This window comes from Salmo salar, chromosome 01 (genome assembly GCF_965601325.2).
Source record: "Salmo salar chromosome 01, fSalSal1, whole genome shotgun sequence".
NCBI lineage: Eukaryota > Metazoa > Chordata > Actinopteri > Salmoniformes > Salmonidae > Salmo > Salmo salar.
The window spans coordinates 27,570,364-27,855,504 of record NC_138291.1 but is presented as its reverse complement, the minus strand read 5'-3'; the positions used below and the strand labels follow the sequence as shown (position 1 = coordinate 27,855,504).

Here is a 285,141-nt window from a genome sequence, read left to right as displayed (position 1 = left end):
GACCCCAATGAATCAGTGTACACTTCATCATGAGATGATTGAGTCTCTGAGCCCTCAGCTGTTTCAATATTTACCCCCGTCCTCTCCGGGATCTCTCTGAGGACTGGCTGGCACTCCTTCACAGTGAAGTTTCTATCAGTCTGACCCTGTTCCTCACTATTATCTGATACTAGCTGTGTGCTACTCTGTCTGCTCTCTTCATCCCTACGTGGCCTGTTGATGAATACTGGATAAGAATCATTTTACATTTGAGTCATTTAGCAGACGCTCTTATCCAGAGCGACTTACAGTAGTGAATGCACACATTTCATTTCATGCATTTTTTTTGTACTGGCCCCCCGTGGGAATCGAACCCACAACCCTGGCGTTGCACACACCATGCTGGCGTTGCAAACACCATGCTCTACCAACTGAGCCACAGGGAAGTCTGAGCTCTCAGACTCAGCGCTCTCCCCATTTTGCTGCTTTTGCTGGGGTGGTTCCCTTCTCCACAGACCTCTACTGGGTGTTTCAACAGGTTCCTCAAATGGTAGAGAATTACATGACATGAGCATATTGCGATGCAGAACCCGGGCCCACCCTGTACCCCTCTTGGGTTTGACCTCAGACAGGGCTAGCATCACCTTTCCTGGTTACCACCATGTGTATTTGGTCCTCCCAGTGTGACCTTAGCTTTTCCGGCCCCCCACGTTCTGACATGTTCCTCACCAGTACACGATCCCCTGAGACCAGAACCATTTTCTTCTGATCGTAGTAGGCTTTTCCCTTTGCTGTTGATTTCTCCATGTTTCTAATGGCGATGTCATAGGCTTCCACAATCTGTTACTGCCACTTCTTAGCATAATCCTGGTATGATTTATCCTGTTAATTTATCTGTGACCCAAAGACAAGGTCAACAGGTAGCAGTTGAGCCCTTCCAAATAGCAGGAAATACAGTGAGAACCCAGTAGCATCACTGGTGGTACAATTATATGCATGAATGACCTTGTTCAGATAATCACCCCAGTTGGCCTTTTTCTCTTCATCTAGTGTGCGCAACATTGACAACAGTGTACGGTTAAATCTCTCCACCAGTAATGGCCGTCATAGTGAATGGACCAAGGCGCAGCGGGTACGTGAATGCTCATGTTTATTTTACAAAATAAAACACGAAAACAATGAACGGATGACAAACAGTCTTGCAGGCAACACACAGCTATGCAAAGAACAACCTCCCACAATTCCCATGACAAACACATTCCTAATTATAGGACCTTCAATCAGAGGCAACGATAGACAGCTGCCTCCAATTGAAGGCCCCGATCCCAATTACCTAAACACAGATCTAAACACCCTAGAACAGACATAGAAATATACAAACATAGAACAATGACCAATACATAAATCAAACACCCCTCTACATACACACACACCCCGAACCATATAAAACAAATACCCCCTGCCACGTCCTGACCAAACTATAATAACAAATAACCCCTTTACTGGTCAGGACGTGACAGTACCCCCCCCAAAAGGTGCAGACCCCGGATGCACCTGACAACAAAAAATATCTACAAAAATAAACCCCTTCAACTAAAGGGAGGGAAGGGAGGCTCCCGTGCTACACCCCCCCTCCCCAAACCTCCTACAGTGGAGATGGCTTAGGCTCAGGCCTTAGTCCCCTACCTGACCAGTCCACCCCTACTGAATACCTCGGCCTGAAGCGTGTCACTGTAGACCCTGGACTGTACTCTGGGAGCTCCGAACTGTAGGGCGACTCTGGGAGCTCCGGACTGTAGGCCGACTCTGGGAGCTCCGGACTGTAGGCCGATTCACTCGGTTCCGGACTGTAGGCCGTCTCACTCGGTTCCGGACTGTAGGCCGTCTCACTCGGTTCCGGACTGTAGGCCGTCTCACTCGGTTCCGGACTGTAGGCCGTCTCACTCGGTTCCGGACTGTAGGCCGTCTCACTCGGTTCCGGACTGTAGGCCCTCTCACTCGGTTCCGGACTGTAGGCCGTCTCACTCGGTTCCAGACTGTAGGCCATCTCTAGACGGGGCACTGTTGCCGGACACTCTGGACGGGGCACTGTTGCCGGAAGCTCTGGACGGGGCACTGTTGCCGGAAGCTCTGGACGGGGCACTGTTGCCGGAAGCTCTGGACGGGGCACTGTTGCCGGAAGCTCTGGACGGGGCACTGTTGCCGGAAGCTCTGGACGGGGCACTGTTGCCGGAAGCTCTGGACGGGGCACTGTTGCCGGAAGCTCTGGACGGGGCACTGTTGCCGGAAGCTCTGGACGGGGCACTGTTGCCGGAAGCTCTGGACGGGGCACTGTCGCCGGAAGCTCTGGACGGGGCACTGTCGCCGGAAGCTCTGGACGAGGTACTGTCGCCGGAAGCTCGGGACTGGGCTGACGCACTGGAAGCCTGATGCGTGGGGCTGGTAGTGGAGGTACCAGACTGGAGACATGCACCTCAGGGCTAGTGCGGGGAGCAGGAACAGGACGAGTTGGACTGGGCTGACGCACTGGAAGCCTGGTGCGTGGGGCTGGTACTGGAGGTATCAGACTGGAGACACGCACCCCAAGGCTAGTGCGAGGAGCAGGAACAGGACTTACTGGATTGGGCTGACGCACTGGAGGCCTAGTGCGTGGGGCTGGTATGGGAGGTATCAGACTGGAGACGCACCTCACGGCTAGTGCGAGGAGCGGGAACAGGATACACTGGACCGTGAAGGCGCACTGGCGGTCTCGAGCGCAGTACTGGCTCCACCCTTACTGGCTGGATGCCCGCTTCCCCCTGGCAAATGCGGGGCGCTGGCACCGCGCACACCAGCCTGTGAATACTTGGCCTCGACGCAGTGCGCATCACTCCAAAGCACGGGACCTGACCAGTAACATGCTGCCTCCAATAAGCACGGGGAGCTGGCTTGTGGCTTAATCCTGGCCCAGCCAAACTACCCGTGTGCCCCCCCAAAAAACATTATTGGGGTTGCCTCTCAGGCTTAAATGCCAACCGTGTACCCTTGTAACAGTCCCGGTGTTCGTTCCATCTTCGCCGTTCCCCTCTTGCTGTCTCCACCTGTCTCCATGGCAGCGTCTTGTCCCCTGCCATTATCTCCTCCCATGTCCAAGATGTCCTCCACTCCCTTTTCTCCCTGGCCCAGGATCCTTCCTCCTCCTGGGCCCGCTGCTTGGTCCGTGGTTGGCGGGAGGTTCTGTAACGGCCGTCGTAGTGAATGGACCAAGGCGCAGCGGGTACGTGAATGCTCATGTTTATTTTACAAAATAAAACACGAAAACAATGAACGGATGACAAACAGTCTTGCAGGCAACACACAGCTATGCAAAGAACAACCTCCCACAATTCCCATGACAAACACATTCCTAATTATAGGACCTTCAATCAGAGGCAATGATAGACAGCTGCCTCCAAATGAAGGCCCCAATCCCAATTACCTAAACACAGATCTAAACACCCTAGAACAGACATAGAAATATACAAACATAGAACAATGACCAAAACCCCGGAATACATAAATCAAACACCCCTCTACATACACACACACCCCGAACCATATAAAACAAATACCCCCTGCCACGTCCTGACCAAACTATAATAACAAATAACCCCTTTACTGGTCAGGACGTGACACCACCGGATTCTCCTGTGGATGATATGGAGAGGTTCTGGAATTGGCTATTCCTGTACAGTTCTGCAAGGCTCTGAATAACTGATTTTCAAACTCTCTTCCCTGATCATGATGGATTTTTGACACAAAGCCAAACTTTAGGAAAAAATAATCGAAAAGCTTTTTTGTTGCAGTTTTCCCTGACTTATTTCTGGTGGGGTAGGCTTGTGCAAATTTTGTAAAGTTATCTAAAATAACAAAAATGTACTCGTAGCCACCTCTGCTTTTCTCCAAATGCACATGGTCAATTGAAATCCTCTGGATAGGAGCTGTAGCTTATACATGTTGCATTGGGGCCCTAGTTATTACACTGGGTTTCTTTTGTTTGATACACTTACACACTTTAGTGATAGTGTTCAATGTCATGTTGCATGCGCGGCCAATAAAATCATTCTTGTGCTAAGTTCAACACTCTTCCTGTTCCTAGATGGGACATTTCAGTGTGTAAGTACTGTAAATCAGTGTTCTATACTGACTTGGTACCACAACTTGTGTCCTTTTTGCTGTTTTCCGTTGTAATAATCCATCTGGTGAGACATGGAGCCTGTTCCACTCTTGCAGTAACTGTTTGACTTTGTATGACTCTTGTTGACATTCTGTTGGTTTAGGCTTAGTCCTTTGACTTTTCAGTTCCAAGATTCTCGATACAGCTGCATCCTTTAACTGAGCCTGCATGAGATTGTGTGGAGACAGTCGGTCTGTAACTGCCCCCCCCCCCCCCCCCCCCCCCCCCCCCCACGACAGCTCATCTTGCACTGATGGCCTTAGTGTGACCGCGGATATCCAAGTTACACAGTCCTTCTGTTGTGTCTGAACATTATTGAGTGTTGCTTTAACCATCTCAAGTGAGTGTTTCTCTGTGCATTCTTCCATGTAATATTCAGCATGCAAAGAAGAGCGTTACAGAAAGTCTGCGTCAGTGTTTACCTTTCCAGGACGATACTTCAGTGTGAGATTAAAGTCAGACAGCTCCGCCACCCAGCGATGACCGGTGGCATTCAGTCTTGCTGTAGTTAGTACATATATCAAGGGATTATTATCACTGTACACTGTCACAGATGGAGCATAGTCACTGCCCATTTGAGGGCCAAGAATTCCAGTTTCCCAGAGTGAAGGTGATAGTTTCTCTCTGCTCGAGTCAGGGTGTGGGAGCCATATCCAATGACTCTCAGTTTTACACTTTGTCGTTGGTATAACACACCTCCCAATCCCTCTTCAGAGGCATCAACATGCAGGATAAAAGGCTCCTTGAAATCTGGGTAAGCAAGCACAGGTGGATTAGTCAACACACTCACCAAGTGTTCTAATGCTCTCTGGTGAGCATCCTCCCATATAACTTTCTGGTGGGGCAGAGCATGTCCCGACTACACAGCTACTTTGATCCTTCGCTTCCCGGATGCTGGGGTCTCCGACTTCACTGCTAGTAAGTCATAGAGACATTTAGCATGTTGTGAGAAGTTCTGAACATAACCCCTATAGTGCCCTAGAACTCCAGTAGTTTCCTCAGCTCTCTCACATTTGGTGGCCTGTTTACCAGTTCTTGCACTGCTACAATTTCTTTAACATCCATTCTGTAACCCTCAGCAGAAATGATTTTTCCTAAATAACGGACCTCATTCTTGAATAGGTCGCACTTATCAGCCCTGAGTTTAATACCCCATTTATTTTGCTGCCTAAGTACCTGACGGACATCTTCCACATGTTGTTCAAATGACTGACTAAAAACAAGAACATCATCCAAATATGGTAGACAGATTCTCTCTTTTATACCCCCTAAACTTTCCTCCATGCTTCGTTGGAAGGCAGAGGGACTGTTTGATAAGCCAAAGGGAATTCTATTCCATTCATATAAGGCCCAAGGGGTGAGGAAGTGTATTTTCTGGACTCCTCTCCCACAAAGTCTTGGTGGTATGCCTTTCCTTGATCTAAAACTGTAAACCATGAGTTTCCTCCCAAACCATCAAGTATTTCCTGTATTACAGGGTATGGGATGCCTGTCCAGAACAGTCTTGTTCAATCCCCTGTAATCAACACAAAGTCTTAAACTCCCGTCCTTTTTCCGTACACCGACTAGAGGTGATACGTATGATGAAGTTGACTTGCTGATGAAGTTTTTGTTCAGGAGCCCCTGAAGGTGGCTTTTCACCTCAGCATACAAGGGGCGTGGCACACCGTTATATCTCTTTGCCACTGGTATGTTATCAGTCACAGTTATCTCCATTCTGAGATTTTCAATACACCCTATGTCCATGTCATCTTTGGTGAAAACAGCTGATTCCTCTCTGAGCATCTGTTTGACTAATTCTTGTTGTTCAGGTGGGTCCCACCACTCCATGTGACTGTTGTCAGGGCCAGGCTCCTGTGGGGATCTGTCCTGAACCTGTGCTACAGTAACCTTTTCTCCACTGGGCACAGGAAACAGGTGACACGCTACTACTCTCTGTAATGTCCCTATCACTGTTTGTCTTGGTAATGTCATGTTTGGTAGTATTCACTACTGCAATGTCAACTTTCGGTGGCCGGAGCGCCTGCGGGCCAGGCCACAGATCACTCTCACGTCCGGTTCAAATAACATAATTTCATCATTGAAGGGGGCCTCTCTTGGGATACAGGGATGAATCCATTTTGTTTGTCCACCTGGAATGACAACGTCACGTCTGCCTGCTGTAAGCAAGCATTCCTCCATGTACTCTGAGTGCTGAAGCAGAGTGAGTAGACTCTTTGCCTTTCCCTGTCCTAGCTTAAGTACATTTCTAAGCATCTTTACTGTATACATCAGCGCTGAGCGCTTGTTACTTTTTGTTTGAACTATTTCTTCAATTACATTAAAATATTGGTTTCTCCAGTCTTTCATTTGTGACTAATATCGGAACCCTCAACTGTTTTCCTGCAATGACCTCAGCTTTGGGATCAAGCAAACTAAAACACATGTCCATCCAACCCAGAAAGGGAATTTCAGTGCTGCCCTCAGATCCAGTTTCTCTGTATTTCCCATGATTTCTGCCAGTGGTCTAATTTGTGTGCGTGGCAAATTACGTTTCCTCCATTCCTCACTTAGATGGATACCTGAGCCCCTGTGTCCAATAGTGCTAGGGTCTTTACACCCTCCATATAACACCACACTTTACATTTTTTACCAATGAGCTGTGCTATAATACAATGTCCTGGGGTAGTTGGCCCCCACTCTCTCTGTGTCATGGGACAAGGGGAGTTGTGGTCAGTCTTACATGTAGGTTGGTGCTGTTTCCAATGATCCTGTTGGCACACTTTGGAACAATAGGCAGCTTTATGACACAATGAACACAACTTAAACTCTGAGGTTCTCTCTACCTTTGCACTGCAGCCACTGCAACACTGGATGGAACTAGATGTATCGGAGGTCACTCCCCATTCCATGGTTGTGACCCCGCAGGTGTTATCAGATGGATGTGCGTTGCCCCTGATCCTACATCCTACTGCCCAATGGCTATCACTGCCACATTTGTAGCAATGATGGCAAGTCTGTTTACCAGTCTCATAACAACTTTTGCATTTTCTTTTCTCCCTGTTGGTTGGACTTGGTTTTCTGTTGGAGCGACTGTACTAATGAGGCTACCTGACAGGTCAGTTCTTTGATTGCTTCATTGCTCGCATCAATTTTACTCAGGAGAGGATTGTATTTCTTTTGTTTTCGGACTGTGATCTGTGAGGGCTCTGCCTGTGCACATTCCTCTCCTCTATCCCCGTTATCCTCACTCTGTACTGCGTTCACTCGTGTGGGTGTGAACTTATGTGATATCCTGGCCTTTTGCATGCGTTTGCTTTCATTGCCCTGGGCAATTAGCATTTTCTCAAGCAACAGTTCATCACTGGTGTTAATATTCTGGAGATGCACTCATCTCTGCCCTGACATTATCATTTGTTAATCCTGTAACAATGGCCTGCAGGCATTGGCTCTTGACTAACTATGTGCCATATTTCAGTCCCGATTGGGTACGAGCTGAGGCTGATAACACTTTCTGTCTCAGGTCAAAGACTCGGACTAGGAAGTCCAAGGCAGACTCTCCCGGCTCTTGTGTTGCTTTAGTCAACTTGTGATACAGTTCAGTAGCATCCTTCTCTACATAATGTGTCCTCAAGATTTGCCTTAGTGTGTAGAGTGTCATGTCTGTTTTCCCTCCAGTTAACTCCTCATCTTAAGCCCTGGGCTCACAGCTCAGATTACTGCTTCTATCATTTCTAATTCATGGTACCCTTGTCTCCGTCCATTTTCAATCTGATGTTCTAGGCTGCTGAAGCTGAGCTTATCTTTCTGATTCTGATCTCCTATCTGTCCATGGATTTTAAAGTCTTTATAACTGGACACACTCACTCCATTCTCTCTCTGCGGTGGGTGCCTTTCAGGAGCTGAGACCACTTCTCTGCTGGGCTGAGGAGCCCCTCCCTCTTCTTTTCGTTCTGCCGGAGCTCCAGTCTCCGCTGGGTTCGCTGTCCACTTGTATCGTTGGCACCGACTTGCTGGGACTCGTAGGCAGACTTTTCACAGTATCCTCAGAGTCCGATATTCCTTTGATTTCATCTTTCAGTTGAAGCAGCCAAGACATCCCCTCATCCTCTGATTACATTAAATCCTCCTTCTCACAGTAATCTTCCATCAATGTGCGGCCGCAAAGCTCGATGGCTCTTTCCTTTTACTTCAGTCATCTACACCTCCTATTCCACAAAGTACACACAAGTGCCATAAATTGTCCTCGATTTCATCCAACAACGTTTCCCTCTCTCGACTCATATTGTCCTACTCATGTGGCAACAACGACAATGCAGGCAATGGTAAGATAGCTACAACCCGTTAGGTGGTTAGCCCGCTAACGTTAGCTAGCTAGCTACTCTCCCAATGTCTCTCACTCGTTGTCCGTTCCAGGAATATGGGCCGGTGCTCACATGAAAATAAATCTCAGCAGTGCCTCCAAATTTGTTACCCTTTCTATGAGTTTATAATATAAACTACAACGCGAAAGGTACAGTTTACTTCACTTTTAATCATGTCAGCACATGTAACAGCAGTTTACAGCACTTTTTTTGTTCTTTATTCTTCCTCAGCACTCTTTGTTTTTTATTCTTCCTCTCCCCAATTCACTTAAACTTTTACTTCACTACATTCCTAAAGAAAATAATATACTTTTTACTACATACATTTTCCCTGACAACAAAAAGTACTAGTTACATTTTTTAATTCTTATCAAGAGAACACCTCTGGTCATACCTAATGCTTCTGATCTGGTGGACTCACTAAACACACATGCTTCGTTCATTAAATGTGGCTGAGTGTTGAAGTGTGCCCCTGGCTATCCATAAATAAATAAATAAACAAGAAAATTGTGCCGTCTGGTTTGCCTAATATAAGGAATTTGAAAGGATTTATACTTTTATTTTTGATACTTCAGTATATTTTAGTAATTACATTTACTATTGATACTTAAGTATATTTAAAACCAAATACTTTTACTTTTACTCAAGCAGTATTTTACTGGGTGACATTCACTTGAGTCATTTTCTATTAAGATATCTTTACTTTTACTCTAGTATGACGATTGGGTACTTTTTCCACCACTGCTTCTATGGAAAATGGCTTGTTGTTGTCATAAAACACATTGTAAGTTACTTGTGTTTTATGTTTTGTTTCCTCTGTATGGCAGATATCAGGTCAAGAGGACCTGTCCTACAATATCCATGATAGGAGGGTGTTTGCCCCCCTTTGGCCAAGCACCGTGGGCATCGATGACAACTGCCAGTACACAACAACCCAGAGTCCAGAACCAGGTATGTTTGTGTCAGTCTGTTTGGACCATGTCAGGGTGGATTATCGGTTGTGAATACTACAGATGGCATATACAGACGTGGCAGGCAAGTATATAGAGGGATTTCAAGTTCCCATTATGACAATGGGTCGATTCCTCTTCTCACAGACAGCGTGTCTCCATTTAAGTGTTGTGTGATCTGACTCTGGACTTTATATTTGTTATTCCTGTGTAGGGAACCTGCAGTACAACCATGACTTCCTCCGTCAGCTGCGTTTCTGTGAGGCTGCCTGTATCGGGCCACATGACCTGGAGCTCTTCCCAAGGGTTACTGACAACACACCTGGTAACAACACACACACACACACACACACACACAGTAAAACACACTACTACTAAAACACTTAACCTCAACAGTACTCACGGCAGGTGAGACTCAAGAGCACAGTTGTGTAGAGAACAGTTAAAGTGGAACTGACAGCATTTGAACTACTTTGCCAATATGATTGTCTGTCTTTCATATCAGTCAAAAATATTAAATTCCCTAAAGTGAACCCTTATAACAAAGGGCATCAGCTTGATCTATACATTATTCAACTCGCACAATCTGGATTCCCTGAACTCTCTTAAGAACCAATGGGAAGAGGATTTAGGTGAACAACTTTCAGACTAAACTTGGCAGAGTATGCTTCAGAGAATACATTCTTCATCTATACGTCTAAGACATGCTGTAGTTCAATTTAAAATAGTTAATCGGCTGCATTGGTCAAAGCCAAAACTATCCAAGATTAGACCATAAATATATCCCACTTGTGATCGATGTAAGCAGGCTCCTGCTACTTTATTACACATGTTTTGGACATGCCTGCAATTGACAGATTTCTGGATATCACTTTGAGACCTTTTTTAAGATACTGGAGAGACCTATAGAACCTTCTTCCTTTTTTTTTTTATTATTCGGAGTGGCACAACAGGAGGCCCCTCTAAACAGTTCTATGGAGTGGCACGACAGGAGGCCCCTCTAAACAGTTCTATGGAGTGGCACGACAGGAGGCCCCTCTAAACAGTTCTATGGAGTGGCACGACATTTACATTTACATTTTAGTCATTTTAGCAGACGCTCTTATCCAGAGCGACTTACAGTAGTGAATGCATACATTTCATACATTTTTTTTCCAGTGCTGCCCCCCCGTGGGAATCGAACCCACAACCCTGGCGTTGCAAACACCATGCTCTACCAACTGAGCTACAGGGAAGGCCACGACAGGAGGCCCCTCTAAACAGTTCTATGGAGTGGCACGACAGGAGGCCCCTCTAAACAGTTCTATGGGCAAAATGATGGCATTAACTACTCTTCTAGCTAGACGTCTTATACTCTTTAAGTAGAAGGATCGGTTTCCTCCTACTTTAACCATTGAATAAAGGAAGTTATGCAACAGCTCAAGCTAGAGAAAATATGCCACTCCGTTAGGGGATCTGCAATTACATTTTATAATATCTGGCAACCTTTCCTATGCTTTGTAGAAGACATGGACCCAGCTAATTTCACAACTCCATAAACCAAACCAAATTAGAAATTGTATAATTATTTTTACTCTTTCACTTTTTGATTTATAATAGCGTTGTATTGTTTTTAACTATTTGATTATATTACTCATTGTATATCATACCTGCTTTAAGTCTGGTTTTGGGGTGGGTCTCTGTTAGATCATAGGGCGGGTTTGATTTGGTAGGGGATCCGTGTGTGTTCTGTTAGAGTATGGGGGAGTTGGGGTGGGTTTGATTTGGTAGGGGATCCGTGTGTGTTCTGTTAGAGTATGGGGGAGTTGGGGTGGGTTTGATTTGGTAGGTGATCCATGTGGGTTCTGCCTTCTACCTGTTCGATCTGTTATCTGTATAATCATAAAAAAAACTTTGGGAAAAATAATATATATATATATATTACACATATATATATATTACACATATATTACACATATATAAGTGTACATACACTAAGTTTAAACAGCTTGGAAAATTCTCGAAAATGATGTCATGGCTTTAGAAGCTTCTGATTGGCTAATTGACATCATTTGAGTCAATTGGAGGTGTACCTGTGGATATATTTCAAGGTCTACCTTCAAACTTTGCTTGACATCATGGGAAAATCTAAAGAAATCAGCCAAGACTTCAGAAACAAAATTGTAGACCTCCACAAGTCTGGTTCATCCTTGGGAGCAATTTCCAAACGCCTAAAGGTACCACGTTCATCTGTACAAACAATAGTATGCAAGTATAAACACCATAGGACCACGCAGCCGTCATACCGCTCAGGAAGGAGACGTACTTCGGTGCGAAAAGTGCAAATCAAACCCAGAACAGCAGCAAAGGACCTTGTGAAGATGCTGGAGGAAACGGGTACAAAAGTATCTATATCCACAGTAAAACGAGTCCTATATCGACATAACCTGAAAGGCCGCTCAGCAAGGAAGAAGCCACTGCTCCAAAACTGCCATAAAAAAGCCAGACTACGGTTTACAACTGCACATGGGGACAAAGATTGTACTTTTTGGAGAAATGTCCTCTGGTCATATTGAAACAAAATAGAACTGTTTGGCCATAATGACCATCGTTATGTTTGGAGGAAAAAGGGGGAGGCTTGCAAGCCGAATAACACCATCCCAACTGTGAATCACGGGGGTGGCAGCATCATGTTGTGGGGGTGCTTTGCTGCAAGAGGGACTGGTGCACGTCACAAAATAGATGGCATCATGAGGGAGGAAAATTATGTGGATATATTGAAGCAACATCAAGACATCAGTCAGGAAGTTAAAGCTTGGAAGTTAAAGCTCTGGTCTGATGAAACAAAATAGAACTGTTTGGCCATAATGACCATCGCTATGTTTGGAGGAAAAAGGGGGAGGCTTGCAAGCCGAATAACACCATCCCAACCGTGAAGCACGGGGGTGGCAGCATCATGTTGTGGGGGTGCTTTGCTGCAGGAGGGACTGGTGCACGTCACAAAATAGATGGCATCAATGAGGGAGGAAAATTATGTGGATATATTGAAGCAACATCAAGACATCAGTCAGGAAGTTAAAGCTTGTTCTTCCAAATGGACAATGACCTCCAAGCATACTTCCAAAGTTGTGGCAAAATGGCTTAAGACAACAAAGTCAAGGTATTGGAGTGGCCATCACAAAGCCCTGACCTCAACCCTATAGAAAATCTGTGGGCAGAACTGAAAAAGTGTGCGCGAGCAGTTAAACCAGCTCTGTCAGGAGGAATGGGCCAAAATTCGCCCAACTTATTGTGGGAAGCTTGTGGAAGGCTACCCAAAACGTTTGACCCAAGTTGAAATTGTTTAAGGCAATGCTACCAAATACTATTTGAGTGTATGTAAACTTCTGACCGACTGGGAATGTGATGAAAGAAATAAAAGCTGAAATAAATCATTCTGTCTACTATTATTCTGACATTTCACATTCTTAAAATAAAGTGGTGATCCTATCTGACCTAAGACAGGGAATTTTTACTGGGATTAAATGTCAGGAATTGTGAAAAACTGAGTTTAAATGTATTTGGCTAAGGTGTATGTAAACTTCCGACTTCAACTTATATACATACATACATACATACATACAGTGGGAGGAAAAAGTATTTGATCCCCTGCTGATTTTGTACGTTTGCCCACTTACAAAGAAATGATCAGTCTATAATGTTAATGGTAGGTTTATATGAACAGTGAGAGAGAATAACAACAACAAAAATCCAGAAAAATGCACGTCAAAAATGTTAGAAATTGATTTGCATTTTAATGAGGGAAATAAGTATTTGACCCCTCTGCAAAATATGACTTCAGCTCCCTCCACAGATTTTCTATGGGATTAAGGTCTGGAGACTGGCTAGGCCACTCCAGGACCTTAATGTGCTTCTTCTTGAGCCACTCCTTTGTTGCCTTGGCTGTGTGTTTTGGGTCATTGTCATGCTGGAATACCCATCCACGACCCATTTTCAATGCCCTGGCTGAGGGAAGGAGGTTCTCACCCAAGATTTGACAGTACATGGCCCCGTCAAATGATGCAGTGATGTTGTCCTGTCCCCTTAGCAGAAAAACACCCCCAAAGCATAATGTTTCCACCTCCATGTTTGACGGTGGAGATGGTGTTCTTGGGGTCATAGGCAGCATTCCTCCTCCTCCAAACACAGCGAGTTGAGTTGATGCCAAAGAGCTCCATTTTGGTCTCATCTGACCACAACACTTTCACCAGTTGTCCTCTGAGTCATTCAGATGTTCATTGGCAGACTTCAGACGGACCTGTATATGTATTCTTGAGCAGGGGGACCTTGCGGGCGCTGCAGGATTTCAGTCCTTCACGGCGTAATGTGTTACCAATTGTTTTCTTGGTGACTATGGTCCCAGCTGCCTTGAGATCATTGACAAGATCCTCCCGTGTAGTTCTGGGCTGATTCCTCACCGTTCTCATGATCATTGCAACTCCACGAGGTGAGATCTTGCATGGAGCCCCAGTTTGAGGGATATTGCCAGTTCTTTTCTGTTTCTTCCATTTGCAAATAATTGCACCAAATGTTGTCACCTTCTCACCAAGCTGCTTGGCGATGGTCTTGTAGCCCATTCCAGTCTTGTGTAGGTCTACAATCTTGTCCCTGACATCCTTGGAGAGCTCTTTGGTCTTGGCCATGGTGGAGAGTTTGGAATCTGATTGATTGATTGCTTCTGTGGACAGGTTTCTTTTATACAGGTAACAAGCTGAGATTAGGAGCACTCCCTTTAAGCGTGTACTCCTAATCTCAGCTCGTTACCTGTATAAAAGACAGCTGGGAGCCAGAAATCTTTCTGATTGAGAGGGGGTCAAATACTTATTTCCCTCATTAAAATGCAAATCAATTTATAACATTTTTGACATGCGTTTTTCTGGATTTTTTTGTTGTTATTCTGTCTCTCACTGTTCAAATAAACCTACCATTAAAATTATAGACTGATCATTTCTTTGTAAGTGGGCAAACATACAAAATCAGCAGGGGATCAAATACTTTTTTCCCCCACCGTACATACATACATACATACATACATACGCGCGCACACACATTTCCAAGTTTATGCTTGAAAACCAACTTTATAAGAGGTTTAAAAATAGGTTCTATTTGACTCAAAGTTCCATGACATACAGTAAGGCATTGTTTGCAGAATAAATGGATTCTGTTCAATGCATGATTAATATAATTCACCAATACATTTCTTGGTAGTCCAAAAAATATTGCTATCAGGTTGTAAATCACAGCTGGCCTGGTACATTGTCTGCTGCCTCCACAATTTCAGTTTCAATGTCTCAATATTTTGAACAAACATTGACGACTGTAACTAAGGCTGGGAATGTCAAACCACCGCGATGCGCTGCACTACAAGTCACAAGCGAGCATAAATGAGTTAACAGTTGAGTCATCTACTTTATGAAATTACAGCCTGATGCGCTCACGTCGGTGAATTCAATTTCAGTTGCGCTGCTTTCTTGTGTCCCGTTTACAGCTTTTAGATTTTAAAAGTTAATATTTTGCTTGGGGATTTTGTAAACAAACTGAGTAAACAATCTGCTACACTAGTAAATTACAACATTTAAATCTTTACAAACTGTGTTTGATGATGTGGTGTTTTGTCCCTTATCATCTGGCATTTGGCCAGTCATAGTATTATTTTTCAAATGATAGAAATATTGAATTCATATTTTCCATATAACAATATCAGTTTGGCAGAATTTTGGGAAGATCTACATCCTGTCTTGCCTGGCTGAGATGGCGTTAATCCGTGACACGGACCGACGAGTTGTGCGTTCCGAGATGCTGTTTTGCGCACCACTGTTGTACTGCGCCATTATTTGCCTGTTTGTGGCCCACCTGTTAGCTTGCACAATTCTTGCCATTCTCCAATTTTTTTGTTGGTCGCACCATTCTCAGTAAACCCTAGACAATGTTGTGTGTGAAAAGCCCAGAAGGCTAGCCGTTTCTGAGATACTGGAATAGGTGCGCCTGGCACTGATGAGCATACCACGCTCAAAGTCGCTGAGGTCACTCGTTTTGCCCATTCTAACGTTCAATCGAACAGTAACTGAATGCCTCAATGCCTGTCTGCTTTTTTATAGCAGGCCACGTGGCTCACTGTCTGTAGGCGCGAATCATTTTTGTGAACGGGGTGGTGTACCTAATAAACTGGCCAGTGTATATTTCCACACTATGCGGTTTGAATAATACTGTGAAAATGATAATGCCCTTTTAGTGTAAGAGCTCAAATGTGAGCCTGTTAAGATGGGATGGAGTTTTGGCCTGCCTGGTGACATCACCAGGCTGTAAATTAGATAATAGATAGACCATAAGAAAGAGTTCCAAACCTCACAGCGAATAACTGGCAGTCCTAGCAAAATTCTTGCTTGAGAAATTGCTCTTCGCTAAGAACCTATTTTTTTCCTTTTTGACCATTGAAAACAATCACAGTAAGGTACTTCATTGTTACCTAGAAATGATTTGATACTGAGAAAAAATGACTGCATTGGACCTTTAAGATTGTGACCTGAATGTTGGCAGTGTCCCACTTATATGGGAGATCTCTCGCTCCAGCGAGGCACTGTCTGTCAGGGAGAAGGTGTGTGTGTGTGGCTGGCTGAGGCATGAATGAATTATTCATTCAGATTGCAGGGAGGGAGCGTTCATGCATGATAGGGCACAGTCGGGGGTTCTGTGTGTGTACAATGCAGTCTAGAGCAGTGGTTCTCAAACTGTGGGGAGTGCGGGGGTCCCCCCCCCCCCCCAAAAAAATATGTTTTAATAGTAGGTGGCACAAGGTGCCATTTCAAAATTGGGTAGTGCATAATCAGTTCCTCTTGTCATGTTAGTCATTCCATACCTTAGAGAGGTATTTAGAACGGGTTAGAAATAGCCCATGTCAGCAAAGAAAAAAAAGATTACAATTTTGTCCATAGATGTTCAAATATCACATGAAATATCACATGAATACACATTAGACATGGTAACATTTATAGAACTGCAAGAAAATTAGCTTGAAGACTGCAAATTTTTCTTTTCATCCCATGACAAAATGTGAAGAATTTCAGGAAATAAGCTTTAAACCTGCAAAATTCTCTCCACCAACAAGAGGGATGTGAACAGTTTGTGTCATGAACAGTGATGGTACCCATAGAAAATGACATAGTGGATGTGCAGGTAGGGTGCAGGATGTTCCCCAATGCTGGAAGGGGGGCCCCGATTGAAAAAGTTTGGAAACCCCTGGTCTAAAAGACCAGCTAACGGACTCCTGTCACCACTAAGACCTCCAGTTATATCTCACTGGAATGACACAATGTCAAGGTCTGACACTTTAGCCTAACTACAATAAATCAGATGTTTTCTCTAGCAGGTTCTTCCAGGGAAGTAATTTCTGTATCTCATTACAATCAATCACCGAAAGAGTTATAAACATAAGTTAATATGAGTAGAATAAATACCTTAGTGCTTCAGTTCCTGGATCTACCTTGAAACCTGTACAGGAGTTGGACTGTGCCGCTCAAACAGAGATTCCCCCTGTGGCACCAAACACACCCGCTGAGGAGAAATGGGTCAGTAGGTTTTTTTTTAAAGTAGGCCACTATTCCTTCTGTATTTTAATTTCATAAAGAGTTCTGGGCAGATAAGGTGGGGGAGGTACTACTGGGATCTACTTTCAGATAAGACCGGAGTTAGGTTTTGGCTTCCCCAGTGCCTTCACACCTTTTGAAATCATTCTCCATCATTCTTTCCACTGAACATTACCAACATCACCCCCACTTAACAAACTGTGACTTCAACTGCAGCTGTGATTCCTTAAAGCACTTGCACCATACTTCTTAAAACACATTTCACATGCCATACCTACATTATGTACAAGTACATTCGGCTAGCTATGCATTCAGTACATTCGACTAGCTATGCATTCAGTACATTCGGCTAGCTATGCATTCAGTACATTCGGCACGCTATGCATTCAGTACATTCGGCACGCTATGCATTCAGTACATTCGGCACGCTATGCATTCAGTATATTCGGCAAGCTATGCATTCAGTACATTCGCCAATTATGCATTCAGTACATTCGGCACGCTATGCATTCAGTATATTCGGCAAGCTATGCATTCAGTACATTCGGCTAGCTATGCATTCAGTACATTCGGCAAGCTATGCATTCAGTACATTTGGCTAGCTATACATTCAGTATATTCGGCTAGCTATGCATGCAGTATATTAGGCTAGCTATACATTCAGTACATTCGGCTAGCTATACATTCAGTACATTCGGCTAGCTATACATTCAGTACATTCAGCTATAACTTACACTAACAGGAGCAATTTCATAAGAGAACAGTCACCAGTACTCTCTTGTGCTGTATGAGAGCTATCTAAGTCTTGCTATCTCTCCCTGGTCTGAACACAAAACATGACCTCATGTATGGATTTCCCCTGTTAAAGAGAGGCTGGGTGTTCAGGAGAGCAGCAACCATGGCAGTCCTCTGTGCTCCCATTATATGATGAAATGTGTCAGGTTGGCAGCGATTCATTAGTTAAGCCTTGTTTGCCGATTGCAGTGCTGTCAGGTAGACTATCCATCCAGTGAGGCTTCCATTAGACTTAATTGATTATGTGCAGCAGGATCCCTGGGCGTCAGTACAGTGCACTGCAGACAGCCAGCACAGTACCAAAAAATAAATAAAGCATTTGCTGAATGGGAAAAGAGGTGCGATAATCACTCAATGTTACACCATTTATTTTCAACAAATCTAGTCAAATACCAGTTGCTTGTTTATTTCAAGTGTCACAAAGCCGTACAGGTGATTTCTGGTTACAATATTTCTTGTTATTCCACCTTAGATAAAATCTCAGTGACATCATCACATCATCTTTGCACTAAGGAACAAAAACACAAAATTGCAGAGAAAAAAAGGATATAAAAAAACCTGCTGTGATTTACAGTTAAGGATGTCTTGAAGCCCAAAATGGGCTAGGAGTTCTCACAGTGTACCAGCATGCAACAGAGAAGATACAGAAAATGTTATTCTAATTAGTGTGCCTGCAAGCAGATGTCTTTGTTCATTGTCTTATAAATGTATAGTCCCCTAGTGCACAGATCCTCAGTATGGGATTTGTATTAAGGTTTCTTTGTAGACAATCAAAGGAGGAAATGTTTATTGCTCGTCGTTTATTCTTTGTATTGTCCGTCTGTGTGTGGCAGAGGTATTTCAGATGAGTGCACACTGTGCCCAATTTGGACTCTTGGTTTGTATGTCGACTGGCAGTGTGCTCTCCATGTCCTCTGCACACTGTTTGATAACTGTATTAATTGATTTTAGCTCTACATTTGATCCATTGTTGCATTTTGTAGATCTCTTAATGTAGCTGAAGCTCTAATAAACTCACAGGCATCTGACCCATGACATAAGTCAGCTAAATCAACACAACAACAGATTCATTGGGAGAGAGGTGAGGAGAGTTTATTTCTAAATCAATAGGAAGTCCTACATAGTGATAAAAGGTCATATAATATTTTGGTACAAGACAACAACCTCTATGTTAAAATGAAAGAGGCTCAAGGAATCCCAACCAATCAATGTGCTCTGAGGCACTATTTTTTTAAATGGTGCAGACTCCAATTTCTCAAGTGCTCTGGCCTAAATGTCATTTAAAAATGAAGATGATAATATTGTAAACAAATCTCTTTGCACCTTTAATAAAAATGGTAAATATTAAATAGAGCTAGACAACCACAATAAGGCTATGTGTTAAGATAATAAGAATAATGTTATTTATACTGTAAGGCAAAAATATATCAGACCATGTCAATATAAAAAAAGTAACTGCTGCCTTCAAAATATCTCTCTTTCCCCCAAAATAAGGTCAACCCATATCAGCTGCAACTTCATCATTCGCACTTAGTTGCAGTCATTTTGTGAGTGTGTGAGATTTTGTCTTGTGAGTGACCCCAGAATTCAAAAATTCTGTTGATCACAGTGACCACTTTTTCTTACTATCCTAAAACATATCACACTTTTCATGCTTTGAAAGGTTTAAATAGACTACTGTACACTGAATTACCCAACATTCAATCACGCGCATCATCTCCATAGCAGAACACACAAACACAGGGTAAGGTGTTGATAGCTCAATGTACCATCTATTTGGGATAGAGTAGATGGATTGTACAGTGTATTGTCCTAGTGAAATTGAAAAAACGATTCACCCAGTACTACTTGTTTTCTTTATCACTGTCTATTAAAATGTTCCTAAAAGGCACAAGGTAAGTGGATTGCAAACTAGTCACTACAAAAGCAGTTACTGTCCAGCAAGGCTAACAGGTTAAAGGTTCAATGTATTTACACACTTACAGTACGACATGGAGACATAGATTGCACGTAATCCTCACAATAATTGTTATTCTTAATAACTGATTGACAACATGGATATCTTCTATGATATTTCCAATTGCACCACTTTACACGTTAAGAAATAAGCCAAATGTAATATTGCATATTAACAAAAACCTACAGTCCATCTTTAAAAACATGATCAAGGCCTGTTTGACCCTTAAATGTTGTCTGAACCAATTCTATTGTAGAATGGACTACACTACCAAGTTTCTGGCTTTACAAAAAGCCTGGAAACAACAAAGAACCACAGGGCTATTGAATGGCCCATGCCACATTTTTGGAAAGAAGTTGTCTATATTTCAAAGAGATCTTGTGAATAGGCCAACCAGTTAGGCAAGTTAATTTAAATGGATTTGGCTGTGTAAAACGACTGTTTGATATCCCCAAAATTGAGCATTGTGAGAACTTAGAATTATAGGCTTTGAACTTACATTTAGTCAAAAATCAGTTATTGACATGGCCATGCTCTGTACAGTATACCTCATGTTTGTTGAATGCAAAATACCATAAACAAATTGCTTACACAGTACAAACCTATTTTGAATCTGAACACAAAAGCCCAGTCCCCAGAACTAACCTTTAGTTGGACAGAACCCTACCATTCTACGGTCTTGTTTTGCAGGATGATTTTATGAAGTGAAATCTTCCTCACACTCGAATCTGATATCCATTCATGTCTGGAGGTGACTTCGGATCAAGAACTTTCTTCTCTCCTGATGGACTGTACACCCCCCAAAAAAGACAAAAAATATGACTTCTCATGACAGATTACAACTGAAAGATTACTGTTCAGAGAATCCTCTTGGACTATGTCATAGGACATCTAGCCTCTAGTGCTTGTTCAGATCAGTGCAGGGCTATCTCTACTACAGCTAGCACCTTGTTTATTGACCTAATGAGTATTTACTGTGTTGTCAGAGAGACTATAGTGAGACTAAGCATCTCCTGATATCTGACTATTGTGCACAATCAGTATTACCGTCTCTCGATGCGGCTGTTCCTGCGCATGGGGCTGCCTGGGTTACGGTGGGGCGAGCCCATGTTACTCTTCCTGTCTTTGGTGGGTGAAGTGGGCGCAGCCTTCCCAATCTGAAAAAGAATCACACAGTTCTGTTTACCTCACATTAACAACAAGGGGAAACACAAACGAGGTACACAAACAGTTCTGGTCATATCCTCTGTACAGACTAAGGAGAAGTGCAGTTCAAGTAAGACTCCAATTACTAAACGTTTGTCTTTCAAAATACAGCACATCAATAAATGCAGAGTAGCGAGGTGGAAGGAAAGTCAGTAGCAAACAAACACTCCGATCATCAGCTTTCAATTACTTAGAGTAGTACTAAGGTGAGCTGCTCGATGAGAGGCCCTAACATGCTGGAGGCATAGTGTTGACGGTGATGATGGTAAAATCCTCCACATCTTTAATGTGATTGTGAGTCCAGTGAATGGGAGAGCCCGCTCTCTAAAAATATCAGCCACTGATTGATAGAGGCAGCCATACATGGCGCACAACCGAGCAGAGCAAAGCCATCACATTCGTTTTATTATACGCAGGGCCCTGCGTTAAGGATCCTTTCATTACTGTTTGGGATGATAGCGCATGAGGTCATCATTTGAGGATTATAGCTACTGAAATGGCAGGTCAACTCCATGTCATCATGCATGATGAGACAGAGGGTCAAAAGGAGTCAGAATCTCAGTGATTAACAGGGGCTTTCCATCTGCTCAGAAAGGATTCACATTAAAATTCCCCTGGTGCTTCCCCCTCACATGAATCAAAACATGGAGCTCAGATGTATCCCAATTTAATTTGACACAAATCTAAATTCCATACTGGTACTATGGAAGTCTACAAACTACGAGTTCAGTGCCAGTTGAACCTAATGAAATCACTAGAATCCTAGGAAGCTGACAGGTTTGTTTCATGGATCCCTAACATGGTTTGGCTCATGGACATTTTTCCATCTCAGTCCCCAGATGTGTGCACATGTCCTGCCTTAGTTCTGTACATCCCATCACATTCCTGCACTCTAACACATGGTCTCTGTGTCCCTGGGTCCTTTACCTTCATCCTCATGTCCCGGGTGTGTCTCTCCAGCTCTCTCCTCATTTCCTCCTTGGTCAGCTTATCCACGTCTAGTATGGAGTGTTTCCAGTCTATCTGCTCCACACTGTGGGGGTCATGGGACACATACTGGCCAATCTTCACCTTCCTCAGGGTGTGCCAGTAACCCTTGTAGGCCCCCTCAAACTCCTGCACCAGGTCAGCCAGTGTTCGGAACTCCAGGGGTTTGAACATGAGGTCCATCCGCCGACTGATGCCCAGTGCCCCGAAGCGGCCCCCGCTGTGCACCCCCAGCACAATGTGGCAGAATTGGTTCCCTGAGAACTGCGTCTTAAAGCTGAGGGGGAAGCGCTCCACACCCGGCATGCTGTTGGTAAGGTAACTGGGACAGGCAAGGTCAAGGACATTGAAAAACCTTATCACTGACCCTGGTTGCATGCTCCAACTGGAGTGCCCCTTTACAGGGTAACATAAACAACAATTGTTTTCAAGCTCCACTAATCTGTTTTTAAGACAAGAATACATTAGTCTGCATACAGTAGTCTCAGACTGTGAGCACACTAGTCAGTTCTAATCACATAATACTTGGATGCCCTGATTGTGCCCATAAAGCTTTGTCTCTAAATCCCTGTTACCACACTGAGGCATCACTCCAGGTTATTTTTTTAGCTTCCCACAAGCACTCAGTTGGAAAACAACATTTCCAGGTCATCATTTATCACCCCATTGACAAATCTTGTGCTGCTCAGTGTCGTAGATGAGAAAAAATGATGTGCAGGTAACAACAGTGGCATAAGAAAGTCATTACAGTTTTCACGTGGAACACCAAGGAAAGGATACATCCCAAGGATCACTGCCTCCAGACACTTGATTGGCAGTGACTCCCGGATCATCTCCTTGGCGATGTCCATCAACCTACACAGAATATGAGGGTTAGAATACACCTGAAGGCAAGGCAACAAAATAGTCTACTCTAAAAGGTAGCAATTATAAACATGGATTCTAAAAGGCCTGAAAGACACTTGTACATATTACAGATTATCTTTGTGTATGCAAAGGGAAAATGACTAACTCCTTTAGGAAAAATAAATACATTTGATTATTAAAACTGGCATTTTGCATGAGACACTGAAATAAAACCATCTGGTGCTAAATGTCAAGAACCGAGTAAGCAAAATGCATTAGAAGCTTCTGCCGGGGAAACAGATCCTATTAGGCTATGAAAACAGTTCCTGGTCGCAATGCCCTTGGGTGCAACAGACATACAGCCGATTCAGATATCCAATTCCTTCAGCTTCTGTCATGATCAGCATAATATGAAAGCAATTGGTAAACATGCATAGCTACTTCCTCTGTCTGCTGCCTCTGTGGCCTCTGCGGCCCCAGGAAAAGCTATTTCACCAAACCCTGAGATTCTCTCTGGCAGGTAGCTGTCATGTTGCTTACTGTCTGACATTTACAATATCCCTAGCAAGGCCATGATCCACTCAAGATAATCTAAGAGCTAAAATAAAAGATTAGGAAACAGGAATGGGATAGAAGGAACTGAGAAACTTACGCAGTAAGAGGCCTGCTTTTCTTGATTTCAAAAAACTGTGTTCCCGTGTGATTGTACCTGTAGGATATTGTTAAGTAAACTGTACCAAAATAGAAATGCAACATGCAACAATTTCAAAGATTTTACTGAGTTACAGTTTTTATGAGGAAATCAGTCAATTGAAATAAATGCATTAGGCCCTAATATACGGATTGTACATGACTAGGAATACAGATATGTGTCTGTTGGTCACAGATACCTTAAAAAAGAAATGGGCCTCACAATGGGCCTCAGATCTCATCACGGTATTTCTGTGCATTCAAATTGACATCGATAAAATGCAATTGTGTCCGTAACTTATGCCTGCCCATACCATAACCCTACCGCCACCATGGGGCACTGTTCACAACATTGATATCAGCAAATCGCTCCCCAAAATGACACCATACACGTGGTCTGCGGTTGTAAGGCCGGTTGGACGTACTGCCAAATTCTCTAAAACGACGTTGGAGGTGGCTTATGGTAGAGAAATGAACATTAAATTCTCAGGCAACAGCTCTGGTGGACATTCCTGCAGTCAGCATGCCAATTGCACGCTCCCTCAAAACTTGAGACATCTGTGGCATTGTGTTGTGTGACAAAACTCCACATTTTACAGTAGCCTTTTATTGTCCCCAGCACAAGGGGCACCTGTGTAATGATAATGCTGTTTAAATAGCTTCTTTATATGCCACAGCTGTCAGATGGATGGATTATTTTGGCAAAGGAGAAATGCTCACTAAGTGGGATGTAAACAAATTTGTGAGAAATGAGCTTTTATGAGTATGGAACATTTCTGGGATCTTTTATTTCAGCTCATGAAACATGGGACCAACACTTTACATGTTGCTTTTATATTTTTGTTCAGTGTACATACAAATGCAGAGGGAGTGAAACAATATGGGAAATGTCCAAACACAACAGACCCTCTGGGCTGTGCACTGTACGTATTCTCAATGGGAATGAACCCCGTTAAGTGCTTTCTGATATTCATAGTTCCTCGTTTGTGAATTATGGATGACCTTCTTGAGCTGAGAGATACTAATGTTTATGCTCAAAATAGATTATAGTCTAAACATGGCCTACATTCTGAGATGTGACATACATTGATATTGTCATAAAAGAATGAGTAAGACAAGTATAAAGAACTTATGAACTATTTTACTGGTTATATATATATATATATATATATATATATATATATATGCCATTTAGCAGACACTTTTATCCAAAGCGACTTAGTCATGCTTGCATACATTTTACATATGGGTGTTCCTGGGAATCAAACTCACTACCCTGGTGTTACAAGCTCCATGCTCTACAAACTGAACAACAAAGGACCTCAGTGAGTTACCAATCACCATAATCTTCTTCAGTACATCTACTGTGTGGCCCAGTTTCCATCTGCATGAAATCAGCTTGTGCCTATATTTATGAATTATTTATAGATACATAGAGTGCATGGCTAACACATATTTCAGGAGAGATACCTTGAATTCCAACCCAGAGCATAGTGTGTTAGCGTCAGGCATGGAATTTAACATCTTTACACATTAATTAATGTATAATCAACCTACTGTACATTTTGATGACATACCTAAACTGTTATCTAGACTGACAGGTTGGGATAAACAATCATACAGAGACTGACAATGACCAACAACAGCTCCAATGAACAGTCACAGCTTTATCCAGGCTACCTGGGCTATTCATCATTGGTCCAGAGCTTGGCAATAGTGACCAAGCAGTTCTACCATTCCAGGCAAAGGATACTGCAAGTCCCTGATGTATTTCTGTATGGCTTCCAGGCGCTGTGGGATACTGGTGGTTGGCTGGTATGTAGGCACACTCGGTGTAGGAATCTATGGGGCAGAGGCAGAGCACAACCAGAAGCATTAGTATCGCACAATCACAGAGCTGGAGAATGTCCTCTTGTTTAACTTAACAACCATCCTTTATGGGCATGGTCATTATCTTAACTGTTCCATATAGCAAGTCTCACAATGCTATATTAATTGAATATATAATGGGATTCCTTAGGAGCACAGAGGCAGCATTTAAACTCATCTGGACAGAACAGCACTTGTACATCTAGTGGCATGTTATGACTGCATGTGTATCTGTGTGGTTTGAAATGCTGCATATTTTGACAGCTTCATCCACTTGTTATCTGAGGAGTCGTAACTGAGTCAGTTACAATCATTCTGCATAGTGGGTTATCTTCACTCCATCTCTAGTGCGAATCGAATGAAGCATGTAGCATCATATACTAGGCCTATGCAATATCCTCCTGAACAGTTTACTGCATGTTTATCTTGAATGATAGTTCACGGTAAATAAATGTGACTAGGATGCATATTGAACGCTATATACTAGTGGGAGGAAAAGCTGATTCTTTTTTTTCTTTCACATTGTTGAAATAGACTGAGTGTAGTCTGTAGAGCTGTCAAACTGAAAACAACAGAGTAGGGTGTCTAGGTGAGGACTTCACCTGCTCTTACCTTGGGCAGATCACTGGCTCCCCGGATGCGTGTCCCTATGGCCTCCCCATTAGGGTGAGTCCGGGCCACATGCCTCCACATCTGCTCCCAAGTCTCCTCATCCACCGGTAGACCTCCCCTGTTTACGAAGAAGGGCACCCCTCCATCCCGCAAATCCTCTTCACCTTCATCCTCATCTCTCTCCTCCACCCCCACACACCCCACTGTGGTCCTTAGCATCCCCCCACACAAGGGACCCCAGTCCTGGAACCTGGCACAGATGGTTTACAGCCTATGTGCCCTGCCCTTTAACTGTCAATCTGATTGCAGTTTCTCAGCAAGTAACAGTCCCACAGCAGGTGAGAAACATGAGCAATTCATGACACGCTGGATATGTAGAACTTTGCAAAACTGCAGGCTGTATCAGTCTCCAAATTCAAATACGGTACCTCTTATGAACAAAATGGCACACAATCATATGTTCCACACAAATGCGGAGTTAAAGCTACAGTAGTTGTTACAATTGTCCGTTTATGTCAGATGAGTTCAATTATATATTTTTTTGTTTGTTGCAAAAGCAGAGATTAAAGGGAATTATAGCTAGCCTACATCAAGTAATGTCTGATCGATAATGTTATTGGCACTTTAGAAACATCACAATGATCTCTACGATGCAGGTTAAGTCAAGTAAATCATTGAAATACTGAAACTAGACAATATATTATTAAAACTAGAAAAGGCGTGCATTTTTAGGCATCATGAAAATAAGACTTCAACAATGAGGTTGAACTAAGCACATTGGGAAATGATGAATACATATAATGCCTACAACATAAGGGGGAATACAATCTTCCAAAAGGGTATACAGACAACAAATTACTGTATTAAAAACCACTAATATCCGGCACCGTTATCCCAGAGGTCATTCGGTCTATATCCAAAACGCCGGGATAGATTGGATACGATCACATTTCTTCGACACTCCGCTTAGTTGGTGCCCGCATTCCAGTCTAGTCCATTTTACAACACAACATTGTTCGTGTCAATCCAAATCAGTCCAGTTTGAACACCCATGGCTACAGAGTAGCGAGAGCTAATCTCATGCGTGCTACAATATTGCGCCGCTCACACTCCCAGATCTATAGCAGCTGCGCATGCGCTGACGGATTACATTTAACGAGCTGCACATTTCCTCCGCTGTAACAGACAATTATTATTATTTTTTTAAACTTTATTTAACTAGGCAAGTCAGTTAATAACAAATTCTTATTTTCAATGACGGCCTAGGAACAGTGGGCTGCCTTGTTCAGGGGCAGAACGACAGATTTTTACCTTGTCAACTCGGGGATTCGATCTTGCAACCTTTCGGTTACTAGTCCAGCCTATGAAATGTAAGGGTTTGCAATAATTTAAATGACAGTACAAAAGTGGGCAGCTAGACAATTTAACAGCAAACTGATTTTATTGGCATCATTCTTGGATACTTTACAAGCAGCACAATTTAAGGGTTTATAATAAATGCACTCTCCAGGACTAATGACATACAGCCTAACTCTTCACACTATGACAGAAAAAATACTGGATGCATTTGACTATTCTTTCACTAATTTATTGCAATTTTCACACCTTGACAGAATGCATTTGTACTTTTATGGAACAAAGTGAAAAACAGTTTTGGAATAGTAAGAAATACACCAGCCATTAAATTTGCAAAATTATTACTCTGTCATCCATTTCTGCTAAAAATGTAGAGGATAAATTCAAGTCCTTTAATAATGTACAATAAGCAGGTAAACAAATCAAAACCTCCTCGACAAAAGCCACAGTCCAACTGGAATTTCAATTCCATCAACTGAATATTAGAATCTTGGAGCACCATAGTCATCAGGCATTCTTTCAATGTTGAACCTGTGAACAATATTAGGGTTAGACATGGTTTAAAGATCATGGTATAAGACATTTTATATGAGAGAGAGATAAACTAGCTATAAAAACACAGCGATAACCACAAATGACCCATTGATAATCTGATGTTAATTCTGACCTATGGTTGGAGATGTACATGATGGGTACTCCTGGGATCTTTCTGATCCTTCTCTTCAGGTCCCTGTCCACAGTTGCCAGGATGTAGCACTTGTGCTGTGAAAGATACATGACTGAATTGGTGTTCTTCTCTGGTATAAAACCACAGTGCTCTAATGACGAAAGGGTTTCCCTAATGTAATACATTGTCAATTTAGTAGATTAAACTACATTACCTGGGTTACCCTTTGAACTAAGCAGTCATCAGCGTATGTTCCTTTGTGGGTACATGGCAGTCGTTCGAACCGAGGATCCTTGGCTATCCTACAGAGGCAGAAAATGTATCCGTCATATACCTTCCCTATGGAACGTTGATAATACCCTCAGAACGTGTGTGTATGTGTCTGAATGTCTGTGGTGTATCTAGAGGTTGGTCTTCACAACCGTTAGTTACCTCAGAGCTACTCTATACTTCATCCCCAGTTTCTCTATCTCAGCCATTACACAGTCTGTGATGCATGGGATACCTTTAACAAGCAAAAGTATAATTTAAAAATACACCGGTTATTCCTTAGTTACATTAACTGAGTTCACGCTGAATAAACTTTGCCAGATACTCACACTTGGCATACAGGCAGTCCATCATTGACTGAACTATGTCCAGTTTAGCCTTGATGGAGAAGTTGATGAAATTGGTATCGACCAGGATGTGATAAGGGGGACCAAGCTGAGTGTTGTACTGGAAGAACAGGCATGATGGATATTTTGGACTGCAGGTAGGAAAATAAATGTGTGAACACACAGTAAGAAGGTATCGACCTATAATCAATCATGTGTCAACAATATATTGAATATTAGTTAAGAGTTATGGGTACATCTGCATTTGTTTGTTCTGATACTTGTGAAGTAGTCCGATTACAGTCTTTTTTAGCTAACATTCCACTCCTTGCATTTGCCAAAGAGACTGGCCTTTCGGCAACCATTGCTCAAAGTAGCTAGAGAGGACTCCGTAATGAGAGAGAAATAATAAGGAAAATATTAGCCTACAAGATTCTATCGAGCCGTGTTTTCTTCAGCTACATCCCATTAATGAGAGAAAAGAAACAAAACTGTCACCTGTCGTCATTCCTCGCACATATGCTGATCATCATGACTTGCTTACATTTTTGTTATGCTAATTTCAGTTATATTATTTGTCCCTCCGCTCTTATTGAGAGATGGAGTACAGACAGGCTACTTTAGAAAACTTTCGGAATGGATATTGAGCTGATTCAAACTCACAGACAATGTAAAATGACCCATCAATCAAAGCCATCAGAGCATCTGACACACACAAATCATATTTCTTCCTAAAAACATATTCAGAACCTAGGCTCACCTTCAAATCTTGGCTGTAGTCCATCAAAAAGTAGGCATATGCTACATTATACATAATGCTAAACTGTAGTAAGCTAGGACTAATACATTGGCTAGCATACAAATGGTGGATTAATAGCCCAGCCAATGAATTAACTTTAACTTACACATGTCTTCACTGTTCCCTTGCGGAATTGATGCATCTCCACTGGCCTATTCCATCCGCTCTCTATTCCTCTTATAGCTATTGAACTAGAAGCCTAGCCCAATGCGTGTCCCAGAAGTAAGAATATAGTTTGGTTGCTTATTTTGAGCAATTCAAATAAATAAATATACACACATATATACATACATGAGGAAAGAGAGCACCTTGCTTGCTGAATATAAAATAGGCTACAGCGTTCACAATGAACAGGCCGGGAAGTTTGAATGGAGAGAACTTCTCTGGTGTGATGAAATCACATTGGCTGGTGGCAAAAATGAAATAAACGGGAATCCTATATTCTCCATGCGCCCAATGTTTATGTTTACAAGGAAATGCATTACATCATAATGCCCAATGTTCTAATGTTCACAATCAAATGTATGAATTAAGTTAGAACGTTTTCCCAAGTATAACTTGTATAAACGTGATTGGATGATAGCTGTGAGAGTTATCAAATCAGGATAAAATCCTCTGATCTCCTCGGGCTCATTAACGATAGAATGTTCCTATTTGACGATTGCTGAAAGGCCAGTCTCTTTGGCAAATGAAAGGAGTGGCTTCTAATAGCTGAACAGAGATGGCAACCAGCCTACTTGTGAAGCTACTTACACTTCTTTTTCCTTTATTTCTGATGGATCCTTTTTCTTTGTCTCTTGTACTTTGGTACGATCTTTCTCTTTTCTAAAGAAACTCAGAGTCAATACCATGAGGACTCAACTGGAATATATCATTATAGATAAAGTATGTCTTAGTCAAACCAAAGAAATGAGCGAGTCTTAGGATGCTAACTATCTAGCCATCTACAATATTTCTGACAATCCGTGCCAACTTGTTAGCTTGACGTTTAGCTAATCCACAAAGTTTGCATGGTTTATCAGTCATATAAACTAGACGGTGTGAATGATTCATATTCGTGCTAGCTAACATCATTGGCAGAAACTCACATTCTCTGATCTTTCAAGCTTATCATTCTCTTCATTGAAGCAAACTTCTTTGTCTTCCGTTTCCCCTAAAGTAAACATATGGAAATAAAACAGTCAGAAATAAAGAAAAGCGTTTGCTAAGTTTATGCAAAAATGCACACTTCAGTTAACTCAAGTCAAGTGACTACTGTTAGCTAGCTAAGCTAGCAGAACAAAAAAAAGGCATGCGAACTCCCATCAATTGAAATACATTTTAAAATATTCCAACTGCTGAATCAAGGACCACGGTCTATATTTAAATGATGGCCTTGTATTTTGATAAGTTATCGTACGATTTACCATGTTATGTTTTTAAAAATACAACAGCTGACTTGTTTAACTGGCTACAGCCCTCGTGTGACTGTGTTTAAACGTCATCAACAATCGACGTTTGTTTCCCTGCGCATCTCGGCTTCCGGTTGCCGCTAGCTAGTTAAATATAATAAATACATTCAAGGTAGGACTGTTATTCTTAAAATTAAAATGGATTTATCTTATGTATTTTAAAGTTTGACGTAGCTATGCGTGAGGGGTGAATTATTACATGTTTTGAAACACTGAATTTGGCTTTGGAATACCACATTTCGATTTTGCGTTGACATTGACGGCTTAACGTACGTCGTAGGTAGCTAACGTAGGCTACAGTATCAGCAACAAGCTAGCTAGTTAGTCTGTATTTGTCCTGAAGGAATTGATGTTGTAGTTAGCTGACTATAATCCCTGTCAGTGTGCATAGCCTAAAACACATGAATCACGTTGATTGTCGATATTGATTTATTATCTAAACACACATGGAGTATTGAGCTAACGACAGTTAGCTGCTGCTGTCTCATTAATTGATCGACTTTTCCAACCAGCCAGGTAACGTATCACGTAAACCCAAGGAGACAGTATTTAGCAAGGCATATTGATTACTTAAACTTTCTTCATTTTACAGTGTTCCTGGAGTTATCAGGTCTGTGATATGCTGCCCGATGCTGTCAAACAACCTCCTTATTGATAGAGAGCTTCCGTGACCTAGTTGTCATTCATTAGGGGTCATATGCAGATCAGGTATAATTTCACCCTTGAAGGTTTCCCCATCGTAAAAATAGCTCAACGAAACTAAGGGGATATGTGGGAGGCAACGCAATGGGCGTGTCTGCAAAAACAAGGAGGGTAGCCATTTATTAAATCAGAATGACAGTTGGAATAGGCTGCATCAGTACAACAGAAAATGAATAATAGCTAAACACGTCATATATATACAAAGGTAGCTCAACATTGACGAAAGCAAGCTAACAAAGGCAGTTGTCAAACACCATCCAAATAAATCACACTGACCAAGGATGTCAACACCAAATGGAAAGAGGACAAACTTAGTAAATAAATCATCCAGGTGAAAATAATAGGAAAAGTCTATATTAGCACATAACATCTCCCAAGTGGTATCAGCATTGATTAAGTGCAGGTGTGCTTACTTAATGGTGTAGGGGAAGGAAGTACCACCCCTGCAGGGCACTAGCCGTTCTGGGTGCTCTTGTGACAACAATTTTGGACCCCCTTGTGGCCCCCCTAAATGTGGAGTATGAAATTATTTTTACATAACTCATTTTTGCTATCATTCTTTTTTTACATCCGTTATTAGACAGTGGCAACGATGATGATTATGAACATGGTCTTTTGCCTGCTAATGCCTGCAATGCAGTGAAGAAAACGATATGACAACAATAACGTTTAATGTAACTGGCCCTTCTAACAGTACAACTGGCCCCAGCTTGGCCCCCCCAGTTGAAATGGTCTGGAACCGCCACTGCTGCAGGGTTGACTGGAAGTGGGTGGGGAATTTTCTATAGCTGCCCCAAATATGGAACATACTTTAACGCAAAACAAATTCAGCCTAGCCTAGCCCCCCCCCCTCCCATCAGTGCTGCCATCCAGGACCTCTATACCAGGCGGTGTCAGAGAAAGGCCCTAAAAAGACTTCAGGCACCCTAGTCAGACTGTTCTCTCTACTACCGCACGGCAAGCGGTACCAGAGCGCCAAGTCTAGGTCCAAGAAGCATCTAAACAGCTTCTTCCCCCAAGTCATAAGACTCCAGAACAACTAATCAAATGGCTACCCAGACAATTTGCATTGCCCCCCCCCCCCCAGAGTACTCAATGGTGGCTTTGGGTTATAGTGTGGGCAGGTATTTTTTAAATACATTTTATTTTATTTTAATCTATGGCAATTTGAATATACAGATACCGGGACGAGATCCTGAGGTCCATTCTCATGCCTTTCATCCACCGCCCTCACCTCATGTTTCAGCATAATACACAGCCCCATGCCTCAAGGATCTGTACACAATTCCTGGAAGCTTAACATTTCCCAGTTCTTCCATGGCCTGCATACTCACCAGACATGTCACCCATTCAGCATGTTTGGAATGCGCTGGATTGACAGCCTGTTCCAGTTCAGTAGATTACGGCCTAATGAATTTATTTAAATTGACTGATTTCCTTATAAGAACTCAGTAAAATTGTAGACATTTTTGCTTTTATATTTTTGTTCAGTATAGTTTACAAAAGGCAAAAAGGAGGGGGCGCTATGGCATCATTTAAGATGCTCTGAGAGATAGGGTTTCAGAAGATGGGCAGGGACTCTGCTGTCCTAGCTTCAGGGGGAAGCTAGTTCCATCATTGGGGTGCCAGGACGGAGAAGAGCTTGGACTGGTCCGAGTTGAGCTGCTCCCCTGTTGGGGTGGGAGGGCCAAGAGATCAGATGTGGCAGAACAGAGTACTCATGTTGGGGTGTAGGGTTTGAGCATAACCTGAATTTCAAGAAGGGCAATTTCTCTTGCTGCTCCATAAGCAAGTGCCATGGTCTTGTGGATGTGAGCGTCGACTGGAAGCCAGTGTAGTATGCGGAGGAGCGGGGTGACATGGAAGAACTTGAGACAGTTGAACAGCTGGCGGGCTGCAGCGTTCTGGATAAATGTCAGGGGTTTGATGGCACAAGCGGGTATCCCAGCCAACAGTGAGTTACACTAGTCCAGACGGAAGATAAGTGCCTGAATTAGGACCTGCGCTGCTTCCTGTGTGAGGTAGGGTTGTACTCTACGGATGTTATAGAGCATGAAGCTGCAGGAGCGAGTTACTGCTTTGATGTGTGCAGAGAACGACGGTGTTGTCCAGGGTCACGCCAAGGTTGTTTGCACTCTGCTACGAGGACACAGTGGAGTTGTCAATTGTGATGGAGAAGTTTTGAGCGGGCAGGCCTTCCCCGGGAGGAAGAGGAACTCCGTCTTGTCAAGGTTGAGCTTGAGGTGGTGGTCAACATCAAGCTACAGATTGTGCCCCAGACAATGTCATATTTTTTTAAATATTTAACTAGGCAAGTCAGTTAAGAACAAATTCTTATTTACAATGACGGCCTACCCCGGGTGACGCTGGGCCAATTGTGTGCTGTTCTATGGGACTCCCAATTATGCCCTGTTGTGATACATCCTGGAATCGAACCAGGGTCTGTGGTGACGCCTCTAGCACTGAGATGCAGTGCCTTAGACGTCTGCGCCACTCGTGAGCCAATGATTTTTGGTGTCCATTACAGGAAAGCCCCATACAAACCGCCACCTTAGATTTTTAAACTAACCTGTTCATGGAGATACTTAGTTCTTGAGTCAGTTTAAAAAGTAAGTATCTTAGAAATGTCCGTTTCCAGTTGCAAGTGGTTCTACAATAGCCAGCGAAAACTCAGATATTAAATCCATGTTTTGTACCACACAAGGTTCCTCGCCATCTTAGCTACCGCACATCTAGCGTTTCCCAGCATCTTTGCAGGAACTAGACATTTCTATGCAACGCAGCCACGTGTAGAAGTAGATGACGGCGCATCACAGTGTGACCAAAACAAAGATCTACACGCATGCAAGAGGAAGAGCTTACTCTGTACAAAACAAGATCTTAGTCTGTACAAAAAAAACTCTGGATTTAATATTTTTCTGAATTTATGTTTTTTGTGGAACCACCTGCAACTGGTATCCCTCCCATCTTGGATGGGGGTAGCTGGCCGGCGGCACTAGGTAGGCGTAGGGGCCTTCGTAAGGCTGAGCTGGTTGTTGGACTTGGGCCTGGTAAGGCTGGACTGGTAGCTGGCCCGGGGCCTGGTAAAGCTGAGCTGGTTGGTAGCTGGTAGCCCCCTCCCTCATTGCATTACCAACCCAGGTTTCGGCACCATGAAAAATAGCTAAAAGAAACTAAGGGATGTGTGGGAGGCAATGCAAATGGGTGTGTCTGCAAGAACACAAAGAGAGCTTTTTATTGAGCTTTTATTAAATTACGATGACAGTTGGATGGATGGTTTCTGGGAATCAAATAAGGAATATGCTACATCAGTAAAACACATAGGAGTAATAACTTAACACCACAGATGTATACAAAGAACTGTGTGAAAATATAACGTTAGTATAATGGCTAAGGCAAGCTAACAAAGGCTGTGGTCAAACAAGACAAACAAATCACACTGACCAAGAAAGTCTACACCAAAAGGAAAGAGGACAAACTTAGTAACTCATCCAGGTGAAAGGAATGTATTAGCATGTCACACTACCAGTCCATGAGGTATCAACATGGATTACTTCTTCAATGAGGTTTAAGGGTGGTTGGCATCTAATAAATGTTGCATTACTGCCACCTACTAGACTGGAGTACAACTCCCATATACTTTGCTTGAAAAAAAAAAATAATAATTCACTACACTCACTAAAATGTAAAAAAATAACACCACCCTACTCCACTATTTTAATATATTTAGTCCTACTTCAGGCCAACAACCTGAAAGGATAGGACACCATCACTTAACAGACCATGTAACTCTTCTGATGTCAAGTCTCGCACACCCAAATACCTCTGCAGCTGCCACCACAACCTCAATTTTCTGCAAATTACCTCCCATCCCTGCAGTACAGTTGATAATCATTGCTATAAATGCTAAAAATCCAGTCTTACTGAAACATCTATCACTTGTTGGCCTATCCCTCTGTACTGGTACAGATCTACTACTCACACCACTCCTCTCAGGATCCCTCCCCCTTGACCCATCTTCCTCTACTTTCTTCACTGCCTCAGCATATGACAACTTCTGCACTACTCTATCCCTGGAAACCTCAACCTGCCTCTCGCACGGGACATTTCTGATCCCCAGGCCCATGGGCACCACTACAATTGCCACATACCATTACTTTCCCCAATGCTACACAGTCCTTTTTCTCATGCCCTTCTGCACACCTAGGAACCTCCCTCCTACACACTGCTGCCACATGCCCATAAGCTTGACACCTGCAACAACGTAATGTATTCGGCACAAAAGCTCGTACAGTTTAACTTACATATCCTAACATCACTTTATCGGGCAAAGACTCAACATCAAAACTCAAAAGAACAGACAACGACTCTTCTGTTTCTCCATTCATGCCACCCTGTCTGCGTCACGCCAAACAACGAGCATCACAAACACTGGAATCTTCCCCTTCAGTTAGTCAACTTTTACATTTACTGCTATCCCAGTAATCACTCCTTTTCTTGAGAGCAAAACAAATCTCTTACCCACATTCATTTAACACGGAGCGCCTGCTTTCTCTGACCAGCAGAAACACAAACAATTATCACAAGACCACTTCTGGTTACCCTCACTGACTCCACAGCACCCACCTTGAAACCACAAATGGATCTGGCAAAAAGCAAGGGTGCACTTTTTCCAAATACTTCACTCCTACTGTCACAGACTCATCTTTATCCTGACCTAAACACTGATTAGGTACCGGTGTGCCTACTTAAAATGTGTGGGGGAAGGAAATAACACCCCTGCAGGAAGTGCTAGGGGTGCTGTAACAAATATGCATCTTGTGGGGATGTTGTTTTTGTAGACAATCTATGTCTATGGGTGTTGCCAATGCATTTATTCTATGTTTTTGTCGCTGTGGACTTTGGTGGTCTTTAGTTTAGATAATGAGATAAAAGTAATGAGACCTTTTAAGAACCTTGCCAGTTCATGCATATGTCATCTGGATTACGTGTCCTATCCCATCACTCAACATTCCTCCAGTGTGAGACATTAACATTCATGCATGCCTTCTTGGCTATGCTGCCACTGCATAATGAATGCATCTGTGTTGCTCGATGATCATGGTCACAACTTTTTCATTGTCTTAGTCATTGTTTTGGCTTACCTTTCATGAGCTGCCTGACTTAAACCTGTGATGTTTTTGTTGTTGTTGCTATAGCTCTTTACCAGTGAAGAAGCTGGAGAATGAACATAATTTGTGACTTTTTATTTTATTGTGCAGTATTTTGGACCTGGCCCAGCCTTTGTGGGGAGCAGAAGAGTCTGAGTCAGAGCTGAAGATGGTCTGATGGACCTCCGCTTTTTACTGACTTTCCTCTTCTGCTCAGTCTCGTGGATCTTCTTCTGGGAAGTGCGCTGGAAGAAAGGCAAAGAAAGTCAGATTGAAGAATGGATTCAAGGCCACAGTCTCTCCGAATACAAACACTTATTTGAAGGTCAGTTGACAAAATATCAGCAACTTGATTTGATCCAGTGTTTATGAATGACATGGAACAGTGGCAGTTTGGCATCTCTGAACTATTGCTGATGTAAAGGTGCCAGAAGCTAATGGGATTGCAACCAAACACAGTAACATCTTCATTGATTTACTCTGTAGTTGATTCACAGCATCCCAGTTCTTTTACAACAAGGGAAATTGATTATCTTTGAATTTACTCATCCATTGGAGTTTGTACAAAAGCCTACACAGTTCAAAGGATATTTTCTTGAATGTTCAGCCAATGGGTGAAATTATTGAGCTCATCCTCTGCTGTTGAAGAGGTAGAGGTCTTGGTTTTAGGTTAGTGTAATTTCTCAAAGCTCATGATGTTGTGGTTTCAGTGTTTGCAGGTAGGAGTATATTCTTATCTTGGTCTCAATCTGGTGATGTTGAGGTGAATTTATTTATGATAAGGCAGGCTATAGACTATATCCTTCTCTGCTCTGGCTGATTTGTCTGTCTGTCTGTGCCTGTGTGTGTAGATGTGCAGACTCTGGAGGAGCTGAGCCTGAGTATTCTGACACGTCTGGAGTACGTGGTGAGAGAGAAGCGGCGCTGGAGGGACATCGCAGAGGCTCACATCCAGCTGCTGCGAGACTTTGCCTTCCAGGAGTGGCTCTGCTCTCAGAGCCTTGAGCACTACTATCATACGTAAGCATACCACCACCATGTTGTCAGTGCCACTACACAAGCATACAACTAATTATTACCAGCATAGTACTACCTACCTCTCACCTGTCATGGGCAGATTCAAACGCATCACATTAACACAATTAACATTACTAAACGATTCTGCACTACTTTTTTTCCATTTGAGTCATTTAGAAGATGCTCTTATCCAGAGCGACTTACAGTGTGTGCACTAACATCTTACTGAATTCAGTCATTTTGTGAAACACTGTAAACACTCTTTCACTTTCTCTCTTTCTCTGAGAGATAGAATAACAGCCTTAGAAGATATGTGCTTTCTTGTCCACTTGGGGGCAGCATCCCCATTCATGGCTGGCTGCACTTGGTGACATTAAGCTCAGGTGGCTGCAGGGTTTCAGAGCAGCGTTTCCCAAACTCGGTCCCGGGCCCCCCCCCCCTGGGTGCACGTTTTGTTTTTTCCCTATCACTCCACAGCCGATTTAAATAATCAAAGCTTGATGATGAGTTGGTTATTTGAATCAGCTGTGTAGTGCTAGGGCAAAAACCACAACGTGCACCTAGGGGTTGGGCCCTAGGAACAAGTTTGGGAAACCCTGTTTCAGAGGGTCACTTAAAGAGGCAATCCACAGTTGCTACAGCCATTTTTTGACTTATAAATGTATTATATGTACCCATTTATTCTTGAAAATATAACTTTTAATTGCCTCATGAGCTAGATTCAACAGTGGTACCCCATCAGAACCCATAATATAAGCTTGTTTTACTCCAATGTTTGTAAATTAGTAAGTGTAAACAAACACTATAAAGCCTCAACATGATTAAAAATGGTGATCTCATGGATGGTCAGTCATTGCGTCCATAGCTCTGTCTATGAATTTGAGACTGGTTACATTTCTCCAGCCCCATCCTTCTGCTTTTTACCGAAACGGGGTGGGGAGTCCACTTTGTTATTGTTTCAACTGCTGAATGCCGCTTTAAGGTGCTGTTATGCAATGCTGCGGATATGGAGGTAGCTCTCAGTGGATGGAGTAGCAGACCTATTTTTCGGTCTACTCCCTACCTAAAGTAATTGTGAACATGAGCAGCTGGGTTATAGTGGTTACCATACTTTGTTTCTTGTGGCTACAGCAGCTGTCGACTATGGGAAGCTTTTGTTCCTTGAGTAGATTACCCATATACATCTGTCAGTGGAGGAATCCATTTCATCATCTTTCAATACATACCACACTATTTTACTTTAATGTTTATATTAACCTTAAAGGGGCAATCTGCGAGAGCTACATACATTTTTGGACATTTCAATTCATGATATATGCTCATTTGATTATTGAAGAATGTACAGTGGCAAGAAAAAGTATGTGAACCCTTTGGAAATAACTGGATTTCTGCATAAATTGGTCATAAAATGTGATCTGATCTTCATCTAGGTCATAACAATAGACAAACACAGTCTGCTGAAACTAATCATACACAAACAATTCTACGTTTTCATGACTTCATTGAACACACTGTGTAAACATTCACAGTGCAGGGTGGGAAAAGTATGTGATTTAATAACTGGTTGACCCTCCTTTGGCAGCAACAACCACAACCAAAAGTTTTCTGTAGTTGCGGATCAGACCTGCACAGCGGTCAGGAGGAATTTTGGACCATTCCTCTTTACAAAACTGTTTCAGTTCAGCAATATTCTTAGGATGTCTGGTGTGAACCGCTCTTGAGGTCATGCCACAGCATTTTAAATCAGGTTGAGGTCAGGACTCTTACTGGGCCACTCCAGAAGGCGTGTTTTCTTCTGTTGAAGCCATTCTGTTGTTGATTTACTTCTGTGTTTTGGGTCGTTGTCTTGTTGCATCACCCAACTTCTGTTGAGCTTCAATTGGCGGACAGATAGCCTAACATTCTCCTGCAAAATGTCTTGATAAACTTGAGAATTCATTTTTCCATCGACGATAGCAAGCTGTCCAGGCCCTGAGGCAGCAAAGCAGCCCCAAACCATGATGCTCCCTCCACCATACTTTACAGTTGGGATGAGGTTTTGATGTTGGTGTCCTGTGCCTTTTTTTCTCCACACAGTGTTGTGTGTTCCTCCCAAACAACTCAACTGTAGTTTCATCTGTCCACAGAATATTTTGCCAGTAGCGCTGTGGAACATCCAGGTGTACTTTTGCAAACTTCAGACGTGCAGCAATGGGGCGGCAAGTAGCCTAGTGGTTAGAGCGTTGGACTAGTAACCGAAAGGTTGCAAGATCGAATCCCCGAGTTGACAAGGTAAAAATCTGTCGTTCTGCCCCTGAACAAGGCAGTTAACCCACTGTTCCTAGGCCGTCATTGAAAATAAGAATTTGTTCTTAACTGACTTGCCTAGTTAAATAAAGGTAAAATAAATAAAACCATTTTTGGACAGCAGTGGCTTCTTCTGTGGTGTCCTCCCATGAACACTTGTTTAGTGTTTTACGTGTCGTATACGCGTCAACAGAGATGTTAGCATGTTCCAGAGATTTCTTTAGCTGACACTCTAGGATTCTTAACCTCATTGAGCATTACGCTGTGCTCTTGCAGTCATCTTTGCAGGACAGAAACTAGTAGCAACAGTGCTGGACTTTCTCCATTTATAGACAATTTGTCTTATCATGGACTGATGAACATCAAGGCTTTTAGAGATAGTTTTGTAACGCTTTCCAGCTTCATGCAAGACAACACTTCTTAATCTTAGGTCTTCTGAGATCTATTTTGTTCGAGGCATGGTTCACATTAGGTAATGCTTCTTGTGAATAGCAAACTCACATTCTGTGAGTGTTTTTTATAGGTCAAGGCAGCTCTAACCAACATCTCCAATCTCGTGTCATTGATTGGACTCCAGGTTAGCTGACTCCTGACTCCAATTAGCTTTTAGAGAAGTCATTAGCCTAGGAGTTCACATACTTTTTCCAACCTACACTGTGAATGTTTAAGTGATCTATTAAGTAAGCATTTCACTGTAAGGTCTACACCTGTTGTATTCGGCGCATGTGACTAATTAACTTTGATTTGAAAATAGACAAGAAAAATACAATAATTTGTGTGTTATTAGTTTAAGCACACTATGTTTGTCTATTGTTGTGACTTAGATGAACATCAGATCAAATTTGATGACCAATTTATACAGAAATCCAGGTAATTCCAAAGGGTTCACATACTTTTTCTTGCCACTGTAACTTATAAATAAATCCCTAATGGGCAATCTTCTTACCCCATCAGAACCCAAAATATAAACTTGTTTTACTCCTTTGTTTTCAAACATAGTAATTGTAAACAAACACTGTATAGCCTCAAAACATGGTTAAAACTATAGTCTCATGGATGGTCAGTCCTTTCATCCATAGCTCTGTCTATGAATTTGAGAGTAGCTACATTTCTCCAGCCCCATCCTTCAGCAATTAACACTATTTAGACATCATCAGACCTGGATGTGCATGAGATAGCTGTATCTGGCCATAGGGCCAAAGGCCCATAGGACCATCTGTGAGTACTCCTGCGCTTCAGCTCTGCCATAAGCGCACTATTAAATTCAACAACAAGTCCCTTGACACGTCCGTCTTCCAGGAGTCTGTTTGCCCTGCCCTATAAGCTGACTGTCATGAGTCTGATATCCCTGTTGAGATAGATGGTTGACCTGTATAACAGCACTCTAAGGAACACCTTAAACAACCTTGCCCTTGAAAAAGTATCCTTCCAAATATCCTTCCAACGGTCCTCCCCATGGTTCACAGAGGAGCTGCTTAGCATGAAGACCCATGGCCACAAGCGAGAGCATCTGTGGAGAAGTGCTGGCCTAATTGTCCATCTACTGGTCTATAAAGACTACCATGCTTGTTATTTAAAAGCAGCCCACTCCACCTTCTACTCTGACAACGACCGAGGAAATCGTAGGACTTTGTTTTCCACCATCAGTCGTCGTCTCTACAGACTCTGGCCCTCCCACAGCAACTACTGAACAATGTAACAGATTTTCTGAGTTCTTCAAGGCTAAAATCAACACCATCCGAGAGAACATTGTATCCTCCAACTCTAACCCCACTCTGACTCCTCCTTCTTTTGGACCTTAGTGCTGCTTTCGACACAGTAGATCACACATTCTACTGCAGCGCCTCAGAGAGCACACTGCCATCTGTGGGACTGCCCTAAACTCTAATCAATTCGCCAAATACAACAGGGAAAAGCTTATTTACAAGCCCTTAATTAAAAATTCACCTAAAATTATATACCCAAATCTAACTGCCTGTAGCTCAGGACCTGAAGCAAGGGGGCAGACATAGCAGGGGTTCAAACTGTAGAACCCAGTTCCTACATTTGAATATAAAAATAGATTTTATTTTACCAAACTATGCTACATTTTAACTCTGGGACCCTCAGGATGACAAATCAGAGCAAGATTGCTTAATGTAAGTACATTATTTATCTTCAGAGGTGAATGTATCAAACCAGTTGCCGTGATACATGTGTTTTGTTGTTGTGCACTCTCCTGAAACAATAGCATGGTATTTCTTTCACTGTAATAGCTACTGTAAATTGGACAGTGCAGTTAGATTAACAAACATTTAAGCTTTCTCTCCATATAAGACATGTCTATGTCCTGGGAAATGTTCTTGTTACTTACAACATCATGCTAATCACATTAGTGCACATTAGCTCAACCGTCCCATGGGGGGACACCGATCCCGTAGAGGTTAACCAACAGTGCAGAGTTTTAAAACGTTTGCTGAACTGAAGGAAAAATTGTAACACAATAAAATAGCAATAATGAGGCTACCGTAATTTCCAGACTATAAGCCGCAACTTTTTTCCCACGCTTTGAACCTCGCGGCTTAAACAATGACGCGGCTAATATATGGATTTTTCCCGCTTTCAATTTTTTTTGAAAGGGGATGACTTCAGTGGTTTCAGTGCACAGGAGGAGGAAGATAGTGACCAATGACTTTCTTGGTAGGCTACTGTTTACTGCTAATTTTTTATTTTTTTGTTACAAGCCGTGTTTCGTTAAAGCCTATTTATTTTTGTTACAAGCCGTGTTTCGTTAAAGCCTATTTATTTTTGTTACAAGCCGTGTTTCGTTTAAAGCCTATTTATTTTTGTTACAAGCCGTGTTTCGTTAAAGCCTGTGTAAAGTTCATTTGTTTCAATGTTCCGGTAGGCACCTGCGGCTTTTAGACATGTGCGACTTATTTATGTTCAAAATATATATATTTTTTTAATTCACCTTATATTGAGCTTATATGGTGCGCTCAATAGTCCGGAAATGACGGTATATACAAAGGATACCGGTACTGTCACTGTGTGGACAATGTCGTCGATACACTTATTAATGAAGCCAGTGACTGATGTGGTATACTCTTCAATGCCATTGGATGAATCCCGGAACGTATTCCAGAAACAGTCCTGTAGCTTAGCATCCGCTTCATCAGACCACTTCCGTATTGACCACGTCACTGCCACTTCCTGTTTGAGTTTTTGCTTGTAAGCAGGAATCAAGAGGATATAGTTATTGTCATATTTGCCTAATGGAGGGTGAGTTGCACATGTGACATGGATTTTAGGTTTCCTGCATTAAAGTTCCCGGCCACTAGGAGCGCAGCCTCTGGATAAGCATTTTTCTTGTTTGCTTATGGCCTTATACAGCTCGCTGAATGCTGTCTTAGTGCCAGCATCGGTTTGTGGTGGTAAATAGACAGCTATGAAGAATATAGATGAAATCTCTCTTGGTAAATAGTGGGGTCTATTTATACAGCTTATTATGAGACACTCTAATTCAGGCGAGCAAAACCATGAGACTTCCTTAATATTTCGAGATTGCGCACCAGCTGTTGTTATCAAAGAGACACACACCACCCCTCCTGATCTTACGGAGCTCATCCAATTTATTCTCCAGTGATTACACGTTTAGCAGTAGAACGGAGGGTAAAGGCGGATTATCCACTCGCCAGCACAGTCTCGCCAGGCATCTGGCTCTTCGACCTTTGTAACGGCGTCTCCTCTTCATATGAATGACAGGGATTTGGGCCTGGTCCAGGAGGAGCAGTATATCTTTTGTGTCCGAGTCATTAATGAAAAAATCCTAGTCCAGTTTGAGGTGAGTAATCGCTGTTCTGATGTCCAGAAGCTCTTTTCTGTCATAATAAACGATGGCGGAATAATTATGTACAAAAAATTTAAAAAAACTGCACAAAATAGCACAACTAGTCAGGAGCCCGTAAAACTGCAGCCATCCCCTTTGGTGCCATTCTCTATGGTTTACCTCCTACATCTCTAACCACAAGCAGTACGTCACCCATGGTGAGGCAAGATCAGTGGAGTCCACCATAATCTGTGGTGTCCCACAAGGGTCGGTGCTAGGGCCCACTCTCTTCCTGCTATGCCCTCCCAGGCCCACCCATGGCTGTGCCCCTGCCCAGTCATGTGAAATCCTTAGATTAGGGGCTAATAAATGTATTTCAATTGACTGATTTCCTTATATGAACTGTAACTCAGTAAAATTGTTGAAATTGTTGCATGTTGCATTTATATTTTTGTTCAATGTTTATTTAGTTTTTTAAATTGTTTTTCTATTTAAATTGTTATTTTATGCACTTTGAGATTATTCCTGGATAATGAAAAGCGCTTTACAAATGTAATAAATTATTATTTACCAAATCAGTGGGTGAATGTCACTTTGTTATTGTTAGAACTGCAGATTGCCCCTTAAAGGCTTAATGTAAATGTAACCTAGTAGATCATGTTAAGGTTACTGTGGTACAGTGCAGAACAGGGTGATAGACCAATATTTGCTTTGCATGCATGATAAAGTACACAATATTTAAAGCAATAACAGACTAAAACCAAGCTTTAAAGTCAGGTTCTTCTCGTTCAGTCGTTCGGTGTATTATCCTGTTTGAGACTGTGGCCATGCTAGAGGTGAATGAATACAATTGACTGTTTTTTCTCTGTGTTTGATCATATTGCACTGTGGTCCAACTGAAGACTGAAGACCTTGGGTTGTATGACTCTGGATGATCTAGCCCAGTTTGACAGCCGGTTGCAGCTCTCTCTGGCTGCGTGGGGATACTACTACGAAGACTACATCAAGCTGTCCACGGGCGTCAAGATTCTCCAGGCCTCTAGGGGGAGCCGCGACCAGGACTACGAGATCCAACTCGTGCACAGCCTTGCTGAAAGGCGCCTGAATGAGAAGTGGTCTATCGGTGAGTGCAATGCGTCTGCCATGGATTAAGAGTGATTTCAGTCACTGGCTGTAGAAGATACTGATGCGTTGCAAGTAGGGCTGTGACTGGCGGCCTTTGCGAGTGTATCCATAGGAGCAAAGCAGGAAGTAAAAGCAGGAATTGTACCCTTCAATATGTGCTACACATCAGTTAACATAATTTGAATGAACAGTCTACATTACCATGGAAATTCTTGCATCAGGTACCCATAACTTCTCCAGTGAAATTGCCAAAGTTAGTTCCAAGCCTGTTATATTCATTATATTTCTGTGTGTGTTGCTGCTGCGTTGAAGACTTGTTTGTTGCTTCTTTCAGCAAGGAGCAACAACGTTTCATGAACGTTGTTAATAGTGATGGGGATATTATTTTTCACGTTATATCGTATCGTCGTCAAGACACAATATCGCAGTATAATGTTAGTGGCAGCTGGCTGTACCTGCACCAACACTCCAGTATTTTTCCTTCATAGCTTGTTCTCTTTTTAAATATGCAGCAAAAAAAAATTCTGCACTTTTATTTCCATGACTGATCAAAACTAGTTTTCTCATGGCTCTCTCTTGTCCCTCTGCAGCAGACATGTGGTGAGCAATATGTCTGGAACATTGATTCGCATTTCAATTCACTGTATCGAATCGCAACACATATAGAATCGTGAGAATCACAATAAATATCGTATCGGCACCTAAGTATGGTGATAATACTTCATTCAGCTGTTCGTTATGACAGTTATTTTATTTTCATGGCGGTCTTCATCCTAACCATCGGTTACATGGCTATATGGTAATTATGACAGCCCTAATTGCAAGGACCTAGCATTGAACTTTTTTATACATTTTACATTTTTTTACATTTTAGTCATTTAGCAGACGCTCTTATCCAGAGCGACTTACAGTAGTGAATGCATACATTTCATATAATTATTTTCCTGTGCTGGCCCCCCGTGGGAATCGAACCCACAACCCCTGGCGTTGCAAACACCATGCTCTACCAACTGAGCTACAGCCAAGCAGGAGCCACACAGATGAACGAAACTAGGTGTTGTAAAGGAGAAGTTGACTGTTACTACAGGGCCATATTAAGACAGTTAATGCAACCACATAATGTGAAAGAAGGTAGCCTAGGCCTATGTTGTTACATTACAATTCTCATATACAATTTCTTACCCTATCCTAATTTACATACTGTAGTACACACCAATTCTCATTGGCTTATACACTCCCAATGAGCAAATAGCTATGCTACCTATGATAGGTATCCTCTCTGATGCCAAGAATAGCCTTAGTCCTATTTCTGGAAAAGCTTGATTTGCCTTTGTGTTGGGACGCATCGGTGAATACACAGATTGTCCACACACTGCTGTGCTTGGCTAGTGCAGGACAACATGGACCAATTAGACTTTCGGATTAATGTCCTGGATGCAGAGTCCAACATGGGTATGTGTTCTAGTTTTAAAGGTTTATTATCTACAGGTATATCAGAAAGCAAAAGCGAAATAAAAAGGTCAATCCTCCAAGTTGGTCTGTGAGTATGCCTGTGAGAATGAAGGGTGTAGGCAGTGCTCTAAATACATTTTAAAAATCACTTAAAATTTAAAATCTAGGAGCACCAGAAGATATATATATTTTTGAATTGATTGAGATCTAGCATATTGGGTTTATGAATTCTTGCTACTTGCTACATGTTGTGCTCTAGAAACAAATATTTAACCCGGTAAAGACATTTGTTTATTATAAAAACCTAAAATGTTGATAAAAAAGCATGTCATTGAAATTACAGTCATTTGTGTAATATTAGTGCTTTTGCACGATGTAGAAACCTATCTATTGAAGCGCATTACATCGAAAATTCTAAGCTGTCTCTTTACGATCGTCAAGTTTGTGAGTGATGACATGCAAGTGATCAGTCATTCATTCATTGCTATGATCATTGATCTTATAAAGAAGCTATCCCTTTTCGCTTCTTTCTTCGCCTCCAAATGTTTAGATATACTGATAAAGTAACCAGGTTGTTAGCTAGCTAGCTAATGAGGTAACATGACTGAACAAGGTGTAAACAAATGCTTGTGAGTGGTTTTGGAATGATCCGCGACATGGTTTATGAACAGGGCCTAAAAACAAACCTTTTGGTCCACCAGCCACTGTGGCAGGTAGATAAAAAAATCTACCAGCCAATACATGTATTCACCCTAATAACACCAAAAGCCACAACAACAAAACATTTCTCTGTTTTGTTTTTCCAGGTTTCGGATTTCCCCCAGTTCTTTTTTCAGATTTTCACTCTCAAAATCACACTTTAAAAAAAGAAGAAAAAAATTACAATTGGATGTTCTAAGTCTGAAGTAAAACTTTTTGATTGGGTTTTATTATGCCGCAAGCATCTGTATAGGCTTGTAGCTTCATACTTTACATTTACATTTAGTCATTTAGCAGACGCTCTTATCCAGAGCGACTTACAGTAGTGAATGCATACATTTCATACATTTTTTCCCGTACTGGTCCCCCGTGGGAATCAAACCCACAACCCTGGTGTTGCAAACACTTTGAATTGTTAAAGAGTTCATTCTGGCACTCCAATTAAGTGATCTGTAGAGAATATGTCATTTTTAATTGCACAACCATTTTAACCATATCAGGAGACCACTTTTGAGGTCTAGGGAAGAAAATAAAAATATAGTTGCCCTTTAATTTCAATTGAACTCAAGAGACTGGTGTTTGGCTGGTGGTGTTTCTGTACTGCATGCTCAATAGCAGAGTTTGAAAAAAATAAATAGCATCCGATTGATACAAATCATCATTATATCATTCTGCCAGGTTAGCCTGCTTCCATTTAATATGGAAAGTTTTATGGTAAAGCCTTTAGAAATGACTGTTTCGGCATCGAAAACTGGCTACACAAAGTGGTAGACACAGGCATTCCCATGCCGTTACGTCTTCAGAAAGTTGCAAGAAATACAAGTCACCGATACATTCTTTTAACATTTTTTAATATTCTTTACATGTAGGCTTTGGATTGAACAAATCTGTGCTCACTTTTGTCTCTAAGGGACTTAGAAACAACTGCACAGTGAAACCTATCATTACAACAGTCATTATCAGGGCAATTTTTGTCCTGGTCGCATTGGTGCTCCCAAAATAAAATGTCAAGTCACACAGCAAAATATGTAAGAGCTTATGCGACCAAAATTGTCGCACTTTAGTGCCCTGGGCACATCAGCTTATGATGAAATGTCTGTCAAAAGCTTTTTCTGTGCTGTGAAAGTCAAGTAAAGTATGATGTCTCTCTTTGTTTCTCTTTCAGCGGGAGCTTTTATATTTGGCTGTACTGTGGCACTGTGCTTTCTGATAAGGGACCTCATGTTTTACGTGATTGGTGAGTGAGTTCTACTGACAGTAGCTGTTTGAAGTAGGGGATGGGCGCCTGTCAGCAAGGCCTGGGCCTAAACTAACCTGTCATTAGAATTATCAACAGGTATTTGTTGGAAATACTAGTACAGTTGAAACTTGCCTAGTAAAATAAAGGTTACGTTTAAAAAAAAATATTAATAAAAAATAAAAAGAATAAATAATAATAAAAACATTCATATATATGTGTGTGTGTGTGTGTGTGTGTGTGTGTGTGTGTGTGTGTGTGTGTGTGTGTGTGTGTGTGTATATGTATGTATGTATGTATGTATATATATATATATATATGAATGTTTATATTTGAACTACAGATACTGTTTGTGCGTCCCAAGACTTCCAGGCTTACCCATACAATTACTGCTTCTCCACAGCACATTCAAGGAAATAGACCTTAAAGGGATAGTTCACCCAAATTACAAAATGGGTTTCCTTACCCTGTAAGTAGTCTATGGAGAAGGTATGATGCCAATCCATGCTCTGGATTAGTTTCCCTGGCACTGTTTCCACATGCTAAACTTTTGGCATTTGTGGCACAAATCCCAATTAAGTCATGGGTTCGATATTCGCTTTGTTCAAAGCATCTATAAGTGACTGTTTGAGCTTCACAATCAATGTTAGATACTTTTGGATGAAAGTGAACAATCCCTTTAAAGCATTCTTTGAAGTAATTTTTCCACAATTGAATTGCAAATGGTCTCTCCACTAATAAGATCAGCATGAGCCATTAGATCTTCACGGGTCCAAAAAGTTGGATGGATCCGTGGCTTTCCCACCCAACCCGATATGCATACATTTATTTTCCAAAAACGGAGACCCGTTCCCGAAGGGACCCGAGGACAGTCAGACCCGTTCCGAAAAGACCATGGTAAACAAACCCGTGCTGGTTCGGAGCCGAGAGACCCGTTCAGATCCGAGCGTAGAAAGAGAGAGAAAGAAACCTCCACTCGGCGCTGCCAGCGCCATTAGTAAACAACTGATATTGGCCAAATTATCCACCATTTGTCCAAACGGCCAATAACCAATTAAAAAAAAATGAAATCTGTTGTTTCAAAGTTCAAAACTTTCTAGTCTCCAGCAATTACCACGAGCCAGTCCTACTCAATTAAGGTGTCACCAACCTCCTGTGATTGTTAGATTAAAGGAGTACCTCTGGTAGGCCTAAAACATTCTTCCGCACCTCAAGTTCAACTGTCGGAGTCACTTGGAGTGCTGGTGCACACTGCCGTCAAAGGCCTGCAGTAGCTAAGCCTAATAATAGTCATACCACACCAAACCGTCCAAAAAGGTACTTAACTTTATTAGGGTAATATCAAAAGTAAGTCAAGTCATTGTTTATAGTGAAAATACGAACAGGTTATTATATTGCTGCATTAAATAAAGTTTTGCATTTTGCCCTCTTTGGTTTTTCCTTTTCATGGTTTGTGTGTGAGTAGCATAGTAGGCCTACCGGGAATACCGGTAATTCTGTTATATTGCGGCAAACACAACATTACAGCTGGAACTTAATTTGGCCACCGAAAATGTCTCAACAGAATGAAACGTTCCAAATAGTATTGAACAGGCTTACAGTGCCTTCGGAAAGTATCCAGACCCCTTGACCTTTTCCACATTTTGTTACATTACAGACTTATTCTAAAATGGATTAAATACAAAGAAATCCTCAGCAATCTACACACAATACCCCATAGTGACAAAGCGAAAACAGGTTTTTAGACAATTTTGCAAATGTATTAAATATAAAAACAGAAATACTTTATTTACGTAAGTATTCAGACCCTTTGCTATGAGACTCTAAATTGAGCTTAGGTGCATCCTGTTTCCATTGATCATCCTTGAGATAATTCTACAACTTGATTGGAGTCCACCTGTGGTAAATTCAATTGATTGGACATGGTTTTGTAAGGCACACACCTGTCTATATAAGGTCCCACAGTTGACAGTTCATGTCAGAGCAAAAATCAAGCCATGAGGTCTAAGGAATTGTCCAAAGAGCTCCAAGACAGGATTGTGTTGAGGCACAGATCTGGGGAAGGGTACCAAAACATTTCTGCAGCATTGAAGGTCCCCAAGAACACAGTGACCTCCATCATTCTTAAATGTAAGAAGTTTGGAACCACCAAGACTCTTCCTAGAGCTGGCCGCCCGGCCAAACTGAGCAATCAGGGGAGAAGGGCCTTGGTCAGGGAGGTGACCAAGAACCCGATGGTCACTCTGACAGAGCTCTAGAGTTCCTCTGAGGAGATGGGAGAACCTTCCAGAAGGACAACCATCTCTGCAGTACTCCAATCAGGCCTTTATGGTAGAGTGGCAAGACGGAAGCCACTCCTCAGTAAAAAGCACATAACAGCCCTCTTGGAGTTTGCCAAAAGGCACCAAAAGACTCTCAGACCATGAGAAACAAGATTCTCTGGTCTGATGAAACCAAGATTGAACTCTTTGGCCTGAATGCCAAGTGTCACATCTGGAGGAAATCTGGCACCATGCCTCACAGTGAAGCATGGTGGTGGCAGCATCATGCTGTGGGGATTTTTTTCTGCGGCATGGACTGGGAGACTAGTCAGGATCGAGGCAAAGATGAACGGAACAAAATACGGAGAGATCCTTGATGAAAACCTGCTCCAGAGTGCTCAGGACCTCAGACCGTTCAAAGGTTCCAACAGGAAAATGACCCTAAGGACACAGCCAAGACAACGCAGGAGTGGCTTTGGGACAAGTCTCTGAATGTCCTTGAGTGGCCCAGCCAGAGCCCAGACTTGAACCCGATCGAACATCTCTGGAGAGACCTGTAAATAGCTTTGCAGCAACGCTCTCCATCCAACTTGACAGAGCTTGAGATGATCTGCAGAGAGGAATGGGAGAAACTCCCCAAATACAGGTGTGCCAAGCTTGTAGCGTCCTACCCAAGAAGACTCGATGCTGTAATCGCTGTCAAAGGTGCTTCAACAAAGTACTGAGTAAAGGGTCTGAATACTTATGTAAATATGATATTTCAGTTTTCTATTTTTAACAAATTTGCAAAAATGTCTAAAAAACAGTTTTTGCTTTGTCATTATGGGGTATTGCGTGTAGATTGATGAGGGGGGAAAAAATGATTTAATGAATTTTAGAATAAGGCTGTAACGTAACAAATTGTGGAAAAAGTCGAGGTGTATGAATACTTTCCGAATGCACTCTATTTTGCAGGTATTACCAACAAAGGTGATTGCCTACCGTAGGCCTACTCAACAAATTACAGTAATAGGCTAATGCTATTTATTTTACAACGGGCCTACTTTTAATCTTAAACTAAATACGGATCACAAAATTAAGAAGACAAACTTAATTTAGCCAACGAAATGTCTCAACAAAATGAAAAAAAAAAACTTTTTACATAGGCTATGCAGAGAACCCGTTTAAATTATAAAATAGGCCTACAATAATAATACAAAGTATTTACAATAATAATAAAGACTAAACAATCAATAATAAATATGGAAATAAATGAATGGAAGGTAGACAATTGCATCAAACCTGAATAGTGAGTTGTACACTGTCCATTTGGCCACACCAACGTTCTTCTCATCTTTGTCCACTATAATATTAAAACTTGTCCCCGAGGACATTACCCTTGTCGGCTTCTTTTTACTGTACTCTTTCTCCTCTAACTTTCGTTTTACTTCAATCAAAAATAACTTAATCTTCACAATCCACAGTAGCCTAGGCCAAGGCTCATTCTACTGTCTCTCTCCAGCAGCTGGAATCATTTTCAGTTGAACATAACTATACGTTTTATTGAGTTGCAATTGGCTGACACAAACAGTAAATTAACAGAGGACAGGTCCAATCAGGGCCAATCGGTAAATCAGTTTGAATTGCACATACCCGAGACCCGTGCCAATTATATCAGACTCGTCACAGATCCGAGACAAAAGTCCGAATTTTGGACCTGGACCCGCTCGGGTCCCGGCTCAGATCCCCAAATATTTTGGTCTGTTGGACCCGTGAAGAACTCTGAGCCATCCTCAGTATGCTGTGCATTTAATCCCATTCAGTGTGTTCAAACAAGTTCTCTGACTGAATGTCTCCCCCTGGCAGGTGGAATTACTGTTTCCATCATAGCGTTTGTCTTTACCATCAAGTTCCTATGTGAGCTTGCTGCGCGGGTGGTTAGCTTCCTGCAGAATGAGGATCCTGGGAGAAGGGGCGACCGCAGCATCTACGACTATGTACGAGGGAACTACCTGGACCCGCGCTCCTGCAAGGTGTCCTGGGATTGGAAGGACCCAGAGGAAGTGGGCCAGACAATGAGCTTCCGTGTTCAGGTAAAATCCTTTCCTACCTATCTGCTTGAAATCACATATCTAGGCTACTTCACTGTCGTTTCTGGATTTTAAGAGTTCAGTTTCTGTATGAAACTACGATTAGAGCACTACCACCCACCTCAAATCGGTCCAATGCAGATGTTTTTATCTCAATATCAAATCATTTCTGGGTAACAATTAAGTATCTTACTGTGATTGTTTTCAAATAAAATGGTCAAAAATAAACAAAAAATGCTTCTTAGCAAAGAGCAATTTCTCAAGCAATAATGTTGCTAGGACTGTCTGAGTGGTTTGAGTGGGGAGGGGACAACTGAAAACAAGCTGATATTGGCAGAAAGGTTTGGAAAAGGGTTAAAGTTCTCCCTCACATTTTGGGACAATGTCAACAATGGACTAATGAAACAAATACCAAAATATCGTTTTGGGGTGGAGTTTTCCTTTAAGTTTCAGTCATGCGATATGTTTTCGTCTTTGTGAAACCCCAAGGGGGGTTTGGAACTCTCTATTAACTAATTGGCAAAAACTCCATCCTACCAAAACAACTTCAGGTGTTCCTTTTAAGCAGGTCTTACACTAAAAAGGCATTATCATAATTTTCACAATTTCACAGTATTATTCCAACCTCATAGTGTAGAGAGAAAAAAACACAGGAAAATCATGTTTTACTGCAATGGGCCTTTAAAGAGAATGTAGAGGAGGGATACACTTTTTTGTTTCTGCGGATTTTAGTCAGTGATTCTGTTATTTGTGTTGTCGGTTGGGTTTCTATTGGGGCCATAAAGCACACAATGAAGTTTCAAGTTTATTTGTCTCGTGCACGGAACACAGCAGGTGTTAAACAGTACAGTGAAATGCTTACTTGCTTGCTTTTTCCCAACAATACAATATACAATTCAATATCAAGGTGAGAATAGACTGTTGGCACAAGTTGTGGTGCTAGACATCCTGCCATGGTTTCTCATGGTTTGCTCTGACTCTCTACCCCAGCTCTTCTACAAGAACGGCCAGCCCTTCCCTGCCCACCGACCCGTGGGGTTAAGGGTCAACATCACCCACATAGAGCTGGCCCTAGACATCCCCATCACCCAGGAGGTTCTGCAGGAGCCAGAGTCCAATGTGGTCAAAGTGGCCTTCACTGTCCGCAAGGCCGGACGCTATGAGGTGGCTGTCAAACTGGGAGGACTCAACGTGGCCTACAGCCCTTACTACAAGATATTCAAGCCAGGTAAAGAAGGTCATGACCTTTTGGACTGTGTGACTAACCCATCTCAGGACTGGACTGGGCTATATTTGTAATATAAATGCGAAGCATGGATGAGATGAGGACATTTAAGTAATTTATATTGATAATTGTGTTTTTGCTTATGATAAAGAACAGAACTTTGACATTGCGTAGTAAGAATTATTAATGACCACCCAGACCAGAAATATTGATACCACTGAATTATAATGCTAACATTTCTTCCAATGTTCTTTCCATTGCCTGTCCTCATAACATGATAGTAAGTATGTTAATAGTGTTCATCATCACAATATGTTTTGTAGTTCGGCTTTGTTTACTAAATATAGCACGAGGTGATGATGATCATAACATTTATGTAAGGCAATATCAATATTTTACTGAACATTTTATTTTAATCTGATTGTTTATTACAATGTTTGGAAATATTTTTATTATGCTCTAAAGCTTTGCTCAGTTAGGTTTGATAAGTGTTGAAAACGGTCCCTTCACATGGAAGCAACTTGAAACTTTGTGTAAATGAAAGCTGTTTTTCTCTGTTGTCTCAGGGCCATTGTGTGTATTGTACTGGTAAACACTGCAATCTTTCATTTGAAACATCCCCTGAATGCTCATCTCTTCCCCACGTGCTCTGTGTCCATTTCAGGGACAGTGGACCCGTCCAAAACGAAGATAGCCTACCACTTCTCCACCCTGGTCTTAGTATATGGCCAGCAGCATACCCTGCAGATCGAGCCTCGGGACGAGTATGGCAACCCCACCAGTAACTCCACCTCACTCATAGACGAAGTCAACTACAGCGTCCACGTCCACTCGGTAAGAACCCAATATCACGACACAACACTCATACAACAGAATAAATTCATTTGTTTCCTGATTTTAGACTGTGAAATTGGACAATGGGAATCCATTTTGTGTTTTCCTCCTCTCAGCTGGGCACGGTGGATGATGACAGCCTGGAGGAGTACTACAGTAAGTCAGTGTCATCCAACAAGCAGCTGTGCCAGGTACTGCTGAAAATCACCCTGAGGAAGAAGGGCTGTTTCCGGGCACGCATCTCCTATACCGACCTGCCCCTCAGCAACGGGGAGTTCGACATCATTGTTCTCAGTGGTGAGTAAGGGTCCTATTTTAGGGTATGATTGCACAGGCCCATGTGAAGGAAGAGAGGGTGATAGGATAGTGGATCAAATGGTATTTCATCAAGTTGCTGCATGTATTTTCAGCCTATCATACTCAAAATGATATACAGTGACATATATGTAGAGTCTAGACTTTCGTCTTGGTGGAGGATAAGCTGTGGTTGTAGAGTTCTCATATCACTCCTTTGTTTCAATTGCTACCCTTCCACCAAACAGAGAATGAGAAGAACTGTGTGGAGAAGAACGTATCCACCACAGGGATCAGCATCTACTTTGAGGCGTACCTCTACGGCACAGGGAACTACAGTAACTACAGTAACTCCTCGTGGCAGCTCCCAGCCTCGGCTCTGATGGCCCCTCAGAGACGGCCCTCCATGGGGGACGAGGAGGACGAGCATGACTCCCCTGTAGAGGGCCAGCCAGAGAAGGTCAAGAAACCAAAAAAGGTCTACTGCTACATATCGCCAAAGGTGGGTGAAGAGAGGATAGAAAGGATTTTGTTTTGACTAGACATACCACATGCTCTACAGCTAGGTTTGTTGCAGACTTCTGTCATTGACTGGACCATTTACTTTTCTGCTACACAGCAACTGTCAGTGAAGGAGTTTTACCTGAAAATCATTCCATGGCGCCTTTTCACATTTCGAGTTTGCCCAGGGACAAAGGTAGGACAAGCAACCATGCTGTGAAACACCATGTGATTTCCACATAATATTGTCTGACCTTTAGCAGTAGGTTTAATGAGCTTGTGTGTTCAACCTCGTCTTTCTGCCCCTTCAGTTCACATACTATGGCCCTGACCCCGTTCACAAGTACTTGACTCTTGTGGTGGATGATGGAATCCAGCCGCCAGTGGAGCTGAGCTGTAAAGACAGAAACATCATGGCTGCCACCTTCATCCGTTTCCTGCACAAGAATATCGGTTGGTATCGCTCCTTTTCCAGTTCAGTAACCCTGGGGGTGTACCTGATATAGATTGTTTTTGACCTCTGTAGAAGCGTTGAGATTGGATGGTTTTTGTGCTGTTGACAGGTGGCTCGGAGACGTTCCAGGACAAGGTAAGCTTCTTCCAGAGGGAGCTCAGACACATCCACTCCAAGAGACCTCGCACCAAGACCTGCCTGAAGATCACACGCCACTGCATCCTGGACTCTGTGAGTGAACCCGCCGTGTAACTAAACTCCGAGCAGCAGTGAGATTAAGAACTGCTACTGCAGACTCATAAGGTGATATTGAGTGTGAAAATGACAGTGTTTTAAAATGTCTCTCTCTCCCCAGTCTCTGAAATCCACCCGGAACTTCTCCGTGTCAGACTGGAGTAAGAACTTTGAGGTGGTGTTCCAGGATGAGGAAGGTAAAATCAGCAGATGACAGGCCAGCCAGCTGGTGTTGTGTGGGGAGGGCTGTTGAATGACGCAGTATGTGTGTTGTGTTGGCCCCTAGCTCTGGACTGGGGAGGGCCGCGAAGGGAGTGGTTTGAGCTCGTCTGTAAGACTCTGTTTGACACCACCAATCAGCTGTTTACTCGCTTCAGTGACGACAACCAGGGCCTGGTAAGACCTCCCTTCTCACCAGCACAACTAAAACAATACGGCTAAGGCTTTGCATTAAGTGAGCTAGTGCTGGGGTTAGCCAATAGGATAGTGAGGTACTGTGTCTGTCCGTCTATCTTCTCAGGTCCACCCCAACGCTGAGCGGCCGGTCCACCTGCGTCTGAAGATGTATGAGTTTGCGGGACGCGTGGTGGGGAAGTGCCTCTACGAGTCAGCCTTGGGTGGGGCCTACAAGCAGCTGGTCCGCGCTCGCTTCACCCGCTCCTTCCTGGCCCAGCTCATCGGACTCAGGATGAACTACAAGGTACGTCCTCCGCCTCAGTCCCACATCCTCTGAGGACCTAGAGATGGACCTCTCTCCCAATGTTTACCTCTCTCCCAATGTTTACCTCTCTCCCAATGCTTACCTCTCTCCCAATGCTTACCTCTCTCCCAATGCTTACCTCTCTCCCAATGCTTACCTCTCGCCTAATGTTTACCTCTCTCCCAATGCTTACCTCTCTCCCAATGCTTACCTCCCTCCCAATGTTTACCTCTCTCCCAATGTTTACCTCTCTCTCAACTCTCCCAATGTTTACCTCTCTCCCCCCAAGCCTCCTCCCAACTCCCCGTTCACCTCTCTCCCAATGCTTTGGCTTGTTAGAAAGGCGATCTGTTTATTTCATAGCGTATGAGTTGTATATTGTGGTGTTTCTAGAACATATTAAGATCTCACCCTGCCGCTCTAAGTGGATAAGTCATCCTTGTTGTCACCGAGATAGAATGACTTGTTTATTTTAAATCTATTTTCTTGTATTTGTATTTAATTTCCCACGGCAGTACTTTGAGACGGATGATCAGGAGTTCTACAAAACGAAAGTCTGCTTCATCCTAAACAATGATGTCAGTGAAATGGACCTGGTGTTTGCTGAGGAGAAGTACAAGTCAGGACAGCTGGAGAAGGTGACGAAGGAACCTTTCTGTTTGACATGACTTCCCTTATCCACCATGTCATCTCACAGAAAAAAGAAAGCACTAACAAAACAGAATAATTATTTCCTTGGCAGACTGCTTAGTACTCCTAGAAAGGCAGTGCAGGGTCTGTGTGTGGGTGTGTTGTCAGTCATGTCCTAAGCTCTGTTACTCTGTCTCTCTTCAGGTGGTGGAGCTGATATCTGGAGGAGCTCAGATTGCTGTCAACAATGAGAACAAGATGCATTATCTGAACCTGCTGGCCCAGTACAGGCTCGCCAGTCAGGTGCGAGATGAGGTGGAGCATTTTCTCAAAGGTAGGGATACAAACACTGATATATTATGGAATCATTTCACATTCACCCCTGTATCTCATCTGGAATGTCCATATGGGGATAGGCAACCAAGCTTTTGGCAATGAACTGTTTTGTGAATTGCAGGTTTGAATGAACTTGTTCCAGAGAACCTCCTGGCCATATTTGATGAAAATGAGCTGGAGGTATGTTGAGTAAAACTTTACAACTGATTTTGTCTCTAATTACATCCCCTATCAAACTTTCCAAGCTTACATGCCTTGTCCTACGTTCTAAATCTCAGTCATATGGTCCTGTAATGTCTAAACGTCTGTTTGTCCCCAGCTGTTGATGTGCGGTACGGGGGACATCAATGTCCAGGACTTCAAGGCCCATGCTGTGGTCGTAGGAGGGTCGTGGCACTTCAGAGAGAAGGTGTGTGACACCACCTGGTCTGAGCCATAGTAGATGGTGAACGATACGGCTTTGCTCCAGCGTTATATTGATTGAGATGTGTCCAACGTGTTGGTGTTGTACACCATGCTGAGTGTGTTGTGTTGTGTTAGGTGATGAAGTGGTTCTGGGCCGTGGTGTCCAGCTTCACCCAGGAGGAGTTGGCTCGCCTGCTGCAGTTCACCACCGGCTCCTCCCAGCTTCCCCCTGGGGGCTTCAACACCCTCTGCCCCTCATTCCAGATCATCGCTGCTCCCACACACAGCACCCTGCCCACCGCACACACCTGGTGAGTGGACGGACATGCACGCACCCTCACAAACACACACACACTCAGACATGTACCGTATACACATACACATGCACTCTTACACATTCATATACATGTGCTATACAGTCAGTTTCAGTTATTTAATTGAGTAATGCACAGACACACTACTTGTCTCGTAAAAAACGGTCAAATGACTGACTATCTGTGAATTCTTCTCTCTCCAGTTTTAACCAACTGTGCCTCCCCACCTATGATTCCTATGAGGAGCTGCACAAGATGCTGAAGCTGGCCATCAGTGAGGGCAGTGAGGGCTTTGGCATGCTCTGAGTGGCCCTATCCCTGGAGCTCACCCCCAGACTGGTCACACTGTGGTCCTGCTCATACAGCAGTGGGGTACCAATGACACCAGCACCAACCAGGCTCCTGGTACGCCCGTTACCCTCTCCATCCGCTTTGGACAATGGACATCCCTCCTCAATCACACGGACTACCCATGATCCTCTTTCAGTGGTAGAGGGCTTTAAAGGAAGTCCACAGGACGTCCCAGTAGGCTCTGGGACATCTTCAGGTGTCTGCACTATGTGTATATTCTGTACAATGTTTGCTTTTCTAATGAAGAAAATCACCTAGTGTTAGAAAAGGCTGGGTAGTTTTATTCTAGATGTTAGAGTTGTTTAATTTGACGTGTTTCAGACAGAATATAGAGCTAGTTGAAGAGCCTAGTGAGCTTGGTGTTGTTTTGGTTTTTTGAATTTTATTTTGGAAAAAAGCTGAGGAACATTTAAATGCAAAAGCAGCCAAAACAAAGTGTGGAGAAGCTGCGCACCCCATAGCACTTTGGCCTTACCTGATCAGGGAAGGATGTGTGTGTGTATATAGTGCGAAAAGTATGAAAATGTATGTACTCATACTTTAAGTCGCTCTGCTAAATGATTAAAATGTCAAATGTATATATAGTATATATTATATCACTCTTTCATTTCAATATGTGTACATGCATGTTAAAAGGTTGTCATGTTATAGCAGCAGTTCGGATATATTTTCAAACAGAAGGGACTAAAGGTACTTGATAGATCTTTCAGGTCATACCTTTTTATTGGTGGGAGTTTAATATATTACAGCCGATTCATTTCTTTTTTAGTTATCGTCGTTTCCCATCGACAATTGACTTCAGTGTACAAATACATGGGTTTTCAAAAGAACAAACAATTTACTAACCCATGTCAGTGTGTCTGTTTTAACTTATGGACAGATTTATGTTGTTTTCACCCATACCGTTGATGACTTGTTGATGACAATGTTATTTGTCTTGAGCCATAACAGTTTTTGTTTTAAAACCTGCCTTATTCAAGCCCTTTGCCTCTGACTTAATCTGGAAAAGTGTGTAGTTAAAAGAAGCCTAGACTAGCAAAAGTATAACAATTGGGATATTACTATAATATTACTGTTGGTCGTTTTTGCAGTGGAAGTTTGACATGGGAATATCAATTGGATGTTAACCTGTGAAGAGATCGGATCACTTCACAGGTTATCTTGATAGCTGTCATGTCTTGTGCTCTTGACTGTTGGTTTTCATTCACCGCCTTGTCTGGGTTTACCTCTGGATCTCATCTATGCATCCCCTGTGTGTGTGTCCCTGTGTCCCTGCCCATGTTTGTGTGATCTCAGCTGCCTCCTCTCTAACTACTACCATAGTGTGCTGTCTCTGACTCCTACAACTCGGTAGATAAGCCACCTGAGTAAGGGATACTGAGACAGGAAACACAAGATGAATATTTCTTCAGTGGTGGAAAAAGTACCCCATTTTCATACTTGAGTAAAAGTAAAGATACCTTATTAGAAAATGACTCAAGTAAAAGTCACCCAGTAAAATTCCACTTGAGTAAAAGTCTAAAAATATTTAGTTTAAAATATACTAAGTATCAAAAGTAAATGTAATTGCCAAAATGTACTTAAGTATCAAAAGTAAAAGTGTAAATAATTTCAAATTCCTTATATTAAGCAAACCAGACGGCACCATTTTCTAGTTTTTTATTTATTTACGCATGGCCAGGGGCACACTCCAACACTCAGACATTATTTACAAATGAAGCATGTGTGTTTAGTGAGTCCACCAGATCAGAGGCAGTAGGGACGACCACGGATGTTCTCTGGATATGTGGGTGAATTGGACAATTTTCATGTCCTGCTAAGCATTCAAAACATAAGTACTTTTGGGTGTCAAGGTAACTATGGAGTAAAAAGTACAATATTTTCTTAAAGAATGTAGTGAAGTAAAAGTAGTCAAAAATATAAATAGTAAAGTACAGATACCCCATATTGCAGTGTGCAGCTAACCACATGTACAGGCTATTTAGGAAAGCCAACATCTAGAACATTGCACAGTAGCTTAAAGCAGACACATTCTTATGCAAAATTTTAGTATTCTTTGTTTTCACCTGAATCATTAGCCTCACAACTTACCACAAATGCAAACCCATGGCGGGTTACATTATTGTTAATCAACTCTCCTAGCATTTGCAGCCACGAAGAGATTTCCACTTAATTAAACATCACCTCACTCTGGTTGAACAGGATACACATCTCACTTCCCAAGCTCCTTGTACTAACAGAATAACTTTACCTTATTGGGAACCTCTTAAGGGTGCTGGGTTCTTGTTATTGCTGCTGGGGTTTACTGCACATACCTCCCAGTCACTCAGAATTTCTCTTTTGAGACAAAGTGAGCTTTCACCCTCCACTAGGATTTGCCTAGGGCAAAGTCTTAAAGGGATACTTCTGGATTTTGGCAATGAGGCTCTTTGTCTACTTTCCCAGAGTCAGATGAACTCATGGATACCATTTTTATGTCTCTGTGTCCAGTTATAGGTAGTTTCCTGAGCCAATGCTAACTAGCGTTAGTGCAATGACTGAAAGTCTATGGGTATTGAAATGTTAGACTAATCAGATGACCTAGTCAACTAAAATGGTAGCTGCTATCCTTATGGAGGCACAAGTCAGACACAAGACTTGACAGAAGTAGCATTGCATTGTACTATAGGAATCAAGATATTAAATATTCTTATACAAACCATGTGCATTTACAAAAGTGTAAATAGTTGAAATGCAGTTTAGATGAAGATGTAAAAAGAAACAGCAGCTGTGATTTTCAAGTTATTGTTTAGATAGTGTTTCACTCATAAGCAGGTCCTGCTCTCTGTTTAAGATTCCAGTTCAAATGATGGGGAAAGCTCAGTGGTTAGTGTGGTTTGGTTTTGGATCGATGTAAATATTGTGAAATAGTTGCTTACAGCTTGGAGGTGAGAATTTTTTATGTGTAAAATAAATGACAAAATTGTGGGCCATCACTGATGAATGTCAGGGTTCCTGCTCTGCAGTCCCTTTATTGTTGATGGAATTAAAACGTGATGGAGATTATTACATTTTGTGTCAATTTGTCTTTGTTTAAGGAGGCTGAGATTTGCTGGTGACTGTTTCAAGGATTACGAGCTGGACACAAGCAGAAGACCACATGAAACCTAAACTCAGCAAAAAAAGAAACGTCCCTTTTTCAGGACCCTGTCTTTCAAAGATAATTCGTAAAAATCCAAATAACTTCACAGATCTTCATTGTAAAGGGTTTAAATACTGTTTCCCATGCTTGTTCAATGAACCATGAACAGTTAATGAACATGCACCTGTGGAATGGTCGTTAAGACACTAACAGCTTACAGACGGTAGGCAATTAAGGTCACGGTTATGAAAACTTAAGACACTAAAAAGGCCTTTCTGCTGACTCTGAAAAACACCAAAAGAAAAATGCCCAGGGTCCCTGCTCATCTGCGTGAACATGCCTTAGGCATGCTGCAAGGAGGAATGAGGACTGCAGATGTGGCCAGGGCAATAAATTGCAATGTCCGTACTGTGAGATGCCTAAGACAGCACTACAGGGAGACAGGACAGACAGCTGATCGTCCTCGCAATGGCAGACCACGTGTAACAAAACCTGCACAGGATCGGTACATCCGAACATCACACCTGTGGGACAGGTACAGGATGGCAACAACAACTGCCCGAGTTCAACCAGGAATGCACAATCCCTCCATCAGTGCTCAGAGTGTCCGCAATAGGCTGAGAGAGGCTGGACTGAGGGCTTGTAGGCCTGTTGTAAGGCGGGTCCTCACCAGACATCACTGCAACAACGTCGCCTATGGGCACAAACCCACTGTCGCTGGACCAGACAGGACTGGCAAAAAGTGTTCTTCACTGACAAGTTGCGGTTTTGTCTCACCAGGGGTGATAGTCGGATTCACGTTTATCGTCGAAGGAATGAGCGTCACACCGAGGCCTGTACTCTGGAACGGGATCGATTTGGAGGTGGCGGGTCCGTCATGGTCTGGGGCGGTGTGTCACAGCATCATCGGACTGAGCTTGTTGTCATTGCAGGCAATCTCAATGCTGTGCGTTACAGGGAAGACATCCTCCTCCCTCATATGGTACCCTTCCTGCAGGCTTATCCTGACATGACCCTCTAGCATGACAATGCCACCAGCCATACTGCTTGTTCTGTGCGTGATTTCCTGCAAGACAGGAATGTCACAGTGTTCTGCCATGGCCAGTGAAGAGCTTGGATCTCAATCCTATTGAGCAAGTCTGGGACCTGTTGGATCGGAGGGTGAGGGCTAGGGCCATTGCCCCCTAGAAATGTCCGGGAACTTGCAGGTGCCTTGGTGGAAGAGTAGGGTAACATCTCACAGCAAGAACTGGCAAATATGGTGCAGTCCATGAGGAGGAGATGCACTGCAGTACTTAATGCAGCTGGTGGCCACACCAGATACTGACTGTTACTTTTGATTTTGACCCCCCCCCCCCCTTTATTCAGGGACACATTATTCCATTTCTGTTAGTCACATGTCTGTGGAACTTGTTCAGTTCATGTCTCAGTTGTTGAATATTGTTATGCTCATACAAATATTTACACGTTAAGTTTGCTGAAAATAAAAGCAGTTGACAGTGAGAGGACATTTCTTTTTTAGCTGAGTTTACATGGACAACATCTTCAGAGACACTGGTCTCAGAACAGAGGGCCTACTAGCTGTCATGAACAACAGAGAGCTATGGCATTCCATCATCCGACACATTGCACCACCATAAGCAAGCAATTAATTTACTCCATTATGGTACAGCAAAAAATCGATCAAGTATGCTTAGTTACATTGGTCAAATAATGTTCACCTTCATTGCAAATACCATTAATAAAAAATGTGTCACGACTCCTACCGAAGGTGGCCCCCCCTCCTGCTCGGGTGGCGCTCGGCAGTCGTCGTCACCAGCCTACTAGCTGCCACTGATGCCCTTTTTGTGTTCCCCCTTTTCGTTATTAGGTGCACCTGTTCTGAGTTGGGCTGATTAGCGGGCTTTATTAGCCAGTAGGCCCGCCTGCTCTTTGTGCGGGATTGTTTCATTGTATGCTGTGTGTGGTGACACGCTGTTGTTGTACATTTCAGTGGTGTGTGTTTTGCGCAAGCTGTGTTTTGTTGTGCGCTCTGAGCGCTGTTTGGGTTGGCTTGTCGTTTCAGCCATTGTGCCTATTAAAGCCAATACCCTGCATCGCTGCTTCCTGCACTTGATTCCTCGTCAGCAAACACCCACGCCTTACAAAATGAGGGAGGAAATTATGCAAAACCAGAAAATGTGATTTGAACAATGTCTGGGTGTAATTTTGTGATCAAAGCATTGAACTGATTCATTATTACCGTTCAAAAAGAGGTCAGGGACCTGGACCAATCCATGGCCCCCTGACTAGTGACTCCAAACTTTGAGGAGAGCCCTGTGTCTGACCCTCTCTGATGTACAGTGAGACTAATGCTGTGAGTATGAGAATCCGGACTAGGCCCCAGCTCTCTGACTGCTGACTGAGCAGAGTGTGGTGGAACTACATGACAGTAATGAATGCAGCAGCCTGGCTGGCTAGTGGATACAGCATGTGCCCTTTCACTGCAGCCCAGACGCACCAACCATCCTCTCCACAGTCCAAAATGAAAGATTATTCCCACAGACAGACAAGGTCTTGCTCCTTCCAGGATGATCTCTATTTTATGTGACATCCCAGCGGCCTGTCCTTGGACACAATCAAAGGAACGGAGAGGAGATTCCATCCGGCAGCCTCACCGTAGCCTGGCCTCAATTATCCCATCTAGTGACAGGCCGGTCTCCAGGTGCAGAAATGGGAAGGCCTAATGTTGCTTTAGAATTTCATTAAGATTACATGAAGAGCATAACCAGATGCTGCCTGACTGCCACATGCTGAGAATATCTGGAGCCCTGCTCTTCACCTGGACTGGAGCTTCTAGTTGGCTACCAGACTGCTTTCACTTCCCTCCTACTATTGATTTATTTATTATGACTGTCATTTGTGTGATTGGCATGTTATGTTTAGCTAGTGCATAAAAAATGACCTTCATAACAATGGACACTTTCTTTCATCATTGCCTTGGCCTGTAGGCCTGTAAAGTAGTATGCCATCTCATCACTTTAGTCAGTAGAGGTTTTTTGCTTTGTATTGGTGGAACATACTTCAAAATGTTCTTCAATTTGATGTTTTGGTGCTTCTAAAGAAAGCTGATTGAGGACCTTATTATTGATGATGAATGTGTTTGTTTTTTAGGGCGGCAGGTAGCCTAGCGGTTAAGAGCGTTGGGCCAGTAACTGAAAGGTTGCTGGTTTGAATCCCAGACCTGACTAGGTGAGAAATCGGTTGATGTGCCCTTAAGCAAGGCACTTCATCCTAATTACTCTGGACAAGAGCGTCTGCTAATTTATAAAAATGTATGACTGTGTTTTCTTGCATTTTGTATTTGTTTATCGATGTGTGTATTTCTGTTTTTGGTCTTAGTACAACTCCCTGATAAAGGTTAAAAAAAGAAATAATAAATCACATGATTCCAACAGAATACGATGTTGTCTCAAACACAAGGGGGCAGTATTTCTACATGAGAAGTAAAGCAGCAACAGCATGGCAAGACTCCCTCCAGTCAGCACAGTTTACCGCTAACTCTGGAGACAGATCCCACTAAGAGTAACTGATGAGGGGCTTTCCTCTCTTCAACTGGCCAACACGCCTGTCCTGAAATCTCCAGTCCTGCACAGTCAGGAAGAGTTAGAATCCAATGATTAATGGTCCAGATTACCGATGTCTGATTTATTTATCTAGTGAGTTGATTCACTTCAGCGAACCAGCCTCCTCACACCTCATTGCTGTTTAAAAATAAATACACCTCATTCAATAAGACTGGTTTCCCATCAGTTAAATACTTCATTAAGTCAACCAATTGAGTGTTCTACTGTGCACTGGAATGTGATACTTGAGTATACAGAAGTGATAACCGATGCCAAAAGAAGGATTGAATGTAAACTTGTGGCTGTAAAATGGCAGGTTAAGACAACCATCACTGTGCATGGACTACATATATCCAGTGTAGAGCCAAGCCTATCATTTCATGGTTTTGTTGTTGGAATAGGGAGTACTACGAACATGCAAAACCCCTGGCCCTCCACACTACATCCACATGCTCACAAACTGCCTGCTTCCCAGCATTGTTGTGTAAATCCTATCAGGGCTAGGCGAAGGCATCTTGAAGCACTCGGAAACAGGGGTTCAGTCCCTCAGTCTTGGCATGCACCTGGGTATTTGCATAATGGCCCCTTTCAAATTCCCTGCAGGAATGCTCGATACATAAGGACCACAAATCAAAATGGCTGACTCTGGCCCTCCATTGTGATATTGTACCATATTTGTTTGTTTGTTTGTTTGTTTGTTTGTTGATTTGTTAATCCCCTACCATGAGCAATATCGTGTGAAGATAATCTATGATGTATTCAATGAATTCACAGAATCATCTTCATCAATAGGAATCCTTTGGGACATCATCAATTTCTGACAATGTTCCAATTCTTAGGCAATGGTCTAAACAAGTGCAGTTGTGGGTGGTTAGCTGAAACCATTGGATTGCCTTGAAAGGGTTGAGCTCCATTTCCTCTCCCGACTTAACCATTCTATTCCTGAGGGGAAGTCTATCTGTTTGTCTGCTAGCCCGTTACAGGATAATTGTGCACAGACAGTACTGTACCGTGTGGAACAGAGAGTAGAAGTGTGGCCCGGCAGTCTTAATGTTTGAAGAACATGACTGATGTTTTCTCCTGCTGGACAGCCTCAGGGCCCTCTGTTCCCAAATCCAACATGGGCTCCTGATTACCTGACTGGACGGCGCTGATTAACTGGCAACTTGATTGGCTGTAGGTATTTATCATCCGTGCTGATTGAGGGGCTAGTCTCAATCAGTATTGAAGGATAGGACAGGCAGGCAGGCGCTCTCCAGGAGCAGCCTTGGCAAGACTTCTCCATGGGCCTCCATCCTCCTCTCCTCGCAGGCACTATGGAGGACTGACTTCATGTTACGTGTGACCGGATCCTTAGGCCCAGGTCCAAACTGTGGAGAACGCCAGCCACATGGAGCGTCCTCCTCAAAATGAGACCAAATGCTCTCAGCACGGAGTAGAGCACAGCGGCTGGGCAGTCACAACAGCTCTGACAAGGTGATGGATTGACTAAATTACTTTGGTGGATATTTACCACCACCGGTTCCGTCCCCTCCAGAAATCCCTGCTGGACCGCTGCCAGGGCCAGCATTGTGGGGCTTTATGATATGGTGACAGTGTGGCGGTGACAGTGGCGTTGTGGGGGATTATGGGGGAAATGACGGTGATCCTGGGGGAGATGGGCTGCCAGGTGATGACGGTGCTCTGGCAGATCACTGGGGGAGGAATGTGTGGATGGGATGCGGCTGATTAAAGACTTTGTCTCCCTTTCTCCCTATCTTTCGCTCTCCCTCACACTCTCTCTATCTCTCTCTTACTCATTACTTCCTTTCTCTTGTTTGCACTGAGACCTGGAACTCATCACCCTTATTGGGGCGCTCGGAATGACTCCAATCTGAACAAGGCCTGGAGCAGAGACCATTCCTAATGCTCTCGCTGACCTCATAGCAGGAGCTATGTACCAGGGTGAGATTTCCATACCCTCAGCTACACCATCACTACTTGCCTACATACAGTACAATAGACTATAGGTGATGCAAGTGGCTGTGAACTCTTTAAATACAGAGATTTCTCATACTAATCCACAGGAGGTGAAGTCACTACAGTGTCTACAGAATGTGAGATATTTATGGTGTTTAAATGTTAATGTCAAATAGGGAAAGAGAGGGGCCGTGAAGAGGCCACACACAGCTGTTCTCTCTAAAATGTAGCCTACGTCCTCGTTAAAAAACAACCAACACGGGTTATCCAAAACCTTGCATAGTGCAGGCTGAGGTCAGACATGTACAGATTCTTTCATCCTCTTTCATCCAAAATAAAAAAAAAACGAGCAATGGACTTGGAAAGATGTTTGGAGTTAGAGTAAATGGAATGCTCCCCAGTCTGTTGCTGTCTGTGTTATATATTGTGTTGGAGTAGGCCACCTTGATTCATGGGGTTGGTGGTCCTGCTGGGATGTGCAGCCGTATTATTTTCTGTGTCGGGAAACATTTAATGTCCTCATATTTCCTCTGCACTGCCTGGCTCTCTGAAGCTCAGTCCTCAATTGTTAGACGTCCTCAATTGTCTCTCTCTCCCCAGCATACAGGGTCCCCCACCACCACCATATCAGCTATGAACGGGTTACAAAGTGGAGTCCACCTTGTCTTTGGAAACAGGAACTGTGTAAAGGTAAGTAAAACAAACACCATGGAACAGCATAGTGTTTTCTCCTGGTCACATAAACATGTCCATGTCAAATTGTCCCTTATACAGTAAACGCATATTAAAACACTTCATCTTCACCCATGCAGAACAACATGGTACAGTTTAAGACATGTTCTCCTGGTGTGTGTCCGAATGGCGGGGACCTTGGCCATGGGACGGCTATGCTTAAGTTCAAGGTCACAGTCAAAGTCAATGTCATGAATTCAATCTGCACAATGAGAGCCTTTCTGCCTGCTGGTATCACAAGCCTCTGGGGCTTGAGTGGATGTTTACATCTCTGAGGGCCTCGACATGCACCAAGGTCTGGCTGGCAGTGCCCAGGAATGGGTTTGGCACAAGCCCCTATTCCAACCACAGCGACTGACTGCAGGCTTACAGAGTGATCCCGGCCACTCAGGAGGACCTGAACCCAGCCAGATTGGAGCACTGCTACTCTTCAAAGAGTTTTGTTCAGACTTAACACAAATACGGTATGAGAGAGTGGATGTATCCGGTCTTGGATCTGAAGGGAGAGTACAGTACAAAGTGGTGCTATATAGCTATATAGTATAGCTGTTGTACATTTCCTGCTTCTGTTGCAGTTCCCCTGGTGACACACTTGGCTTCATTTACAGTATATTTGTTTTACTACCCTCAGTAAATCTTTGGAATGGGGTTATGCTGTAACAGTTGATGACAATGAACATTGTCCTGACCAGGAACCTTATTTTATGGAAATTCAAAGTAGTGTTGGTTTAAGTTAGATTTAGTGCAATCTGCACTCGTAAATTAGCGAGATATACATTCTCTGTCTCTTGTAACCGAGCCTGCTCTGCCTGGATTATTTTTAACCCCTGTTCCTCATGGAGAGGCTGAGCCTGGTTCTCTACTGTAGAAACAGACACACCACAGTGGTTGTGTTGTGGTCTGTGGATGAGTCTCTCCAAGTCAAGGAGTTGTGGTATGGTAGTGGGAGCCTCTGTGCCAGAGAGAGGAGTGAGTATGTGCAGCACCAAGTGTCTCTGTGAGAATTGTAATCACACAGTTGATCTAGTCTATGGAGAATGTATTCATAGTCTGTGGAGAATGCATTCTTTGCCCCTGCTTTCCCCCAACTAGAAAATAGGTTTTAAATGGATAAATATGTCAACAACTAAACAACCACAACAATAGCAACATCTGGTGACCACATGTATGATCACATGTATCATAAGCCCACTATCAGTGGCACCTCTTTGTGTGGGTCAGTCAGTAATGTTACTGTACTATGATACCCTCTCCCAATCATGTTTTGTTGCTAGAGCAATTGCACACAGTGTAGGCAGGAGGGGAAAATAGACAAAACATTTTTTACAGGCGTTTGAAAGGAGCACCAAAGACAGGATGTAGAAATTTGCCAAATAAGGAAGCTGCTCAGCCTTGCTTTAGCTCGGCCAGGACAGTGGTGCATGTGTCTGGACTGGCACTGAGCAGGGGAAACTGAGGGATGTGCCTCTGCAGAGGAGGGCTGATTGGAGGATGGATGGGGTGGAGGGACAGGGTGGGTGGGGCTGGACAGAGGGACCAGGGGGAATACACCTGCTGGAAACTGCTGAGTCAGTGAAGTGTGTTCCTGTCTGTCTGGCCCTGGCGTGGGTGATATCCTCTGCCAAGCCTTCTTAACAGCCTACAGATCCATGGGACCACCCTGGTGGTGCGGTAACAGAGAACAGGGTGAGGCTCTGTTCAACACGACTGAAAGACTGACTGAATACTATTAGGTAACTATACTGCCTCCATGCCCACCACCACTCAATCTATATAAAGCTATGATGTGTGGTAAGGCTGATTTGAGTCCAGCCGTTTGTGTCTGCACGCATAGGTTAGTTCAGAAGTGTTTCTGCTTGACAGATTATGTAATGTATTTTGAGGGTGCAGACACAAAATTACCCAGATGCAGACACAGGAGGCGGATAGTACGATTCTCAGAATATTTATTATAACAAGGAGGGCATGCAAAAGGAAGGTCGAGGGCAGACAGAGGTTCGTAAACCAGGTCAGAGTCAGGCAGGTACGGGACGGCAGGCACGCTCAGGGTCAGGACAGGCAGAAAGGTCAGAACCAGGAAGACTAAAAAACAAAAACTTGAGAACAGGAAAAACTGGAAACACGCTGGTAAACCCTGACAAGACGAACTGGCAACGGACAAACAGAAAACGCAGGTATAAATACACAGGAGACAATGTGAAAAAATGGAAGACACCTGGTGGGAGGTGGAGACAAGCACAAGACAGGCGAAACAGATCAGGCTGTGACATGCAAGGTAAATTAGCATGTGTATAATCTCACTGCTTGGAAGTATTTATTTCACTAGAAAATTAACGGGTTCATGAATGTCCTTGATTTCCACTGTCCTCCTAGTGCTGAGCTAATTCCTGATTATTGTATGAGGGCAAAGGTGGACAATTTCCGTGCTTCTCTCCATCTCTCAACACATTATGACACTCGTGGTCCCTTAGTTATTACCAGGTGCCAGCAGGATGTGATATAATACTCACACCATCCTCTCTGCTAACTGTGTTAGTGCTGCGGGTCAGTGCAAGAGCCTCTTCCTGTTTAAAAGTGTCAGCCACCCAATGTGGTGATGAGGATAACATCCAATGCCCTCTGGGGAGGACATTAAAGGCCAGATACATGTGAGATACATGAGAAGGCCCACAGCCATGGCAGACTGTGTTGACTTTGTTTGGAGTGGGAGCTGTGAAAGGAGCTGGCTGTATATTTTTCTTTTATGGTGATTGGAAGAGAAGCCTCAGCAGCGGAGGTCCTCTGAGAGTCGTCACACTGTTCAGTCAGGAATATCAGGGAGAAACGTGTAAAAAGATCTGTCTTTTTAATATCTACCTTTACTCTTTCAGTAAGATGATCCGTGCCTATTTCAAAGCTTTTCTCTTCTTTACCAAGAAAAGTTTCTTGGACCCATTTCAGACTTTTTAGTAAGCTAAATGAAAATGTGTAACAAGGTTGAGTAAAGGTGACAGATGGCATTGTTATTAGCTTATATATTAAAGCAGTTGTAATTTCTCAGGCATTTTGACTGATTTGAGTGGTCATTGAATCAGACATCAACGATGAGAAACATCTGGAGATGACTTAACTTTAAAATGTATTATTACTCTAATAATTACCAGTGACAACATCAAAGTCAGATGAATAGAATGCAATGGAATTATCTTGATGTCTAAAAGAGGAAGACGTTGCCTGGGAATGTCAGTATGCACGTAAATTCATGAATTGAAAATACATACAGTGTATTGCCCTTCTGTGTTGATTGACAGAGGAGAGTCTGACAGGCTCCTGATTGGTTTGCTTCCTTTGGACAGGGCTGTAGTTCAGAGAGGCCCGTTGGTGTTTCTTCTTCTCCTCTGACCAACCTGGTCAGAGGGACGTTAGGTCATTGTGGGGTGGAGGCAGGTGGAAAGGAAATAGTAACAGCTGCTGGTAGCCCTAACTGAGAAGACAGTAGGTAAGTTATGATTTATGATTTGTGGCGGGAATAGATGGAGTATAATGCAAATTCTTACTCCCTCTCCCTATCTTTCTTTCTGTCTCTTTCTCTCTCACACACACGTGCACACACTCATGCAGGATGGAGCCATTCTGACATCAAAGACTTGACCCTTCTCTCTGCTTTTTCCCCAGTGTCATTCTCCACAAAGCTAGTTAGCAGCGATAATTCATTAAAGTCATTCAAGTTGCCTTTTGAAGCAGCCCATTCCACACCGCTGCTGTCACAGAGGGGGCTCAACCTCCTAGCCGGGCTCTCAGCATGGGTCAGCCCAGGCTGGACGAAGATTCACATTTTGTCAGATATGCCACACTGTGCAAACACACCATGGTTTGAACATATCCTTTTCCGTCCGACGAATCAATCTTTGATCCGTGTGTTGCTTCTTTAGAGAACTCTGGCTACACTAAGATTTCTGTGGCAAAAAAAAACGCAGACTTTGACCATAAAGGCTTCTTCATTGAGGTTTGGCATGGACATTAACTCGAATGAATGACTTTATTTGTAACGTGTGCGCTGGGAGTCGGGAAGCAAGTTCAGGGAGTGCATAATTTAATAAAAAAGTGAACAAAAAAACAAACACGAACAACGCACAGACAGGAAACAGAAACAATGACGCCTGGGGAAGGAACCAAAGGGAGTGACATATATAGGGAAGGTAATCAGGGAAGTGACAGAGTCCAGGTGAGCGTAACGATGGTGACAGGTGTGCACCATCACGAGCAGCCTGGTGACCTAGCGGCAGGAGAGGGAGCACACGTGACATTATTACATAATGGCATTCATTTAGAAATAACTTAGTCCAAGGTTATGGTCCTGTGTGTAGTTGTATTGTATAAGCTATTGTTAGGATACAAGCATTACCAGTTAGCTACACTATACAGTTGAAGTCGGAAGTTTACATACACTTAGGTTAGAGTCATTAAAACTCGTTTTTCAACCACTCCACAAATTTCTTGTTAACAAACGATAGTTTTGGCAAGTCAGTTAGGACATCTACTCTGTGCATGACACAAGTAATTTTTCCAACAATTGTTTACAGACAGATTATTTCACTGTATCACAATTCCAGTGGGTCAGAAGTTTACATACACTAAGTTGATTGTGCCTTTAAACAGCTTGGAAAATTCCAGAAAATGATGTCATGGCTTTAGAAGCTTCTGATAGGCTAATTGACATAATTTGAGTCAATTGAAGGTGTACCTGTGGATGTATTTCAAGGCTTACCTTCAAACACAGGGCCTCTTTGCTTGAAATCATGGGAAAAAATCAAAAGAAATCAGCCAAAACTTGTAGACCTCCACAAGTCTGGTTCATCCTTGGGAGCAATTTTCAAACACCTGAATGTACCACGTTCTTCTGTACAAACAATAGTACGCAAGTATAAACACCATGGAAACACGCAGCCGTCATACCGCTCAGGAAGGAGACGCGTTCTGTCTCCTAGAGATGAACGTACTTTGATGTGAAAAGTGCAAATCAATCCCAGAACAACAGCAAAGGACCTTGTGAAGATGCTAGTGGAAACAGGTACAAAAGTATTTATATCCACAGAAAAACGAGTCCTATATCGCCATAACCTGAAAGGCCGCTCAACAAGGAAGAAACCACTGCTCCAAAACCGCCATAAAAAAAGCCAGACTATGGTTTGGAACTGCACATGGGGACAAAGCTCGTACTTTTTGGAGAAATGTCCTCTGGTCTGATGAAACAAAAATAGAACTGTTTGGCCATAATGACCATTGTTATGTTTGGAGGAAAAAGGGGGAAGCTTGCAAGCCGAAGAACACCATCCCAACCGTGAAGCACGGGGGTGGCAGCATCAGGTTGTGGGGGTGCTTTGCTGCAGGAGGGACTAGTGCACTTCACAAAATAGATGACATCATGAGGAAGAAAAATGATGTGGATATATTGAAGCAACATCTCAAGACATCAGTCAGGAAGTTAAAGCTTGGTCGCAAATGGGTCTTCGACATGGACAATGACCCCAAGCATACTTCCAAAGTTGTGGCAAAATGACTGAAGGACAACAAAGTCAAGGTATTGGAATGGCCATCACAAAGCCTTGACCTCAACCCTATAGAAAATGCGTGGGCAGAACTGAAAAAGCGTGTGTGAGCAAGGAGGCCTACAAACCTGACTCAGTTACACCAGCTCTGTCAAAAGGAATCGGCCAAAATTCACCCAACTTATTGTTGGAAGCTTGTGGAAGGCTACCCAAAACGTTTGACCCAAGTTAAACAATTTAAAGGCAATGCTACCAAATACTAATTGAGTGTATGTAAACTTCTGACCCACTGGGAATGTGATGAAAGAAATCAAAGCTGAAATTAATCATTCTCTACTAATATTCTGACATTTCACATTCTTCAAATAAAGTGGTAATCCTAACTGACCTAAAACAGGGAATTTTTACTAGGATTAAATGTCAGGAATTGTGAAAAACTGAGTTTAAATGTATTTGGCTAAGGTGTATGTAAACTTCAGACTTCAACTGTATATGTGCCATTCAGAGGGTGAATGGGCAAGACAGGGTATGGTAGTAGGTGCCAGGCACACCGGTTTGAGTGTGTCAAGAATTGCAACGCTGCTGGGTTTTTCACACTCAACAATTTCCCTTGTGCATCAAGAATGGTCCACCACCCAAAGGACATCCAGCCAACTTGACACAACCGTGGGAAGCACTGGAGTCAACATGGGCCAACATGCTTTCAACACATTGTAGTCTATGCCCTGACGAATTGAGGCTGTTCTAAGGGCAAAATATCGTGCAACTCAATATTAGGAAGGTGTTCCTAATGTTTGTTGCACTCAGTGAATATTTGGTCTACATATTTGGATATGGCAGAATCTTATGATATATATACAACATACTATACATTCCCAAATTACTTGGCTAACCTGTACAGCATTTATTGCAGTTCTAATTTTCATAATTAGCTTGTACAGTATACACCATACTTTTTTCATTCCCCCATCACTCAAGAACAAAGATGTCATAACAATAGAGATACTTTAAAAGTTGACCAAATGTAGTACTTTTGAGCCTTTGCCAAAGCTATTTAGTATTCTGTTAAGTTAGGCCTTGCTCAGTCCACACCACAGGTTGAATCCAGATTTGACCCCGCATGCTTTTCTGAATATAATGAATAATACTTTGAAATGACTTCCAATTTAAAATATATGTTTTAGCTGACACCATCCATCATCATTAAACATGATGCAGGGATCTGATAAGCACATCAGTCTCCAAGCAGCAAACATGTCACTCCTCAGCAGTCTGCTGGACAGATGACCTGACCCCTCACCAAGTGATCACAGCCAGCATTTATTCAGCTTCTCATCACAGTCCCAGGCTATCCATAAGGGGGATGAAAACACAAATGTGGTTGAAGGAAACAGTAGGACAAACACAAACATGGCCACTACTACAGCCCTTGGTGTAATCCAACCCTTATGGAAGTCACTGTTTTTATCTGCCAACTCTCCTCTGCTGTCGATTTCATGAGTGAGGAAATTCTGTCTTGATAGAATGTGCATAGTCATGGTGCCAAACGCGACTGAGTCTGTGTTTATTTTCAATGGGATGCTGAAAATGCTCTGAATACATCCATGGTAAACAGGGCTGTATATTAGTGCCACAGGGCAGTCCTAATTTATGAGCACTGACTGGCTTTCATCAGCTCACTCAAAACACACTATATTTTGTGAAACATTGACAGCCTTATGGTCCTACTTCCAAAGACACACACTTTATTTAAACACACTCTTTTCTGAATTAAAGGTATGATTCCCAACAGCCATAGGGCAGCTGAAGAGCATTAACCCAACACCTCCCAGACATTAAATTACAAGTTGTAACCTACAGTATATTTGTAAAGTGTGTCACCGTGTATCTGTAACTCTTCTCATTCGCAGTAGGAAGTATAGCTACACTATCTGAGCGTCAATATAAAATATTAATATTTGAGAGAAAATGATGTAAATCAATGTAACAAGGTAAAATGCTTGTTTCATTTCTCAGGGTTTACCTGTGTGGCTGCTTTCTGCTCACATTCCAGGAGTCAGCCCAGTTAAGTACAAAATGCTGAAAGATGATTGTGAAATATTATCTTGTTCGTTCACAGGTTCTGATATTTGTTTTGCTTGTCGTCAGGTGCCTGTCTCCAAAGCTGTCATTCTGTACCTTTATAATCAACCTTTTCCCTACAGTCTCAATAGGACAGTTCCCAGCATGGGCCAGATTTGAAAAGGACAGTGAAAGGGCTGAAACTGGGTGACTCACTTTGACAGGAGATGGTTTTTCTAGTGGTAAAGCCACAGCCTCCTTGCCTACTCCCCTTTGATCCAACCTACCGCCTGTTGACACAACCTCTCTATCTTTCCCCACTGTCATCCTCTCCTACTGTCCATCCACCATCATGCATACAGTGTAACGCATGACTGTTATAGTACTACTTCTCTAGTACAGTTATATTACACTCTTGGTTCTGGCATTTGCACCTGGACCATAGGTTTTATAGTGTGTGTATTTTAAGTTTTATCTGAATTGAGAGCTATTCAAAGTATTGCTGCGGGGTGAAGGTTATGGTGTACAGTACATCTAGTGTAAATTTGTGAGGGAGTGGGGATGGATCTGAGAGGCCTTTGAGCAAGGAGGCAGCCTGACACCCTACTGATGTGTCCATGTTCCCACCACCTCCCAACCCTGCCTTCCTCAATTTATCAGGAAGGCCCTAACAATCTTATGACTACTGGGTCAGCCTATCCATGTAAGACAACGGCTATTGACAAAGTGTCTGAAAACCTACTGATCATCCTGTGTTACGGGTGAATGTTGGAGACTGAGCGGTGTTTGGCTGCAGGTCATTCACGATATCTGGAGTCATGAGGGAGAAAGAAGTGAGTGCACAAAAGAAAAGCACCTATCCTGGCACTTGGGCTGTATATTAGCATGTCTGTCTGCAGGCTTATTAAAACTTGGCTCCTTAATGACCGTTCACCCTTGAAGCCTGCTGGGTGCTCAGCAGCACTCAGGAACCGAGACCATGGAGCACAGGGCCTCTCTTCCTGCTCTCTCCTGACTGCTCAACTCTATGTAGCCACCATTGGCTGCATGGGGGAATTATGATACAGTGATCTTGATATCAAGTTCTTCTAACATAAATACAAAAACTGTACAGTATAGTAAACACACGGTGGTTGTTTCGTCAACATGTTATGCAGATACAGTACCAGTCAAAAGTTTGGACACATTGACTCATTCAAGGGTTTTTCTTAATTTTTTTACTATTTTCTACATTGTAGAGTAATAGTGAAGACATCACAACTATGAAATAACACATATGGACTCACGTAGTAACCAAAAAAGTGTTAAATAAATCAAAATATATTTTAGATTTTAAATTCTTCAAAGTAGCCACCCTTTGCCTTGATGACAGCTATGCACACGCTTGGCATTCTCTCAACCAGCTTCACCTGGAATGCTTTTCCAACAGTTTTGAAGGAGTTCCCACATATGGTGAGCACTTGTTGGCTACTTTTCCTTCACTCTGCGGTCCAACTCATTTTTATTTTATTTTACCTTTATTTAACCAGGTAGGCTAGTTGAGAACAAGTTCTCATTTACAACCTGGCCAAGATAGAGCAAAACAGTGCGACACAAACAACAACACAGAGTTATACATGGAATAAACAAGCGTACAGTCAATAACACAAGAGAAAAAAAGAAAGTCTATATACAGTGTGTGCAAAAGGCATGAGGAGGTAAGGCAATAAATAGGCCATAGTAGCGAAGTAATTACAATTTAGCAAATTAACACTGGAGTGATAGATGTGCAGATGACGATGTGCAAGTAGAAATACTGGTGTATCCCAACCCATCTCCATTAGGTTGAGGTCGGGTGATTGAGAAGGCCAGGTCATCTGATGAAGCACTCCATCACTCTCCTTCTTGGTCAAATAGCCCTTACACAGCCTGGAGGTGTGTTGGATCATTGTCCTGTTGAAAAACAAATGATGGTCCCACTAAGTGCAAACCAGATGGGATGACACATCACGGCAGAATGCTGTGGTAGCCATGCTGGTTAAGTGTGCCTTGAATTCTAAATAAATCACTGACAGTGTCACCAGCAAAGCACCCCCACACCATCACACCTCCTCCTCCATGCTTCATGGTGGGAACCACACATGCGGAGATCATCCGTTCACCTACTCTGCGTCTCACAAAGACACGGCAGTTGGAACCAAAAATAGAACATTTGGACTCATCAGACCAAAGGACAGATTGCCACCGATCTAATGTCCAATGCTCGTGTTTATTGGTCCAACCAAGTCTCTTCTTTTTGGTGTCCTTTAGTAGTTTCTATGCAGCAATTCGACCTTGAAGGCCTGATTCACGCAGTCTCCTCTGAACAGTTGATGTTGAGATGTGTCTGTTACTTGAACTCCGTGAAACATTTATTTAGGCTGCAATTTCTGAGGCTGGAAACTTTAATTATCTTATCCTCTGCAGCAGGTAACTCTGGGTCTTCGTTCCCTGTGGCGGTCCTCATGAGAGCCAGTTTCATTATAGCGCTCAATGGTTTTTGCGACTGCACTTGAAGAAACTGTCACAGTTCTTGAAATGTTCTGGATTGGCTGACCTTCATGTCTAAAAGTAATGATGGACTATCATTTCTATTTGCTTATTTGAGCTGTTATTGCCATAATATGGACTTGGTCTTTTACCAAATAGGGCTATCTTCTGTGTACCAACCCTACATTGTCACAACACAACTGATTGGCTCAAACTCATTAAGATGGAAAGACATTGCACAAATTAACTTTTAACAATGACTACCTCATGAAGCTGGTTGAGAGAATGCCAAGAGCTGGTGTGAGTTTGTGTTAGATGGGAGGCAAGGGTGACATGGGAAGGATTGGTCCACATAGGCTTGCCCCTAGTCGACTCCCGCTGACGCCATGACTTAAGCCTGCGGACAGTGCCCCTGGTGTGTGTGTGTACACTGAGTGTACAAAACATTAAGACCACCTTCCTAATATAGAGTTGCACCCCCCAAGACTTAAAAATCCTTCTTTAACCTGTCTCCTCCCCTTCATCTACGCTGACTGAAGTGGATTTAACAAGTGACATCAATCATAGCTTTAAGGGATCATAGCTTTCATGTGGATTCACCTGGTCAGTCTATGTCATGGAAAGAGCATGTATTCCTAATGTTTTGTATACTCAGTGTACTGTATGTGTGGACAGCATCACACTAGGCTGTGTCTTGTGTGTGTGTGTGTGTGTGTGTGTGTGGACAACATTACACAATAATTTTAAATGTTTTATTTCACCTTTATTTAACCAGGTAGGCAAGTTGAGAACAAGTTCTCATTTAGAATTGCGACCTGGAATAACACGGCTGCCCCAGTACTCCCTACAGACTAGCTGGGCAGTGATGAGGCACACCAGGGAGAATGTGTTTAAATAAGGATCGGACCCTTTTTTCAATTTTCGCCTAAGATGACATACCCAAATCTAACTGCATGTAGCTCAGGACCTGAAGCAAGGATATGCATATTCTTGATACCATTTTAAAGGAAGCACTTTGAAGTTTGTGGAAATGTGAAATCAATGTAGGAGAATACAACACATTAGATCTGTTACATGTTTTTTTATATACATTTTTTAGCATCTTTGAAATGCAAAAGAAAGACCATAATATACTATTGCAGTTTAGGCGCAATTTAGATTTTGGTCACTAGATGGCAGAAGTGTAAGTGCAACGTGAACCATTACAATACATCAGAAAATGTTGTATCAAGTCTGCCCAAATGTGCCGAATTGGTCAATTGATACATTTTCAAGTACATAACTATAGAGAACATGCAAAAATGATATGGTAATAAAAAATGTAAGTTTACACACTCCCAGGAAGTTCATACATGATGGAAAATTAGCTTCCAAACAGAAAAGACACTAACCTTCACACGTCTAGATTGACGGGGAGGGGGGGGTTCAAACTTTAGAACCGTTCCTACATTTGAATATAAAAATGTATTTTATCAAAGAAAACTATGCTACATTTTATCTCTGGGACCCTCAGGATGACAAATCAGAGCAAGATTACTGAATGTAAGTACATTATTTACCTTCAGAGGTGTATGTATCAAGCCAGTTGAAGTGATAAAAGCATGGTATTTTTTCACTGTAATCGCTACTGTAAATTGGATAGTGCAGTTAGATTAACAAAAATTTAAGCTTTCTGCCCATATCAGACATATCAGACTATGTCCTGACTATGTCCTGGGAAATGTTCTTGTTACTTTCAACGTCATGCTAATCACATTAGGCCATATTTGCTCAAGCATCCAGGTGGAGGGACACCGATCCTGTAGAGGTTAATGCAGTGTGTGGAAATCTCAGATTGGGTAATGAAGTTGTGAAAAAGGCTGTGAGTTGTATTTACCGCTTTACAGAACACTTTGGTTTTGACGGTGGGACATAGCCTGTAGCATCTAGCAGATAAAGGTCAGATCCACAGCTCCACAGCCTGAGTTGATAAAGCTGCCTCTGCACTGACTGATACAGGTTGACACAGAACAAAAGGAAGTTCAAAGAGCTGCCATTAAAGTGGCATGATGAATGTAGCCCTTTTTCCTAACATCTGTCTGAAGCACTGGGAAGGGATGGGCCTAGAGTGTCTTCCTGCCTGGAGGCCTCTGCAGCAGACTAGATAGGCCACCCTTCTCCACTCCCATTCCTCAGACTGTCCTCTCACCCAGGATCACATGACCCTAACACGGTTTAATTGATTGTCATACACAGAGACAGAGAGCTTCACTCTTAGTGTTGCTGCGGAGACAGCGCTTCCCTCTGTGGTGTCGCTAGCTATCAGTGTTAACCTCCTGAGCTCTGACCTGAAGGGAACCTTACCTCCTGCTGTTCTGGAGTCTAATGATTACTTTTGTTTAGTGACAGAAATCACTGTTGATCTCTTATTTGTGGTGTCATCCCTTGTTACTGTAAGCAAGCTCTCAGAGGGCAAATCCTAACTTTCACTTAAGTCAATTCACTTTGTCATGCATTGATGCCAATGGAAGACTAAGTGATTCGTCCTGTGAACAGAGCACAAGTATACCTCGTCAGCAGATTGTGCAGAGTAAGCCTAAGTGGGAAATGTTAAGGTTTAATGGTTTGAAAAATAATGAATTTATGATGCTTAATGGGAACCTATTAAGGTGAAATTTGCCTCATGTTGTGGGTTAAATCTCATCATAACGTTCTGACACTTAAACCTCATTGTTAATTGGGTTCAATTGAGGCTTATACTTTGTTGAGATCTCCTCCAATATGCACTGAAGAGAGCACATGATGAACCTCAGCTCACAGTTAATCAAGCATGGGTTCTTCCCAGAACAAAATAACATTGATAAATCCATATGGAACCAAAATTATATGTTTTTGTTGTCGAATGTTACATAATATAAACATCTACCGTAGTATGTTAAATGGATTAGGTCAAATAAAATAAAATTGTATTTGTCACATGCGCCAAATACAACGGGTGTAGACTAAACTAATAACACAAGGGGAATAAAATACACAAGAATGAAGCTATATACAGGGAGTACCAGTACCAGTTCAATGTGAAGCTATATACAGGGAGTACCAGTACCAGATCAATGTGGAGCTATATACAGGGAGTACCAGTACCAGATCAATGTGAAGCTATATACAGGGAGTACCAGTACCAGATCAATGTGGAGCTATATACAGGGAGTACCAGTACCAGATCAATGTGGAGCTATATACAGGGAGTACCAGTACCAGATCAATGTGGAGCTATATACAGGGAGTATCAGTACCAGATCAATGTGGAGATATATACAGGGAGTACCAGTACCAGATCAATGTGGAGCTATATACAGGGAGTACCAGTACCAGATCAATGTGGAGCTATATACAGGGAGTACCAGTACCAGATCTATGTGTAGCTATATTCAGGGAGTACCTGTACCAGATCAATGTGAAGCTATATACAGGGAGTACCAGTACCAGGTGATGTGGAGCTATATACAGGGAGTACCAGTACCAGATCAATGTGGAGCTATATACAGGGAGTACCAGATCAATGTGGAGCTATATACAGGGAGTACCAGTACCAGATCAATGTGGAGCTATATACAGGGAGTACCAGATCAATGTGTGGCTATATACAGGGAGTACCAGATCAATGTGTGGCTATATACAGGGAGTACCAGTACCAGATCAATGTGGAACCATATACAGGGAGTACCAGTACCAGATCAATGTGGAACTATATACAGGGAGTACCAGTACCAGATCAATGTGCAGGGTATTTAGTATTTGAGGTTGATATGTACATGAAGGCAGGGTGTGACTAGGCATCAGGATAGATAATAATAATAAGAGTAAAATAAAGAATTGAGTAGCAACAGCATATGGGTGTATAAGTGTTGCTTCCAGTAACCATATCCTAAAATACTCAGTTGATTTCCTGTCTCTGCTTGTAAAATAGGTACCTGTCATCAATGTGTCAACCACCAAACATTGTGTATGCCTCACCTTTTCCCAGAAGTAAAGGTAAACACACATTTATGTTCATTAGTCAACTGACTGCAATGCCTAGTAGTATCAAAATTGACATTTTGACTTGTTTCGCAAATCCTTTCCTGCATTCCCCCTGTCCTACCCAGCTCTGTCTCTCTCTGACTTAAAGTATCAGGCTTTTGGCTGTTGAGTGGTGGGATTGGGAAAGAAAAGAACAGTGAAGAAACAACAGACTATGATTGATTACTAAACACGTTTCAGCTTCAGTAGATTACAATTACTGTCAGGACAGGTCGCTGGAACAGTAAACTGTAATTTGTGTTTGTGTGCAGGGCTCTAAATGAACATTTTTGATTGGTAGCACTGGTGCTCCCAACTTAAAACTGTTTAGGAGCACAACGTTTTTTTTAATTGATTGAGATATAGCCTATTTTATATACAGGGCCTGATTAATTCAGGGGCTTACTTGATTGGGTAACTGATTAATGCAACAACAAAACTGCGTAATAAATACATGTGACTGGTCAATTGTGTGATTCAGGGGCTGGGACCAAGTCCGAAGGGGGCCCAACAGGCAAAATATATATATATTATTTTATTTTGTATATTATTATAATTTGTATCCAACCACAGGAGCCCGCTCTCAACGTTCAAAATAAACCAGAGAGCATAATTTAGCCACAGAGGATCAATACTTCATCAGAAACACATACAGGTATCTTAGAAAATTAAGGAAACACCAACATAAATTGCCTTGGCATAGATTGTGCCAGGATTGTGCCAGGAAAATGCAACTCACACCATAACATACTATATATTTTTTAATATTTGCATGAAAATCTGTCGCCAATTGGATGGAAACCTAGATGCAATGTTGTAAATATGTGGAGATTTTAGGGGAGTGTTTACACGTTTGACATCTACATTCAGTCCTTTAACAACAGGAGTAATTTCTCTAAGTAGCCAGGTAAAGTACATGCTGGATAAGAAATACCACGACAGACCTAATGGAAACAGCACATTTGTCTGTAAACTTTCCAAATGTTAACAAAACAAAAGACGATAGACTAAGTGGGATCTTTTTTTGTCGGTAGAATTAATTACGCGAGAAATTGAGGTGCAAACACCTTTATTCACAAATATTGATAGTAGTCTTGGAGTCACGCGATGATATTGTGTGGTCCTCCCACTACGGTTTGGGAAAACATGTCATTTATTAGGCTACAGGTGAAATGAGTTATGATTAACTTCACAGGGTGGTGAAAGTGCACGGTGATGAGGTTGATGTTCCTTTCCAATAAATATCTAGGGTATTCTTCGATGATTGGCTGCCGTTTGACAAATAAACATTATATTGATCTTTATGTCCATAATAATCTCATCATGTAGGCTATACCCGCAGTGTATCTGCGAGCTGGTGGCTAGAGCGCATGTATCAAGACCAGAACGGGCACATTTGCTATATAACACAACATTGTTTGTGACAAAACCATCAGTAGAGTTGAAAATACCCTGGAAACCCATTTAACTTGTATTTTTTATTCTGTACGTGGGCATTTAACCGCAAAAGTTATTTTATGTGCACTACGTCATTACGCACAACCTTTTATCCACTACAAGTCAATTTGATGGAAACACTTCTCTGGTGGGAAAATGTGCATGTTGTTTTTATGCAGGTTTTAGAATATTCGCATGAAAATCTGTCGGCATTGGATGAAAACCAAGCTACTGGGTTAAAAACTGTACTGAAATGTGAATAACCTTCTGGAGATGATCAAGCAAATTAAGTGAATCCAATTGTATTAAAATGCATTTTACTGCTCCTGGTTCAAGTATAAAATCAGTTTAATAAGGTCTCTATGACATTCATCAATGTGAGCTAAAGGAAAGGGGAAGCAGTCTTAATGTTTCTCCAACCTCAGTGGAAGCTTTAGGGCCATGTTGTTGTTTTACAATAAACTGCAAGGCAGCGAATTACAATTTAATTGAATCTAATCCTTGTGCCTTTTTAAAACATTAGGTGATTGTTTACACATTCTGTGGTATAAACCTGGATGGTAGAGAAAAGGAACTCATTACAATTATGTGCCAGACAGTTGGCGTCTGTACTGCAACTTCTGTCTCACCTTTCCCCCATTTCTTTTACAGTAAGAACCCTCCTTCCAATGGACTTCCATATATGAGTCATTCATGCCATTGGTTATGAAGTTACAAGAAGTGTTTATGAAATTGTGCCGAATAGAGACATCAGTTGCCATTAGCCGTGGCCACATTGTTGGGAGAAATAAGTATGTGTTGTGTTTAGTGCTGAGCACATTTTTTTGGAGGGAATTATTACAACGCAGCAGATATCCATTTCTATCCTCCTGGGTAGTAAAGCTGCTAATGTGGAAAATGCTTGACCCAGATTTTCCATGCTCTGCTGGTGGAGCAACGTGAATGGGGAGCATGGCTTGCTGCATCCCACAGCACAGGACACTCGCTGCATCCCACAGCACAGGACACTCGCTGCATCCCACAGCACAGGACACTCTCTCCATCCCACAGCACAGGACACTCTCTCCATCCCACAGCACAGGACACTCGCTGCATCCCACAGCACAGGACACTCGCTGCATCCCACAGCACAGGACACTCTCTCCATCCCACAGCACAGGACACTCTCTCCATCCCACAGCACACTCTCTCCATCCCACAGCACAGGACACTCTCTCCATCCCACAGCACAGGACACTCCCCCATCCCACAGCACAGGGAACTCCCCCATCCCACAGCACTGGGAACTCCCCCATCCCACAGCACTGGGAACTCCCCCATCCCACAGCACTGGGAACTCCCCCATCCCACAGCACTGGGAACTCCCCCATCCCACAGCACTGGGAACTCCCCCATCCCACAGCACAGGACACTCACCCATCCCACAGCACAGGACACTCCCCCATCCCATAGCACTGGGAACTCCCCCATCCCACAGCACAGGACACTCCCCCATCCCACAGCACAGGGCACTCCCCCCATACCACAGCACTCCCCCATACCACAGCACTCCCCCATACCACAGCACTTGGCACTCCCCCCTTATTTACTAGTTTAGTAAAGTAATTTCTCTATTGATTTATGCTTGACTGATTCTATGTGAGTATGAGAGAGTCTAAGTTTGACTAATGAATGGAAGGCCTCTCATATATGGAAAATGTATACTTGCTGGAAAATTATGGCAGCAGGGTCTTTCTTGGCCTAATTGGCCGCCCTTTGAATTGGTTCCAGTGGCATTTATCAACAAGGGCCAAGACATCATGCAGAGCTTTGTTTATAAAGGGCACACTTCTAAATCAAATTTCCAGAGACATGAGGACTGTCTGCCTTCCCCACCATGTGCAGCAGAGACAAGTTGAGGTGGTGACTTAAGAACCCATTCACAATTAATGTGTTTGTTTATTTCCTGCCTGGCTACAATGGAAATGTTGATCTGAACAGAGATGTTTTAAGGGCCCACCTGGGTTGCCATGGACAAAATAACTCTGATGTGATAAATCTGAGACAACTATGAAACAGTCCTCTTCATGTTGGTCTGGTCTATGTCCGAGGTTCTGCTGCCCTTGATCCAAGTCCCCTGGCCCTAATCACACTTCACTTCAGCAGCTGAACCAAAACCAGATGAATGAGGAGGGCATGGAGCTGGGCAATTAAATCTCAAGCACCTTAACATTGTGATTTATGCTAATGAGAGGCAGCTGGCCTGATCACGTTTCAAATTGCAGTCATTATGTTTGGTAAACGAGCTTCTCGGAGAGTTGGCCTGACAGAGCTGGATGGGACCGGCGGGAGACCCTGTTTACCTTCAGCCCGTTGCATTCCAGCTTACAGATGAGTTCAATCTCTGCAGGGAAGGGCAGCAGGCGGCCCTCATGGGGCTCTCCATGCAGACCGCTCAGGAGGGAGAGTGAGAGAAGAGAGTCTATGAGGGAAGCCTGGCTTGTTGAAACACGGGCTCCATGTGTTGAAACATTGGCTTCCTCTGATTTCAGAGTAAGGGCCCGTCCACTATAGACACAGTTTATTACACGGCCAGAAGACACACAAACAGAGTCGCTGAGCCCCTGCCGTGTAACCCCAAACATCAGAAACAAGACAAAGACTCTGAGCGCTACCCACACAACACATAGCCCCCCTCAAGTCAGGCAGAAACCTTACTGATCAGCCTCAACCAACACTGGACCCTGGATGGTCAGTAGGATCACTGAGTCATACGTACGTATACCTAACAAACACAGACTCATAACACATGGAAAAATAAAGTTTGGCGGGATGAATTGAGTCCTTTTGTGCTGCAGAAAGGCCTTGACTTCAGGCCTTACCTCATTTGCTGCAGCTGGCCCCTGGATCCCTAATACACTGCCAGGAGTCATCCACATCACACACTTTGCTGTGGGAGTAGCATGTGCATTATTGTACTGGCAGTGCCTTTGCCAAGAAGATGTTAAGAGTAAGCACTTGTCCAGTGATGAAGGTTTGGGTGGGTCAAAGGGATGATTTTCATTAAGAGGTTGTGGATTTGAGGGAGCTCTACTCAGAAGTTCTTAATCTGATCACGTCATCTCTGTGTGGCTAGTGCATGAAGTCTTTGTTAACCTTAAACAACTCATACCCGCAAATGAATGAAACAATCATTCAGCTGTGAAATAATTCAGTGTGGATGTAATGCCAGTACTGGATGACATACTTGAAACTCATTGCCAAGGGTGCTGAGTTCTGTGTAACTTTGAAGTGTTACTAGACTCCCACTCTCATTTTAACAGAGTTGAGAAATGTTTCCACTTCTTCTCCAGCAATCCAAGAACTGAACAATGACACGCACACACACACAAAGTCTATATCGGTGTAGTGTAGTGCTGTCTCAAGCCAGTACTCGCAATTCCACAAAAAACATTTAAAAAGCCAAGTATGAATATCATGAAAGGAGAAGTGGCTGTCTTAAAGGCAGGTTAACGTTTTTCGTCTTATATCTTGTTCTGGAGGCAGCTCTGCAGAGTGGTCACAAGTTGGCACAGCCACAAAGTCATACAATTTTGACTTTGCTGCTGGCCCATCTCGGGGATATTGCTCTGTTCTGCCTCCAGGACAAGACTCATCCCAATAAATGTCAACCTTCGTCCATGTGACCTAGTTCCATTGCCCCAATCTGACAGCACCTCAGTCATGCAGTACAAGTTGGGGAGGACACCTCAGTCTAAGCACATTACAGTTATCTTCCACCGCTTCCTTTTGGTCAGGGAATGCCTGTTTTATGTAAAGTTTTTACGATGTAGGTCTAAAATGATATCTGCTCCAAGGAGAAGCTGTAAAAAAAAAAAAGATAATTAATAGAATGCAAATTCTATTTAAGCTGTTCCAAAATGTTATTCCATCAAAACGAGTCCCATTTCTGTTTAGCTTATAAGATCTGTATTCCCTCCCCTTTTCCCCGGGTCTTGACTGCTGCCCAGCCTGGACAATATCTGTATTATGTCTGCAGTTGGGCAGATAAGGGAGCTGAGGACCTCGGTACAAATGGCAAAAGGTAGCTAAGAGATTGACATTCTACATGGTCTCCTCCATCAAGGGTAGTCACTGAGGCTGATTCAAATGGAACACTTACATTTCCGGAGCCGTGGCTTAGGGTTAGGGTTACTGTTCATACTTGATTACAATGAGGACCCTACATTCTGAGCGTAATGATATGGTTTGGGTTTCTAATGGGAACACTTGAACTCTGACCCCAAGGCAGCACTCTAATGGTGACGGCTCATTCAGTCATTGTGCCTCTGACCGAACTAACACAAATGTGTCTCTACTGGGACAGTTCCACTGACAGGCAAATTCTCCGGTCTTTGTTCCCGGATAGAATTGATTAAAAGGTGTCAAATCCATAGAATATGATGACTCAATGGCCCCACAATGCTGATACAGCCTCAATGGCCTCTCATTTCACAGCACAGAGTGATCATTCAAGGGAGGGATCAGTGAGGCCCAAAGCAAAGGCACAAAGACCAGCCTAGCCTCAGAGCCATACAAAGCATACTTTACGTATTTCTGAGCACCTCCAAGACATATGACACCTACTAATGGTCTAGTTACTTTAGACAGAAACAAAAGTAGGGAGTTGGTCGGGGAGGATGGGTCGGTGTACAATCTAGCAATCTGAAGGTTGCGTGTTCGAGTCACGTGAGGGACAGCTGTAGCCTTTTAGCTAACCCTTCCCCTAACCCTTATTCTAAACTTGACCAAATTCACCTAACCTTTGTCGTTAGTTCACCTAACACCATTTATTTTTTTCCCCATAATTCTTCTTTGTTGTTACAATGCAACAAGGTGCTTAATGATCTTCTTGACCTTCCTTTGACACCGGGTGCTGTAGATGTTCTGGAGGGCAGGCAGAGTGCCGCCGGTGATGCGTTTGGCTGTATGCACCACCCTCTGGAGAGCCATGCAGTTGAGGGTGGAGCAGTTGCCTTACCAGGCGGTGCTGCAGCCCGACAGAATGCTCTCAATGGTGCATCTGTAGAAGGTCGTGAGGGTCTTAGCGGCCATGCCAAAATGTATGATACGTAACTTACGTCATCCAATTTGTATGCTATTGTACAACCAGGTAAAACGTATGATACTATACGTCCTCTAATCCATATGATATTTTACGACCACTATTCCATTCATAATGTAACCTAACGTAACATATCATACTAAATGGAGTGTTACATATTTACATACATTATAATACGGAATGCCCTGAGACCATGTTGCAGAGACAGACATACTCTCACACACATGCACACACGCATGCACACAAAGTAAACATGCAAAGGTTATGTAATACATGTATATCAATTTGTATTTGTATAAAAAATATAAACAGGTATTTATGTGTATCTGCATTTATAACATGACTCTTGGTTGCAGCCATATATACTACTAAATAGTGCACTGTTTGTATTGTAATTTATGTTCTGAGTAACTGTACTGTTTGTCCACTGCCAGCTATAATTTTATTTTCTGTTTGAAAATTGATAGGAGTGGCTTGGTTGTCATGGTGGAGTTTTTTGAGGACTCTGTGGAAAAGCTTCAGAGAGATCGAGAGACTCCCTTCCAGGACAACACACTCCTACAGAGCAGCAAAGACAGTAGCAGAGAAACCCCTCACTAACTGACCCTCTGAACTCATATCAAAGCTCAACAGACACAACAGTCAATCCACCAAACTCATTGAGCGCATGTACAGTAGGCTATGTTTTCGACCTAGCAATTACCACCAATGCTTTATCAGATGATGGTGGTCAATTAGTGTTTACTGCATAGACAATGTAACATGTTCTATATCTATGATGTTAGGAGCAACCTTAGGAGCCTCCCAGACAATAGAGGACAGGGGCAGGCCAACCACCCTGACGCCCAGGGCAACACACCAGGGGATCGGAATGAGCACCATCGAATCAACCCCAGAGTCACAAGACAACTGCAGCTTCCACTCTAATTAGATTTCCCATGAGCAAGAGGAGAAGCGCTAATCAGCTCCAGTATATCTCCACTACACAGCCCATGTCAGCCCTGCTCTCCTCTCCTGACACACTGGACAGTACACAGCCCTGGTCAGCCCTGCTTTTCTCTCCTGACACACTGGACAGTACACAGCCCTGGTCAGCCCTGCTCTCCTCTCCTGACACACTGGACAGTACACAGCCCATGTCAGCCCTGCTCTCCTCTCCTGACACACTGGACAGTACACAGCCCTGGTCAGCCCTGCTCTCCTCTCCTGACACACTGGACAGTACACAGCCCATGTCAGCCCTGCTCTCCTCTCCTGACACACTGGACAGTACACAGCCCATGTCAGCCCTGCTCTCCTCTCCTGACACACTGGACAGTACACAGCCCTGGTCAGCCCTGCTCTCCTCTCCTGACACACTAGACAGTACACAGCCCTGGTCAGCCCTGCTCTTCTCTCCTGACACACTAGACAGTACACAGCCCTGGTCAGCCCTGCTCTCCTCTCCTCACACACTAGACATGTTTGGGTTGGAAATTATCATGATTCTGAAGGAGAGAAGCTGAGCAGAGCAGGAGCGAGCTTGGTGGGTCCAATGCTCCTCTGTCAGCTGTTACTCAGAGGAAAGACAGCTGGCTTTGCTACTCCCAAACACACAGCGAAGTTATGATGATTGTCCTGCATGTAGTAACTTCTGTTCATTAATTCCCAAGAAACTAGGTCAAAGAAAGACAAACATAGCCTACTTCACTTACGTGGGATAGAAAAGAAATGGACAGACCATGCATGCTGACCCAGCTAGCCATTTACTGTTGTGATTTTTAGAAGATGTGCATAACAGTAATAGTGTTGGCATGGTGGAGACAGGAGATGAAAGACATACTGTATAAGTGTATCATTGTGGTTTGAAAGGGATGATGTGGCCAACTCTCTATTGGTTGTTTAAGATCTTATGGGAGAAAATAAATGTTGTTTCCAGACAGTCAAGGACAGGGAAACGGATGATGCAGCATGGATGAAAGGGGAAGATGAATGGGATTTGTTATATAACTTCTCTAGTTTTCCAAGAACTCAAATTGAGCTTTAACTGTGTGCACTACCCATATCCCCCATATTGTGTGACACAAAGATCATATTGTTATGTCAATGTTCAATTATTGCTGTTCTACTACTACTCAATAGCTAGCCGTTTATTAAGTGCTATATTATATATGCATGACAAATTGACTTAATCTAGTATAGCCTACTCAGTCTAAACTTGCCTTGATTAGAATGACTATTACAAAAGACTCAGAATATACAATTGTCTAATTCGCAGAAAATCTGAACGCTGTAGCCTTCTGTAGTATCCAAATTGCGTGCTACACGTGCGTTTTATTCAATGGCAGAATAGAGGAGCATATTTTAACACACAAGGAAGTATTATATCATACTGTAACTTGGTAGAAATTGTGTGGCCGCTGGGCGCTTGGACCGAGGGGGGCTGAGCGTAGGCATCGATAAGACCACGAAGGGGGAGTTTCTTCTTGTAAAATGCACGCAAAGCCTCCCAAAAATTCCCGGTGATTTCAGATCCAAGGTGGTCATATCCATGGGAGCACCATTCAAAGTCGAGAACTTTCACTTCGAGTAGTACTGCGGCTCCAACCCTGGAATCTCATTGCTGCCCGCGCGCGCAAAAAAACATGAACTATTACAGATGGATTAAAATGTATCTGAAATCATTTTCATAATCGATTGTTTTTGTAAGTACAGGGAAGCTTTACATTTTCAATTTTATGAGCATATGTTAAAGCTGCGAATTGATATACTTATATTTAAGATATTGAATCCATTCTGCGCAATGCTTACCTGGACATTATGAAGACACATCTAAGCATTTTGCATGCTTGGGAAAGGATAGGCCTACATTGCTGCTAAATAATTCTGTTCACCTCAATTTAACCACTTGATATCGCGCGTGGCTATCGAAAAAAACGGAATCTTGATCAATCACCAGCGTACACGCAGCGGCAATTTAATTTTTGACAAAAATATGAACCAGTTGGGGATTGCAGTTTTAGTGGTTTTAACCATTGCAGTTGTACGGATGTGTGACTGTCGGAAGGACTCAACAGGTGGTGGACAGGAGATGTGGAATCAGCTCCGGGCGCGAGCTAGGGGGCAAGGTCACTCCGCAGGGGGAGCGAACGACGCTGACCCCGCCAGACCATCCAGAGAAAGCTCGCACAGGTCCTCTCACAATGTATCGCACTCCGGTCGCGGGGCTCCGGTGAGCTCAGTATATCAACGAGATAACAGGCACGCGACGGTAATTAAACCAGTTTCAGGTTCCATAACAGAAGCTTCCCACCGGGCGGACGATTCCACCGTCTCACAAGATGCTGCGCGTAGAGCCGCAAGACAGCTCGGCACCCATCACTCATCACAGTACAGACCCCGAATAATTTACAGACAGAGCAACAAACCCAGCTCCACGCACACCAGGCGCCTTGCAGGGTAAGATTTTGCTTGTTATAGGTTATAAGAAATGCCTGCAGGAGTGCGTTTGAGTTTGTCTACAGATGTAGGATCTTAATTTGAGCCAGTATGCTACAGCAGGAAAATAATCCTTTAGGGGTTGATACATTATTCGTAAGGGAAAATCAAGACTGACATTTGAAAGTGGAAATTACAAACTTCTTAAGCCTTTGTTAACCTCAAATACACTATAAGTCAAATACACTACAAGTCTCCTGCAACAGTGTGATGAAATTAAGATCCTACATCTGTACCAATCATTTAAATCCTTTTTTTTTAAAACATAAAATCTGCTGTCTCTTCCCGGGGTTGTAAAGTGAGTATATTGTTCAGTGAGTGTAGGCCTAGGGTAGTTATGAACACCTGTATCAAGGCTACATAATCGTCATTGGTGTTCAGAGAAAGTGATTGATGTTGGTGACCTGTGGGGAATGTCATGAATAAACACAAGTCTATTAGAGTGAACGTCTGCTTAGTTGGTAGGCATACACTTGCTGTTACTCTGCTATACAACAATGATTGTATTATACCATCGAGCAAATGTAAGCAAGATTTGAAATTATTAGGTTTTAGTCAAATGTTATATCTGTTTGGAGATCTTGTGGTCAATTTGCAGTCTAAAAATGATTTGTAATTATGTTCCAGCCCCCTGACCATCCGCTCAAGAAAAAATCATCCCGCGGCGGAATCTAGTTGGTGATCTGTAGCCTATGCAGTTGTGTGCTTGCTATCTGCAAACTGGGCGCTTATATCACACATATAGGCTGGGAAACATGTATTGGCATGTATTCATGGATGCCAAGGGAAGCCAGGCTTCCCCTTTGTCTCTGTATGTGTAGGCCATCTATCTGATGCTGTCTGGTCCAAAAGAGTATGACATTGTTGAGCCTGTAGCATTGAGTGCAAGGGAAGCCAGCAAGCATTTGGCCTCCCTTGATAATTTTTTTGTATAACATAATAGCCAATCAATGTTGAGCTAAACTGAGTGAGCTCAACTGTGAATGGCCCTGGCGCACCAAAACAAAAGTGTCAAGGGAAACCAGTTTGTATTTGGCTTCACTCCAATCACATCGCATCGAGAGCATACGTTTTGACAGAAACTCTTTGTGCATCTCGTTGTGTTGTTGGCCTCCGGTGGCTAGCTAGCTAGCTAAAATTGGCCCATTCCTAAATTAGCCATGGATGGAGATAGGGATTTGGACTCGGCCTTAGGCCTATATATATATATCTATATCTACTAGAGGTCGACCGGTTATGATTTTTCAACGCCGATACCGATACCGATTATTGGAGGACCAAAAAAGCCAATGCCGATTAATCGGCCAATTTTTTTATTTATTTGTAATAATGACAATTACAACAATACTGAATGAACACTTATTTTAACTTAATATAATACATCAATAAAACCAATTTAGCCTCAAATAAAAAATGAAACGTTCAATTTGGTTTAAATAATGCAAAAACAAAGTGTTGAAGAAGAAAGTAAAAGTGCAATATGTGCCATGTAAAAAAGCTAACATTTAAGTTCCTTGCTCAGAACATGAGAACATATGAAAGCTGGTGGTTCCTTTTAACATGAGTCTTCAATATTCCCAGGTAAGAAGTTTTAGGTTGTAGTTTTTATAGGAATTATAAGACTATTTCTCTCTATATGATTTGTATTTCATATACCTTTGACTATTGGATGTTCTTATAGGCACTTTAGTATTGCCAGTGTAACAGTATAGCTTCCGTCCCTCTCCTCGCTCCTACCTGGGCTCGAACCAGGAACACATCGACAACAGCCACCCTCGAAGCAGCGTTACCCATGCAGAGCAAGGGGAACAACTACTCCAAGTCTCAGAGCGAGTGACATTTGAAACGCTATTAGCGCGCACCCCGCTAACTAGCTAGCCATTTCACATCGGTTACACCAGCCTAATCTCGGGAGTTGATAGGCTTGAAGTCATAAACAGCACAATGCTTGAAGCATTGCGAAGAGCTGCTGGCAAACGCACAAAAGTGCTGTTTGAAGGAATGCTTACGAGCGTGCTGCTGCCTACCACCGCTCAGTCAGACAGCTCTATCAAGTCATAGACTTAATTATAACATAATAACACACAGCAATACGAGCCTTTGGTCATTAAGATGGTCGAATCCGGAAACTATCATTTCGAAAACAAAACGTTTATTCTTTCAGTGAAATACGGAACCGTTCCGTATTTTATCTAACGGATGGTATCCCTAAGTCTACATATTTGCTGTTACATTGTATAACCTTCAATGTTATGTCATAATTATGTACAATTCTGGCAAATTAATTACGGCCTTTGTTAGGAAGAAATGGACTTCACACAGTTCGCAATGAGCCAGGTGGCCCAAACTGCTGCATATACCCTGACTGCTTGCACGAAACGCAAGAGAAGTGACACAATTTCCCTAGTTATAAGAAATTCATGTTAGCAGGCAATATTAACTAAATATGCGGGTTTAAAAATATATACTTGTGTATTGATTTTAAAGAAAGGCATTGATGTTTATGGTTAGGTACATCGGTGCAACGACAGTGCTTTTTTCACAAATGCGCTTGTTAAATCATCACCCGTTTGTCGAAGTAGGCTGTGATTCGATGAGAAATTAACAGGCACCGCATCGATTATATGCAACGCAGGACACGCTAGATAAACTAGGAATATCATCAACCATGTGTAGTTAACTAGTGATTATGTTAAGATTGATTGTTTTTTATAAGATAAGTTTAATGCTAGCTAGCAACATACCTTGGCTTCCTGCTGCCCTCGCGTAACAGATAGTCAGATTGCCATGTAGGCTCCTCGTGGAATGCAATGTAAGGCAGGTGGTTAGAGCGTTGGACTAGTAACCGTAAGGTTGCTGTTACAATGTCTCCTAGTAGGAGGGGGCTGCAGGAATCAGCAGCAGGAGAGCAAGGAAGTTCCAGTGGCACAAAACGTTTAATATGGTAGTCCCGAACTCAAATACAACATGAGGGAAAAACACGCACAAATCGAAGTCGCCACACACAGGGAAACTAATTGCACACACGGAGGAGAAACCTCGACTCCTAAACAAAGTCTCGAAAAACGGTAACACTACTGAATAAAACGAAAACCCCGTGGTGCAGACACGCACCCCTAACGTGAAACACATACAAACAATCCCGCACAAAGACTTGCATGCAGCGGGGTGTAAATAAACCATTGAAATCAACTAAATGAACACAGGTGTGAAAAAACAGACAGACACAAACAAAAGGAAAAATGGATCGGTGGTAGCTAGTAGGCCGGCAACGACGACCGCCAAGCACCGCCCGAACAGGGAGAGGAGCCACCTTCGGTGGAAATCGTGACAGTTGCAAAAACGAATCCCCGAGCTGACAAGGTAAAAAATGTCATTCTGCCCCTGAACAAGGCAGTTAACCCACCGTTCCTAGGCCATCATTGAAAATAAGAATGTGTTCTTAACTGACTTGCCTAGTTAAATAAAATGTTTTATATATATATATATTAATATATATATATTTTTAATCGGCAAATCGGTGTCCAAAAATAACGATTACCCGATTGTTATGAAAACTTGAAATCGGCCCTAATTGACTACCATTTGCCTCATGCAGCGCGATCACATCTCCTTCGCATAGAGTTGATCAGGCTGTTGATTGTGTCCTATGGAATGTTGTCCCACTCCTCTTCAATGGCTGTGAGAAGTTGCTTGATATTGGCGTAAAGTGGAACACACTGTCGTACATGTCAATCCAGAGCATCCCAAACATGCTCAATGTGTGACATGTCTGATGAGTACAGTATGCAGGCCATGGAAGAATTGGGACATTTTCAGTTTCCAGGAATTGTGCACAGATCCTTGCGACATGGGGCCGTGCATTATCATGCTGAAACATGAGGTGATGGTGGCGGATGAATGGCACGACAATAGGCCTCAGGATCCCGTCATGGTATCTCTGTGCATTCAAATTGCCATCGAAAAAATGCAAATGTGTTCATTGTAGCTTATGCCTGCCCATACCATAACCCCACCGCCACTCTGTTCACAACATTGGCATCAGCAAACCGCTCACCCACACAACGCCATACACGGAGTCTGTGGTTGTGAGGCCGGTTGGACGTACTGCCAAATTCTCTAAAACAACGTTGGAGGTGGCTTATGGTAGAGCTCTGCTGGACATTCCTGCAGTCAGCATGCCAATTGCACACTCCCTCAACACTTGAGACATCTGTGGTATTGTGTTGTATGACAAAACTGCACATTTTAGAGTGTATTTTTATAATCCCCAGCCCAAGGTGCACCTGTGTAATGATCATGCTGTTTAATCAGCTTCTTGATATGCCACATCTGTCAGGTGGATGAATTATCTTGGCAAAGGAAAAATGCCCACTAACAGGGATGTAATCAAATTTGAGAGAAATAAGCTTTTTGTGCATATGGAACATTTCTGGGATCTTTTATTTCAGCTCATGAAACAACACTTTACATGTTGCGTTTATATTTTTGTTCAGTGTAATTTCTCTTTTGTCTCTCTCTGTGTTTTCATAATATTCAGTCGATTCGCAAGTCACTGAATCTCACCTGAGAAATCATCCGAGCTAGGAAACAGCACCCCTCTGTCTCAGTATGTGTAGCCCATGTATCTGATGCTGTCTGGACCAAAAGAGTATAACACGTTGTCGCCGTAGCATTTGATTGATTGATACCAGCAAGCATTTAGCCTCCCTTGATACATTTTTTTTCTAAAAGTATTAGCCAATCAGCGTTAAGCTGAGCTCAACTGTGGGTTGCGCTGGTGCAGCAAAACTTCCCCCAAGGGAGGCCAGTTTGGATTTGGCTTCACACCAATCAAATCACTTCCCAAGCAAAATGTCATTTTCTGTAACGGTCGTCGTGAACACAGGACCAAAACGCAGCGGGAATATGAATGCTCATCTTTTTAATATTGAGAAAAGTGAACACTTACAAAATAAACAAAACAACGACTACACAGTTCCATAAGGCAAAGTAGCTATACAGAAAACATCTACCCACAAAACCCAAAGGAAAAACAGGCTGCCTAAGTATGACTCCCAATCAGCAACAACGATATACAGCTGTTCCTGATTGAGAGTCATACCCGGCCGAAACAAAGAAATCCCAAACATAGAAACACGGACATAGAATGCCCACACAAATCACACCCTGACCAAACCTAAATAGAGACATAAAAAGGCTCTCTCAGGTCAGGGCGTGACATTTTCAGAAAAACGTGTCTGTTTCTGTGCTGCTTGTGTTTATGTCCTGCAGTAGCTAGCTTGCAAAATCGTCCCTTTCTTAAGCCGTGGATGAAGATGGGGATTTGGACTTTTGACTTAATTCTCTGTACAGGCCTAATGATTATGACGGCGATTCTGATCTAAACATAAATTAATATCTTGTGCCACTGGCCAAACAGAACCACCATCGGTTGTGTTCATTAAAACCTATTTATTTTTGCTAAATGAACCCTCGTGCAGCCAACAATGTTTGTTCCACAGGACAAAGCATGGCACACATAGGAGAGAGGTGTTTACATTATAATCAGAATGGACTTTAAAAGTTCACCTTGGGTTACATACATTACCTGAATGTTAAATGGAATATTCTTGTTTGAGTATGTCATTACAGGGCCGCTCACCGAGCCCTATAGGAATCAGGTTATTTATATGGCCAATTTCTGAGGGACACTTTATTAGCAATATGAGGATCCAGCACTGCTGTATAGGCATGGTGAGGAATGCCTAGCGGACTCAATGTCTGACATTGAGTGCCCTGATTTCAACCCCCGTTCTGCTTTTGATATCTTGCTCAGGAAGGCTTTGTTGCTTGGTTCCAGAAAAGCAAACACAACACATTCATTGATCTATGGTTCCCATAGCCTTTCACAGGGAGATTTAGAGACACTCAAGCACCAGTGTGTTGAGCACCTATGTCTTTATTACTGTAACTGAAAGCAGCGCATGAAGCACTCACGTCCACACAACACTATGGGCTTGATTCCATCATACTTGGTACTGTAACCAAAAACATCTTATTTATTGTGCTTTAAGAATGCACGTTTGGATTCATGTACTCAACAAGCCAATTTGACAAAATGTGAATAAAAAAGAAATACCAATCCATGTGGCTGTAAACATGCTTTTTCACTGCACAAACAGCAGGGGCGCAACTTTCACTGGGGACGGGGGCATGTCCCCCCCACATTCTGAAATTGCAATCTTGTCCCCCCTGGTTTTATCATTTGAATGTGATATAAAACTATGCTCCGGTGTGCTTTAGGACCATGCGGACACCTCCGAGTGATCGGATAGTTTACATGTGTTTATTCCACTGGATAAAAAAATATAAATAATATTATGTCCCCCCCACTTCTAAAACCAAAGTTGCGCCCTTGACAGAGTGTTATTATTTGTTTATCCAGAAACCTAGTTACTAGTTTGATTGAATAGGGCACTGTGAGTTTAAGGGGGTGTAACAGTTAAGGTGCCATAAATCTTCAGAGGCATTACCTCGTGGTAATTCACATTTTTTTCACTTCTTTCTGATTCATTAGCTTGAAATGAATCCTCTGCTGATCGTTAGAGAGCGTGTGTCTGCATGACACATTTCCTCTTGGAATTCCCACTCTCTCCTTACTCACCATCTGGTTTCTGGTGAGCCCTCGGGGAGAGGGAGTTTCATACGGTGTACCTGTCATGTCCTCTCCAGCAAAGTCTGTCAGGAAGACCGCTGACTGCTCCAACTCAGAAAACTGCTCAACCTGGCTGCATGAAATGGGTCATGACGAGTGCAAATATGACATCATTGATATTTATATAGCTTTTATGAATAGTTTCGTTATGAAGAGCTTGGAATACTTTTACCATTCTAGTCTACTTTCTATGAGGCTATCAGGAATGATCCATCCATATCAAGGCTCGACAGTGCGACCATTTTTCTCGCATATGCGCCTAAATATTTCGCTGTGCACCCTGGAATTTTAATTTAAGAGCACTGATGCGCCTAGAAAAATTAAGGATTCTAGCTTTAATACCTCAACATTTCTTTGATTGGCGCCTACATTTTTCAACTTAGGCACACGTGCTCCTTGTAAAAAAGGTCAGCGTAGAGCCCTGCATATAAGCACCAACATCCCCACAGACCTGGTCTGTTTTGTGTGGTTCATATTCATAATTTATCTTTATAAAAATGTAGGACTATTTTATGGGAGGTATTGTTTTCTAAGTATTGTGTAGTTCTTGAAAAGGTAAAGGTAATTAATTCCCTTCCTAGCGACGACTTTGCTAAAATCTGATTGGTCAGATGTGTATTAACTGTCAAAAGAGAACAGTTGACTTGATGATTGTTTGTGAATGTGGTCAGTTCATTAAATGTGCAAAAGAGTAATTGGTCTCCATCCAGTCTACACAGAGAGTCAGCCATCCATCCACCATCTAAAGAACTCTCAAACTAGAAAAACGACACCTGTCTGACCAGGTGATGTTAACAGAAGGCAGACAGTCCTACTGTATCCCTGTGTTTACACTAACAGTTTACTAGTCATCTCCTGACTCAGACCAGATATCATACCGTATCTGCATAAGTCATACAATCACTCAACAAACTGCCATTAATATCTTGTGGCAAGATGATGGGAGGTCGATTTATGCAAGCACTATTGTTTACGGTTTGAATTTGCCCTGGAGTTGCTCTTGTGGTGTGGTGGCTTTTCATGTATTTCCCTGTAAAAATTGGCCAGTGCTGTTCTTACTGATTAAAGTATGTAAAGAATCCAGTTATTACAGTTTGCCTGGAGATGTATGTAATGCGCAGCCTGGGTGCTTTTCCTGTTTCTCCTCTTCCCTCCTAGGCTCAGATAACCATGCATTTGTTTTCACTCTAGACTCCATGCAACACAGATAGAGTTTCATGCTTTGCCTGAAAATGTTATTGCATCAAATGCAATTATGTTTGAATCTCTAAGGTGCTCCTTCAATAGGCCAACCACATTAAGGGATGTGAAACTATAGTGGGGTCAGAATTAAATCTCAGATAGGAATGTTAAGGTTTGAGACCATGAACACTCAACCCATTATTCCCCTTATGAATTATGAATTGTGGGGTACTGTACTTCCTGCATGCCAATCCATTTTAAACATTACATACAGTATATATTACATATCCCATTTCTCTCTCTCTGCAGGCCTAATGTATGTGGAGGTCAACAGTGCTGCTCTGGATGGGCTGTGGCTTCTGGGACCAACCGCTGTATAAAGCGTAAGTATTCATATCTGCCCATATGCCTTAGGTAAACAATCATTCATGATAATCTGGATCCCTTGGCATGACTGTCTCTTGACCATCTCTCTCAGTCATGTCTCAAGTTGTTAACGGCTCATTCTCAGGCTTGGCCCTGGGTATGAAACACACCAAATCCAATGCCTACGAACTGTGTAAGAATATATTGTCAGGTGGTATCACGAGTGTGTCAATATTCCCTCCATGGTCATGTTATTCATGTGGATTTGCATGCTCTATCATGTAGAGTTTTAACATGGAAATTACCAGTGCTTAGCATTTGGCTCGCTCTGTTGGTCGCAAGTGCTTCATTTTGGGTGTAACTGCACTATTTTTACCACAGAAATATTGGATATCTTAACTGCCATATAAAAGTCAATGGCAGATAGTGGGGGTGAGTGAATAATTGCCCACTTTTTAAAACACAATTTCGGCAGAATTTTAACAGCTTACAAGTGTTACCGAGCTTTTCATTGTAACATTCTTTACATTTGCCTTTTTACGGTTCTGTGGGTTGTTAAGTGCTCTGTATGCTTGCTAGTAGGGGGCAGCAGCCTTAAAGAATCTCTCCTGTTGAGAGAGGATTGTGACCTACTAACCAGCTCCTGGTTGCAAATATTATCAAGGCTTTTCTACAGCCTACCAAAACATTTTGAGAATGTTTTTCCTTTTATTTTTGACTGTCATCATGTTGCAGACTGAAATATCAGGATTTATAGGAGAAGCTGTTTTATAAAGAGTTATCTTTAAGCTTTACAAGCACAGAATGTGAAACCCTCACAACCTGCATTTCTAGGCTGAAACAGTTCCCACAAAGACTAGACAGCAGTACACACACACACACATACACTGTCCCACGCTACAGAAGCTGATGTTGTTTGTCTATCAAGTCAGTCAATAAAGTCACCTCATCCGATTACACAGCAAGCTCATTAGCCAGCCTCCTAATTATCCCTCTCTCCCACCTCTGGTTTTGCCTCCTTTTCTCAAGCCAGCCAAAGGCGCACTTACAGAGGTGTCAATTACTTAGGTTGAAGCAGATTCACCTGCTAGAAAGTAACATGTCCTTTCTTAAACGTTCATGTTAAACACAGTACTGTAGACCATTTAAGAAGGCACGGTCTCCATCCCACTACCATCTGGTTTCTGTTAGTAGTTTGGCCCTCACCCAGGTGTGGCTGGAGGGTAGGGTACTATCAGCTGTGTAGTGAACCCCACACCACGACCCCGGGTCGGGCCCTGGCCTGGTGCTAACACAAGCCCATGGACCCCCCTTAATTGAGAACCTCCACCGTGGTGGTGGAAACCCCTCACTAACTATCACGGAAGTTTAGATACACTTAGGTTGAAGTCATTAATACTCATTTTTCAACCACTCCACAAATTTCTTGTTAACAAACTATAGTTTTGTCAAGTCGGTTCGAACATCTACTTGGTGCATGACACAAGTAATTTTTCCAACAATTGTTTACAGACAAATTATTTCACTTATAATTCACTGTATCACAATTCCAGTGGGTCAGAAGTTTACATACACTAAATTGACTGTGCATTTAAACAGCTTGGAAAATTCCCGAAAATGATGTCATGGCTTTAGAAGCTTCTGAAGCTTCTTTCTCCTAGAGATGAACGTAGTTTGGTGCGAAAAGTGCAAATCAATCCCAGAACAACAGCAAAGGACCCTGTGAAGATGCTGGAGGAAACAGGTACAAAAGTATCTATATCCACAGTAAAACGAGTCCTATATCGACATAACCTGAAAGGCCGCTCAGCAAGGAAGAAGCCACTGCTCCAAAACCGCCATAAAAAGCCAGACTATGGTTTGCATCGTCCCTTTGATGCGGTGAAGTTGTCCTGTCCCCTTAGCAGAAAAACACCCACAGAGCATAATGTTTCCACCTCCATGTTTGATGGTGGGGATGGTGTTCTTGGGGTCATAGGCAGCATTCCTCCTCCTCCAAACACGGCGAGTTGAGTTGATGCCAAAGAGCTCCATTTTGGTCTCATCTGACCACAACACTTTCACCCAGTTGTCCTCTGAATCATTCAGATGTTCATTGGCAAACTTCAGACGGGCATGTATATGTGCTTTCTTGAGCAGGGGGACCTTGCGGGCGCTGCAGGATTTCAGTCCTTCACGGCGTAGTGTGTTACCAATTGTTTTCTTGGTGACTCTGGTCCCAGCTGCCTTGAGATCATTGACAAGATCCTCCCGTGTAGTTCTGGGCTGATACCTCACCGTTCTCATGATCATTGCAACTCCACGAGGTGAGATCTTGCATGGAGCCCCAGGCCGAGGGAGATTGACAGTTCTTTTGTGTTTCTTCCATTTGCGAATAATCACACCAACTGTTGTCACCTTTCACCAAGCTGCTTGGCGATGGTCTTGTAGCCCATTCCAGCCTTGTGTAGGTCTACAATCTTGTCCCTGACATCCTTGGAGAGGTCTTTGGTCTTGGCCATGGTGGAGAGTTTGGAATCTGATTGATTGATTGCTTCTGTGGACAGGTGTCTTTTATACAGGTAACAAGCTGAGATTAGGAGCACTCCCTTTAAGAGTGCGCTCCTAATCTCAGCTCGTTACCTGTATAAAAGACACCTGGGAGCCAGAAATCTTTCTGATTGAGAGGGGGGTCAAATACTTATTTCCCTCATTAAAATGCAAATCAATTTATAACATTTTTGACATGCGTTTTTCTGGATTTTTTGTTGTTGTTATTCTGTCTCTCGCTGTTCAAATAAACCTACCATTAAAATTATAGACTGATCATTTCTTTGTCAGTGGGCAAACGTACAAAATCAGCAGGGGATCAAATACTTTTTTCACTCACTGTATATATATATATATATATATATATATTGTCATAAGCGCAACGTGACTGCAAAAGAGACAGGTTAGAATGTCAATTCTCATCTATAAATTGGAAATCTGACAGAATTTTTGTTGTTGTAAATTAGTGGTGTTTTAATGTCTTTATAAAATGTGGGACATGATTATTTGAATGCGGGACTGTTGCGCACAATCCGGGATATGTGGTCACCTTAGTCTGGTGGGGGATCTAGATATGGATTAAAATTGTTTTAAGAGTTCTTGTCCTGTTGTGTGTTTGGTCCAATGTTGGCTCTTGTCTCAGATTCTTCCAATAAGATCCTGATTCTGTCTCTGTGTTGTTGTAGAAGGATGGATGGTTAACACAGTTGGTTTTTATATGTTGTGTTGCTTAGTAAGTTACATCTGTCTAAAAGAGTTTGGCGCTATGTAATATATATAAGCAAGAACAAGAAATATATACAGTGCATTAGGAAAGTATTCAGATCCCTTGACTTTTTCCACATTTTGTTATGTTACAGCCTTTTTCTAAAATTGATGAAAGAAAATCACAAACTGCACAAAATACCCCATAATGACAAAGTGAAAACAGGTTTTTAGTAATTCTTGTACATTTGTTAAAAATAAAAAACAAAAATGTCTTATTTACATAAGTATTCAGAGCCTTTGCTATGAGACTTGAAATTGAGCTCAGGTGCATCGTGTTTCCATTGATCATCCTTGTGATGTTTCTACAACTTGATTGGAGTCCATCTGTGGTAAATTCAATTGATTGGACATGATTTGGAAAGGCACACACCTGTCTATATGAGGCCCCACAGTTGACAATGCATGTCAGAGCAAAAACCAAGCCACGAGGTCGAAGGAATTGTCCGTAGAGCTCTGAGACAGGATTGTGTCGAGTCACAGATCTGGGGAAGGGTACCAAAAAATATCTGCAGCTTCGAAGGTCCGCAAGAACACAGTGGCCTCCATCATTCTTAAATGGAAGAAGTTTGGAACCACCAAGACTCTTCCTAGAGCTGGGCATCCGGCCAAACTGAGCAATCAGGGGGAGAAGGGCCTTGGTCAGGGAGGTGACCAAGAACCCAATGGTCACTCTGACAAAGCTCCAGAGTTCCTCTGTGGAGATGGGAGAACCTTCCAGAAGGACAACCATCTCTGCAGCACTCCCCCAATCAGGCCTTTATGGTAGAGTGGCCAGACTGAAGCCACTCCTCAGTAAAAGGCACATGACAGCCCACTTGGAGTTTGCCAAAAGGCACCTAAAGGACTCTCAGACCATGAGAAACAAGATTCTCCTGTCTGATGAAACCAAGATTGAACTCTTTGGCCTAAATGCCAAGTGTCACATCTGGAGGAAACTTGGCACCATCCCTACAGTGAAGCATGGTGGTGGCAGCATCATGCTGTGGGGATGTTTTTCAGTGGCAGGGACTGGGAGACCAGTCAGGATCAAGGGAAAGATGAACAGTGCAAAGTACAGAGAGACCCTTGATGAAAACCTGCTCCAGAGCGTTCAGGACCTCAGACTGAGGCAAAGGTTAAACTTCCAAAAGGACAACGATCCTAAGCAAACAGCCTAGACAACTCAGGAGTGGCTTCGGCTGCCAATTATCATGGCTGCACCCCTGCCCAGTCATGTGTAATCCATTGATTAGGGCCTAATGAATTTATTTCATTTGACTGATTTCCTTATATTAACTGTAACTTAGTAAAATCTTTGAAGTTGTTGCATGTTGTATTTATATTTTTGTTCAGTATACATTCTAATCAGGCTTTGAAGTTCATGTTTGAAGTTTTTGTCAGCATGGTCTGATCTGACCGTGGTCTGATCCAGTTGATGGCTTTCATAAGACATATATATATAGCTCTTTGGGTATTTCTGCTTGGATTGACCGAAGCCATAAAGTGAAGCTAGATGTAACTGTGACCAATGGCCATAGAAAAATGTCCCGTTTATATTCATATTTATTTACAATCAGCATTTAGTCTAGCTACGCTCCACAGGACCGAAATGGTGCATCTGGTTTGGGGGTCATCCTCTGTTCTCTTTACAAAAAGATGCCTCAGTCCCAGAGAGCAAGTTGTACTGTAAAGCCCTAACACTGCTCCACACATTTTTTCAATGGTAAACAATAAGTGCAGGTTCCTCCTTTTGCCAGAACCGGGTTTAGAAATGAACTTAGTCAGTGGCCAATATTAATTTACAATCACAATTCAGTTTTAAATCAAAGCATGAATGAATACTTCACCAGCAAACCAGTAATTCAGGAAATGAGCCAGGAATGGTAAGCAGTGGGAATGCAGTCCATCTTGATAAACAATTATTGCCAGAAAAAGAGAGGCTGAACATTGGATTAGTGGAATTCCTTTGCTTTGTATCGTAAACAGCCACAGTAACCTGTTTCCAAAATAGAAAACCCTCCAAATTAAATCAAATGAGGTGGAAAGAAAAGGTCACCTTGTTAGATGGAAGGACATTTATCTTTCTGATTGATCGTCACTACCGTACCAGAATTGGAATCCAGTATTTATAATTCAGTAGATATAAATTGTCGCTCTCCTGTTCTACTTGTGCTTCACTTAGATATCCCACTCTAATCTATGGACCTGTGGTATTGAAGGTAAGATTCACAGCAGTTATCTCACAGTGAACATTATCTGGGCTACAGTATTACACAAAGTTGATCTGAGCCAACTGAGCATTCAGCTCTCTTCTCCTATTAGTAGTGTTTATTTTTGGTTGGTTAGGAGGTTTATTCCTTACCTATCAAAGTTGCCACTTAAATCCTGACCAACAGGTGTTTACATACTGAGCCTGGCATGTCATGATGAAAACATGGACTTCCACCAGCCATAGAGACAGGGCTAGCCCTTGGCATCCACACCACAGAATGCCTCTCACAGGAGAGCGAGAGCACACTGTGTCCTCCTGACCATCTCACCCCAGCACACTGAGTTTACCCAGTGTCATGGCACAAAGACTTATCGATCCAGTAAGCTATTTCTGCAGTCATACTTACTGTATCTACTATAGTAAAGACAAAATAGTGCATGTTATGTATTTCATTATTTCATCATTCAACAAGTACAATCAGCCATGAAAGAATGGCCCCACCATGAAAGGCATAGCATTGCCTCTTGATTTAAATCCTTAGCTGTCTTTGAGACGGCAGATGAAAGGTGCATCATTCAAGAAAATAAATAACGTTGTTCTCAGCCTCTTAAGAAGCCTGTGATTGACAGAGTGAAATGCAGTAGAAAGGAGGTTCTTTTTGATTTTCCTTCCAGCTTTCTTTGGCCTGCTGTGCTGCTCAGGGCCCCATCCAACCCTAAAATAACTCTTCATGCAGAAAGTCTGCCTCGGTCTCTTTCATTCACCCATTCCTCGCTATTTCTCTCCCTCTTTCCAAACAAAAAATTCTCGCATGTGGAATGTTTCTTTAATTCCATCATATCCTCACTGCTGTTAGGGCTAGATTAAAGCCTTCCAGTGCACACAGATTTGGAGACACCGTTGGGAATTATGTATATTTTTTGTCAGTCTGTGCTGTGCTGCCCATGCTCAGAATGACATACTTTGTAGTTACCTCATAACATAACATATGCCTATGTACATATGCTGTATGTATGAGTCGTGGGGTTGAAAATTGGGGAAAATAGTCACATTTCACAGATGAATATAATATATGTGAAATTGGGTTAATTTACCTGTCAGTTCTTCTAAGAATAATTTGTTTTACTGATTGAGTTCTTTCGGTCCATGTTGTAAAATAGACGGCTGGCTGTAGTGTACATGTTGTACGTGCTCTCCCACAGTGTCTTGTCTTACAACACTGAGCCCCAGTGGTTTACAACCATCCTACTGAAACCACATACCTGCCTGGAGCTCTCATTGGGGACCTGTCATGAAACTGTCATTGGGGACCTGTCATGAAGCTGTCATTGGGGACCTTTCATAAAGCCTTGGTGTGAAACAGAGTCCACTTTTAATATATGTTCCTCTCACATCAACATGTGTCCACCAGCTGGTAAAGTAAAGTATCAAGGACATACATGTGTGAGGGTTTTGTAAAGAGTACCTTCACATAAAGTTACACAATCATGTTGAGTATTATAGATTCAAAAATGTTTGGCTTGTATTAGTGGTGATTTTTTGGTACTAAATAGATGATTGTGCTCCAGATGCAAGGCATGCATTGCTACAGTTCAAAATATGTTTTAGCGTGAAGTCTGTCTTTGCATTCAACCACTGCATATTCAAGCCTATCGTTGAATCTGACAGTGTTCCTTTGCCTCCATGTCTGTGGGCCAGTTGCTCATCCTTATCAAAACCATATCTGCTTGTCAGCCAAGTCACCTGTATGAGTTTTCGTTGGAGGGAAAGATTTGTATGTTCCATTCAATTGTTTGAAGAGCATACACTGCTAAAAGCATTAGCTGTATGGAAGAGATATCAGGCCAATAGACTGTGGAAAATGTGGTTTATATGTATTGTCATCTAGCATCACACACACAGAGTTTAGCCTGAAATCTCTTCGAAGGAAAGAGCATACTCAGTTTATGTATATAGGGGATGTTGATCAAATCTGCCTAGAAATGTGGCTTGTCTTTAAGTCACTGGCCTCTCTGGTGACGTTGTTCAGTCAGGGGTGAAATAATTGCTACACAGACAGCCGTGTAGGCCAACTCTGCTTTACAGGCACACTGTGGATTAGCAGAGCGTTACACAGTTCACAGTTCAGGGGCATAACTCTCCCTGGCAGTCTGGATGGCTTTATGGGCCATTAGACAGATCCTGTAATCAATACACACACCATGCTCACACAGCCCTATCATTACACAAACACTGGACACTTTACATTACTCTTCCCAAACCAGGAGCCCTGCCTCCAGACCAGCTGTTGTCTGTGTGGAGGTGGCAATCAGGTTCTGTTTGGGCCTTCACTGGCCATATGTTTTTCTAATTGCTACCATGGACCACAACATAGCTAGAATGGGTTACCATGGACCACAACATAGCTAGAATGGGTTACCATGGACCACAACATAGCTAGAATGGGTTACCATGGACCACAACATAGCTAGAATGAGTTACCATGGACCACAACATAGCTAGAATGGGTTACCATGGACCACAACATAGCTAGAATGGGTTACCATGGACCACAACATAGCTAGAATGGGTTACCATGGACCACAACATAGCTAGAATGAGTTACCATGGACCACAACATAGCTAGAATGGGTTACCGCACTGTCTCTCCATATAGTTGTTTTTCTGTGGATGAGGAGGTGAAAGGGTTGTTTTTCTGTTTACACATTGGTTTTGGTTGGCGATGTAGGGCCACTAGAGAGGGGAGTAGAGCGCTGCTACATTGCTCCAGCAAATAGGAAGTCTGACCAGTGTAATACATTCTTCAATTACTTTTAGCTGTTTCTGTTTCTTTGTGTGTGATGGAACTGGTGTCATGATGCAGAGAGTGGATCTGTCAGAAATCTCTTAATTGAAGAGTCTAGAGAACTGCTTTTTTATTGATTTATTTAACCCTTATTTTACCAGGTAAGTTGACTGAGAACACATATTCATTTACATACATAACACCAAACAAAAAACAATCCCCACCTCTGCATCCCCCCAACACACTATCAGAGTTTATTGTGAAATAAACACAAATTACTTATTTGAAATTCGTGACACCACGTGGTTTTCAGTTTCATAACGCATTCGTGTCCAGTACACAATTTCTTCAACACAAATTCCAATTTGTTGTGGCTAAAGTTAGCTAGGTGACTAATATTAGCTATGTTGTGGTCCATGGTAACTAATTCTAGCTAGGCTAGGGATTAAGGTTAGGGGTAGGGGTTACGCTAAGCGTTAGAGTTAGGTAACATGCTAGCTAAATAGTTAAAGGGTTTTAAGGTTAGGGTTAACTAACATGCTAAGTAGTTAAAAACTAGTAAGTAGTCTCAAAGTCGTCTATCATGTCATTTGAACACACACCATTTGGGTTGCTAGACCTTTGCGTTATACACCTACCCATCCTTCCCGACAAACCTTCCTATTGTTTCTGTCTTAAGTAACCTAATGTCTTTATCTGGGATTGAAATGCAATGTATACAAAATTGTGTGGTGACTTTTTTCATGTGTCTGTCACGAATTTCACATGAGTAACTTTGATCTATTTCCCAATAATTTGTGATAGTGGGTTGCATCCCCATAGCCTTACAGTCTCCTGCACTCCACAGTTTAGTCAGAGCAACACATAGCCAATCATATATCATGCTCCGTCCGGCTCCATGGCCGTATGGAAACTGTTGTGATGTTATCCCCAGGAGAATGGAGTTTGTGGGTTTTGGTGACCACAACGTCTCACATTCTTAAGTTACACATACTGTAGTGGGCACACACCCCTAGATATCCACCAGTACATTGCTCATTATAGGCTGAAGGAGGGAGCCTGTGGGGTGCGGCGAAGAGACAGTGTGGCTAAAGGTAACGTACACAATGTCATGGGTCAACCTCAGGTTAATTAAACCCCCCAGCCAACTTGATGTGGTTGGAGAGAGAGTGAATGCCCTAACTACTGTATTAGGTTGAAAAACTGCACTGCACTGTGACAGAAAAATGTAAAAGATATGAAAAGGGCACCTCCATTTTCTGAAAGATTACCCCTTAAGGATTTACCATAAAGGGAAAAGAGCACAAAGTACCACAGAACTACCACAAAGGACCAGTCATCAGTCAGTCCTGAGCTGAGCTCCCTCACTTCTGCTGGTAATGATTAGGCTGCTAGATAGTGGTGGGTGAGAGGGATGATTCATAACTTCTGTTTTTGGATGATATACAGTGGGGGAAAAAAGTATTTGACCCCCTGCTGATTTGTACGTTTGCCCACTTACAAAGAAATGATCAGTCTATAATTTTAATGGTAGGTTTATATGAACAGTGAGGGACAGAATAACAACCAAAAATGTTATAAAATGATTTGCATTTTAATAAGGGAAATATGTATTTGACCCCTCTGCAAAACATGACTTAGTACTTGGTGGCAAAACCCTTGTTGGCAATCACAGAGGTCAGACGTTTCTTGTAGTTGGCCACCAGGTTTGCACACATCTCAGGAGGGATTTTGTCCCACTCGTCTATGCAGATCTTCTCCAAGCCATTAAGGTTTCGAGGCTGACGTTTGGCAACTCTAACCTTCAGCTCCCTCCACAGATTTTCTATGGGATTAAGGTCTGGAGACTGGCTAGGCCACTCCAGGACCTTAATGTGCTTCTTCTTGAGCCACTCCTTTGTTGCCTTGGCCGTGTGTTTTGGGTCATTGTCATGCTGGAATACCCATCCACGACCCATTTTCAATGCCCTGGATGAGGGAAGGAGGTTCTCACCCAAGATTTGACAGTACATGGCCCCGTCAAATGATGCGGTGAACTTGTCCTGTCCCCTCAGCAGAAAACACCCCCAAAGCATAATGTTTCCACCTCCATGTTTGACGGTGGAGATGGTGTTCTTGGGGTCATAGGCAGCATTCCTCCTCCTCCAAACACTGCGAGTTGAGTTGATGCCAAAGAGCTCCATTTTGGTCTCATCTGACCACAACACTTTCACCAGTTGTCCTCTGAATCATTCAGATGTTCATTGGCAAACTTGAGACGGGCATGTATATGTATTCTTGAGCAGGGGGACCTTGCGGGCGCTGCAAGATTTCAGTCCTTCACGGCGTAGTGTGTTACCAATTGTTTTCTTGGTGACAATGGTCCCAGTGACAATCTCTGAAATATAGCCCTTTGATCTTCTTCTTAGGGATGTTAAATGATAGTACTGAAATGTGCAAATGCTCACTTTTGAAAACAATATAACCTGTGCTATTGAATAACATAAATCATCTGATCAATATCAGGGGTGCTAAAATACCAGTGTACCACAATTCTGCTGAGACAATTCTGCAGTTACATATTTGTTAGGAATCATTTTAGACATGCTTCTTTCCAGTTGTTGTGAATCCATAACACTTAACCTATAAATGGCTTCTGTCCGATCTCTGGTTCTTACCCTTCAATAGAAACGATTTCACCTCCCAGAGCCTGGCCTACCGTTTGATTCTTTTAAAATACATCCGTTCAGTGGCAAAATACAAGAGTCCTTTCCTTAGTCAGTCCAACGTTAAATAATGATGAAAATGTGCTTTAATAAAACATCCTGGGAGCAGGTTTTTGTTGTAATGTAGAAGGTGAGAGAGTGTGGTAAAGTGAGGGCCGTGTGTTAGTGTTATGACATCTCTCTGATATCACACACATGGCTCAGTGTTCCAGAGTTTAGCATGTTTCCATTCTTAACTTTGAACAGAAATGTTTCCATATATTTTGAAAGGGCCCTTGGTGGTGAGCTCTTTAGTTATTTGTATTCTCTACAAAATGAGCCTGAATCCTAATTTGTTTAATGGCTCCCTGGCCCTAATGTTCTGAATGGCTCCCTGGCCCTAATGTTCTGAATGGCTCCCTGGCCCTAATGTTCTGAATGGCTCCCTGGCCCTAATGTTCTGAATGGCTCCCTGGCCCTAATGTTCTGAATGGCTCCCTGGCCCTAATGTTCTGAATGGCTCCCTGGCCCTAATGTTCTGAATGGCTCCCTGGCCCTAATGTTCTGAATGGCTCCCTGGCCCTAATGTTCTGAATGGCTCCCTGGCCCTAATGTTCTGAATGGCTCCCTGGCCCTAATGTTCTGAATGGCTCCCTGGCCCTAATGTTCTGAATGGCTCCCTGGCCCTAATGTTCTGAATGGCTCCCTGGCCCTAATGTTCTGAATGGCTCCCTGGTCCTAATGTTCTGAATGGCTCCCTGGCCCTAATGTTCTGAATGGCTCCCTGGCCCTAATGTTCTGAATGGCTCCCTGGTCCTAATGTTCTGAATGGCTCCCTGGCCCTAATGTTCTGAATGGCTCCCTGGTCCTAATGTTCTGAATGGCTCCCTAGCCCTAATGTTCTGAATGGCACATAATTTCCTCCAGCCGTAGATTGAGGGGTTCCCCAACATTATCACAATTCCGCTCTCATTATTTATATCATTTTCAAAAAGCACCAATATCAAGTTAGCGGAGATAGTATTGTTGACCTGTGAGATACATTTGAGACATTTTTACATGTGTTTGAGTTTCAAATTTCCTGGGCTGAGTGAGAGGATTGTAAAAGTTTGTGAGGTGGAGAGATGGGGCAAATCTTCAGCAAATAGTAATGGCCTGAAGACATGTACTCTGTTGGAAACGAGAGCCCGGCCCCATGCAGTGAATAGCAAGGCTGGGAATTGCTAGGGATATCACGATACGATATTATCACGATACTTAGGTGTTGATACAATATGTATTGCGATTCTCACAATTCTATATGTTTCGATTCGATACTGCGCTTTAAAAAAAAAACTTTTTATTTCACCTTTATTTAACCAGGTAGGCCAGTTGAGAACAAGTTCTCATTTACAACTGCGACCTGGCCAAGATAAAGCAAAGCAGTAAGACAAAAACAACAACACAGAGTTACACATAAACAAACGTAAAGTCAATAACACAATAGAATAACCTGTATACAGTGTGTGCAAATGAAGTAAGGAGGTAAGGCAATAAATAGGCCAATAGTGGCAAAGTAATTACAATTGAGCAATTTATACTGGAGTGATATATGTGCAGATGAGGATGTGCAAGTAGAAATACTGGTGTGCAAAAGAGCAGAAAAACCAAAACAAATATGGGGATGAGGTAGGTAGTTGGATGGGCTATTTACAGATGGGCTGTGTACAGCTGCAGTGATCGGTAAGCAGCTCTGACAGCTGACGCTTAAAGTTAGTGAGGGAGATATAAGTCTCCAACTTCAGTGATTTTTGCAATTTGGTCCCGTCATTGGCAGCAGAGAACTGGATGGAAAGGCGGCCAAAGGAGGTGTTGGCTTTGGGGATGACCAGTTTAAAATACCTGCTGGAGCGCGTGCTACGGTTGGGTGTTACTATGGTGACCAGTGAGCTTTACCTAGCAAAGACTTATAGATGACCTGGATCCAGTGCGTTTGGTGATGAATATGTTGCGAGGACCAGCCAACGAGAACATACAGGTCGCAGTGGTGGCTAGTAAATGGGGCTTTGGTGACAAAACGGATGGCACTGTGATAGACTGCATCCAATTTGCTGAGTAGAGTGTTGGAGGCTATTTTGTAAATGACATCGCCGAAGTCGAGGATCGGTAGGGTAGTCAGTTCTACAAGGGTATGTTTGGCAGCATGAGTGAAGGATGCTTTGTTGCAAAATAGGAAGCCGATTCTAGATATAATTTTGGATTGGAGATGTTTAATGTGAGTCTGGAAGGAGAGTTTACAGTTTAACCAGACACCTAGGTATTTATAGTTGTCCACATATTCTAAGTCAGAACTGTCCGGAGTAGTGATGCTAGTCGGGCGGACGGGTGTAGGCAGCGATCGGTTGAAGAACATGCATTTAGTTTTACTAGCATTTAAAAGCAGTTGGAGGCCACGGAAGGAATGTTGTATGGCATTGAAGCTCGTTTGGAGGTTTGTTAACAGTGTCCAGAGAAGGAAGAAGGACCAGATGTATACAGAATGGTGTTGTCTGCGTAGAGGTGGATCAAAGAATCACCCGCAGCAAGAGCGACATCATTGAAATATACAGAGAAAAGAGACTGCCCGAGAATTGAACCCAGTGGCACCCCCAGAGACTGCCAGAGGTCCGGACAACAGGCCCTCCGATTTGACACACTGAACTCTGTCTGAGAAGTAGTTGGTGAACCAGGCGAGGCAGTCATTAGAGAAACCAAGGCTGTTGAGTCTGCCAACAAGAATACAGTGATTTTACTGAGATTCGATCTTCCAAACATATTGTTGCAGAGGGACAAGAGAGAGCCATAAGAAAAAGAGATTTGATCAGTCATGGGAATAATAGTGATAAAACATGTTGTCTCACAATTTAAAAAGAAGATGGAGAACAACTTATAAAAGGAAGAATACTGGAGTTTTGGCGAAGGTACAGCTGTCTAGCCCAAAAATTATATTACGATACTGACAAATTATATTGTGATATATTGTCAAAAATTATATCCCGATATGTAACTGTATCGATTTTTTTCTCCCATCACTAGTGGATAGGGGCTGCTGCCTACCTCAGGCTTCTCTCCGTCCCACACAGGGCCTTAATAGGTAACTCAGGCCTGCTGTGCTGTGGGAACTATGAATGCTATTTACCCTTATAAAGGTCCTATCTTATTTTAATATACACAATTTACCACTAAATCAATCAAGAACTCATACAATACAATATCTTCAAATACTGTATATGCCTGCTTTATTAGAATGGTTTTTATGGTCTGTTTTACAGGATTACTTTGTCCACAGAGTGAAGGTTGTTTGGAAATTAGGGATTCTGCAGTAGACCTCAGCTGTCATGGATTTGTTCAGGACTGTTATCTCCCTAACATCCCTCCCTCTCCCTTCCTTAAAACTGCCCTCAAAGAACTTGATTTTAAGGACAGAACTTGGACTGGAGATTGGTTTTAAGGACAGAACTTGGACTGGAGATTGATTTTAAGGACAGAACTTGGACTGGAGATTGGTTTTAAGGACAGAACTTGGACTGGAGATTGGTTTTAAGGACAGAACTTGGACTGGAGATTGGTTTTAAGGACAGAACTTGGACTGGAGATTGGTTTTACGGAACTTGAACTGAATTTCACATTAATACAGTTACATTTTTTTAATATATATTTTTTAACATGCTTGAACATGTTTGAACTGAGCTCACAAAGTAGAGCTGTGATTAATGGACAGTATCTGCTTGCATGGAGACTTGGAGTATATGCTTCCATTGAATGACCAGGTCCAATAATGCCCACGTTTATGCATTTTTCAGATGACTGGCTCTGGAATCTGTCTCTTTAAATTGCTCATTCAGTCTCAGTCATAATTAAGCACAACAATGACCCTGCCAGGAATATGTTTCCTAACTTCTGTTAGTGTTTCAAAGAAAATTTGTATTTATTATTATTCCCCAATGCAATAATAAAACCACATATTTGTGAAATAGATGGAATGTGAGGCAATTAGTTTTAATGATGTGCGAGAAAAATCTGCACGACAGCAATTACCGCGACAAAGTGTTCAACAGCCAGGTAGGCAGGCATGCCAGCCCCATGCAGCAGGACAGACCCAGGGAAGAGAGACAGACAGTGACACTGCAGCAGCCAGGCTTGTGTGGAGCTCTAGTAAGAGTCAAAAGGGCCAGGGTCAGTGCCCACTGCCCAGCCAAGCCCATTGTCAATTCATGGAATGCATGTTTGGTGCCACATTGTGTCACTTTAATGACTGCTGTTGGGCGACAGAGCTGAAGAAGGTCATGTATTCAAGGTCACATACACAGACTGTGACGTATACCAACCGTACAATTAGGCAATTTTCTAGGCCAGTTACACAAATTGATAAATTAGTATACATATTTGTTCCAAATCAGATGGCACGGTGTCAGTGGGTGTGGTGGTTGGGAGGGGTGGAATGGGAAGGGGGGAGGTCGCTCATTTACTGAACTCTCCCTCATATGTCAACCGACTCTTTGGACTGTTTGATCCTCAGTCTTCCTCAAACCCTTGTAATCGTTGTGGTTGAACAGACTCTAGACAAGACGGTGGCAACAGGCCAGCCTCAAGTCTGGTTAGTGGATGATATATTTAACTCTTTGCCAAATAGAGACAAAGCATTTCTTATTTTATCCCATAGTGTACTAGAAAACTCAGATCACATACCAAGTTACATTTCCCTGACTGAATGTGTAGTATACTTCATCAGAAAGGGCTGGATTTTCCCCAAAGCAGTTCAAACTAATGCTCTAGCAAATGTGTGGGTTTAAATAGAATAGACTTCACCATAAACCACAGGAATATGGTCAAGGACTATAATTTAATTCCCAATTTCTTCCCTTTTGTCATCATGTTGCGATGATTGACTGTTTGTATTCCATACTCTCTCAATTAGCATACATCATGTTGTGATGATTGACTGTTTGTATTGCATACTCTCTCAATTAGCATACATCATGTTGCGATGATTGACTGTTTGTATCGCATACTCTCTCAATTAGCATACATCATGTTGTGATGATTGACTGTTTGTATCGCATACTCTCTCAATTAGCATACATCATGTTGTGATGATTGACTGTTTGTATTGCATACTCTCTCAATTAGCATACATCATGTTGTGAGAAAGTTGTGCTGAATTCAAAACCATGTGGTGCTAGTTTCATGGCAGTTTTAGGTATATTGTTCGGATACAATTAGAGAGAGCGAGAGAACAAAAGACTGAAGCCAAGCTGTGAGCAATAAGGCCTGAAGGGGTGTGGTATATGGCCAATATACCACGGCTTAGTGCTGTTCTTAGTCACAACACAATGCTGAATGCCTGCATACAGCCCTTAGCTGTGGTATATTGGCCATAAACCACAAACCCGCGAGGTGCCTTATTGCTATTATAAACTGGTAACCAACATAATTAGGACAGTAAAAATACATGTTTTGTCATACCCGTGGTATATGGTCTGATATACCACGGCTGTCACCCAATCAGCATTCAGAGCTCGAACCACCCAGTTCATAAAGTAGAATAATCATGTTCCTTGGTGTGGCAGCCAAGGACTCGGTCATCCTCATGCCATAGAGGACACCTAGGAGGTCCATTCTTCTCTCACACCAGACAAACTGGACCCCATGTCTGAATGGCATCATATTGCTAAAACAGGAAGCCTACAGCAGGTAGACCATGCAGCCAGTGGGGCCCTTAGCTACCAGCTCTCCTCACAGTGCCAAAAGCTGTGGAAGCTTTCCTGCCTGCGATTTGTCAGTGGCACAGCATCTGTGTCAATAGCATTCCACCACTGTTGACAGAGCACTGCAGTTTGCTTTAGCCACCAGAGAGTAGCAACCTGATTTAGTGTTTGAGAACAATGTCATCAATTCTGCAGTGCTATCCAGTACATACATTTGTGTCACAAGATGGAAAGGATGTTTGCTTTGAATCGCATGCCACAGGTCTAAGAATAGTGTTCAAGTAGCCAGAGTGAGGTGCAGGGAGGGCCCAGATTTGGACATGTGCAGATTGTTTTGCCATAACCATGAAATTACCTCAACACTTGCTGTATTTGCAGACAATTGATCAACATTGTTTATACATTCATCTTTGACCAGACAAGGAAAACACGTCCCCTCAGATTTGGTTTATTTTTTCAAATATAGAAATATCTGCACAAGTCATAGCATATATGAAGTGTGAGGCATTTACAGACAGATTCCAGTTAGGCTCCAAGCCGGTCGGTGGAATCTAGTTTCGCATTCACAATTTTGTGCTCTTTTAATTACCTTTTTAAGCAGTTTGTCTTTATAACTAACAGCACACATTAGATTTGGAATCAGTGACCAAAGGAATTTGTAGGAAAACTGCTGATCATTGGAGCACCAGCAGCATTAAGCACAGCCAAGGAGCTGAAGTGACTCTTACCTTTTTGAGAAATGGGTTAAATGTAAGAGATCCCATACATTTAGACATAACAGGGCTGTCTTGGGCTCAGGTGAAATTGAACATGACATTCCCTCCAGGCTTTGTACTATAAGGAAACCAGAGTAAAAGCAACGGCATGGATACACAACTAATTGGCCCTTGATTGAATCACTTAAAGTAAAGCCGGCTAGTGCTGAGATAATGTAGGCCATGTCTGGAGATGCTTTTTTATGTGAAAGGCCACATGTTCTAACATGACACCGTTAAAGATCTGCCTCCGTCTCTCTCTCTGCCCCCTGCAGCTGACTGCCAGCCCCCCTGCCAGAACCGCGGCTCTTGCAGCAGGCCCCACACCTGTGTGTGCCGCTCTGGGTTCCAGGGGGCCCGCTGCGAGGAGGCTGCCCCAGAGCAGGTGTACATCCACACCGGAGGGTCCCTGAGGCGCATCCAGTCAGGCACCAACCCCTTCCAGAGGGAGCAGCCCAGGAGGAAACCCACAGAGAGGCAGGCCATAGACAACCCCAGCCCTAGGGCTCAGACCCCCAGACCTGAGACCACCAGACAGTCTCTCCAGCCTGTGTAAGTCCATCATTGCACTGCACCTCCTTCCTGATGGAGTATTTATACATTTATAAATGGTTACTCACTGACCTTATTTATCTCTGTTTAGCTGGAGGAACAATGTGTTTTCCCAACACAAGCTACACTCTTAGAAAAAGGATTCCAAAAGGGTTCTTCGGTTGTCCCCATAGGAGAACCCTTTTGGGTTCCATGTAGAACTCTCTTTGGAAAGGGTTCTACATGGAACCAAAAGGGTTCTACCTGGAACCAAAAAAGGTTGTTCAAAGGGTTCTCCTATAGGGACAGCCAAATAACCCTTTAAATCAAATAAAATACAATTTGTGCCGAATGCAACAGGTTGTAATGATGGGGAGGTGAGTCGGAAGCAGGTGAAACATTTTAATAAAACAACAAAACCAAGAACACGACACTAACTTAAGGCAGACCGCCAATACACAAGAACAATACCAACTGGTGAGGGAACATGGGAGAGTGACATATAAAGGGGAGGAAATTATGAAGGTAATGGAGTCCAGGTGTGAATCATAATGATTAACAGGTGTGCGTAATGATGAATCCCAGGACCGGTGGTTAGTACTCTGGCGACGTCGTACCCCGGAGGGGAGGAGCAAGAGCAGACGTGACACAGGTGTAATCCTTACCATGAAATGGTTACTTTACGAGCTCTAAACCAACAATGCATAGTTTATTTTTTATTTGATTTATTTCACCTTTATTTAACCAGGTAGGCCAGTTGAGAACAAGTTCTCATTTACAACTGCGACCTGGCCAAGATAAAGCAAAGCAGTGTGACAAAAACAACAACACAGAGTTAGACAAACTTATAGTCAATAACACAATAGAAAAATCTATACACAGTGTGTGCAAATGTAGTAAGATTAGGGAGGTAAGGCAATAAATAGGCCATAGTGGCGAAATAATTACAATTTAGCAAATTAACACTGGAGTGATAGATGTGCAGATGATGATGTGCAAGTAGAGATACTGGGGTGCAAAAGAGCAAAACAATTTACAATATGGAGATGAGGTAGTTGGGTGGGCTATTTACAGATGGGCTGTGATCGTTAAGCTACTCTGACAGCTGATGCTTATAGTTAGTGAGGCAGATAAGTCTCCAGCTTCAGTGACTTGTGCAATTCGTTCCAGTCATTGGCAGCAGATAACTGTAAGGAAAGGCGGCCAAAGAGGTGTTGGCTTTGGGGACGACCAGTGAAATATACCTGCTGGAGCTCATGCTATGGGTGGGTGTTGCTATGGTGACCAGTGAGCTGAGATAAGGCGGGGCTTTACCTTGCAAAGACTTATATATGACCTGGAGTCAGTTATAAAAAGTAAGTAATAAAAATGGGCTAAATAAACTAAAGGAAAAATAGTAAGACAATAAAAATAACAGCAATGATAACGAGGATATATACTGTAGAAGGGTTACCGGCACTGAGTCAATGTGCATGTAGGTAGGGGTAAAGGGACTATGCATAGATAAACAGAGAGTAGCAGCAGTGTGTGTGAAGGAATGTGTGTGGCGTCAATATGCGTGTGTGTGTGTCAGTGTGTGTGTTGGAGTGTCAGTGTAGTATGTGTGAGTGTGTGGTTAGAGTCCGGTGAGTGTACATGGAGCCTGTGCAAGAGAGTCGGTGCAACAAATAATAATACAGTTGAAGTCGGAAGTTTACATACACTGAGGTTGGAGTCATTAAAACTTGTTTTTCAACCACTCCACAAATTTCTTGTTAACAGACTATAGTTTTGGCAAGTCGGTTAGGACATCTACTTTGTGCATGACACAAGTAATTTTTCCAACAATTGTTTACAGACAGATTATTTCACTTATAATTCACTGTGTCACAATTCCAGTGGGTCAGAAGTTTACATACACTAAGTTGACTGTGCCTTTAAACAGCTTGGAAAATTCCCAAAAATGATGTCATGGCTTTAGATTCTTCAGATAGGCTAATTTTCAATATTTCAGTTAATTGGAGGTGTACCTGTGGATGTATTTCATGGCCAACCTTCAAACTCAGTGCCTCTTTGCTTGACATTATGGGAAAATCAAAAGAAATCAGCCAAGACCTCAGAAAAAAAATTGTAGACCTCCACAAGTCTGGTTCATCCTTGGGAGCAATTTCCAAATGCCTGAAGGTACCACGTTCATCTCTACAAACAATAGTACGCAAGTATAAACACCATGGGACCACGCAGCCATCATACCGCTGAGGAAGGAGACGCGTTCTGTCTCCTAGAGATGAACGTACTTTGGTGCGAAAAGTGCAAATCAATCCCAGAACAACAGCAAAGGACCTTGAAGATGCTGGAGGAAACCGGTACAAAAGTATCTATATCCACAGTAAAACGAGTTCTATATCGACATAACCAAGGAACTTGACGCTCTCAACCTTCACCACTACAGCCCAGTCGATGAGAATGGGGCATGCTTGGCGCTCCTTTTCCTGTAGTCCACGATCAGCTCCTTTGTCTTGCTCACATTGAGGGAGAGGTTGTTGTTCTGGCACCACACTGGCAGGTCTCTGACCTCCTCCCTATAGGCTGTCTCATCGTCGTCAGTGATCAGGCCTATCACCGTTGTGTTGTCGGCAAACTTAATAATGGTGTTGGAGTCGTGCGTGGCCATGCAGTCATGGTTGAACAGGGTGTACAGGAGGGGATTAAGCACACACCCCTGAGGGGCCCCCGTGTTGAGAGTCAGTGTGGAAGAGGGGGCGGCCTGTCAGGAAGTCCATTATCCAGTTGCAGAGGGAGGTGGTCATTCCCAGGGTCCTTAGCTTAGTGATGAGCTTGGAGGTCACTGTGGTGTAGTCAATGAACAGCATTCTCACGTAGGCGTTCCTACGGGGCAGTAGTCATTTAGGCAGGTTACCTTGGCTTTCTTGGTCACAGGGACTATGGTGGTCTGAATGGATTTAGAATTGATTTGATTTAGCCCGTCTGGTAGGCTGGCGTCACTGGGCAGCTCACGGCTGGGTTTCTATTTGTAATCCGTAATGGTTTACAAGCTCTGCCACATCCGACGAGCATCAGAGCCGCTGTAGTAGAATTCGATCTTAGTCCTGTATTGATGCTTTTCCTGTTAAATGGTTTGTCGTAGGGCATAGCGGGATTTCTTTTAAGAGTCCATATTAGTGTCCCGCTCCTTGAAAGCGGCAGCTATAGCCTTTTTTCTCAGTGCGGATGTTGCCTATAATCCATGGCTTCTCGTTGGGATATGTACGTATGGTCACTGTGGGGACGACGTTGTCGATGCACTTATTAATGAAGCCAGTGACTGATGTGGTATGCTCCTCAATGCAATTGGATGAATCCCGGAACATATTCCAGTCTGTGCTAGCAAAACAGTCCTCTAGTTTAGCGTCCGCTTCCATATTGAGCATGTTGCTGGTACTTCCTGTTTGAGTTTTTGCTTGTAAGCAGGAATCAGGAGGATAGAGTTATGGTCAGATTTGCTAAATGGAGGGTGAGGGAGAGCTTTGTACGCGTCTCTGTGTGTGGAGTAAAGGCGATCTAGAGGTTTTTCCCCTAGTTGCACAGGTGACATGCTGGTAGAAATGAAGTAAAACGGATTTCAGTTTTCATGCATTAAAGTCGCCGGCCACTAGGAGCGCTGCCTCTGGATGAGCATTTTCTTGTTTTCTTATGGCCTTTTACAGCTCGTTGAGTGTGGTCTTAGTGCCAGCATCGCTATGAAGAATATACAGTCGTGGCCAAAGGTTTTGAGAATGACACAAATATTAATATTAATTAACACAAAGTCTACTGCCTCAGTTTGTATGATGGCAATTTGCATATACTCCAGAATGTTATGAAGAGTGATCAGATGAATTTAAATTAATTGCAAAGTCCCTCTTTGCCATGCAAATGAACTGAATCCCCCAAAAAACATTTCCACTGCATTTCAGCCCTGCCACAAAAGGACCAGCTGACATCATGTCAGTGATTCTCTCGTTAACACAGGTGTGAGTGTTGACGAAGACAAGGCTGGAGATCACTGTCATGCTGATTGAGTTCGAATAACAGACTGGAAGCTTGAAAAGGAGGGTGATGCTTGGAATCATTGTTCTTCCTCTGTCAAACATGGTTACCTGCAAGGAAACATGTGCCGTCATCATTGCTTTGTACAAAAAGTGCTTCACAGGCAAGGATATTGCTGCCAGTAAGATTGCACCTAAATCAACCATTTATTGGATCATCAAGAACTTCAAGGAGGGCGGTTCAATTGTTGTGAAGAAGGCTTCAGGACGCCCAAGAAAGTCCAGCAAGCACCAGGACCGTCTCCTAAAGTTGATTCAGCTGCGGGAGCGGGGCACCACCAGTACAGAGCTTGGCAGCAGGCAGGTGTGAGTGCATCTGCACGCACAGTGAGGCGAAGACTTTTGGAGGATGGCCTGGTGTCAAGAAGGGCAGCAAAGAAGCCACCTCTCTCTAGGAAAAACATCAGGGACAGACTGATATTCTGCAAAAGGTACAGGGATTGGCCTGCTGAGGACTGGGGTAAAGTCATTTTCTCTGATGAATCCCCTTTCCGATTATTTGGGGCATCCGGAAAAAAACTTGTCCGGAGAAGACAAGGTGCGCGCTACCATCAGTCCTGTGTCATGCCAACAGTAAAGCATCCTGAGATCATTCGTGTGTGGGGTTGCTTCTCAGCCAAGAGAGTGGGCTCACTAACAATTTGGCCTAAGAACACAGCCATGTATAAAGAATGGTACCAACACATCCTCCGAGAGCAACTTCTCCCAACCATCCAGGAACAGTTTGGTGATGAACAATGCCTTTTCCAGCATGATGGAGCACCTTGCTATAAGGCAAAAGTGATCACTAAGTGGCTCGGGGAACAAAACATCGATGTTTTGGGTCCATGGCCAGGAAACTCCCCAGACCTTAATCCCATTGAGAACTTGTGGTCAATCCTCAAGAGGCGGGTGGACAAACAAAAACCCACAAATTCTGACAAACTCCAAGCATTGATTATGCAAGAATGGGCTGCCATCAGTCAGGATGTGGCCCAGAATTTAATTGACAGCATGCCAGGGCGGATTGCAGAGGTCTTGAAAAAGAAGGGTCAACACTGCAAATATTGACTCTTTGCATCAACTTCATGTAATTGTCAATAAAAGCCTTTGACACTTATGAAATGCTTGTAATTATACTTCAGTATTCCATAGTAACATCTGACAAAAATATCTAAAGACACTGAAGCAGCAAACTTTGTGGAAATTAATATTTGTGTCATTCTCAAAACTTTTGGTCACGACTGTAGATGAAAACTCTTGGTAAATACTATGGTCTACAGCTTATCATGAGGTACATTATTCAAAATCAGGTGAGCAAAACCTTGAGACTTCCTTAATATTAGCGATCGCGCACCAGCTGTTATTAATAAAGAGACAGAGATCTTACCAGAGGCTGCTGTTCGCCTAGTAGATGCACGGAAAACCCAGCTAACTATATTATCTATGTCCTTGTTTAGCCACGACTCAGTGAAACATAGGCTATTACCGTTTTTAATTCCCGTTGATAGGATAGTCTCGAACGGAGCTCATTCAGTTTATTCTCCAGTGATTACACATTTGCCAATAGAACGGAGGGTAGAAGTGGATTATCCACTCGCCTACTCAGTCTCAACAGGCATCCGGCTCGCCAACCCCTGTAACCCCCGTCTCCTCTTCATACGAATGACTGGGATTTGGGCCTGGTCCAGGAGGAGCAGTATATCCTTCGCGTCCGACTCATTAAAGAAAAATACCTTGTCCAGTTCGAGGTGAGTAAATGCTGTTCTGATGTCCAGAAGGAATTTTCAGTCATAGGAAACTTTTTCGAAAACATTATGTACAAGAAAAGTTAAAAACAGTGCAAACACACAAAATAGCACAATTGCTCAGCAGCCCATAAATCGGTGGTCATCCCGTTCGGCACCATTCTGTGGTTCTAGATAGAAATGTAAATTATCTTTCAATTGTTTGTGTTCAACATACTTCATGCTGTGACGTCCTGACCAGTAAAAGGGGTTATTTGTCATTGAAGTTTGGTCAGGGTGTGGCAGGGGGTGTTTGTTTTGTGAGTTTCGGTGTTTTTGGGTTTAGGTTCTACGTTATCTATTTCTATGTTTATGTCTAGTTTTCTATTTCTATGTGTTTTTTTTTTGCAATGACCTCCAATTAGAGGCAGCTGGTTGTCGTCTCAAATTGAAGGCCAAATTTAGTTGTGTTTGTTTCACTTGTGTTTTGTGGGTGGTTATTTTCTGTATAGCCTGGGAGCCTTATGGAACTTTTTCGTCATTTGTTTTTGTTTTTGTTTAAGTGTTTTCTTTATATAAATTAAGAAGATGAGCACTTTTCCCGCTGCGCCTTGGTCCAATCCTTACGACACCCATGACACATGCTTCAAACATGCTTTAACAGGATAGGGGCTTTAACAGGATAGGGGCTTTAAGAGAATAGGGGCTTTAACAGGATAGGGGCTTTAAGAGAATAGGGGCTTTACCAGGATAGGGGCTTTAAGAGAATAGGGGCTTTAACAGGATAGGGGCTTTAAGAGAATAGGGGCTTTAACAGGATAGGGGCTTTAAGAGAATAGGGGCTTTAACAGGATAGGGGCTTTACCAGGATAGGGGCTTTAACAGGATAGGGGCTTTAACAGGATAGGGGCTTTAAGAGAATAGGGGCTTTAAGAGAATAGGAGCTCAGTAAACACTGAATATGTAATACTGGGGTGGCAGGTAGCCTAGTGGTTAGAGCGTTGGGCCAGTAACCGAAAGGTTGCAAGATCAAATCCCCGAGCTAACAAGGTAAAAATCTGTAGTTCTGCCCCTGAACAAGGCAGTTAACCCACTGTTCGTAGGCTGTCATTGTAAGTAAGAATATTTTCTCAACTGACTTGCCTAGTTAAATAAAGGTTAAATAAAAAAAGAGGATAGGGGCTTTAGGAGCTCAGTAAACACTGAATATGTAATACTGGACTTTTGCCCAAGATGCATACATTCTGGATTTTTAACACACTAAATAATGGGGTGACAGTCAAATATTCTTGGTTTCTATTCCAAGCAGACAGTGGGCCTTTGAAGTGTAATCAATACTGATGTTCTAGATCACTGACATCTGAGATTTGTTTATATTATTGTTGTTCAGAAGAGGATTTAAACCTCCGATGCCATTTATTTTGATCTATGTTGGCAGTCTGACATGTGGGCATGCCAACCCCGAGGCGTATTGAAATGTTTTTGGCCGCTGTCATGGCACACTGATATCCTTCTTCATTTGAACATGGAATTTGTCACAGTCGAACTTGGATTCAAGTGTTGATTCTGCGGTTTATTCTGATAAACGTTGCTCATATAAAAATGATTATTGCCTCTAAGCTCCTCATTTATAAAGTTCGAACACATAATATGTTTTTCTCATCTAATGAAAATCAGCCTTATTCTGACAGGAGTAAGTAAAGGGAGTAGAAAGACAATGTACTCTACCCACCACCATTAGTTACACTACAACAACAGTTACATAGACAATGTAATAAATGCTGTCATGAGAAACAAGTGCAATGATATTCTCTGTGATATGTATGTACAACATACGGCATACAGAAGTTTTTTATTCTGGTTTGCATTATGATTTGTGTTTGTTATTTGGTTGAATCAAACCAGATGAGCGGGTCCATATGTTAAGTGTTTAATACATAATGCTTAATGCTGTGTAAAACCAGAGCTAAATAACCTAGCATGTCTTTCCTTCTTCACCATTGAAAAGAGCTGCTCCATGGCTGAAAAACCGTGAAGATCAACATGTAGAATGAAAGGAAACCACGTCTGATTGGCCAGATAGGAAAGTCACAGTAACGCTTGCCATTTGCTATGAATATATAAATCTGATTTGAATGAATAATGTATTTTCTTTGGATTTGTGTAACACTATAAGAAATTACATTTATTCTATGACTCATTGGACTGGACTAACAATGACTACTGATGCACATAGCGTGACAACTGGTCAGACTAGGCCCTCTCATAGCACATTCAGCTACTCTCAGAAGACCATTAATCAAACCAGAGAATGGCATCAGACTTTTGGCTTCGACAGCAGTCTATTTTTGTCGCAATTACTCTGGAAATGATACTCAAGGGCATTTTTCTGCTCACAATATTGAGTTTTTTCGTCCCTCCGCTGTTTGCTTAAGGACATTGTTAAGCCTGGAGGTCACTGCCAAATCTTCTGATTAAGGTTGTGTTATGGTTTGAACCGTATTTCTGACTGAGGGTGTTGAAAGGTGATGCTTGTTTGTGTCTATGACTGTTCAGGCAGATTTTTTGCTATGTATGGGATAGGTTTATCTTGTCAAATGCTTCTCTGCCTTGGATGAGAGCCCAATGGTTTTCTAATCCTCAGGCAGTTGTATAAAGTGCCATAATTAGTTTGAGCACTGAGGTCACCCTTCATTTTCAGCCAAAGTGTCATCTGGGTAATATCGTTCTCTGAAAACTCCGAAATTCTATTAGATTACAGTTGATGTTTATGGTCCAGTATGTTCTAATAGCGAGTGCCTTTTACGTAGTTATGTCACATCGTATTTCTGTGTTATGGAATTACTCTGGCAAAACCCCTCTGATGCCTGTAGTAGCTTGAAGTAACCCAAGTAAATGTTTTGGCAGATGTTTTCCTAAAACAGTTTATTTTTTCACTTGCATTGTTTCTTAGTCACGATAAATCTTTAGTATGTAATCAATGCAAGGCGTGTGTCAGAAGTGCACAGTTGCTATGCATATGTTTGCTTTGATATTCATTTAGTGGACATATTTGTAGCCTGAGTCACAGATCTGGGACAAATAAGAGAGCAAAACTGCACATTTTACATTAGAAGTGGCAGACACCATTACTGAGTCACACAACCTGGCGATGTGCAGCGTGATCTCTCTTGTCTCTAATGGAGCTGACTAACACATCTCAGCAGGTGCTGTTAATCTGAAGATGAGCCATTTCCTATTCCACAACACAAGCCCGCTCAAATGAAAGCTTGTGGACACGCTGGCAAACCCAGCCATTTAGAAAAAAAGGGGATTTGAAGACAAACAGGGCCAAACTATGAGAAGTATAGAAAACAGTGTGTGTGTGGACATTTGGAAAATATTATTCATATAGCCCACTCGGAGAGTGGCAGCCCACATGAAAAAATGCTACAGTTTACTATAGAATACTACAGTACTTACTATAGAATTCTATAGTAAACTGTAATATACTGTAGAATACTATACTAAATACACACTGTATTATCCCTCAAACATGTGTAGTACTTACTATAGAATGTTGTAGTACACTGTGGAATACGATAGTAAATACTACAGTATTATCCACAAAAAAACAACGTAGTAAATATCACAGTAATGTCCGCAAAAACACTATAGTAAATACTACAGTAAACTACAGTCCACAAAACACTAAAGTAAATACTATAGTATGCTACAATCCACAAAAACACTACATTAATTACTAGAGTAGTATATACTCTAGTTTTCTTTTACTAGAGTATTTATACTATAGTTAACTGTATTCTACAGTAAATAATATTGTATTCACTGTAGTGTTTTTGCTGACTTTAGTCTGAAAAAAAACTACAGTGAAAATGACATAAGTCTCCAAATACACTACAGTGAATACTATAGTATTTATACTATAGTATACTATAGTATTTTTTCATGTGGGAGGTTCACATGTGTCTGTATTTAGTTAGTAGAGAGCTGGTTCTCAGAAGATGTTTGTGATGTATTCTGTTGGTCAAGTTCTGGTGAGCAACATTCTCCGCTCAGGCTCTGTTGAAAGCCAGAGGTGGAGCAATTTACCCCTGGATCATCACGGGACCTCGGTCTTTGTCTTAAATATCAGGTTTTGGTTGTGCTGTGGCCAGAGGTGTAGGAGCAATATGAGGTCACTGAGAGAGTGTAAAGCGGTGCCAAGCCCAAATTAACGAGTCAGGGTAGCCGCCTCTGCAAAGATTAGAACGTCCTGCAGGTTTTTCCCGTGCCTCCAGCCTGTCCATGCCTTTCCTGTTCTCCATAAGAGGGAAGGTGTGAGGTATGTCTGGGAAACAGATTTGGGTGGGTACGCCAGTAGCACCTAGTTGCTGACTTTGCCTGTATTGCCTGTTGGGTTGTGCACTGACAATGGGGGCATTTTTATTAGCGTCTTCAAGCGGAGCTGGGCTTAAGGTGGGCCAAATTGGCCAGCAGTGATAAGGGCATGAGGAGTCGCCTGGCTGGCTGATGTGGAGTGGTTTGGGAGTCCAGACGGCCTGCTCTCCAGACCTGCCAGTTGGCCTCCCTCGGTAATGAAATCACCCTGTGTGCACTGCGTCAGCAGCAGATGGGGAAAGCATACTGTCTACTGTATTTCGTGAAGTGGTTTGTCAACACTTGGGAATATCGGGACGGTCTGTAAGACATTCCAGTAAAACAGGTGTAGATTTTTGCTGCACTTAACTCAATTTACAGAAGGCCTGTGTAGAGTAGTAAAAGAGGCCACTCGGGAAAGAAAAGTGTGTTCATGATGTTTGCAGATGACATGTTTTACTGTAACCATGCCAAAAACATTCTGCATCAGGGTTTGTCACTGTTTCCACCTTTGTTGACTGGCTATCATCAGCAGGTGGAAGGCTGAACTCTTAACTGCAGCAGATGGACAGTTCCTTAGGAATGGCCCTGCCAGCAGGTGTCACTGATCGGTAGTTCTGTCACTTGGTGCCATGCTTGGGTTTGTGGCTACCGCTGTCTGAACATGGTGATGCCATATTACTCATAATGGACCTCTTTTAGTCATAATTCGGCCTGCACTTCATTCACTTTACCACTATATGGGAAGGCTGTTATATCCATTCCATTACTCATTGTCTGTCAGACTCTGCTTGGAATTTGAAGTTGACTTGACTCACACAGGCAGAAATTCCCAGAGAGTGAGACACTTCAAATGTCATTTTACCAAACCCAAACGTGGAAAAATTAAAAAGGCAATCCTGTAGCATCAGATGTTCTTAAAAAGGTGTTATTTCATGGTCACGCTAGCGAGGTCCCACTGTAAAGGGCCTCCAGCTCTCCAGCAGAGGAGGATGATGGTATTATTGTGGATAAACTGCAAAGTGAATAATCAAATCAAAGTTTATTTGTCACGTGCGCCGAATACAACAGTGAAATGCTTACTTACAGGCTCTAACCAATAGTGAAAAAAAAGTATTAGGTGAACAATAGGTAAGTAAAGAAATTAAACAACAGTAAAAAGACAGGCTATATACAGTAGCGAGGCTATATACAGTAGTGAGGCTATAAAAGTAGCAAGGCTACATACAGACACCAGTTAGTCAGGCTGATTGAGGTAGTATGTACATGTAGATGTGGTTAAAGTGACTATGCATATATGATGAACAGAGAGTAGCAGTAGCGTAAAAGAGGAGTTGGCGGGTGGTGGGTGGCAGGACACAATGCAGATAGCCCGGTTAGCCAATGTGCGGGAGCACTGGTTGGTCAGCCCAATTGAGGTAGTATGTACATGAATGTATAGTTAAAGTGACTATGCATATATGATAAACAGAGAGTAGCAGCAGCATAAAAATAGGGGTTGGGGGGCACACAATGCAAATAGTCCGGGAAGCCATTTGATTACCTGTTCAGGAGTCTTATGGCTTGGGGGTAAAAACTGTTGAGAAACCTTTTTGTCCTAGACCTGGCACTCCAGTACCACTAGCCATGCGGTAGTAGAGAGAACAGTCTATGACAGGTGTCTGGGGTCTTTGACAATTTTTAGGGCCTTCCTCTGACACCGCCTGGTGTAGAGGTCCTGGATGGCAGGCAGCTTAGCCCCAGTGATGTACTGGGCCGTACGCACTACCCTCTGTAGTGCCTTGCGGTTAGAGGCCGAGTAAATGCCGTACCAGGCAGGGATGCAACCAGTCAGGATGCTCTCGATGTTGCAGCTGTAGAACCTTTTGAGGATCTCAGGACCCATGTCAAATCTTTTTAGTTTCCTGAGGGGGAATAGGCTTTGTCGTGCCCTCTTCACGACTGTCTTGGTGTGTTTGGACCATTCTAGTTAGTTGTTGATGTGGACGCCAAGATTTGAAGCTCTCAACCTGCTCTACTACAACCCTGTCGATGAGAATGGGGGCGTGCTTGGTCCTCTTTTTCCTGTAGTCCACAATCATCTCCTTAGTCTTGGTTACGTTGAGGGATAGGTTGTTATTCTGGCACCACCCGGCCAGGTCTCTGAAACTCCTCCCTATAGGCCGTCTCGTCGTTGTTGGTGATCAGGCCTACCACTCTTGTGTTGTCTGCAAACTTAATGATGGTGTTGGAGTCGTGCCTGGCCATGCAGTCGTGGGTGAACAGGGAGTACAGGAGGGTACTGAGCACGCACCCCTGAGGGTGCGTGTTGAGGATCAGCGTGGCAGATGTGTTGCTACCTACCCTCACCAGCTGGGGGAGGCCCATCAGGAAGTCCAGGATCCAGTTGCAGAGGGAGGTGTTTAGTCCCAGGATCCTTAGCTTAGTGATGAGCTTTGAGGGCACTATGGTGTTGAACGCTGAGCTGTAGTCAATGAATAGCATTCTCACATAAGTGTTCCCTTTGTCCAGGTTGGAAAGGGCAGTGTGGAGTGCAAAAGAGATTGCATCATCTGTGGATCTGTTTGGGCGGTATGCAAATTGGAGTGGGTCTAGGGTTTCTGGGATAATGGTGTTGATGTGAGCCATTACCAGCCTTTCAAAGCACTTCATGGCTACGGATGTGAGTCCTACGGGTCTGTAGTCATTTAGGCAGGTTGCCTTTGTGTTCTTAGGCACAGGGACTATGGTGGTCTGCTTGAACCATGTTGGTATTATAGACTCAATCAGGGACATGTTGAAAATGTCAGTGAAGACACCTGCCAGTTGGTCAGCACATGCCCGGAGCACACATTCTGGTAATCCGTCTGGCCCCGCAGCCTTGTGTATGTTGCCCTGTTTAAAGGTCTTACTCACGTTGGCTACAGAGAGATCACACAGTTGTCTGGAACAGCTGATGCTCTCATGCTTGCCTCAGTGTTGCTTGCCTCGAAGCGAGCATAGAAGTGTTTTAGCTCGTCTGGTAGGCTCGTGTCACTGGGCAGCTCGCTGCTGTGCTTCCCTTTGTAGTCTGTAATAGTTTGCAAGCCCTGCCACATAAGACGAGCGTCGGAGCCGGTGTAGTGTGATTCAATCTTAGCCCTGTATTGATACTTTGCCTGTTTGATGGTTCGTCGCAGGGCATAACAGGATTTCTTGTTAGCTTCTGAGTTAGAGTCCCGCACCTTCAAAGCGGCAGCTCTACCCTTTAGCTCAGTGCCAATGTTGCCTGTAATCCATGGCTTCTGGTTGGGGTACGTACGTACAGTCACTGTGGGGACGACGTCCTCAATGCACTTATTGATAAAGCCAGTGACTGATGTGGCGTACTCCTCAATACCATCGGAGAATCCCAGAACATGTTCCAGTCTGTGCTAGCAAAACAGTCCTGCAGTTTAGCATCTGCTTCATCTGACCACTTTTTTTATTGACCGAGTCACTGGTGCTTCCTGCTTTAATTTTAGCTTGTAAGCAGGAATCAGGAGGATAGAGTTGTGGTCGGATTTACCAAATGGAGGGCGAGGGAGAGCTTTGTACGCATCTCTGTGTGTGGAGTACAAGTGATCCAGAATTTTTTTCTCTCTGGTTGCACATTTAACAAGCTTCAAGATTGCTTCGATCACGTGGACTGGGATATGTTTCCGCATAGCGTTGGACAATAACATTGATGAATACGCTGATTCGGTGAGCGAGTTTATTAGCAAGTGCATCGGTGATGTTGTACCCACAGCGACTATTAAAACCTTCCCCAACCAGAAACCGTGGATTGATGGCAGCATTCGTGCAAAACTGAAAGTGCGAACCACTGCTTTTAATCAGGGCAAGGCGACCGGAAACATGACCGAATACAAACAGTGTAGCTATTCCCTCCGCAAGGCAATCAAACAAGCTAAGCGTCAGTATAGAGACAAAGTAGAGTCGCAATTCAACGGCTCAGACATGAGAGGTATGTTAACCCTCGCAAGGCTTCCGGCCCAGACGGCATCCCTAGCCGCGTCCTCAGAGCATGCGCAGACCAGCTGGCTGGTGTGTTTACAGACATATTCAATCAATCCTTATCCCAGTCTGCTGTTCCCACATGCTTCAAGAATGCCACCATTGTTCCTGTTCCCAAGAAAGCTAAGGTGACTGAGCTAAATGACTATCGCCCTGTAGCACTCACTTCCGTCATCATGAAGTGCTTTGAGAGACTAGTCAAGGACCATATCACCTCCACCCTACCGGACACCCTAGACCCACTCCAATTTGCTTACCGCCCCAATAGGCCCACAAACGACGCAATCGCAATCACACTGCACCCTGCCCTAACCCATTTGGACAAGATGAATACATATGTAAGAATGCTGTTCATCGACTACAGCTCAGCATTTAACATCATAGTACCCTCCAAACTCGCCATTTAGCTCAAGACCCTGGGTCTTGACCCCGCCCTGTGCAACTGGGTCCTGGACTTCCTGACGGGCCGCCCCCAGGTGGTGAGGGTAGGAAACAACATCTCCACCCCGCTGATCCTCAACACTGGGGCCCCACAAGGGTGCGTTCTCAGCCCTCTCCTGTACTCCCTGTTCACCCATGACTGCGTGGCCATGCACACCTCCAACTCAATCATCAAGTTTGCAGACGACACTACAGTGGTAGGCTTGATTACCAACAACGACGAGACGGCCTACAGGGAGGAGGTGAGGGCCCTCGGAGTGTGGTGTCAGGAAAATAACCTCTCACTCAATGTCAACAAAACAAAGGAGATGATCGTGGACTTCAGGAAACAGCAGAGGGAGCAGCCCCCTATCCACATCGACGGGACAGTAGTGGAGAAGGTGGAAAGTTTTAAGTTCCTCGGCGTACACATCATGGACAAACTGAAATGGTCCACCCACACAGACAGCGTGGTGAAGAAGGCGCAGCAGCTGCCCCCCCCCCTCCCCCGTCTTACCGGAGTGTGCTGTTCTATCTTGCCGGTGCAGGGTATATCACGCTAGCTGAATATCCATGTCGTCATTCAGCCACGATTCAGGGAAACATAGGATATTACAGTTTTTGATGTCCCGTTGGTAGGATATTCGTGATCGTACCTCGTCTAATTTATTGTCCAATGATTGCACGTTGGCGAGTAGTATTGACGGTAACGCCAGCTTTCCCACTCGCCTTCTCCGGGTCCTGACGAGGCTCTTTGTCCTCTGTACCTGCGTCGCTTCCTCTTGCAAATAACGGAGATGTCGGCCCTGTGGGGTGTTTGGAGAATGTCCTGTGCGTGCTCCTTGTTGTAGAAAAAATCTTTGTCTAAACCCAGGTGAGTGATCGCTGTCCTGATATCCAGAAGCAATTTTTTGCCATAAGATACGGTTGCAGAAACATTATGTACAAAATAAGTTACAAATAACGCAACAAAAAACACATAGTAGCACAATTGGTTGGGCGCCCGTAAAACTGCTGCCATTTCTTCCGCTGCCATTTTATGAGTGACAGTCAAGGGGTATCAGTGCTGAGTCAATGTGCGGGGGTACAGGTTAGTTGAGGTAATTTGTAAAGTGACTATGTATAGATAATAAACAGCAAGTAGCAGCAGTGTAAAAACAAAGGGGGAGGGTGTCAATGGAAATAGTCCGGGTGGCCATTTGATTAGTTGTTTATGGCTTGGGGGTAGAAGCTGTTAAGGAGCCTTTTGGTCCAAGACTTGACCCTCCGGTACCACTTGCCGTGCGGTAGCAGAGAGAACAGTCTATGACTTGGGTGACTGGAGTCTTTGACAATTTTTTGGGCCTTCCTCTGACACTGCCTAGTATATAGGTCCTGGATGGCAGGAAGCTTGGCCCCAGTGATGTACTGGGCTGTACACACTACCCTCTGTAGCGCCTTACGGTTAAATGCCGAGCAGACCTGACAGAGATTCAGCGTAACGCAAGGTTTCCTGTGGGGGCCTTTGCTCAGCTTAAGTAGTGAAACTTCCTTCCCTGCCAGCATGAGATCCTGGTGGTCACAGCCAGTCTGTCAGCCCGTTTTATGAGTGTCAGGGCCAGCCATGAACCGCTCCACTACAGGCCCAGCTGAATCGGTGATAAAGAATGGCATGGAGGACACTTTCACTGCCTCCCCTGGGTCCTTCCTCTCTCCCGTCCCTCTCTGACATCAGGCCTCCACAGGAAACAGGCCAGGCCAGGGGCAGAGCAGGATGTGTGTGCAGCATGCACTGACATCTCTCCAAAGGTGATTTCTCTCTGTGCTCCATGATTACATAATCACACATGGAGGGAGGAGGAGGAGGAGGGACCTGGATCCTACTGCATGACAACAAAAATGTCTGCTAACTTACTAGAGCGATGTTAAGGCCAAAATTATTCCTAAGTGGTGATATATTTACACTACCGTTCAAAAGTTTGGGGTCACTTAGAAATGGCCTTGTTTGCTCCAGATACTCAACTAGTCTAAAGATGGCCAGTTTTATTGCTTCTTTAATTAGCACAACAGTTTTAAGTTGTGCTAATGTAATTGCAAAAGGGTTTTCTAATGATCAGTTAGCCTTTTAAAATGATGCACTTGGATAAGCTAACACAACGTGCCATTGGAACACAGGAGTGATGGTTGCTGATAATGGGCCTCTGTAAGCCTATGTAGATATTCCATAAAGAATCGGTAGTTTCCAGCTACAATAGTAATTTACAACATTAACAATGTCTACACTGTATTTCTGATCAATTTGATGTTATTTTAATGGACAAAATATAATTTTTTCTTTCAAAAACAAGGACATTTCTAAGTGACCCCAAACTTTTGAACGGTAGTGTATCTTACTGTGGCAGTAATTGTTTTCTTCATATTGGCCCACCTTTGTTGCTGGTTGACTAATAGGCCCAGTGGTTACAGAGCTTGTTGACTCGAGGCTTTACACTGACCCACACAGTCACTTCTCAGAGGAAACTGTGGTCAGTGAGGGAGTTCTCCATGTTAATCATGGAACAGTCATTCCTTTTAGCCTAACCCCAGACAGACCACACCACTCTCACTACTGGAAGCTACTGTCAACATGCCACCGTAGGTGTTTACGGAACTGCCAGAAAGTATTACTGTTTCCACATAAAAAAATACTATAGTGTATACTATGGTAGGAATATTATAGTATTCACTTGAGTGTTTTTGCGGAGTTTACTGTAGTATTCACTGTAGTCCGCAAAAACCCTACAGCGAATACTGTAGTATTTACTGTAGTATACTGTAGGCAGGTAGCCTAGCAGTTAAAAGTCTTGAACCAGTAACCAAAAGGTTGCTGGTTTGAATCCTCAAACTGACTAGGTGAAAAATCTGCCAATGTGCCCTGGAGCATTTTCAAATCAAATTGTATTTGTCACATGCGCTGATACAACAGGTGTAGACCTTACAGTAAAATGCTTACTTACAAGCCCTTAACCAACAATGCAGTTTTAAGAAAAATAAGTGTTAAGTAAGTCACTCTGGATAAATGACTCAAATGTAAATGTATACTGTAGTATTTACAGTTTACTATAGTATAAATACTGTAGTAAAACAAGAGTAGTATATACTATAGTAATTACTGTAGTGTTTTTCCAGACTGTAGTACGGTATAGTGTAATATTTACTGTAGTGTTTTTGAGGACTGTTGTATACTGTAGTATTTACTGTAGTGTTTTTGTGGATATTACTTTAGTATTTACTGAAGTTTGTTTTTGTTTTATTATCTTTGACATATGTGGGGGGCTTTCTCCTACTGGAGAAATACTACAAGAGCAAATGTTCCATAACGTGTAGGTAGGACAGGGTTGTGATCAGAGAGTTCAAAGCTTCTGCTCTTTTCTATACCCATAGGGAACAAAATATATGGTGTGTATATACTTTGAATGTAGGTTTCTCATTTATGTGTGGCACAAACTGGGCAATGGGGGAGGGGAATTGGCATGGTATATGCAAATTAAATACTGTAGTGTTTTCTATAGTAAAATGTTTTCTGTTTTTGGGGACTGTAGTGTTTTTGCAGACATTTCTGTAGTATTTATTTGTGTTTTTGGGGGGATAATACTGTAGTATTTACTATAGTAGTCTACAGTATACTACAAAATGATTTACTAAATACTATACTACACAGGGGGATACTACAGTGTAGTATTCTAGTATTCTACAGTATACTACAGTTTACTATGTAATTCTATATTAGGTACTATAGTATTCTATAGTAAACTGTAGTATTTTTATGTGGGTTGTTATGTGATATATCTGTAGTTGTTATTGTTGTAGAATTAGGAGCAGTGTGAGACATGGTATTAGCAGTAGGTTTGCTGGGAGGCCTAGTGAGGGTGATATAGATGGTTTTTCAGTACACAACACACTGACGTCAGGCACGGATGTCCACACACCAAGGAGGCAGAAAGAGCGCCATCCCATCTGCCCCCATTTAACATAGCTTACATTTACGTAATTATTACTTTTAAATTTAAAAAAAAAAAAACGTTTTGGGGTTCTGATATGCTTACAATGTTGTTTTGATTATTGCTTGAAAAGTCGCTAAGATTATATTTAGCTGTCATCTTTGAAAAATACCTATTTTGAATGTAGTAATTGTTAGCTAGAATGCTAACGGTCATTGACATAGGCTGTAGCAAATGCTGGTTGAAGTTGAAGTTGTTTTTAAGTGTAATGAAGTTGATTTGTGATGATGACACAAACATTATGTTAAGCAGGACATTCATACAAGCCTTAAATTCCAATTATAATCCAAAAGTAGTGTGAAAAGCACTCATAAGCAACATGTACATGGCACTCTGAGAACTCCTGTGTTCTGCCGTTAACATGGCACACATCGCTCTCATTTACAAACACAGAAAGGGCTCTATTAGCAATAGTGGTGGAATGGCAGCTGTAATGTTGAAAGCAAGGAAATACATTTTTCCTCATAACTACAGACTAGGGAAAAATGTCAAAGAGCAAATCCCATGGTAGCTTTAGTTTAGGTCTCTGATACTCTTGGCGCTTTCAATCCTGTATGCTCTTTATGCTAAGCCGTTCTGCCTGGGAAAGTTATCCTGCCATCTGGTAGTCAGCTATCCTAATCAGGGAGGAAGACCAAGAGTCATCCCCTTGTCTCCAGATTCTGCAGCCAAAAGAGTATGCCTTGAGCTGGGAGAATAGAGGGCTATGGAGGGGGAGTTCGGACTCAGTGTTAATTCCCATATGTCATAACTGTTTAACCTTTACCCATTTCAGTTCAATCTGTTCTTTCTAACCTCTGCAGGGATAGACTGTAGGGTGTGGATCCCTGATCTGTTTCACTAGTCTGGGTGTGAATGAACTTGAATGAGGCCTGGGCAGGGTTAGTGTGCAGTGTTAGGGAGGGAGGGACAGGCTGTTTGTCTTTGTGCTGATGCTACAAACTTGACCTCTGGCTCGACCCTGGTCACCGATGAGCACTTTCACTTGTGATGTGAATAGATAAGGGCATTGTGTTTCTCTGCTAACTCTGGATTATAGAACGTCACATGGCAACGAGTGCTGACTCTGCTCTGGAGGCTACTTTGTCCTTACATGAACCCTTGTGGGGCTTAGGATGGGAAGGTGTGGGGATGTTTGGAATTGGTACAAACCAGCTGTCACATTTAAAGTTACTTGTTTCTGTATACTTGTTTATGTTGGTATTTTATGGAAGAGCTGGTTTGTTGTATTTCAATCAAAGTTTACATTTTACATGAAATTGAGGGAAACAAAAGAATGGGAAACAGGAAATGTGAATGTTTCTGGTGATATTTACATTGTAATTATATAAGTATGTACTAACTACAGTGTGGGTATACAATGCTACATACTTTTGCTACATACAATGCTACATATACAATGCTACATACTTTTGCTACATACAATGCTACATATACAATGCTACATACTTTTGCTACATACAATGCTACACACTTTTGCTACATACAACTATTATAGGGTTAGATGACTGATTTGGGAGAGGGAAGTCAACTCAACACAAAGAAAGCAGCATTTAGCACAGACACAGGGATATTGGCAGAGTAAGACTGAAGATTAGAGTTTGTTCCCCTGTTGCAAGGATAAGCCCAACAAAGACCCATGAGTGGTTGACTTCCTTGTCAGGCCACAGGGAACAAAGGTTCTTAGAAAGCTCTGCAGCACGGAACAGATATGGCTCTATGTTCGCCAAGCTCTCTAGGGCCTCGTCAAACACCCACTTACTGCCACAGTGCCGGCCCAGCCTGGCCCGGCCCGGCAGGCTGCAGGTTCCAAGCCAAATCCTAATCCAACACATCAATCAGCAGGCCTCTCTGATGCAGCTGTCGTTAGCAGAGACAACAACAACAATTTATGGGAAACAAAGTGTCCCTCCCACACTGCACTTCACCATCCAGCACAACATCGGTCTGAGTTCCCATGATGGGGCTTGGTGTTGAAAACAGGAATTATCAGTATGGCTGTGCATGCATGGGACCAGTTAATCCGCAGAGGTTAGAGCGCTGGATCCCTGGGGACTAAGGTCGTGTCTACACTTGACACTTACATGCGACCTCTGCTATCAGAATCCGAAGATCACATTGAAAAGACGGGTCTAGACACATAAAGGTCGCTTTGTAGTCTGATTGTGTTCAGATCTGGCTGACCACTTCAGGAGGTGGTCATGGATGCATTGTGTGCGGATTTCTCCTCAGTCTGGACCCAATCAGGCTACAGAAAGTGCATACAGTGGGCGACGTCATCAGCATTCCTCCCACAAGTCTCTAGAAAACGTTTTTGGAACAGAGGCACCTTTTCATTATAACGTTGGAGGAAATATGTTCCTAGCGTGTGAGGAATGTGTTTGCTGGCCTCATAAATGCTGGCCAGCTAGCTAATATTTAGAAGAAAAATGTTTGGCTGGAGTTATGCTAACCCATTTGCATTCCCTTTAGCATGGCTTGCTAGCTTGCTGGCTAGCTACAGAAGTTAGCTGGCTAGTTAGCTACAGTAGTTAGCTACTGCCATCAGTTGCTGTTAAGTTAATATCATATTTTGCCTATTCTACCGTTTGAAGAATGCACACTGGCATTTTAATATAGCACGGGAAAAGGGAATTCGGACACACGGTGGACACGGTAGACACATTTAAATGTAGGTGTAGACAGATAACGCGCTTGGAATTTCATGATCAGAACTCAAAACAAATCAAAATCAAATCAAATGTTATTTGTCACACTGTTATTTGTCACACTACAACAGGTGTAGACCTTACCCTGAAATGCTTACTTACTTAATCAACAATGCAGTTCAAGAAATAGAGTTAAGAAAATAAAAGAAAATAAAAAAAGGATAAAAAGTAACACAATAAAATAGCAATAACGAGGCTATTTACAGCGGGGTACAGGTTAGTCGAGGTAATTTGTAATATGATCAGAATGCTAAAGCTGCATGAACTGTCAAGTCTAGATACGGCCTGAGGCACTAGACCGCAACTTCCAGCTCAAAATATCTAACAATGTCAGCCTCTGGTCCTTGGTGAGCACTAGCTAGTTTATGGTGTGCTGCTCAATAGGTGATTACGTACATATCTGACATGTGTGGGTCACCCCACTGAAAAATTGAATTTATCGCCGGTTCTTGTTTCCAGATGTCGGAAAACAATTTTTGTTGGACATTTTTGCTGTTTTTAGGTTGTTCATGGCTGTGCATGCATGGGACCAGTTAATCCAGGCAGAGGTCAGAGAGCTGGATCCCTGGGGACTGAGGCAGCGGAGCTCAACTCCCAGCTCAAAATATCTAACAATGTCAGCCTCTGGTCCTTGGTGAGCACTAGCTAACTTATGGTGTGCTGCTCAATAGGTGATTACATACATATCTGATGTGTGTGGGTCCCCCACTGAAAAATATAATTTATCGCTGCTTCTTGTTTCCAGATGTCGGAAAAATATTTTTTTTTCAGGCCTTTTTTGCTGTTTTTAGGTCATTCTCAGTATAAAGAAATGTTTTGTATTGCTTTTAAATTAACTTCCTCGGGCTTTATCAAAATCCCCTTCATCAGTCTTCTTGTTTGTGCACCTGCTAAGCTTAAAGGGCCAATCAGCAGTTGTAACAACAACAAAGCGTTGTCCCCGCCACTGTTTCAGTAAACGCTGAGGGATGGGGGTGGAGAAATTGTAACACTCTCAAATTCATAGACAGACCTATGGATGCAAGGACTGACCATCCATGATATCAACATAGTTTTAACTATGTTTTGAGGCTATACAGTGTTTGTTTACATTTACTTTGTTTACAAAAATTGGAGTAAAACAAGATTATATTTTGGGTTAGGATGGGGAACGACAGTTTAACTAAGCTCATGAGACATTTATACGTTAAATTCTTCAAGAATGAATGAGTACATACCATTAAAGGTAGACTCAGCAATATGATGTACACTACATGACCAAAAGTATGTGGACATCTCATTCCAAAATCATGGGCATTAATATGGAGTTGATCCCCCCCTTTGCTGCTAGAGACTCCATTCTTCTGGGAAGGCTTTCCACTAGATGTTGGAACATTGCTTAGGGGACTTGAATCCATTCAGCCACAAGAGCATTAGTGAGGTCGGCCACTGATGTTGGGCGATTAGGCCTGGCTCGCAGTTGGCGTTCCAATTCATCCCAAAGTTGTTTGATGGGGTTGAGGTCAGGGCTCTGGGCAGGCCAGTCAAGTTCATCCACACCGATCTCGACAAACCATTTCTGTATGGACCTCGCTTTGTGCATGGAGGCATTGTCATGCTGAAAGAGGAAAGGGCCTTTCCCAAAATGTTGCAACAAAGTTGGAAGCACAGAATCATCTAGAATATCATTGTATGCTGTAGCGTTAAGATTTCCCTTCACTGGAACTAAGGGTGAAAAACACCCCCAGACTATTATTCCTCCTCCACCAAACATTACAGTTGGCAATATGCATTGGGCCAGGTAGCGTTCTCCTAGAATCCCACAAACCCAGATTCGTCCTTCGGACGATTCATCACTCCAGAGAACGTGTTTCCACTGCTCCAGAGTCCAAAGGTCAGCGAGCTTTACACCACTCCAGCCGACGCTTGGCATTGCGCATGGTGATCTTAGGCTTGTGTGAGTCTGCTCGGCCATGGAAACCCATTTCATGAAGCTCACGACAAACAGTTATTGTGCTTACGTTGCTTCCAGAGGTAGTTTGGAACTCGGTAGTGAGTGTTGCAACCGAGGAAAGACAATTTTTATGCGCTTCAGCACTCGGCGGTCCCGTTCTGTGAGCTTGTTTGGCCTACCACTTTGCGGCTGAGCTGTTGTTACTCCAAGAGGTTTCCACTTCACTTACAGTTGATATGATTTGAGTTGACCGGGGCAACTTTAGCAGGGCAGAAATGTGACAAACTGACTTGTTTGAAAGGTGGCACCCTATGACGGTACCACGTTGAAAGTCACTAAGCTCTTCAGTAAGGCCATTTTACTGCCAATGTTTGTCTATAGAGATTGCATGGCTGTGTGCTCGATTTTATACACCTGTCAGCAACGGGTGCGGATAAATAGCCAAATCCACTAATTTGAAGTGGTGTCCTCATACTTTTGTATAAATAGTGTTGATGCAGAAAGTGAACAGCAAAGTGGGTCAATTTCCGCAACAACTGAAGTGTTGAAGCGTGAGGCTCAACATCTCTGCTGTTTTGGCCAAGCGGCTACCACGATGTCAACGGCGTGAATCGAACCCATGCACATGTGCATATACTGTGTGTGACTGGGTGAGAGTGAAGTCTTGCATATAGCTCATCTCAATATCTGCAATGCTGCTCGTGACAACCTCATTTTGCTGAGTCTACCTTTAATTAACATCCAGAAATGGATGTAGCAACTGCTGATTGTAAACGTAGGAAGATCTGACATTCAGAACAAAACCATGCTTTTATGTTATTAGGACTTGGCATCACAGAACACCTCTTCCTGCTGAGCTGTTTCGCTATAATTTGGTAAATTAATTATCAGAGCGACTGTAATATATTGGAAAGGTTTGAATGGCCTCTCAGTTTTGCATGTCTTTTGGGCCTATTCCCTGAACCATACAAACCACAGGCCTCTCTTCCCCTCCCATCCTGTCCAGGCACAGCTCTCTGGCCTGCCTCTCACAGCCTTACACTCCTCATGCTCTCCAAGAACCCAGGTGGAAATTTATGGACTGGCAAGGGAGTCACATAATATGGCCCCCTAGGGAGGACGTAACAACAGACTATTTCACAGATTTTTGGCCAGAAATATACCGTCCAGAAATATTGTGGACGGAAGTATAGTGGACAGAAATATAGTGGGCAGAAAAATAGTGGGCATGAATGTAGTGGACAGAAATATAGAGGACAGAAATATAGTGGACAGAAATATAGTGGACAGAAATATAGTGGACAGAAATATAGTGGACAGAAATATAGTGGACAGAAATATAGTGGGCAGAAAAATAGTGGGCATGAATGTAGTGGGCATGAATGTAGTGGACAGAAATATAGTGGACAGAAATATAGTGGACAGACATATAGTGGACAGAAATATAGTGGACAGACATATAGTGGACAGAAATATAGTGGACAGACATATAGTGGACAGACATATAGTGGACAGACATATAGTGGACAGAAATATAGTGGGCATGAATGTAGTGGACAGAAATATAGTGGACAGAAATATAGTGGACAGAAATATAGTGGACAGAAATATATTGGGCAGAAAAATTGTGGGCATGAATGTAGTGGACAGAAAAATAGTGGGCATGAATGTAGTGGACAGAAATATAGTGGACAGACATATAGTGGACAGACATATAGTGGACAGACATATAGTGGACAGACATATAGTGGACAGAAATATAGTAGACAGAAATATAGTGGACAGAAATATAGTGGACAGAAAAATATTGGGCATGAATGTAGTGGACATGAATGTAGTGGACAGAAATATAGTGGACAGAAATATAGTGGACAGAAATATAGTGGGCATGAATGTAGTGGACAGAAATATAGTGGACAGACATATAGTGGACAGACATATAGTGGACAGACATATAGTGGACAGACATATAGTGGACAGACATATAGTGGACAGAAATATAGTGGACAGAAATATAGTGGACAGACATATAGTGGACAGAAATATAGTGGACAGAAATATAGTTGGCAGAAATATAGTGGACAGAAATATAGTGAGTGGACAGACATATAGTGGACAGACATATAGTGGACAGACATATAGTGGACAGACATATAGTGGACAGAAATATAGTGGACAGAAATATAGTGGACAGACATATAGTGGACAGAAATATAGTGGACAGAAATATAGTGGGCATGAATGTAGTGGACAGAAATATAGTGGACAGACATATAGTGGACAGACATATAGTGGACAGACATATAGTGGACAGACATATAGTGGACAGAAATATAGTGGACAGAAATATAGTGGACAGAAATATAGTGGACAGACATATAGTGGACAGAAATATAGTGGACAGAAATATAGTTGGCAGAAATATAGTGGACAGAAATATAGTGAGTGGACAGACATATAGTGGACAGACATATAGTGGACAGACATATAGTGGACAGACATATAGTGGACAGAAATATAGTGGACAGAAATATAGTGGACAGACATATAGTGGACAGAAATATAGTGGACAGAAATATAGTGGGCATGAATGTAGTGGACAGAAATATAGTGGACAGACATATAGTGGACAGACATATAGTGGACAGACATATAGTGGACAGACATATAGTGGACAGAAATATAGTGGACAGAAATATAGTTGGCAGAAATATAGTGGACAGAAATATAGTGAGTGGACAGACATATAGTGGACAGACATATAGTGGACAGACATATAGTGCACAAAAATATAGTGGACAGAAATATAGTGGACAGACATATAGTCATTCACTTGCACATAGAGCATCTGTGGACCTCGTTGGAATCAAGTTTAGAAAAAGTATATTCTGATGTAAATCATGAGGGGAAAAATGAAGGAAAAGGGTTTCTATGTGGTTAGCACCTAAATCAAACCCATTAGAGTACCTTCTAGAGAGGAGAGGGGACTGTGCTGTGCTCGCTCTCCTACCTCCGGAAGGCACAGTTTGTCCTCTGATTTAAGCCTTGTCCCCAGGGGGCACATAAAGGTTGAGGTAGGTGTTGGCATGGAGCTACTTCAATACAGCTCACTGATTTAATCTAACTCTTTTCTAATTCGTTGCACCCAGGCAATGGCTGCTACCAACAGGATTCCTGGAAGGCTAGACAGGAGAACATTATTTAATCCAGCATCTACGGCTGGTGTGATCCGCTCTGTGACGCACCCAGATTTTCATGAGGGGAAAATAATCTGCTAGGAGCCACAATTAGCCAAGCCATAATGACTATAGATGCTATCAAAGCACAATAGGCCAATCTTGGCTTGATGTTTGGCCCTGTGCAACTATATAATGAGAAGACCCAGAACTCTCCCCTGTTCTGTGGTTAGAACACTATGTCCACTAATCAGGTGTTTTTCTCTTATGAGATGGAACCAACAATAGCTCTAATAAATAAAGGTGAAATAAAAATAAAATAAATAAATAATGTGCAGTGTGGTTGGTTGCATGCATATACTCCGGAGAAAATACCTCAAAGTAACATCTAGTTTCAGGAGACAGGGTTGTTTAGGGATTCATCAAACACATAGGAAAAACACATAGACTTGTTGTAAGATTTGTTACTTGGATTGTAGTCGCTCTGGGTTTGAGAATGTGTGTGGATTACAGGGGATAGAGGGAGGTATTTGCTCAGAAGTGCAGCCATGGTGGATGTTCAACATCACTGTTCAGGCCACTTCCAACATGGAGGTCAGTGGTACAGCTTCTATCTGCATAGCGATGTGTTATTTATTTCAACAGTTGGTTGGTGCTTTTTAATGTGGTGCCGATCTGTAGCCAGGAGAGGGTGAAACTTCAATAAAATCCTCAGTTAGCTTCCTCAGCTGCTCTTTTGCTGCTCCCATAAAAAAAGGCTTTTGGATAATGTTGTAATGGGAGCTCGCTAGAGAACGCTCCTCGTATCCCCGTGTGTCCTCGCCCCTGATTGAATCCACATATATCTGGTAAAATGTTACTACATGGCAAATTGATAATGAGGACATTGTTTCCTTACATCCCGTGAGGTAAGATCGAGGCAGATGTCAATAAAGATGAATTGCTAAAGCCTGTGTCAAAAGCAACAACTGATAAGGTTTTATGACATTTTTGGATGAAGATGTATTGTTTGGTTGAGATACAAAGAAGCTACAGTGTAGGAGCAACAGCTCAGCGCCAGTTCTGAAAACAGGCCAATGGCTTTTTTTCTCCTCAAGTTTTCCCTTTACACCACAACCCAGCAGATATGTAGGGCCCGGTTTACACGACCGACCACAGATTAAACCTTCACAGAAGCTAGAATTATAGGTCAGGCTTTGATGTGAGAGACTACTGGGTTATTTTAGGTTTTCCAATGAACACCAACGTTTCCACGGCTCACTGAATTGTCCATGTTGCCATGAGGAATAAGCTACAACAATACATGAAATAAGCCCAGTGCTGTCAGGATATCATATTTATTATAGCCTGTTCAGTGTCAAGCTTTGAGGTCTTTATTGAAAGGAGCACAGAGAGAGCTCAATGTGCCCATTGCGTATAGGCTCTAGAAATAAAGCCAGGGAAATTCGATCTGCCACTGGAGCGGTGGTTGACCACTATGGGGGCAGCTGTGCTGCTATTCTGTTTAAGTAATAGAACATGAATGCTCTCACAACCTCTTTTCACTGTTTCCCAAACAGACCAATTGAATCTACAATGAATTTCCAGACAAATAAGAGATACAGTTGAATTTGGAAATGTACATACACCTTAGCCAAATACATTTAAACTCAGTTTCACGATTCCTGACATTTAATCCTAGTAAAAATTCCCTGTCTTAGGTCAGATAGGATCACCATTTTATTTTAAGAATGTGAAATATCAGAATATTAGTAGAGAGAATGATTTATTTCAGCTTTTATTTCTTTCATCACATTGCCAGTGGGTCAGAAGTTTACATGCACTCAATTAGTACTTGGTAGCATTGCCTTTAAATTGTTTAACTTGGGTCAAACGTTTTGGGTAGCCTTCCACAAGCTTCCCACAATAAGTTGGGTGAATTTTGGCCCATTCCTCCTGACAGAGCTGGTGAAACTGAGTCACGTTTGTAGGCCTCCTTGCTTGCATACACTTTTTCAGTTTAGCCCACACATTTTCTATAGGGTTGAGGTCAGGGCTTTGTGATGGCCATTCCAATACATTGACTTTGTTGTCCTTCAGTCATTTTGCCACAACTTTGGAAGTATGCTTGGGGTCATTGTCCATTTGGAAGACCCATTTGCGATTAAGCTTTAACTTCCTGACTGATGTCTTGAGATGTTGCCTCAATATATCCAAATAATTTTCCACCCTCATGATGCCATCTATTTTGTGAAGTGTACCAGTCCCTCCTGCAGCAAAGCACACCCACAACATGATGCTGCCACCCCCGTGCTTCACAGTTGGGATGGTGTTCTTCAGCTTGCAAGCATCCCCCTTTTTCCTCCAAACATAACAATGGTCATTATGGCCAAACAGTTCTATTTTTGTTTCATCAGACCAGAGGACATTTCTCCAAAAAGTACGATCTTTGTCCCCATGCGCACTTGCAAACTGTAGTCTGGCCTTTTTATGGCGGTTTTGGAGCAGTGGCTTCTTCCTTGCTGAGCGGTTAAGGTATTCGAGTGACCATCACAAAGCCCTGACCTCAAACCTATAGAACATTTGTGTACCAAATACTAATTGAGTGTACGTAAACTTCTGACCCACTGGGAATGTGATGAAAGAAATAAAAGCTGAAATAAATCATTCTCTCTACTATTATTCTGACATTTCACATTCTTAAAATGAAGTGGTGATCCTGACTGACCTAAGACAGGTCATTTTTACTAGGATTAAATCTCAGGAATTGTGATTAACTGAGTTTAAATGTATTTGGCTAAGGTGTATGTAAACTTCCGACTTAACCTGTAGGACTCGTTTTACTGTGGATATAGATACTTTTGTACCGGTTTCCTCCAGCATCTTCACAAGGTCCTTTGCTGTTGTTCTGGGATTGATTTGCGCTTTTCGCACCAAAGTACGTTCACCTCTAGGAGACAGAACGCGTCTCCTTCCTGAGCAGTATGACGGCTGCGTGGTCCCATGGTGTTTATACTTGCGTACTATTGTTTGTACAGATGAACGTGGTACCTTCAGGCGTTTGGAAATTGCTCCCAAGGATGAACCAGACTTGTGGAGGTCTACAATTTTTTTTCTGAGGTCTTGGCTGATTTCTTTTGATTTTCCCATAATGTCAAGCAAAGAGGCACTGAGTTTGAAGGTAGGCCTTGAAATACATCCACAGGTACCCCTCCAATTGACTCAAATTATGTCAATTAGCCTATCAGAAGCTTCTAAAGCCATGACATCATTTTCTGGAATTTTCCAAGCTATTTAAAGGCACAGCCAACTTAGTGTATGCAAACTTCTGACCCACTGGAATTGTGATACAGTGAATTATAAGTGAAATAATCTGTTTGTAAACAATTGTTGGAAAAATTACTTGTGTCATGCACCAAGTAGATGTCCTAACTGACTTGCCAAAACTATAGTTTGTTAACAAGAAATTTGTTGAGTGGTTGAAAAACAAGTTTTAATGGCTCCAACCTAAGTGTATGTAAACTTCCGACTTCAACTGTATATGTTTTCTCATAACATGTGGGTTGATGGAGATGGGGTAGAATTCTTTCAAACCTGATCTAATGTAAACATGGATCATTTAAAAATAACATTGTTCCTGAAAATGCAATGTTTACGTTCCTGTGTGCTTATCAAACCTTGTAATTTGAAAGCTTATCTGATATGAAGTCCTATGTTGATGGAGAGGTTCAGAGGAATGCATTCTGCAGAAAGATGATAGCATCTTGACAGTCTGGAAAGGTTCCTATGTATTCTGGTTTCACGGTTGTTCCTTTTTAGAACATTATGGACATTCAAAAACAAATATATGTCAATAGTTTGGACTCACCTACTCATTCAAGGGTTTTCTTTATTTTACTATTTTCTACATTGTGTAATAGTGAAGATATCAAAACTATGAAAAAACACATATTGAATCATGTAGTAACCCAAAATGTATTAAACAAATCAAAATATATTTTACATGTTAGATTCTTCAAAGTAGCCACCCTTTGACTTGATAACATCTTTGCACACTCTTGGCATTCTCTTAACCAGCTTCACATGGAATGCTTTTCCAACGGTCTTGATGGAGTTCCCACATATGCTGAGCACTTGTTGGCTGCTTTTCCGTCACTCTGCGGTCCAACTCATCCCAAACCATCTCAATTGGGTTGAGGTCGGGTGATTGTGGAGGCCAGGTCATCTGATGCAGCACTCCATCAGTCTCCTTGGTCAAATAGGCCTCACACAGCCTGGAGGTGTGTTGGGTCATTGTCCTGTTGAAAAACAAATTATAGTCCCTCTAAGCGCAAACCAGATGGGATGGCGTATGTAGAAAATAGTAAAAATAAAGAAAAACCCTTGAATGAGTTTGTGTTTAAACATTTGACTGTTAATGTAAGTATTCAGGTGGCTGGATTCTTTGACACTTTAACACCGCCTGGTATAGAGGTTCTGGATGGCAGGGAGCTCGGCCCCAATAGCTAGTCAGTATGCTCTCAAAAGCTGTAGAGCTTTTTGAGGATCTGAAGGCCCATACCAAATCTTTCCCATGCCAAATCTCCTGCCTTGTTCACAACTGTGTAGGTGTCACGTGAGCTCCCTCTCCGGCCTCTAGTTCACCAGGCTGCTCGTTATGGCGCACACCTGTCACCATCGTTACGCTCACCTTCTCGTCATCACTCACCTGGACTCCATCACTTCCCTGATTACCTACCCTATATATGTCACTCCCTTTGGTTCCTTCCCCAGGTGTTTTGTTTATGTTCCGGTGTCATGTCTATGCGTTGTTTGTGTTTCTTGTTTTGTATTTAGTTGTGTTTATTTATTAAAACACTCACTCCCTGAACTTGCTTCCCAACTCTCAGCGCACTCGTTACAGTAGGTGTGTGTGGACCATGTTAGTTCCTTAGAGATGTGGACACAGAGGAACTTGAAGCTCTCGACCCGCTACACTACAACCCAGCAACGTGGATGGGGGCTTGCTCGCCATTTCTTGCAAAAACTACTTCAGTACTTTACACCACTGGAACTCGTACCTTTACAACAACATCCGATCTTCAACGTTATATCCACTGTAAAAAAAACTATAGGCTGGGCAGCACCTCCTACTAGAGAATTGATTTATCTACAGCTACCTTTTGAACTCCCATCCAGGGTTTTAACCAAGCCCTGCCCTTCTTCCTGCTTAGCTTTAGTATTTGTCACTGACTATTACCAATGTGCTATCGTGAGAATGATTGTCACCTAACCATACTTTATTAATCATGTATTGTCCATGATGCTATTTAGGCCTATATAACATTTGTAAAGTCATCTATTGTTTAAATTCAACCCATGATTCATCTAAACATAGACAAAACATATACTGTAGGCCCAGGGTTTCAAGCTCAGGTTTATTTCAAATGTAATACTATTTAGTGATATTGAACTGTGTTTGGTTGTCAACGCAAGCAAATATCAACATTTGAAGGAGATGCATCTTCTGCTTGGATAGTTCCATCTGTGCCACTGACTTAGTCTGGCTTTAATTCTAGTTTGTCTACAAATTCAGAATTTATATATGTTGAATTCACATCTCCATTTCAACCAACAATTTAAGTTAAAGAATAGGACAAAATGAAATCAAACTTTATTTAAAATGCATTTAAAGTTTGAATCGATTTAGACCTATTCTTTAACTTAGATTTTTGGTTGAGATGGAGACGTGAATCCAACATTGTCTACAAATTAATAATTGATAGGCTAACTGGAATTAAAGCCAGACTAAGTCAGTGGCACAGATGGAACTATCCAAGCAGAAAATACATCTTCAAATGTTGATATTTGGTTTCGTTGACAACCAAAAACTATTCAATATCACTTTTGAAATACAATAAATGAACTATTAACTTGTCAAAATTATATGTTGGATTCACGTCTCCAACTCAACCAAAAATACAAGTTAAAGAATCAGATTAAGTCAGTGGCACAGATGGAACTATCCAAGCAGAAAATACATCTTCAAATGTTGATATTTGGTTTCGTTGACAACCAAAAACTATTCAATATCACTTTTGAAATACAGTAAATGAACTATTAACTTGTCAAAATTATATGTTGGATTCACGTCTCCAACTCAACCAAAAATTCAAGTTAAAGAATCAGATTAAGCCAGTGGCTCAGATGGAACTATCCAAGCAGGTGATAGGCCTACATGTAGCCATGTGTGTACATTTGTTCATATTCTTTGCTAGTAATTGAGTTAAGTTTGAAGTTTCAATCCCAGTTATAGCTAATTTCTAGTCAACAATGGAGGAGTGGTTGCTTCCTACAAGAGCACAAAACGTGTGCATTTCTAGCCATATTTGAAAAGCAAGTCAGGTAAAGAGCTTGTCTTAAAGTAGCAGTGTTGTATTTTGAGAGGGTCTGGAATAAGCTAAGTAGCCAATAGGCAGAGGTTAGCATAATTTGTCTGATTCTCTGTAATAATGGTTTGGGAATTATAGTGGTTTCTTGCATCAAAGTGGTTTCTTGCATCAAAAAACTACATTTTCACTAAACTCCTTGTCTGAAAGACAAGTGGATAAATAGGTTAATGTTAATCCTTACATGTTTTTTTCAAAAGTATCATGAAATGTAAGCCTACATTGAACACTACACATTGGCTGCTACTGTAGGCTGAATGATAGAACAGCTATTTCCATGTTAAAATGTTATGGGATGCATTTTCTCCAATGTTTTTTTATGGTAGGCCACTTTGATAGGCCTACATTATGATCAAATAGCCACAGTAGCCTACTTGGCCACTGTTATAGCTGTAACTTAAAGAAGGTACAGCCTCAATGTTCCCAGTAAATGCGTGCCAGAAGTGCCGGAAAAAAGGATAGGGAACATTGCCTACATCTCCTTTAAATGTTGATATTTAGTTGCGTTGTTAACCAAACACAATTCAATATTACTTTTGTAATACAGTAAATAGGTTAAAATTAAGGCTATCTTACAAACTAATATAAAACAAACCTTAAAATGTGTAACACATCCATGGCGACATTTTGAGGTTACTGTAACTATAAATGTCTTCTAATGTAATCATATAAAGTGTGCATGTTCAAGATAACATGCATAGGTCGTTGCAGGTCTGTGGAGATTTTCACAATTGCTGTAATCACATGCACCATGTACTTTTAATGTAATCTCAACTGCCATCCAGGTCATTTGATTGTGCTAATAGATGAAGCACAGCGATAACACATGAATACGGCATTGTATTTCCATTTGAACGTCCCTGTGCTTTGAAATGGTTGAAAGTGCATTGATAGACATTTGGGTGACAAGTAAACAAAAAACTGACATTGTTTTTCCATTGGATTTTGGTTGTGCTTTTAGATGGTTGAAAGCATAGTGATAAAGCATTGGAAATTCAACTATCTTTTGGCTCTTTTTGAGTGAGTTGTAATTGATCAATGTCTCAACCAAATATTACCCATATCCACGTTGAAATGACATAGTGTGTCCGGTGGGAAGCTTACAGTAAAGAATTACACAGTTCACTGTTCAAGCTCATTCTCACAATATACCCATAAATCATCTCTACTTTGATTGCCAAAAAAAGTTGTTTACAGTACAATGACTGTGTAGTACAACGTTATCACTGTTGAAGCCACAATCTGTAAATTCAATAACAATTAGCCCATTTGCCAGGTTACTGTTGTTCCTCCAAATTAGTCTGATGATCTACATATTCAATCTTCAGCAGTGAAGTGAAGTTCTCTCGCTTATATTTTCTCATAATGAGAAAACATGTACAAACTTGGATTTCCACTTGATATTTGATGACCATAAATTACTTTCCTATTTGCCAACTAGCCTTCAAATTGCTGCTAATTGCGAGCGTCTGTTCTGCAATAACAGCATTTTGGACGAGGATCACGTTTCGAAAGAGGTAAATGAAGCCATTAAAGCTGGAATCCTTAATGGTGAAACAGCTACATCCGTTTGCGATATTACAACAACAAAGAAGTTACTCAAAACAACAGACACAGTTTTTTCCCCTCGGACATCATTGCACATACAATTAAAGAGCACGTTATGTACTGCATTGTTTTTCCCCCTATGCTGTGTGACACTCCTCAACTCAGCAACAAAAACAATAACAGTGTTGTTGGGGCGGCCAGTGGAGCTGTCTCCCCCTACTGCGGATTCCATCTTCAAGCATTTTGTGTAAATAAAGAGAAAACAAATCACTGGGTTTTATTGCCATGATAGTGAGCTATTCTTCTGGTGATTAGGTGTGGCATTATAGATTGGCCCTGGGGACATTCCACATTTCTTTCTGGGGGCATGTTCAGTGCGAAGCTAAATATAAGGGCTGTACAAAGGGGGCAATGTGGCTGAGTGTTGGGCCACCGTGCACTGAGCTGTGTGCTGTGGCGGTCAGACCCAGACAAGGCCATGGCAGACACTTCTGTCTGCCGTCAGACAAGCTTGATTAGACAGTCGATACAAAGCCAAATAGCTTTTTCCAACATCCATATCGCTCTACACTGAGTGTACAAAACATTAGGAACACCTTCCTAACATTGAGTTTCACTACCTTTTGCCCTCAGAACAGCCTCAATTCGCCGGGGCATGGACTCTACAAGGTGCTGAAAGCGTTCCACAGGGATGCTGGTCGTGTTGACTCCAGTGCTTCCCTCGGTTATGTCAAGTTGGCTGAATGTCCTTTGGGTGGTGGACCATTCTTGATACACACAGGAAACTTTTGAGCATGAAAACCAAGCAGCGTTGCAGTTCTTGAAACATTCAAACCAGTGTGCCTGGCACCTACTACCATACCCCGTTCAAAGGCATTTTATTATTTTTCTTGCCCATTCACTCTCTGAATGTCACACATACACAATCCATGTCTCAATTGTCTCAAGGCTTAAAAATCCTTCTTTAACCTGTCTCCCCCCGTTCATCTACACTGATTGAAGTTGATTTAACAAGTGCCATCAATAAGGGATCATAGCTTTCACCTGGATTCACCTGGTCAGTCTATGACATGGATAGAGCAGGTGTTCCTAATGTTTTGTACACTCAGTGTGTTTTCTGCATTAATCTGCCTATCACTAGCCAAAGCCATGCCATTAGATGTGGGTTCTGAGTACAGTATTGTCAAACAAATCTAGTTGAAAAGTGAGCATTGCCAGGGTAAGACATTTGTGTCAAACAGAGTCTCTCAAAGTTCTGAGAGAGCTGTATAAAACCTGTTTGTATGAAAGCCCTGTGCATCTTTCCAGGCCACCAGGCTCCAAGTCCAACAAAACAAGATTCTGTTATTGAAACGCATTAGTCTCTAACTGACTGATTTATGATATATTTAGTGTGGATTAGCAGTGATCAGACAGCATTCTGGAAGATGCTACAGTATGTCCTGTATTGTCCTGAACTATGGATCCTCTTTGCATGTTTACCAGGTTGACAATGTGCAGTAGGCCCGTGATGATTAAGGGGTTAGTGATGGTAGTGTATCTGGGACCATCAGATGAATGTAGGCGCTGCCTGGGGCCTAGCTTAGAGTGCTGCTGTTTCTGACGTGCACCACTAGCAGAAGTGATCTGTTTTGAGAGCCCCCCTAGTTTCTGGCTGTTCCTGGTAGCACAACAAAGCCGCCTCGCAGAATATCACAACGAAAGCATCGGTTTCTATACCCCCCACTTCAAAGAATGCCTGCCATTTTACTTGGCAGGGTTATTGTCATTGAAAGCTATTAACAACTCGATTTACGGGAATCTTCTTCAGTTCCTGGCTCTGTCCTCTGTTTTGATTGGGCCGTACTATTAGCACAGGGCGATATCGCCCCCTAATTGGCCCCTGATCCCTCTCTTATTATTGTCAAATGGCACGGTAGGAGCAGCCAATCACATTGCCTGCCACTTTTTGCAAGACGTGTTATGCCTATGTCGTAATGCTGAAATGGATTTGAAGATCATAACAACCCCTTGCCATAATAGTTATAGGCCTACAGTGTAATGCTTAGGAAGGGCTACGATATGTGTTTTTCTACCAAGCAGGACTAGACTGTTACAGTGATTAGTGATTTCCCAAACGTGATAACTCCTAATTTACTCCCACATATGTAGAATGACAAACGAAAGCAGTCACTGCCAAGCCGAGCTTCTCGCTCAGAATGATTCCCTGCTATCAGTTGTAATCATCCCAGGGCTTTCTTCAGGTGTTTGAACACAGATTGTCTTGTGTGTTTAAGGTCCTCTGAGATCCGCCAGAGTTTTGATTTCTTTACACGGATAATGCTGTAAAGTAGCAGCAGGCCTTGCTGGGACTGGGTTTAGACAGTAAAGACCCAGGCCTTGTCTCCATCCGGATCTCACCTCTACCTGCAGTGTACTCTAATTCTGAGGGGTGAAAGCATAGGATAAAATAGGGGTAAAGCCAGAATTAGAGGATATTGTAATTTGTGAAATGCCTTCCATGCAAACTCAAAACCCAACAATGCAATAATCAATAACAATGTAATACTAGAAAAAAACACAAGAAATAAGAATAACACAATAAGTAAGTAAGTAAGCATACTATATACAGGGTCAGTTACATTTTAGTCATTTAGCAGACGCTCTTATCCAGAGCGACTTACAGTAGTGAATGCATACATTTCATACATTTAATTTAATGCATTTTTTTGTACTGGCCCCCCGTGGGAATCGAACCCACAACCCTGGCGTTGCACACACCATGCTGGCGTTGCAAACACCATGCTCTACCAACTGAGCCACAGGGAAGACCAGTTCATATACCATATTTACAATGTGCATGGATACTGGAGTGATGGAGGAAGATATGTATAGGGGTAAGGTGACTAGGCAACAGGATATAAGATAAACAGAGTAGCAGCAGCTTGTATGTGAGTGGGTGTGCGTGTGTGTAGAGTCAGCATAAATGTATGTGCATATTACTTGTGAATGAGCAGATGATGGAATGAGTGTGTGTGAGTGTGTAGGGCCCAGTGAGTGTGCATAGAGACAGTGCAACACTAAAAGGTCAATAAGGATACAAGGTTAATTTGTTTTGACAGCAACGTATGTTTCTAACAACTTTATATCATCCATCACACGCATGCACACATACGTCCCCTTAGTATGGCTCTCAGACTTTTGTAATTTCATTTGCCGAGTGGTAAATGTAATTATTATTTGGTCTCACATGAATTCCATCATGAAGTACTCAAAAGCCTAAGGTCTAATGAGGTGGGGGACAGTTCAGTTGTTAATTAGTTGTTAGTTGTTCAGCTGTGTTTTAGCTATGTAGTCCTATTCACAGCTCTCACAGCATTTACACAGAAAGCCCAATTCGGATTTTTTCTTCACTAATTGCTCTTTTGAAGAATCAGATCAGCTCTGAAAAAGATCTGATGTGATTGGTCAAAAGAATAATTAGTGGAAAAAAAGATCAGAATTGGCATGCCTGTCTATACGCAGCCTAAAGGCGTCCGCATGCTTACCAGTCGAAACAGTTCGGGAAGAGTTTGTGCGTATATTATGACGACATTTTGTGACGTTTTTGTTTGATTTTGGACACAACATTTCGGAGCCGAAGCCTACGCTCCTTCGTCGGTGATTGGTCAACAGTAGGGATTCTTCAATAAAGTATTTGTTGTCATTCAACGAGAGATGACTCGCTTTCATACACATTTTTACATTGGGAAATACTGCACCAAACATCTTAGTTAAATGTAAAACAAACACGTACAAATTTATGACAGATTTCTTGAGTTATCTTAGATTAATTCAGACTATTTTGAGGAAGTGTATACTGGTTACGGCGTCTCAAAATGGACAAACTTTTTCGGCTGCTTTTTTTCTTGTTTTTCAAGCGAATGTCTTTTAACCTGTCTGGGAACCCACCCTAGTCAACAGCCAGTGGAATCGCGTTGCGCGAAATACAAATACCTCATAAATGCTATAACTTCAATTTCTCAAACATATTACTATTTTACACCATTTTATAGATACACCTCTCCTGAATCGAACCACGTTGTCTGATTTTAAAAAGGCTTTACAGCAAAAGCAAAACATTAGATTATGTTAGGAGAGTACCCAGCCAGAAATAATCACACTGCCATTTTCAAAGCACCTAGCATGCATCACAAATACCCAAAACACAGCTAAATGCAGCACTAACCTTTGACAATCTTCATCAGATGACACTCCTAGGACATCATGTTACACAATACATGCATTTTTTGTTCGATAAAGTTCATATTTATATATAAAAACAGCATTTTACATCGGCGCGTGACGTTCAGAAAATATTTTCCCTCAAATGCTTCCGGTGAATCAGCGCTACAATTTACAAAATTACTATTTGAAAACATTGTTAAAATGTAATATTGTCATTCAAAGAATTATAGATTAACATCTTGTGAATGCAACCGCATTGCCAGATTTAAAAATAACTTTACTGGGAAATCACACTTTGCAATAAACGAGGTGCTATGCTCAGAAAAATAGGCTAGGCGATACAGGTTAGCGCCATCTTGGAACCATCTAAAATTAAATATACTATTGTAAATATTCCCTTACCTTTGATTATCTTCATCAGAAGGCACTTCCAGGAATCCCAGGTCCACAACAAATGTAGTTTTGTTCAAAAAAGTTAATAATTTATGTCCCAATAGCTCCTTCTTGTTAGCGCGTTCTGAAGGCTACTCAAAATGTACGAGGCGCACGGGACTTGTCGTAACGAATGTGCAAAAAAATATATTTACGTTCGTTCAAACATGTCAAACGTTGTTTAACCTCTTACATCTAGACGTTCCGCTAGCGGAACACCTGCTCCAATATCCAATGATAGGCGTGGCGCGAATTACAAATTCCTCAAAAATACAAAAACTTCAATCTTTCAAACATATGACTATTTCACAGCATTTTAAAGACAAGACTCTCCTTTATCTAACCACACTGTCCGATTTCAAAAAGGCTTTACAGCGAAAGCAAAACATTAGATTATGTCAGCAGAGTACCAAGCCAGAAATAATCAGACACCCATTTTTCAAGCTAGCATATAATGTCACAAAAACCCAGAAGACAGCTAAATGCAGCACTAACCTTTGATGATCTTCATCAGATGACACACCTAGGACATTATGTTATACAATACATGCATGTTTTGTTCAATCAAGTTCATATTTATATCAAAAAACAGCTTTTTACATTAGCATGTGACGTTCAGAACTAGCATACCCCCCGCAAACTTCCGGAGGAATTTGCTAACAATTTACTAAATTACTCACGATAAATGTTCACAAAAAGCATAACAATTATTTTAAGAATAATAGATACAGAACTCCTCTATGCACTCGATATGTCCAATTTTAAAATAGCTTTTTGGTGAAAGCACATTTTGCAATATTCTAAGTACATTGCCCAGCCATCACGGGCTAGCTATTTAGACACCTGGCAAGTTTAGCACTCACCAATATCAGATTTACTATTATAAAAGTTTGATTACCTTTTGTTGTCTTCGTCAGAATGCACTCCCAGGACTGCTACTTCAATAACAAATGTTGGTTTGGTCCAAAATAATCCATCGTTATATCCGAATAGCGGCGTTTTGTTCGTGCGTCCCAGACACTATCCTAAATGGTAAATAAGGGTCGTGCGCATGGCGCAATTCGTGACAAAAAAAATCGAAATATTCCATTACCGTACTTCGAAGCATGTCAACCGCTGTTTAAAATCCATTTTTATACCATTTTTCTCGTAAAAAAGCGATAATATTCCGACCGGGAATGTCCATTTAGCTAAACAGAGGAAAGTAAACAAAGCTTTCGGTCGACGTGGGCACGAGCCTGAGTCTCACAGTACTGTAACCAGCCACTACCCAAACGCGCTACTTTGTTTCAGCCAGAGCCTGCAAAGCCACGATTCTGCATTTTGCTGTCTTCTGAGACCCTATGGCAGCCGTAGGAAGTGTCACGGGACAGCTAAGATCCTCACTCTTCAATAAACAGAGACAAGAAGAACGACACCTTGTCAGACAGGCCACTTCCTGCATGAAATCTTCTCAGGTTTTTGCCTGCCATATGAGTTCTGTTATACTCAGACACCATTCAAACAGTTTTAGAAACTTTAGGGTGTTTTCTATCCAAAGCCAATAATTATATGCATATTCTAGTTACTGGGCAGGAGTAGTAACCAGATTAAATCGGGTACGTTTTTCAATCAGAGCTTCAATAATATTCAAGGCGGACGATTGCATTGTCTTACTAAACGTTTCAGAATGAAAAGGTACCCATGGGCGCCCGCGTCATAGTAGTAATGGCCCTCCCCCTATGACCAACTTTCCAGGCCTCTCGTTCGGTCAGTTTTTACCGGAAAAGACTCAAACCACTTTGTAAAGACTGTTGACATCTAGTGGAAGCCTTAGGAAGTGCTAAATGAATCCTAACTCACGGTGTGTTTCATAGGCAAAGTGTTGAAGGTGATTCCACAAATCAGATTTCCACTTCCTGCATGGAATCTTCTCAGGTTTTTGCCTGCCATATGAGTTCTGTTATACGCACAGACACCATTCAAACAGTTTTAGAAACTTTAGAGTGTTTTCTATCCAAATCTACTAATTATATGCATATTCTAGTTACTGGGCAGGAGTAGTAACCAGATTAAATCGGGTACGTTTTTTATCCGGCCGTGCAAATACTGCCCCCTAGCCCCAACAGGTTTTAAGACCACTTGTTCGGCTAGTCGACTTCAGCTAGGTGCCAGCCAAACTGAAGCATTCTGACGCCTTAAGAGATACCAGCCTGGTTCAGTACTACCAGCCTGTTCCATGGAGTTCAGGAACACATCTGTGTGTGAGTGGCGACATGAGACTCAAGCCTGTATTTCTATACTGGAGTATGGAAGGAAAGAGCAAATTCAATACATATGTTTCAACTAATTCAATCATTCCTCATTGCTGTCTTTGTTCTTCATCATGATGATAATGTGGCCCTTCCTGTCATGGCAGATACTGATTTAATTAAAATGGCATGGTATATCATTTTCTACTGAGTGTGGACCCATTGCACTTTTCTGTTTGTGTGAATTCGCTGGTTTTACACACCAGCCAAGCTTCTTGGAGAGCGCGATGGTTCCCTTTTGATATCATTTTATACTGAATATTTTTTTACGGCTCCCATTGACCTCATGCTGTGAGGAAATAGATTGCGATTGGGAGCAAAAACATCTGGCTTGGCCCAGGAAGTGAAGTGAGGCAGGATGCGTGCAGACCAGGTGTCACACACTCAGGAACAGGGCTGGCAACCGCACCGCCATGCACCTCTCCCCTACTCCACCACCCGGCTGATTGATGACTGATACAAGCACATCAGGTTTCCCCAATGTCATTTCCTACGGACAGAGTCTCTAGTAGGGGAGTCAGGAAGGACTGGGTCAACAGCTGCCAGCTAGGTGCATGTTGTCTTTCTGAAGGATGGTTTATATGAGGACCGTTATCAAATGCTGTTTGTCTCCATTTCTCCTTTTCACAGAGGGTCATGTTACGCTGACAGCAGGAATGTGGTTTGGAGTCTCTGAATAGCAACATGCTGAGTCTTGAGCTGCTCAGTACAGCTGAGGCGGTGGGTTTGTAGTTTTTTAAGATAGAGGACCCGGCAGCCAATTTAGTTAGATGGTATGGAGCAGCAACATCCTAAAGGACCGACTCTCACCTGACATAAACCATTCACATTTGAAACAGGTACATTGTTAATGAACAGTTATTATACACTTTTACAGCAATAATAGGGCTATTGCACCCTTTACATTGCAATGGCCGTTAACTTGTTAATGAAAACAAAAGCATGATAAGCATAAACATTTGCGTTTCTGATATGCAATGAAAACCCCCCCGAAACGGGAGAAACCAATTACCAGGAGGTGTGTAAATACAATGCTAAACATTTCTAATAAAAAGCACAATGTTTGATGGGACTAGTGATAGCATAGGCCTAGCTAATTTAACAAGCAATGTTTGTACCAAACAAACAATTGTTTGGTGAGAAATCGAGGGAAATTCCCGACGTCACGTGACGCATATTCAGTGTGTGTGTGTTTGTTTGTGTTGGTGTGTGCCTGACTGTGTCTGAAAACCACATATGTAATGAATGTTATTGTTATTCTAAATCAGTGGTTTCATTTAATCCTTAAATAACTTGAAGCGTTGCAGGTGTACAACTGTGAGGAGCTGGTTCTCTGACTAAGGGCTTGGGTCTGTCTTGTGTTGTAGTCTGCAGACCAGTGTGGTCGGTGGGAGACCAGACCAGTGGGATGCAGATGTTTTAGGGGGTGAAGTAATTCCCGTCTGTGGCGTAATGCTGCCCACAGAGCCCAGGTAGAGGAGGTCTGACAGGGCAAGCACGTGCCTGGTCCACTGCTCTCACATGAGCTCAGCTTCTCCCCAACACACTGCTGCTGTTTGTAATTACACCAAATCAAATGCTCACAGCACAGGCAGCCAGAAGTGTGACCGCTTTGTTCTTCCACCAGATTTGTAATACTTCCTCCAACACTGTTTAACACTCGGGCTGATGCCCACCAGGCACTCAGTCATGCACGCACACACACACATACACACATGCAGATGGATCCAAAGGGAAATCATGAGTGTTATTCACCCAATTCCTGGATGCTTTATTTTCTCTTAATCAGTGGTGACTGGTCGTATATTACAAAATGCCTTTTATACTAAACATAATATTCTATTAATTAGCCATGCACATGCTGCTCTGACCAACAACAGATGTGAGTCAGTGGATTACTATAGGACCTAAGTACGGTATAATATTCTTGATTCAATTAAAGCAAAATATGTAAAAACATATGAAATCAATGAAGTAATGCTATGACCTAAGACACATAATGCTATGACCTAAGACAGACATAATGCTATGACCTAAGACAGACATAATGCTATGACCTAAGACAGACATAATGCTATGACCTAAGACAGACATAATGCTATGACCTAAGACAGACATAATGCTATGACCTAAGACAGACATAATGCTATGACCGAAGACAGACATAATGCTATGTTTTGTGTTTCAAACTTTCATAAATACAGCATGACGTTATGTTTAACATGTTGACCATGTGTAAGTGGACTATATGGCGGTGTTCTGTATGTTGTTTGTGTATGTTTAGTGACTGCTGTTGAGAGAGAGTTTTAAAGGATCTGGTGTCATCTGTTTTGTTACCAGGACCCAGGTGAGGCGAGGACAAGCCGACTCTTCGTCTCCCCAGCAGACTGGGACGTCTCGCACAGTCAAACGATACCCATCATCCACTGGCCCCATCACCTCCAACGCCCTGCCCAATGGCAACAGACATGACAATGGGAAGGGGAATGGTCGTAACGGGCACAGACCCACCACCAATGTCCACACCAACAGACAAGTCAACGATGCAGTGGCATCGGCAGGTAATGACCAGAAGAACCAAAAAAAGTTTCACCCAAGTTGATACCACTGTTCTTTATTTCTTTATTACCTTGGTTTCTAACAAAGTTAAATATACCCTACGGTATGTAAGACACACACACACACACACACACACACCACACACACACACACACACACACAGTGAATTTCTGTCTTCACTGAATGGAACATTAGATTTTGGGGGGGGGGGAGTGGTGTTGACTCCGTCCCAGGCTGCTCTCCCTCCCTCCCTCCCTCCCTCCCTCCCTCCCTCCCTCCCTCCCTCCCTCCCTCCCTCCCTCCCTCCCTCCCTCCCTGTGGTTTTCATCACATGAGCGACAGACGTTGGATATCCGCTCTCTGCTCTGGAGTGTCTGCAGTGTTCAATCACAGGACAGCCATGCTCCCTCCCTTAGGACCCAGAGAGGGAGGTGGGAAGAAGGGGGAGACACCTCGGCTCCATGACAGGCTGCACCCTGACAGAACCCTCCTCCCCACCAACAGAAACTTCCAGAAACTCCTCCAACCCTCTTAGAACAAAACAATGCCCTCTGTAAAGCTGTCTGCTGTCTAAGTTTCTCTTGTTTTTCCCTCCTACTAGGTGTTCAACGATGTTGAACAGCTTCCCACCATTACACAAGGTTTACTCACACATCTAGAACACCTTTTCCCAATAATAAAGGCTTGGAGGACAGGCATCCTCCTCTCAGCTGTACCGTTCCATTGCCAAGGCACTGGCACAAACACACTCACGCATAAACAAACACACACACGCCCAAACACACACACTCATATTAACCTCCCCTTCTGTTGGGCTGGCCAGGCAGCAGGGCCAGAAATTGTGTCTGTCTGTCTGTCTGTCTGTCTGTCTGTCGCTCGTTAAGAATGCAGCTCTTCTCCAGCGCAGTGCTGCTCCTGCTCACCAAGGTCTCTGTGTGTTGCTGTGCTCCAGGGGCCAACCTTACCTCCAACCTGGACCGCATCAAAATCGTTTTCACCCCCATGGTGTGTCGGAGGGTGTGCAGTGGCGGCCGCTGCTACAACAACTGTGAGAAGGGTGACACCACCACCGTCTACAGTGAGAACCAGCAACAGCACCAGCCACCCAAGACCCAGGGGTTCAGACTCTGTGAGTTCCCCCTCTTCTTCTCTCTCTCTCTTCCTACACTGTCTGAATAGGGTCCAGGGATGAGAGGGAGAAAGAGGGGCTCCTGATAGGTAAACCCATTCCCGCTGCGGAACTGTCAACACTGAATAGCAGGCAGTCAGGGAGCGAGAGGGGACAAAGTGGGGGAGACTATGCATGGTCGGGAACAGTGTGAAAGAGAGAGAGATGGGCAGAGGGGAGAGAGCGAGGGAAAGGGGAGAGCAGATTAAGAGCAGGTCTCCCTGCCCATTGTGTTGCAGGGCTCAGTGGAGGGGGTTAAGCTGACCACACACGTGGAAGCGGCGCTCTCACGCTCCCAACACTTTTTGTGGTTTACATCTCGCTCTTAGCGCCACTGTTAACCATTTAACGTGCTCACTGGGAGAGATGGAGGGAAGGAAATAGAGAGAAAGAGCGAGAGAGAGAGAAAGAGAGGGAGTAACAGCGTGAACAGGATTTTATAGGGATTACATTAAAGCTGCCATTTATCCACAGGCTTTGCTACAAACTCACACAGGAGAGTAGTCTCCCTCCCTGTCTCTCCATGGTGGGGGAGAACAATACCCAATGCTGGGGTTCCGGCCCTGTTTCCATAGTGTTCCCCTTAGCCCTTCCCACACAACTAAGGCTCACAGTAATCACTCAAACTGATTAGAAGTGAAGAGCGCCCATTTCAAATACACACACACCGCTACCGCCCCACACTTAACACAATAAGCTCCTCATGGGAGGAACTGGCTGAGTTCTGAATAGATAAACAGATTGTTTTGCAGATTTATGCTCCCATTAATAGGTTTTGGGAAAATGTTAAGTTACTCCAAACACTTCAATGGCTTGGCAGAGCCGTTTCACAATGCATTCCTGGCACTTCTGGGTGATCCTGAGAAGTAGTTTGTTTTTATGTTTGATTTTATTTTAAAGAAATCTCTGACCATTAAAACATCTGTAAAAAGACTCTGTTAAAGTAAATTTCTTGACATCCAAGCCGGCATTTTGTTGTTGCTGAAGTGCGTGTTCCTCAAGGAATGTCAAGTGGACAGCGAACAGTTATGTCATGTTGTTGTTATGTTCCCAATGTGGGGCATTAAAACTAGGTGGATAACATCATTACACTGTTGGGCTCCCTGGATTCACAACATTGAACAGTTATTCTAAACCCTGACATTACTGGGACAAGAGACTTAGAGAAGCCATTTAACAATGCATTTCAAAGATGTCAGTGGGTGATGTTGGCTTTCGCCGACTGGTCGAGCACCGGTACACACTACCAAGTGCGCTATTTTTCAGATGTTGCCCTACTGGAGTAACACAGTAATAGCGTCACTGCTATTAGCTTCACGACATACATACTATGGAATGCCGTTTGGGTCTTTGCAAGTCAAAAAAGATACAGTAGCACTGTCAAAAGCTGTACAAAAAAGCATGCAAACACCGGCCACAAACGATGTGTTTACAATACCGTGTTGGTAATAAAGCATCATTTGTTCGACCGCAACTTCTGGGGTAGCTAGCTTTAGCTTGGTACCTAGCTAGCACCAACACAACCAGCCTGAAAACAATGACCAGTAGCAACTGCAGGTAATTTCATTATTCTTAGCAATGGTTTGGGAATCCTTGTGTGTAAGTATTAGCTAGGTTGCCACTTGTTGTTTTCCTATTGAAATTGAACTTCAGTTCATCAAAATAAATAGCTAGCCAGCTACTTAACCCTGTTACCCAAAGCTAACGTTATAAGCAGCCAGCTAGCTTCATCTGGCCAGTGAGGCTCGACCGGACCGGGTTATGTGTTGTGAAGCTAGCCACAATAAGTATTAGGCACAATAGTGGAATTTGCGGTTTGCCTTTAAAATAAAAGTATGTCACTGAGAGTGATCAAATGAATACAAATAGTAGAATTATGCCATACTTTTATTTTGATGGCTAACCGCAAAGTCCACTATTGTGCCTAATCCTTATTGTGGCTAGCTTCACATAGATGGGTCCGACCACAATTAATCAAATAAGAACTGTCTTAAAAATGTGGGTTATTTTAGATGATGACACCTAGCTAATAGTTAGCTAGCTAATAGCTACTGAAACAGATGTCGTTTTGCTATGTTTTTTGGGGAAGAACATTGTTTGCATCCATGAGCTAGCTAGCTTTTTTTTATGGCCATCATTGTAGGTGCCTGAGACAACTTTACCAGCATCATAGCATACGTATCGATGAATCGTTGTGACATATGAAATACGAGTGATAGTGTAATCAATGTGTAATAACTACGTAAAAAATTCATGAACGTGTTAAATTATGTGAGCTGCAGTCATATTCAGGTCCTGATTTGTCAACAAGCTTATTTGACACGTCAAATAGTGTTATTTGACATGTCAAATAGCGTTAAATAGCATATTTTTCGACACGCAAAGACACAATCGGCGTTCCATAGAAATCCTGGTTGAGAATGAAATGACTGAACAAATGAACAACTGAACAGCACAGCAAGTAAGTTCAATAAATAGGTTTTGATTGTTTTACTGGTAATGGGGACATACGTAAATGCCAACAAAATAACTTTTTGGTCAGTATGGGGTGTGTAACCTTTAATTTACTAGGCAAGTCAATTAAGAACAAATTCTTATTTACAATGATGGCCTTCCCCAGCCAAACCCGAATGATGCTTGGCCAATTGTGGGCCGCCCTATGGGACTCCCAATCACGGCTGAATGTAATACAGCCTGGATTCAAACCAGGGACTGTAGTGACTCCTCTTGCACTGAGATGCAGTGCCTTAGACCGCTGCGTCCGTGTGTGTGTTAACTATTTAACTGTACTAGAATACTTAGAAGGCCGCAAAAATGTTAAATGTCGGTATTGTTATTTTTGGCAAGGAAAATATTGGATATCGGTATTGGCCAAAAATGTCATATCGGTGCATCACTAGTCAGCATAAACAAAATCTAGTTCAATTTTGGTACTTTTGGACCAAAAAGGGCATCAACCTTTTTTATTTTGTTCACTTAGAATATTGCCTTTTATTTGGGCAAGGCTGTTATCGAGTTTTCATTTTCCAGGCTGTTGAAGTATGAGTGAGTTGAGGTTATGGTTTGAGCTCCTTTGTTTATCGTAGTATGGAGCAGGTATGTAGGACACTGGGACCTTTGCCAAGAGATGAAAAGGCTATCAACTCAACCTGTCAAGCACCAGCTGCTTCTCCTTGTAGAGGACGATTGCAGGGTTGCAGGGTGTAAAGCAAAGTAAATCAAACCAAAGTATTCAAAGAAAGACAGTGTTATGTAGGGATTCAGTAGTCTTATTATAAGGCCACAAGGCAACACCCAAATGCAGACACAGGAGTCAGATGGTTGAGCTCCGATATTTATTATAACAAAAATGGTAGGCAAAAGGCAGGTCGGAGTCCAGGCGATAGGCAGGCTCGAGGTCAGGACAGGCAGGGGTTCAGTGATCAGGTCTGAGTCCAAACAGTACAAGGGGCTAGGCAGGCTCGAGGTCAGAACAGGCAGGGTGGTCAGGCAGGCGGATTCTGCGTCAGGACAGGCAAGGTCAAAACCAGGAGGGCTAGGAAGAGACAGGGACAAATAGGAGCTCGGAAAACCGCTGGTTGACTTGGCAAAACAAGACAAACTGGCACATAGAGACAGGAAACACAGGGATAAATACACCAGGGACTAATGGGGAAAACAGGTGACACCTGGAGGTGGGTGGAGGCAATCACAAAGACAGGTAAAACAGATCAGGGCATGACACGTATCTGCTCAAGAACCAATTGCCTCGCTCCTTTGAAATAGGTGAGAGTTTCATTTTCAACAGAGGAAGTATCAAATATAGGAGTGTGTACATTCCTTATTTTCTTGAAACCTGTGTGTTTAAATGAGGCACAAACACACATCATGGGACAGCTGAGAAAGGCTTGGCTTAATAGGGAGGGGTGATATTATTAGTGTGTGTTGCCCTCAGGGTGAAGTTGGAACTTCATAAACCCATGTCAAATGAGGTGTCTGGTAGTGAATGTGGTTATGTGAACATTACATTCCAGAAAACAAGTTGGCCGCATGAAGTCTCTGTACACACTTTCTTTTAGAACTATCCCTCCTGCTTCTCATTATGTGTATGGGTACAAGCATAAATCAACTAATTAACATTGTTACATTTTAGTAATTTAGCAGACGCTCTTATCCAGAGTGACTTACAGTAGTGAATGCATACATTTCATTTCATGCATTTTTTTTTGTACTGGCCCCCCGCGGCCTGCAGCTGGCGGTTCCTTACACTAACTAACCTTTCTCTCCGGTAATGACCTTGGTCTCTCTTGCTCTCTCTCCTGCAGTCTTCTGTCAGATCCCCTGTCTGAATGGTGGGCGCTGCATTGGCAGGGACCAGTGCTGGTGCCCATCAAACTCGACAGGGAAGTTCTGCCACCTCCCGGCCCCCCCTTCTGCCAGACCCACCCTCAGCCGGAAGGACAGCAGCCTGGCCGGACTTAACTCCTCATCCCACTCCATGTACACCCTGCCGCTGTCCAATCAACAAGGTAATCATCTAGCCATCTGTCTGGCTGGACACAGTCTCTGGCCAGGTCTCAAGGGCCTCCCCAGCCCGGTCTCCTGTAGACACACTGTTTCCTCCAGTTCTGCTCATTTTACTGCTGTCCTTTATAAATTGAATTTATCATGCCCTCTCAACTGTTCTGGTTCTGTTTGAACTAACTCAGGTTTATTTGTTGATGTGCAACGGCCCAGTTAGTAACTGTGCCGTACTCTTCCTTTGCGAACCAGCAGTGAATGGATTCTTAGTAGAATATGTAATGGGGTGTTTTGAGGATAGTGCTCCCTCTATCAACAGAATAACCTATAGTGAATTAGAAACAGATCATGCCCTAACCAGTGCCATGAAGAGCAGCTAAAATGAGCAGCCAGGGTGGTACTTTGGGATTATTTAAGATGTCCTTGAAGAGGTAAGGTTTAAGATGTTTTCGGAAGATGGGCAGAGACTATGCTGTCCTAGTTTCAGGGGGAAGCTGGTTCCACCATTGGGGTGCCAGGACAGGGAAGCGCTTGGACTGGGCTGAGTGGGAGTTGCCCTTCTATAGGGATGGGAGGGCCAAGAGACCAGAGGTGGCAGAACGGAGTACTCGGGTTTGAGCAGAGGCTGAAGGTAGGTAGGGGCAGTTCCTGTTGCTGCTCCGTAGGCAAGTAACATGGTCTTGTAGTGGATGCAAGCTTCGACTGTAAGCCAGTGGAGTGTGCAGAGGAGCGGGGTGACATGGGAGAATTATGGAAGGTTGAACACCAGGCGGCCTGCAGCTTTCTTGATGAGAAGCAGGGGTTTGATGGCACAAGTGGGGAGCCCAGCCATAAGCGAGTTGCAGTAGTCCAGACGGGAGATGACAAATGCCTGGATTAGGTCCTGCTCTGCTTCCTGTGTGGAGCAGGGTCATACTCTACGAATATTGTAGAGCATGAACCTGCAGGAGCGGGTCACTGCTTTGATGTTTGCAGAGAATGACAAGGTGTTGTCCTGGGTCACGCCAAGGTTCTTTACACTCTGGGACAGGGATACCAAGAAGTTGTCAACTGTGATGGAGAGGTCTTGGAGCGGGCAGGCCTTCCCCAGGAGGAAGAGTAGCTCCGTCTTGTCGTGGTTGAACTTGAGCTGGTGGGCCGACGTTCAAGTTGATATATTTGCCAGGCACGCAGAGATCTGTGTCGCCACCTGGGTTTCAAAAGGGGGGAAGGAGAAAGGTAGTTTATTGCCGAGCCGACTGATTTGGTGTATAGAAAGAAGATGAGAGGGCCTAGAACCGTGCCCTGAGGGACACCAGTAGTGAGAGTACTTGGTGCAGTCACAGATCCTCTCCGCCACCTGGTAGGAGCGGACTGCCAGGTAGGATGCAATCCAAGAGTGTGCAGAACCTGAGACCCCCAGCTCTGAGAGGGTAGAGAGGATAATCTGATGGTTCACGGTATCGAAGGCAGCAGATAGATCTAGGAGGATGAGAACAGAGAATAGAGAGTCAGCTTTGACTGGTTAGGGTCAAGAAGATCGTTCTGAGAGAGATTGCAAGAGAGTTGGTCAGAGACAGCACGCTCAAGTGTTTTGGAATGAAAAGAAAGAAGGGATACCGGTCTGTAGTTTCTGATGTCAGAGGGGTCGAGTGTTGGTTTCTTGAGGAGGGGAGCGACTCAGGCCATTTTGAAGTCAGTGGTCAGAGATGAGTTGAGGAGGGAAGTGAGGAATGGGAGAAGTTCCCAGAGATGGTCTGGAGAAGGGAGGAGGGGATGGGGTTGAGCAGGCAGATTGTCGGGTTCCCGGACATCACTAGTCGCATGATTTCATCTGTGGAGAGATGGGAGAAAGATGTCAAGGCATAGAGTTAACTTTCTGAGTCAAAATGCAAGCTGAGATCTACCGCTCAGATTTTTTTAACATTGCATAGAAAACATAAGCCTATGCAACATTAACCTATTAAAAACAGTTCTGTAGCAATGAGGTTTGTGCAGTAGGCTATAGGTCTAATACAGTATCACCACATATTGGCTTTGCTTGAATTTCCCAGCCAATGTATTGTTGTTCTGACAATTAAAAAATATATATATTTCAACATTTGAGGTAGGCTATATGATCACACTGGTAATAGATCAGTTGTTGTATTACATGTGAGGCACAGCTGAGTGAGCATACATTTACATAATTTGCTTTTATTTTTATTTTACTGGGCTGATGGTGCCTGCATCCGATGGTCAGACTCAGCAGAGGGAGAGAGCTGCAGACTGAGGTTGTGCCTCTCAACGTCCCTCCACTCTCCCTGTCCTCCACTGACACTGACCAAAAAGGGACACCGTCTTCCAGCTGATGGCGAAACTCGTGTCGCACTGCATTATTTCTGCCTCATGCACAAATTCATGTTGTTACTCCTATAAACAGAGAAATGTAATTATCCCCACCCAAAAAACCAAGCCACTAATAATAACAACACAAGCCTATAGATACACTTTCCTCCTCATTCATTACTGCTGCAGTGCTTGTTGTAGCGCTGAGTGGAATTATGAAGAACACACATTTTATGGCTTATGAAAGTGTTGAGTAAAAAGTGCTGAGTAAGAACTTAAACATGAACTCACTCATATAAACATCAGCTCTTTAATGTATTCGTTGACGGTCTCTCTAGTCATGGTTTTAAACGTGTTGAAATCTCACAGTATCAACTTTACTGTAGCTTTCTTTTGTACCTGCTATGTTACTGCAGACACGGTCATCTGAGCCATCCGATTGGCCAGCGGTTGGCCTACAGTGCACGTGATTTGCTCGCAGGGAAAACAGAGATTGTACCTTCAAACACATGAAATGGTTCAAACACCTGGTTGATGTGCTAACAATCATCTGCAAGTTATGAGCAGTCAGCAGTTCACACACCAAGTAGGCTCCTGGGAAGACAGGCAGCACATAAAGTAGATGGCCCTAGTAAAAAGACAGTACTAGACATCACCAGATTAAGACCTTTAGCTATGGAATTAAGCACTTTAGTATGTTTTAAGTGCCCTTTCATTTGTACTGTATCTCTATATGCTAAGACCTGGCTTGGGCTGAAGAGGTTATTTACAGCCTTTTGGGAACATCCTTTGAGAAGCGCTGAATTTCAGATTTTACTGCAAGGTCAGGTCCAGGACATCATGTTCTTTACCATGTCCATCCAGACTGGATTCAAGGTGTTTCTGCTGGTGTGATGGTAGAGAGTTTTGCCTGACTGACTGTGCTGTGCGTTCTGTGTCCTGTCCAGTCTCTCTACATCCGTCCCTGGTGAATGTCCACATCCAGCACCCCCATGAGGCTGAGGTCCAGATCCACCAGGTAGCCAGGGTCAAGCTTGGCCAGAGACCCCCCGCAGCAGAGGGGGGTCACTCTATACAGCAGCGCTCCCAACCTGGCCATGGCAACGGTAATGGGCATGGGTATGGGCACTCCAATGGAAACGGACACGGGAATGGGTATGGGCACGGAAATGGACACACCTTCGCCAACGGGAACGGCAGTAGCCACTCCAGACCCCACAACCGGCAGAACGGATACGTGGGAAGGTGCTTCCAAGAGACCACCAATGGACAGGTACAGTGCTCTGAGTGAAGTACAATGAACACAGTAAATTAGAGTTGATGATGATCCTAGCTAGGGCTGTGGCGGTCATGACATTTTGTCAGCCGGTAACTGTCATGCAAATAACTGCCGGTCTCATGGTAATTGACCCTTAATTAATATAAACACGTTTAGTATCTGCGGGCTTCCATGTATTGTCTACAAGCCACTGATGCGGACCTTTGGAACATCTACATTTTAAAAAGTCTAATAAATGTATTTAATATAGCCTACACCATCACAATAAATCCATTATTTATTTTAGGAAGGTCTAAAGAAATTATAATATGAAGAAAATGTAGTATATTTCAGAAGAACAGAATAGCGTATTCTGAGTTGTCCTTATATTAAGGCCTTAAATGGCTGTGGGCAGACAAGATTTGTTAACAATTCCCGTACCACTATTTTATAATAAGAATAATACAATTGAACATAGCTGAATAAAATAGAAAGGATATTTTGCCCAAACGATTTCCGAGGGAGTGCGCACATGCAGCTATTCTGTGTCGAGCGATTAACAAAGTCAGAATTTGAAACAGGTCCTCCTATATGCTTGATTTATAATTATTTATGCAACTTTAATTGTGATACAAACCTTAGGCTATATGTTTTGATTTCTAATACATTGTAAGGCTGCATGATGCGACTCTAATGATGATTTGAAAATAGGCTACGCTAAGTTATGTGGCCACTTTAGTTGTGATACACACCTTATATAGGCCTATGGGCTAGGCTACATGATGCGTGTCACTATGATTTGAAAAAGTTGCAAAATAACGCATGCGCTGTTTCTTGCCTTAGACTGCACACGCTAGGCATCATTCACAAGTGATAATATTCTCACTCATCAGACTATTCTCAATGTAATCTTGTCTTTAAATACAGTATACTAAATCATTTATGTGTGAAATTAGTTTTGGTTTAGAATGGGCCATTATCATGCACTTGTCAGAACAAGAGCAGGGGGAAAAATACATGTCATCCGTATGCACTTGAATAGCGAATGGAGGATGCTTTTCCCACGGTTCATTTTCATGCCAGCCAGGTAGGCTACTCCGGTGTAAAGCAAACCAATGTGCTAATATTAGGAAAGTTGAGAAATAAATATAGTAGGCCTAGCCTATAGAAATCTGATGTGTTCCTCCTCTTTTTAATAGAGGCCATCGGAACTTTGTTTTCGCATGCAATTGCATCGCATAGCCAATAGAAATGTTGCACAACATGGGTTTATAAGAACACTTATTTCATTCCGTTCATCAACCAGCTACGAGGAGCTGGCTCTCGCGCCACAACAGGTGATCCTATTCTGCTCAAACTCTGAATGCAAGAGCTCTAAGTGTTTGACTTTCAATTGCATTTGCATTGACATCAGAGTGATTAGAGGAACAGTAGAGCCCTGAGTACCAGGCCTGAGTATTAGTGACTGGCCGTTAGCAAGTTTGGTAGGCTACTAATGACCATCAGCGGCATCAGAACGCAGTTTTGGAGAAGCCTAGTTACCGTAACTGGTAATACGGTCACCGTAACAGCGCTAATCTTAGCTGACTACTGCAGGATGTTTGCCTAGTCTTTGAGGTGAAGACCAAGTTTGGCTTCTGTGTGTTTCACCGTATGTGCCGCAGGGCAGCATACCTACCTTCCCTCCTCTGTCTGTCTGGTAGAAGCTGTCTATGTTCTAATTCATCCTGCATCCAGGATTTATGAGTTGTCAACACATTTGTCATCTCATGTTCCCCTCCCAACACACACAGATGTGTTAGAAGTTAGTTATGAGTTAGGCCTGAAATGAAGGACCAAGGAAGGAGACTGAAATCCACTACTTGTCACAAACACAAGGCGAACTGCTACACCCACAATGCATCTCCTTCACACTCTCTCACACACACACAGAGTAAATAAAGAAAGAGCAGTGGTGGCCAGTGGAGGAAGAAATCGGAGGACAGGCTCTTTGGAATGGCTGGAATGGAAAGGTATCAAACTCATGGAAACCATATGTTTGCGATACCGTTCCATTCCAGCCATTACAATGAGCCGTTCCTCAGATTTCTACCTCCACTGGCTGCCACTGGTAATGAGAGCTCCTCACGGAGGTCCTGTACAGGCAGCATCTGTTGTCTAGGCTGTGAGAGATGCTGTTATTCCCCCTTCCTTCTGTGTTTCCAAACCTAACAGTAGTTTCCTCTGTTTAGCTGCTGCCAGGCCAGTGTTGGGCTATGTGATATCTGCTGCTGGACACAGAGCAGTGGGAGAGTATGTTTGTGCTGGAGGGGATCTCTCATTGTCTATGCCATGTCTTCATCCTGCGGTTGCTTACTGGTTTTCCTCAAATAAGATCTCTGTTTGGTCTTGACTGACTTTACCAGTGCCCTAGTTAGGTGTTCCATAGCAATGTGTCCTTATCTTTTCTTCCCAAAGATCCGTGAGGCACCATTTGCCAGGCAGTGAGGTTTGATAATAATCTCTCCAAAATTAGCCAAGCTCCTTAACAAACCATGCCAGCAGCAGCAGAGCTATTTGAGGAACAGCCTGATTATGTCCTCTGCTGTCTAACCAGTCTCAGGTGTGTTCCATTCAGCTCACTCTGTCCTCATTCCGATGGGAAGACTCACAAACTACTACACACCCATGCATAAACACACAACACACAGACAATCCAATTAAACACACACACACACACACACACACACACACACCACACCCACACACACACACACACACACACCACACACACACACACACACACACACACCACACACACACACACACACACCACATAAATACAGTGACGTTAAACAACATACTATCAAATGAAGTGGAAAAGGAAGGTGTCAGTGATGTGTCCTGTGTTGTGTGAGTGTGTTGAGATGTGTGTGTGTGTGTGTTGTCATTGCAGTGTGGGAAGCCTCTTCCTGGCCTGACCAAACAGGATGACTGCTGTGGAAGTGTAGGAGCCTCATGGGGCCTGAACAAGTGCACAGAGTGTCCAACCAAACCAGGTGAGTCCCCTCACATACTGAACACACTGAACCACTGAACCTCCTCCAGTGCTTTACCTTGTGTTATATCTTTTTTATGTGTTAATGTAGCTAAACAATTCCTTTTACTTCATTCATAAACACAATGTATCTCTGAGAATAACAGTCTATTACTTTAACATGGGGTGATAATTCAGGATGATTACTGATTTGTGTATCCCAGATTAGAAGGATTGTGCCTCGACTCCATTGGCATCGGGACTTACTTGTCGTCTTATTATAAAATTAAGCTGTTTTCGCTTCTAGAAAAAAACAAGGCTCCAAATGAAAACACATTTAGCATGAATAACAGAGGCTGGCAGGAGTGCCACCCAGCCTGCGGGCAGGCAGAGAAAGAGGATGGCTCTCCCTCTCCTACTTTAAGTAACAGAAGAGAATGAACAGCCGTGGTCCCTGACCATAGCTGCCTGGACTGTCGCTGCTGTGTGTTCCCTCATTGTGTTTGTAATACAAGAGCACTCCTGACCCCTGATGACCCCCCCAAGGACCGCCAAGTTCTGTTACTGGAGCTCTCCAAGGGGGTGTGTGATGGGTGGGAGGGACTGTCCCTGCCCTTCACTGTTAATTCCTATCAGGAAGAGGTCTGGCTGCGGTAGATGTCAATTGCCTGCACAGGGTGCTGTCATAGCCTGTCCCTGTTTAGTGTCTGTCTGTCTGCCGGAGCTCTAATCACGAGCAGACATCATCTCACTCAGGTCCATTCATCACAAACACAAATCTATTCTTCTCTTCTCTCTGTGCCAGAATCTCTCTCTCTCAAGACCCACATCAGCATCTCTTTTGGATCCCAGATGTTTTCCTCTCCTCTGTCCTTTGAAGTGGGGAGAAACAGAACTATCCCTCCGTTCTCTCATTTTGTAGTTGTTTAGGGGCAGCTTGGGCCTCAGTCCTAGGTCACATGCGGAGTCAGATGAGAGAATGAAAGACAAAAAAGAGAAAGATGAAGCCACATAGGTCACATGCGGAGTCAGATGAGAGAATGAAAGACAAAAAAGAGAAAGATGAAGCCACATAGGTCCCATGCTAATTGGTGTATACTTTGAAGGACTTAATAGGGAATACTTGGCATTTCTTTCCAGTCTTATTGTTCCCTGTAAATGTGTCCAGAACTCGCTTCACTGGCTTGATTATACTTTGTATAACTAAAACAAGTGGACAAGCATAAATTAAGAGTAATCATTTTGTCATCCCGTACATCTCTCTGGGACTGGTCAGGTCAGTCAGTTGAGGGCTTGATGACAAGTATCTGTAAGGAAGTAATTTTGTCATGTAAGTCATTGTGGACATCAACGTCTTGCTCCCAGACAAATTAAACAACTTCTTTGCTCGCTTTGAGGACAATACAGTGCCACTGACACGGCCCGCTACGAAAGCCTGTGGGCTCTCCTTCACAGTGGCCAACGTGAGTAAAACATTTAAACGTGTTAACCCTAGCAAAGCTGCCGGCCTAGACAGCATCCCTAGCCACGTCCTCAGAGCATGCGCAGACCAGCTGGCTGGTGTGTTTACGGACATATTCAACCAATCCCTATCCCAGTCTGCAGTGCCCACATGCTTCAAGATGGCCACCATTGTTCCTGTTTCCAAGAAAGCTAAGGTAACTGAACTAAATGACTATCGCCCTGTAGCACTCACTTCTGTCATCATGAAGTGCTTTGAGAGACTAGTCAAGGATCATATCACCTCCACCCTACCTGATACCCTAGACCCACTTCAATTTGCTTACCGCCCCAATAGGTCCAGAGACGACGAAATCGCCATCACACTGCCCTATCCCATCTGGATGAGGAATACCTATGTAAGAATGCTGTACATTGACTACAGCTCAGCATTTAATACCATAGTACCCTCCAAAAGTCATTAAGCTGGAGACCCTGGTCTCGACCCCGCCATGTGCAACTGGGTCCTGGACTTTCTGACGGGCCGCCCCCAGGTGGTGAAGGTAGAAAACAACATCTCCACCCCGCTGATCCTCAACACTGGGGCCCCACAAGGGTGCGTTCTCAGCCCTCTCCTGTACTCCCTGTTCACCCACGACTGCGTGGCCATGCGCGCCTCCAACTCAATCATCAAGTTTGCAGACGACACTACAGTGATAGGCCTGATTACCAACAACGACGAGACGGCCTACAGGGAGGAGGTGAGGGCCCTCGGAGTGTGGTGTCAGGAAAATAACCTCTCACTCAACATCAACAAAACAAAGGAGATGATCGTGGACTACAGGAAACAGCAGCGGGAGCATCCCCCCATCCACATCGATGGGACAGTAGTGGAGAAGGTGGAAAGTTTTAAGTTCCTTGACGTAGACATCACGGACAAACTGAAATGGTCCACCCACACAGACAGCGTGGTGAAGAAGGCACAACAGCGCCTCTTCAACCTCAGAAGGCTGAAGAAATGTGGCGTGTCACCTAAAACACTCACAAACTTTTACAGATGCACAATGCACAATCGAGAGCATCCTGTTGGGCTGTATCACCGCCTGGTACGGCAACTGCTCCGCCCACAACTGAAAAGCTCTCCAGAGGGTAGTGAGGTCTGCACAACGCATCACAGGGGGCAAACTACCTGCCCTCCAGGACACCTACACCACCCGATGTCACCCGAAGGCCAAAAAGATAAACAAGGACAACAACCACCCGAGCCACTGCCTGTTCACCCCGCTATCATCCATAAGGCGAGGTCAGTACAGGTGCATCAAAGCTGGGACCGAGAGACTGAAAAACAGCTTCTATCTCAAGGCCATCAGACTGTTAAACAGTCATCACTAACATAGAGAGGCTGCTGCCAACATACAGACTCAAATCACTGGACATTTTAATACATTTAATAAATTGATTTAATAAAGGTATCACTAGTCACTTTAAATAATGCCACTTTAATAATGTCTACATATCCTACATTACTCATCTCATATGTATATACTGTACATCTACTGCATCTTGCCTATGCCGCACGGCCATAGCTCATCCATATACTTACATGTACATATTCTTATTCAACCCTTTACATTTGTGTGTATAAGGTAGCCGTTGTGAATTTGTTAGATTACTTGTTAGATATTACTGCACTGTTGGAACTAGAAGTACAAGCATTTCGCTACACTCGCATTAACATCTGCTAACCATGTGTATGTGACCAGTAAAATTTATATTTTTTATCTAACTATGCAAGTCAGTTCAGAACAAATTCTTGTTTACAATGACGGCCTACGAACAGTGGGTTAACTGCCTTGTTCAGGGGCAGAACAACAGATTTTTACCTTGTCAGCTCGGGGATTCAATCAAGCAACCTTTCGGTTACTAATCCAACACTCTAACCACTAGGCTACCTGCCACCCCAGGTAGCCAATACAATTTGATTTGATACCTTAGAGAACTATTTATTACTATTTCTAACTTGTCAGAAACTGCTGAATGTTTTTTGCACCCCATGACAAAATGTGTAGAATTGCAGGAAATAAGCTTTAAACGCACAACATTTCCTCTCCACCAACAAGAGGGGTGTGAACAGTTTGTGTCATGAACAGTGCTTGTGCCCATAGAAATAAACGTGACGTGTGCTCACATGCACAGGGGAGTGCGGGATGTTCCCCAATGCTGGAAGGGGGGCCCCGAGTGAAAAATCTTGGGAACCCATGGCTTAGACCACTTGTTCAACCTACTGTTTCCAGAACCTTTTAATGTGTCTCCTCTGGTCAGCTTTAAGTCAAATCAAATCAATTTTTATTTGACACATGCGCAGAATACAACAGGTGTAGACCTTACGGTGAAATGCTTACTTACAAGCCTGTAACCAACCAGTTTTAAGAAAATACCAAGAGCAAAAAAAGTAAGAGATAACAATAACAAATAATTAAAAAGCAGCAGTAAATAACATTAGCAGGGTACCGGTACAGAGTCAATGTGGAGGCTATATACAGGGGGTACCGGTACAGAGTCAATGTGGAGGCTATATACAGCGGGTACCGGTACAGAGTCAATGTGTGGGGGCACTGGTGTCGAGGTAATTGAGGTAATATGTACAGAGTTATATGTACAGAGTTATTAAAGTGACTATGCATAGATTATAACAGAGTAGCAACAGCGTAGAAGGGGGGGCAGTGCAAATAGTCAGGGTAGCCATTTGATTAGCTGTTTAAGAGTCTCATGGCTTGGGGGTAGAAGCTGTTTAGAGCCTCTAGGACCTAGACTTGGTGCTCGGGTATCGCTTGCCGTGCGGTAGCAGAGAGAACACTCTATATGACTAGGGTGGCTGGAGTCTTTGACCATTTTTAGGGCCTTCCTCTGACACCGCCTGGTATAGAGGTCCTGGATGGCAGGAAACTTGGCCCCAGTGATGTGCTGGGCCGTACGCACTACCCTCTGTAGTGCCTTGCGGTCGGAGGCTGAGCAGTTGCCATACCAGGCAGGATGCTGTCGATGGTGCAGCTGTAAAACCTTTTGAGCATCTGAGGACCCATGCCAAATATTTTCAGTCTCCTGAGGGGGAATAGGTTTTATCGTGCCCTCTTCACAACTGTCTTGGTGTGCTTGGACCATATTAGTTTGTTGGTGATGTCAAGGAACTTGAAGCTCTCAACCTGCGCCACTACAGCCCTGTCGATGAGAATGGGGGCGTGCTCGTTCCTCCTTTTCCTGTAGTCCACAATCATCTCCTTTGTCTTGAGCACGTTGAGGGAGAGGTTGTTGTCCTTGCACCGTTGTCGGTGATCAGGCCTAGCACTGTTGTGTCATCAGCAAACTTAATGATGGTGTTGGTGGTGTTGGAGTCGTGCCTGGCCGTGCGTTCATGAGTAAACAGGGAGTACAGGAGGGGACTGAGCACGCACCCCTGAGAGGCCCCCTGTGTTGAGGATCAGCATGGTTTATGTGTTGTTACCTACCCTTACCACCTGGGGCGGCCCGTCAGGAAGTCCAGGATCCAGTTGCAGAGGGAGGTGTTTAGTCCTTAGCTTAGTGATGAGCTTTGAGGGCACTATGGTGTTGAATGCTGAGCTGTAGTCAATGAACAGCATTCTCATGTAGGTGTTCCTTTTGTCCTGGTGTAAAAGGGCAGTGTGGTGTGCAATAGAGATTGCATCATCTGTGGATCTGTTTGGGCGGTCTGCAAATTGGAGTATGTCTAGGGTTTCTGGGATAATGGTGTTGATGTGAGCCACGACCAACCTTTCAAAGCATTCATGGCTACAGACGTGAGTGCTACGGGTCGGTAGTCATTTAGGTAGTTTACCTTAGTGTTCTTGAGCACAGGGACTATGGTGGTCTGCTTGAAACATGTTGGTATTACAGACTCAGACAGGGAGAGGTTGAAAATGTCAGTGAAGACACTTGCCAGTTGGTCAGTGCATGCTCCCAGTACACGTCCTGGTAATCCGTCTGGCCCTGCGGCCTTGTGAATGTTGACCTGTTTAAAGGTCTTACTCACATCGGCTGCGGAGAGCGTGATCACACAGTCGTCCGGAACAGCTGATGCTCTCATGCGTGTTTCAGTGTTACTTGCCTCGAAGATAGCATAGAAGTTATTTAGCTCGTCTGGTAAGCTCATGTCACTGGGCAGCTCTTGGCTGTGCTTCCCACTATAGTCTGTAATAGTTTGCAATTGCTGTCACATCCGACGTGCGTCGGAGCCGGTGCAGTACGATTCTATCTTAGTCCTGTATAGATGCTTTGCCTGTTAGATGGTTCATCGGAGGGCATAGCGGGATTTCTTATAAGCTTCCAGGTTAGAGTCCCGCTCCTTGAAAGCGGCAGCTCTACCCTTTAGCTCAGTGCGAATGTTGCCTGTAATCAATGGCTTCTGGTTGGGGTATGTACGTACAGTCACTGCGGGGACGACGTCCTCGATGCACTTATTGATAAAGCCAGTGACTGGTGTACTCCTCAATGCCATTGGAAGAATCCCGGAACATATTCCAGTCTGTGCTAGCAAAACAGTCCTGTAGTTTAGCATCTGCTTCATCTGACCACTTTTTTATAGACCGAGTCACTGGTGCTTCCTGCTTTAATTTTTGCTTGTAAGCAGGAATCAGGAGGATAGAATTATGGTCAGATTTGCCAAATGGAGGGTGAGGGAGAGCTTTGTACGCATCTGTGTGTGGAGTACAGGTGGCCTAGGATTTTTTTCCCTCTGGTTGCACATTTAACATGCTGATAGAAATGAGGTAAAACTGATTTAAGTTTCCCTGCATTAAAGTCCCCGGCCACTAGGAGCGCCGCCTCTGGATGAGCTCTTTCCTGTTTGCTTATGGCGGTATACAGCTCATTGAGTGCGGTTTTAGTGGCAGCATAGTTCTGTGGAGATACATCCCTGGATGTATCTCTCTGCTCCCTGTCTTTGTCTTCAGTCCTAACTCTGATTCCCATACCATTCCCACATCTTTCTCCTGTAGTTCTCCCTCTATCCGATGGCAAGGATTCACTGAACTCTGACTGATTTGGTAAGAGACATCCCATCCAAGACACTGCCAGACTACATTGTTATTTTTGGTAGTTAAAGTGTTATTATTGTTATATGGAGTGGAGAAAGCCATGGTGCAATGGGGAAACGAATGGGTGTGTGTTTTTGGGAAGGACGGAGGTTGACGTAATGGAGGTTATGACAGTGAGATGTGCTTGTCAGTCCCAGGCCTACACTGTGGAAGCCCCAGCCCTGTTCAGCCTTGTAGGATCGAATGCACTGTAAACCCACATGCTGCAAATTCCAATGCGTAATGAACTCCAGATAAAATAAGACCCTGGTCCATCTCTCCTCTCCCTTTGGTTCTTATGAGGCTGAGAGAGTGAGAGAGTGAGTGAGTGAGACAGTGAGAGAGTGAGAGAGTGACAGAGTGAGAGAGTGAGAGCGACTGCGCCGAACCTTTTTACATTTCAGGTTTGGAAAGGTTGACGTGTGTCCTCTCGCAGGAGAGGAGATGGAAGCAGTTAGAGCTGCTTGTCCCCCTGGGCTGCGAGATGAAACCTGATTGGATGAGGAAAGGCAAGTGTTAGGTATGTAGTTGACAGCTAATTTGCTTTCGAAGTATATTAGGAAACGTATCTAATGAAGTGAATCCAGCTCTTTGTAGATACAGTAGATCAGATCACTAAAATGATAGTGCCCGAGAAGCCGGTGTTTGGAGGATACATTGGCACGGTGTTGTTGTCGAGGGCCGGCTGGTCGTTCGTTCGTTCTGTCGGATCAGTTGCCAGAGACGCGACCCAGTCGTTTTTGTTCTGTATCTATGGACGCTACCCAGTCGTTGGTTCTAAAAGTTCCATTGCCATCCCGGCTGGCAACATTCTTATCCCTTGCTTGCTAGCTAGCCAACTACGGCTAACTTAGTCACGTCAAACAGTGCCTCATTTTCATTTGTTTAAGCTGTTTTCTAGTGACATTTATTTGGATATATCCATAACAATGTCAATGATGCGCGATTTTACCTGGCATAGAAAATGTGCTCTCTCGTTAGGACACTGTTGTTCAGAGGAGCTAGCCAACAACACCGCTAACACAATCACTGCAAACTAGCTGCATTTCATTTTGTTTTACCTGTTTTCTATTGACATTTATTTGTATATATCCATAAAAATGATGCCAGCTGATTCATGATTTCGACTGGCTGAGAAAAGCTGTCTGCCTGTCTGTCTCGTCCCAACTTACAACACGTTCATTTCTATAGGACAGCTGGAGATCGAATTTAAGTTTTAAAACAATGTTGCAAATGTTGAAGAGACAGACAGCAAGGTCTATACAAATTGAAGTTGAAAACAAAATGCTAGTCTAAAAGGAGATAATGTCTAGATGCTTATTATAGTGCAGATCAAGTTTATAAATTGCCTGGCTGGGCTGATGAGACAGTAGATTGCTCAGTGAGATGGAACAGAGTAAATAGGCATTTCACCGTCATAGCTTTAGCCGGTGGTAACTTGTGGAATAGACACCGTCTGGAATGTGGTTTTAACCAATCAGCATCCAGGATTAGACTCTCCCGTTGTATAATGACTGATATAGCAGTGTCTCAGACTTTTTGGAACAGGGACCAACATGCTCTGGTTTTCTACATTGATCACTTTAAGTGAAAGGTTCATCATGTCAGTTAATCTGAGGTACTTGAGAAGAGGCCACTGGCTCTGCCCTGAGTGTGACTCTTTGACCTGCTGTGAGAGTGGCATGGCCATTTCCATGACTCTATATGGAGTAGATGGCCACCCATAGTAATTCTATTTCTATGGTGCCACTAGGGTTGGGCGGTATACAGTCAGAGACTGTATAAAATATTCTCAATGGGCTCATTAGCATTTAGCTGGATACCACCTAATCGCCACCACTCCCTGTGTGTTCCATGGCTTATGTAATTCCATAAAGCATGGCTCCGGTTGTCTCCCTATCTGTCATTCCGGGAAGTCTTCCCTCCCATTGACTCTTCTACTCCGGGACGCTGGGTTGCTTCCCAGGGAGCAGAATCAGAGGTACCTCGGGGCCCACATAAATCACAGTCCCAACCACAGGAGCCCTGGCCCTGGAGCCACTTCCTCCCTAGGCCACTGAGGTCACAGCGTGATGTCACAGCATGATGATGTCAGCCTCCTGGCCCTCTGCCCCTCCTTCCTCAACCCAACCCCGCTCCACCAGGCCCGCCCTATACTATCTATATCTATCTCTATCTCTCTCGCTCTCCCTCTCTCTCTCTCTCTCTCTCTCTCTCTCTCTCTCTCTCTCTCTCTTTCTCTCTCTCTCTCTCTCCCTCTCTCTCTCATGGGGATGTTATTCCTGAACATTAGATCAATAAAATAAAATGAGGAGGAGGAGAGGGCAAGTTACAAATCGACCCACATGAGATCATCCCTCCCAGTCCCATGGAGAAATATTGAATCTGCCATTAATTTAGGACCAAAGCATGTGCGTATTACTTTTTATTAGCAGTGATCAAACATTGAACACTTGTTAATGACCAAGATCAAAACCGAACAAAGGGTGTGACTTTGCTAAACATCTGCTGTGGTCCATGCCAAGGTTCCAGGCTGCTCTCTCTCTTTGCTGCTACATCCTCTCTCTCATGGTGATTAGACAGAGACGTTTCCATCCTTTGATGCGTTCTGATTCATTCTGTGTTGATTTAGCTTAATGCCGGGTGCAAACAGTGTGAATCTTTTAGATAGACAGCAGTATGGCCTGGCTGCTCACAGGTATAAATCCTAATGCAGACATAATCTATCTGTCCCAGAGAGCACCGCTGTCCAAGGCACCGTGCCAGTGAGTTGGAGGCACATGGAAATTAAATGTGTGTAATAAGATACATGTTAGGCTTGTTCATCATAGGGTATGGACTGTACCATGTCATCTCTTGGCCTTGCCCCAGTGGTAAATATTTCATATCAAGTGGCGGCAGTGGGGGATTATGGGAGAATGTGTGTCTGTTTTAAATGGGAGGTCACAACCACACCGCCATGGGCATCGTAAAAAAGGGAGGAGAGAAAATGATAAACTGTCAAACTACGAACAAAGATGCAAAATGCATCAAATTATGTTAAACACTGAGACAATTAATAGGATGTTTTTGAATAAGGATTCAATCAAGCCGGACATGATTGAGATCAATGCCTTGATCGAAGAAGCTCAATTGTCTATATAGAATGTCTGCCACAACATGGTAATTGTCGGTGCCTGTGAACACACAGCTGGGAATTTAATTTACTCAATATCAAACTTTTAGCTGGTATACTGAGTTTTTTTTGTAAGACAAAAGTTTGCTTTGCATTAGTGTGTTTATGTCTGGGGCTGATCTCATCATGGGGATGTTGATGTTAGGCTAATTCTTTACATTTTAATTATTTAGCAGACAGTCTTATCGAGAGCGACTGGACCCCCGTGGGAGTCGTTGCAAGCGCCATGCTCTACCAACTGAATCACAGGGAACCTAGGCTCATGTGGCTGTCTCATCTGATGTCCCAGCGCTTGACTGGCTGGCTGCTACTGAAGGTCTTATTTACAGGGCTAGTGATATGGGCCATGCCAGATTGGCAAACTTGGTGTGTGCCAAACAGACTTTCTGCTTTGAAAGCAAACGACTTCCCCTTAGCTGTTTTCTCTAATCAGCCGTTGGCCTGGAGGCCAGAGGGAGATGACTTCTTTCTCATCTTCATCTCAAAGGGAATGAAACAACTCCTTGTGATTAAAGAGTTGAGTTTGGTTTGCCCCTTGGGTCTCTCCATGGCGCCAGTTTGTCCCATGGCGGTTTGTTCTCAGAAAGCATGGCACTTAAAGGGTCTTGAAGGGTCTTGGCACTCATGTCTGTTGTGTTCCTATAGAATATCTAAGTTTGGAATGGAGAGGGAAGATTGTCTCCCCTTTTCCTGTGGATTGCATCCATTCCCCCTCTCTGGTCTACCCCTTCTTCTCAGGTTCTCCAGCTTGGGTTCTGGATAAGCCTGGAGGTAGGGAGTGACTGGGGGCAGGCCTCATGGGGGAGCTGGATAATAGGGCTGAGGCAGTACAGTACATTGTGGGTTCAGTACAGTGCTATGCATGTGAAGGATGTACCAATCGGACCTCTAAATAGGCCTCCACATAATGATTGCACTACATTTTCAATTAGATTTCTGTCAAGCAGAACCCATTTGACTAGCTAGACCTGCCCCTCTTCCTCCCCACTCCCCCTCTCTCTCCTTACCATCACTCCTCTTTTGTGTAACCTCTCCTCCTCTCTAAATACCCTCAGTAAACCCCCACATGTCAAAATGCCTATTTTGAAGACTATCCTAAGGTAGCTCTGACACCTGTTTTAGAGTAGAGCTTTCACTGACATTTATTTGGCTCTCAAAAGAAAGCAATGCCACCTACTAAGAAATTGTATATGATGCTTTAAAGCTTCTATATGTATCTTTTTGGGCGACCAGACCAAATTCACATAGTAATGTGAGTTATAGATCTGCCATTCATTGAAAGCAAGTCTAAGAAGCAGTAGATATGTTCTATATGCCCTATTTCTATGCTTCCTGTTCTTAAGTTTCGTTTTGCGTCTTTTACTTTCGGTTTTGTACACCAGCTTCAAACATCTGAAAATACAATATTTGGGGTTTGAAAATATATTTCACAACGGTTTAGATTAAAATTAGGAAACGTAGAATTTTAGCAATCAGGAAATGGTGAAGCGATTTCAGCATATTGCACCGTTAACTGTTTACAAACAAATAGTGCTGAATGGTTGCAAGTAAAATTCCTGACGCAATTTCGAGATGACTGTTGAAGTACAACAAATCAGTCAGGGGTGACAGTCTTTTGCAGTGAATGAATGAAGGGGGATGCAAGTAAGGCCAACAGTCTGTGTCCCTGTGCTTCTTCTTTGTAAAGCACAATGAATATGCGCCAGTCTGGTTTCTCTGTCCCAGCATCCATGTAACCAGGGGGAACACTAATGATGCAGCAAGGTCACTCTTGCGTTCGACTGCTTTGGGATCTGTGACAATGAACATTGTCTGGGTCAGCATGACGGCATGTCAAAACCATTCCACAGTGGCATTCTACCCACAGTAGGTTACAAAACATCCTGAACTAGGACATATGCTAGATACATAGCCTACAATACATTTCGCTCTTTGGGTATGTTTGTTGTCGATTGCACTAGCCTATAACTAGGGCCCAGAGTTTTTCCTGGTAAGGTAGTTAGGCAAAACTTTTGGTCCTATTTATGCAGTACATTTTTTGTTTGCCATTGTCTTTAGCAGTGGGTTGACCTTAGAGATGATGACTTGTCATCTCAGGTAACCTGCGGGTGAAGCTACTTCAGACAGACCTGCTCTCCTCTGTGTTCCCTCTAGCCTCTCAGTACTAATAAGCTTGACTGGGAGGCCCGCCCCCTGCCTTGGCATGTGCTCCTGCAGTCACTCAGGGCAGAATCTGATCCTGTCCTCATGGGGGGTCGTACCTGCACCACCCGCTGCCCCGTCACAACAGCTCATTATACAGAAGCATCCCTGGGGATTCCATGTACGCAGGACGGGGCGGGCAGACAGGAACAGGCACTTCACTTTGACACGATTCTCTCCGACCCAGCAGGGGAGCTCCCGTCTGGTCTGACCCACTTCTGATCTGCTGTGTGAACCTTCAGGTACTTCCACTAGCCCTGCCTGCTCCACAGCCCGGAACTCACACTGTTAGACGCTCACAACCACTCAGAACACAGATGGGATAACATGGAAAATGATTAAACACCATAAATAAGATTGTAGGTACATTCCAGGTAGACAACAAGACTCCACCCTCCTCATCCCTACGATATTGATAGCCTGTTGATGAACTGAGGGTCACCAATCCCACAAACGGAGAGAACCTTTGCAGCTGGATCTGGAATCGGAATTCCACCTCATTTTTTTCCAAATAAACAGCTTTTCACCTGTGTATGAAGGAAAAGGAAAATAAATGATGGGGTTCCCAAACAGAGGAAGAGGAGGGCTGACTGCAGGGTCTCTGTGTGGTGTGTGTCCGACAGTGCTTCATGGTGAGGTAAGGGCAGATGTGCTGATGTGGCTGAGGGGATGCCGGGCCTGTTTGCATGTAAGGGGCTCTTGTCAGGTCCTGTTGACCCACTGTCTACTTGCCTGTCAGACTGCCTGCCTGCCTGCCTGCGACACCGCTGTCTGTCAGACTGCCTGCCTGCGACACCGCTGTCTGTCAGACTGCCTGCCTGCGACACCGCTGTCTGTCAGACCGCCTGCCTGCGTCACCACTGTCTGTCAGACCGCCTGCCTGCGTCACCACTGTCTGTCAGACCGCCTGCCTGCGTCACCACTGTCTGTCAGACCGCCTGCCTGCGTCACCACTGTCTGTCAGACCGCCTGCCTGCGTCACCACTGTCTGTCAGACCGCCTGCCTGCGACACCGCTGTCTGTCAGACCGCCTGTCTGCGTCACCACTGTCTGTCAGACCGCCTGCCTGCGTCACCGCTGTCTGTCAGACCGCCTGCCTGCGTCACCACTGTCTGTCAGACCGCCTGCCTGCGTCACCACTGTCTGTCAGACCGCCTGCCTGCGTCACCACTGTCTGTCAGACCGCCTGCCTGCGTCACCACTGTCTGTCAGACCGCCTGCCTGCGTCACCACTGTCTGTCAGACCGCCTGTCTGCGTCACCACTGTCTGTCAGACCGCCTGCCTGCGTCACCACTGTCTGTCAGACCGCCTGCCTGCGTCACCACTGTCTGTCAGACCGCCTGCCTGCGACACCACTGTCTGTCAGACCGCCTGCCTGCGTCACCACTGTCTGTCAGACCGCCTGCCTGCGACACCACTGTCTGTCACTCTCAGGCCTCCAGATCAACACCCTGCAACACCCTAGATATTGATGGTACTTATGGAGCTCACATATACAGTTTGTCATACTGTGTACGTGTTTCAAGCTATGAATGAGCGTGTGTGTGTGTGTGTGTGTGTGTGTGTGTGTGTGTGTGTGTGTGTGTGTGTGTGTGTGTGTGTATAGACAGTATATGTTGGAAGATTTTTATCAGATGAGATCTCAATATCCTTTTCAAAGCTTGTGTTTGGCGCGATCTGATGAACTGGAAAAGACAAGAATGGTCTGGAAGTCACATGAAGTCAACATTTTTTTTTACTCTTCCACTGGATGTAAAGGGAGTGAATCCATTGTACTGTCCCATCATGTTGAAATGAAAAAGACACCCTCGCCAGACTACTAAATTATGAGGAGGGCCATTCTCCTTTTAACATGTGTCTGATGATATTCTAGGAGGCACCTACCTCAATCCCACCTCACCCCCTTCCCCCTTTCTCTACAAGTGACGTCTCAGTGATTGCCATCTGATATTGAGAATAGCCTCCTTCCCCAGTACCAACAACTTAAGGAGCATGCCCTGCCCTGACTGGGTGCCGAATGAATAATGACATCATGTTTTCAGGCCTCAGCAAGTGTATGGCTGCGCTGGGGGCATGAATGGACACAGAGTGTTATTCACAACGCCACTTCTGTGAACCTCTAAAGTACCCTGCTGAAGGACATGCTGCATGAGGAGATTGTTATTGTTTTAGTAGAACAAGCAAAAATAGATATACGCAGCACCATTGTAAGGACCCCAGTAACTGGATTTTTGCCATGGTTAGTGACACAGGTCATGGCTGTGGCATGTGTTTCTTCGAAACAATGTATGATGTACTGGCTCTGTTTTTCTGTGTATGTGTCCCCAGGGTCTATGTAATATGATTATTAATGATGTGTGGTGTTGTTGATGATTGTGTGTGATGGCAGTACTGTCTTATAACTGTGGTTGATGGGGATCCATTTACATGGCAGCGTTGTGGTGTCCCGCAGGGCCCAGCTGTGGGTCCCCATCTAATTTCTCCCCCCGCTAAGCTCAGCACATCTGTAACATATGGTCCCCTGCTAGACATGAACCATCCCTCTCCCTCCATCTGTGTGTTATGGATGCAATGCTTTTTAAAGTAGACAAGCAGAATGTGATGTCTCTTTCTCTGATCAGTGCTTTTTCTTTTTTCTTTTATCCCGCAGCGTATGCAGTGATTGCGAACGGCCAAGTGGAATGCCCCAAGGGTTACAAGAGGGTGAACCTGACTCATTGTCAAGGTAAGGGGACGGAGATGATTGAGATGAAGAGGATGTCCTGTTGTTTTGCTTTGTTTAGTAATACCAATAGCGCAGTGGTCACCAACCTTTTCTGTGTCAAGCTCACTTTCACAGTCAAAAAGCAAGCTGAGATCTACCGCTCAGAATTTTTTTTTAAACATGACATAACATTACCCTAATAATAACAGTTCTGTAGGAATGAGGTTTGTGCAGTAGGCCTAATACATTATCACAGCATATTGGCTGTATGCCTGGCCTGCCAATATTGTTCTTCTCAGACCATATTATATCTCAAACTTGAGTTTTGATAACAAAATATCAGTTGGTGTAGCACTTGCGAGGCAACGCTGAGCATAAAATGAAATCATTTGCTAATAATTAGCTTTTTATTTGACTGAACTGATGGTACCTGCTTCTGATGGTCATGGTGCTTTCAAGACAACTGGGAAAAAACTAGGTCAAATCATGATGCCAGTGATCTTCAGGTCGAAAAGTCGGAGCTATAGAAAGATGCCAACAATTCCGAGTTGGATGACCACCCCGCCAAAAAATCCCAGTCGGATCTTGTTTTTTTGGGGGGGCGTTCCAAGTTGTCTTGAACACACGGAAGTTGTAAGTCGGAGATTGCTGAATTCCCAGTTGTTTTGAACACGTCATTAGTCTCAGCAGAGGGAGGGAGAGAGCAGCAGAGGGTCCGCCTCTCACGGTCCCTACTCTCTCCTTTCGGTGAGACTGACCAGAGAGAGGAGACACCGTCTTCCACCGGATGGCAAAACTACAGTCGCACCTGCACAAATTCATGTAGTTCCTATGACCAGAGAAAGTGAAATATTCCTCTATATTAAAATAGACACGACCAGCTGCTAATAATAATATAAAACGCAGGGGTATCGATACACTTGGCTACTCATTTATTACAGCTGTATTGCGAGTGGAAGTAGGGAGAAGCGCGTTTTATGTTTTTAATATGTTGAATAGTGTTGACAGTGATAAATAAAAACTTAGATATGATCTCACTCATAAAAACAGCAGTTCTTTGCTGTATTCATTGACATTTTCTCTCTGGTCATTGTTTTAAACCGGGATGCTGGCCTTCTAGGCAGAGTTCTTCTGTCTAGTGTCTATGTTCTTTTGCCCATCTTAATCTTTTATTTTTATTGGCCAGTCTGAGATATGGCTTTTTCTTTGCAACTCTGCCTAGAAGGCCAGCTTCCCGGAGTCACCTCTTCCCTGTTGACATTGAGACTGCTGTTTTGCAGGTACTATTTAATGAAGCTGCCAGTTGAGGACTTGTGAGGTGTCTGTTTCTCAAACTAAACACTCTAATGTACTTGTCCTCTTGGTCAGTTGTGCACCGGGGCCTCCCACTCCTCTTTCTATTCTGGTTAGTGCCAGTTTGTGCTGTTCTGTGAAGGGAGTAGTACACAGCGTTGTACGAGATCTTGAGTTTCTTGGCAATTTCTCGCATGGAATAGCCTTCATTTCTCAGAACAAGAGTAGACTGACAAGTTTCAGAAGAAAGTTCTTTGTTTCTGGCCATTTTGAGCCTGAAATCAAACCCACAAATGTTGATGCTCCAGATACTCAACTAGTCTAAAGAAGGCCAGTTTTATTGTTTCTTTAATTAGAACAACAGTTTTCAGCTGTGCTAGCATAATTGCAAAAGGGTTTTCTAATGATCAGTTAGCTAATCCAAGTTTATAATTTTAAAAGGCTAACACAACGTGCCATTGGAACACAGGAGTGATGGTTGATGATAATGGGCCTCTGTATGCCTATGTAGATATTCCATAAAAAATCTGCCGTTTCCAGCTACAAAAGTCATTTACAACATTAACAATGTACAGTGTATTTCTGATCAATTTGATGTTATTTTAATGGACAAAAAATTGGCTTTTCTTTCAAAAACAAGGACAATTCTAAGTGACCCCAAACTTTTGAATGGTAGTGTATGAAAATAAATTAAAAGCTGTGGACAAGGACACTTTATGCTGTCCAAAATGGTGTCAAGAGTTGCCAGCAAACGCAGTAATTAATCTAACTTTTTCTGATCACTTCAAGATGTTCTCCCCTAACAGTCCCTAATTTTTTTGAGGCAGAAAAACCAAACTGACAGATATTCACAATATTTACTGGCCAGCTTCAAAGTCTTATTCCCATTCTGCTGGAGCTCCATTCCCAAAAATCGTTTTGAATTTCAGCCTTTAGAACAACTGCCAAGGATGCAAAACGGAGATTCTTCTGGGATTCTGTCATTATTATCAAGCAGGTGTCCTCCTTGCCAAAGTGTGATTCCTCACAGGAGGAGAAAGAGTCTTGTGTCATATTGTGTGTCTGAGCACAGACGTGATTCGCCCTGCTCTCTCTTTTTGCTCCTGGTGCTGGGCTCGGGAGCGTACAATGGGCCTCGCGTCACAGATAGAATGGCCTCTCAGAAACACAAGCTGTTTTGTGACCTCAGGACAGGCCCGTGTCTTCCAAACACTCCAGAAAAACACTGTAGAGAAACTGGTTCGGCTGGAGTCACCTATAGGGCTTCTAATGTAATGGAACATCTATGGCCTCACTGCCATACGTTTATTATGGGCTGAATCATTTATTTATTTTTTTAACCCCGGTCTGAGATATGGCTTTTTCTAGAGAGAATATAGGCAGGAAGACAGGCAAGCATTTCCATATTGGGCTTTTGAGGAAGAACACGTTGCTGTTCAGCTAAGGACAGGTCAAGTTCTTAACTGAGAAACATGCATCTCCAATTAATAGCAGCTTTGGAAAGGTTTGGAAAATGATCACTCACTATTCCCAAGTCCTCGAATGGATGGGGTTTTTGCCTCATGACTTATGTTTAGTGTCTGATTCAAAACATTTAAACAGCTCTGTCTTATTTGACAGAGAACCTCCCAGTCCCCACTCTAGCAGTACTCAACAATAATCCTGGATATTACTGTTAAATAAGGTATGGCTAGGTATTTCCTTTACAATGCCAGTAAATAATTCTCATGGTTGTTTATGTGAATCCTCTACAAGCTTATTTTGGCCCTCCAGTCATAAAGTAAGACATTACAGGTCGGGTGAGTTCAGGACAGGCAGGTTGTCAGTTTAAGCTCAATCGGGACTCTTTGGATGGAGTCATCATTCTGCGTCAGTCATGAGAAACCTGTCGAGGAGAACTCTGATGGACGTCTGTGTGTTCCATCTGTGCCGTGTGAGTGAAGTCAGATAGGTGTTGAGATTAGTGGAGGTCATGACAGGCTTTCATTCTAGTCAGTTCCAATTCCTTACCCTCGACCAGACTGTAGCACTAAGACTAACCTGGAATCAACCTGACCCTGGACTACAGACCCCATGTGATGAAGAAAGGCTGAGCCTAACGTTGAACTTCAGCCTTCAGCTCAACATCCAGATAACATGCAGCTTAAACTGTTCTCAAGTAGTCCCTATAGTCCCACAGCGCCTCCACAGCAGTGTTATTGTCTCTCTGAGTGGGAGGTAGCAGAGTTACGTTTCCCCAAGAGACATGATTTGGTTAGAGCTCACAGTGTATAACCCCATGACAGCAGTTGTCCATTGCATCTTCTTTATGTGCCGCGTGGCTCACCCAAACAGGAAATATTGTCCGCCCATTTGCTTACAATTGAGTCAGCCTGTTTACATCATTAATAACAGAGGGGCTGGGGAAAGGTCATGAGCTAACGTTATGACCTTGAACTGGTTCCCTTTTTAATCCCCCATACCAACACACATGCATACACACACACACACACACACACACACACACACACACACACACACACACACGCGCGCGAGCGCGTATACAGACACACAAAGACAAGCACACACACACACACACACACACACACACACACACACACACACACACACACACACACACACACACACACACACACACACACACACACACACACACACATGTATACAGACACACAAAGACAAGCACACAGGCACGGACACACAGACACACACAGGCATGCACACACATACATACACACACACAGACACACACACACAGCGAGAGAAGGAGAGGCCTGTACTCTCATGATAGTTTTGCTTTTCCTCCCATCACTCCCCAGACTTTCCCTGTTCCCTTATAAGCTATCTTTTTCCACCGACCAGCACAACAGCAAAACAAGAGCAGATTCATTATTATTGGGAAAATCTGCCATGGCAACTTGTCAGGTTCCAGTCATCACGGCGATGGGAAAAGGCCTAATGGTTTACTGTTGTTCAACACTATAACCGCCATAGGCCAACGGACACTGATGTTTGATTTTGTAAATAAAAAATATCAGCCCAAAAAAAGCTATGTCCTGCTTCTTCCCTGACTTTTCCTAAATGTTTGTATTTTACACTGCTCATTTGTCAGCGTTTTGAAATCACAAACAGAAAAGTATTTAGGGCCTTTTTACCTTTTCACACCTATTCCCAACTTAACCCGCCAAGACAATGTGCTGTAGGATGTTGGTACCCAGCCAGGCGCCAAGACAATGTGCTGTAGGATGTTGGTACCCAGCCAGGCGCCAAGACAATGTGCTGTAGGATGTTGGTACCCGCCAGGCGCCAAGACAATGTGCTGTAGGATGTTGGTACCCAGCCAGGCGCCAAGACAATGTGCTGTAGGATGTTGGTACCCAGCCAGGCGCCAAGACAATGTGCTGTAGGATGTTGGTACCCGCCAGGCGCCAAGACAATGTGCTGTAGGATGTTGGTACCCAGCCAGGCGCCAAGACAATGTGCTGTAGGATGTTGGTACCCGCCAGGCGCCAAGACAATGTGCTGTAGGATGTTGGTACCCAGCCAGGCGCCAAGACAATGTGCTGTAGGATGTTGGTACCCAGCCAGGCGCCAAGACAATGTGCTGTAGGATGTTGGTACCCAGCCAGGCGCCAAGACAATGTTCTGTAGGATGTTGGTACCCAGCCAGGCGCCAAGACAATGTGCTGTAGGATGTTGGTACCCGCCAGGCGCCAAGACAATGTGCTGTAGGATGTTGGTACCCAGCCAGGCGCCAAGACAATGTGCTGTAGGATGTTGGTACCCAGCCAGGCGCCAAGACAATGTGCTGTAGGATGTTGGTACCCGCCAGGCGCCAAGACAATGTGCTGTAGGATGTTGGTACCCGCCAGGCGCCAAGACAATGTGCTGTAGAATGTTGGTACCCAGCCAGGCGCCAAGACAATGTGCTGTAGGATGTTGGTACCCAGCCAGGCGCCAAGACAATGTGCTGTAGGATGTTGGTACCCAGCCAGGCGCCAAGACAATGTGCTGTAGGATGTTGGTACCCAGCCAGGCGCCAAGACAATGTGCTGTAGGATGTTGGTACCCAGCCAGGCGCCAAGACAATGTGCTGTAGGATGTTGGTACCCAGCCAGGCGCCAAGACAATGTGCTGTAGGATGTTGGTACCCAGCCAGGCGCCAAGACAATGTGCTGTAGGATGTTGGTACCCAGCCAGGCGCCAAGACAATGTGCTGTAGGATGTTGGTACCCAGCCAGGCGCCAAGACAATGTGCTGTAGGATGTTGGTACCCAGCCAGGTGCCAAGACAATGTGCTGTAGGATGTTGGTACCCAGCCAGGCGCCAAGACAATGTGCTGTAGGATGTTGGTACCCAGCCAGGCGCCAAGACAATGTGCTGTAGGATGTTGGTACCCAGCCAGGCGCCAAGACAATGTGCTGTAGAATGTTGGTACCCAGCCAGGCGCCAAGACAATGTGCTGTAGGATGTTGGTACCCAGCCAGGTGCCAAGACAATGTGCTGTAGGATGTTGGTACCCAGCCAGGCGCCAAGACAATGTTCTGTAGGACGTTGGTACCCAGCCAGGCGCCAAGACAATGTTCTGTAGGACGTTGGTACCCAGCCAGGCGCCAAGACAATGTGCTCTAGGATGTTGGTACCCGCCAGGCGCCAAGACAATGTGCTGTAGGACGTTGGTACCCAGCCAGGCGCCAAGACAATGTGCTGTAGAATGTTGGTACCCGCCAGGCGCCAAGACAATGTGCTGTAGGACGTTGGTACCCAGCCAGGCGCCAAGACAATGTGCTGTAGGATGTTGGTACCCGCCAGGCGCCAAGACAATGTGCTGTAGGATGTTGGTACCCAGCCAGGCGCCAAGACAATGTGCTGTAGGATGTTGGTACCCGCCAGGCGCCAAGACAATGTGCTGTAGGATGTTGGTACCCAGCCAGGCGCCAAGACAATGTGCTGTAGGATGTTGGTACCCAGCCAGGCGCCAAGACAATGTTCTGTAGGACGTTGGTACCCAGCCAGGCGCCAAGACAATGTGCTGTAGGATGTTGGTACCCGCCAGGCGCCAAGACAATGTGCTGTAGGACGTTGGTACCCAGCCAGGCGCCAAGACAATGTGCTGTAGGATGTTGGTACCCGCCAGGCGCCAAGACAATGTGCTGTAGGACGTTGGTACCCAGCCAGGCGCCAAGACAATGTGCTGTAGGATGTTGGTACCCGCCAGGCGCCAAGACAATGTGCTGTAGGATGTTGGTACCCAGCCAGGCGCCAAGACAATGTGCTGTAGGATGTTGGTACCCGCCAGGCGCCAAGACAATGTGCTGTAGGATGTTGGTACCCAGCCAGGCGCCAAGACAATGTTCTGTAGGATGTTGGTACCCGCCAGGCGCTAATGCTTATTTCTCTCCTCACTGAATTAATGACAAATGAATGCATGTGTGATAATTGTGCACCTTACTTCACAATTGAATTTAAATTAGGCCTAACTGAATGATAAGGAGGGGGATGAGGTTGATTAATGATGATTTGTGTTATGCCTATTTGCAGTTGAAGTCGGAGGTTTACATACACTTAGGTTGGAGTCATTAAAACTTGTTTTTCAACCACTCCAAACATTTCTTGTTAACAAACTATAGTTTTGGCAAGTCGGTTAGGACATCTACTTTGTGCATGACACAAGTCATTTGTCCAACAATTGTTTACAGACAGATTATTTCACTTATAATTCACTATATCACAATTCCAGTGGGTCAGAAGTTTACATACACTAAGTTGACTGTGCCTTTAAACAGCTTGGAAAATTCCATAAAATGATGTCATGGCTTTATAAGATTCTGATAGGCTAATTTACATAATTTGAGTCAATTGGAGGTGTACCTGTGGATGTATTTCAAAGCCTACCTTCAAACTCAGTGCCTCTTTGCTTGACATCATGGGAAAATCAAAAGAAATCAGACAATACCTCAGAAACAGAATTGTAGACCTCCACAAGTCTGGTTCATCCTTGGGACCAATTTCCAAACTCCTGAAGGTACCACGTTCATCTGTACAAACAATAATATGCAAGTATAAACACCATGGGACCACACAGCCATCATACCGTTAAGGAAGGAGACGTGTTCTGTCTCCTAGAGATGAACGCACTTTGGTGCGAAAAGTGCAAATCAATCCTAGAACAACAGCAAAGGACCTTGTGGAGATGCTGGAGGAAACAGATATAAAAGTATCTATATCCACAGTAAAACGAGTTCTATATCGACATAACCTGAAAGGCCGCTCAGCAAGGAAGAAGCCACTGCTCGAAAACCGCCATAAAAAAGCCAGACTACGGTTTGCAACTACACATGGGGACAAAGATCGTACTGTTTGAAGAAATGTCCTCTGGTCTGATGAAACAAAAATAGAACTGTTTGGCCATAATGACCATTGTTATGTTTGGAGGACAAAGGGGGAGGCTTGTAAGCCGAAGAACACCATCCCAACCGTGAAGCACGGGGGTGGCAGCATCATGTTCTGGGGGTGCTTTGCTGCAGGAGGGACTGGTACACTTCACAAAATAGCTGGCATCATGAGGGAGGACAATGATGTGGATATATTGAAGCAACATCTCAAGACATCAGTCAGGAAGTTAAAACTTGGTCGCAAATGGGTCTTCCAAATGGACAATGACCCCAAGCATACTTCCAAAGTTGTGGCAAAATGGCTTAAGGACAACAAAGTCAAGGTATTGGAGTGGCCATCACAAAGCCCTGACCTCAATCCTATAGAACATTTGTGGGCAGAACTGAAAAAGTGTGTGCGAGCAAGGAGGCCTACAATCCTGACACAGTTACACCAGCTCTGTCAGGAGGAATGGGCCAAAATCCACCAAACTTATTGTGGGAAGCTTGTGAAAGGCTACCCGAAACGTTTGACCCAAGTTAAACAATTTAAAGGCAATGCTACCAAATACTAATTGAGTGTATGTAAACTTCTGACCCACTGGGAATGGGATGAAAGAAATAAAAGCTGAAATAAGCTGTTATGGGACTGTTTTATTTACTATTACTCTATTACTAATCGAATGTATTGTAAGTGAAAGGAAAACATGCTACATGTTGCAGCAGGCCTTTAGAATAATGCAAAACTTATCTTTGACTCTATCCAGCGAAGTAATGGATGGAATGGGCAATAATTATGCAAGTTACTTCAGAATCAAATTTAAATGAGGCCTAACTGAATGATGAGGTTGTAGAGGTTGATTTCATTTGGAACAACAATAGTGTAATGATGAGTTTGTGTTATGCATATTTATCAGCGTTGGCACTCATCTTAATAATTTGTCTGTGGTTAGGTTGATACCATTCTATTTTATGTTTTACTTTGTAAAAATAACTTGTTACAGGACTGTTTTATTTACTGTAACTCTATTACTAATCAAATGTATTGTAAGGGAAATGAAAACATGCTATGTGTTGCAGTAGGCCTTTAGAATAATGAAAAACATATCCTTGACTATCTAACTTAATGATCGGGAAACAAATGACACCAGTCAGCCTGAGCAGCTGGCCCATCGAAACTACACCTAAACTATACCGAAACGAATTTCACACATAATAAGAGTTAGCCTATAGGCAAAATGAAATTGACAATCTGATGAGCATATTCTGCAGGTTCTATTACACTTACCTTTGTCAAATAGCTCTCATAAATGTCAAATGTAAATAATTCGAGAGTTTAGTTTATTAATTCGACCATTTTAAAAAACAAGCACACATAAAACTTGAAAAAGCCATACACGCACATGAGTAAAATCATAGAGGATAACACACAATAAAGTCTGGGAATTATTTCTATTGTTAAATCATGGAGGATAACACACAATAAAGTCTGGGAATTATTTCTATTGTTAAATCATGGAGGATAACACACAATAAAGTCTGGGACTTATTTCCACTGTTAAATCATGGAGGATAACACACATAAAGTCTGGGACTTATTTCTATTGTTAAATCATGGAGGATAACACACAAAGTCTGGGACTTATTTCTATTGTTAAATCATGGAGGATAACACACAAAGTCTGGGAATTATTTCTATTGTTATATCATGGAGGATAACACACAAAGTCTGGGAATTATTTTTATTGTTAAATCATGGAGGATAACACACAAAGTCTGGGAATTATTTCCATTGTTAAATCATGGAGGATAACACACAATAAAGTCTGGGAATTATTTCTATTGTTAAATCATGGAGGACAACACACAATAAAGTCTGGGACTTATTTCTATTGTTAAATCATGGAGGATAACACACAATAAAGTCTGGGAATTATTTCTATTGTTAAATCATGGAGGATAACACACAATAAAGTCTGGGAATTATTTATATTGTTAAATCATGGAGGATAACACACAATAAAGTCTGGGAATTATTTCCATTGTTAAATCATGGAGGATAACACACAATAAAGTCTGGGAATTATTTCTATTGTTAAATCATGGAGGATAACACACAAAGTCTGGGAATTATTTCTATTGTTAAATCATGGAGGATAACACACAATAAAGTCTGGGAATTATTTATATTGTTATATCATGGAGGATAACACACAATAAAGTCTGGGACTTATTTCTATTGTTAAATCATGGAGGATAACACACAAAGTCTGGGACTTATTTATATTGTTAAATCATGGAGGATAACACACAATAAAGTCTGGGAATTATTTATATTGTTAAATCATGGAGGATAACACACAATAAAGTCTGGGAATTATTTCCATTGTGGTCCTCTTGAGACAAGATGGCTAGGCAAGATCTAATACAGTTAAACACAGTATGGCATTGAGATAATAAAACATAAAAACAAAGAAGAACAACATCTATCTCATCATTGCAGTTACACCGTAGGGGTTATTCATATGGGCACAGAAGACGTCAAACATGTTTTTGCTTTATTTTTAAAGCTGCCCAGAGAGGACATCATTTTTATGGGCAGAGGCAACTCATTCCACTCTGAGGCTCCAATATACAAGGCAGTACCTTTCCCAGCATTACTCCTGATCCTGTATAAGCACACATCAGCAACACCTGATCTGGTGCAGTGATTGTGTGTATCCCTAACATGGGGAAAGTAATCAGTTAGATATCTGGGTGCAGAACCAGAAATACTCCTGTAAACCAAACCCAGTCTAATCTGGGACACCCTAGCTTCAACAGGCAGCCAGTTTAGTTCCTGAAAGCAGCTCCTGCCTATGTGAGTATGTGGACTCACCTTCAATTCTACCCTGATCAGCTTATTCTGGGCTATGTGGAGCTTCCCCTTCATAAGCTTAGATAAGTCCCCAAACCAGGAAGTACTAGCGTAGTCAAAATGGCATTGAATGAGGGCAGTGGCTAGCACTTTCATGGAGTCCTTATCAAGCAGCTTGGACTTTCTAACCAAACACTTAGTCCTGGCATTAACCTTCCCTAGCACTTTATTGGCCATGCTCACACCTCCCAAGCTTCCATCTAGGATACATCCCAGGTAGCTAACAGAGGTTTTAGTAGTCAGCACCTCACCCCTTAACTCCACTCTGATTTCAGAGGACCTACTCAATTTAGGTCTGGATCCCAAAATAATTGCCTCAGTTTTGTGTGCAGAGATGGTGCAGAGATAGCTTATTATCTCCAAGCCATTTGCTAATGTTAGTGAGCTGTGTGCTAAGTATGCTCTCCAACATAGTTTTACTTTTGTGAGACACCAGAAGTGTAGAGTCATCCGCATAAAGGAAAAGACGGCAAGAACAAGCATCTTTCATATCGTTAATATACAGTAAAAACAGTAGAGGCCCAAGCGGTGCTGCTCTATTTCCAAATGTCACTTTTTCCAAGAACATCGGTGCTGTCCATGCATTCAACATATGACCATTCGCGCGGCAGCATTGGTCTGGCAACTAAGCAAAAACTAGTAGCATAATAAACGTACCAATTTAAATATGCTATTCTGTCGCCAATGGATCAATCAATCAATCAATCAAATGTATTTATAAAGCCCTTTTTACATTAGCCGGTGTCACAAAGTGCTGTACAGAAACCCAGCCTAAAACCCCAAACAGCAAGCAATGCAGATGTAGAAGCACAGTGGCTAGAAAGGCAGTTTTTCCTAGCCACCGTGAATGGGCAATAGAAACCAGATAGAAACGGATAATTGTGCATGTGACTTCAGTGAACTGAATGATGAGGAGGGTGATTTAATTTAATTGATCTGAATGATGAGGGTGAAGAGGATGATTGAATTTAGAACAATAGTGTAATTTTGATGAACTATGGGTGATCTAATTATTTTATTATGAAAGGCTGGACATGGCATATAATTTCCCCTGGGAGAGTCAACTGCGTACAACATACAATGTGTGTAGTTCACAATGGCAAGCCGAACCAAACAAATGGACGCACTGACAGCATTGCAAATGCTGCAGAATTTAGATGAATTGAAGTCGGATGGAGGATCAGATATTGAGCTTGAAATCGACGTTGCTGATGAAGAGTCTTCATCTGATTCTGAAGTTGACTTCGAGCCTCCGCCTTCGATGCCTGAGCCTCGCCGCAGAAGTCTGGGAGGCATGGCACGGTGAGACAGGAGTCTGGGAGGGATGGCACGGTGAGACAGGAGTCTGGGAGGGATGGCACGGTGAGACAGGAGTCTGGGAGGCATGGCACGGTGAGACGGGAGTCTGGGAGGGATGGCACGTTGAGACAGGAGTCTGGGAGGGATGGCACAGTGAGACGGGAGTCTGGGAGGGATGGCACGTTGAGACAGGAGTCTGGGAGGGATGGCACGGTGAGACAGGAGTCTGGGAGGGATGGCACGGTGAGACAGGAGTCTGGGAGGGATGGCACGGTGAGACAGGAGTCTGGGAGGGATGGCACGGTGAGACAGGAGTCTGGGAGGGATGGCACGGTGAGACGAGTCTGGGAGGGATGGCACGGTGAGACAGGAGTCTGGGAGGGATGGCACGGTGAGACAGGAGTCTGGGAGGGATGGCACGGTGAGACAGGAGTCTGGGAGGGATGGCACGGTGAGACAGGAGTCTGGGAGGGATGGCACGGTGAGACAGGAGTCTGGGAGGGATGGCACAGTGAGACAGGAGTCTGGGAGGGATGGCACGGTGAGACGAGTCTGGGAGGGATGGCACGGTGAGACAGGAGTCTGGGAGGGATGGCACGGTGAGACGGGAGTCTGGGAGGGATGGCACGGTGAGACGGGACTCTGGGAGGGATGGCACGGTGAGACAGGAGTCTGGGAGGGATGGCACGGTGAGACAGGAGTCTGGGAGGGATGGCACGGTGAGACAGGAGTCTGGGAGGGATGGCACGGTGAGACGGGAGTCTGGGAGGGATGGCACGGTGAGACGAGTCTGGGAGGGATGGCACGGTGAGACAGGAGTCTGGGAGGGATGGCACGGTGAGACAGGAGTCTGGGAGGGATGGCACGGTGAGACGGGAGTCTGGGAGGGATGGCACGGTGAGACGGGAGTCTGGGAGGGATGGCACGGTGAGACAGGAGTCTGGGAGGGATGGCACGGTGAGACAGGAGTCTGGGAGGGATGGCACGGTGAGACAGGAGTCTGGGAGGGATGGCACAGTGAGACAGGAGTCTGGGAGGGATGGCACGTTGAGACAGGAGTCTGGGAGGGATGGCACGGTGAGACAGGAGTCTGGGAGGGATGGCACGGTGAGACAGGAGTCTGGGAGGGATGGCACGGTGAGACAGGAGTCTGGGAGGGATGGCACGGTGAGACGGGAGTCTGGGAGGGATGGCACGGTGAGACAGGAGTCTGGGAGGGATGGCGCGGTTTGGGTAGAACAGAGATGCAGATGTTGCAGCACATCATAGATGGTACTGTTGCTCATGCACACAGAAAAGGAAACAGTAGGTGGGCTATGTCTATGGATGAACTCTAAGCATTTATTGCACTCTTGTATGTCCATGGGGCATATGGCGGAAAGAGCATGGATGTGGATTCATTTTGGTCTGATTGGTATGGGTTGGACACACAACCGCTTCAGAGAGATTGTGCGACACCTGCGGCAGGTGCACACGATACAAGGCCCATGAAAACTATGTGCAGTGCAACCGATTTGTTTGTGGGGCTTACTCACACAAAGCCCTGAAGTTGTGTGCTGATTGTGGACCCAAAGCATGAAGAGAAGACCAGATTGATTCATGTGTAAAGGCCCGGGTATTAGGGCACAATACAGGGTCCGATACAATCAACAAATGACTGTTTTTATATCTTGTTATGAATATATTTCCACTAATATTTATTTATGCAATTCATCCTTTACAATTGTTCATGCAGTTGTGCTTTTGTTTAGGAATACAACAAATCATTTTTCGTTTCTACTTTGTCAAAATAAGCTGTAACTGGACTTTATTAATTACTATATCTTGATTACTAATCAAATCTACAAATAAAGTTGATCCAATGGATTACACTGTAATGTTTTTATCGTAAAGGAAACGAAAAGATGCTATAGGACTACATTCTTTTCTAGGAATTTGTATAATTATACTAAATATATCCTTGACTCTATCTAAACAAATAACTATTGTTGTTATTTTTTATTTTATATATTTCCACGGCAACGTTCTCTAGCCGGTACTTATTGTCACACCTGCTTCTGCTCCCCCTCCCAGCTGCCCATCATTACGCACACCTGTCACCTTCGTTACGCGCATCAGCGCTTCATTGGACTCATCTGTACTCCCTCACGTTTTGATTGCCTTCCCTATGTTCCTCTGTTTCATCCCCGTGTCAGTATTATTGTCGTTATGTTTTTCATGTCCAGACACTATCCTGTCGTCTTCAAGCGTCTGTCCTTACACTTTTCGTCTGAAAGGTCAGGCAGTTCTAGGGCATCTATCATCTGTCATCTAGGGCATCTATCATCTGTCATCTAGGGCATCTATAATCTGTCATCTAGGGCATCTATCACATGTCATCTAGGGCATCTATCACATGTCATCTAGGGCATCTGTCATCTAGGGCATCTATCACATGTCTTCTAGGGCATCTGTCATCTAGGGCATCTATCACATGTCTTCTAGGGCAGCTATCACCTGTCATCTAGGGCATCTATCACATGTCATCTAGGGCATCTGTCATCTAGGGCATCTATCACATGTCTTCTAGGGCAGCTATCACATGTCATCTAGGACATCTGTCATCTAGGGCATCTATCACATGTCTTCTAGGGCAGCTATCACCTGTCATCTAGGGCATCTATCACATGTCATCTAGGGCTACTATCACATGTCATCTAGGGCATCTATCAGACATGTATCAGGCATCTATCATATGTCATCTAGGGCATCTATCACATGTCATCTAGGGCTACTATCACATGTCATCTAGGGCATCTATCACATGTCATCTAGGGCTACTATCACATGTCATCTATCAGACATGTATCACATCTATCATATGTCATCTAGGGCATCTATCACATGTCATCTAGGGCTACTATCACATGTCATCTAGGGCATCTATCACACATGTATCACATCTATCATCTGTCATCTAGGGCTACTATCACATGTCATCTAGGGCATCTATCACACATGTATCACATCTATCATCTGTCATCTAGGGCATCTATCACACATCTATCACATCTATCATCTGTCATCTAGGGCTACTATCACACATGTATCACATCTATCATCTGTCATCTAGGGCATCTATCACACATCTATCACGTCATCTAGGGCATCTATCATCTGTCATCTAGGGCATCTATCACACATCTATCACATCGATCATCTGTCATCTAGGGCTACTATCACATGTCATCTAGGGCATCTATCACACATGTATCACATCTATCATCTGTCATCTAGGGCATCTATCACACATGTATCACATCTATCATCTGTCATCTAGGGCATCTATCACACATGTATCACATCTATCATCTGTCATCTAGGGCATCTATCACACATCTATCACATCTATCACGTCATCTAGGGCATCTATCACATGTCATCTAGGGCTACTATCACATGTCATCTAGGGCATCTATCACACATGTATCACATCTATCATCTGTCATCTAGGGCATCTATCACACATGTATCACATCTATCATCTGTCATCTAGGGCATCTATCACATGTCATCTAGGGCTACTATCACATGTCATCTAGGGCATCTATCACACATCTATCACATCTATTACATGTCATCTAGGGCATCTATCACACATCTATCACATGTCATCTAGGGCATCTATCACATGTCATCTAGGGCATCTATCACACATCTATCACATGTCATCTAGGGCATCTATCACACATCTATCACATGTCATCTAGGGCATCTATCACATGTCATCTAGGGCATCTATCACATGTCATCTAGGGCATTTATCATCTGTCATCTAGGGCATCTATCATCTGTCATCTAGGGCATCTATCATCTGTCATCTAGGGCATCTATCATCTGTCATCTAGGGCATCTATCACACATCTATCACATGTCATCTAGGGCATCTATCACACATCTATCACACATCTATCACATGTCATCTAGGGCATCTATCACATGTCATCTAGGACATCTATCACACATCTATCACATCTATCACATGTCATCTAGGGCATTTATCATCTGTCATCTAGGGCATCTATCATCTGTCATCTAGGGCATCTATCATCTGTCATCTAGGGCATCTATCATCTGTCATCTGTCATCTATCATCTAGGGCATCTATCATCTGTCATCTAGGGCATCTATCACACATCTATCACATGTCATCTAGGGCATCTATCACATGTCATCTAGGGCATCTATCACACATCTATCACATCTATCACATGTCATCTAGGGCATTTATCATCTGTCATCTAGGGCATCTATCATCTGTCATCTAGGGCATCTATCACATGTAATCTAGGGCATCTATCATCTAGGGCATTTATCATCTAGGGCATCTATCATCTGTCATCTAGGGCATCTGTCATCTAGGGCATCTATCACATGTAATCTAGGGCATCTATCATCTGTCATCTAGGGCATCTATCACATGTCATCTAGGGCATCTATCATCTGTCATTTACATTTACATTTACATTTTAGTCATTTAGCAGACGCCCTTATCCAGAGCGACTTACAGTAGTGAATGCATACATTTCATTTCATACATTATTTTTCTGTCCTGGCCCCCCGTGGGAATCGAACCCACAACCCTGGTGTTGCAAACACCATGCTCTACCAACTGAGCTACAGGGAAGGCTGTCATCTAGGGCATCTATCACATGTAATCTAGGGCATCTATCATCTAGGGCATTTATCATCTAGGGCATCTATCATCTGTCATCTAGGGCATCTGTCATCTAGGGCATCTATCACGTCATCTAGGGCTACTATCACATGTCATCTAGGGCATCTATCACACATCTATCACATCTATTACATGTCATCTAGGGCATCTATCACACATCTATCACATGTCATCTAGGGCATCTATCACATGTCATCTAGGGCATCTATCACACATCTATCACATGTCATCTAGGGCATCTATCACACATCTATCACATCTATCACATGTCATCTAGGGCATTTATCATCTGTCATCTAGGGCATCTATCATCTGTCATCTAGGGCATCTATCATCTGTCATCTAGGGCATCTATCATCTGTCATCTAGGGCATCTATCACATGTAATCTAGGGCATCTATCATCTAGGGCATTTATCATCTAGGGCATCTATCATCTGTCATCTAGGGCATCTGTCATCTAGGGCATCTATCACATGTAATCTAGGGCATCTATCATCTGTCATCTAGGGCATCTATCACATGTCATCTAGGGCATCTATCATCTGTCATCTAGGGCATCTATCACATGTAATCTAGGGCATCTATCATCTAGGGCATTTATCATCTAGGGCATCTATCATCTGTCATCTAGGGCATCTATCACACATCTATCATATGCCATCACTTGCAGTAGCTCTTGGTTTTGATTACTTACACCCCATATTACTACTTGGGCACATCTCAATGTGTGAAGATGACAAAGGACTAACTTCATCCATCTTCTCTAGCTGTCAGAAACATTGTTGTAGAATACAACACATTTCTGTGAATGGGAGTCTGTAATAAATATAGACTTATTCCTTATACATGGAGATGTGTAATTGGATATGAGTTCAATATTACCTAATGAAAGAGGTTTTTGTTAGTCAGGTTTTTTTGGGTTTTGCCATCCTGACACCCAAAACATTGCCTCGATGCCATGTTATAACCCAACAATCAGATACTGTACTATTTATTTTATGTATTTATTTAACCTTTTTTAACTAGGCAAGTCTACCATGGTGTGTTTTCTTCTCCTAGACATCAACGAGTGCCTGATGAATGGGATCTGTAAGAACGCTGAGTGTCTGAATACCAGAGGAAGCTACAGATGCACCTGTAAACCAGGCTACATGCTGGACCCTGCCAGGAGTCACTGTATCTGTGAGTATTCCTACTGTCTGTTGCTATAACTGATGGCCTGTCTGTCATATGGTCTTTCCTTGGTGTGTGAAGTCTGTCTGATGAAGAAGTATATGTTTTTTGGACAGCGGACAAGGCTGTGTCGGACCAGAGGGGGATGTGTTACCGCTCAGCATCAGCAGGGACCTGCTCTCTGCCCCTCACCCAGCACATCACCAAACAGATCTGCTGCTGCAGCCGTGTGGGCACGGCCTGGGGCACAGCCTGCGAGAGGTGCCCTCTGCCAGACACAGGTACCCACGCACACAGACCCTACTACTACCACTCTGTCTATTGCGCTCTCTTTCTCTAGTACATGTGGTGGAGATGGCCACTCCAACCTCGATGAACTGGTCATATAATTTGATTACACTAGGTGAACATTTGTTGGCTGGGTTGGATTTTAAAGGTGGTATGAAATGTGTGATCTTAATGAAAGCATACGTGCTACTCAACACAACAGTCGTTCAGGCTTCACTCACCGTATTATACTGACTGCCTCGGCCCGCCAGTCATGTAATGCAGTTCAGAGATAACCCAAAGTGTTTGATGTGGAATAAGCCCAAAACAATAGAACCTTCATAAGTCAAAGCTGCATAATATTATAATAGTGGGAGTCAATCTTGTATCACACAGGTTCTTGGAGGGTATTCCTACAGTAATATTCCAGCTAGCCCCCCCCCCCCCCCCCGAAAAAAGAGTCAAGCCAAATGAAACATGGAAAATGGTTTTCATCCTATTTTTTACTTGCAGATTTTATCTTCAAAGTCAGAGAAAATAACATTATTTAGAGCAGTGCCCGTTTCGGTGAGTGATTCATGGAGGTTGTCACAGATCAGATATTTGAGTGCCAGACCAGACCTCCATGGTGCTCTGCCAGACTAGTACTCTACTCTGTGGCTCTGTGTGCAGATATAGTCCACATACAGCCTGAGTACCCTGAGTCAGAGAGTCAGACACTGGCTGTTGTATGGCCTGACAATCTTTCAGAGCCATGTTGAATCCAGACTCATTATTAGTAGTCTGGCAATAGGAGCACGTTGACTTCACCACATGTCAGACTTAAGGCTCTGATGTGTATACAGTCACAAACCCCCAACTCCATCCGCATTATAGACATCAGTCAGGAGACTATCATCATCCACGCTTCCTGCACTTAACCACAATGCTATCAGTGTTAGAGATTCTCCGTCCTTTATAACATTCGTCTCTGTTCCAGAGGCCTCTGTTCCAGGTCAGACAGGGGACAATACTGTTTAACTGTAATAGATTTAACCCTGCTGAAGTCTGTTGGGCTCCAACACAAAGAGATGCAATCACCCTCCTTTTATCTCTTCAGTCAGTCTTCTACTGCCCAGAGTTCAAAGGTCAGATATGTTACATGATCCTCTACTTCCCCCTTGGCACTGCCCTGAGTGTCTGACACATCCAAATCCACCCTGTGATACCCTCTCTGACGGCTGTCACTGCCCTGGCAGCTCCCTCCCTGGCCATGGCTGAAACCCAATCCCCTTCACAGAGGAGAGACTACAGTATGGCATGCTGTACATAATGGTATTACACGGATGGCTTATGGTATTGCTGCGAACACCAGACAGAAATGCGACCCATAATCACTGTCTGGCAGCGCTTCATGTTAGCTCAGGAGCCCAAGCGGGGAATACGGCCTTATGATGTTTTCTATGGTTCTTTGTTTGCCCCTGTACGCCTGCAGACCATTTCAAGGAGATCTGTCCCGCTGGCCACGGCTACACATACTCGCGCTCCGACGTGCAGATCTCCCTGAGACAGCTGGAGGAAGAGGAGCTGAGGAGGACAGGTGTTTCCTGGGAGGCCCAGAACCCTAGCCACCCCCAACTGCCCCAGCAGCCAGCTCAGCCCCCGCAGCAGCTGCCCCACGTCCCACTGACCCCACAGATCCCACAATACCCCCACACACCACAACACCCACACCATCCACAGGAGATCCCCCAGACCCCACAGCACCCCCAAGAGCGCCCACAGCACTCCCACCATCCAGAGCACCCCCAGAAACCTCAGAACCCTCAGTACCCTCACACCGTACAACAACCCCAGTACCCTCTCCATCCAGACCCAGACACACAGCATCCAGCTGAGGAGACCCACAGCCAGCCACAAGGTGAGAACAGTGATATTATTATGGATACTTTGTGGCGTTTGTGTCGACCACTGATAATATTACTTCTACATCATACTGTACTAAAATGGATTTAAAGTTGCAAGGTTACACAATGGAAACCCTTTTAGTAGACAAGGATAAAGTAGCTATTTACACAGATGAAAACATCAACAGCATGTTTTATATCCACAAATAACAGGTTTATCCTCATCTACTAAATATGAAACAGTATTTGCTTCCTCTATCTGTCAGAATACACCTCCCTTAAGCGTTTGAGCAGAGGAGTTAATCCACACAGGTCAAACATCTGCGATCTCTGGATCTTCTGTGAAACATTCTTCTGATTTGCAGTTATGAGATCATTTATCGCCATGGCCCGAGCAAAATTATTTATAGATTGTGTCTTCATTATCTAAGATATCTATTCTCCCTTCTTTATTCCATGGACTGTAGTGTACATTATTATCAGAGTCCAGGTCTTCTCCCCGGCTTAAGGGATAAATGTTTTATTAGAAACAAAGACCTTAAGATGGCGTCTAAACAGCAAAATGCCCGATGAGAACATAGATTGATATCTCAATGGTTATATGTGATAATGCAAACAGAATGTCAGCTTTCTCTACTGATAAAACGGCCTCTTCTCTGTCTCCTAACAGATGTGGAAATATTGAACCCGGTGAGTTCCTCTTCTCCAAAAAAAAGCACATGCTTTTGAAATGTTTATTGTAGAAAAAGCTTCCAGCATCTCTCTGCTGTAAAACACATAGTATTAAGTCTTTCCATACAACATATGAAGAACATATTTGAGTTTGATGGTTATAACATGTCTTATAACCCAATTATAACCTATTCTTGCTTATTCCACAGTCTCCTGTTGCGACAGACTCACCATTGAAGTACTCAGGTAATTTATCTAATTTCCAATTCATCAAAGAACCTTGTCACAATGGTGTCTATTCATATTGATAACTCATAATCCCGGTTTCAGCCTGTAATTTACAGTGGTGTTTTTACACAGTGGTCCTGTAGATCATGGTGCATTGATAAAGTAAATGAGCGTGCCAGAGAAAACAGAGGTTTTACCATGCAGTAAGGCACGTGGGGTCCTGATCCATTTTCTATAAATCTCTCACACACAGCACAGAGCAGAGGCAGCCTGCCCCGGTACTCCCCTGCCAATGAAATTGATAAAGTCTATAGGTTGAGTTGATCTATGAGTCCCACTGATGTCTTTTATTGTGCTGTTTTTAGCCAGCAGAAAGGGCATATTTCATCTTTACATCCCTGCCATGTTACCGTAGGATGACCTTGTGATTGTCATGACATTACCAGTTGGAAAAGCAGATACTATGTCAGTGTCTCTCTCTCTCCCTCTCCCTCTCCCTCTCCCTCCCTCTCTCTCTCCCTCTCCCTCTCTCCCTCTCCCTCCCTCTCTCTTCATCCCTCTCCCTCTCCCTCCGTCTCTCCCTCTCCCTCCCTCTCTCTTCGTCCCTCTCGCTCTCTCTCCCTCCCTCTCTCTTCGTCTCTCTCCCTCCCCCCAACTCTCTCCAGTAGATGTGGTAGAGAAAGTCACTCCGGACTCTCCTATCAACCTGGGGCCTGAGTCTGAGGGCCAGCGTACAGCCTCCATCATCGTGGCCACTCAGGTCATAGGTGAGAGTCATGGTCACAGTACACTGCATGGCCACGCCACTTCAATGAAATGACGTTGAACCAACGTGGAATAGATGTTGAATTGACATGACTGTGCCTTCGACTTCCACTGATGTTACTTTAGTAACAGTACATTAAGATATGCAGTTTTATTTTGATTTGGTGGGGTGACAAGGTTTGTTAACCCAATTCATTGGAACAGTCTACTCATAATTCTCCCCAATAACTATTTAAATGATGACTTGCAAGTAAACTTTATTCTTTCTAGATACAGATGTGATTTCTCAATTAATTTGTGAGTTGTGTCCAACAGGCCTGTTTGATAGACATTTCTGAGGGCTGACCTGTAGTTTAGCAAGGGGAAGCAGAGGATGTGTTGTCCTCTTAGTGGACCCTCTCCTCCAAGCCAACTTGGCTTCAGGCGTCCGAGTAGCACAGAGGGAGAGAAGGGCGAGAAACCAGAGAAAGTGTGCCTTTTGGAAGAGATAAATGGACTGGACAGCTGCCAGGCGCTGGGCCGGCATGAAAAGAAGAGAGAGAAGACTGTGTGTTTGTGACTCGCGGTCATCCTATGGAGAGGGTCAGAGCTCTGAGCCAAACCCAGTAGCCCACCCTCAGCTTGTGCTTACAAGAACCACTTTGGACTGAAACAAACAACAGACAAGTCCAATGACAGGCTTAACAGTGCATTGCCCTTCTTGTCATCCTGACCCCAAATGAGCGCCCCCTGTTACAACACTACACCAACCTGTCCTTCCATCCAAGGCTCCACCATAAAACAGCCTGAACGTTTCCATGGAGAATAACATGTGGTGGACGAGTGAATTTTCTTTTCAGCAGATCGTGTTTAGGAAGAGCTGTGTACAAAAGGTTACCCAATAGGATCGGATGAACACGGCATGTCTATGTACTGAGGTATTGTACTGAATGTTCACACAGGTTACTCAGTGTCAGTATCTTCTCACAGATATTGACAAGTGCGCCATCACTCCAACCATATGTGGCCATGGGCTGTGTGTGCCAGTGCAGACAGGCTACACCTGCTACTGTGACCCCGGCTACAAGCTGAGCGCGCTTCAGACCAACTGCATCGGTAAGACGGGAAGAGGCGGGCGGGTAAAGGGGGCTTCTCCGAGGGTTCTGTCAGCTCTCCATATCATTGTCTCAACACGAGCTTCGCTGTTCACACCACATACTATACAAGCACAGAGGCCTTGAGAAATCAAGAGCCAAGTGAAAGCAATCCCTGTGTTTATGTTGACCCGTTATGCGATGCCTGACAACACGGTCGGAGTGATCCAGAGAGCTGCCACAGAGCTTTAATCCGTTACCTCACTCTGCAGTCGCCGTCCAAGCCCTGCTCTGGGCCATCACGAAGGAATGCCTGCACTCAACTGCACTGTGGAGGGGCTCCAGAGTGAAGGGTTGGAAAGTGCAAGGTCTTCAGTGGTGAAATGTAACTGAAATGTAACACTCTGGCCTCCCCCCACTTTCTTTCTCTCTCTCTCTCTCTCTCTCTCTTCTCTCTTTCTCTCATTCTCTCTCTCTCTCACTCTCTCTCTCTCTCTCTCTCTCTCTCTCTCTCTCTCTCTCTCTCTCTCATTCTTTCTCTCCAGATGTGAATGAGTGTGAGGAAGACCCTTGTGGAGGGAAGGGCCGTTGTGTGAACACCTTTGGCTCCTACACTTGCCACTGCTACAGCGGCTACAGCCAGGTCATCACCCAGAACAGGAAGTTCTGCCATGGTAAGAGGAGTAGGCAAAGCATGCTGGGTGCTGTAGTTTTAGTTGTAGTTTTCCTGCTCTCATACCAGAATAGAACTGGCAAGGACAAATTCAGACAAGCAATGTTCCTCTAATGAGCCAGATTCGTAGAACAAGTCTTCTTTGTTACTCTGACTTGTTCGGGTGATTTTGTGCAGATATAAATGAGTGTGACATGGCCAACAAGTGCCAGGATGGGGACTGTGTCAACACAGAAGGATCTTACACCTGTGAATGCAAGAGTGGCTACGCCAAGTCCTGGAGGGGACAGTGTGAAGGTGAGTCCAGCACAGAGACAGATAGCCTTAACACTCTGAACTAAACTTCACACTGCAGCTTGGCCAGCGGTGTTTATTGACTGCCCTGGGTTCATATCCAATCCAGCCACAGAACAGCCATTGTTGTATTTTCCTTAGTTCTGAGCCAGGGGAAAAACAATGTAGAGACTTTAAATTGGAGGTCGTACCAGAGGGAGGCTGTGGGCATGAGTATTGGTCTGTGTGTGTGTAAATGCAGACTGGATCCAGCTAATCGAAGGCTTGTTTTAATGGCCTTTCCTCACCTCCCCTCTCCCTCCCCTGTTCCCTGGCCAGATGTGGATGAGTGCCGGGACCCCCGCTCATGCCCCAGTGGAAGGTGTGTCAATGCCCCAGGCTCCTTCCAGTGCCAGGCTTGTGGCCCCGGGTTCAGGGCTGCCAGAGGGAGATGTCTGGGTAAGAGTGGCTTCCAAAGGCCACGCCTGGAAATGAACTGGGTTTCCCTCTTAAACTTCTTTATGATTGGATAATATTCCTCCAGCCTGCCTGGCACACTTTACGTGAGCAAAGCTTGGTGTTGGTAACACCAGCAATTACCAATGAGACGTCATCAGTGCAACAGTGAATGGTCTTAAGGACGTGTTGACAGGACTGATACTCTACAGTTTGCCATCAAATTGGACACGGCTGAATTAGATTTTTCACTAGTGGTTTTAGCTCAAAAGTCTGGAGTCATTGAGGATTGTATAAAAATGATCTCAGGGCTTCAGTGAGTGACTCCTAGACTAGGTCCTCTACTCTCTCATGTTTTAATTGTTTCTTCTTTTCACTTCAAATACAAACTTATACATATAACAACTTACAGACACACACAAACAATGACTACATCTCATCTGCCCAGACCTGCATGCTCACTCCCCCATCCCCCATTATTGTTTGCGACTTGGCCTTAAATTGTCCAATTCGTTTTTTCTCGGTCGCCCATGGTATTTCAATATTACAATAATAAATCATTTGATTTTTCATTCATTTTTTATCATTGTGTCAATGATGGCGGATTGATTGACTTCCAAGATTTTAGTATGTGTTTTTTGAAGATGACCGATAAGAAGAAAATCGTCCAGCCCATTGGGTCTCACTACACCCCCATATGCCATGTCTTGAAATATGCAGACAGATGGATTCAAAGTAAGTTTACGTTGTAATACAGTACTTCTGACAGCCAACTTTCTAGCTCTGCCCACAACTTCCAAGACTTTATAGCATTCCAAGAAAGCATGGATTATTGAGTCATTATTAGTTTTACACCTGAGACATGACTCTGCCTGTAGAATTTGTGAATTTTGTCTCTTGTATAAAAAATTCTGTACATTAGTTTATACTGGATTAAGCATAAATGAACTGTAATTTCATGAGTTATGCTCCAACTTTCCCTCCATCTTGTGCCAACATCAGTTCTTTTTAAGTCTTGGTTCCAATAGTTTATATTTTTCTCTAAGAGATTGACAGTTGGATAGGCTCTCTGCAAGGTTACCTATCATATGAATATCCTTTTCTGACTCAAATAGGATTCCCTCAAGGTTGCTCTGATGTCCAAAAGTGATATGCAACGTTTAAGTTGCATGTATTTAAAACGACCTACATTGGTCAGCCATGGAAATGCATGTATTTTCTGTTACCAAGTCATTTATGGTTTCTATGCCTTTAGTTTTCCATATGGACCAATTTATTGGTAAATTCTGAAAAGCTATCCAAGGATTGTTCCATAAGGTTGTGTTTTTAGGGAGTGATATTGGTTCTTGTAGAACACGTTTCATTTTCTTCCATATTGTTATAGTGTTCTTAACTATGAAGTTGTTCATGTTCTTAGCTTTATCCTTTGAAAGTAGACACGGCTGAATTAGATTTTTCACTTGTGTCTTAGCTCGAAAGGCTGGAGTCACTGAGGATTCTAGAAAACATATTTCATGCTGTAATCCTCTTTTTAAAGGGCTTAATATTGGATGTTGTATTTCCAGGGGACTACCACATCACCCCAGCCACAGTGCAGAGTAGCAGTAGAGGCCTGGTGGGGCTGGAGTGATGGCAGTGAGTTAGTGACTCCTAGGCTAGGTCCTCCACTCTCTCACTCTTTCCCTTCCAGTGGCTCCATTATTTGTGTAATATCTGCCCCTCCTGCTCTCCCCACCTATCCCTAGCCCCCGGGGCCAGACCCATATTGTTTAAACACATTGCCTTGTTATTGCTGATCTTTTCATATCATCTGCTGCTGTAAAAGATTGTTTATAATACTTCATTTTGGGAGAGTCAAAATATTTTCTCTTGGCCACAGCCTTAAACAAACAGCCTATTATTTTTTTGAATGGCTCTGGCCGCTGCAGTGGAGTCCAGCAGGGCTAGGACTTTAATACGGGTGCAGGACTGGAGTGAGGACTGAGATATATGGAGGGGTCAATATTACCCCACTGTTAAAATGCCCTGTCAGACAAACAGGGCTGTGGTTAGTCACTTATAGCCCTGCCTCTGTTACACTATAAAACCTCTATGAGGGTTTATACAGCTCCAATACACAGTCCATGACACACTATACAAGGTCTGTAGCATGCTGAAGGAGCCAACAACACAGCGTAGCAACCCCCCTAACCTTGAGGTGCTCATGTTACATAAGAGGCACTCCTGGCTGGTATTGCATCATCTTCTCCCTCTCGCCACTACCACCCCCACTCATCCAGAAAAGGGTTGAATATTTGAGCTTCTGAGGTGATTCATTTGAGCTTCTGAGGTGATTCATTTGTCAAATTAAAGTTCTCCCAGTCAGTGGTGTAAAGTACTTAAGATAAAATACTTTAAAGTACTACTTAAGTAGTTTTTTGGGGTATCTGTACTTTACTTTACTTTACTTTACTAAAATTGTGCTATCTGGTTTGCTTAATATAAGGAATTTTCAATTATTTGTACTTTTACTTTTGATACTTAAGTATATTTTAGCAACTACATAAACTTTTGATACTTAAGTATATTTAAAACCAAATACTTTTAGACTTTTACTCAAGTAGGATTTAACTGGGTGACTTTCACTTTTACTTGAGTCATTTTCTATTAAGGTATCTTTTAATCAAGTATGAAAATGGAGTACTGTTCCCACCACTGCTTCCAGTCTGAAACTCACATGTGAAAGGTGAACGTAATGTTCAGGCAGTTTTTGACATTTCTAAAATGTCTCCCCAATGATTCCTATGACTAAACAAGGCTGGAGCTTACCTCATGGGTTCTTTGATTACTTCAATCTGATTACTTTCCCTTCAAAGAAAGTACTACATTATCCACTGTTGTCTGCTAAGAGGTCTTTAAACACATACAATCAATCCTCTCATAGCGTTCTATGTTATGATGTGGAGTATGACTAGCTGCTGAGAGGCACTTCCTCTGGAAATGAGGTGGAACACAGGAGTTAAATAAACCCCCACTAACAGGACCAGCAACAGGCTAATATCCACATGATGAAGGAACTCAACTAAACCAGGGACCATGTATGCAAGCAGCAAGTGTGTTCCCCATGTTTGTTTCCAGCATCTGCCTTAGTCAATTGCCTGTACACTCTTTACACTCTTAGAAAACCTAAAAGGGTTCTTCGGCTGTCCCCATAGGAAAACCCTTTTTGGTGCCAGGTAGAACCCTTTTGAGTTTTATGTAGAACCCTTTCCACAGAGAGTTCTACATGGAACCCAAAAAGTTGAACCTGGAACCAAATATGGTTCTCTTATGGGGACAGAACCAAAGAACCCTTATGGAATCCTTTTTTCTAAGAGCGTAGGACAGTAGTTGGAATCCAATTGGCTGCGTCATGGATAAGCCTAATTGGTTGTGCGATAGAGAGAACAGCTCCAGTCCCATGTCAGACTTATCGTAGAGGACTGAGAGATGCCAGGAGATTGCAGAAACAAAGTTTTGGGCCCTACTGACAGACGTCTGGCTAGAGCCACCGCAGGCGAGGCAAGGCACACACAAAGCCCTGCCTGTGTTCCACTGGATGTTTTCAGCGCTGTAGCCGTCTGTTTCTACTGTCTCATTCACCTCACATTAAAGCTGCCTGCACAGGCTGTGTGGAGAGAGTTCAACTCTGCCCACTCACACACACACACATCTCCATGCTCGATCCACACACGAGATAGAGCTGTCTGGCACATGCTTAGATCCATGAAATACAGTTTTTGTTTTACGCCTTTCGGAGTCTACTTTAAAACAATGTTTTTGCATGATTATTTCAACAAAAATAAAGTGTTTCTGCCATTATCCTGTGTATTGACTTAGAGCATGAAGTGGAAAAGATTAAGGCAGGGCAATAGATAATGACAATCGTTCACGTTAACAGGTAACAATGTATTCCTACTAATTATGTCATGGGTTGTGAATGTTTTTGTTACCTGTCATGGTGACCTTAATGTTAGTGACCTGTCTTGCCCTCAGACGTAAACGAGTGTTTGGACCAATCGGTGTGCTTCCATGGTAGATGTGTCAACTCCGAGGGCTCTTACAGCTGTAACTGTTACCAAGGATACCAGGCCTCTTTGGACAACAACAGTTGTCAAGGTACTTGTTTGTGAAAACAGTCACACATCATACATTTTCCAGGTTTGGTCTTCAAGTAACAGTTCTCTGAAGGGGCAATAGTGCTCCTGAAGAAGCCTTTGAGGTCCAGGGTCTTTCAATAAATGTTGTTAACAGTGAGGAGCAGTGGTGTTTTAACGAGGTCCTCCTCCATACTGCCATTTCTCCAGATGTGGATGAGTGTCTGCTCCCTGGAGCCTGCCTCCATGGCAGGTGTGCCAATCTGGATGGCTCCCACAGGTGCAGCTGTAACCCTGGTTACCAAACCACTCCTGACAGCAGGGCCTGTGAAGGTCTGTAAAGGATTAGATGTGTGGAATATGACTCTTCACGGTATAACGCTGTTCTCTTTGAGCCCTGAGCTCTCTGTGGCTTTTTTAATGCCTCATTATTGTTTTATTAGATGTCGATGAGTGTGCTACTCCTAATGTGTGCCCCGGGGGAATTTGCACTAACACCGAAGGTTTCTACTCATGCAAGAACTGCAGCCCTGGATTCCAGCGATCAGCGGATGGACATAGATGTGAAGGTACTGTATGTAACCTGTACAGCCTTTAGTGTTTCAGTCAATGGTATAACTACCATGTCAGACAGTGTGTAGCAACCTACTGAACATTCTTCATGGTAATCCGTGTCTTTGTTCCAGATGTGGATGAGTGCTCCCAGGCAGACATGTGTCTAGGAGGGGTATGTGCCAACACAGAGGGCTCCTTTACCTGCACCAGCTGTAAGGACGGATACAGGGTTTCCCAGGACAGGCAGAGGTGTAACGGTGAGTCCAGTCAAAGCCTTCCCCAACTGGCACATTCACCCACGCCTTGTAAGACTTGCCCTTTGCGTGTATCAACTGTATCAATAGTAAATCTTGTCTGTGCTGGTCTGCGTGTCTCCTCCAGATATTGATGAGTGCCAGTCTGGGTCTGTGTGTGCTAACGGGATCTGTCTGAACTCTGAGGGCTCTTACTCCTGCATCACCTGTCCCTCAGGCTACAGCGTCTCCCTAGATGGAGAGCTCTGTGAAGGTTTGTCCATCCTCCCTGAAACCACATCTAATGGTCTGTCCCGAAGGAGTTGTACGTTACTGACCAGTCTGAGTTTGTTTGTTACTGATTGGAACAGATATTGATGAGTGTGCGCTGCCCACTACGTGCCCCAAGGGAACATGCACCAACACAGAGGGTTCTTTCATCTGCACCATCTGCAGGCCAGGCTACATAGTGACTGAGGATGGGCTGGAGTGTGAAGGTGTGTTACAGTATGCTGTGTAAGCATGTTAGGTTCTGCCCTCGGCCCTGCGTGTGTCAGATGCGAGAGAGTGTGCCAGGTTACGACCCACTGGGCCCTGTGTGAGTCCTGCCAGGCCTCTCTCTCACACATTGCTTGTGTTAACAGCAAGCTCAGGTTGTCTGTAAATGGCATCAGGTGTGACGACTTGGACAAAGCTCCTCTCCTGAGCTAAAGATCCCAAAATACTCCTCCCAGACATCACATCATAACTGGGTCTTGGATCCCTCTCCCTCTGGCACCATGTGTTCAAAAGAATGACCCATAGGCCTAAAATAAAACACAGTGAAGTCAGCCTGTCCCACTGATAGATCAGCTGGAAAGATAGATGTGTTGACAGTGGAACTTTATGCCATATCATTTATAAACTGATCAAAATGATTACATGCGGCACACTGTCATGTTTTCCACCAGGCATGCTGTCCTCTGCTACAGCTCAGGGATGTAGTTAACTGGGCTTCTCTCTGTCTCTCTGTCCTGTTGTTTAGATGTGGATGAGTGCTTGGTGGCTAACGTGTGCCCAGGCCAGCTGTGTAGGAACAGTCCCGGATCCTTCTCCTGCAGGAGCTGTGGGACTGGCTTTACCCTGTCTGAGGACCGCTCCCACTGCATGGGTAAGACTGCCTAACTAACCTCTGGGAAACACTCACCCCCACCCTCCCCTTCTTCTCCCCAAGAGGAAAACTACAGATCCAGTTCGATATTATTCAATGTTATTTAATGGAAGGGTGGATCGAGACTAGGAAGAAGATCTCCTTTTTGAAATGTTTTGCTCTGGGAAAATCCTGAAAACAAGTTCAAGTCAGATTTTGATTGGATTTTAATGGATGTCTCCGTGCCAGGAAAAGATTAACGGTCTAATATGAAATTAAACCGTCCACTGCCCTGCTCGTATGTAGTCAGCACACACTGTGGATCTCCTCTTTTGACCCACAGGCAAACGGAGCCATTTCAATCACTTAACAATGGCCTGCACTATTTTCCCAATATTAAATATAATCTGTACCAGAGCGAGGAATTTCCAATGATCACATAACAGAGAGCCAGGGAGTGTTTGTTGATACAGTAATTATACCCCACCTTTACTAGCTTGCTGTTTTGGAATCGATGCCTGTCCTGCATACTTAGCCTATCTCTCCACCCTTTTTAATAAAGCACTGTCAGTGCAAGCTAATAAAGGAGGCTTTGCTTACTGTATGTGCAGACTGACTCCTTGCATTCAGCCATTAGTCATGTTATCAGGCCAGAGACTCTGAGAGGCTGTCTCCTTGCATTCAGCCATTAGCCATGTTATCAGGCCAGAGACTCTGAGAGGCTGTCTCCTTGCATTCAGCCATTAGTCATGTTATCAGGCCAGAGACTCTGAGAGGCTGTCTCCTTGCATTCAGCCATTAGTCATGTTATCAGGCCAGAGACTCTGAGAGGCTGTCTCCTTGCATTCAGCCATTAGTCATGTTATCAGGCCAGAGACTCTGAGAGGCTGTCTCCTTGCATTCAGCCATTAGTCATGTTATCAGGCCAGAGACTCTGAGAGGCTGTCTCCTTGCATTCAGCCATTAGTCATGTTATCAGGCCAGAGACTGAGAGGCTGTCTCCTTGCATTCAGCCATTAGTCATGTTATCAGGCCAGAGACTCTGAGAGGCTGTCTCCTTGCATTCAGCCATTAGTCATGTTATCAGGCCAGAGACTGAGAGGCTGTCTCCTAGAACTGATGGGCTAGATCTGACCTCACTCATGTTATGATGCTCTCTCTCTCTCTCTCTCTCTCCTTCAGACATAAACGAGTGCCTGTCCACAGGGGTCTGTCCCATGGGCGTTTGCAACAACACAGAGGGCTCTTACTCCTGTATGACCTGTGACCTTGGCTACACGCTGGCGCCCAATAAGCTCTCCTGTGAAGGTACACATTTTTTACTAGGGACTAAACTCTAATGACGCTTCACTCCTGCTGGAAGTCCTCCTCTTATGCTGATGACTTATTTCCAGTCAGTCACAGCTCTGCATGCTAGACCAGCACTGGCAGTCATCATAACTCCCTGAAGTCTATTCTGAAAATGATGTATATTCTTGTGGGAGGTTGTGACACTTTCCTCGAAAGTTTGGCCGCATTATTTGGAGGATAAACTGAGAACCCACTTGGATTAATAGCCAATGATCTGCCATCTGTGGTGTGAATGTGTCACGCTACATTAGACTGTATGGTATGTGTGTTTCCCCTCCGTGTCCCCTCCCCGGCAGACATCGATGAGTGTGAGGACAGCAGTCTGTGTCTGGGAGGACAGTGCACCAACAGCCCCGGCTCCTACAGCTGCTCCTGTCCCCCGGGTCTGGAGCTGGTGGATGGGACGTCCTGCAGAGGTACACACACAATTCTAGGATCCCACGGCCAACACAACCACAGGGACAGATACAGTGCCTTCAGAAAGTATTCATGCGCCTTGACTTATTCAAAAAAAAATTGTTACAGCCTGAATTCACAATGGATTGCATACATTTTTTTCACCCATCTGCACACAATACCCCATAATGACAAAGTGAAAACATGTTTTTAGAAATGTTGGCAAATGTATTGATAATGAAGTACAGAAATCTTATTTACATAAGTATTCACACCCCTTTGCTATGACACTCCAAATTAAGCTCAGGTGCATCCAATTTCCTTTGATCATCCTTGGGATTTCACTACAACTTGATTGGAGTCCACCGGTGGCCAATTAAATTGTTTGGACATTATTTAGAAAGAAATACACCTGTCTATAAGGTCCCACAGTCGACAGTGCATGTCAGAGCAGAAACTATACCATGAACTCCAAGGAACTGTCCGTAGATCTCCGAGGTAGAATTGTGATGAGGCATATATCTGGGTAAGGGTATACAACAATTTCTAAAGTGTTTAAAGTTTCCAAGCGCACCGTGGTCTCCATCATTGGCAAATTAAATAAATATGGAACTACCAAGACTCTGCCTAGAGCTGGCCGTCCAAACTGAACAACTGGACAAGAAGGACCCTGGTCAGGGAGGTGACCAAGAACCCAATGACCACTCTGACAGAACTACAGAGTTCCTTGGCTGAGATGGGAGAACCTGCCAGAAGGACAAGTCTCTACAGCACTTTACCAATCAGGGCTTTATGAGAGTGGCCAGACAGCGTCAGGGACTGGGAGACTGGTAAGGATAGAGGGAACAATGAATGGAGCCAAATAGAGACAAATCCTTGATGAGAACCTGCTTCAGAGTGCAAACGACCTTAGACTGGGGCGAAGATTTACGTTCCAACAGGACAATGAACCCAAGCATACAACCAAAGCAACCCTGGAATGGCTTCAGAACAAGAATGTGAAAGTCTTTGAGTGGCCCAACCAAAGCCCAGACTTGAATCCGTTTTGAAAATTGGTGGAAAGACTTGAAGATTGCTCTTCACCGCCGCTCCCCATCTAACTTAACAGAACTTGAGAAACTCTGCAAGGAAGAATGGGAGTAAAATCCCCAAATCCAGAAGTGCAACGCTGATAGACATACCCAAGACGACTCAAAGCTGTAATCACCCCCAAAGGTGCTTCTACAAAGTATTGACTCCGATGTATGAATACTTATGTAAATATGACATTTCTATATTTCATTTAATACATTTGCAAAAATGTCTAAACATGTTCTCACTTTGTCATAATGGGGTATTGTGTGTAGACGGGTGAGATGTAACTTTTTTGAATTCAGGCTGTAGCACAACAAAATGTGGAATAAGCCAAGGGTTATGAAAACTTTCTGAAGGCACTGTAAGTACAATGAAAAGGCTCTTTATTGCTGATCTTAAATAGCATTAGTTGATTGGTTTTGTTTAAAACTAAGCACCCGGTTAAACATTTAAGTAGGCTAGGACTTAGGACTGCGGTATAGCCTGAATTTAACATTGAGCCCAAAGGGAAAAACTAACAGCTGCAGAGTTACTTCACTCACACAGGGCATTGGTTTACGTTCGTTCAGCTCTACCCGCACAGGGTTTCCCACCGTACGTGGCTTCGTTGCGGGATGTGGCATCGGCCTTGAAACTATGTTCCCCAACAACTACGGTGGGGAACATACGTACACAGAGTGGCTCTGCTGATCAATGTAGAAATGCACTCACATACTCTGGAATAAACACTTTCCTTTAGATGGTGCTATTGTGAGCGTTGTACAAGTCCACTCTCTGTAGTTGAAAGCTGGATGGCAGGCTCTCCCTGCTGCGCCAGGCGTGTCCCCCCATGTCTGTAACATACAATTAGAGCATGTACTGACCTACAGCTTGGAATCACACACACTAGGCAAAAGCCCTTTACTTTAGTAGCGTTGTAATGTAGTCTTTTTCGCACAGGCGATCAGAGGAGAGAGACAGCGGTCGAGGTGCAGCGAGAGGTCAAAGTAGAGAGGTTCCAAGTGGAATGGCGCGTTGAAGGTAAGCGTCCATTTACTTTTGCCTCTAGTTCTGGGGCGTGTTTAGCAATTAGTTCGGGGAGGGAGGACGTGATAAGGATTGACAACAGCTGTCTCATGGTCAATATAGGCCATGCCAATCTGTAGAATCACAGCACATCCTGGGAAGCAAGTAAACAGTTCATGCAATTCAATTTCACACGTGAGAATGGCAATCGTAAATAACACATCACACATGAGTGAAAGGGACTCATAAAATAGGGGATGCTAGCAAAATATGACATGCTGATAAGTAATATAATAAACAATACATTTTAGTCATTTAGCAGACGCTCTTATCCAGAGCGACTTACAGTAGTGAGTGCATACATTTCATGTTTTTTTTGTTTTTTGTACTGGCCCCCCGTGGGAATCGAACCCATAACCCTGGCGTTGCACACACCATGCTGGCATTGCAAACACCATGCTCTACCAACTGAGCCACAGGGAAGGACATGCTGATAATATAAAGTATTACTGAACAAAAATATAAATGCAACAATTTCAAAGATTTTACTGAGTTACAGTTCATAGAAGGAAATCAGTCATTTGAAATGTATTAGGCCCTAATCTATGGATTTCACATGACTGGGAATACAGATATGCTTCTGCTGGTCAGATACCTTAAAAAAAGGTAGGGGCGTGAATCTGAAAACCAGTTAGTATCTGGTGTGACCACCATTTGCCTCATGCAACATGACAGACACATCTCCTTCACATAGAGTTGATCAGGCTGTTGATTGTGGCCTGTAGAATGTTGTCCCACTCCTCTTCATTGGCTGTGTGAAGTTGCTGGATGTTGGCGGGAACTGGAACACGCTGTCGTACTCGTCGATCCAAAGCATCCCAAACATGCTCAATGGGTGAATGTCTAGTGTGTATGTAGGCCATGAAAGATCTGGGACATTTTCAGTTTCAAGGAATTGTGTACAGATCCTTGCTACATGGGGCTGTGCATTATCATGCTGAAACATGAGGTGATAGCAGCGGATGAATGGGACTACAATGGGCCTCAGGATCTCGTCATTTCCACTGATAAAATGAAATTGTGTTCGTTGTCCGTAGCTTATGCCTGCCCATACCATAAGCCCACCTCCACCATGGGGCACTCTGTTTACAACGTTGGCATCAGTAAACCACTCGCCCACATGACACCATACACGTGGTCTGAGGTTGTGAGTCCTGTTGGACGTACTGCCACATTCTCTAAGATGACGTTGGTGGCGGCTTATGGTAGAGAAATGAACATAAAATTCTCTGGCAACATCTCTAGTGAACATTCCTGCAGTCAGCATGCCAATTGTACGCTCCTTCAAAACTTCAGGCATCTGTGGCATTGTGTTTGGTGATAAAACTGCACATTTTAGAGTGGCCTTTTTTTGTGCCCAGTACAAGGTGCACCTGTGTCATGATCATGCTGTTTAATCAGCTTCTTGATATGCCACACTTGTCAGGTAGATGGATTATCTTGGCAAAGGAGAAATGCTCACTAACAGGGATGTAAACACATTTGTGCACAAAATTTGAGATAAATAAGCTTTTTGTGCGTATGGAAAATGTAGGGGATCTTTTATTTCAGCTCATGAAACATGGGACCAACACTTTACATGTTGCGTTAATATTCAGCAAGAGTCAGTGTCATTTGTGACACACCCACCCTCTCTCTGGGGATATCCTTAGTGTGTATCAGTCATTTGGATTTGGAGGAAATGGGACAGTTCAATCTCCTGTTCAGCTGTGGAGTAGTGTCGGTCTAGGGTGATCAGTGGAGAAGGGGACTGTCTGAACACAGATGGTTCCTACCTCTGCATCTGTTCCTATGGATGCACCACAGAGGGAAACGGCTGCCAAGGTGAGCGAGAACAAGCTATAATGCTAGGATTATAACTAACTACCAACTGGTTTGAATGCATTACCACAATTAGCACAAGCCACAAGTTCCTCCTGTCTGGGTAAGGACAGACAGTGCATGCAGAGGGCAGCTTGTACTCCCTGACTCTGTCTCTCTGGGCTGAGCCCTTTCCCCCTTGCTCTCCCCACAGCTCCAGCTCTGGGGAGCCTAGGTGTCCACTGGTTCCCCAGGCCAGTTAGGCAGCAGGGATCAAACCCAGCCATTTTTTCTAATAGGCTGTTGCCAGACATCAACAGTCTGACTGCTCCTCCTCTTTCACCTCCAATTGACCAGGTTTGATGTCATTCCAGCCGCACCCATTGCCCTGGTCACACCAGAGAGAGAAATGCTGCTCCTGATTGTTGGCCAGAGCGCTAGCTAGCCTTTCACTGGAACTTTCTGGAGCATTAGCTGTCAAAATACAGAGGAATGGAGCACTGGAAGAATCAATATGAAAGGAATGTAACTCCGGCTAAATGTCTGAGCTGCATATTATTGATTCTGGCCTGTTTTACTGCTGAGAGGTATCTAACATTAGCGTAACCTGAATGACAAATCATTGGGCAGTACACTGAGCATGTTATCGCTGTGAAGCAGGCAAGCATAGAGCAGGGCCACTCTGTGAGGGTGGAAGATCCTGGAGGGGGCTATAGTGGGTGAGGGGCCCATGGTGTGAGGGGACTGGACCTCTTCCAGGCCATACGTACCCGGCAGGCTAGGCAGCCCCTCCCCAGTGTCCTGTGATGATGGCTGGGCTTTCCCATCAGTCCGCTGGGCTGTGGCCATGAACTGTAGTACCAGACATCATCCACAATAGTGAGCAAGGCAGGTCCAACCTGCACTCCCCTGCCCCTCTGCCACAGCAAATATTATCCTATAAATCAGAGGCTGGGTATATTTTCATGTCGTCTGCCATTGTGTGTGCAGTGCTGACACAATGAAAGCCAGGCCTCTCTGCCATGGGCCCTGCAGGGAGAGGAGAGGGGGCGCATGGGAAGGAGGGGGGTCAGGTGAGCCCGAGTGGTTGGCCTTCTGGTTGGATCACAGGTGGACTGGCTGGATGGCTTGCTGCTTACAGGGCTATGGGCGCTGGTACTGTCTGGAACATAACCATGGACAGTGGACTAACCTCAGTAAATCATAAAGATGAACTACTAATCACTAGTCAATCTAGTATAACCTGCCGTACAGCTCTGTTTTAGATAAATCATTGCTGTAAATGTTTTATCGAATCACATGGCTATTAAACCGGAACATAAATTGGGGTGCTGTCCCATGTTGTTTTCAGACTGTTTTGTTCCCTTTACCTCTATATGTGTTTACTGTCTACATTGAAAAATGTATCTCATCATCAGCCCTTGCTTTTCTGCCTTGACCCCACTTATTAGGCTATTCAGTCCAAATACCTTGTAAGTTGTGTTGTAATGTGGCAATTACACCAATCTACATTTAATCAAGCATATAGCCATCATTTTATGCTTTTTACTCGTCGGAGGGAATGTTCCCAGACCAATAGCCAGGGTACATACTGTTTTCATATTTTCTGTTTGCCAGTACCATAAAGTGTTCCAAATGGACAATGTATCTTACGCTCAGACAAGCCCTTGATTGCAGACATGTATTATTTTCTTCATGTTAAGAGAGAATGAGATTCTCGGTGGCTGACTGATTCATAGTACACCAAAGAAGAAAATACGCCATGACTTTCATAAACAAAGAACACTTTCTTTCACACTTTCCTCTCTTCTTATCTCCATTTCTCTCTCTCTGTGTCTCTCTCTGTCTCTCTCGCTCTCTCTGTGTCTTTCTCTCTGTGTCTGTTTCTCTCTGTGTCTGTGTCTGTCTTTCTGTGTCTGTCTCTCTCTGACTTTGTCTTTCTCTCCCCCCTCTCCTGCTCCTCCTCTCTCCCTCCAGATGTTAATGAGTGCAGTAAGGATGGCGTGTGCTCCCATGGCCAGTGTCTCAACATAGATGGCTCCTACCTCTGCCTGTGTGAGGCTGGCTTCAAGTACTCTGCAGACACAGCTGACTGTGAGGGTAAGAACACTACCAACTTCATATCTCCCTCACTCTACCCACAATCCACTGCTTCTGCCCCAGCTGAAACACAGTGTTTTCACAAAATTTGAGAAGAGTTAATAGAACGTTCCGGTCCCTTTAGACCAGAGTCTGCCCTGTGTGTGAAACGTTTTTTGTAATTGATTATGTAGCTGTAGTCAATGCCGTGTCAATGGTGACATTCCCTCAGTGAGAGTCCAACTAGGGCTCAGAGGCTTTCCTCTGGCTGTAGTCTTGCGTAAGGGAGATCCCTGTGGCTGGAGCTCTGCTTCCCATCTTCCCTTGGGGAGTATGAATTACCCCATTGTGGGATGGAGGTGTTTCTCCCTCTGGAACGTGTCCCTTTGCTTCTTCACAAGTTCTTCAGTTCCTGTGCAAATATTGTTCTTGGCCATGCCCAGTGTCTGCTGCTGAGCACTGAGGACAGCAGCACCACAGGCCTCCTGGCCGGGCCTACTCATGCTGGGGAAACATTGTACTGTGAGGAGTGGAGGGGGAATTGGATTGGTGATTGAGTGAGTGTGTGTGCATGTGTGTGTGCATGTATGACATAAGCACATGGATTTCTCAGGCCTCCTGGCCGGGCCTACTCATGCTGGAGATCCATGCTGATGTGAAGGGTGGAGAATAGGAATGATGTGTGTATGACGTTAGTACATGTTTCTCTCCACAGATCAGAATGAGTGTAAGGAGTATGGTAGCTCGGTGTGTGGCACCTGGCTCTGTGAGAACACCATTGGCTCGTATCGCTGCTTCATGGGCTGCCAGCCTGGCCTGTATGGACAGGACAACCCAGACTGTGGTAAGTCAGTGGACCACAGGCCCTGTGCTTAGTCAACAGGCAATGTACTTAGTTAGTGGACAGCTGAAGGCACTTGAATATCAGCCTTACTGCTCACTCACCTTGGGCAGTTGTCTGAAACGCTCTGCATTGTCTCGATGGCCCCCCAGCCCACCCCCATCCTACAGAGATACCAATATCAGCCTGGCACGCACACACAAAGAGGCTCATGTGGATCAAACGCTATCAGGTGCACTCAGCCTTCCTGGTCAGGGGAGCAGAGTGAGGGGAAATGGGCCCTGAAATTGGGCCACTTGATAATAGGGCCAGGTCTCATCCTCCAGACAATGGGGCTAATGGAGGTTTTTTGGCAAGGGCGATGGGTGTAACCTGATCACCGCTGTTCTCCTCTCTAAGTGGGGCAGGGCTGTCATCTGATGGGACATACGGTGCACCCCACCCCTCCCAGCCAGCCCTTGCCCTTGCCCTCCTCAGGCCACTGCGACTGAGACACCCGGTCGGGTGGTCACCTGGTCTGGCCTGGGAGGGGTGGAGACGACCAACATCTGGGTCTAACATCTGTCCAACAACAACAAAACAGCCCTGTCTCCATGACAACTGAAAACAAGCCCGCCTATGTGTTTACTGGCAAAGACAGACCATCAGTCTGTGTATGTGTGTGTCCATGAGAGATGAACATAATTTTACTATATTCAGAAGAGTGTTTGATTAGTGCTGGAGCACGCCTGTTTTCGAAGCAGTTTGTATCGGCGGTGGCTGGCGCTGTTGTTCCCCTCTGCTGGTAAACTTCTCAGTTACTGTAAAACATGGATCAAGTCGGTTTTAGAAGAGGCATAGCTGACATTGAACAAAAACATACAGGCCAAGTATTTGCTCTTATCAAAATGGCTTCCAAACAGGCAGGGCCAGGACTGAAGGGAAGAGTGTGATAGCATGATCTACTGGAATGATCTAGTGAACCCCGGATGGGGCGGACTGAGAGAGAGGGTGTTGAGATGCAGTGGTGAGCACCATGTTATATTCTATCGCCATGACTCTTTATTTGACTCACAGTGGAGAGCGGAGCAGCAGCACACCCGGGCCGATGACAGAGCCTGGCTTGGTGTGGCCCTCTCCCCTCGGAGGACTATGATGTTGTGTGGCTGGATCCCATCATGGAGGGGCCTGTTGTGAGAGGTGGCCAGATCCAAAACAGCTGCTCACAGCCTCCTCACCTCTGTTTTACCATTTAGCGTCAACATGGCCCGTCATCTGCTCGCAGAGGCTCAATTCAATATAGTCTGAATAAGTTCTGTGATGTAAATAAGTGCAGATGGTAATTGCATTAGGGCCCCACCGCTTCTGCTCCGTTGGGTAGCCATGTTGTTGTGTAACTGTCTCCTCTTACTTATCCAACCACCAATAAGGTTTTTCCACAGCAGCTTGACCATTGCGATCACACATTGTGGATCATGATCCACCACACTGTTTAGGTTGAGCCTGTTAAAACTCAACAGTCCAAGTCATAATACCCCAGAGCATTGTAACAGCTCCATCCTCTCTGGTCCAGTGATGCAGCCAGCCGTGGCCATCTCTGACCCACTCTCTCTTCACCTCTGTTCTGATGCCAGCCTCCCTCCTCTCTTCCAGGCTACCCAGCATCTCCCTGGGACTTACATACAGTACATACATACAGTACATCCCCACAGACATTGACCACAGAGCTTCTCCTCCCCTCCAGTCCCTGGGCTCAACTCCCTCAGCCTGGGCTGTGGAATCTGAGGACCAAGCCCTCTCGCCTCTCTCTCGCCTCTCCATAGCTCAGCATCCTGCACAAAGGCCACTTGTTCCAAGGCATTATGGGAGGTTATGGGAGATGCTGCCGTCACCCCAATAAAACGTCCGGGGAGGGAGCTCAATTACTCTTAGACGTTTTTGTCTGCTTGTAAAAATCATCCAATATTTAAGAAGGCCATACGCTGTAATTTGCCATTTCTCAGAGGGGCGTTGATTTATTTTTACTCCCGGGCCTCCGATGGGGCGGCGGTTGTCTTTGGCTCTGCTCACCACACTCAATTTGTGGACATAAAACAAAATGGGAAAACAGACGTTCTCCTCAGCAGAGCTTCAGCTGCAACTACGCTCTACCTCCATCCATTGGAGTTGTTCACTCAGCCCTGCTATGACAGCCTACTGTATAGAGTGACGACGGTAACGTGTTACGTAATCAGATTACTTTTATATGTAGTAAAGTTACGCGGTACTTTTTCAAATTGGGTAATACTATTACAGTTACTTTGTCAAACAATGTTTGCATTCCTTTCTGAATTATATCTCTACCAGGCGCGTTTCCATGATCCGATCTTGACTTGTTTCCTCATTTACTTCTCGAGTAAGCAGAGAAAGGCTGTTTAGAGAAAGGTCATGACTACGGCTGTTATGGTGACCGTATTACCGCCACAGTCAAATTCCATGTGAGCATTTAGTCATGGTAATTAGGCTTCTCCAAGCTCTAATGCTGCTGATGGTCGTTAGTAGCCTATCAAACTTGCTAACTGCCTGGGACTCAGCTCTCTACTGTCCATCTAATCACTCTGACATCAATGCAAATGTAAAATCTGAACACTTCATGGGAGCCCTTCAGCTCATGTTGCACAAAATGTTTATAGGCTGTGCAAATTGTGTAAGAGAACAGAGTTTTGATGGCCTCTATTAAAAAGAGGAGGATCCCATCAGCTTTCTATAGGCTAGGCCTACTATATTTATTTATCAACTTTCCTAATATTAAACACATTGCTTTGCTTTACAACAGGAGTATAGCCTACCTAGCTGGCATGAATATGAGGCATGGGAAAGTGTCTTCCATTTAAGTGCATAGATTACATATTTTTTTCCCCCCTGTTCCGAGACAGGTGCATGATAATGGTCCATTCTAAATCAAAACAAATTTCACACATATATTATTTAGTATATGTAAAGACAAGATTAAATTAAGAATAGTCTGATGGGTAACAATATTAGCCTATAGTGTGTGAAGTAAGGCAAGATAATAATATGCCCAGTGTGTGAAGTAAGGCAAGATAATAATATGCCCAGTGTGTGAAGTAAGGCAAGATAATAATATGCCCAGTCTGTGAAGTAAGGCAAGATAATAATATGCCCAGTGTGTGAAGTAAGGCAAGATAATAATATGCCCAGTGTGTGAAGTAAGGCAAGAAACAGGCCATACCTTTTTTTTGTGCTACTTTTTCAAATCATAGTCGCACACCTCGTGTAGCCTAGCCCATAGGTCTATATGTTTTGATATGGTTTGTATCACAACTAAAGTGGCCAAATAACTGAGGATCCCATCAGCTTTCTATAGGCTAGGCCTACTATATTTATTTCTCAACTTTCCTAAAATTAAGCACATTAATCCGCTTTATAACCGCTGTAGAGCCTAACTGGCATACATAGGCGGCGCGCAAGTTTCAAGTTTGGGGAAGATCATTTTCACCATAAAAATGCACCTTTATAATAAAGTATTACATGCATAATCGCATTTGTGGTCACTTTTGAGAATGGTGTTTTTCTGCTAATTGATTACATTTGGAACATTCGTGCCTATAGCCTACTGCCGCGTGCACATTGCTGCGCTTATAATGTGAAGAAATAGCCTAATAGTTTATCAACATCTGTTGTATCAGCTTCATTGCTTTTAAAAGTTTTTTTGATGCAAGTGGTTGTATTATTTGGGATCTATTGCATCCCACAACTTGTACTATGCGAGATAGTAGATTCACATAGGCTAGTGCTTTTGCTGTGCGTTAGGCCTACTCATCTTGTTGGCTGACAAACAGTTCTGGACAGTTCTTATAACATCAATATGCGCCTTGGAATTCGATAAGAGGGACGCGCGCAGTTGCTTCCCCGATGTGTCTGTCTTCACTTGTAGCCTACTTCGGAGCTGTGATGTCATGCTATGTTGTCGTCTTAGGTCTCTCTTTATGTAGTGTTGTCTCTCTTGTCATGATATGTGTTTTGTCCTATATATTTTTTTATTATTATTTTTAATCCCAGCCCCATCCCCGCAGGAGGCCTTTTGCCTTTTGCTAGGCCATCAATGTAAATAAGAATTTGTTCTTAACTGACTGCCCTAGTTAAAAAAACAAAATAAAATGAAGAACCCGATCAGAATTGAGATATCTAAGAGATCCATGTGGCCACACAAGGGGGATGTCACAGGGATGACGCTGGAGAGGCGAAGCAGGTATGGGGAGTCAAACATTTAATATGGAACGAGACAGGAACAGCGTCAGCACACGGGTAACACAGACAAATAACAATAAATGCAGCAGCGGGGGAACAGAGCTGGGGAACTGACAAATATAGGGGAGGTAATAAACATGTTATGAGTGAGTTATGGTGAGTCCAATATCGCTGATGCGCTTGACGAGGGAAGGCAGGTGTGCGTAATTGATGGCAGGAGTGCGTGATGCAGGGCAGCCTGGCACCCTCGAGTGCCAGGGGGGAAGAGCGGGAGCAGGCGTGATGGGATGCCGCCGGGAAATTCGAGGCCTGGTGAGAATATGATCAAGTGCTTGTCAAATTGTGAATGAGAGACTGATTAAGTGTGTGCAGCCTGCACAAAAAACTAAGCAGAGCTCATGCGTTTAGAGTCGTATCATTGAGCCTTAGAATGTATAAAAAATTGAAACATATAGCCCAACGTTTGCATAAATAACTCTAAATTAATTATATAGGAGGACCTGTTTCTTTGTTAACCGTTAACACAAAATAGCCGCATGGGCTCACTCCCTCTGAAATCATTTGGAGAAAATATCCTTTCTATTTTATTCACCTATGTTCAATTGTATTCTTCATATTATAAAATAATGCCATGAAATTCTAAGCACATCTTTTCTGCTAAATGAACTAGTGTAGCCCACAGCCATATGGCATAGCCAGATCAGGGCCTAACATAAGGACAATTCAGAGTATGCTATTCTGTTCTTCTGAAATAGACTTATCATGTTTCTTTAGAGCTGTCTAAAATGAATAATGGATGTATTGTGATGGTGTAGGCTATAATACATTTATTTATTAGACTTTTTCAAATGTAGATGTTCCAAAGGTCCGCATCAGTGGCTTGTAGGCTATGCGTGGAAGCCAGGAGATGCTAAACATGTTTATGTTAATTAAGGGTAAATTATCGTGAGACCGGCAGGTATTTGCTTGACAATCACCGGCTGACAAAATGTAATGACCACCACAGCCCTAGTCATGACAGCTGCTGTCCATAGAAATGTATAGAGGGCACACCTCTGATCATTGCCATTGATCGCTTCGGTGATAGCAAAGCCCATAGAGGGCTTTCCCTTCTAGTGGCAAGTGTGCCCTCTATACAACTCTATGGGTCCATGTACTTGCGATCTATAACCAGAACTGGCGGCTTGAGAAAGATTTTGAATGAAAAGATAGGAAATCTGTACAGATGTTTGGCTTAAAGTATATATGGCTAATTAAGCAGCCAATAGATATAGCGTAGCACTTGTAGACTTCCACAGGAAAGCCGTGCAACAGACGAAAGTGGAAACTAGTGATCAAACATGAGTAAGTAACCTTTTTTTGGTAGAGCGCACGCGGCTTACTTTGCTCCTTCCGACAGTCAAACAGTGAGATTCTTTTATGAAAGTAACCCAAAGTAATATAACTGGTAATATAATATGTAACTTTCCACACAGAATAATATTGTAAAGTAGCATGTTACTTTTGTTAAATGTAACGAGTAATATCTATCTCAACTAATCCCAACACTGGTGAGTACTGTATGAGAAAAGCAGTGTGTGATTGTCAATGTGTTGGAAAAGAAACCTGCATCTCATTTTGATCCTTTCTTTCCAGCTGCAGTTCGGCATTGTGGCTATCAATTTTGTGTGGCTACGGCTTGTCTTTAATAAGGCATACAGGGCTGGAAATGGTTTGTGGTCACACTGTCTTCTACCTCCCACGCTGACTAATGTATGGAAAAATGACGGGTTTCAAAAGACATTTAGCACGCTGTGGTCACTGTGGTCTAGATGTAGGGCAATGTCAGGGAATGTAGGGCGATTTTGGGCAATGGGCATGCATACACAGTTTATGAAACAGGGTTTAACCTTGGAGGTGACCCAGGTCGGGCGGGGTTGGGAATGAAACGACAGATGAAACAGGGAAAATAAATATCCCTCCTCATCCCCGACCAATCCTACGCATCAAATAACCCTGGCCTGCATATGGGTCCAATCAGGCCAGGGTTTAACCAGGGAACCAGGAATAGGGGAGACGTGTGAAGGGTGAGCCAGCAGTCAGCTAGCCTCACAGGCCCACCATGTGCTCCACATTACAACATGGCACAGAGACCCCCACTTAACCTGCTCACCTGATCCAGCCTGCACCATTACCAAGCCAGGGTGGATCCACACTCAGGAAGGGGCACCTGGGTCAGACCATTAGGAAGGGGGGGGTGTAATGGAGAAGATGACCCCAGATAGCCTGTATTGTTAGAGTATACATTTCCCACAGGCCATTTAGCTTCAGGTATATTATTAACATGCTCACTCTCTGGCTGGACAGTCAGTCTTAATTAAAGAGTTTAGTAAGTCTGTTAGTCCAAGGGTTTCGAAGGATCCGAGTCAAAGACATGGCCATGGAAAGACTAAAGAAATTTGGCCCAGACATTCCCCTTGGTCTTCGAGATGATGATTTGATAGCATCATGCACGCCACTACATGTAAAAATGGGAACATTGTTTCCATGTTTCAGATGGATGAAAACCTTGAGGCAGACACTGATTATTTAATGTAGCAGCTGAGAGCTTAGATGACCTTCCTGAGAGACCTCCCAGCTGGCTGCATTACTTACGCTGACCATCCAAAACTCCACTTAAGATTTTCACATATGCCAAAATGTTCTTCAGTGTTACAGTATACACCTCATCTTACTACAAGTCTGTAGCAAGGCCTCATAGTCCAAAAGTTAACATTTGAATGGGGAAACGGCTACATGTTTTTGATAATTGCCCCCTCTAATATGTTTGTAAACACAAAGTTTGGATTTTGGTGGCTCTTATTTATGTCCCAATGTCAACTTTTGTCTTCATGTCAGAGTCATTTGGCTGACATCACTGACATCACCATCTTCTGGATGGCTTTGCCTCTCCCTGCCCCCTGGACAGTGGGTCAGGCCTCCCAGAATGCACTCCTCGGTAATGTAATAGTACAGCAGGGCCCAAGCCAAGCCCTCTCCGTCCCTGCTGAATAGATTGCTTAATGCAGTCTTTCTGGCTGACTCTCCTCATTCCTCGAATGATGCAGCATTTACGAGAGCTAGGAGACAGAATAAAAATCTGATAGACAATATGTGAATGTCATTTATTTTTTTCCTCTACAAATCTGCTGACTTATGTATCCACTGTATTTTCATTTGCTCCCAACTGATGCGTTAGCATGTTTAATAAGACACACTGGGCTACTAGATGCCCTGAATGTGATGTATACTTTACTACCTACTGTACCTGGCATTATGTCATGCCCATAACGTTGTGACATATAGCGAAAAGAATACAGTACCAGATACTTCTCCATTTCCCCACTACTGTAAATGCCCTGTAAACCATTAGCTTTCGCTGAGTCAGGCGTTTTGATTCTAATTAGAAAATAACACACACAGCATGGGGTCTCTAACAAAGGAGATGTTGGCAAACTTCCCTCAAATTCCTCAACAAAGGTGCCCTTCCAAAAAAAAAATGTTTTTTTTAATGAATGTGGCTTTTGTGTGCATTTTACCTCTGTGTGATCTCTAGGGCAGGGTTTCCCAAATCCGGTGCCCCCCCTGGGTGCACGTTTTGGTTTTTGCCCTATCACTCCACAGCTGACTCAAATAATCAATGCTTGATGATGAGATGGTTATTTGAATCAGCTGTGTAGTGCTGGGGGGGGGGGGGGGGGGTTGAACATGTGATAACATAGAAAAGTGTTGTAGGAACATAATAATGGTTGTGTGTCACATAACCTGGTGACTTGGAATGTGGCCAGTGCACAAGCAGGTTAACGTTGACCAGTGATCAAACCATATGTTTTTTTTTTTTTAACAATTATAATCAGTCTGGCCTCTCTAAGAGTATCTGTCTTTGGCCTCTGCACTGTGCAATGTACGCCAAGAAATACGAAATGATGTATGTGAGAAATTGCTAACAAATGTTCCCTTAAAACAGAGGGTGGTTGGGAATCAGAGCTGTTAGCACTAGTGTTATATGGTCCAGTGGTAAGGTCCTTGTGTTCCTCTACTCACACGTTCAATGTACACATAACAAGGTCTGTCCCCTGGCTTCATTAAACATGCTTTATGATATATGGCTGTGCATGCGAGCAGCTGCACACAGTTGCCAGGTCTGGTCCTCTCCATCCTTTTGCACGCAGAAAATATTCTGAATGAGTCCAGATCAGCGCCCCGTTTAGATTTCTTGCATGAGACACATTTTTGGAATTACAAAAGTAAGATGTCAAATTAAAAAATAGGGAAATTTAGGGACCCATACAGGCCTGTCAGAGTTGTTGCACGAAATGTGCATTCATTCAACTCTTGGTTACCCGTAGCCGTTTTGACAAAATGTCTCTGAAGTAGCTTATGTGGATGTACAGGCCCCTCCATGTCTGTAAACCAGTCCCATGTTGTTACATAATCCAAAAAATAAGCAACAGGTCACTTCTCACTCCATAGACCCCAGCAGAGGAACCCTTAGATCCTAAAGGCTTCCAGATGCTGGCTCTACTTTAACATAATGTAGTCATGCTGAGAGGCAGCCCTTACAGACGTTTCACTGGGCTCATTGATAGCCATCGGAGTCAGCAGAATGGATTCAATCAATTGATCTGTGTCCCCCACAAAGCTGTAAACTATCCCATTCTCCCCCTGTATTCATTTGACATGTTATGATGATGGTGATTGCTATTGCAAGTTGTAGCGGTAGTAGTGTTTATTTTAGTATTGCAACACACTCTCATTAGCAAGCCAGTCATGTGAAATGGTAAAGTTATATACATGTAGCAGAGAAACATTGGAATGTGTTATTTTATGCTCACCTTTGGGTGCCCTCTTGTTTAGATATCGATGAGTGTGTGAATGAGAACATCTGTGGGGACCATGGCTTCTGTGAGAACACAGACGGCTCCTACCGTTGTCAGTGTGACCGGGGTTACACCAACCCCCCTGGTGAGGCCGGGGCCCATGGCTGTGTAGGTAAGTAACTGTTAAATGATACACTCCACTGGTTAGCATGGTCAGTTACTGTATACAGTACCAATGTGCAGTATGTACTGTATTCATTTGTGTGTGTGTGTGTGTGTGTGTACGCACACTTGTGTCTGTGTGTACATGCTTTGGATCCGTGTGTGAACCTCGGTGTGACTTTAACCCCCCTCTCCCGTTCCGTGGAGACGTGAACGAGTGTGAGATGAGTGCAGCGCTGTGTGGAGAGGCCCTGTGTGAGAACGTGGACGGCAGCTTCCTGTGCATCTGCCCCAGCGACAGTGAGGAATTTGATCCCATCACCAGCCAGTGCCGCCCGCAGGGTAACAACACACACAGGGACTTATGGGACTTAAGGGTTCGTCCTATCGCTGGGGGATTGAATTTTCACTGTCTTCACATCTGGGAAATAAATTGCAGGAAAGAACAAATTGCAGAAAAACGAATCCAGCTATCCTTTACAGAATTGATTTGCTGTGCTCAGAGAACAACTCACTCCAAATTCTCCCTCATGGTCAAATCTCCCCCAGTCAAATTCCCCCGAAGACAAACAAGGATAAGGTATAGCTATTGGCAAAACTGCCATGGAAAGATCTCTCTCAGAAACACTAACAGTGTTCACTGTAAACAAATTACTGAAATAAAGGTCAAGCTTACCTTGAGTCTGTGGCATTGGCTTGTCTTTAGCTTGACATGGGTATGTATACACAGACGGGACATATTTACATTAATAAGCACAATGTTCTCGGCGGGGATGTTTTTGTTCTCGTTCAGTATTAAACCCCAAGTATGCCTTGTGTACTTTGACCACATTTTACTTTTCGCTTTTGACGTGTGCTAATCAATCATGCCAGAATGAATGGTGTGTTGACTCCCATGCCAGTGTTTCCATTTGGCAATGCCCACTGCTTAACTGTGAATGCCTGAGACCATGTCTGTGGATAAATGAGTAGCTGAAGGTACTCCAGCCTACTGCCTGCCTGCCATACTGTAAGACATGGTTCTCTTGACCAGGGGAAATAGTGGCACTCATTAATACTGTTAGACATCGGGACAATTAGACTGACTGACTCTCACTGATATCATGATGACAATAAATATGATATCTAGTGGTAATAGATGTCGTCTTTACTGTAGTAATTCAACTAGATTCACAATTTATTCTGCAAATCCTCTCCAATTATTCCCCTCTGCATCTATTTATCTTCATGAGTGGTCTGATTGTCCCATAGGTGCTACAGATGAAGATGCTCCTCCTCATCCTCCTCCTAAGGCAGCCTCACCCACGGAGGAGCAGAGGAAGGAGTGTTACTACAACCTGAACGATGCTAACTTCTGTGACAACGTGCTGTCTCGCAACACCACCAAGCAGGAGTGCTGCTGCACGGTGGGGTCCGGCTGGGGGGACGACTGTGAGATCCACCCCTGCCCTGTCCCAGGGAGAGGTAGGCTTACTACAGTACGATTTGGGACTGAGTGACACTCCCAAGAGGGATCATGTCGCCATTTAGGAGACAGATTCAGATACAACTTTTCACATACTGTATGCTTACTCCTTCTCGATACACTATGTATGATGCAGTGTTACAGTATGTTTGTCCATTTATTCTTGTTTGTTTCTTCAGAGGAGTATAACCAGTTGTGTCCACATGGTAGTGGTCTTCTGCCCCAAGCGGTTTCCTCCCACAGCCTGGAACAGCAGAGTTTCAAAGGTACTTTACTCCCATGTTGCCTCCTCAAGCCACTAGCTTCTGTTTACAGTTGGTATACCTGAGGTTTCAAAGTTTTTCCTTCTCCCATAACTTTGTACCAACACAACGAAAATTGCAGTTTCAGCTCCCCTTTTATTTCCACCCATGGCAGCTGTTAAAAACATCCGGCATAATTTCCCACCTCATTTATGGTTCTCTTTCAAGCTAGCCCTTTACACCGTGACGGGATACCTGCATACCCAGCTAATTAAGCACAAGTGTTGCACCCACAGCATGTTCTTATAGAGAAGGCTGTCACAAGCAAGGTGCCATGCTCATTTTACAGTAGTGGTCAGGATTTCAGTGGTGTAGCTAGTTACAGCATATGCATACATTTTTGTGCGATTCGAAAGACATTCACCTTGGCCTACACAAAGGCAGATTCTAGAGGTGAAATAGGAAAGAAAAGGTGATTTTGTGTATAGTAGTATGTGAATTTATTTTAACAGGTATTGATTCTTCACCCCTCTTTCCCTCCCTCTTGTTCTCTCTCTCTCTCTGTGTTTGTCCGTCTCGCCTCTCTCTCTCACCAGATGTGGATGAGTGTAAGATGTTTGGGCCAGATATCTGTAAGAATGGCCGTTGTTCTAACATCTTCTCCTCGTACTCCTGCCTCTGCCGTACAGGCTTCTACTATGACAACATCCGGCTGGAGTGTGTGGGTAAGGGCCCCTCGCTGTCTCTCTGCTTTTCCCTGTTCCACCAAACCTGCTCCAAATCTCAACTTTTAGACCCAGTTGTTAATGTGTGTTTATGTGTGTGTTCCAGATTATGACGAGTGCCTGACAGAGAAGGCGTGTGTCGGTGGGGTGTGTGTGAATACCCCTGGCTCTTTCAACTGCTTCTGCACTCCTCCTCTGGTCCTGGACCCCACCAGCCGCCACTGCATCAGCGTCAACACCACCGAGGGTGCGATTCAGACACACAATCTCTCTCACACACACACACACACACACACACACACACCTCACACAGCAGCAGCAGCACACTTTTCCAGATAAACTACATCCTCCATCTCAGTTTATCCAGATGAAATGTTTACCAGCCAGATTATTGATTCATCTGTTCAACATTGACAACATAAAGTTTGTAAAACCTCCTCCAACTCCATCCTTTCCTCTTTTGTAAATCACTCTCTTCCCTTCTTCCTTCCTTCCCTCTCTCATCTCTCCTCCATCCCCTGCCCCACAGAGATTGATGAGCCTGATGAGGCCATACATCTGGACATCTGCTGGCGGGACATGGTAGAATTGTATGTGTGTATCCAGCCCCTCATCGGAAGGAGTACCACCTACACAGAGTGCTGCTGTCTCTACGGAGTGGCCTGGAGTGAACAATGTGCCTTCTGCCCCAGTAGGGACTCTGGTAAATAACAAATGGGAGATGTAGTTGTCATTCATAGTTATTATGTAGCTGAAATCATTTGTGTGACCTGTGATGGCTTGTAACGGTCTAAATGCAACACTGACGTGTGCGTGTGCGTGTGTGTGTGTGTGTTGGATCAGATGACTACGCATTACTTTGTAACCTGCCTAGGAGAAGGGGCTCTGACAGTCTACGAGAGAGGCCAGGCAATGAGTACGGCCCTGGTGTCGAGGGTCCTGAAGGGCCCTATGTCCCCCCCTACTGGGACAACTATGGAGGAGGGCCCATCTCTGGGCCTGGGGGTACCTACTACAACCCAGAGGACACCCAGGGCATCCCCCTGTTTACAGACAATACCAACGACTATGGCTCACGAGTGAGAGACAGAGAACCGTCGCTACGCATCCCCATCCACCGGCCAAGAGAGTTCCAGCCTCACCCTGTAGACTCTAACAATGGTAACCTCATTAGAAATATAGATACTTTTTAAAGACACATTTATTCATATTATTGCTAATGCATGGTGAAATGCTACCTCTGTAGGGACTCCTAATTATTTCATATTCTATTTGCAATCAGACCACTATGATGGCTTTGAAGGCCTGCGAGCAGAAGAGTGTGGTATCCTGAACGGCTGTGAGAATGGCCGGTGTGTGCGCGTGAGGGAAGGTTACACCTGTGACTGCTTTGATGGATACGAGCTTGACCTCACCAAAATGGCCTGCATCGGTAGGTTCCTCTCCCAGTGCCTCATAATGAACCACCCACATTCAGACTAAGATTCTCCTCTGTTTGTGTTTCAAGTAAATTTATCATTGCTTTTTGGAATTCCTAGAAACAAATTATTGAATGATCTGTTCCATTTTCCCACTTTTGAAAATGATGTATGTTGTGGGGCTAAGATCAAACCCTGCTTTAGAATGAAGAAGCCTCCCCGAGGTTTATGCCTTTTGGAGAAGGGTCTCTCTTGATGAGGTAACTCACCATGCAATATCATGCAGCCCAATGAAAGACTCTCACATTTACAATCTTGCTTTGGTTATTTTTAATGGGAAACTGATCAAAGTACTCTGAGTGGTTTGTTCTTTACCCTCCTGACTGAATATATAGACACACCCTGCCAACAGGACGAGAGGCCTTGAATCGCAGCCACATCGTGTAATACATGGATATTACACATTTTAAATGTGTCGTGTTTGTTTAATTTGAAAGTGAACCCCCCTCTCTCATAATGATGTGCTGAGATTACTGAATGGACCAGGACTCTATCCCCACAGAGGATCAACAGCCACAAGGCCAACACGAATGGAGTGGATTCCCACTCCGTGGTTCTAATTTGTGAAAACACTTGTGGGAGCGAAGCTTTCCTTTCCAAGTGTCATGTTATAAATACCACCAACATTTCCCACACAGAAATGAGGTAAACAGAGAGAGGAGGTTTGAGTTTGACTGCAGAGAAATGACACCAAACCTCCCATGCCAGATTAGGAAATAGAAACCACTTGAAGGCCAACAATGTAATGGCATTTTAGTGTAAGCAAAAACATCTGACTTGTCAGATGTACTGTATGTATGGCCAGAGAAGAGTTCATGTCTTATCAAACCCAAACACGCAATACGACGCCATGCTTGATTTGTGTAAATGATTACTGTAAAGATGTGGTGCTGCCTTTCAGATAAAACTGCATAACATATATACAGAGAGGGGGGGCAGAAAGAGAGAGAGATGGGTGTGTGACAGAGAGTTGGAATGAGTGAACAGGGATATTGTTAATGTGGGAAGAGAGAACAAAAGTGCTTAAGTGATACGTATGAATGTAGTTTTCATAAGTACTGAGAGTCGGGCATCCCTCGAGGCCCCTGTCGCCAGATAACTGCTGTACGTTACTGTGGTCGCATCCCACCACCCACACTGACCAGGCCACTCCGCTGGACTATCCTACCACCCACACTGACCAGGCCACTCCGCTGGACTATCCTACCACCCACACTGACCAGGCCACTCCGCTGGACCATCCTACCACCCACACTGACCAGGCCACTCCGCTGGACCATCCTACCACCCACACTGACCAGGCCACTCCGCTGGACTATCCTACCACCCACACTGACCAGGCCACTCCGCTGGACTATCCTACCACCCACACTGACCATGCCACTCCGCTGGACTATCCTACCACCCACACTGACCAGGCCACTCCGCTGGACTATCCTACCACCCACACTGACCAGGCCACTCCGCTGGACTATCCTACCACCCACACTGACCAGGCCACTCTGCTGGACTATCCTACCACCCACACTGACCAGGCCACTCTGCTGGACTATCCTACCACCCACACTGACCAGGCCACTCCGCTGGACTATCCTACCACCCACACTGACCAGGCCACTCCGCTGGACTATCCTACCACCCACACTGACCAGGCCACTCCGCCGGACTATCCTACCACCCACACTGACCAGGCCACTCCGCTGGACTATTGACACAGGACATGTGGTGGGAACAGCTGCAGTTGCAGTGAAATTGGTCTACTCTCTTAACACTGCCTGTCTCCTTTTCCTGCAGACATAAACGAGTGTGAGGACATCAGTGATAAAGTGGCGCTGTGTAAGAACGGGGCCTGTACCAACACTGAGGGGTCGTACAAGTGCACCTGCCTGCCCGGCTTCCAGGCCTCCGCCAAGCCCCATGAATGTATCCCAGAGGTCCCATTGTCTGGCCTCGGAGAGAGTGGCTGGAAACTGAGAGTGTAACTGTTGGGAGGTTCTACTCTCCTCCCTCCACCACCCCTCATCCTCGCCCTCTCACGGGGCCTGGCACTAAACCTCCAAGAACGCTGAAACGTCCACGCTTATCCCCTAAACACACACACCGACACACATACAATTCTCTCATTGGATTTTTCATATTTTCTTTTTCACCACAGACATACTCATTCACATTTCCACAGGGGACCAGAAGCTATGCAGTGAATGTATTCCATGGGATATTCTATTTCTTAAGATTTGCATTTTGCCTTAAAGGGATTTTATGAGGACTGACCTTTTTATTCAGTGACCCCAGACAGTTTGCTATGCATACATACATATTTTATGCATTGTTTTTCTCCTCCATTTGTCTTTTGGGTTAATTATTTATTTAATGTACATGACAAGGCTCTGCAAAGTTACAATGAAAACCATTTCAGAGAGCATAAATGATTTATATTGTCTTATTTGTCAGACCAATAGACTTTACTAATGATGAGGGGAAACTGTGTGAATAGTTTTTGAAGTTGGATAACTAAACCTGGAGGAAGCTGATTGCATGCCACATGTTATTCATATTGTAACATAATAATCACATTGCTATACAGGGAGTCACTTTGAAACCACTTTTTACTTGTATTTGGGATGCTTTTGTGGTCAGCGAGGCCTAGAAAAAGAACCAACCACTCCTTCCACTGGTCTTCTGTGTTTCTCTGGGTCTTGAAAAACCACTTGGACTTGCATAACAGTCCTTAGTCCTCATCCTCCAAGCTAAAAAGGTTCCAATGGTGGCAAGGTAGTCTCGAGCAACAACTGGGATCAAACAAGGTCCAGCTCATCTTCATAGGCTGTTACGATGTTGCTTCAATCTGTCACCAGTACAAAAGTATACTGAAGAAAAAGAGGGCATTGAGTATGGAGCATTGTAAGACAGCATTGAGTACGGGCTTGGAAAGGCTGTAAATGTATATGATGGTCTATGATAGATATGTAATATGTTTGTATAGGGTCCACTAGCACTCTCCCACTAGTCAGAGTAGAAGACACGTACACTATCCCGTGGCAAATTTTCCTTACATTCAACCACACATTCACAATTGACTTCAGATCCCATGTAAGAACATTCCCATTGATGCATCTCTGAATGTGAGTAAAGGCTTTGTTGAAAAGGTTTGGGATATTTTGTACAGATCTAGTACTATGTATTAATTTTGTGTTACTTTCTAATAATGCATATAGTGCAACCAATATTTTTGTTTGACAAAAAAAAAATCCAGCATTACAGCTTAGCAATATGTAGATTTATATATATTTCTGTTAAAATGTTTTTAAACATATCTTTATGGATGAGAAAAGTGGTTTACACTGTAGCAGATAAAGTGTATGTATCCTGCCCTGTGGAGCAGACACTGAAATGTAATTTTAGGGGAATGGCAGCACTGTTTTCAACACAATGTGGTGCCATTGATCCTACAAGTACAATACAAAGACACATGCCTTTTAAAATAAAACCATTATCTGTTGTGCCATTAAAACTAAACCTTTTTTGCCTTTCAAATAATCTTACTGGGATCAGCATGTCATTCTAGTGACGTTTTTCAATACATTTTGTGATCACATTCAGCATTTCCAATTAAAAATAAACATTGTCCTTTGCATTCAAGTCACTAGAAACACATGATTGCTGATTGGTCATGTTCTCAAACTTTCCATTCAGAGAGATCTTGCCAGAACCTATCTTATACATATTTGGAGGATGCCTTCTTTCAATGACTGATGCCCTTGGCCTGTATTCAAAGAGATGTTTACGGTCTGTACTCTATCTATACTGTATGATTCATTCCTCCACAAGTCTTACATTGATGTTAGACAAATTGTGAACATGCATTTGATATTACTTAAGGCTTTGTAAACCACAAGTTGTGGTGTAGGCTGTGGTCTATGAAAATATCATGTTCATTCCTTTTGTTTACCTCTAAACTATAGTTACTATCAGTCATCAAAATAAAATGTGAAAATATCTACATTTCTCTCCCTTATCTGTGGAATATGAAACACACATTACACAATAATATACTTCATTACAAGAATATTTCTAAACCGTATGTTTATAATGCAAATATACTGTACTTTCAGCTCAAATGGAGATTGTTATGCGTTGTGAGCATCCGTTGAGTGTAAGCCTGTGATTTCTTGTGCTCTGACGCCACCCAGTGGCCTTCTGGTACAGCTCAACCACGGCCAGTGCGAAACAGATCCGTGGGACGTCCCTACCCTAAACCCTAACCTTAACTGCTACCCTTACTTTAACTAGATCCATAACCATTACCTACCCCTAACCAATTTAAATGTCAACTTCAATGGGATAGGGACGTCTCAAGGACCGCTCAACCACAGCGTTTGGAAGGCTTTTCCCACGGTTATGAAGCTAGTACTGAATTTCAGTCGGATACTGGGAAATTGTGTCCATATCGGTAGATCCTATTCTTTCCGTGAAGGATGGAAAAGCATACATATCCCAGAAACCACGCGCTGTGCCGCTAAATTTGGAGCGTTGAGAAGCGATTACGTGGTGCGCACTTTTTGCAGATCTTTTATGAAACACATCGGGTAATTTTGAAATCTGTGCACCGTGTAGCACAAACGCAGAGGGGTGCATGCCAGGATAGGAGATTTATTTGGAGAAATGCTTGTTTCCAAAGCCGATTTTTTTGCCAACAATCGCATAGGCTGTGAAGTCCGGCTTTTAATGCATTACATACACTGAAGATCATGTGAAAACAAGAATGAGAAGAACTGATTAGATTTACATGCCCTTTGGGCTCCCGAGTGGCGCGGTCTAAGGCACTGCATCTCAGTGCTTGAGGCGTCACTACAGACACCCTAGTTCGATTCCATGTTGTATCAGAACATGTAATGTAAATGTAACCGGCTGTTATTGGGAGTCCCATGGGGTGGCGCACAATTTGTTCTTAATTGGCTTGCCTAGTTAAATAAAGTTTTAATAAAATTAAAAAAATAGGTACAAAGCTGTTTGATAACTGCTTCTGCAAGCTAGCTTGCTACAATGCTAACTAGTGTGCAAGGATAACTTTACAAGTGATACATTCATTGGCATTTATGCTATATTCTTACTAGTTAGCTATTCCCTGTACAATGTAATAGGGGACTTGTCGCAGCAGGCTGTCACAAACATTCCACTGATAAGAATGATTATTTCCTAAGTTATCTTTGAACAGTTAGGGGGGTTCAAAGAAAACCAATTAATGGACCTTGTTCCAGTTTCAATTAACATATCTGAAGGAGACCCCAAACTCTCAATGGAATATTGAAGATCACATCAAAACCAAATGTAACCTACTTTCCTTTCAGTTTTTTTATGGTGTTCCCACAAATTGATATGTGATGTTGTGTGTGTAGTTAATGCCTAATATTCATTGAAATGTGTGTTTTTTGTTTTTGTGTGTATTGATAGTGCCCAACATTAGCCTTTCATTGCTAAAGCCCCACTTCCTGGATATTTTGCTGGAGTTCCACATCATCATGATCAGGGTGAGAGAACAAAAGAACACACATCTCACTGTACGTCACATTTTCCCACATACTTATTGGATTAATTACAACTAAATGTCTATTTTTACAGGGTAACAGTGGGTTGAAGCCCAAAGACAATGAAATTAACCCTAAACCCTGGCCAATCAACTACCAGGTTAGCATGTTGAATACTGTGTGGTTTGACAGTCCCATAAAGATATTAACTTATCACTGTGTCTTTGATCTATTTCTTTAAAGGGATGGAGTTTCTCAGGAGAGAATGAGACGGAATACCGTGTCTACCTGTTAGGGAACCCTGTAAGTACCTCTCTCCACTCAAGAGTATGCTAATACACGTAACACTGCTACAATATAGCTAAATCTGGAACTCCTCTGCAGGTGATCTGGTGGCTGAACCTGGTCAGTCTGGGCCTGTATGTGGTTATGGTGGCAGCAGCCTCTCTGGCCCTCAACAGAGGAGTCCAGCTGGACATGAGAAAAGTAGGTAGGAGGATTTAGAACTTCCCTGTCATGAGTAACTATTTTGAGTACCTCATTCTAACGCTGATGTGTATGTGCAGAGCATTGTTGCGTGCTGATGGAAGGTGGAGGACTGCTGCTCCTGAGCTGGTTGCTGCACTATGTACCCTTCTACACATTTACATTACATTTACATTTTAGTCATTTAGCAGACGCTCTTATCCAGAGCGACTTACAGTAGTACACCACGGGCCGCATCCTTTACTACCACCACTACTTCCCTGCCATGCTCTTCAGCTGCACACTAACAGGTACAGTGGGCCTACCACAAAAACACATGCTCCCCATAATTCCCCTGGTCATGTAGACCAACTCAGTGGCCTTGTGGTTAGTGTCAGTCCTTGGAGTGGAAGGTTGGGAGTTCGATTCATACCAAAAGACAAAAAATGTGATCCGATGCATCTCTGCTTGGAGCCACCACAGCATTAAGGAGATCGATTGGAGGTAAGGCCATCAAGCTGCCTCATGCTGCAGAAGCAGGAGGTAGGCTCCTGCTCCTATGAGCTGTTCCGGCTCGCACAAGGCTACTTACAGTTGAAGTTGTAAGTTTACATACACTTAGGTTGGAGTCATTAAAACTCGTTTTTCAACCACTCCACAAATTTCTTGTTAACAAACTAGTTTTTGGCAAGTCAGTTAGGACATCTACTTTGTGCATGAGACAAGTAATTTTTCCAACAATTGTTTACAGGCAGATTATTTCACTTATAATTCACTGTATCACAATTCCAGTGGGTCAGAAGTTTACATACACTAAGTTGACTGTGCCTTTAAACAGCTTGGAACATTCCAGAAAATGATGCCATGGCTTTAGAAGCATCTGATAGGCTAATTGACATCATTTGAGTCAATTGGAGGTGTACCTGTGGATGTATTTCAAGGCCCACCGTCAAACTCAGTGCCTCTTTGCTTGACATCATGAGAAAATCAAAAGAAATCAGCCAAGTCCTCAGAAAAAAAATTGTAGACCTCCACAAGTCTGGTTCATCCTTGGGACCAATTTCTAAAGCCCTAAAGGTACCACGTTCATCTGTACAAACAATAGTACGCAAGTATAAACATCATGGGACCACGCAGCCGTCAGACCATTCAGGAAGGAGACGCGTTCTGTCTCCTAGAGATGAACGTACTTTGTTGTGAAAAGTGCAAATCAATCCCAGAACAACAGCAAAGGACCTTGTGAGGATGCTGGAGGAAACAGGTACAAAAGTATCTATATCCACAGTAAAACTAGTTCTATATCGACAACCTGAAAGGTCGCTCAGCAAGGAAGAAGCCATTGCTCCAAAACCGCCATAAAAAAAGCCAGACTACGGTTTGCAACTGCACATGGGGACAAAGATTGTACTTTTTGGAGAAATGTCCTCTGGTCTGATGAAACAAAAATAAAACTGTTTGGCCATAATGACCATGTTTGGAGGGAAAAGGGGGAGGATTGCAAGCTGAAGAACACCATCCCAACCGTGAAGCACGGGGGTGGCAGCATCATGTTTTGGGGGTGCTTTGCTGGAGGGGGGACTGGTGCACTTCACAAAATAGATGGTATCATGAGGAGGAAAATTATGTGGATATTTTGAAGCAACATCTCAAGACATCAGTCAGGAAGTTAAAGCTTGGTCGCAAATGGGTCTTCCAAATAGACAATGACCTCAAGCATACTTCCAAAGTTCTGGCAAAATGGCTGAAGGACAACAAAGTCAAGGTATTGGAGTGTACATCACAAAGCCCTGACCTCAATCCTATTGAAAATTTGTGGGCAGAACTGAAAAAGCGTGTGTGAGCAAGGAGGCCTATAAACCTGACCCAGTTACACCAGCTCTGTCTGGAGGAATGGGCCAAAATTCACCCAACTTATTGTGGGAAGCTTGTGGAAGGCTACCTGAAACATTTGACCCAAGTTAATCAATTTAAAGGCAATGCTACCAAATACTAATTGAGTGTATGTAAACTTCTGACCCACTGGGAATGTGATGAAAGAAATAAAAGCTGAAATAAATCATTCTCTCTATTATTCTGACATTTCCCATTCTTAAAATGAAGTGGTGATCCTAACTGACCTAAAACAGGGAATTTTTACTAGGATTAAATGTCAGGAATTGTGAAACTGAGTTTAAATGTATTTGGCTAAGGTGTATGTAAACTTCCGACTTCAACTGTACTTATGCTGATCACACGTTACAGACTCATCCAGAAGTTATGCATTAAATAACGTTGGAGTAGTTCAGATCAGTTATATTTATGAAGATCTTGAATTGTTTTCTCTATCTCAAGGATCACTTTGGACACCCTGCTAGAGTGCTGACCTGTGGCGCTGCCCACACTATTTCCACTGGCTGCTCAGAGGAGGACAGGCAATGCTTTTCCTCACCATCCTCTACAGGTGAGCTAATAATACGGCCTCCTTGTTATTCATACTGTTGATATGCCTTGGAGCTTAATAAAATGTTAACTGTGTAAGTTCTGTTCACGTTAGTGGTATTGCCTACAGTATGACATTGGGGCAACAGTAAATCTACACACAAAAAACATACATTTTGAAATTGGTTTATGTTCTCTTCAGCTTACATTTCAGTTTCCCTCTCAGCTTTTCTAACCCATGCAGATTTTACCTGTTTAAACCTCTGTCTTATGGTATGAGAGGGCTGCTAGCCCATGACCCTGCCAGTACCATGGCTGGCCTGAAGTGAATGGACTCCTGGGAGTTTTAGTCAGGTGAACAGTCAGGGAGAGTTCTGACTGACATAGTGATATATCGTTATTTTTTTATCAGTTGTATTTTATTCACCGCTAATGATGTCTACTAAACTGCCTTAACATGTTGTTTTTTCTTGACTGAGTTGCAATAATGAGCTAAGTGCGTAAATACTTTTGAGAATCCAAATATTCTATTTAAATGTTTTATGATATGAATGAATTAACCTGTTTCTCTTTTTATAATATCAAATATTGACTGTTGTATTTCTTACTTTTTCTTTGTTTATCTTGCAATGTTTGCTCAATCTTAGAGTTCAGTGTTGTATGAATCTTTGGCAAGATAGTGCATTCAATGATTTTCAGTTCTGCATTGTGCTTTCTCAAAGAAAGGGATCTGTTACTTTTCAATACAACTGTTATTTACCTGTTGGTTTGTATATCTTTTTGTTCATTTTAATAGTAAATATTAATGGCCTTTTTCATTGCTCTTTGTGTGTCCCATTTTTTTTTTTTTTTTGCAGTGTATGGGGCTCCAGAGTGGCGCAGCGGTCTAAGGCACTGCATCTCAGTGCTAGAGGCGTCACTACAGACCCTGGTTTGATTCCAGGCTGTATCACAACCGGCCGTGATTGGGAGTCACATAGGGTGGCGCACAATTGACCCAGCGTCGTCCGGGTTAGGCCGTCATTGTAAATAAGAATTTGTTCTTAACTGACTTGCCTAGTTAAATAAAGGTTAAATAAAATTCTTATGTTGTGTGGTTATGACTTTTATACATTTGATCATGTGTTTGTGACAGACATCATTGTCTTACTTCTCGAATACAGAAAAAAAAGCACTGAATGTCATGCATAATTTTTTTCTATATAGAAACAAGCAATGGATATTATTTGAATCCATATTATACCTAGTTTATATTGTAGGCTGCTGCCATGTAATCACCCAGAGGTTCATCTAGATTTTTTAACTTTTTATTGAGCATACAGTCACAGATATGAATGCTTTTTTCTTAGATATTAAATGATTTATCTATACTGAACAAAAATATAAACGCAACATGCAACAATTTTACTGAGTTACAGTTCATGTAAGGAAATCAGTCAATTGAAATCAATTCATTAGGCCCTAATCTATGGATTTCACATGGATTATGGCCCATTGGTGGGCATAGGCCCACCCACTTGGAAGCCAGGACCCCACAAAAGGGCTTTATTACAGACAGAAAGACTCCTCAGTTTCAACTGTCCGGTTGACTGGACTCAGATGATCCCACAGGTGACGAAGCCGGATGTGGAGGTCCTGGGCTGGTGTGGTTACATGTGGTCTGCGGTTGTTAGGCCGGTTGGACATACTGCCAAATTCTTTAAAATGATGTTGGAGAGGGCTTGTGGTATCTGGCAACAGCTCTGGTGGATATTCCTGCAGTCAGCATGCCAATTGCACACTCCCCCAAAACTTAAGACATGTGGTATTGTGTGACAAAACTGCACAATTTAGTAGCCTTTAATTGTCCCCAGCACAAGGGGAACCCGTAACAGTCATGCTGTTTAATCAGCTTCTTGCTATACCACACCTGTCAGGTGGATGTATTATCAAGTCAAAGGAGAAATGTTCACTAACAGGGATGTAAATAGATTTGTGCCAAAAAAATGGCTAAATAATTATTGTGCATATGGGAAAATTCTGCGATCTTTTATTTCAGCTCATGAAACATGGGACCAACACTTTACATCTTGCGTTTATATTTTTGTTCAGTAGAAGAATCTTTGATGCAGTTGTGTGGCACTGTGATACATATGCCACCTGCTGACAGAAGTTTGTAGTGCAGCCTGGTGCAGACACGTCAATCTGAAGCAACATCAACCCATTGGCTGCATTCTATCACGTGTGTGGATCTGAAGATGGCGTCTCCAAATGGAGGTAAATTCTAATTTCGTTGTTGGGTGTATAAATTGACATCTTGATACCGAGATGCTGATGAAACCCGTATGCTTCGTATTTCTATTTGCTGAAACATTCTGAGTTCATATGTTGTACAAATAATGTCTCACGTTTTTCACAAGGCTATGCTCACACAACAGGTTATGTCTGCCAAACCAAAACAAGCCAGCTAGCAATGCCCTTCTTCCTACTTGATAAGATAACTATGCAGTTTGTCTTTATTAGCCATCTCGGCCTATCCAATTTATCAGTAACAGCCATTTTAATGGACACTGACCTAGCTAGGTGATCAGCAAAGGAACAGTAGCTGTAATGACTAATTCATTTGCATGCTAGTAGGTAGCTACAGCTAGCTACAGCCAGATAATGTGATACAACCAAAGATTGGTTGTCCAATACTGGACGTTTCAAGAAAGCCCCATACAAACCACCACCAATAGATGTGTCAACTAACCTGTTCTTGGCAATACTTTCTACGTTATTGGTACTTTTCCCCCCGCAGAATCAATGTCCGTTTCCAGTTGTAGGTGGTTCTACAAAAACCAGCGACAACTCAAAGATCATCCATGTTTTGTACCTTGCGAGGAAGTTCCTCGCTGTTTTAGCTGCTGCACATCTGGCATTTCCCAACATCTTTGCAGGAAATAGTCCTTTCTATGTGATGACAGTGCATCACACCGTGTGACCAAAACACAATGTCTTCACACATGCAAGTGGCATATCTCACTCGATACTAAACATGGATTTAATGAGTTCTTGCTGGTTTTGAAGAACCACCTGTATGGAGGTGCATTTGTGTCTTTTCCATACACCTGCAACTGGAAACGGACATTTCTAAGATACTAGTAAGTTCTTGATTCTGTGAGAAAAAAAAATGTATCGCCAAGAACTGGTTAGTTGAACAAAAAGGGCTGTCTAGCTGGAACTGGTTCATGGAACGGAACCGCAAAATCGGAAAATATAACAATTTTGAAGAACAGAACCAAGAACGAAAGTGATCTATACTGTTCTGGAACGAACCAGTTATTACTGTTATTTTACATTTTCCATTCCCACAAAAAAAACGCAACAAAGCGCCTATGCAAAGTCCTCACTGTTACTCAGAAACTTATTCCAGTGTCTGCCTGCCAGTTGAAAATCTTTGCCAGTTTTTGTGTAGGCTACCTCCCCCTCCCTCTGAAGCATGCATAGTCTAATGTAGCTACTGACATTACAGGCGTGATTTAGAAATTAGGGAGAGGTTTTTTAATTAGAGAACAATGGATTAACTTTTTCAATGTTAAGGATACTATAGTTATCACGTTTCACATTGGATTTATTAACTACAAAAAGGTAAGGTATTTTAATTCTGGTGCCACTCTGCTCACACAAGTTTGTCTGGTTTAGCGCTCAAATTCTAGGCAGCATTATGTGCAATGTAATGAATGTAATGGAACTGAGAGTCATGATCAAGAGCTAACTCTGGTCCAAAGTTAGTTAAGCCAACTCTCTGAAGTTCAGAGACATTCAAAGTTCCTTCATAGAAGCTGCTCCTCCGTAGGTATAATTCTGTGGGCCTAATTCAGGAAATGCATGTCATAACAAGATGTCCAGTGCTCTCCTCACCTGCAGAATTTCAGTCGCATGTCGCACCCTACACTACACTAGTCTGTCCAATGCATGTACATAGCTTTCCCGTTCCGTAGCAAGCAGCTCTACCCATTGGTGAACTAATTTAATGTCGTTTTCAGAGGTTTAAAAAGGAACAGAAAGGAACAATATAAACCGTTACTTTTTTGGGGGTTCCAACCGGGTCAGAACTTTATTTTGCTGGTCGGACCAGTGGAACGGAATGAAAACAATAATGGTTCTGTTCAGAACTAAACTATTGGAAAATAATTTTGGTTCCAACCCCTAGTAGAGCCTTAAATAAGCCTACACTCAAACTCACTGTACATTGAGAAGAAAGGATTATGACTCCTTTCATAATATTATGTTAAATTCAAACCCAATCCCTAATTACTTATACTAAATGAGCCCTGTTAATGTAGCGAACAAGCACAATGTCTTAGCGTGAACAGCACTTAGCTAAAGGCTACTCTTTCACATTTAGTAGTGTTGAATCGGTTGATGACGACTAAAATAAGTTTTCCCCCTTTGTAAGGTGATGATTTTGAGTCCTCTCTGCTGAGTTTTGAGAAGCTGGATAGAGCATCTCCTGACCTATGGCCAGAGCAACGTAAGTTTGTCTTCTCCTCTGTGTTCGCTTCATAAAGCCTATTATTGCAATTTACTCATTCCTGATTCTGATTCTCACACAGTGCCAGGAGTTGCAGAATTTGCTGCATCTTGCAAAAATGTGAGTGTTTTTCAAAGATCTATAGCTAGCGTTGATGAATAGACCTACATGGCTGAGAGAATGCACATTCTTCTTATTTTTTGTCTTGCAGCCAATTACCAATTCTCCACCCAAATGGATGGCTGAACTGGAGAGTGAGGACATTGAAATGTTAAAAGGTAAGGTACAGTAGCGTCATATGCTACACTTACTGATGAGCATTGCCTACTTGTGAAAATAGACTAAGTATTCACTGACTGTACTCCAACTCTATTCCTCCCACAGAGCTGGGGAGTCTGACCACAGCAAACCTGATGGAGAAGGTCAAAGGGCTACAGAACCTGGCCTACCAGCTGGGCCTTGAGGAGTGTAAGTATACACACGATACACATACACACTCACAACCAGTTGGGGACCAGAGCTCTGCACGGGCATATACTTTAAGGCCTACCCATGCCCGTGATACTCCGACCGATTTGCTTCTGCCAAAGTTAAGGCCCTGCCCGAAATTAGAAATAGTTTCCTCCGTTAGTAAATCCATAACTTTCTCACTGCGCGCTGCTCGCTCTGCATGCACTCTGCTCATGGCGGCTCTGGATCTGTGAGTATCCATAGCAACGGCTCCGCTTGAGCTGCTCTGCTCATTGACGAGAACTATATAGAGAGCGGTTAGCTACTTTTCATCACTCTAAACTCTTCCAAAACTCAATGAACATGATTATTTTCTGTGAAATGATCTCTCTCGTCTTGTATTTGACGAGGTTGAAGCGCTTTTGACACCATGTTGTGATCTTAGTCAGATACTGTTGGTTGTACTGCGCAGCAGAGCACAAGGAAATGACTCCGCTTCAAAATTTTGGTGATCAATTTAGTGATACCCAAGCCCTGCCCGTACCCTAGTTATTGATGATAAAACAGGCCCTAACCAAGGCCCATCAGGCTCAGGTCGTGTAGCAGAGCTCTAGTTGTCATTCCATAGGCTACCTCTAGATGGTGCTGCTAGCCTTATGGCTAATTTATGTGTGAACGGTCAAGGAACATCTCAAGTATTTGCTACAGTCATTCAACTCATTTTACATTTCACGAAGTAGACACCGCTTATTAAGATTCAATGTATTTCTAATCTTTCTGAATATTGTTATGAATTAGACAGAAATAGATTGTAATTGGAGAGTATTTGAATGATTCCTCATGAAATCTAGACAAAGCAATAACGTGATTTTTGTAATTGTCACAAAATGTGATCCATAGAATAGTCCATTGGAGGATGGATTGTTGAGATATATTTGACATTTGTATCTAAAAGCATAATTGAGAAATAATTAAAGTTGGCATATTTATGACATTTTAGCCTTAACCAAAGACTCCATATTTTTTCATCTTTCATCAGATGCTACAAAACAAAAAAATTGGTGTCATTTGAAGCTTTACCGCTTGCTCTGTAATATTTTGATATATATCAATTCACCTTTCAGCAGGACAATAACCTAAAACACAAGGTCAAATATTCACTGGAGTTTCTTACCAAGACGACTTTGAATGTTCCAGAGTGCCCTAGTTACCGTTTTTAGTTAAATAAGATTGAACATATATATACAGTGGGGGGGAAAATGTATTTGATCCCCTGCTGATTTTGTACGTTTGCCCACTGACAAAGAAAGGATCAGTCTATAATTTTAATGGTAGGTTTATTTGAACAGTGAGAGACAGAATAACAACAAAAAAATCCATAAAAACGCATGTCAGAAATGTTATAAATTGATTTGCATTTTAATGAGGGAAATAAGTATTGTAGACAAGATTGTAGACCTACACAAGGCTGGAATGGGCTACAGGACCATCGTCAAGCAGCTTGGAGAGAATTAACATCTGAATGACTCAGAGGACAACTGGTGAAAGTGTTGTGGTCAGGTTAGACCAAAATGGAGCTCTTTGACATCAACTCAACTCGCCGTGTTTGGAGGAGGAGGAATGCTGCCTATGACCCCAAGAACACCATCTCCACCGTCAAACATGGAGGTGGAAGCATTATGCTTTGGGGGTGTTTTTCTGCTAAGGGGACAGGACAACTTCACCGCATCAAAGGGACGATGGACGGGGCCATGTACCGTCAAATCTTGGGTGAAAACCTCCTTTCCTCAGCCAGGGTATTGAAAATGGGTAGTGGATGGGTATTCCAGCATGACAATGACCCAAAACACATGGCCAAGGCAACAAAGGAGTGGCTCAAGAAGAAGCACATTAAGGTCCTGGAGTGGCCTAGCAAGTCTCCAGACCTTAATCCCATAGAAAATCTGTGGAGGGAGCTGAAGGTTTGAGTTGCCAAACGTCAGCCTCGAAACCTTAATGACTTGGAGAAGATCTGCAAAGAGGAGTGGGACAAAATCCCTCCTGAGATGTGTGCAAACCTGGTGGCCAACTACAAGAAACGTCTGACCTCTGTGATTGCCAACAAGGGTTTTGCCACCAAGTACTAAGTCATGTTTTGCAGAGGGGTGAAATACTTATTTCCCTCATTAAAATGCAAATCATTTTATAACATCTGATTGATTGATTGCTTCTGTGGACAGGTGTCTTTTATACAGGTAACAAGCTGAGATTAGGAGCACTCCCTTTAAGAGTGTGCTCCTAATCTCAGCTCGTTACCTGTATAAAAGACACCTGGGATCCAGAAATCTTTCTGGATCCCAGGTGTCTTTTATACAGGTAACAAGCTGAGATTAGGAGCACTCCCTTTAAGAGTGTGCTCCTAATCTCAGCTCGTTACCTGTATAAAAGACACCTGGGATCCAGAAATCTTTCTGATTGAGAGGGGGTCAAATACTTATTTCCCTCATTAAAATGCAAATCAATTTGTAACATTTTTGACGTGTTTTTCAGGATTTTTTTGTTGTTATTCTGTCTCTCACTGTTCAAATAAACCTACTATTAAAATTATAGACTGATCATTTCTTTGTAAGTGGGCAAACGTACAAAATCAGCAGGGGATCGAATACTTTTCCCCCCAGTATGTATGTGTGTGTGTGTGTATATATATATATATATATATATATATATATATATTTTTTATTTTTTTTAATGAATATTGAAACATCTAAACATGAAAATATATATAAAAAAATATTTGACAAATATTTCAATATAATGCCTTGAGAAAGTATTCATACCCCTTGACTTCTTTTATATTTTGTTGTTACAGCCTGAGTTTTTTTTTTTAAGTCAGCCATCTACAGTACTCACAATACCTCATAATGACAAAGTGAAAACATGTTTTAGATTTTTTTTGTGCATTTACTGAAAATGAAATACAGAAATATCTCATTTAAATAAGTATTCACCCCTGAGTCAATACATGCTAGAATCACCATTGGCAGTGATTACAGCTGTGAGTCTTTCTGGGTAAGTCTCTAAGAACTTTGCACACCTGGGTTGTACAATATTTGCACATTATTCATTTTTTTATTCTTCATGCTCTGTGAAGTTGGTTTTTGACCATTGCTAGACAACCAGTCTTGCCATAGATAAAAACGGTAACTAGGACACTCTGGAACATTCAAAGTCGTCTTGGTAAGAAACTCCAGTGAATATTTGACCTTGTGTTTTAGGTTATTGTCCTGCTGAAAGGTGAATTTGTCTCCCAGGTCTTCTAGAATTTTGCCTGTGCTTAGCTCTATTCCGTTTATTTTTATCCTAAAAAAAACTCCCTTGCCGATGACAAGCATACCCTTAACATGATGCAGCCTCCACCATGCTTGAAAATATGAAGAGTATTTCAACACAACACTTTATTCAGGGCATAAAAGTTTATTTCTTTGCCACATTTTCATTTTTTTTATTTTGTGCCTGTTTTGGAATATTTTTATTCTGTATAAATGTCCTTTGTTTCTCTTTGTCATTTAGGTTAATATTGTTTAGTAACTACAATGTTGCCCTCATGGTGAAATCCCTGAGTGGTTTTCTTCCTCTCCTGCACCTGAGGTAGGCAGGACGCCTGTATCTTTGTTGTGACTGGTTATATTGATACACCATCCAAAGTGTCATTAATAACTTCAACATGCTCAAAGGGATATTCAATGTCTGCTTTTTAAATTTTGACTCAAGACATTTCAGCTTTTCATTATTAATTAATTTGTAAAATGTCTAAAAACATAATTCCTCTTTGACATTATGGGGTATTGTGTGTAGGCCAGTGACATAAAATCTAAATTTAATCCATTTTAAATTCAGGCTGTAACACAACAAAATTTGGTAAAACTCAAGGGGTGTAAATACTTTCTGAAGGCACTGTAATATCTGCTAGTTTAAAGTTATGGCTATTTTATACAGAGAAATTGGCAGTAGTAGGCAATCACAGCCCTCCTTTTACTTGTATCATTGCACGTCAGCATAGGGCAACCATTTTGAATGCATTTTCACATTAAAGGGTAGTTAGCATGAACTTAGCCACATGTAACAAATGGATTTACAGTAGTATACGCATCAATTTCCAATGCAAAGTTACACCTCACTTTTCAAAACTTGTTTTGTAATTAAATAAAATGAATGAGAATGCCGAAATCATGACGGAAACATTTTTTCGGGATGTGAAGGTATATGGAGGACCCAGCAAGCCAGCCTATTCCCTATAATGTAAACTCCAGCAGAAATTACTTAAAATGTCTAACTTAAAATTAAACCAAATTGTTTGCGCTCATGACTACGGGTTTCAATTTAATTTTCAGCCAATTTACAAGCAAATACTTTTTGCAAATCAGTTTACTAGGTTGCTAGCCAACTAGCCTGCTAACGTTAGCCATACTTGCATGCTAAAGTTAACCCTACCAGCCTGCTAACGTTATGTAAGCACTTCATGAGTCAGCCAGTTGCTATCAACACCAACTTACAGCTACATTAAAGTACTGGAGTGACTGCGGTTCCGACATGCCGTAGCTATTGATACGAATATTTCAGCGCAGGTGCAGGAATTTGTTTTACTTAGCTGCTGCACACTGCTGCCAATGTAACTTCTGCTCTGTGCTCCCACTGCTCCGCTGCCACTTCCATGGAGGGGGAAACTACATGTTGTGCACTAAAGATATGGCCGAACTATGCATTCCATGCCTCAAGCGCGATTTCATGTTCTTTTTTCAGTAGGGGTGTTAAGCTACATGTAACTATCATGTTGTACACTGAAGACATGAGTGTGCAAAGCTGTCATCGAGGCAAAGGGTGGCTACTTTGAAGAATCTCAAATATAAAATATATTTTGATTTGTTGAACACTTTTTTGCTTACTACATGATTCCATATGTGTTGTTTCATAGTTTTGATGTCTTCGCTATTATTCTACAATGTAGAAAATGGGTTGGTGTGTCCAAACGTTTGACTGGTACTGTAACTCAGTGTAAAACAACAGCAATTCAACATTGCATTTAGAAGTCTGGTGATGTGGGGGCAGGTCTCACATAAGACAACAAGTATTGAAGCATGTGATGGATGCAAAATGTGGATTGACAGATTTTCTGCATCCATTGTCCTAATCCATAAAGTGTGGATTAGAGAGATGTAGCCTAGCTAAGTGCTCCTTTTTTTCCTAAGAGGAATATGGGTACTTAGCTCGCTATGGACAAAGCACACCATGCACAAACTCAGAAACAAAATGCCGTGACAGAGATTTGATACAGACTTAAGTTATTTCCTCTCAAAGTATTTTTTTGCTGCCAAAATAAAAGTATTGTTGAATTCTAACTATGCATTTAATGTTGGCTGCACTTGTTTTGCACACACTCTTGTTGTAGAATAGAGCACTCCCTTAAATCTATGCTCTCTGGGCGGAGTTCTACCTTAAATCTGGAGTGGATTTAGCCTCCATTCAATGCTTAAACAGAAACTGTAATCTTGTACAGTGAGGACGAGGAACCCTCTGCCCCCCTTTGTGATTCTGAGAGATGTAGAGCATGTTGGTTATGCAGAGGGGGTGCAGGGCTGATAGGTCCCGCTCCACAGAGAGCACCGCTGATTTGTCAAATTCCATAAAGACAGGATGATTAAAGTAGACTCATTCTGGAAAGGATTATGCCAAACATGATTTGTCTGGGCTTTGCCCTGCTCGCTCAGAAATGAGAGATATATTTTTGTTTAATGGCAACGTTTATGTTGATCAAGCAAGCAACCTACCTCAAGATATAGCGCATGACTTGACCGCTTGAGTGACAGTGAATTGCCTCAAAGTGCACATAGACTTGGTGGGGATGACAAACGCAATCACACTGCTTGAATGTCTCATTATTATGCAGCAGGCATTATGAAAGCTCAGATTAGTGTCATTGACTTCAGCATAGCTGTAGATAAAATGTGTTATCTGCTTATTCCAGGCTCATATTTACAGGTCAGGATCCTCTCTCTACCACATATTATAGCTAAATATTATAACTAAATACAAATTAAACAAGCTGATCATACAGTCTGATCCAGGGTCTGTGGGACCAGTCTCACCCAAACGTGATAAGCTTCATTTACAGGCGTTTATGGGAAAATGAAGCTATCTGATGTCCCTCACATTTTTCAGATCAGCTTGTCTTATGCCCTGAGCATGCAGTGATCTGTTCATGATCTTTCATTTGATTAAATGCTTCATGTTGTCTACCATACGACATATTTGTTAGTTGTAAAGATGTTAGCAGCCATAAAGGAAGGGATGTTGTCTTTGCAACCATGTCATGTACCTCAGGATGAAGTAACACAATAATGGTTATTATCGGTCTCAGAGCAGCTTGTAATGATGCCTTTTTAATGTGCTCTGGTTTAATTTTCTTGTTTTCCCGGCTGTCAGAGGAGGCCTTGTAAATCTCAGCTACTTTTTCATCATGTTTGTTTCCTCAGAGAGAGAGAGAGAGAGGGAGGGAACACAAACCAGGGCAGGGGACAGGATTTACTACCCCCCCCCCCCTTTAAACATGTGGCCCATTAAACTGAGCTGGTTAATGGGCAGAGCACAATCAGCCAGTGAAAACACCCTCCTTGATGCCTGTGGAGGAAGGGGACTGGCCAGACGTAGACACCCTGACCTAGAGGACACTGATTTCACCTGAACCTTCAGAAGGACTTGGAACACCAGCCTAATGTCATGTAAAATGGCTAGCCTAATGTAATGTAGCCTAATCTTTGGAGATCCAAAGGCAGATTACCTGTAGAACAGAGGCCCCAAGTGTGCAAGTGGGGCAGCACTGCATGTATATTATGCATGCACATATGTGTTAGTATGGGTGTGTGTGGCAGGCCCCTGTTCCCTGGGGGCCCCCCTCCCCCCCCCCCCCCCCCCGATGGCTGTGTGATGCTGCCACAGTGTGCCCCATGGGGGACCTGGCGCATGCCTCCCCAGACCCCAGCTGCTGCTCCGACCTGTGATGAATGCCCCTGTTGTGGGCCGCTGAGCTCGGCATCAGCCCTGGGTCCCAGGAGAGCGCTGACTACTGTGATAAGTGCTGTTATTGGAGGTAATTGAAAGGGGATTGGTCCTGAGGGACAGGCCTCAGGCTGCTGCTCTAACACACTTGTAGGTTTCACTGATCCCCACCACCACCAGCTGACTGGACTGACTGGGCCTTGGCTCCTTGCTAATGCAGGGATATCTTTCTCTATGATGTGGCCTAATATGGAGCCAAGCAGCTTCCCTATGCAGAGACCATTTAGTGTAGACTGATATAATTTTTCTGTATAATTATTTAGAGTCAAATGATGAGGACAAGTACTGTACAAAACCAGCCTCCTTATTTTTCACTGCAATGGATTTATTGTTGGAAATAGATTCAGATTTAAATAATGGGGCCAATGTGTGACATTGGGATTAACATTTCTAAATGGTTTGAAACAGAATTAAAAAAAGATTTTCATGCAGGAAGTGAATATTTGCAAATTAGCTATTAACTTCACCTATACAACATCATATGCCTAGGACTATACATCCCTTTAAGAAGGGTTCATAAAACATTGGCAAGACAAATTCAAGGAGTTTCACTATCTTTTTTAAGCACTTCATTGTAATTGAAGGACCTCTGTTATACAATTGTAAAGACATAATTTAATAATATAGACCCCCCCCCCCCCAAAAAAAAGCATTTAAGAATAATAAAAACATTTTTTTGGGGGGGGGGTCTTGCCAATGCATTGATATTCAAATGATTATTACATTCTAAAATATGTGAGAATAATGTGGACATTGCCTGACTAAATAGATTGGATGGCCATTTTTCTGTAGCCTATGTGGCTGACGCAGGCACACATAATAAAGCCATGAATAGTGGTAGCATTCATCTCACCATTTGAATCTCACCATCACTGTTTTCATAATGACAAAGTGACCAAAAACCAGGTTCCTTTTTTATTGGAAGAATTTGTCAATCAATTGAAGTGCTGGGAAACAAACGAAAGTGGCCACATCTCTCACAAAAACTGATAAAAAAATGAAATCATGGAAAATTATAAGGGAGCAGGAGAACGTATAAATTGGCTACAATATTTACAAGGACTTTTCAAGCACCAAATTGATTAAATGTCTGATTTTCAAGGTAGGCCTATTCAAATACTTGAGTTTCTGACCTCCAAATTAAAGTTCAAGTAGGCTACTTCAAGTCCCTTGTACTGTTTAAAATTGCAGGTGTAACATGGAAAACAAAATGTATTTATCATGTTATTTCATTACCAGGTTATATTGTGAATAAGCCCACTGGGGTATGTAATTTGTCATTATATCCAGAATAATGAATAGGAATAGCATTGGGTGTTGTGCAAAAGCCTATCTTACACAATTGAGCACAGTAGACTCGGTGTCCAATCCGAGGCACAAAAATATGAAACATGAACTCATTACCTTAATACTTTCTCTGTTAAATCTAACGAGACCCTGCTCTAAATCAAGCAGACAACAACAGATTATCAACATCAATTCGCTAGGGATATTAGATCCAATGTGAATCCAGGCACAACTGTCTTCACCGGCAACAAATGAGAGACACATATTCCTCGCAAACTCCTTTTTTCCAGCACTTGAGCTGTTGTTGCATGGCATGCGCTATCACAACAGCTGTTTGTCACCTGACTGTCCTTCATGGATCTGGTGATGTGTGAAAATATCATGGTGTAACTAATCAGCTGGACACCAAATGCCCATCGAATAAGTGTTATACATAATTATTGAAGAACCACGTTAATGACAGTATTGATTTAGGTTTTAAGTATCAAAGTAAGGTGACACTTTCGGTTAGAAGCATGCAATTTTGCAATCTCATACATCATTTTTGATTTGTGTGCCCATGAAAACTGTTTTCACCCTGTAACATAAGGAGACACGGAATGTTACCTAGTTACACTGCGTTTCTGAGATCTCTATACAAAAAAACTGTCCGACAGCTAGATCCAGGATTCTTACAGGGTTCAAGTTTAATATCTAATTTAACTGATTCATACTTAATATATTATATAATGACAACTTGCACTGCCATAAAAGCAAGGACAGGAAAGTAACGTTTTATGTCACACAATTTTTGACAAATCCATCAAGACACCAACCATGATAAAGGGTTAAACAGGTGAATCAACTCGTGAATTTTATTGAATATAGCTATGTTCTCCCCGTATATCTTCATGTAATGAGATGAAAAAATTGGCAGATTATTATCAATGACTTATCAACAGCTGTAACAAGTTGTCTAGTATAGGAAGTCCTTACTGGTGCCCTAGTTTATATAAAGAGCCATTTGCATGTCAAGGTGCTTAAAGTGCATATTAGTCTAAGATCTTGTTAATTTTGAAGTATTGCACTTGAATAAAATACTTTGTCTCTGTTGGTTTTTACTTCTGGCTGCCTGTAGCTGTGGCCAGAGGGGAGGGGTTGGAATTTGGGTTGGAGTGGATAGAAAGAGTCTGACCTGATTCTAGTCGCCTTCTGCAGAGCTCTGCACAGACAGACAGATGACAGGTCTTGCTGCTGCCACATTATTTTACAGCAAGACCTGCCAATCTTCCTCAATGAGGCTGTCATAATCATCCAGGTAATCCTCCAGGTTTGGTTTGATACAAGGGAACGCCAGTCAAGACCAGTGCTGCTTAGTATTGGCTGGCGGTGGCAAAGAGCTGTCCAGGTCTAAACACCACTGTGTCGCCACCACAGTAAAGCCAGGATGACCCCTACATCCCTGCCTATGTGGAGTTGAGGCTGAAGGTCAGTGCTGACAGCTCCTAATGGCCCAGCATCAATCTCCTTCCTATTAAGAGGCCAGGGCTGCTGAATATGATTGCATTCACACTGGCCCATGGTGCTAATGTGCCTTCATCAATCCATCAGGGCGGCCTGAGCGACCGCGGGGCGGGCCGTTATGAAGTTCTGCTCTCTGACAACCTCTGAATGAGGAACTGGGGACCCACCCCCTCCTCTCCTCTGTCCTCCTCTCCGCATCGGCCTGCTTTATGAGCTCATAGTGGAGATGAATAGCAAGGCCCACCCGCTGGAGAATTGTCCGTGGTAAAGACGCCATTAGGAATGGCGTGATGGGAAACTGAAACGAGTCAAACGATGATGTGTGTGTTGAGAAGTTTTCTGTATCAAATTATTTCATTTTTTTGCGATTTGAGATGCATGTTTTGGGTGAAATGTTGTTTGGCTTGAGGAGATGAAATTGCTGGTATGAGAAAAGTGTCCCTAAAAACACCGTTTCTGTTTAGCACAATATGTACCAAGTTAATCCAGAAGCCTCTAACCAGTGTTGCATGGTTCACGCAGTTTAGGTTCCTGACTGTTTATATTTAGTGCAGCTGTTGAAGCATGTAGCAACAGTCAGTGCTGAATCGCAATCGTACAATCAGAATTGTGGTTCATCAAACTCTTGAAATTCTTCAGTTCACTTTTAGCAATTTTGAATGTTCGACTATTACACTAAGGTTGTCTAAACAGCCTAGAAGCTATGGTGCTTTGCCCTCTGTCTCTGTATCAGTGTTGGAGGTGTGTATCATGGTCGAGGGAAAGAGAGCTGCACACACCGCCTGTTCTTCAGCCTGCCTGCCTGCCTGCCTGCCTGCCTGCCTGCCTGCCTGCCTGCCTGCCTGCCTGCCTGCCTGCCTGCCTGCCTGCCTGCCGCCTCCCTGAGCAGATCGGAAATGACACTTCATTTCCATAAACGCATTAGGAATTCATTGGATTTTCTTTCCCAGCTAATCATAGTGGCGGTGTAAAACCTTTTAGGCATTTTAATGAATGAATTTTGACTGATTGCCTATTAATAAGGACACCTCTTGAACAGGGATAGGCTGTGGCATGGGTGGGGAGGTGTAGATGTGTTTGTTTGTGCGAGCGTGTGTGTGTGTGTCTCAGTGCACACAGGCAGGAATATATTGGAGGGAGAGAAGAGGGGGGAGGAGAGGAGCGCTCTCGGTTGGGACATAAAGAGGAACCAGTGGCTCCCCTGGGAAATCACTGGCTGTGTCTGCATCTTAAATATCCCTGTGAAGTATCAATAAGTACGTAATTGAATTGTGAACACAAACATGAGCGTCAGGTGTAGGCTATGTTTTGTGAGGCGGGTGTGTATATGGCAAGGGGGGGTGAGTGAATGTGTTAATGGAGGAAGGAGGGGTTTGTGGGGGGTGTCATCCCCGGGTCCCAGGGGAAGTGGACAGTGAGAATGGATGTTAAATCCATTAAGTAAAGCTTACAACCAGTAATAGCTGAGTGGCACTTAAAGATGGGCAGCGGGGGTCAGATTAGTCTGCTTGACTCTTAATGATAGTGAATTGTGGAAGTCGGGTCTGGAGGCTGGGACGCCAGTTAACCCAGGTGGTCATCTGTCTCTAGGGCTAACAGGGGTCTGGCTGGCTCCTCTGGCGTGTGCCTGGAGAGGTGAAGCGGCCTCATCACGATTACTACCATTCTACACACGGGGGGGACAAGATGATGTGACAATGACACCCAGATCACCCACTCCAAACGGTAGGAAGGTGATGTCACACATTTAGGCTATACATTTACATTGGGAGAATGCTATTTTGAGAAGTGCTGGTGGACGAATATTGTATTCAGTATTGGATATTCATTTGGTTGAGGGGGACATTTTGTCATTTTTATTTCCCATCAGTCCCACATTGTGATGGCATTCCCAGGCCAGCCCAGCCAGGGCTAAATGATAATTAGAGCGCAACTAATCAACAGGGTGAAGACATGGCCCTCACAATCCATAAGGTGTTATTTAGTATGGCTGGCAGCTGTAACAAGTCACTGATAAATAAGTACAGAATTAGTGATTGACCTTTGTAATCAACTAAACACATCTCTAACTCCTTCTAATCAGTATTGATTGCCCCTGCCGTGTACCAGTGTCTATGTGTGGGCATGTATACATGCATCTGTGTGTGAGTGTGTGTTTCTGGGTGGGGGGGGGGAGGGTATTTGCCATCTATGTCGGTGTCTTCCACTCCGTGTGTGTGAGTCCAGTTGCCTGAGGGTGGCTGACTGGCTGATCATTTCTCTTCCCGCTTTTAATATTTCTCTTACAATGCAAAACATATGAGTTTCTATGTGACAGAGGCGGATGCTAAACTGAACTCGTAATTAATGAGTGGCTCAGAGGGGTTAGTCTTGATCAAGGGGGGGGGGGGGGGGGGGCTACAGCCACAGACCAGGCTGCTCTCATTTATTGTTGGGGGGATCGAGAGAGATACAGAGGGAGAGGGCCACCAGTCTCTCCCATTAGCAGGCCTCTCCAGAAACCAGTGGTCCATTTAACACGCTCTTAGCAGAGAGATCAGAATGATAAACTGGGATTAGGAGACCAATGACTCAATAGTATTCTCTAAAGCAGGGGTATTTAACTCTTAGGGTGTTTTCACATATAGCCCTCAGTCCTCTTTAACGTGAACTCTGGTGTAAAAAAATAAGCAAAATAACTCTGTTCTCTTTGTATTCACACTGCCCTTGCATTTGCATGAGGACTCAACTCTTTTGCCAGTTCACTTCACCTTTTTTGAGGTCTGAGTCCTCTTTGCATTCAAATTGGTATGTTCTGAAAGGAACCAAGATATTTTTCCAACATTCCCTCAATGCACTCTGGGTAAAAGTCCAGGACAAGCCATTCCATCAGAACGTGTTATCGGACAGCTAGATATACCAACGTACATTTTGTAAACTAATTGATTTAGTTAAAAAACATTGTAATCGGAAGATAATATTAACATGTAAATATCATTGATAACAGATGAAATAGCAGAAGAATTACTGGAGATTAAATAATGCTGTAGGCCTAACTGAAAATTGTGCACTCAATGTAGGCTACTGCCCCTTTAACTTCTTACGGCTGAAATCCGTTAACGGGATCAACAGCCAGTGAAAGTGCAGAGCGCCAAATTCAAAACAGCAGAAATCTCATGATTAAAATTCCTCAAACATACAAGTATTATACACCATTTTAAAGATAAGATTCTCATTAATCCAACCACAGTGTTCGATTTCAAAAAGGCTTTACAGCGAAAGCACACCTAACAATTATGTTAGGTCAGCACCTAGTCACAAAAAAACATACAGCCATTTTCCAGCCAAAGAGAGGAGTCACAAAAAGCAGAAATAGAGATAAAATTAATCACTAACCTTTAATGATCTTCATCAGATGGCACTCATAGGACTTCATGTTACACAATACATGTATGTTTTGTTCGATAAAGTTCATATTTATATCCAAAAATCTCAGTTTACATTGGCGCGTTATGTTCAGGAATGTTTTGCCTCCAAAACCGCCGGTGACTTTGCAGAGAGCCACATCAATTTACAGAAATACTTATCATAAACTTTGATAAAATATACAAGGCACAGAATTAAAGATACACTTCTCCTTAATGCAACCGCTGTGTCAGATTTCAAAAAAGCTTTACGGTGAAAGCAAACTTTGCAATAATCTGAGTACAGCGCTCAGACATCAAAACAATCCATACAGATACCCGCCATTTTGGAGTCAACAGAAGTCACAAATACCATTCTAAATATTCACTTACCTTTAATGATCTCCATCGGAATGCACTCCCAGGAATCCCAGTTCCACAATAAATGTTTGTTTTGTTCGATAAAGTCCATCCTTTATGTCCAAATACCTCCTTTTTATTCGCGCGTTCAGTCGAGTAATCCAAATGCACTGTGCTCGCGCAGTAAGTTCAGACGAAAAGTAAAAAAAGTTATATTACAGTTTGTAGAAACATGTCAAACGATGTATAGAATCAATCTTTAGGATGTTTTTATCATAAATCTTCATAATATTCCAACCGGACGATTCCTTTGTCTTCAGAAATGAAAAGGAAGCGCGCCTGTCTGAGCTCATGTCATTTTCTCAGTCATCTGATTCCAATGGCTCTTCTCGCCCCATTCACAGTAGACGCATGAAACACCATTCTAAAGACTGTTGACATCTAGTGGAAGCCTTAGGAAGTGCAAAATGACCCCACAGACACGGTATACTGGATAGGCAATCACTTGAAAAACTACAAGCCTCAGATTTCCACACTTCCTGGTTGGATTTTTCTCAGGTTTTTGCCTGCCATATGAGTTCTGTTATACTCACAGACATCATTCAAACAGTTTTAGAAACTTCAGAGTGTTTTCTATCCAAATCTACTAATAATATGCATATCTTAGCTTCTGGGCCTGAGAAGCAGGCAGTTTACTCTGGGCACCTTCTTCATCCAAGCTACTCAATACTGCCACCCATCCATAAGAAGTTAAGAGCTGGAATGGATTTTGGACCTTATGTTTTGATTATCAGCAACTATGTTGTTGTCTTCTCACACCATTCAAGCCCCACAATTGAATAATCCGTTTATGAATCTCTCTTAGCCTATAGATCAATATATTGCAAACAAATAATTTGAACATCGTGTCAGTACAAAATTCCACATATATTTTGGAATCCTTTGTATCCTTGACAATCACTAGTCAATATCCAAAAACAGTTTTTTTTTCTACGAACCTGCACATCATCTTCTCTCTCCAATGTGAGGGGTTATGTCAGGGGAAACAGTGTTGCAGTAGTCTAGTGTGAGGGGTTATGGCAGTAGTCTAGTGTGAGGGGTTATGACAGGGGAAACAGTGTTGCAGTAGTCTAGTGTGAGGGGTTATGTCAGTAGTCTAGTGTGAGGGGTTATGGCAGGAGAAACAGTGTTGTACTAGTCTAGTGTGAGGGGTTATGTCAGTAGTCTAGTATGAGGAGTTATGTCAGTAGTCTAGTGTGAGGGGTTATGACAGGGGAAACAGTATTGCAGTAGTCTAGTGTGAGGGGTTATGTCAGTAGTCTAGTGTGAGGGGTTATGTCAGTAGTCTAGTATGAGGAGTTATGTCAGTAGTCTAGTGTGAGGGGTTATGTCAGTAGTCTAATGTGAGGGGTTATGTCAGGGGAAACAGTGTTGCAGTAGTCTAGTGTGAGGGGTTATGTCAGTAGTCTAGTGTGAGGGGTTATGTCAGTAGTCTAGTGTGAGGGGTTATGTCAGTAGTCTAGTGTGAGGGGTTATGTCAGTAGTCTAGTATGAGGAGTTATGGCAGGGGGAACAGTGTTGTAGTAGTCTAGTGTGAGGGGTTATGTCAGTAGTCTAGTGTGAGGGGTTATGTCAGTAGTCTAGTGTGAGGGGTTATGTCAGTAGTCTAGTGTGAGGGGTTATGTCAGTAGTCTAGTGTGAGGGGTTATGTCAGTAGTCTAGTATGAGGAGTTATGGCAGGGGAAACAGTATTGCAGTAGTCTAGTGTGAGGGGTTATGTCAGTAGTCTAGTGTGAGGGGTTATGTCAGTAGTCTAGTGTGAGGGGTTATGTCAGTAGTCTAGTGTGAGGGGTTATGGCAGGAGAAACAGTGTTGTACTAGTCTAGTGTGAGGGGTTATGTCAGTAGTCTAGTATGAGGAGTTATGTCAGTAGTCTAGTGTGAGGGGTTATGTCAGTAGTCTAATGTGAGGGGTTATGTCAGGGGAAACAGTGTTGCAGTAGTCTAGTGTGAGGGGTTATGTCAGTAGTCTAGTGTGAGGGGTTATGTCAGTAGTCTAGTGTGAGGGGTTATGTCAGTAGTCTAGTGTGAGGGGTTATGTCAGTAGTCTAGTATGAGGAGTTATGGCAGGGGGAACAGTGTTGTAGTAGTCTAGTGTGAGGGGTTATGTCAGTAGTCTAGTGTGAGGGGTTATGTCAGTAGTCTAGTGTGAGGGGTTATGTCAGTAGTCTAGTGTGAGGGGTTATGTCAGTAGTCTAGTGTGAGGGGTTATGTCAGTAGTCTAGTATGAGGAGTTATGGCAGGGGAAACAGTATTGCAGTAGTCTAGTGTGAGGGGTTATGTCAGTAGTCTAGTGTGAGGGGTTATGTCAGTAGTCTAGTGTGAGGGGTTATGTCAGTAGTCTAGTGTGAGGGGTTATGTCAGTAGTCTAGTATGAGGAGTTATGGCAGGGGAAACAGTGTTGCAGTAGTCTAGTGTGAGGGGTTATGTCAGTAGTCTAGTGTGAGGGGTTATGTCAGTAGTCTAGTGTGAGGGGTTATGGCAGGGGAAACAGTGTTGCAGTAGTCTAGTGTGAGGGGTTATGTCAGTAGTCTAGTGTGAGGGGTTATGTCAGTAGTCTAGTGTGAGGGGTTATGTCAGTAGTCTAGTGTGAGGGGTTATGGCAATTGAAACTGTGTTGCAGTAGTCTAGTGTGAGGGGTTATGGCAGGTGAAACTGTGTTGCATAGTTTAGTGTGTGGTGCGGGAATAATGACAAGTGAACCTGGGAAGCTTTGTGTTCACATTGCCCTAAAAAAGGGAACTGGGCCTGCCGAGTTGTGCAGCGTTCTAAGGCACTGGAGCGCAGTGCTAGATGCGTCACTACAGACTAGAGGTCGACCGATTATGATTTTTCAACGCCGATACTGATCCCGATTATTGGAGGGCCAAAAACCGCCGATATCGATAATTTTTTTTTTTATTTGTAATAATGACAATTACAACAATACTGAATGAACACTTATTTTAACTTAATATAATACATAAATAAAATCAATTTAGCCTCAAATAAATAATGAAACATGTTCAATTTGGTTTAAATAATGCAAAAACAGTGTTGGAGAAGAAAGTAAAAGTGCATAATGTGCCATGTAAAAAAGCGAACATTTAAGTTCCTTGCTCAGAACATGAGAACATATGAAAGCTGGTGGTTCCTTTTAACATGAGTCTTCAATATTCCCAGGTAAGAAGTTTTAGGTTGTAGTTATTATAGGAATTATAGGACTATTTCTCTCTATACAATTTGTATTTCATATACCTTTGACTATTGGATGTTCTTATAGGCACTTTAGTATTGCCAGTGTAACAGTATAGCTTCTGCCCCTCTCCTCGCTCCTACCTGGGCTCGAACCAGGAACACATCGACAACAGCCACCCTCGAAGCAGCGTTACCCATGCAGAGCAAGGGGAACAACTACTCCCAGTCTCAGAGCGAGTGACGTTTGAAACGCTATTAGCGCGCACCCACCGCTAACTAGCTAGCCATTTCACATCGGTTACACCAGCCTAATCTCGGGAGTTGATAGGCTTGAAGTCATAAACAGCACAATGCTTGAAGCATTGCGAAGAGCTGCTGGCAAACGCACGAAAGTGCTGTTTGAAGGAATGCTTACGAGCCAGCTGGTGCCTACCATCGCTCAGTCAGACTGCTCTGTCAAATCATAGACTTAATTATAACATAATAACACACAGAAATACGAGCCTTTGGTCATTAAAATGGTCGAATCCGGAAACTATCATTTTGAAAACAAAACGTTTATTCTTTCAGTGAAATACGGAACCGTTCCGTATTTTATCTAACGGATGTCATCCCTAAGTCTAAATATTGCTGTTACATTGTACAACCTTCAATGTTATGTCATAATTAATTACGGCCTTTGTTAGAAATAAATGGACTTCACACAGTTCGCAATGAGCCAGGCGACCCAAACTGCTGCATATACCCTGACTGCTTATAAGAAATTCATGTTAGCAGGCAATATTAACTAAATATGCAGGTTTAAAAATATATACTTGTGTATTGATTTTAAAGAAAGGCATTGATGTTTATGGTTAGGTACATTGGTGCAACGACAGTGCTTTTTTCGCAAATGCGCTTATTAAATCATCACCCGTTTGTCGAAGTAGGCTGTGATTCAATGAGAAATTAACAGGCACCGCATCGATTATATGCAACGCAGGACACGCTAGATAAACTAGTAATATCATCAACCATGTGTAGTTAACTAGTGATTGTTAAGATTGATTGTTTTTTCTAAGATAAGTTTAATGCTAGCTAGCAACTTACCTTGGCTTCTTGCTGCCCTCGCGTAACAGGTAGTCAGCCTGCCACGCAGGCTCCTCGTGGAGTGCAATGTAAGGCAGGTGGTTAGAGCGTTGGACTAGTAACCGGAAGGTTGCAAAAACGAATCCCCGAGCTGACAAGGTAAAAATATGTCGTTCTGCCCCTGAACAAGGCAGTTAACCCACCGTTCCTAGGCCGTCATTGAAAATACGAATGTGTTCTTAACTGACTTGCCTAGTTAAATAAAGGTGTATAAAAACTTTTTTTTTTAAATGTGTGTGTGTGTAATCGGCTAATCGGTGTCCAAAAATACCGATTGTTATGAAAACTTGAAATCGGCCCTAATTAATCGGCCATTCCGATTAATCGGTCGACCTCTACCACAGACCCGGGTTCGATCCCAGGCTGTGTCGCAGACAGTCGCGACCGGGAGACCCATGAGGCGGCACACAATTGGCCCAGCATCGTCCAGGTTAGGGGAGGGTTTGGCCGGCTGGGATGTCCTTGTCCAATCGCACTCTAGCGACTCCTTGTGGCGGGCCGGGCGCATCCGTGCTGAATTCAGTCACCATGGTGTTTCCTCCGACACATTGGTGCAGCTGGCTTCCGGGTTAAGCGAGCAGTGTGTCAAGTAGCAGTGCGGTTTGGCGGGGTCGTGTTTTGGAGGACGCATGGCTCTCGACCTTCGCCTCTCACGAGTCCGTACAGGAGTTGCAGGGATGGGACAAGACTGTATCTACAAATTGGATATCATGAAATTGGGGAGAAAACGGGGTAAAAGTGAAATAAAAATAAATAAAAATAAGGGAACCTGACCGCGGAATTCAAGCAAACCAAACTCAGACCACATATCGAGATGGTCTCAGTTTTGGTTCGCTTTGGGGACTCTTTTGATGTGTTTGAGTTCCTTTTGGAGTCTTCGCACTCAACAAAAAATGAAGCGAACCACACCGAGTTCCCAAAAATTGTCTGAAAGGGACCAAGTGTGAAAACACCCTTACCCTACGATGTCTGGAGTGTGCTGGTTTTCTGTTCTGCTTGATAATTAATTGCACACAGGTGTTCCAGGTCTAGAGGGCAACAATGAGAAAATGGAGTGGAACTGGCTTTGAGGTCCAGAATTAAGTTTGAAGGCTCTCGAGGTCCTGTCTCCATCCACATGAAGTATGTCATTTGTATATGAACGCAATATAGCGATAAATCTATCATTTTAGGTTATAGTTTTATCTACACTCTTGTCTTTTTATTTAGTGTCATCATCAAATACAAGGTCATAGCAGACTACTAATCATGCTGTTGGATCTATCTTCTCTATTTAACATGTAGATCTCTATTCCTCTGTGCGGTGTGTAGGCCTAATTACTGATGTTAAACACTGTTGTGGTAGCCTTTGGCTCACCAAGCCCAACTCTTCCAAAAAGGGAAATGATATCTGTGCACCAGTCGTTTTGGGTCATCCTAATTCATTACATCCCACCTGATACTGATTGTTTCATTCGATCTAAGATCCTGTCTGCCTGTCTGTCCGGGGGCTCTGATTATTTTTGTTTGGTGTTATTCGAAGAGACAGCAGCGCCGCACAAAATGTATCAATCCCAATCCAATTAGCGTCATGTTAACCTGATGATGGACACCTCAAGGTGAAGCGGCCCTTGCTCAGCCGGGGCATTATCATTCCAGGCGGGGCGGCTCATCTAAATTACAATCCACCCTGGTTTTTCATTAGCTGCTAACCCCTTCACCGTGCACCACAACGCTCTGCACAGCCCAACAAGCACCCAGAAACCCAGGCTGCTCATCAGCTCTGGTGTCAGGTTCAACGAGCAGAGACAGACACTTCTACAACTGTGGACCTTCTGTGTGGGTGGGAACGCTTGGGACTGTGGTATTTGTATGCATGTTTTTCCAAAAAGATACAAGATGAAGGGCCGCTGCCCACTTGAAATGTGTTGCCTGTATTGCTCTTCATGTCCTGGTGGGTATGCTTAGCAACTGTATGAAGGAGGTGTTTTTTGTGTGGGTTTGAACAGGTGATCCCTGCTCCCCTCTTGGCCCTGCCTGAGCTTTGATTCCCTAAGAGCCTTCTTCTCTTATTACCAAGAACAAAGAGTAATTACTGGATCTGGGTGAGGCCTCTCCAGGGTCACACTGATGCTGGAGGAACATTGCTGTAGCTTCCATTGTGACATAATCTGGCTATTGTTGACTGAAAACCTCCTGAAATACTCTCCTTACCAGATAGAAGCAAAGTGACAAAAGGCCTTCAGTTGGGGCCAATCTGTTGTCGAGCTACAGTATGGGGTTGGCACGGATCCAGAACTATTGCGCAGAGCTTGTTTTGTAGACCCCCACCAAGTGCTTTTCATTATGTCTCTACAAAGTACTTCTCCCAGTTCATGGGCTTTTCTAGCTAACCTTTATGGTCTGTGTTGGGAGTGCTATCTGATCAGTGTCTTCGGTTCTTACTATGGTATTTCAGTGGTAAGTGTATAGTAATGGCAGTCAGTGAGGAAAAATATCGCCATAGTCTCTTACACATAAGGCACTCTATGATGGAAAGTTATGGACTAGGTATGGGCACTGTTAATCGAATATCCGGATATCCAAACAGATGTTCGTATTCAATTACTTGAGAGAGTGTCATCTTTGGAGATTTGGCCTATTTTAAAAATGAAAAAGATTTGTTTAAATTGTGACATTTTTACCTACAAGGATATGATATTTTAAATTCTTAATTTAATAAAACAACAAACTTTTGAGAATGTTTATAACCTTGCGTTGAGCTACTGCTGCGCATTTCTCCCTCCAGGCTGCCCTGACATCGTTATGCTGTGTTTCCTTTCAAATAGCAATTACAGGCACTCACCTAACAGAGTTTCCACAAGACTAGACAGATCAATGCAAAATACTCACCAGAAAACCTTTTTGTAACAGAATCTGTTCTATCATGGCTAAAATCAGGCTTCTCTTTTGCTGTTGCAGTTAGCCAAATAACCAGAGAAAAGCAAGCAGCCGATCTGCTGTTTACCTCTGCCATGTGTATTTGCGTCATTCTTATAGGTCAAGTCATTATTATTATCGCCTATCCGGATATCCAAAAAAATGTAATATTATTCAATTAGTAAAATAATTTCAAATGCCCAACCCTATGTGGGTTGATTCGTTTGCGTTCCAGAGAACGGTATCTTTCAGACAACAAATCCCCCATCACTCCCCCTATCCTTTTTGTTGTTGTTATTTAAAAAAAAATATTTAACCTTTATCAGTTCTTATTCTTGAACACACTTGCATGCCCGCAAACACCAACACACATACACTACCGTTCAAAAGTTTGGGGTCACTTAGAAATGTTCTTGTTTTTGAAAGAAAAGCAATTTTTTTGTCCATTAAAATAACATCAAATTGATCAGAAATACAGTGTAGACATTGTTAATGTTGTAAATGACTATTGTAGCTGTAAACGTTAGATTTTTTATGGAATATCTACATAGGCGTACAGAGGCCCATTATCAGCAACCATCACTCCTGTGTTCCAATGGCACATTGTGTTAGCTGATCCAAGTTTATCATTTTAAAAGGCTAATAGGTCATTAGAAAACCCTTTTGCAATTATGTTAGCACATCTGAAAACTGTTGTCCTGACTAAAGCAGCAATAAAACTGGCCATCTTTAGACTAGTTGAGTATCTGGAGCATGAGCATTTGGGGGTTTGATTACAGCCTCAAAATGGCCGTCTTAGGTTGTTTTCCATGCCCACAATGGAACAGATGTTGGTGTCAATTACCTCCCTGTTAGACATCTCACAAATGAAATGCATGCTTTGCATTGATAAGTGATTCTGCTCTGAAGTGAGGGACTGAGAGATGGAGTGCTGTAGCTTGTTTAAGTCTAAATCCCTGGTCAAAGCATGTTTTGACAGCATAACGTTTGTAGTGTTCCCAGTAGTGACGCACGGGTTGACTCATAACCCGTAGTTCCCGCGGTTATATCTGCAGGGCAGGCGAGTTTAGGATCATTAAATATTGTGTGGCTGAAGGGCAGGTGGGTGTTGGGAAAGAGAGAAAACAATACCTTAAATCCATAAATGTATAATTCTTGTGCAATTTACAGTGAGGGAAAAAAGTATTTGATCCCCTGCTGATTTTGTACGTTTGCCCACTGACAAAGAAATGATCAGTCTATAATTTTAATGGTAGGTTTATTTGAACAGTGAGAGACAGAATAACAACAAAATAATCCAGAAAAACGCATGTCAAAAATGTTATAAATTGATTTGCATTTTAATGAGGGAAATAAGTATTTGACCCCCTCTCAATCAGAAAGATTTCTGGCTCCCAGGTGTCTTTTATACAGGTAACGAGCTGAAATTAGGAGCACACTCTTAAAGGGAGTGCTCCTAATCTCAGCTTGTTACCTGTATAGAAGACACCTGTCCACAGAAGCAATCAAAAATCCAGAAAAAAGCATATCAAAAATGTTATAAATTGATTTGCATTTTAATGAGGGAAATAAGTATTTGACCCCTCTGCAAAACATGACTTAGTACTTGGTGGCAAAACCCTTGTTGGCAATCACAGAGGTCAGATGTTTCTTGTAGTTGGCCACCAGGTTTGCACACATCTCAGGAGGGATTTTGTCCCACTCCTCTTTGCAGATCTTCTCCAAGTCATTAAGGTTTCGAGGCTGACGTTTGGCAACTCAAACCTTCAGCTCCCTCCACAGATTTTCTATGGGATTACGGTCTGGAGACTGGCTAGGCCACTCCAGGACCTTAATGTGCTTCTTCTTGAGCCACTCCTTTGTTGCCTTGGCCGTGTATTTTGGGTCATTGTCATGCTGGAATACCCATCCACGACCCATTTTCAATGCCCTGGCTGAGGGAAGGAGGTTTTCACCCAAGATTTTACGGTACATGGCCCCGTCCATCGTCCCTTTGAAGCGATGAAGTTGTCCTGTCCCCTTAGCAGAAAAACACCCCCAAAGCATAATGTTTCCACCTCCATGTTTGACGGTGGGGATGGTGTTCTTGGGGTCATAGGCAGCATTCCTCCTCCTCCTAACACGGCGAGTTGAGTTGATGCCAAAGAGCTCCATTTTGGTCTCATCTGACCACAACACTTTCACCCAGTTGTCCTCTGAATCATTCAGATGTTCATTGGCAATCTTCAGACGGGCATGTATATGTGCTTTCTTGAGCAGGGGGACCTTGCAGGCGCTGCAGGATTTCAGTCCTTCACGGCGTAGTGTGTTACCAATTGTTTTCTTGGTGACTATGGTCCCAGCTGTCTTGAGATCATTGACAAGATCCTCCCATGTAGTTCTGGGCTGATTCCTCACTGTTCTCATGATCATTGCAACTCCACGAGGTGAGATCTTGCATGGAGCCCCAGGCCGAGGGAGGTTGACAGTTCTTTTGTGTTTCTTCCATTTGCAAATAATCGCACCAACTGTTGTCACCTTCTCACCAAGCTGCTTGGCAATGGTCTTGTAGCCCATTCCAGCCTTGTGTAGGTCTACAATCTTGTCCCTGACATCCTTGAAGAGCTCTTTGGTCTTGGCCATGGTGGAGAGTTTGGAATCTGATTGATTGATTGCTTCTGTGGACATGTGTCTTTTATACAGGTAACAAGCTGAGATTAGGAGCACTCCCTTTAAGAGTGTGCTCCTAATCTCAGCTCGTTACCTGTATAAAAGACACCTGGGATCCAGAAATCTTTCTGATTGAGAGGGGGTCAAATACTTATTTCCCTCATTAAAATGCAAATCAATTTATAACATTTTTGACATGCGTTTTTCTGGATTTTTTTGTTGTTATTCTGTCTCTCACTGTTCAAATAAACCTACCATTAAAATTATAGACTGATCATTTCTTTGTCAGTGGGCAAACGTACAACATCAGCAGGGGATCAAATACTTTTTTCCCTCACTCTATATGTATAGGCTACATTAAGGTTTTTCATTATTTTAGACTATCTGGTATTAGTGCATAAGCCTAAACTTAACTGTACGTGCGCCAAATAGACTACACGCCAATCACCAAATGCTTTTGTGAAGTTCATGTCAATCCATGGAGGCAAAACGGACATTGTCGAAGTTTAATTCATTAAGACAAAAGCTGCGAAAGGAGAGTTGAAAATTAAGGAAAGGGAGTGCCAGAAAAGTAATGTTTGGGAAAGATTTGGTGAAGTGGTAAAAGAGGATGACAGCAGTGTGTGATGATTGTGAGGTGCTATACAAATTCGACAGTCACAAAATGGGACTTCAAATAGGCCTATGGCATGTCAAGGGAACTGTAGCCTACTGTTAAGATGGGTTAAATGGAAACTGAAATCTGGACACACTCTGTAGGTCTATAAACTCTCACATAGTCTTAATATTAAATCCTGCAGAATAAAAACATCCTTGCAGTAAAATGATACATCAAATGTAGGCAAAATGTGGACTTGAGAACAGGAGTGGGGGAAAATGATTTCTTTATTTCAGCGTCTTAAAATTGTATTGGTCACATACACATGGTTAGCAGATGTTAATGCGAGTGTAGCAAAATGCTTGTGCTTCTAGTTCCGACCGTGCAGTAATATCTAACAAGTAATCTAACGATTTCACAACAACTACCTTATACACACAAGTGTAAAGGAATGATTAAGAATATGTACATATAAATATATGGATGAGCGATGGCCGAACGGCATAGGCAAGATGGTATAGAGTACAGTATATACATATGAGATGAGTAATGTAGGGTATGTAAACATTATATAAAGTGGCATTGTTTAAGTGACTAGTGATACATTTATTACATCCAATTATTAATTATTAAAGTGGTTAGAGATTGAGTCTGTATGTTGGCAGCAGCCACTCAATGTTAGTGATGGCTGTTTAACAGTCTGATGGCCTTGAGATGATAGCTGTTTTTCAGTCTCTCGGTCCCAGCTTTGATGCACCTGTACTGATCTCGCCTTCTGGATGATAGCGGGGTGAACAGGCAGTGGCCCGAGTGGTTGTTGTCCTTGGTTATCTTTTTGGCATTCCTGTGACATTGGGTGGTGTAGGTGTCCTGGAGGGCAGGTAGTTTGCCCCCGGTGATGTGTTGTGCAGACCTCACCACCCTCTGGAGAGCCTTCCGGTTGTGGGCGGAGCAGCTGCCGTACCAGGAGGTGATTCAGCCCGACAGGATGCTCTCGATTGTGCATCTGTAAAAGTTTGTGAGTGTTTTTGGTGACAAGCCAAATTTCTTCAGCCTCATGAGGTTGAAGAGGCGCTGTTGCGCCTTCTTCAGCACGCTGTCTGTGTGGGTGGACCATTTCAGTTTGTCTGTGATGTGTACACTGAGGAACTTAAAACTTTCTACCTTCTCCACTACTGTCCCATCGATGTGGATAGGGGGGTGCTCCCTCTGCTGTTTCCTGAAGTCCACGATCATCTCCTTTGTTTTGTTGATGTTGAGTGAGAGGTTATTTTCCTGACACCAGGAAACCCTTGAGACACCTGAGAGAATGTGAATGCTCAGATACCATCTGTAGAGGTGCTGTCTTTATCAGCATCATAAAAGCTGATAGTATTTCAACCACATGAAATATGCATCGAAGCCGAACTCAGATCTAATCAGAAACACGTTGGGTCGTTTTCACAGCTTTCTATTTCCTTACAACCAGTCAAACAGCTGTCATTTGGACATTTTGCAAAGAAAAACATTCCTTTTTTTGTGTGTATGTGTGTGTTATTGCATTGCTCCGTGAAATAAGATGACAGAGAGAACTTTACCAGTGTCAACTAGATTGAAGCATTCATTCTATCGATCTATTACATTATTCTGTTGAGCAAGGGTTTATTTAGTGTTCTAGGGCAATGACAATAGAGAAGGTGCATGTATTTTAATTATAGACTAACAAATAGCCCACCAAAATGACGGAAATTATACGCAGAATCATACACTATATATACAAAAGTGTGTGGACACCCCTTCAAATTAGTAGATTTGGCTATTTCAGCCACACCCGTAGCAGACAGGTGTATAAAATTGAGCACACCGCCATGCAATCTCCATAGACAAACATTGGCAATAGAATGGCCTTACTGAAGTGCTCAGTGACTTTCAAAGTGGCACCATAATAGGATGTCACCTTTCCAACAAGCCAGTTCATCAAATTTCTGCCCTGCTAAAGCTGTCCCGGTCAACTGTAAGTGCTGTTATTATGAAATGGAAACGTCTAGGAGCAACAACAGCTCAGCCACAAAGTGGTAGGCCACACAAGCTCACAGAACCCGACTGCTGAAGTGCATAATGCGTATAAATCGTCTGTCCTTGGTTGCAACACTCACTAATGAGTTCCAAACTGCCTCTGAAAGAAAAGTCAGCACAAGAACTGTTCTTCGGCAGCTTCATGAAATGGGTTTCCATGGCCAAGCAGGCACACACAAGCCTAAGATCACCATGGGCGATGCACTTCGGCTGGAGTGGTGTAAAGCTCGCCGCTATTGGACTCTGGAGCATTGGAAACACTTTCTCTGGAGTGATGAATCCCGGTTCACCATCTGGCAGTCCAACGGATGAATCTGGGTTTGGCTGATGCCAGGAGAATGCTACCAGTCCCAATGCATAGTGCCAACTGTAAAGTTTGGTGGAGTAGGAATAATGTTCTGGGACTGGAATTCTGGATTTCCTGCTTATTCTGGGAAATCTCCAACTGGGACTTCGGGAAAACCAGGGAATTTATTGAAAGTTCACGGAATTTTGCAACCCTAGCTACAACATACAATGAAATTCTAGACGTTTCTGTGCTTCCAACTTTGTGGCAACAATTTGGGGATGGCCCTTTCCTCTTTCAGCGTGACAATGCCCCCGTGCACAAAGCGAGGTCCAAACAGAAATTGTTTGTCGAGATCGGTTTGGAAGAACTTGACTGGCCTGCACAGAGCCCCGACCTCAACCCCATCAAACATCTTTGGGATGAATAGGAATGCCGACTGCGAGCCAGACGTAATCGCCAAACATCAGTGCCCGACCTCACTAATGCTCTTGTGGCTGAATGCAAGCAAGTCCCCGCATAGCAATGTTCCAACATCTAGTGGAAAGCCTTCCCAGAAGAGTGGAGGCTGTTATAGCAGCAAAGGGAGGGACCAACTCCATATTAATGCCCATGATTTTGGAATGAGAAGTTTGCCAAGCAGGTGTCCACATACTTTTGGTCATGTAAAGTATCTAAATCAGGCAGCAACAAAAAACCTGCACTCCCTGTAAAAAAATCTTTCATTTGACTAGCCTGTAGCGCATTTTCTATATTTGCTGGTTAGGGTTGGGTGTGGATTTTCACTATCACACATAGTCGGGCGGATGGGTTATTAGCAATTGTGGGCAGGTGAACAAACAGCGGACCCGTGCATCACTAGTTCCCAGAAGCATATAGAGAATCAGTGGAAATACTTTCAATTAACAAATTATTTTTAGGTAGGTTACCTCAAGTTGAATAAGAGGTGCTACAAAACGTTTCTGAAATGTTCAGTTGTTGATATTTACGTTGTATCATTTGTTCATTCTCCAGCCAGGGAGATGACCAGGGGAAAGTTCCTGAACATCCTGGAGAGACCCAAGAAGTGAAGACCCCAGGAATGCTCTTTACACAGTATGTGTCTGCAAAGAGAGTAATACAACACCCAGACGACTGACTTAAGACTCAGAATCAGACTTATGCCTTTATGTATACACTCATACTACAACCATCATCAAGTTCCTGGACTTTTCATTTAAATAGAGACAGTTGGGCTAAATTCACTCACTGCAGAGTTCTCCTCTAACAGACCCTACACACTCTATGCAAATGGGGAGTGTCGTATATGATCCGTTCCAGAATTTGAGCCACACAAAGTACGTAGAACATTATGTATTTGGAGCATTATTTTCACCTCCTGTTGCATAATTAGGTGAGACAATGTCTCGGACTGTTCCCGGCTGGAGATGTCGCTCTGGGAGCGCTCACTCTCCACAAGTTACACATCTCCACAGGCCACTAATAAGCCTCTAATTGTCTTTCCAATTGACACGGACAGAGGCAGCCACTGTCCAAAGGGCTGCACCCCCTGCCTCGTTTGCTGTCGTTTGCGTAAAGTGTGTAACGTCCTTAAGAGTCCAAGGGCTGCAACACTTTTCACCTCCTGTGGTCCTCAAAAACAGTTCCATTTACTTTTATAATGATTTGAAATGGTGAGTCGCTTTCAATTTCCTTTTTAGCTAGCTCGTAGGACTGTTTTGTAAATGAGTGTATATTCTGTATTTATTCGTATTTTTATTTGTATTTGTAGCATTATTTACATTTTGGCAATTTGTAGAAGAAAATTATTTAATAAAGTCTTAAAATTGAAAATATTTTTCCTCCCTCATTTTAGAGCTGGGCGATATGGCCAAAATATCATATCAAAGTATTATTTTTTTTAAATTTGACGGTATGACGGTAGTTTATGTTTTTAAATAAGAAGAGTTTTACATTTGCTTCATGAGTAGTGCTTGACCCTAGGGTTGCAACACATACATTCTAAATTATTTTAATGGGTCTTTATCCATTCTGATTGTTTTATAATGTTCAATTAAACTTCAACCCAAAATAATTTATCAATTTCTGCATTTCCTGCACTGATTTTGAGATCATTTCCATGCTGCCAAGTAGAGCTACACATATGGGCAATCAATCTAGGCCTTATTTTTAACCAAATGTTGCAATTGCGATTTGACTTGTGATTTAGAGCAAAACACTTGGGTGAACTGTTGGAATCATGGAAATAGAATGATTATTCTAATTCTATAGTTAGAATATAATAGTGTGCACTTTGAATAATGTTGTTTGACTTGACAACGAATGAAAATGCCAGGGAGGAGTTGTGACAGGGTAGGATCCAAAGTTTTGATAAGTGTTTCCAAGGGAACTTGCACTATAAGCTTTGGTTACATTGAATGTTTTCTCTAATCTACTTCACGTAGGTTACATTCTTGTTTCGCGTATTCCTCTATGATTTAGAAGACACTGTTGCACAAACAACTTGCTGATTTAGGTCTACGCCATCATTGCTATTATCAGGCTGTATAGCTAATTACGTTTGCTCGGACAGTACATATATTAGCCAGCTAACTAGTGATTAGCATTAGCGGCTAACAAGATTTAGGCCAAACTTGCTAAGAAAAAACAAACCAGCTGTTTGCAGATGTAAGAAACACAAACTAATAGTGTAATTATAGAACGCTAGTGGATTTATATTAAGAAGCAAAGTGAAAACGGCATCGTCATCAACATTGACCATGCAGACTGAACGCACGTTTCTGGTGGTCGAGGAACAACAAATACGCTCCTTGACTGACGGGACGGGGCTAGGTCTGTGTGGAAAGCGGCAGAGAGATGACTCATGTAGCAAAGTAAACGATACTGAACAAAAAATATAAACGCAACCTGCAACAATTTCAAAGATTCTACCGAGTTACTGTTCATATAAGGAAATCAGTCAATTGAAATACATTCATTAGGCCATAATCTATGGATTTCACATGATTGGGCAGGGCGCAGCCATGGGAGGCATAGACGCACCCACTGGGGAGCCAGGTCCAGCCAATCAGAATTAGTTTTTCCATACAAAAAGGCTTTATTAGAGACATAAATACTCCTCAATTTAATCAGCTGTCCGGTCCGCAGGTGAAGAATCCAGATTGGGAGGTCCTGTTCTGGCATGGTTAAGAGAAAAAAGCTTTTTGTGTGTGTGTAACCGATGTGAAATGGCTAGTTAGTCAGCGGTGGTGCGCGCTAATAGCGTTTCAATCGGGTGACGTCACTCACGCTTAGACCTATACTGTTACATATGGAAAATGTATGGGATCTATTATTTCAGCTCATAAAACATGGGACCAACAATTTACATGTTGCGTTTATATTTTTGTTCAGTATATAAAAATGGACTTTACACACAGCTTATCACATTTAGCAAACCAAACATTGAAATACCGTTATAGAAGATAAAGTAAAAACCCAAACCGGTCCGTGCATCGATACCGGTATAGCTGAAAAATCTGGACCCCTACAAATCAGCCGGGCTAGAAAATCTGGACCCTTTCTTTCTAAAATTATCTGCCGAAATTGTTGCAACCCCTATTACTAGCCTGTTCAACCTCTCTTTCGTGTCGTCTGAGATTCCCAAAGATTGGAAAGCAGCTGCGGTCATCCCCTTCTTCAAAGGGGGGGACACTCTTGACCCAAATTGCTACAGACCTATATCTATCCTACCCTGCCTCTCTAAAGTCTTCGAAAGCCAAGTCAACAAACAGATTACTGACCATTTCGAATCCCACCGCACCTTCTCCGCTATGCAATCTGGTTTCAGAGCTGGTCATGGGTGCACTTCAGCCACGCTCAAGGTCCTAAACGATATCTTAACCGCCGTCAATAAGAAACAATACTGTGCAGCCGTATTCATTGACCTGGCCAAGGCTTTCGACACTGTCAATCACCACATCCTCATCAGCAGACTCAACAGCCTTGGTTTCTCAAATGATTGCCTCGCCTGG

At 43.2% G+C, this 285,141-nt stretch overlaps 5 protein-coding genes across 9 annotated transcripts; 3 read left to right on the top strand and 2 right to left on the bottom strand.

Annotated features, from left to right (window-relative positions):
• Positions 1-18,214: 18,214 nt before the first annotated feature.
• Positions 18,215-27,149, bottom strand: LOC106589786 (tubulinyl-Tyr carboxypeptidase 1). The gene is made up of 7 exons (XM_014180160.3): positions 26,031-27,149; positions 25,303-25,391; positions 23,512-23,568; positions 22,794-22,868; positions 21,954-22,335; positions 20,868-20,977; positions 18,215-20,609 (listed from the first exon to the last, which is right to left on the bottom strand). Exons 1-7 carry the CDS (start codon positions 26,247-26,249, stop codon positions 20,537-20,539), a joined length of 1,005 nt encoding a protein of 334 aa, XP_014035635.1. The 5' UTR covers positions 26,250-27,149; the 3' UTR covers positions 18,215-20,536.
• Positions 27,150-27,452: 303 nt separating this feature from the next.
• LOC106589732 (rRNA-processing protein FCF1 homolog) lies at positions 27,453-30,948 on the bottom strand. Its single transcript, XM_014180054.2, has 8 exons — positions 30,855-30,948; positions 30,537-30,601; positions 30,202-30,273; positions 28,653-28,801; positions 28,486-28,558; positions 28,268-28,355; positions 28,054-28,148; positions 27,453-27,917 (listed from the first exon to the last, which is right to left on the bottom strand). The coding sequence occupies exons 1-8, from the start codon at positions 30,855-30,857 to the stop codon at positions 27,869-27,871; spliced, it is 594 nt and encodes a 197-aa protein (XP_014035529.2). The 5' UTR covers positions 30,858-30,948; the 3' UTR covers positions 27,453-27,868.
• Positions 30,933-62,033, top strand: LOC106589621 (apoptosis-resistant E3 ubiquitin protein ligase 1). Of its 2 annotated transcripts, none has more exons than XM_045716050.2 (22): positions 30,933-31,011; positions 36,863-37,076; positions 37,603-37,771; positions 44,765-44,985; positions 48,304-48,375; positions 52,482-52,708; positions 53,696-53,933; positions 54,595-54,764; positions 54,881-55,061; positions 55,307-55,560; positions 55,678-55,755; positions 55,871-56,012; positions 56,123-56,244; positions 56,369-56,444; positions 56,534-56,643; positions 56,768-56,947; positions 57,463-57,585; positions 57,782-57,911; positions 58,035-58,093; positions 58,233-58,322; positions 58,454-58,629; positions 58,836-62,033. In XM_045716050.2, exons 2-22 carry the CDS (start codon positions 36,929-36,931, stop codon positions 58,936-58,938), a joined length of 3,069 nt encoding a protein of 1,022 aa, XP_045572006.2. In that variant the 5' UTR covers positions 30,933-31,011; positions 36,863-36,928; the 3' UTR covers positions 58,939-62,033. The 2 variants fall into 2 exon arrangements, with proteins under 2 accessions (XP_045572006.2, XP_045572009.2); XM_045716053.2 differs by lacking the exon at positions 30,933-31,011 and adding an exon at positions 31,051-31,415.
• Positions 62,034-91,529: 29,496 nt separating this feature from the next.
• On the top strand, positions 91,530-245,300 carry LOC106589425 (latent-transforming growth factor beta-binding protein 2). The gene is made up of 41 exons (XM_014179443.3): positions 91,530-92,496; positions 100,724-100,797; positions 118,494-118,770; positions 162,376-162,596; positions 163,547-163,723; positions 168,067-168,270; positions 171,517-171,842; positions 174,763-174,865; positions 189,402-189,476; positions 207,117-207,239; positions 207,347-207,511; positions 208,972-209,397; positions 210,054-210,073; positions 210,265-210,301; positions 210,952-211,050; positions 212,018-212,143; positions 212,667-212,795; positions 212,972-213,091; positions 213,407-213,526; positions 217,538-217,660; positions 217,849-217,971; positions 218,082-218,207; positions 218,325-218,450; positions 218,575-218,700; positions 218,798-218,923; positions 219,451-219,576; positions 220,738-220,863; positions 221,202-221,321; positions 223,315-223,395; positions 227,218-227,340; positions 228,035-228,163; positions 237,266-237,400; positions 237,598-237,732; positions 238,642-238,854; positions 239,035-239,121; positions 239,694-239,822; positions 239,929-240,069; positions 240,352-240,525; positions 240,666-240,983; positions 241,105-241,254; positions 243,095-245,300. Exons 1-41 carry the CDS (start codon positions 92,033-92,035, stop codon positions 243,280-243,282), a joined length of 6,411 nt encoding a protein of 2,136 aa, XP_014034918.3. The 5' UTR covers positions 91,530-92,032; the 3' UTR covers positions 243,283-245,300.
• Positions 245,301-251,887: 6,587 nt separating this feature from the next.
• LOC106589484 (protein lin-52 homolog) lies at positions 251,888-282,961 on the top strand. 4 transcript variants are annotated; one of them, XM_045716031.2, is made up of 7 exons: positions 251,888-251,964; positions 254,129-254,203; positions 254,286-254,323; positions 254,415-254,481; positions 254,588-254,671; positions 266,126-266,260; positions 282,143-282,961. In XM_045716031.2, the coding sequence occupies exons 1-7, from the start codon at positions 251,946-251,948 to the stop codon at positions 282,196-282,198; spliced, it is 474 nt and encodes a 157-aa protein (XP_045571987.1). In that variant the 5' UTR covers positions 251,888-251,945; the 3' UTR covers positions 282,199-282,961. The 4 variants fall into 4 exon arrangements, with proteins under 4 accessions (XP_045571987.1, XP_014035086.1, XP_045571994.1 ...); XM_045716037.2 differs by lacking the exon at positions 251,888-251,964 and adding an exon at positions 252,674-252,830; XM_014179611.2 differs by lacking the exon at positions 266,126-266,260.
• Positions 282,962-285,141: the final 2,180 nt, after the last annotated feature.

What these genes read in the sequence shown, in the direction of transcription:
- LOC106589786 (XM_014180160.3), bottom strand. Translation starts at nt 26,249, where the DNA reads ATGCTAAGGACCACAGTGGGGTGTGTGGGGGTGGAGGAGAGAGATGAG. An exon ending in AAATACATCAGGGACTTGCA is followed by an intron (nt 23,569 to 25,302) that starts GTATCCTTTGCC and finishes AATATCCTACAG; the next exon opens with GTACAATCACACGGGAACAC. An exon ending in GAGGCAGTGATCCTTGGGAT is followed by an intron (nt 22,336 to 22,793) that starts GTATCCTTTCCT and finishes TGCCTGTCCCAG; the next exon opens with TTACCTTACCAACAGCATGC.
- LOC106589732 (XM_014180054.2), bottom strand. An exon ending in AGCTTGAAAGATCAGAGAAT is followed by an intron (nt 30,274 to 30,536) that starts GTGAGTTTCTGC and finishes GAGTTTCTTTAG; the next exon opens with AAAAGAGAAAGATCGTACCA. An exon ending in GGACTGCCTGTATGCCAAGT is followed by an intron (nt 28,559 to 28,652) that starts GTGAGTATCTGG and finishes TGCTTGTTAAAG; the next exon opens with GTATCCCATGCATCACAGAC.
- LOC106589621 (XM_045716050.2), top strand. Translation starts at nt 36,929, where the DNA reads ATGGACCTCCGCTTTTTACTGACTTTCCTCTTCTGCTCAGTCTCGTGG. An exon ending in ACAGCGTCCACGTCCACTCG is followed by an intron (nt 54,765 to 54,880) that starts GTAAGAACCCAA and finishes TCCTCCTCTCAG; the next exon opens with CTGGGCACGGTGGATGATGA. An exon ending in CGTGGCACTTCAGAGAGAAG is followed by an intron (nt 58,323 to 58,453) that starts GTGTGTGACACC and finishes GTGTTGTGTTAG; the next exon opens with GTGATGAAGTGGTTCTGGGC.
- LOC106589425 (XM_014179443.3), top strand. Translation starts at nt 92,033, where the DNA reads ATGAACCAGTTGGGGATTGCAGTTTTAGTGGTTTTAACCATTGCAGTT. An exon ending in AGACAGTCTCTCCAGCCTGT is followed by an intron (nt 118,771 to 162,375) that starts GTAAGTCCATCA and finishes TTTTGTTACCAG; the next exon opens with GACCCAGGTGAGGCGAGGAC. An exon ending in TGACAGCAGGGCCTGTGAAG is followed by an intron (nt 217,972 to 218,081) that starts GTCTGTAAAGGA and finishes TTGTTTTATTAG; the next exon opens with ATGTCGATGAGTGTGCTACT.
- LOC106589484 (XM_045716031.2), top strand. An exon ending in GGACATTGAAATGTTAAAAG is followed by an intron (nt 254,482 to 254,587) that starts GTAAGGTACAGT and finishes TTCCTCCCACAG; the next exon opens with AGCTGGGGAGTCTGACCACA. An exon ending in CCAGCTGGGCCTTGAGGAGT is followed by an intron (nt 254,672 to 266,125) that starts GTAAGTATACAC and finishes ATCTGTCTCTAG; the next exon opens with GGCTAACAGGGGTCTGGCTG.